The sequence below is a fragment of the Astyanax mexicanus genome, chromosome 8 (assembly GCF_023375975.1).
Source record: "Astyanax mexicanus isolate ESR-SI-001 chromosome 8, AstMex3_surface, whole genome shotgun sequence".
Taxonomy (NCBI): Eukaryota; Metazoa; Chordata; class Actinopteri; order Characiformes; family Acestrorhamphidae; genus Astyanax; species Astyanax mexicanus.
In genome coordinates, this window is record NC_064415.1 from 41,299,544 (window position 1) to 41,544,532 (window position 244,989).

Here is a 244,989-nt window from a genome sequence, read left to right on the forward strand (position 1 = left end):
GGTGGTATGCTGACATTACACTGGATGCCATGGCTCTTGATACATCACAAAGACTTGCTGTTTTGGTCACAGACGCAGACCAACAATTTGTCCTCTTTTGAACTCTGCTACGTCACCAATAATATTGTGTGCATTGCAATATTTTGAGCAGAACTGTGCTCTAACCCTGCTAATTAAACCTTCACTTTGGTGCAATGTGCAGTTAATGAGGATTGGCCACCAGGCTGCTCCAATTTAGCCATGAAACCTCCCACACTAAAATGAGACAGGTGTTTCAGTTTCATTGTCCAACCCCTGTAATTTTAGTAATTAAGCTAACAGTCTGATTATGTTTTAGGTCATATTTATGCAGAAATATAAAAAATATGAAAGGGTTTATCAATTTTCGAGCACACATTTAGCAACACCACAGCCAGAAACCACCTTTGCTTTCATAGCAACTACTTAGGAACACCACAGCAGAAACCTGGGGAGCCATAGGAACCTCCTAACAACACCACCTGGGATACCATAACAAACAACTAGCAACATCATTGGAACCACCTGGAATAGCAGAGCAGCTACCTAGGAACAAATTAACAAACACCATAGAAACCATCTAGCGCAACCATGGCAACTGTCTGGCATAACAAAGTAAGCACAGTAGCAACAACATGGAAACCACCTGGAATACCTCAGCAACCATTGTAGTAAGAGTCTCGCAACAACCTGAAAGCAGAATGCACTTTTTTACATTTATTATTTCTCTGAAAATCTTTTTTTTAATCTTGTATCGAAATCACTGAGCAACCTTACTCACTTAAACCTACTGTTTTTAGAGAGTTTCTGTTTGGAGATGACTCCTGGTGACCCTCATAAAAGAAAACGCATGACTACTTCATCACTCTGACTATAAAAAGAGTGGGAACAGGAGTGCAGTGTAAGCAGCGCCAGTGTCCAGAGTCCAGAGTGTCAAGAGTGTGTGTGTGTTTCAGAGATGGTAATGCATGCACCGGACCTGGGGATCAAACTGACGGTTTACTCCCAGGAGATCTGAAACTCGTACACACATGGCCAGGATGCCTTCCACAAGCACAGTCAAGCTGATCGTGTACGAGGTGCTGCAGTTCGCCTTTCTCTGTGTGCCCATCTTTGTGGTCCTGGAGCGCTTCGCCTCCCTCATGAGGGCTGTCAGATCCGGCGACACCACGGCCTACTGGCTGGTGGTGGCAGTGTCCATAGCATACGTGACCACTGTGACCCTGTTCGTGTGGGCCCCACTGAAGTTCTTCATCCTGAAGTCCAGGCGCTTCTTCACAGACATTACCAACTGGTGAGTTTACATTAGATTTGTACTTATGATCCTTTTATACTACTAACAGTTTGTGTTTTTTATGGAAATTGTAGAAAGTATTTCATAAATCAAGTAAAAGGAACTCTTAGTTAGCCAGATAGCTTTGAGTTGAGGAAATCAGCTTGGTTTCTATTGGACAGATGATCATTAGTTAGAAAACATTTTTCCTCACAAATTCAAGGAATACAGCTTAAAAGACTTTTATTTAGCAACGCCCGCTGGCTTCTGAGTCTGGAACACATCATACGTGAAGTAGATGGTGGAAAAACAACCTAAAAATTTAAACCAGATAAACTGAAGCTGATGCAAAATGACAAAAAAAATTGTAAACTTTAAAAAGGGACACTGCAAAGTCCACACACCCCTCACTTCACTCCTGAAGATTACCATAACTATGGGATGTGGAAAGCCGGCGTTGTGCCAAATTCATCACCCCCGCCAGGAAAAGCACCTGCTCTCTGTGTTTTCCACCGGTGACGTCAGTCGCCATCTTTTTAAGAATTTCCATAGCGAATTTCCATATTGAAATCATCAATGAAATATGTGATTGTTATTTTTAATTCACGTTTACATTTTCAGAAGCTAAAATAATGTGAAATCTTCTGAGAGGTCCTTTAGATGTTGCTTAGCCTTTAAAAGCTGCCAAAGAATGCATGTATTAAATATTTTACAGTGACAATTTGTAAATGTTGGGTATTTAGGCAACTCTCTGGTGAGAATATGGAATTAGATAGGTGTTGAGAAGCGGTCTCCTTTTAGAACAGATTATTCTGCTCTGGTACTCTTTTTTTTCCCCAGTCCTAATTCTGTGTTTTTTCATTTTACCAATGCGTGAATGAGCAGATGCAGACAGAGTTTACTGGTCTGATATCTCCATGTTTACAGTAGCTCTCGTATCATCACCATTAGAAGTGTTATGCTTGCTAAGGTGACTAGTAAATGCTGTTATAGCCTGAATTGAAATATCTGTTAGTCAATATTAATGTGTTTATGCACCCGATTCATATTATAACTTTAATTCGTAATTTAAAAAAAATGCAAATTAATCTAAAAGGCTCTAGTCTTAGCCTACTGAGGTCTAAGACCCTCACTTCGCCTCCTGTCCTGTCAAGTCTTGACTAGTGGTGTCGTGTTTGGAGAAATCTGTAGAAATGTTTTGAGTGAAACTGACCAATAGACACTCAGAAATTCACTAAGGACACGTAAGACACGTGAGCAAAAGTATGATTAATCTTGGGATTTATATATGTGTTATATGAAAGTTAATATGAGACATAGCAAGTTGCTATGTTTTGTGTTGCTGAGTGTATATAGACTATATGCTGACTGGGTCAAGCTTCATGTAAGTTCTCTGAGAATTGATTGATTCATGCTTTGTTTGAACTGTTAACAACATTAAACTCTTCCGCAGGCGGCCTGTGACACTTGCGTATGTTCTTCTCAGCACATTACCGTGTTTTGCCATTCTCCTGGCCAGCTCTAAGGTAAAGTGCCTTGACTTAATTTTTTCTTTTGGACTTGAATTTCAAGAATTCAAAGTGATTTAAAATATCTGACTCTGGCTGTTAGCATTGTAGCTAATCTGCCTAAACCCTGCAAATCCTGACTGATATGCCTGTAAGAACTGCATCTCCAACCCTGCTAAGCCTGGCTGTTAGCATCATGGATAGTCTACTCCAACCCTGCAGATTCTGACTGTTGTGTCTGTTAGCATCATGGCCAACCTCCATCACTCTGCTGAGCCTGGCTAGTGTTAGTGCGGCAAACCTGCTCTAACCCTGCTAATCCCAGCTTCTGCGCTTGCAATGTAAAAAGAACCCCACAAAACTTAAAATTGTTCTCCTGAATGTGATTTTTAAGTCAGCTGAACAAATAATGTTAAATTACACCGTAAACAATAGAAAACTAATCTCTTCAATTTACATTATTAAGTACAACTTACAATTAAGTATTTGTTAAAAGTTGGCATAATTACAAAAGGTGAAGGTTAAGCAGCGAGGAGGTTCAGGGGATGTCCTGGCGAACATATTTGAAACCATATTTTCTGTGTATTTATCTTTAAACTGTGCAGTATAAAGATTCAAACACTAAGATATATGTGCACAACATGAGGTAAAAAAAGAAAAAAAAAGAAAAAAACATTTGTGTGTTGTGAGGCAGTTATAAAGACCAGAGTAGAGTTATGGATAGACAGAGACTCTTTACTGTCTGGCTTTTGTTTGCTCACCAGTGCGTAATTAAATATCTTTACTTCCCGCTGAAAGAGGTATAGAGGGACACATGTGACAGCAGTACTATTAGCTAGTGCTGAAAGCTTAAGGCCTCCTGTAGTACTGAGTAACCAACACAAAAACAACAGATTTACCATTAACCCAACGGTTAGCTGTGGAATGTCAATGGTTTTCTATTACAGCCATCGAAAGACTTTGATTACGTTTAGGTCACATGAGTCTGTGAATGACAACCAAACTTAGCGCAGTCTCTAGTACGATCATGTAACACTCTTTATGATATGTGTTACACATACCAGCAGAAAAATCAGTGCATGATGTTTAAAATACAGTGTTTTCTTAAAGAACTGACCCAGTGTTTTTGGTTCTGGCCTAAATTTCTCCCACTCTGCCTCTGTTTCTGTTAAAAAGTTCTAAGTGTTGATTCTAAGGCTGTATTATTTTTTGTTTCCTAAAACGTCTCTCCTGCTTGTGTTTGTACAGGTTCAGGTAGACACAGGGAACTTCTTTGACGTCTTCACTGAGCTCCCCGTCTCACTGGTGCTGTTTGCCCTCATCTGTGTGGATATCGTGGAAAGAATTCGTCCATATCGCCTCAGAGGACAAGGTAAAGACTTTAGAAGTCTTTAGAAACTTTTGCCTGGTACTGTACTTCATACTCAAAAACTAGTACTAGTAATTAGTATGCAATTATAAACCTAATACAGCTCTGGAAAAAAGTAGGAGTCCACTTCAGTTTCTGAATCTGATTTTCTGATTTTGCTATTTATAGGTTTATGTTTGAGTAAAATGAACATTGTTGTTTTATTCTATAAACTACGGACAACATTTCTCCCAAATTCCAAATAAAAATATTGTCATGTAGAGCATCTATTTGCAGAAAATGAGAAACGGCTGAAATATTAAAAAGATGCGGAGCTTTCAGACCTCAAATAATGCAAAGATAACAAGTTCATATTCATAAAGTTTTAAGAGTTCAGAAATCAATATTTGGTGGAATAACCCTGTTTTTTAATCATAGTTTTTCTCCTCCACCAGTCTTACACACTGCTTTTGGATAACTTTATGCCACTCCTGGTGCAAGAATTCAAGCAGTTCAGCTTGGTTTGATGGCTTGTCCATCTTTCTCTTGATTATGTTTTAGAGGTTTTCAATTTGGTAAAATCAAAGAAACTCATCATTTTTAAGTGGTCTATTTTTCTTTTTTTTTTCAGAGCTGTGTCTCATCTCACAAATCTGCTGTGTTTCCAATTATAATGCAAGTGATATTTTTCTCAGATTTTCCTAAATGCTTAATGCAAATGACAGTCAGTGTATTTTTAAGTCAATTTTACATCCAATTTTATTGAACAAACCTCTCAAAGATAACAGTAAATAATAATAATAAAAAAAACCTGTTCCACATTATTAAGCAGGTTACAGGTTTCAATCAATATGGGAAAGAAAAAGGATCTCTCTGATGTTGAAAAGCATGAAATAGTGCAGGGCCTTGGACAAGGTATGAAAATATTAGATATTTGACGAGAAATATACATGTGTTCTTTACAAATAATAACATTCTCATGTGTATAAAATAATTTCTTATAATATGAATACTGCCTAAATAGTTAGTACAATCAAGTGTTTCACCTACATCGTAATGCTATGGACACTATAATTACAAGGGTTGGACAATGAAACTGTAACACCTGGTTTTAGAGCACAATAATTTATTGTCCCGACAGACAGTTCTGGTGGAAACAGGAGAGTGGAGGTGCACATTAAATTCTGACGTGATTTGGGCAGCTGTGGTTTTATGTTTTTTGGATACAATCCGGGTTAGCACCCGAACATCCCTTTCAGACAGCTTCCTCTTACAGCGTCCACAGTTAATCCTGTTGGATGTGGTTGGTTCTTCTTGGTGGCATGCTGACATTACCCTGGATACCGTGGCTCTTGATACATCACAAAGACTTGCTGTCTTGGTCACAGATGCGCCAGCAAGACGTTCACCAACAATTTGTCCTCTTTTGAACTCTTTTGAGCAAACCTGTGCTCTTACCCTGCTAATTGAACCTTCACTCTCTGCTCTTACTGGTGCAATGTGCAATTAATGAAGATTGGCCACCAGGCTGCTCCAATTTAGCCAGGAAATCTGCCACACTAAAATGACAGGTGTTTCAGTTTCATTGTCCGACCCCTGTATGTCCTGAATTATGTTTATTAATGAACTCTCTATCTTCTTTTTGGATAAAGCTGATGGTTTGGACTCAGACTTTGAGCTGTCTGGGCCTGTGCTGACTCACCTGGAGCAGGTGTCCTCTGTGTCGGCGCAGCTGCCGCAGGTGAACGGAGGTGAGAACGGCGCAGCGGTGAGTCCGGAGGTCAGGAGCATGTCAGCGTCAGGACGCTGGAGAGCCATGGATGGATACAACATGTCCCGAACCTCCAGCACGGCCTACCTGTACTCCTCTCGCTCTCACTCGGGGTCTCCTCGGATCTTCTGGGCCAGAGACCCTCGGCATGAACTCTTTCTGGACACCTTCCTGTTCTGGCTGGACACGGTGGAGATGGTCAGGGTGGGTGGGGTTAGGGAAGTCTTCTACTCGGCTTGGATCTTCCCGGTTTACATCCTGGCCTTTATCTCCACGCTTCGTGTGGTGGTAGCTCCTAACAGTCCTCTGCTGGCTTCACTGGGGGTCCTTTCCCAGGACCTTCCCTTCCTGGTTGTGAGGATCAGCCTGGTTGTGGTCTTTGGTTACGTGACGCCGCTGCTCTATGTGATGAAGAACCTGCTGGTCTGCCTCACATTTGTGTACTTTATGCTCCTGACGAAGCTGAAGGTGTTCAGCAGAGGGAGCATGTTCTGAAGCCTGGGAGAAGCTTGGTTATGAGCTGCCTCTTTATGAGGGGAAGCCTGAGATGGATTATAACGACGTGAAGGATTATAGCAGTTATGAGCACTGAAAACACTATTTCTCTTCCATTATATATATAAAAGAAAGGAGATAAGCAAGCACTCAAGAGATGGAAGTCCATATGTGCCTCATGGAGTCACACCAGAAGATACCATTGGGGATTCCATTAGATTAGTCCCTGTATGTAAGCCCACACTTTTTGCTTTAATAACATTATACTTTATACTTTACTTTTATATATTCCTGTCATTATTAACATCAGTTTCATAGTACCCACAATAGATGTTTGTAAAAAAAAAAAAAAAAAAAAAAAGATATGCTATATTAGATCAGTAGTTTCTGTATCAGAATTAATTAGAACTGAAAAATAACCATAGAACCTTTTTACAAACTGAATAGTGCAAAACAAACTTGACTATATAGACTGCTGTTTCCTACATTTATATCAATTTGTGCTCATGTTTAGTCGTTAACAAGACAATTTGTACAATTCGTTTTTTTTTTTTCATTTTTCTTCCTTAATTTAGCTATGCCGATAATCCCACCCACACTTTTTATTTTGCTGTACTCCCCCCTATTACTATCAATGCCCCAACTCCAGGAGAGTGAAGACTAGCACATGCCTCCTCCGATACATTTTCGAACTGCTGCTGATGCAGCATTACTGAGTAGCATCACAGCGCGCTCTGAGACAAGCGCAGCAACTCGATTCCGATACATCAGCTCACAGACAGCTTGTGCTGATCAACATCACCTTAGGAGTGATGAGGGGAAAAAGAGAGCACCATCTACCCACCCAGAGAGAGCAAGGACAATTGTGCTCTCTCAGGAATCCGGCATGCAATGGCAAGCTGCATGACTGGTATTCAAACCAGTGATTTCCTGATCATAGCGCCTTTGTCTGCTAGACCACCCAGAACCCCCCTATTTATTTATTTTTAATGATTAATTATTGAATATAAACAGCATTTAAAAAAAAGTTAACATTAATACATGCCCTATAAAAACGAAAAAGCTGAGAAAACCCAATTTTTAAATTTTTGAGTTTTGAGGCCAACTCAAGCTTTAAGGTTTTAAAGAAAAACACCACCAGGAGTTGTGCCAACAAGAAATCATTAGTTCACATAATTCATGTTTCATAAAGTTTTATTCTCACCAACTTTATTTTTTTGTTAATTACATATCTGTTTTATTGTCTGTCACATAAGCTTTCACTAATGCACATGTGACCGGCTGGACCCAGCCAGCATACAGTTACACTCAACAACACAAAACATAGTAACTTGCTCTTGTAGCCTTTAACATCGAGGCCAGGCAGTTCACTATTATATAACACATATATAAATCCCCAGAGAAAGCAGCAGCCTGTGGGGAATGACTACACACTGATGGTAAGTGTGAGAGGTGTGAGGACACGCCCAATATGCAAATGGCGTGACCGACATCAAGTGAAAACCCCTGCAGAATTGCTCAGTAGACCTTGTTCAGGTAAAGAGTCAAACTGAGCATGTGCAGTAGTGCAGAGTAGTGCAGTAGTAGTTGGTTTGGCCTCAACTAGGGTTCAGCTACAATTTGTACATTTTGCAACACAGATTATTTATATAGGCCAACTTTTAACAAGAAACCAATACTGTTAGTTGATATAGGTTAGTGGTTACAGTGTAATTAAATATATTTTGGTATATTTTGGCTGACTTAAAATATCCATTAAGGAGAACCATTTTAAGTTTTATTTTGTACAGTGTTTATTTACTCTGTTATTTTTGAGCTGTGTTTTCTGTAATGGCATATAAATAATCTAACATTTTGGAAACCTGTTTTGGAAAACTGTTTTGACAGACTTACATATGACTTTTTTTTTGCAAATAAGAACAAAATTCTTATTTATTTTTTTAATTTTAAGAAACATTAAATGAAACATATATCAACATTTTTAAACATGTCAGATTTCATGATGTATTTAACTGAGTAGAAGCAGTAACAGTACAGTCATAGAACAAAAATAAAAAAAAAATCTCTCTAGAGGATTTATTTTCTCTAAAAATCAAAAATCAGAACATGGAATTTTACCCCAAATTTTGGTATTTGAGTATATAGTGTATTTTAGACTATGAAGGACTGTGGTGTGATGACTTGGTTATGCATTTTGAACAGAGCTAAATCAGTGTGGTAAATACTAACATGGATTGTTAGCAACATTAATCTTACATCTGAAAAATCATATATCAAATTTAGCTTATCTGCATTTTGGGGTGGTGGGATGAGGTGAAGGTGGGTTGTGTGAATTTCATTTTACAGGGATCTATTTTTGTGTGTGTTTAAATTCCACTTTATACTCTGCAACCTCTTCAGACACAGGTTCCACCCCTTGCCTCAACCACATAACACAATAAGAGGTCTGTTCATTCTAAAAGGTTTGGCTAAAACTGAAAATGTAAATGATGGAAGTTTAAGAATGTAAATGAGATTTTGGGTGTTTTTTTCTTTTGGGATCTGATTAAAATGGGCTGTGGTTCGATTTGGCAGGTGTGAACACAGTAATCACACTTAGGTTGTGGACCAAAAAAAACTCTGCACTGGTTCTGGAATATAATTAAGAGGAAGATGGATCGTCACAAGCCATCAAACCAAGCTGAACTGCTTGAATTTTGGCACCAGGAGTAAAGGCATAAAGTAGTGTGTAAGACTGGTGGAGGAGAACATGCCAAGATGCATGAAAACTGTGATTGAAAACCAGGGTTATTCCACAAAATATTGATTTCTGAACTTCTTAAAACTTTATGAATATACTCAAACATATACCTATAAATAGTAAAATCTGTGAAACTGATTCAGCAACTGAAGTGCTCTATTATTTTTTTCCAGAGCTGTATGTATTCCTTGAGTTTGAGCTTAGCAGCTGTTCAGGTGCAGTTTAACCAGCTTAATTGCCAAGATAATTACAAAGTACAGCTATGAATTAATGCCATCATGGTCATTGCTCAAAGCTTATCTGCACTGAAATATGCTCCAGTCTAAAACACAGGACAGACAGCTCAGCAGAGACAATGTAAAATGCAAGTGCAACAAAATGTGTCGCCACAAACAACTGATTTGAACCAGACACACAAACTACAGGTGTGAAACCACTCTTCAACTTTGGTTTAAGCTAGTTTTATTTATTTTTTTCCACCAGTGTAAAAGAGCAACTCTGGATAATGTTTAAACATACTTTTCTCATTTATTTTCTGAAGTTCATACATGAAAATGGTTTAAGAGAGAGTCCCCCTCAGTATGAACACAAAGCAACTTGATACAGTGATACACTGAATAACTGAAGCATTAATTTCACCTTCATCATAAATGAGAAAATGCAATGAAGCCCTCCCCTCACTTTTCCATCAGAGTTTAACAAAGAGTGTGGTATAAATATTAATAGCTAATATAGAATATCTGCTTAGTATTGCCTCAGAGGAGCTTGGGGATTTCAAGGTCGCTCATTCAAACAGATTTTTGTATGTATTTACTTTCATTTCTTACTTTTCTTTATATGGCTTACTGTCTTTATTGCGTTTCTTATGATAATTTCACTTTTAGTTTAACAGTAGTTTAACTATAGCAAACTATTAACTGTGATACAATGTATGCTGTTTTTACAATTCTGGAAAAAAATAAGAGACCACTTTAGTTTCTGGATTAGTTTCCTTGATTTTGCTATACATAGGTTTATGTTTGAGTAAAATGAACATTGTTGTTTTTATTCCATAAACTACGGACAACATTTCTCCCAAATTCCAAATTAAAATATTGTCATTTAGAGCATTTATTTGCAGAAAATGAGAAATGGCTGAAATAACAAAAAAAGATGCACAGCTTTCAGACCTCAAATAATGCAAAGAAAACAAGTTCATATTCATAAAGTTTTAAGAGTTCAGAAATCAATATTTGTTGGAATAGCCCTGGTTTGTAATCACAGTTTTCATGCATCTTGTCATGTTCTCCTCCACCAATCTTACACACTGCTTTTGAATAACTTTGTCACTCCAGGTGCAAAAATTCAGGCAGTTCAGCTTAATTTGATGGCTTGTGATCATCCATCTTCCTCTTGATTATATTTCAGAGGTTTTCAATTTGGTAAAATCATTTTTAGGTGGTCTCCAATTATTTTTTTCCAGATCTGTATATATAAACTCATGTATGTTGGATCAGTAGTTAGCTATTGTATATACACTATACAGACAAAGAGTAACTGTCTCTACCGTCCAGAGAAGACTTTTTAACTAGAGCAGTGTTCACAGAGCAATGCTGTGAGGATCTGATTGAATGCAACATCTAATATGTGTGTGTGTGTGAAATCCTGAGCTCATACTCTGTAAATAAAGGTCGCTATTTATCATTGATTGGCCCTTGTTTTATGGTGTTGATGTGGGTGCCAAGAAAAGCCAAGAAGCTGGAGAACAAAGCCTGTAAATTATAAGTAATTATAGTCATTACAGTTATAGAAAAAGTGTTAAGGATGTGCATTAAATCATCAACGTGATGAACTGTCTTCTGCCTACGCCCGACTTCACACCTATACTCTGTGAAGCAGAGAATGTAACTTTTATTAATGACTCTATGAATGTCAGCATTTTGTAAGGATTAAAAATATATAGAGAAATAATAAATATTAAATACATTTTAAACAAAAATACAAAAAAAAAAAACATAATAAACAATTTAAAAATATAACAAATTCTATTCGTTTTGCTACAGTCTAACCATTAGTGATTTCAACCATTAGTAAAAAAAAATTAAGGTAAGTAGGACAGGTGAAAATTACCAACTAAAGGATAAACGTTCACATTATCAGGCTGAAGTGATTTAAATCAGATTTTTTGCTCAATGTGGTTCAGATCTGATTCTTTTCATGGCTGTGTGAACATGCCAAATCCGTTTTTTTTTTTTTCCAATTTAGATTTGAGTCACTTTTATACGTATACCATGGACCTGTAACATGAATGTATATGGTCAATTTGAAATTCATGTCTTGTTGCTTTTATGCTGCACTACATGCTTCTCTCTCATATCCACACATCTCTTGGTGTAGCTGTGCAGCTATAGCTGCAAAAACAGCAAAAGCAAACCACCTGGTCTTTTTTTTACCTCCTTGACCTGAACATGAACTTCAGACCAGCTGTTTACTGTTTCTCCACTCCAGCAAAAGATGCTCCACATATGAGCTGCTAACAAACTCATCCATTTCCCTTTATAAAGCTACAAGTCGTCTCTCAAATATGACATTTTTTTGTTGTTGGTGAAGAAAGCGATGTTTATACATGCATCAATGTGCGCATGTGAGGCGTTTCAGGGACAGATTCGTTCACATGACACACAGATACAGATCACTTACATTTGTAAATTTGAACCATCAGGATAGCCAAATCTGATCTGAGCATAAAATTGGATTTGTAAGGTGAATGTAGCCTAAAATCTGGAAAAGTGAACAAATGCCACAATACAGTGGTGTGGAAGGGATGGTGCATCTCAGACTGTACGTGTCCACTAGTACTTTAAGCATCGACGCATCCTATTCATTTCAACGGAGAGAGTTGCCGCATGCTGCGGCGCATGCTGGGTTGCGTTGCACTGAACGCAGCCTTTATTTAGTTCCAACATGGGCAAGGCTAAAATCACTTAAATTGTATCACTGTTTTATCATTTTAACAGACATGGACATACTTAAGAGCATAGACTCTCAGTGTTGGGAAGTAACGGATTACATGTAACGGCGTTACGTAATCAGATTACAAATTATAAGTAACTGTAATCCGTTACAGTTACTGCTTCAGTAAGTGGTAATCAGATTACAGTTACTCTGCTAAAATAAAAGGGTTACATTGCGGTACTTTCCTATTTTTGCTCTTCCAATCCAACACCGACAAAACGCAAATAACATTTTGCGGTGAAATCGCTCTGATATGACAGGGAACTCTCTGCCCCTCCTCCCGTCTCGCTGCACACACACACACAGGGAGGAGGGGCAGACAGCGGCTCCGCACACACGACGAGACGAAATTAACTGACATTTTGGTCAACGAATAAAAACGAGACGAAAATGTTTGGCAGGGACGAAATCCAATCAGAACTGATTTAGTTCTGTGAAAGGTAGGGACCAGTTAGGAAGAGATCCAATCACTGCTACTTTAGCGGAGGCGCCGCGCGCTCAGTTACAAACCCGGGAATTAACCTGTCTTTACGGAGCTCGACTGGAAGTTAACTCGACAGTGTTCAGCAGGAAGAGAGAGAGGGGAGAGTCGATATATTTCTCCTTTGACGTCGCGAAAAACAAGATAATGTGTAAACAGAGACTCCATCTCCGGTAAAAACACCACTAATCTTTCAGCTTCTGCAGAGCAGAGTCACACAGATCTCCATGCAGAGATCCGCGTTTTAATGCTGATGTTATTTCATGAGCTGATGTGTTTAACTCGGCAGTGCACTAAAACACAGAACTGATACAGAACTCACTCATTAAGATCAAATCATCTGTTTAGTCTCACAGTGGGAAAGATATAGCTAGTATTAAAGCAGCAGCAGGTCAGAAAGGAACTCAATAATATAACGAAAATAAAACAATAAAATAAGTGAATCTATGAACCCAAAAGTCTGTGTAAAGTTCCTTACAGCACTTTCTCATCAGTTTCTCACTTTAACTCATGAAGTTTCTCAGTACATCCTGAGAGCATCTCTACAGGACAGTGTGTGAATGTTTGTTTTGACTGTAGCTCCAGTAGATGTGCTGGAGATAAAACTAGATCCTTTAAAAGTTGTTTTTGCATCTACAGCTCTGTTTAAACTTTAATTTAACTATTCAGATGTTTTATGACCTGATTTCTAGAGCAAAATTTTAAATGTAACATATGTATAGTCACACACCTACAATAATAATAATAATAATATAATATACATTAAATCATATATAAATATATTTCACTTTCAAACATTAACAATATTACTCAATTGGTTATTAAACGTTTCATTTCATATACGTGTATAGTTAATAATTCAAGGAAACTGATGAAAAATCATTTACATTTACACCCTTTACATTTTAGTCGACTAAATGTACTGTAATTTTAGTCGACTATATTCTTATGACATTAAGTCGACTAAAACTAAAAACATTTCAGATGACTAAATTGTGACTAAAACTAAATACTATTTTCGTCACAAGACTATGACTAAGACTAAATCACAATTTGTTGTCAAAATTACACTGGAGGCAAACCTGCAAGTAGATAGCTTACAGTTGTTGTTACATTGTTTGGTTTTAAATGGTTTTATCATCAATTTATAGAAGTGTTTCATAAAATTGTTTGATGAAATGGTTTCATAAGTATGTTTATAGAGTGATTGAAAAGGCTGTTTTATTTGTTTATCTATTTGTTAACTGGAAAGAAAAATAAAAGAATAATATGCAATATGTGGTTGCTACATTCATTCAGGCTTAAAAAAATGACAATATTTAAAGTAATCCAAAGTAATCAGATTACGTTACTCACTTGAAGTAATGTAACTGATTACGTTACAAATTACATTTTGAGTGATGTAATCAGTAATCTGTAAGGGATTACATTTTAAAAGTAACCTTCCCAACACTGTAGACTGTGTATAGCTGGACAGAGCATCGTCTCTTAAAAGTGAATCCACCACAGGTCGGGCGCCCCCTGCTGTTCGGTTTCAGAAAGCTGTGTAACCCCACCCATCCCCATAGGTTTCAATGAAAAAACAGACAACTTTTAATATTAATACATTTTAAATATTAATATGTGTATTGTACCCCCAGTAGTACACAGCCTGACAGACTTGTATTCTTGGCTGTGTGAGAGTTGCACACGTCTGTTGCTGATCCAGAATGTTCTGCCAGGACTCATCTAAAACACTCACAAATTACAAAACAGTGTATATATAGTACATTCATTACAATATATACATACAGTATATTATATTATGTACTTTGTGAGACTGTAGCTGTAGATCTGCTGTAGAGGAAGAGAGTGTGTTAGATGTCCTTTAGCTCTATCAGCGGTCAGTTTCAGGCCACACTTGCTGCTCTTGGCTGGATATTTTTTTGGATGGTGGACCCACTCTTAACCCAGCAGTGACGCTGACGTGTGTGAAAAATTCCTGGGATACCAGCACCACATATTTCAATGTCACTGATAACATCATCCACATAATATCAAACAGCAACAGTGAACCTGTGGCCTGAAACTGACCATGGAAACTGCACATCGATGTGACAAACCATAAAGCTCAAACATTAAGTTAAAAATCTGTTCACAATCAGATTAAGAAATCTGATAAAAAAAAATTGATTAGAAATATTAGAAAGAAAGAGCAAGAGATTATACTGTAAATACTTTAAAACTCATTAAAAAGCATTTAAAACACAAAAATAGAACAGGTGGACAAGAAAACGAGATTTCACATTCATTTATACTGTTAAACCTCAGATCTTTCTGGATGCTTATCTTACTTTCTCTTTCAGCACTAACATATCTAATTTAATAATACAGAAAGTAAATTTAATATGTAAATACAGTGTATCACAAAGGTGAGTACACCTCTCATATTTCTGCAGATATTTAAGTATATCTTTTCATGGGACAACACTGACAAAATGACACTTTTACACAATTTTTTTTTTTATTCTTCCCTCAAAATAACTCAATATACTGCCATTAATGTCTAAACCACCCGCAATAAGTGAGTACACCTCTAATTAAACACAGGCTACAAGAAGATTGGAAACACCCTGAAACTGAGCTGCAGCACAGTGGCCAAGATCATCCAGCGTTTTAAAAGAGCAGGGTCCACTCAGAACAGACCTCGCGTTGGTCATCCAAAGAAGCTGAGTGCACGTGCTCAGTGTCACGTCCAAATGCTGTCTTTGAAAGATAGGCGCAGGAGTGCTGTCAGCCTTGCTGTAGAGAATAAAGAGGTGGGGGGTCAACCTGCATGGCACCCCAGAAGGCTACCTCTTCTGAAGTCTGTACACAAGAAAGCCTGTAAACAGTTTGCTGAAGACATGTGAACAAAGGACATAGATTACTGGAACTGTCCTATGGTCTGATGAGATTAAGATTTAAGATTAAGATTTGTTTGGTTCAGATGGTCTCAAGCATGGTCTCAAGCAGTTAGAAGTACAAAGATAAGAGTATTATGCCTACAGTCAAGCATGGTGATGGGAATGTCATGGTCTGGGGCTGCATGAGTGCAGCAGGTGCTGTGAAGTTACATTTTATCGAGGGACACATGAACTCTAGTATGTTCTGTAAAATACTGAAGCAGAGCATGATCACCTCCCTCCAGAAACTGGGTCACAGGGCAGAGTTCCAGCATGATAATGACCCCAAACACACCTCTACCTGCTTTACTGAAGAGGCTGAGGGTAAAGGTGAAGGACTGACCAAGCATGTCTCCAGACCTAAACCCAATAGAACATCTCCATGATGTTGTTAGGGAGTGGAAAAGCATTCCAGTGGCAACCAGTGAAACTCTGGTAAACTCCATGCCCAGAAAAATTAAGTCAGTCCTGGAAAATAATGGTGGCCACACAAAAAAAGTGTACTCACTGTTGTACCCGGTGGTTTAAACATTAATGGCTGTATATTAAGTTATTTTGAGGGAAGTATAAATGTACACTATTATATAAGCTGCACACAGACTACTTTTCATCGTGTCAAAGTGTCTTTTTGTCAGTGTAAAAAATAAAAAAGGACTAACAATCTGCAGAAATGTGAGGGGTGTACTCACTTTTGTGATACACTGTATTATTAAATAAATAATTCACCTAGGTAGGTAAATGTATAAAGTTTTAAACTAAAAATGTTATATTTATGTGCTGGAACTGCTTATTAATGCTGCTTAAAAATACTTAAAGCCTAATAATAACATTTAATAAACCCCTTAATAAAGTATTTTTTAAACCTTTATAAAGGAGCCTTATTTTAAAGGTGTACCACAGAATTGAATCTGTCTCCTGAACTCACCAGTAACAATGTTGTGTTTACTTTGCTAAATAAAACTGCTAATATGTCACTAATCTCGGAAAAAGAGTGAATTTTGCAAGGAGGTAATGTGATAAATATGTGATAAATATTGTTAAAAATGTATATTTTAATGTGTTAATGTTTTAACATTGACAAAACTAGTTTTAACCTTTTCGAATAGCTATCCAGTACAAGCATATGAATCAACATCAACAATGTAACATAAGTGTACATAACTTGTGGAATATATGGACTATATAGATGGAATATAGTAAAAGCAATCTAATTTTTTAAACCTATACAAACAATACAAAGTGTCTTCAAATTGTACTGTTGCTTGTGATCATTTTAATTATATGTTATTGTCAGACAAATAAATTAAAACATTCTTTTAAAGGAGTAATGAACAAAAATGACAATAGAGTGTTTTTACTTAAAATGCGTTTTGTTACAAAAATAAAAAAGAGGCTATTAGAGCCATAATAAAAATGCTACTTCTGCTTTTAAACTACACTTTCTTTTCTTTTTTAAAAAAAGCTCCTTTCTAGACACCCAAGGACACATTACACACACAATTATTTTACACTCAGTACTTAACCAACACACTGGTGAAAAGCAGCAGCCAATCATGCACAGCATACTCTCAACCGGAAACAACCATCCACCTGCAGGAAACTCAATCCATACCCTGGACTTACGGTTACACACACACACATCAGGGCAATTTAGAGTATCCTTTTTATCTCCATCTTCTATCTCCATGTTTTTCAGGGGAGGAAACCAGAGAAAACCCATGCAAACACAGGGGGAACATAGAAACTCCACCCAGATGGGGACTTGAACCCAGGACCCCAGTGCTAGGAGGCCACTGTGTCACATTTAAAGCAAATACTGTTGCACTTTTAGAGAAGGTCTAAAAGAAGGATGTCTGCTTTTACGTAAGTAATATTTTAACTCGTTTAACAGAATCTCTACTTTAACTCAAGCACACTCAAGTTTGTGTACCTCGTCCACCACTGCCGGCCCCACAGAATCAACCCTGTCTTCTCTGCATCCCTTTCATCCACTGACTGGTCAATGAAGCATGATCCGTGGCATGAGATGGAGTGCAGAAAGCCGATTTTGAGCGCGATACGACTGTTCTAATGGCAGCTGGAAAACTGGCTTAATTTAAATTCATTCAGTTTTAAACTTCCCAGTCAGCATATTGAACAGATGCAGCAAATGAAATTATACATGCTCTCGCCCTTCTTCTCCTCCTCAGACACCAGAGAGAGAGAGAGAGGGAGAAAGAGAGAGATGAAGAGAGAGAGAGAGAGAGAGAGAGAGAGAGAGAGAAAGGACATGGAGAAAGGACAGACACTGATACAGTACACAGATAAAGAGAATGAGCTGATAAACAGGAATGACAGAGGAAAGACAGTGTGTGTGTGTGTGTTAGACTGTGTTTGTTTCCTTCCTTTTTTTTAAAGGAGAACTCTGGTGTAAAATGGACTTTTGGTGTAGTAAAACATGATACACACTTCTGTTCTTCCACAGCGTTCTGAGTTCCAGAAATTTTAACAGTTTGTCCAAACACCCTTCAGGCTGGGTGACACACGGCAAAACTTGCCCTGATAAATAGCCTTTTCCATTGTTATCCAGCTCAAAGTAGCTCCACACCTCCTTGCTAGAATCCAGAGAGCCTTGGCATTTAAAACGAGGCATTAATAACTTAAAAAGTGCACAAGAAGCTTATTAAAAACACTGTATACATACTATCCAATGCTAGCTTCAGCTCTGAGCTCCGCCATTGCTGTACTGATAATGACAGACATATATACATAGACTCCGCATAGCGTGGCAGCCGGCGCCAGGAGTAATGGCGGTGCTCAGAGCTGAAGCTAATGCAAAAGGTTGTAAACAGTGGTTTTAAATGTCAGGGCTCTCCGGATTCTAGCAAGGAGGTGTGGAGCTACTTTGAGCTACTGAATAACAGTGGAAAAAGCGATTTATCGGGGAAATTATGCCCCGTTTCACCCAATCTGAAGGCTGTTTGGACAAACTGTTAAAACGCTGTGGGAGAACTGAGGTGTGCTATTCATCAAAGGTAAATACTTTTAATCATGTTTTACTACCTCAAAAGTCCTTTTTACACAGGAGTTCTCCTTTAAATGGGTTGGCTGGGTTTTTAAGGCCAGTCTACATCAAAGCATTGTGGCAAAAAAAAAATCCCAAAAGAGTCACAGGAGGGATACAATTCTACCACTTTTCTAGAAGTTGGTTATCTCTTTTTGAGTGTCACTCGGATACAGCTGAAAATAGCCTTGGCATTGTGAATAGTGATATAGTAAATAGGGAATAGTTGGCACAGTATCAATAAGTGGCTTGCCCAAGCTTCAGCTGACACTCTGCAGGTTGGCCGGCGACATACATATTTAATTCTGGTTGCCACTCAGGTGTGTGTGGGTTTTGAAGACCCCTTGGTTGAGCTGAAACATGGTGGGGTAAGTACGGTCTAGAAGGCTATTGAACTGATAAAAAATTACAAATTTACAAGATTCTTAATGAAGAGCTACTGCTGTCCTTTCTGCTCCTCCAGTTTGGCCTTCTTCTGGATTTGACCTTCTTCTGTCTGGTCTTTGGACCTTGATTGCCCTTCTTGGAGAGGCAGTTGTTCTTTGGCAAAGAAAAAAATAAAGGGTTGGTCACACAACTATACTGACAGAGTATGTATACAGAGTATGAGCAACTTCTGTGGGTTGTAGACACCACCTCATGCTACCTTTATGGTGAGAGAACTGACAGAATGCAAAAGTGACCAAAACACCATACAGAAAGGATGAGAACAGAGAAAAGGTCTGGTCACCACCTGCAGAAACAATCCTTTATAGGGGTGTCTTGCTAATTGCCTCTCATTTTTACCAGTTGACTGTTCCATTTGCACAACAGCAGGTGAAATTGATTCACAATCATTGTTGCTTCCTAACTGGACAGGTTGATTTTACAGAAGTGTGGTTGACTTGGAGTTACATTGTGTTGTTTAAGTGTTCCCTTTATTTATTTGAGCAGTGTATAATGTTGGGCTTTTTTTCCTGTAATAAAGACCTACAATGACACCAGGTCTTTTTTGGATGTGTGATATGTGACAACAAACCATTGATCTTGGTATTGACCACACACATCTCTACCAAGACAAAAGCATAACTCGTCACTGAAGATGTCTAGCTGCCATTCTGAGTCCATATCTGACTCCATAACAGACTCCATAACAGTCTGGCACAACTGCCCACTAAGTGTCCTTTCCTGGTGGTTGATTTCTTCTGGGTGCAACTATTATTATGATGATGAGTGTATTAGGACACAATTTCAGAAATCCTAAAAGCGAAAAGAGAGAAGTACAGTACATAGAGGGAGCGATTAAGCTACTTAGAATCTTGAGAAGGATTAGAGAGAGAGAGAGATGGTAAAGGCAGTCAAAAAATGGAAAAGTGAAGAGACAGAAAGACAGGAAGAGAGAGAATATAGGGAGAGAGAAAAATAATTATGGAGAGAAATAGAAAGAGAGAGAGAACAACGCATATAGAGATAGAGTGAGAGACTGGGAATGGATTGAAAGGGAAAGAGACATATGTACAGTATATAGAAGGAAAGGATTAGAGAGAAAGAGAGAGAGAGGGGAGGTAGCAGAAGAAGTGAAAGAATGGGAGAGAGAGAGAGATAGATAGAGAAAGAAAGAAAGAGAGAGAGAGAGAGAGAGAGAACGAGCGTAGTGTGTGGACTGAAGCATCTGCCTGAGTGGACTGGAGACAGGGCTGAGACGTGCTGGTGTTCTGGGCTGTGATTGGCCGGATGGGAGGGGAGCGGCTGACGCAGGGAAAAGTCCAACGGGAAAAATGACATTTACACCATTGCGTATCAATCCTAAACTCTGAGCCAGGGTGTGTGTGTGAGTGAGAGAGAGGGTGAGAGGGTGTATGTGACGGAGGTAGGTGGTAGGGGGTTAGGGAGGGGTGTGTGTTAGTGTGTGTGTCTGAGAGAATGTGTGTGTGTGTGTGTGTGTTTGTATGTGTGTGTATATATAAATAAGTAAAGCAGCTGCAAGCAGACTCGGATCAGAAGCAGCACAGGGATGAGGTGAACACACGATACACTCTCTCTCACACACACACCTGAAGCTGCAGCCTGTGGAGTCCCCCCTGAGCTTTCGAGATCTGAAGGAGGACGTGAACGATCAGTTTATGAATGGCACAGTCAGTCAGCGGACGTCCACTCACCTGCCAGCAGAAAGCTGGAGGTATTAGAGGGATCTGTGGTCTTCTACACTGTTTTATCTGAGCCACAGGGATGACGGGACAGACACCTGCCATCCCTCCATGTCTGATGGACCTCCCTACTGGACACGCAGTGAGCTGAAGTGACCTGCGGCTTTCCTCGGCTGTCCCCTTCATCACGACCCTCTGGATGTGCTCTTGATGTATTGCTGTGGTCTGGGACACTGGCGGAGAGTACAGTCCACCTACGTAAGTAACCTGTCGCCCGTTTTTGCGTGCGTGAAGGTGACCAATAGATTGGCGTCACTTTAGGGACGTCCTGCTCTGGTTCTGGAAGACCTTGATTCACCGTGGCTGGGTGGGTCACTGACCTGCTCTATGAAACAGATATTAGTGAGACAGACATTGAACTGATGCAGTTGTGTAGAAATCATGTTCACACTGGAATCAGTTCAAGTAAATCCAGTGCAACATGTTTTATGAGAGATTTGCTCAATCAAGGTTTAGAAGGTCTGCTTGAGCATGTCCTGGACTGCAGTCTTGGTCTATAGATGTCTATAGACTCAGCTTTCTGAATGGTTTGGTGGCTTTGTTTGGTTCTAATGTTGTGGTTGGAAGCTTGCCTACACTCATCATGGATATGAATTTCATGGCAAAACAATGGTTGAATATTTATCCACTCTTCTTGTCAGAATTGGTAAAGTTCAATTCAATTTGATGGTTTCTTGAAATAGCTCTCATGTTTAGGCACACCTCTCTCTCATTTTAATTGGGTTGAGGTCAGGAGACCTTATTTCAAAACCACCTGTGATGTGTGTTTGGGGTCACTCTCCAGTTGGGTATTAAGAAGCAGTAAAGCCACTCCACTGAAGTGCAGCATTATAAGGGTGACTTTACAGTGAAGTTTCTCCAGCACAAAGGCTTGGTGCAGCAGCATTAGCATTAGCCTTAGCCGCTAGCACTAACTCCGCTCAGAGGCTTTAGTCTGTGTGTTTGCCGTATTAAAACAAGCTATGTGGGACGAACCACAAGCTGATAACACCCTGGGTTACCAGAAAACTCAAGGTTCTTCAGTTTGGTGCTATCAGGCGGCAATTACGTCCCGCTAGCATTGCGGTTAGCGGCTAATGCTAGTGCTGTTGCCTTAGTGCTTGAAAAACTTCACCAAAAACTCATCCTTTTACAAAGAATTAGGAATATGAGCTTAATGTAAATAAACAGAAGCTCTTTACTAACCCAAATAAACAGTTTTCAGTAGAGAAATCCTTACTAGTGTCACTTAATGTGCCTTGAATGAAAATAGACCAGAAAATAGGAGTTCACAGAGACGTTCACGGACTTATAGTCCGAAACATGCGGTAATAGAAAACATATATCTATATATTTTAAATAATTATTTTAACAATACACATTCATTTATCTGTTGCTGTTTTTGATATTGTATTGCAAAAACTAGTATTACTGCAGTTACTTCCATATTTTAGTCCAGTGCAGTGATTTTTATTCAAAACCTGCTGCCTTTCATCCAATTAAACAGGACTTACAACACTCTTTGTAATGAAATGTAGAGCAGTTGATCAGAGTTCTTTACATAGTAGAGTTCTGAACATATCTACAGTACGCTCATGCAAATCATTTTGTGTATCACGATAAACTTTGTCACAATACAATAAAATTGACCAACGCTTACATTAAGCATTCTTAAAGTTTGGTTAAATAATCCTTAACAAATTTAATCCTGTGCACAACTTTTTTCCATAGCCTTCAACAAGCTTCTGTCAGAATTCTGGTTGGATTTTTGGATGCTGCTCTTGGCAGAATTGGTGGTTCAATACAATCTGCTGGCTTCCTGGAATAAACCAGCTTTTAAGCACAGTTCTCTCTTTTTAAAAGCGTCGAGGTCAGGACTTTGGAAAGGCCATTTTACAAATTCTTTTTTTTTTTTAAGCTTAGAAGATCTGTTAGACTGCAGATGTGTATATATATATGTGTCTTTATAATAAAGCTGTTTGGTTTGGTGACTTGCTTCTTATGCTGTGGTTGGAGGTTTGCATGCACTCAACATGGACAATAATGTCATGGTAATAATTGTTGATTATTAGTTTTTTTATTTGAACTGTTTTATTTGGAATACAATTAGTGTGCAAGATACAGGGGTCGGACAATGAAACTGAAACACAGAGTGTGAAGGTTCAATTAGCAGGGTAAGAGCACGGTTTTGTTTAAAATATTGCAATGCACACAACGTTCAACGAACAACATCCAACAGGATTAACTGTGGACGATGTAAGAGGAAGCTGTCTGAAAGGGATGTTCAGGTGCTAACCCGGATTGTATCCAAAAAAACATAAAACCACGGCTGCCCAAATCACGGTATAATTCAGTGTGCACCTCAACTCTACTGTTTCCACCAGAACTGTCCGTCACCACAATAAATTATTGTCGTCTAAAACCAGGTGTTTCAGTTTCATTTTCCAACCCCTGTACATTTCAATTAGATTATTTTATGGGATGAGCATGGGATTCTGAAATCAAAACAGCAAAAATAGTACTGGTTTATTAATATGGTTTAAAAATATACATAAAGCTAGGGATGGCCATTATGGTAAACACATTATGGGCTTGTTCCTGCACAAGGATTAAGCCTAGTCTAAGCCTAGACGACAATTTGTGTTTAATAGAAAATCTCTATTTAAAATGCTATGTAGTCCTAAGACTAAGGGGGGATTTAAAGATTTCTGGGAGACTTCTATGGTGAGAATGTGTAACTGCACCAAACATTTGGAAGAGTACTTTTAAACTGTGCATTGTGGTGTGGTTGTCTTTTAGAATAGATGAATCTAATCATTGCAAGTTTACATTCAGTAAGTGGAATATTTATAGAATTTAGTCAACGCATTGTAAATGAAAGAAATGTCCTTAGAGAATGCAAGAAAATTATACTCTATAGCTAAATACTGTTGACACACATGTAAGCATAATGAATGTATTCAGATTTTAAATTAATAAATATAAATAAAGTACAGTTAAAAATGTGGACACATTTTAGATTCAGTGTTTTTTTTCATTATTTAAAAAATATTCTCCATTGTAGATTAATTCAAAAGTAATCCAAATGATGAAGAAAACATTATTTAGTTAAACAAACCACAATCTGTTTTATATTTTGGATTCTTCACAGTACGCACTTGCAAAAGCTTTGCACATCTTGGCATTTTCTCATTCAGCTTTATGAGGTAATCACCTGGCATGGCTTTCAATTAACAGCTGAATTTACTGGAATTTCTTGCATTTTTAATGTGAGAATGTCAGTTGTGTTGTGAAGAGGTAGAGCTGGTATACAGTCAATAACTAAGTAAAGAAAATAAAAAAAAAGAAAGAATAAGAATAAAGAAAAAGAAATTTGAAACATTATGATGAAACTGGCTCTCATCAGGACCACCCAGGAAAGAAAGACCAAGAGTTACCTGTGTGGCCCAGGATAAGTTTATTAGAGTAACCAGTATTGAAAACTGCAAGTTAACAGCACCTCTAATTGCTTCCCAAAGTATTTTGGTTTGTTTAACACTTTTTAGTTACTTCCATGATTCCTATCCACAATAGTGGGTTTTTAACTTGTGGTAACCTATACAATGTCACATACAAAAATATAATATAGAAAACTAAAAATCGATAATGGAATCTGAAAATGGAATTTAAACACAATAGTTATAATGCAGCGAAATGGAAATAAACAGTAGAGTTCTTTAAGCAACAGATAAAACACTAGCTTTGAAAGTATAGCTGGTAGCTGGTAAGCATGTAGGGGTGTGCCATATCGTATCGTACACAATAATATCGTCAAAATTTTTAAATATCGTGAACAATATTATACCCTAAAATATCGTGCCACATCACCCATCCCATTTCCCTTTATATATCTATTAGAGACAGATTAAATCTGTCCAGTATCATTTATTTTACTTTAATCCTGGATATATGGAGATAATTAAAGTGCATTATTATTAGCATCATGACATTCTGGATCATTGACTTCTCTTACAAATCTGATCAAATTCTTGTATTTTTTAATATCTCACTTAGGCGTGTGCAATACTATATTGTATGTAATATTTTTTTTTTCTTGCAGTGTATAGTGTATTTTTGAAATCATTTTTTTACATTGTCATATAGCTAAGAGTATCGTTATCGCGAAAATGCCATGAAATATCGTGATATTATTTTAGGGCCATATCGCCCACCCCTATAAGCATGTGCAAAAATTCACTCAGTGATTGTATGGGTTTGTGTTAAGAAAAGGAAAAAGAGGATAAGCTATCATTCTCTTAAATATCTCATTCCATCGGTTTTTTCATTCATTTTAAAATGTCTAGTTTGTGGTCTCTAGTATGAATGAATGTCATATGAGCTGGTTTTTGTAAAAAAAAAAAATCAATAAATAAATAAGTGCTCTGGTCATCCGCTAGAACACTGCTTTAGTCCAGTGGAGGAGTGGATGGACAAACGATAGGATTTTGGCTCTTGCTCATGAATATTATACATGCAAACATATCGCCTCTGATTGGCTAACAGCACTGCGACACCAGTAGGCAGTGAGATGGGCAACAGTTAGAACGCTAAAAAAAAATATTTTGACTAATATCGGTCTTTCCAATGTCATATGTTACTTTACAACATGTGTAATTCCCTGCTAAGTGCAGTTCAGCCACTGACCTAGTCTTAGAGTCTCTGTAAAACAGCAAATCCACTGGAGATCCTATGTAAACCTATAGTTACTTACACCGAAGTGGGTAGTTCAGGTCCAGAAAGTTCAAATCCATCCATTTACACAATAAAATTTACAATATAAATGCTTAAATATGCTGTTTTACATTCCATATAACTAGTCCTGACACAATTTTTAAGGTTAAGTTGCATAGAACATATTTGAATGGTAGTTTAATCTGAGATAAGCTAAATGAGCATGAGACGACATTTGTCCCCTAAATTTTGTTTGCATCGTGAACTAGCTGAAGGCTATAATCACTCCCGAGCAGGTGCATTCAGGACTACCAAACAGCTACCTGTTATAGTAGTAGCAGGTGGTTGGTGGAGATGCAGATCTCTGTGTTTAGCTTTCCTGAGCTACTGTTGCTGCTGTGAATATGACTGAAGCTCTTCTGCAGTTTGGTGCTCAAGCGCCATGGCTGCTATAAATAAAAACGTAATCCATATAAATAAATAATATAAACACTCTCGGTTCTATTTTGAAGAGGCCCGCTGTATGCAGGTACCTGAGCAGCTGTGTGTGTGTGTGTGTGTGTCTGTGCGTGCGTAAGGATGATCAGCCTGAACTGATTACAGCACAGCTTTGCAGCATGTTAGTGGTGAATAAGATGATGGTCTCAACTATTGTTGTTGAACCCTTTGCCTCAAGTATTTACAGTATTTGTTTACCTGTTTTTTTTTTAATACTTTATTTCTATTTTTTCCCCCAATTTACACAACCAACTTATTAGGACTCCACATTATCACTAGTGATGCCCCAAAACATGTAAAGTCAGCCACTGCCTCTATTCAAATTGCTGCTGATGCAGCATTGCTGAGTAGCATCACGGCACACTCGGAGAAAAGTGCAGCGACTCGGTTCCGATACATCAGCACACAGACATCACCCTTTAGAGTGATGTGGGGAGAGAGCGCCATCTACCCACCCAGAGAGAGAGAGCAAGGCCAATTGTGCTCTCTCAGGGCTCCGGTAGCTGATGGCAAGCTACATGAACAGGATTCGAACCGGCAATCGCCTGATCATATTAGCAGTGCTTAGCCCACTGGACCACTCAGAGCCCTTATTTGTTTCTGCATCTGTTTAACAATAAAAGGTCAAATATCAATATTTTTTGTCAAAAACTAGGCACTGTAAACTCACTAAGACTCGACCCCTAGTCTGAATTACTAAAGCTACTGATTTTACTTGAATATAAAAGCAACGTTTTACTGAACGGGCACTGAAGCTTAATCTCATCACACCATTATATCAACCATTATATAAAAAAATCTTGAGCAGCTAAAAGCATTTTCACACCTGTGGTTAGTTTCTATGGTCCGGATGAGTTGAGTTCTTTTATTTGGAGTGTTTTCTTCCTCCGTTTGGTTTGGTTTCACACAGACACAAACCTAAATGCACCAAAATGCTCACCACAAAACCACGCAAGCACACTGTCCTCTGATTGGTCAGATTGGTCAGTATATTGCAATGCACACAACTTTATGGGTGAAATACCAGAGTTCAAAAGAGGACAAATTGTTGGTGCACGTCTTGCTGGCGCATCTGTGACCAAGACAGCAAGTCTTTGTGATGTATCAAGAGCCACGGTATCCAGGGTAATGTCAGCATACTACCAAGAAAGACGAACCACATCCAACAGGATTAACTGTGGACGCAAGGGGAAGCTGTCTGAAAGGGATGTTCGGGCCCAAATCACGGCAGAATTCAATGTGCACCTCAACTCTCCTGGTTCCACCAGAACTGTCCGTTGGGACAACAAATTATTATGGTCTAAAACCAGGTGATTCAGTTTCATTGTCCAACCCCTGTACATCAGATTAAACTGTGCCTTATCAGCAGTTTAGTTTAAAGAGAAGAGGGACGTCATGCTTTACATGCAAATAGTGGTGCCGAAAAAAAATCGGAAGTGTGTGATGTTTTAATGGGAAATACTTTTGTTCTTAGACGAACTGAAATAAACAGGTTTAAAACAGAAATCATAATACAAATACAAAAAAAACATACAAATGCACTTTAAATCTGTGACATTGTCATTTCACTTTTTTATTGCATAGTGACTTTAGGCTCATGTGTGGCTTTTCCAGAGTGTCTCATTCTATTAGAAGTGTTTTTCTACATTGATTATGTGTCCAAATTCATATTTTCTAATATATTTATTTGTCTCTACATAAAGCTTTCTGAATGGTTCTTGGCATAGAAAAATCTATAATTAGTGCAGAGTAATTACATTATTTACAAGTTCCTTAAACCTGAATAATCTATCAGTGGAACTTTTTTTCAATTGATTTTTTTGATGGCTTTGCTCTAGTGCATAATTTTATTTATTTTTTTTTTACTTACTGTTATAAAAAAGCAATAGCATTAAAAGGTGAGAAAGGTATGTTGATGTCAGATATCATATCCTCCCAAATCTTCTGCCTATACTTAAATTAGTAATTACCCAGCTAATTACCCTGCTGGGCCCTTTAATCTCATGTGGATCATGTTTAGGCCCCATTTGCCCTATTAAAAACTGAGATGGGTTACATGTTCAACCACTAGTGGTGTAACACAATACTTCATAGTTGTATTTGATTTGATTCAGTGTACTGAGTTCATAATCCAATTTTCTCACAATATTTTAAACAAATATGAATTAAGTTTTTCTTTCTGAAGCGTAAATAAGAAGGGTATAAAGATTCGATTCAACTCACAATTGTTTTTTTTTTTCCTTGTGCTTGAAACACCTTTTGAATACAAACATTTCTTTATATTCCTTAACTGGATAAACAAGACCAAATTCACCTCATTAAATCTGTGCTGTTTAATTTCTAAATTAATTACTTTTTTTTAAGTGATTTAGATTAAAAGTATCATTGTATAAGATGCCTAAGCCGTACAGTGGTGAACAGTAATGAAGTCAATGAAAATAGGCTACTTAAGTAGATTTTCTGTGAAACTTTACAGAAGTATTTCCATTTTTGGTGACTTTAATTTATTTAATTCTCTTGCATTTCAAATGCATTATCCAAAATCTATTGCTTCTTTTGGTTTGTGAAGGGTGGTTTGGGTGCCTGTCATTCAAACTAGCGCTGCTCTATGAGCCAGACAGCTAATTATGGCTGTTGATTGGCTTAAAAAATGACATCAAAAAGTGGTTTCTTGATTGGCTTCAGTCTAAAATAATTGCCATGTCCTCCGCCCTTTGCTTACGCCCACTGGTTCTAAGGCTTGCACTAGCAGAATTCTGAACTTTTGTGTTTAAACAATGAAACTGCATGAGATTTCATATCAGATGTTGGATTCCCACGATGCACACAGTCTATTTTTTTCCATTGTGATGTATTATGTCACAATGCATCGTTACACCCCTATTAACCACACCTTGTCCCATCACTGACTCTGATGAACTCAATCACAGTCATCCAACACTACTTGGGGCCGACATGAAACCTGTGGACAAAAGTCTCTGGTTGCCATTTGGATCACTCATACAGGTCTTTCACATGGATATGCTATCTGGGTAGCTGAATAATTCGCACCACTTTAACCTTACACAACCTTATATAATCTAACATGGCATGGTATGATATTTCTTGAACATTTAAGCAAAACTGAACTGAACAAACCATGAAGCAAAATTATCCCCCTTTAGCAAGCATCACAGCTTATAAATGTATTTTTTTCACTCATTCTTTAATCTAAGAAGGCTTCTAGTTTTGAATGATTCTAAATAAATTCTCTAATATATTTCTCTAATTATATATATGATTTAGTTAAATAGTAAATGTAAATCTTACATTTTGGTTTAAAATAAATCAAAAGGTTACTTGTCCCAGTGCCAACATTATAAACACTGGCAAAAACCGGTAAACTGATTATTTCATTTCATTAAGACCATAAAGTTTTTTTTTTTTTTTTTTTTTACATTGTTACACCAGCAGGGAAAATGGAAACTTAATGGCTCTTAAAGCCTACAGCTGGGGCCAGGCAATTAACCATTATACAAAATATCCCTCAGTAGCTAAGATAAGGTAGCTTGAGGAAAACAACTTCACACTGTTGGTGACCCATAGGGGACATCATGCCCTGTGTGCAAATAGTGGTGCCAGGACAAAATGATGTTGTGAGCTCTGGTTTGAATTTTTTATTAAGTTTTAGAGGAAAATAATTTTGCTTTTAAGGCAAACTAAAAATGACTAACTGTATGCAGCCTTATATAATCTAATATGGCATTGTGTTAGATGTTGCCCGATTTTTCCTCCAGCATTTTACCTGCTAACAAAAGACCCATCGCTCACCACTCATGCTCAGACAGACCTCCAGATATTGTCTGATAGAACTGTAAAGGCCATTTGCAGCTGTATGCGACTGAACTGATTAGTGAGGTGCTTATCTCCCTTGCTTGTTGCTTGTAGGGCGACGCTAAAAGGGAAGCAGGTGCAAGAGATTGCGAGAGCTAAAATCGATCGATTTAACACAAGAAACTCTTCTGTGGTTTCTGCTTAGCAAACAAGGTGATGCATTAGTGCTTTAACGAAGGATGAAGGGTAGGAAATAGTGACTTCTTTAATATCCACCTCAGAGTTCTCCTGTGACCCCTATACCACTCTCTGCCCCCCTTTCCCTTCTTTCTTTTTTGGCACCAAACTAAATTGAATTACATTAAGTGCTTGTCTGGCTGTATGTGACCTAGCGCGGGATAATTTTTTTTTTCTGTTGTGATGCGCTTACTGTCTCTTTCAGCCCCTCTCTCTCTCTCGCCGGGTGCCAGCCTGTTGGGTACAGGCAGTGCGGGCCAGCAGGTGAAGGACATGCCTACGTTAAGGCCAGTTTCTGGCACTCCCACATGCAGTATTATGTAAATGAAAAGCTCCGGCAGGCCTGCCATGCTGCGCTTCGGGGCATTTTGCCATATATTCTCAGCCTCAGATGCTCCTCCCACAGAGATACACGGACTGGCTGATATATATTGCAAGTTATGAGGGTCATTTCTCAGTTATCAGACTTTTGTCAGCTTCACTTTCATTGGCTATACTGTCAGAAAAGGTTCCAGCCCAAGTAGATTTTGGCCCCAAGGTACAAATGTGGCACCCTTTTTTTTCTTTCCAAATTTTTCCCATTTTCTGTGGCGCCGAGTGGTCAAGTGGTCTAATGCGCTGCCACTATGAGCGGGAGGTCGCAGGTTCGAACCCCCGCTCATGCAGCTTTGCCATCAGCTGGTGGTGCTTAGAGGGAGCAAAATTGGCTCTGCTCCCTCTGGGGTGGGTAGATGGCGCTCTTTCCCCATCACACTTAAGGTGGCACTGGGTGGCACGAGGCGTCTGTGAGGGGATGAATCGGAACCTGGCCGCTGTGCTTTCCTCCGAGTGCGCTAGCGGCTCAAGCAATGATTCATCAGCAGCAGCTCGAAAAAAGGGGCAACTGACTTCACACAATTACCCAACCCACTCATTAGGACTCCTCCTATCACTAGTAATGCCCCAACACACCAGGAGGGTGAAGACTAACACATGCTTTAAAGCTGCATGAGCGGGGGTTCAAACCACCGACCTCCTGCTCATAGTGGCAGCGCTTTAGACCGCTGGACCACTCAGTGCCAAACATGGCACCCTTTTACCCTTGGATCAACTTTAAAGGGTATTCTTAAAGGTTGGCTATTTTTCAAACTAAAGCCCATCAAATCAAATTGTCAAGATCTCAAAACATACCTATTTTAAATAGATCCTTTTTAACACATTAAAATGTGGCTTGGAGCTCACTTTTTGACTGCTAGTGAAAACACTGTGCATCTTCAGTTCAGATCTTTCATTGTAATCTTACATATCTTGCCCTTGGCCAGTCAAAAAATCTCTCAACAGATTCAATTTATTTTAACCTGCAGCCTTATTACAGCAAGCATAAAAGTCCCAAATGTTTTACAAGGTTGGCGAGTCCGCTGCTGGCGGCTATAAACGAATCACGTGTGATGGGCCTTTCTCAGACAGAGCTATAAAACAAAGGAGTGTGAACAAGGCATTGATAGGGAGTTAGTTAGTGTTATAATAAAGAAAAGGGAGTGTAAGCTAAGCTATGTTTCCTGACTTTCATTCTTTGGTATTTGAATATAACAGCAAAAAAAAAAAAAAAAGTCACACCAGACTTGTTACTTGGTACCACAGCAGTTAGCGAGCAGCAGTTATACAGGGCTGTCTGGTACTTGGATCTACAGATCCCATATGAGCCTTATGCCGACCTTACACCTAACGATTTTCAAGCGATTTCTTAGTTGCAGACACATTTCCAGAGTCATTTGGCTAGAGTCGAGCTACAGTCGAGTCGTGGTCGCATCATCTCTATCGTTAAATGTAAGGTGGTTACGATCAGGGGTGGAAGTTCTGGGGCCCCAAGCAATGTTTTTTTTTTTTTTTCCAGAGGTCCCTGATCAAATTGATTATTTTGTACAGCAAAATGCAGTATTGACTCTGACAACTTAGCTTCCTTTCCTTAATTTTCTCTCTTTTTTGGGTACCGCTGGGATAAGAACGTTTCATGGTTGTGCCATGGTTGTTTTTTTTTGCCAACCTTTTGGCCAGCAGGGGCCAATTCCTGGGGCCCCAAGCAATTGCGTGGTTTGCGTGGTGGTAAAATCCGCCCCTGGTTACGATTGAAAAGTTTAGTCAGTATGTTTCACGTACTGGCGCTCCGATGAAATCAATAATGTTTAATATTATCGCAAGTCTTTAGACTCTGCTCGCGCAAATAATGACGATGACAACAACCAATAGGAGAGCTACGGGAAGAGGCAAGAATATATTTTACGTGACTGTTCACGTACAAACGATTTAAAAAAGAACACATTTTGTTAATACCCCTTATATGGTTCTTACTTTGATATGTACAGTACTTTAAACACAGGTAGCACTTTAAAGTCATTGTATTTAAAGCTATTTTATTTTGCACAGTTATTTATTCGTGCAGTGGTATTTTTAATACAAACAAGTTTAATAAATATAGATTTTGCAAGAATGATGTTTTTTATTGCATTAATTCTACACAAAGGCAAATGTATAGCAGTGAAAAAAGGTTTTAGCAAAAAAAAAGGGCGGGGACTCATAGGCAGAATTGAACACAGAATGTATTCTATTTAAAAATGATCAAGAACTAACAGTGTGGCAGAAAACAAACCATTGATGGGGACAATTTCAATTTGTGCGTCTCTAAAAAAAAAAAAAAAAAAAAAAAAAAAAAATCATAGTATTGATATACACATTATTTGTAACTTATTATGTAACATGTATTGTATGTAAACTCCACCAGAAGCATGATGGGAAATAATCTCAGAAATAATCTAGTTGCAGTCTTGTAAATAGTGACCCCCAGTCTTTGCAAAATCCTAGCCTTCGACTAAAAACTCTTTTCAAGACTGTGGAGAGACAGCCTACTCATTTAAATAAACCCGCCCCTGAGGGCTGCCTCCACAGAGCTATACACAGTCTATGGTCCCGCCCCGGCTAGGTGTAACCCAGCCCTTTTATAATAACCACATGTTCTTGAATAGAGCTGAATAACGTTTTATAAAACAAATTCTGTGGGTATATAAAAAATTGACAATATAAGCAGAGGTTACACTAGCTGTTGCATTTAAATAAAGGAGGTAGAATTACAGTATATTGGAAAAACAACGTGATTGAAAGTTGTCTATTTTGCCATTTAAACCTATGGGGATGGGTGGGGTTACACAGCTTTCTGCAGCCGAACATCAGGGGGCGCCCGACCTGTGGTGGCTTCACTTTTGAGAGACGATGCGCTGTCCAGCTATACACAGTCTATGGTTTTACCTAACCTGATTTTTATTTTATTAATGTATTAATTTTTGTTTTAACACTGACACAAACACACTGGCCCGGTCCTATAATTTAGACCTACTTTAATCCCTCAGCCATGAAGTACACACCCGTGTTCTTAGTGTTTTTTGTTTTGTTTTGTTTTTTTTTTAAACACAGACAGGATGAATGTATTGGTCTTGGAGACTTGGAGGTGGTAATTTTTCATACTAGTGCTGGACAATATGCTCAAAAATGCTGCATACATACATTTACCCAAACACCAGAGAATATTTTAGAATTCAACATTTTTAGGCATTTAGAGTAATAAATTTACTTGATCTCCGTGTTTTTTAAATGAACCCCCGACAAAAAAAAGATACTGGGAGAACAAGGAAACTCCACTCAGATAAGGACTTGAACCCAGGACCCTAGCACCGGGAGGCAAACATACTAACCACTTGCTGCGTATTGCTATTCTGTAGTAGTCTGATGGAGTCCAGTCCCAACACTTAAGAGTTTGAATTTGTTCTAAAAAATATGGACACAGCACATTTTGGCATCCTGAAATGCCAAATTATATACTCTGATCATACATCCCATACATCCCATCCCATTAATTTCCCAGAAACTCCCAGGTCATTCTAGACCCTCTTCAGCCCCTTTCCTTTAATTAGTGGCAAATTCCAGGTTACATTAAAATACAAAAATACATGTGTGAAAGGGTGTAGTGTATGTAGTTAATAAGGCAATTAGAGGTGTAATTAGAGGTAAATTACATAGCTAAACAAAAATAATAGCTATATTTCTCTATTACAGTACACAGCTTAGTTTGAAGTTATTGAATTCATAAGCACACACAGACAGATGCATGCAATCATGCAGATCTATGATTGGTGCACTTGAGAGTGCATGCTGGCGCGTTCCTTGCTTTTGATGGTCGCTGATCGTATTTGATCAGTGTTAGAGGATTATGTTGAGCAATGCTCATCCTGGTGTACAGAGAGATGCTTGATCTGTCTGACAACACTGAGGGAGGACTTGCCCTGGGCTCCTTCCTCTCTCTCTCTCTCTCTCTCTCTCTCTCTCTCTCTCTCTCTTTCTCTCCCTCTCTGTAAATCTCCTCTCCCAGCTGTTGGCTGGGCTGGATTGGCCATTCCCCGGTGCCAGCCTCCGGCACTGAAGGGGAGGGGCACGGATGGACCAGATGTTTGAATGCAGGGTCGCTGGGCGTTTGGACACGGGGTGTTAAGCTTTCTGAGTAACTTCAGTTGGAGAAAGATAAAGAGGAAGAGAAATGAATGAAACTTCCTGGCTCTATGTAATTAGTAGGTTCTCCTTTCTTCTGTGGATGTTCCTGGATGTGTGGATGAGTCTGGAGTGACTGGACCACACCGGACTGGACTTACAACTTTGAGTGATGCGTGGTTGCTCTTGCTTGTGGGCTCCAGAGGAACTGGAGGGCCTGACATTGGCAGAGCAGCAGAGTGGAGGTGAAGGAGCGTGGAGTTCGGTGGACTGTGAAGTTGAAGAAGAACTGAAGCGGGCCTTCCTTCTCCTCTACACTGACAATGCCCAAAACGCCCAAGAACAAGAACGTCTCCTGGGTGAGTAGTGCATTCAGTGCAAGACGCACTGAAGAAAATGACTAATGCTTAGACTGGTGTACATCTTGCTAAGTATTGCCAACAGATCTTGCTGATATTTGTGTTGAATTAAAATATAACATTTAAATAAAACAAGATCCACCCAGTGCTTAACTCAACAGATCTTGTGCTGTCCTATTCTGGGATGTGTGGGCTCCTACAGAACATACTCCGGCTCTTATTCAACACTTACGATTTTACAGTGTAGGAGTAAACTGCGGGTGGTTGAAGGTGTTATCACACAGGATGGTTACACAGTTATCTTCCCTTTCCGACTGCTTATTGATTTCTGGATAGTTTTTTGCGGAGCATTCAGCTCTCACAAAGATGATGTAACATGTTTTGTTGTATCACTGATTTACAAAAAGATTTCAGGACTCATGACGACAGATAGTTCCCGGTAAGCATCTTAATGCGAAGGCGATTCTTAAACGGTAAAGCAAGCATCACACCAAACACTCTCTCTACCAGGAGAAATGAGCTTAGCACTAAGATGCTTTTGGGAAACTAAACCCAGGTCAGCCAGAGTGGCATGATGTCAAACAGTTTTACAGCTGTACACTAATATGGAAATAATAGGGTAATGGAAATGCGCAATCATGTTCAAGTAACTTTCTGCTTATGTTAATACATACACATTTACTAAAATGTTTTTTTTTCTGTCCTCAGAGCACAACTACATTAGTTTTTACCTACATTCTATCATGCATGCGTAATATTTAAAGTGCGGTTATGTAAAAGTCTTATATATTCATGCCACTCTGGCATACCTGAATTGTTAGTAACTTGACAATTTTTATAGTCATTATAAACATGGTTACGTCATAGTGACAATACAGACAGTCTTTATAGAGTCATTAGACAGATGGTACTGTTTACATAGAGTTTTTCAAAATACGTTAAAAGTTATACTCTCAGCACAAACCTGGTTGTTTCTGTACAGAGTCATTAGAAACATGGTAATGTTCGTATAGAGTCATTAGAAAATGGTTTTCCCAAGTTGTCAATGCAAACATGGTAATGGCATTAGCATCATATGAAACATACAAACATTGTAATGCCCTTAATAAATCATTAGGAACTCCAATTATTGAGTCATTTGAAACATGGTGATGTAATAATAGAGTAATTAAAACATGATATCATAATGAAGTCATTAGAAACCATGTAATGTTAACCTAAAAGAAACTGGGTAATGTCCTCATAGACTCAGTAGAAGCATGTTAATGTCTTCATAGCCTCAATAAGATAATTGCACTGTCTTGATAAACACAACAGAAGTATTGTACTATGTTAGTTTACTTAATAGAAACTTGGCAATGTCTTTCCTAACTGGCCACCAACGTCAATGGACGTTAATTTAAGGTTATATTGGTCATGACGTCAGATGACAAAAATGTAATGCCAGGATAACGTTGAAAACTGTTACGTGCCTACAGGGTTTAGAAGCAGGACATGTCTTCATAAACTCAATAGAAGCATGGTATTAAATTCATAGACTCAATAGAAGCATGGTGATGTCTTCATAGACTGAACAAAAACTTGCTTATATCTTCATAAACTCAATAAAAATTGGTAATGTCTTCAAAGACACAATAGAAGCATGGAAATGTCTAAAGACTTTACAAAAATGTGTTATGTAATGTTTTATAGACATACTAGAAACATGGCAATGTCTTCATAAACTCAGTAGAAACTTAGGAATGTCTTCATAGACTCAAATAAAGCATGTTGATGTCTTTATAGACTCAAAAGAAGCATGGTCATGTCATACACTTCATACACTCAATAGAAGCTTGGCAATGTCTTCATAGACTCAACAGAAGTTTGGTAATGTCTTCATAAACTCTGTAGCAGTAAAGATTGCTCATTCAAGAAACCACTAAGATATAATGTGACCGATGCAGCTATTTAAACCAATAATCTTGCTTCTTTCAGTCCAATTAGAAAGTTGCTCTCTTAATGCTCTCTCAAAACCTATTAACTAAGCAAAATCTTTGTGTCTTTGTAGCTGAGGGTTGAGGGGGTTGAAGAGACATATCTACCAGGCTTCAGCCTCTCACCCGGAGATACACTACCCAAATGAAGCCTGTTTATACTGCAGTGGAAGGGAAGTATTTTCCCTGCTAACAGAGAACTTTATAAAAATGTTTAGCAACTTTTTAAAAGGTTCACTGAGGGTTAACCTGTAACCTTACAGAAATAGTATTTTGGAAACCTTTGACATAATAATGGTTTGCATCATAAAGTGATTAGAACATTGTTCAATGTTCTCAGCGAAACAAATATTAACATTAGGTAAACATAGAAAGTAAAATAAAAAGTTATAATGCAGTGATGATACCAGAACTTAAAAAATTGCTAAATAAAAAAGTTCTAAAAACATCCAGAAAACTTTGCAGACTGGACATTTTAAAAACTTGAATTGTAACATTCAGAAAACACTATTATTTGCTGGGTTTTTGCCCGTGGTCCGCAACCAGCGGACCTCGGTCCGGATACGGACCCATATGCCATCCCATCCGGACCCGGAATAAATTGTTAAAATATTGTTTAACTTTGAAGGGAGAATTAATTTTAAACCGGAGCGTTTATTTTTTCCCTATCTGACTCAAGTGCTTTTACCAGCACTGCACTGAGCAAGGATTGGAAGCTACAAACCAATCGCGTGCGAGTCATACTAACCACGTGGTTCAACTAGCGAATCAAATCGCCAGCTTGAACTCAGAGCGAGTTGTATGAGCAAACCGAAGCCGAGGTTTGTAGCCAGGCAAACACATCCACGCAGTGTGATACAAGGAAGAGAAGGTGAAAGGCGAGCGAAAAGCGATTGAAGCGAGAAACGCAGGGAGATGATACAGGAAGACAGGACGTGAATTACAGTCAGAAGAGGTGCAAACACTATGACGCTTTCAAAAAAGAGAAAAGTAGACGCCAAAATCGAGCGTTCAACACGGAATGGACTGATGCATGTTCATTCTTCCACCCGCGAGCACGAAACCGAAGAACCGAATCTAAAATGTTGGCAGGGCAAGCCAAAGCTCAATTCTCACACTGAGCAGGGGAAATTGGGGGAAGACAGATGTAAGAGAAATCTGTAAGAGAAATAGTTCAGGTGTTTTGAGAGTTGTTTTGTTGAGGAGAAATATTGAGATTGTTCAATCAAAAGGAAACTGAAGCTGCTATTTTTTCTTAAGCACTTTCTTTGTTTTTGAATACATAAAATAGTTAAGGTGTTAGGAGAATGTTTTGTTGAGGAGAAATGTTGAGATTGTTCAATCAAGAGGAAAGTGAAGCTGCTATTTTTCAGTAAGCACTTTTTGTTTTTGAATACATAATTTAGTTATTTTCTTTAAACTGCAGCCACACAATGTTATCCTGTGTTTCAGTGCTAATAAACTTCTTTCAAATGATTTTAACCTGTATTTTTTTAACACAATTTATTCAGATATACTCATACTGCAAATAGACGATGTTGTGGACTTTTGCTTGAGGAAATTTATTTGAACTGGACCTCCTCACAGTTTTCTTGAATACCCCTGGTTTATGCCATCTTGTGGCAAGAACTCATTTAAGAAAGTTGGAGAACCATTCCAGTTTTTACTTCATGAAGCTGACTGAGAGAATAATACCAAACATTAAATGAAAATAAATGTGTCCAATTTTTAATTGGTAAAGTATCTGCCTAAGACAAAACTCCAAGCAATCAAAGTTGCATTATCTAGTTTTTTTTTCTCAATGTACAGCAGAGTATATACCAAATCATAACATGCCAGTGATTACTATCTATTAGTACATCTATTTCAGCAGGGGTGAAACAATTTAGTAATGTCTTGCAGACCCCATAAGTCAGTTAAGAAGCTTGGTAATGTCTTTATAGACTCAATAGAATTTTTTTCCCCCATTTTCTCCCCAATTTACACGGCCAATTACCCAACCCACTCATTGGGACTCACCTTATCACTAGTGTTGCCCCAACACCAAGAGGGTGAAGACTAACACATGCCTTCTTCGACACATCAGCCACTGCCTCTTCTCTAACTGCTGCTGATGCAGCACTGCAGAGTAGCCAATTAGTCAGGTGCTCGTAGGAAAGCGCAGTGACTCTGTTCCAATACATCAGCTCACAGATGCCTTGTGCTGATCAACATCACCTTTTGGAGTAATGTGTAGAGAGAGCACCATCTACCCACCCAGAGAGAGCAAGGCCAGTTGTGCTCTCTCAAGGCTCCTGTAGCCGATGGCAAGCTACATGAACAGGATTCGAACCGATGAACAGCAATCTCCTGATTATAGTGGCAGTGCTTAGACTGCTGGACCAGACCTTACAGTCTTCATAAACTGAACAGAAGCTTTATAGTTTTGACGTCTCCAAAACATAAATATACAATGTAGAAAATTATTTAAATAAAGTAAAAATATTAAATAAGGGTCGGATACAAGCTTTTGACTGGTTCTGAATCTGCCTGAGAAAAGTTGCATTACGTATTTATTGTTTTCTCAATGTACAGAAGTGAATACCAAATCGTACCATGCCAGTGATTACTAAAAAGTAGTAGTACATCTGTCACAGCAGGGGCAAATTTCTCAGTGGTGTCCTTGCAGCCCCCATAAGTCGGATTCATAATTCCATATTTAAACAGATGTGCAGTCAAAAACGCTGTAAACCCGTTTGTGCTTTCGTGACGGAGAGCATTTGAAATACGCACATAATGAGTGACCTGAATGCTGTTAAGAGCAAGGATTACTGAGATGGTAAAAAAAATAAAAATAAAACGAACAAACACAGAAAGAGAATATTAAGCCCTCCTGGAGGATTCTAGCCAGACAATCACAGACATTATCTAACACGAGTGCAGCAAAGTCCACAACAGAAAGCCGTAGGAATAGTCTGTCTGGGACGCGTCCCAAAATAAAGCTCAGTCTATATGTTTCCCAGAATGCATCAGAATTCTCACCAGGCTACTTCTATACAGCACAGCAAACATACAGTAACTATGGAATCAAAGTCAGCAGGCCTGACATGACGTCAGGTGAGCTTTTAGAGTCATTCAGCTGCGTATTGTGTGTGTAAGTGTGTGAGTGTGTGTGTGTGTTTACAGGGTTACACAGGGCAGGAAAGAGCTAGAAAGTGACTGGGAGTCTGAGGATTGGCGCATGGTCAGCCCAGCCCCTCTTCACTGTGTATTACTGAGTGCAGCTCTACACCAAACACACCCTACTCTAAGAGGCTTACAGACAGATATGCATGTGTGTGTGTGTGTGTGCAGTGCACACTCGTACTAAAAAGTGTATCTGTAATTTAGCTGCACATGTAAAGGACATGCACGCAGCTAATAATTTAGTAGTGCTACAGCATTACAGGGGCCATATTCTACATGTTTTCTTGTATTTTACTTCTTTTTGACAAAAAAATATGTAGATATAAGGTAAAAAAAAACTGTTTACTTGGGTGAGTAAAGTGCTCCTGTTTATTTACAGTAAGCTTAGATTTCCAATATTTTCAACAGCACAGTTAGCAGCAGCGCTAGCCGGGGTTACAAGCTCTTAGCGCTAGTAAATGCTACCAGACAGAGCTACACTGATGAACCCTGAGTGTTCTGGTAAGCCAGAGTGATATCAGATAGCAGTTCAGTTCACGTAGCTTGTTTTAACACAGTAAACGTGCAAGCTACAGTCCGATATACTCACCTCTGAAAGACGAAAGAGCTAGCGATGCAGTTAGCGGCTAATGCTAATACTGCTGCAGCCTCGGTGGTGGAGAAACTGAAACTCCTGTATAATGCTGACTGGTAAAACTTGATTTTGGGGAAAATTCAAGGATTTTAAATACACCTTATAGTGTGAAATATATGATATATTGTTTCATGTTTTGAACATTAATATTTTGCTAATTTGGCTGTTTTCCACAAGAAGCTTAAAAGCTAACAAATATTGAATTTGCATTTGTATATTTGAATCAAATGTACTTGACTTTTACATTTGAATTGTTATTGTAAAATAAAATTGAATTGTTATATAAATTTTAATACTTTTTTGTGTTTTATGAAAGTTGCTGTAGAAATACATAAAAAAAACCTTACACATCTGACCTTAGATAAAACTAGCTAATTTTAAAAGTGTATTTTTGCTTCTACATGCATTTTTTGAACCATATTAACAAGTGAAATGCTTTAATGAAATGCTTTACATTCCATATAACTAGTTCTGATAATTTATGTTACATTAGGATTTAACCTTAACCTTATTCATTTTCCCATACTAAAAAAAAACTCAGACAGTATTGTATATAATTAATACAAGAGCACAATAATTAATTCTCGGTTAAACGCTAATAAGCCCTTAAATCTACAGAGACTATCAATCAGCCTTTAACAGGACATAGAGGATTCAAATGTAACGCTTTTTCAGATATCGAAAATGTAATTTGTCTCATATATATTTAGCCATTTAATGTGATGTGAAAGTATAATAATTTATGGCTCCTTGCACCACATAAATGTCACCAATCTGGTTATCTTAAACTTAAACCTGAAATATTAACATTCTATAACTTGGTCATTATTAAGACTTTAATTTTAAAGCATTCAAATTATTATTATTATTATTTACAGATTCACCCTGTAAATAGAATGTTCAGTGTCTTCAACATCAAACAAATGTAGTATTGAATTTTAAAAAATCACATCAAAGCTTTAATATACTACAGCAAAGTCTTCCATTTAAACAAAGCAAAAAAGTACCTTTAATCTGTATGAATAATATTTGCCACTTTTTGGTTTAATTTGAAATGAAGCACATAAAAAAAACCCTCAACAGTGTCAACAATATCTTACTAAAGCACCTTCAGACTCGGTGACAACACCAGTTTTTCTGCTGTGTATTCTGTGATGATCCTGAGAAATCCTACCTATAGCCTCTCACTTCCCCCCACACTCTTCAGCCATAGCTGCTCGCTCAGCTCTGCCTCTTATGTAACACTGATATAAAGCTGTATCCGTTTCTCTGGGCACCAAAATAAAAAAAAAAAGTCTCTGGGGATTTGGAGCCCTGATGGCAACACTCGGTCCATCTGTTGTCCACTGAGTGTCTGGCTTGCTCTCCAGCATAGCCAAACACAGGCACACACACACACACACACACACACACACACACAGAGCGTCATGCTAATGAATTAATTAGACATGTTAAAAAACAAAAGACACATGACGATTAAAAGGAAAACTACTACATACAGTGCACACAGTACCTTCTCATTCAATGTTTGTATTTTATATATATTCTATATATATATATTATATATAGTATATAAGTAATCCAGACTATGAAGGAACACATAAGAAATCATGTAGTAACTTGAAAATGTTAAACAAACCAAAATACACTGTAAAGCATTTAGGTGCTTTTATCTAGGGGGCTCTTAACTTGCGGTTTCTGAGGCTGGAAACTTTCATAAGGTGATCCTGATGAGCAGAGGCGGTCTTTGCATAGAGGCATTGCTAGGCAACTGACTTGGGCCCTTCCCACTGCAGCCCACTGTAGGGGCCCCCTGACTAGCTGCAAACTTCCCATAGGCCTACAGCTGGTAATTGGGGCCCTTTGGACAGTAATTCACAGATAGTGCTTCATAAATGGTGATTCTTGTATGTTTAAAATGGAAACAAAGACAACACAATAAATTACAAAGAAATACAGATTCCGTCCACACCCCCTCTCTTTCGCTTTAAAATGGAATATTCCATCCACGCCATGTGGCCATGCCGGTGAACCGCGGACACGCTGCTTGTGAAAGATGGAATTGAGGTGAAATTAAGTGTACAAGTGGGTTGTGAGCAAAGCCATGAAGCGCCACTACCCAAGTGGCGCTACAAAAAGAAAAACTTCACCTAAAACTTTAGCAGGGATTGTATGGAAAAAGATCAAATCAGGTATATAACTTAAATGAATTAGAGTCAGGGATGAAAATTAACATACCCTACTGCTATATATATGCCTAATTGGCATATTATTCTATTATTTATTATTATTCTATTATTATTATTATTATTATTATTATATTATTATTAAGATATTATTACTTTTGCCTTGTTGTGCGTCGGGAAACTTGCTCATTGTCAACCAGTGTTGGGCACCTTACTTTGAAAAAGTAATCAGTTATATTTACTAACGGAGTTACCCCACTATAAAAATAACTAGTTACTAGTAAAACTATTGACTTACTTTAAATAATGTAAATTCTATTATTATTAGAAAAATAACAAACGAAAATAAACCCAAAATGTTGACAAAGATATAATCTAACGAATTTCAAAACATAGAAACGAAAAACGTTAAAATGGTATTGATATAACATAATATAATATAACAGCTGGATCAAACAGTTTACTGTCAGTCACAAGGAACGCGCGCGGCACTGCGATTTAAAAAGAAAACTTTTAATAAATAAGGTCCTATCAAGTGAAGTGAAATATTTGGCATTAAAAGGTATTAAATTCACATATTTATTGATATTTAATCAAGAGAAATCGGGCAAAATGCGCCGCACTGCGCTGCGCTGCGCTCTCTCTCTCTCTCTCTCTCTCTCTCTCTCTCTCTCTCTTTCTCTTCCGCAAGAAATAATTTGAAAACTCAGTTTAGTTAAATAAACTAAGATGAGTGAGGACCTGTAAAGTTAATCAAATATTGTCAAATATAAAGGATAGGTTGAGGTTTTGGAAGCTGTTTCAATTATTTGAAACTGAAACTAACTGAAACTGATATTATTCTGCGCACTAATTAATTAATTATTTTTTTCCTTTTAAATATTTTTAGTATTTTATTGGCATTCGGGTGTATATTTTATTTAAAGAAATGTTTATTGATTGCACATATAAAAAGTACAATTAGCATTGAAAACTTCAATTTTCTTTTTTAACTATTTTTTTTTAAATAAATATTTTCCATTTTGACATACAATGGTATTATATCTGAAACTTATTTCTTGCATATTAATGTTGATGGGCCCCCTAGATAAATTCGCCTTGAGCCCCCAAATTGCTAAGTCCGCCACTGCTGATGAGAGCCAGTTTCATCATAACGTTTTCGATGGTTTTTGCGACTGCACTTGAGGATAATTTACAAGTTCTTTAATTTTTTTTTTTTTTTTCGAATAACGTGACCTTCATTTCTTAAAGTATTTTTTTCTTAAGTTGAGTAGTTCTGGCCATAATCTGGATTAGAACGTTATTCAAACAGGGCTATTCACTGTATACCAACTCTACCTCTTCACAACTTTACTTGAATTTCTTGCCTCTTAATGTGATTGAGAGCATCAGTTGTAATTAAATCTTGGTGAGGCACAGCTTTTAACTGGAGGCCATTCAAGTTGACTATCTCATAAAGCTGACTGAGAAAAAATAAAATAAGCATGTGCAAAGCAGCTAAGCGAGACACGCTACTTTGAAGAATCTAAAATATAAATCATATTCTGGTTTGTTTAACACTTTTTTTATTTAATAAATAATTATTTATGTTTTTATTTATAGTTTGGCCCATTTCCATTTCACCCCTTGGCACTACCACTAACCCCTACCCATTCTTTTTAAGTGGAACTCTTACTCTTGGAACAGAGTTACAAGGCAAAGGGGTGAAATCATCCCCCCTAAGAATTGGGACAACCCTTCAAGCACTGATACGTCATCAGGAGTGCTAAAGTTCAGTACCCTAGCTGCTGGATAACTAGCTAATTTTAGGGCATTGTATATCTTCAGAAAGGGGGGAGATGGTTCAGAAATTAATTAATATTGTTCATTTCTTAATTCCTCTGTGAAGAGATCTGAAATTAGCTTTGATTAGCCTTTATTTTACTTTACTTTATAAAATAAACAGCCCCTGCCGGCTGTTGCACCATTTAAGGTGGAACGGGAAAGTTAGCTAGCAAGCTACCTTCTGAGACAAACTACTAGCGATCTTTTTATGCTCGTTATGAAAAATTTGGCCATAAAACATTGAAACTACACATTAAACTATGGTAATATAGTGCTAATCATCACTTTTAACAGGGAATTTTATTATATTTCGGAGTTTCTTACCAGTGATTCTCATACCCCTTTGTTTGAAGTGTGCATGTGGAGAATCTCCATTTGAAGGGACAACAAGCCCTATACCTTTCCCCCTACTCCTACAGCCTAACAAGAATCAAGATACCCCCACCCCTTAAAGTGTACACGCAGAACAGAGGGTAGTAGGGCCAAGGGGTGAAATGGGATTGGGCTTTTGGATGAGTTTAGTAACAATCTAAAATGCAGAAAAAAAAAAAAATGTAAAAAAAAAAAAAAAAAAAAAAAAAAAAAACATAAATTAAGGTGTATCAAAGTTTTTGACTGGTACTATACAGACACACACACACACACACACACACACCTTTAGTGTCCTCTTAACGATGCCAAAGAATTAATTTATGGAGTGTTGTAAATTGTAATTTGATGTATAAATAGTAAGTATGTAATAGTAATTATGGAGATGCAGTTGAAAAACCCTGTTGGCTTCTCTCAGAATGAAACACACAGACACTGATTTTACAGTGGTGCTTGTGGACCTTTTGGGTACTTGTATTGACTGGTTTCCAGCACCTGCAGCACTCTTATAACCTGCGTGATAAAGCATGGATTTACCCTGGCAAAAAACACTAATTATTTCAGAGTCTTACTGGATAAAGTTTATTTCATGTTGTGCTAGCAATGTGTTAGCAAGCTGAAGAGACTGTAGCAGCATAGCTGTTTAGAGCTAGCTTTTAGCATGCTTCCACTCACTTATCGCGTCAAAATAGGACCAAATATTTTGTGGATAAAAGCCGAACCCATAACCAAGAAATGCAATTTTGTGATTAAGAGGACATTATTTAATAATAAAAATGATAAAAAAAGAGGTTTATAGACTGAATATGTATGAATTTAATCTTTTGGGACACTGAATTATAGAATAAAACCACAACGTACATTTTACTTAAACATATACCTATAAATAGTTACATGAAGTGGTCTAATAAGAGCTGTATATATATTCAGAAAATATATCTTGTAATATTGTAATAAGTAATATTAATTGAAATTTACCTACATATTTCTATCAGACATCCAAAACTTCAGAGGCAGATTCCACACTGCCCTCTGGTGGAGTTCAGACATAGCTTGTAAATATGACAACTTTACTGTAGATTCATATTCATGCAAAAGAGTATTCTGGAAATATTTCCCACCTATCACATAATTAATAATAAGCTAAAAACTAAAATTTTGACCATATTATAATTACAATAGAGCTGTAAACTGTATTCCAAAACACACGATACAAAAAAAAAAAGACAGGTTTAAACATTATACTACAGTTACTTCCATCCCCATTATGTGATTGGCTGAGAGATGTTTTATGTCAATCTCTTTATGTATTTAAAGCTCTTATTTTGTATTACTCCGACCCAAACACACATAGCAAAACGTAATGACTTGTTATCCAGCACCTTCTAAACAAAAGTAACTAGCTATATCAAAACAGTAATGGTTTAATAACACAAGTAAAAGACATCCTGGAAAAATTAAATATACTGTTAGTGCCTTTACTATAGTATATTTTATTAACTAATGTAAGAATCACAGATTAAAAAAAAAAAAAAAAAAGCTAAAAGCATTCTCTCACGTTAGCATTTTTACCGTAAAATTACAGCTTAAAAATGCATACATTGCTTAAAAATGAAAAGAACAGATCATCACACTATAACACTGTCATTAAACGTCTCATTCCATCGTTTTTTCATTTAATTTAAAATGTCTTTTTGTGGTCTCTATTTTGAATGAATGCCATGTGAGCCGTTTCTTGGTGTTTTTTATGTAGCTCTGCTTTATTTCACTGTATTAGCGGTCTCTGAAGAAAGACAGGTTTTGGCTCGTGCTCATGAATATTCATACATGCAAACTTATTGCCTCCGATTGGCTAACAGCACTGCAGCATAGAATGCCTACCTGCCTTCAGCCCACAGTCAAATTTACAGCTCTGAAACTGAAAGGACAAAATATATGTTAAGAGATACAGCCTTAGTTATAAAGATACAGCACCAAGTGCTAAGTAAAGTTAATTAAGACTTGAGGTGAGTAGCCCCGCAGTTGAGAAATGTTATCAATACTATCAATTTCACGTTAAACCCAATACACACCTATGATTAATTAAGAGAATTGGTACATGGCTTTTGCGCTTTTCAATTCACGCAAGGCATATTTTTGCGTCCTCACAATACCAAAGACTCAGACATGTCCTAAATCAAGCTGCACAATCCGCAATTGACCTGTGCGCTATAGATCGCTAAAATTGGGCTCCAAGAGTTACCTCGGCCTATGTATATTAAGATCTGGTGTTTGCTTTAAGTGTTATCTTATTTTTTAGTAGTGTAGAATACTCTCTTTTATGCTGCTTCTCCAGACCTGACATTCTGATTTTTGAACTATTTAATTTTGTAAAGTAGGCAGGCATTACAACACTTGCAATAACTTGCAAAAACACATGTTTATTTAACTCTCAGTGATTGGTTTATATCTCTCAGCTTGTCCAGAAATGCATGTGTAAAGCGTGTCCTTTAAAGGTCTCTCGAAGCGCAAGTTCACAAGGTCCTCTTTCTGACTGTAGGGGGATCCCGTGAGCAAAAACACAAATTCTTACATAATTCTACTTGAACTAGGTGTTAGGCGGACTTCTTAACCGAAACCCTCAGTGAAATGTTACTGGACTTCAGCTGAACTGTACGCAGATACATTTAACGCATACAGTAATCGCACCGTGGTATTAGACAAAACGGATCACTTTGCACGGTTTGTGTGACGCCCACCATATAGCCCCGCTGTAGCCCCCTCGGATCAGCTCGGACAGCTCACTTCTGCTGGAGTTCAGGTTGGGAGATGGTGTGGGGAGCAACAGATGTCACGCTGGGGAATAAGCCCTCAAAGCCGCTGCTGAGCCTCAGGAGGGGAAACACGCACAGCACACACTTCGCGCAGAACACACACAAACTCACACACACACACACACACACACACACACACACACACACACACATGCAGGCGCGTGCACACCAAGCCGGGATGAGGAGCGCTCAGAGCGAGCGCTGTTGACGGATGGACTTTCTCTCTCTATCTCTCACCCCCTCTCACTTTCGCCCCCTCGCTCTCTGTCTCCTTCTCTCTTATGCTCTTTTTCGCACTCTTTTCTAGGAGCGTTTTTTATGTTGTAACGGAATAGTTGGAATAGTTTTGGCGCCAACATTTTGCCGCCACGTCGTTGGAAAAAAAAAAGCGCGAGCAGCTTGGCGAGTCGGGCTCGTGCGTCCCGGGACGCAGCGGATTAAGGAGGGACTTTGGCGAGGGTGGGTATTTGAGTGCTAGAGGAGCTGCAGAGTTCACTCCAACGCGCTTAATCGTGGAGGGACGAAAAGCAGGGCGGTTTAGTCGGTATGCCGCCCAAGAAAAAGGTAAAATGCCCCTAATAATTTTTTGTGTCTGTGTATTTAGAGTGTGTGTTCGTGTCCGGTGTTACGTGTGTTCTCTGTGTGTTCTCTCTGCGTGTGTGTGTGTGTGTGTAGAGCTGAGTGATGAGGTAGGTAGGAAAGTGCCATTCGAGGAGAGCTGCCATCTGTTGCGTTCTGCTGTAATCCATGCGAGCTGAGCCTCTCTCTGCCTCATTGCTTTTATTCGCCGTGGACAATGCACTCAGACTGAGAGCACACAGCTCAGCTCAGCTGCCCCTCGCCTTTACACTCTTACACAACGCCAGGGCTGTAGGTGCCAGGCCCTGGATGTTCACGCATGTTCTCACATTTTTGCGCTCCTTGACTTTATGTAAACAGTGAACAGGTAACACTACTGACTCAGTTAGGGCTAGGGTTTGGTATATAGTATAGTGTAAAATAATATATCATAAGTAGAGCTGTCAACATTAATGCATTAACATGTGCAGTTAATCTGTAAACTTGAATTTATTATTTTTTTAACGCTAATAAATTGTGTGACAAATTTCACAGAGCCTGGTGGTGATGCATTAGCAGTTTTATTCAGCGATATAACACAGCAATGCTTACTGTTGAGTTCAGAAGGTAAATACCTTTTTTATGCTGGAGTTTATGCGCTCTATTATTTCTCTCTCTCTTTTTCTCTCACACACATTTGTGTGATCATGCATACACAAACAACCCCACACACGCACAAACAGCTGATGGCATTTTTCCTTTTTTTAAGCTGTTGAAGGTGTGGAATATGGAGCTACACTAAAGTTTATTTATTTCATTAAAACTTTTTCTAGTTTAAAAAACATCATAATCACCCAGAGATATTATAATACAGTAAAACTACCCTGAGATATTAAAAGGCAGTAAATGGTGTAAACCACAGTAGACCATAATTTTTGTCTCCTTCTTAAAAATATAGTTAAATACCAGCATTAAAAATGTAATCAGGATTTTATTCATGATTTTGTAACAGAATGTTGATGTGTTTAATGTAAGTGATTCATTATTTTTTTAAGGTATTGGCAACAATAATACAAATCTAAGTGTTTTTGACACTAATTATGTTACTCACATTTAAATACCCATTATCAAAAGCTTAGTCTTAAGGAAAACAAAAATTCTATTGTGAATAATTTGATCATTTTTTTTATAATTAACTGACACCACTTATTATAATTTAAAGACTACTTAAAGAATATTGCATATTCAGTAAGGCAATTTTTTCCACTTAAAGAGGATTAATTACACCATTTGTAATGAAATACAGTAGATTAAAACTAAAGTCATCCAAACTATGAAGAAAAAAACCTTTCAGATTATATTTGATTTTTTAAATTCTTTAAAAGTAGCACCTCTTGGGCTACAGTGAATAGCCCTGTTTGAGTAACATTCTAATACATATTATAGCAAGAGCTACTTAACTAAATAAAGAAAATAAATAAGAAATTTGGAAATGAAGGTCAGTCATCCAAAAAAATTCAAGAGCTGTTTCCTGACAGTATACTCAAGTTAAGTCGCAAAGATCATCAAAAATGTGATGATGAAACTGGCTCTCATTAGGACCAGCTCAAAAAGGAGCCCAGGAAAGGAGTAAGAATTACCAGCCTTAGAAAACGCAAGTTAACAGCACCCCAGATAAGAGCACCTTTGAGTATTTTGGTTTGTTTAACACTTTTAAGTAACTTCATGATTCCTTATGTGTTTCTTCATTGAATGAGAAAGTTTTTTACTGTTCTTAGTGCCGCAGTTTTTGTTCAGAATGTGCTGTACTTCATCCACTTAAACAAGATTAATAATAAGAATAATTGTGTAATTAAATACAATTTATAGCAATGTATATTTGCTGCACTTCGGCCAGTTATACAGAACTACAGTGATAACACTCTTTGAGGCACTAAGGATAAACATGCCGACATGCTGAGAAAAGTATATATATATATATATTTTTTTTTATTTAAATGATTTGAGAAAATATTATCATATAACCCAACTCCAATTTATCCCCATGATTTATAACAGGCTCTACATGCTGTAGAGTTACAAACCTGCAAATTCGCAGGCCTAACTGATTCAGGTAACAGGGTAAGCTCAGGAATTATGGGTCAGTAAGACAGATAGATAATTAGACACACAGAGGTCTTTTCACTTTCCAAGGCCTCTTAATCCTGTTAGTGATTAAGAGACTATTAACCCAAGTCCGAAATATCTATTGGAGCCATTTCCAAACAACTAAACATTTATATTGCATTTGTAATTTTTGTTTAGTAAATAGTAAAATATTTTTAATAGTTTTGATAGTAAAATATTTTTATACAGTTTGTATATCAATATCAATACTCTACCTCTAAATAATTTGTTATAATATTATTAGTGCATCTAAAAAAATAGAATATCATTGAAAAGTTACTTTATTTCAGTAATTCAGTTCAAAATATGAAACCTATATATTATATAGATGTATTACACACAGAATGATCTATCTTAAGTATTTATTTATTTTATTGTTGATAATTATGGCTTACAGCCAATGAAAACCCCAAAAATCAGTGTTTTACAAAATTAGAATATTATATACCAATTGGTACTTTTGGCAGTGTGGGCTTTGTGCCAAGTCCTGCTGAAAAATGAAATCAGCATCTCCATAAAAGTTGTCGGAAGAGGGAAGCATGAAGTGCTGTAAGATTTTCTGGGAAAACACTGCACTGACTTTAGACTCAATCTATGCATATTTTGTTTGTATTTTGTGTTTGACATCTCTGCTGTATCTTTACATTTGATATATTATTTCTAATCTTATTGTTTTATAAGAACAGGCAGTTTACAGTCAAAGTATTGTCACTGCTAGCTCAACTGTACTGCGAATGAGTGTGAACGTGACAAATCTCAAAACTTTAATAAAGCTTTTGGTAGAAAATCTGCTTATTAATTTTACCACTATTCTTGGCAGAATTGGTTGAATTCTATAACATGTCTTGGTTTCCTGGAACGAACCAAACGCTTAAATATACAACCCTCATGTTTACGATAGTGTTGAGGACAGAAATAGTATCAGATTAGCCTGTTTTTTTCTATTCCACAGCTTCTTATGAAGAATGTATGGGGTTAGGGTTATTACCAACTGTGTCCAAGTTGATGTTTGAAATATTTTTGAAAATACTGAAGAATTTCTTTATTAATCTATTAAGTCTTGGAGTGTGATACAGCTACCACCACCATGCTTAACAGGTACTGTGTTTTTGGGGTTAAATGGCTTATTTTTTCCCAAAAACTTTTTCTCCATTTTCTTCCCAATTTATATGGCCAATTATCCAACCCACTCATTAGAACTCCCCCTATCACTAGTGATGCCCCTATAGCACATGCTAGCACAAGTCTCCTCCAACACATGTGAAGTCAGTAAACCTACTTTTTTCCAACTGCTGCTGATGCAGCATTGCTAAATAGCCAGTGCACTTGGAGGAAAGCACAGCAACTCAATTCCGATCAGCTCATAGACACTTCGTGTTGCGGACATCACCCTTTGGAGTGATGAGGGAAAAGAGCGCCATCTACCCACCCAAAGAGAGCAAAGCCAATTGTGCTCTCTCAGGGCTCCGGCAGCCGATGGCAAGCTACATGAACAGGATTCGAACCAGCAATCTCCTGTACATAGTGGCCGTGCTTTGCCCGCTGGATTTGGAACCCCAAGGTCAAATGGCTTTTTGTGGCTAAACGGTTCAATGTTTCTCTTATTTTATCTAAAAGTTTTATCTTTTCCAGAAAGATATTTGTCCATATGGTCAGGTGCAAATTTTCTAATTTTGGGGAAGGGTCTCCCTTCTTCTTTCTGTGATGTAAAGGTTGTTTGACTGTAGACAGTGACACTAGTGCTCCAGCAGCTTTTTCTACTCTCTCCTTGGTTTTGTATATAGTTTTATAATTTTTAATTTGTTGTTCACATAAATAATTTTGGAAGACAGTTACAAAATCTTTATCTTTTTAACATAGTTCTGGCTGGAAAACATTATTATACTAACACAGAATGCATTAACTGATTATCTGGCTATTATTAACTGGCTTGATAATTCTTAGTGCTAAATATTTATATGGATATGGACAGAGCAGCACCATAAAATATCACAAGGTATGAGATTAAAGCTCTTTTTGTATGGTTGCAGGACAGCAAATATCCATGTGGTAGAAACAGTTTATGGTTAGAAGCAGTTTATGAGGAGACAACATGCTGGTTGAAATATGAATGGGAGTTTTCCTATTACTTAGCACATAGTTTGCTTACAGATTAAGTCCTGCCTTTCAGCATAGAGCCAGCTTGAAATAATTGTGGTGGGTAGAATGTCATGTCAGTCAACTGTGGAGCTTTAAAAGTGGCAACGGTAATGAGGAAAAGCAGCAGCAGATATGGATGGACTTAAAGGGGCCAGCAGGTAAAAAATGGACGAAGTGGTAACCAAGTTAGTATGAAATATATACTGTTTAATTGTGTTCATGTTCACTAGTCTTTACTATCCATTTGTCTTACTCACAAAAGTGCATTCAAAATCAAGGGAGAATGAGTAGCTATATGTATGTAGAAAAACAAATAAACAAGTAAATCCAACAATAATTTTACAAAAAGAAAAAAAAAATGGGATGGTTGTGAGCATTCTGTCAGTGTTTATTTCTTTCGTATGTGTGGGTATTATCTGTAAGTTAATGTATATGAACAGAACATAGGAGTTCCACTGGAAATGGAATGCCATGTCAGTCAACTGTGGAGCTTCAAAAGTGGCAAGGGTATTTAGGAAAACTGCTCCACCAGCAGATATAAATGGACTTGAAGGGGCCAGCAGATGAAAAAGAAGAAAAAAAAAACATATGAGGAAAAAAAAACTATATATTTGGTAAACCATGCTAATATAAATATAAGTATATAGTGGTTAATTATGTCAGTGTTTGCTTGCCTTTACTTTTCTTTTGTCTCACTCTAAACTCACAAAAGAGCATTCAAATCTAAGGAAAAGGAGCAGATATATGTTTGTAGAACAGCCAATAAACAAGTAAATCCAAACATAATGTTGACAAATATATATATATATTGGGATGTAGTTATGTAAAAAGCTCTGAGACAGATCATCCTGTCTATAATCTAAAAAAAATTGTCAATTTTTATGGGTATTATCTGTAAGTTAATTTATATGAACAGAGCATAGGAGTACCACTGGAAATCGTAGGGGGAAGTGAAGCCAATATTTTAAGCAAATCTCTAGATAGACCTAGATACTACCTTACTACTCATTCTTATTGTAGTAAGTATATATTTATCAGCACCTACTCCACCGTCGTCATGTTTGTAGTTGTCAGCAAATCTATATATTGATTAGTTTAGAGTTTAAAGTCAAAGTTTCTAACAGGACTTATACAAATGAATGTGGTCAGGAACAGATACATTTTTCTAAATGGACATATTCATCTTTAAAAGGAGTATACATGAGCCTTAATACCTCTCAACAGCAAAGATCTTTAAGCAATCAGGTCTTTTTTCAAGATCCTTACCCCCATTTATTGCCCTGCTTTTATGGCCAAGTCTTTGGAAAAGTTACCCGCAACTAAGAATAGATAAAGCCTCTTAGAAGCCGCCTTTGAAACACCATACTTATTGTCTTCTGTCACAGGCCTAAATGCCAAACGAGCCTGAGTCCTTTTTTTAAATGGTGCACTGTTTCATGAGAGAAGGTACTTTTTTTTCCATTAATGGATTCAATGGAGAGAATAACAGGTTCTGTGGAAAGGTTTTCATGTCATGTGTCTTTTATCCGTGTGTTCATTACCTCTAAATGCTAAATGTGCCACTTTTGTTAAGGAGGAAAATTGTCTGTGATCTGCCCACAGTAGAGCTGGTTGGTTAAGGGCAGTTTGCATTTGTCTCTTTCTCTCCAAATCCAGGATTGACGCATGCCATCTTAATCTCCTTACAGAAAAGCAATCATGCCCGAGAGAGGCAGCTAGAGAGAGAGAGAGAAAGAAGGACATATCTAGCAGTGTAGCTCTGGCCTGTGTTTCTGTCCCTCTGGTCACAAACTCGCGTGTTGTTTCATGTGTTTCAGAGAGAAATAGATAGAATATAAAGTCTTATCTGATCATGGAAAAAGCTGGCACTTTTACAACCCTGGGTAGATCCACAGGGTGCTGGTAGATGACCATCATTTATATTTGTTAAAGTTGTCGAACCTGCATTGTGGCAATTAGTACATACAGTACATAATCATACAGTTACTTTTTTGTAGTTTTACAAACATTACAGTTGTATCAAAACGGATTTAAAATCTCTCGCCACATCAATATCAGAAGAGGTTAACATACTACTTAAACTGAAATAGATAAAAAAAAAAATCATAATAATTAAATAAAAAAAATAAGAGTAAGACAGGGCAAAATAAAGTGAAATACATAAATGATGCAAAAGAAAGAATCACGGATTTTCACGTCCAGTATTTTCCAGACTGATGTTTTTTTTTGTTTGTTTTTTTACACAATTCTTTGTGTCTACTGTGAATTTCAAAAGTGAGTTTCTCCAATGGGAGAAGGTTTGATACCTGTGTCAGCCACCTACTGAGTGAAGGAACATTTGTAGATATCCACAGTAGATATTTTGGCTAAATATGATAAAACTTTCAACAGATAAGCTTCATTCTCATTTAAAACCATATCAGGGCTGCAGTTCAGAAGATACAAATATGGTGATATATGAACATTTTTATCCAACAGTTTTATAACAACTTAAATCATAAATTAGGGGTGTGCCATATCGTATCGTACGCGATAATATCGCCAACATTTTTGAATAGCGTGAACGATATTATCCCCTAAAAATATCGTGCCATAATCACCCACCCCTAATTATCACATCAGGGTACTCCCTTTTTACTATTTTTAGCAAAAGAAAACTTCACACTGTTCTCATTTTCCATTATATATCTACTAGAGACAGGTTATATCTGTCCAGTATAATTCTTTTTTTCTTTAATCCTGAATAAATGGAGATATTTGGAGTGCATTATTATTATTATTAACATGACATTCTGGGTCATTGACTTCTGTAACAAATCTGATCAAATTATTGTATTTTTTAATATCTTAGGTAGGGGGTGACAAATTGTATGCGATAATAAAATAAAATGTTCATTTTGTTGCAGTAGTGTATTCTTGAAAAAAAAAAATTATATCGGCAAGAGTAACATTATCGCGAAAATACCATGAAATATCGTGATATTATTTTAGGGCCGTATCGCTCACCCCTAGCATAAATGTACCCTGATTAGTATTGCTCTTGGGACACATTGGAGATACACATATAAATATCTTATGAAGGCATGAGGTTGCCTCTGGGAAATACTTTTCTATAAATATTGTTGTGTTGTGTATGTATTATTATCAAATGTAACAGAGAGGTCCCTCTAATCACACATTTTCTTCTTAAGACTAAGCTTTTGTTTGGGTGCCCCCAAACCCTATTTTTTTTCCTAAGTTTGACTTCTCTCATTAGTCCAAAATGCAATAATATAGTATCAAGTGATATTATACAATAATATAACTTGATACTTATACAATTAATAGTATGGAAAGGGATCTTCAAGGATTTAATAGTGCCATTTCATAACAGTACGATTTTTAGCACTCCAAAATCTGATTTATGTGAAACCAATGGACACATTTCCTAAGTTTGACGTTCCATTACTCCAAAATACTACAGTAATATCAGCTTAAATACATAAGAAAGAGATCTTTATGAATTTATTGGTGTGATATGATAACCCTTTGATTTTTACATTTTATAGGACTCCAAACTCTGGTCTAGGCTCTTGGTCTATACAACCAAAAAGGGCAATTTTCTGACATTTGTCATCCTATTAATTCAGATGTAAATGTAGATAAAAGTGTCAGTGTTAGCTTGACAAAATTAAACTAGATTTATATTAGTGCTGTAAATTGCTTTAAAAAAATATTAATCACAGAAAAAAATAATGCTGGTTTTTCCCTGCATTTTTGGGAGGGGGAAAAAAAATTATTAGGAATTTAATGGAGGAAATTAAAGCTAACTCTATATTCAACCCTCAACAACTTGGAAAGGAAATGTGCCATCAGTATGTGTGTGTGTGCGCACGTGAGTGTGTGGGTAAGAGTGTGTGAGAGTGAGAGAGAGAGAGAGAGAGATTTAACCCATATAACAGTATAAAAAAAAAACAAAAAAAAAACAAAAAAAAAAACTACCTTCTGAACACAGCAGTAGTGATGTTGTGTTAACGCTGCAAAATAAAAGTGCTAATATGTCACAAGGCTCTGTAAAGAAAGTCAGGTTGTAAGGAGCAGTAAAGCCACTCCACTGAAGTTCAGCTTTATAAAGAGTTATAAAGAGAGTTTCAGTGAAGATTCTCCAGAAACGAGGCTGGAGCAGTATTAGCATTAGTCGCTAACTGCAGCGCTAGCTATTTCACTGCTCAGAGGCGGCATTTACTAGTGCTATGGGCTGCTAACCACGGTAAAATACTGGAAATATAATCTTACTGTAACTAATCGAAAGTTTATTTGGGAGAGAAATCTGTGTAGATTAACATCCAGCGCTCATTTGACTTTAAAAGAAAAGGTATTTTAGTTTACTTAGGCGCCTCCCCCAGCGGCAAGACCCTTGATCCTTACTATTGTCACTTAAAATGTACCTTATAATCCAGTGTGCTTTATATATAAAAACAGACCACAACTTAGACATTCATTGATAGTGCACCTTATAATACGGTGTGCCTTATAGTCTACGAAATACGGTAAACATGTATGTATGCTGTAATCTATGCTGCCATTGAGCCCCTGTCCACAGTTTAAACTAGAGTGAATTATCGTTTTACCTTTTTAAAAGGGGAAGCGGTGGGGCTCAGTCCTTTGGGTGATCAGCACCCATAAATCTCCCATCATTTAATTAGCTCTGTGTGCATCCAACAGTTTTATTACCTTATAGGTTAAAAAATGTCAGCTGTCAGCTATGTGTATAATTTTGGAGAGGTTTAGCCATGTTGCTAACAGCTGGATTGGCAGGTTAAAGAGTCACAATGCTAACAGGTTTAGCCGTGTTATATATAAATATAATTATACACAGTACCAGTCAAAAGTTTGGACATACCTCTTCTCATTCAATGGGTTTGCTTTCTTTATGTAATATGTAAATGTAATATTGAAGACATTAACGCTCTACAGGAACACATGCAGAATTATTCTGAAAACAAAAAAAAAATGTCTTTATGAGGGAGAGTCACCTGGAATAGTTTTCTCAGCATCTTGAAGGAGTTCCTGAACAATAGTTACTACTTTTCTTGAAGATGTGCTCCAGCTCTTCCCAAATCACCATCTCATTTGGGTTTAATTACATATATAGCAATAGATTGAATGTTTTTAATATTAATCTACAATCTAGAAAATAGATATAAGAAATGAAGAAGAACATTGAATGTGAAAATGTGTTTCTAATGACTAGTGACTAATCACAAGTGTTGGTCCAAGTATACAGAATTAGCATTATGTAAAGCTAAATTATCATAGTCGTAGGCAGTTTCGTTTTACACTGATATGAATTTGGTTAAATGTTTCAATAAACACAGAAAATTTAAATATGCAGCAGCACTAATGGGAGAAGAGAGAGAAGGACGTAAAATTCTGGTCTTTCAGGCTTTTAGAAATATAAATATATACTGTATTTCTTCTTATGAAAGTGTAATTGAACGAAAGTACAAATGTTTAATATTTAAAGTAAAAGTAAAGTTTTAAGTACGTAATAATATTATAATATATAAGTAATGATTATTTGTAAATAATTAGTGTGACACTGGCTTTTGCAAAATTAAAGCTTACCAAATCAGTCCAGTTTTTGCATGAAAAACTGTAAATCTGTAAAATCCAATTTTGTTCAAAATTAGGCCTGCTTAATTTAAATCAGGCTGTATTATTGATTAACCAATTAATTGACAGTAGTTGAGGCTTTATTAATCACCACATTGTATTTTTTAACCAATTTCTTACTTACAACATTCTTAAGCATTCATAATGAGTAATGTTTAATAATGCATTAACTAGTGTCAATAAATAGAAAGTAGTAGTTAGTTATAATAACCTTATGGTAAGGTTGTCAATTTTCATTTATATTAAAAATTCTGTTAGTAAATTTGTTTTATGTGCTTAGTTTCATTATATTTCAATATTTTCAAAGATGTTAAAAACAAAGGTTTTAATTGGGTGTACTACATTTTTAAGGGGACATATTATACAAAACTCACTTTTTGCATGCTTTTGTATTTTCACTTGGGTCTCTACCTGCATAGAACCACCCTGGCACCACCCCTCACCTGTCAACCCCCACCAGAGCCCCACCCACTAGATCTCTTTAGTTGAGAACCTCAGACAGTACACATCAGGATTAGACAGCAGACTTTTTCTGATGGAGGGATCTGTACCTATTGTGGTAAGGCAGCAAAGTGTGATGTAAGTACTTTTAAATAGTGAATTTTGTGCTTCTATCGCAGTTAACATGAACTAGCTTGTGGTGTTTTGCCATTTGGCACAAAATAAAATTAACATTGAATGACATCAGTGAATACATGTCGTGGCCAGCAACAGCTCATTTGCATGAAAGACAGAACCCTTAAATGGCTCATTCTGAAAGGAAGTAAAACTGGTAAGAATAGAGCTGGTAAGATCTCTTTATGTAAGAGTGATTCTGTGCAAAGAACTTCATTAACATGTTTTGTATAGCCCACAATCCTACTCTAACTTGTGTACAAGGAGGTATAGTATGTCCCCTTTAAAATGACTTTTTAAACAAAATACAACAAAAACATAATCACAATATTTTGTGCACATTTTGAAATGCACATTTGTCCAAATCATGGTTGACATTTATCTGAAAAGTAAGCAGGGGATTTGCTGTAGCAGTTTGTACAATGATGTAATTGCATTAACAAATGTAATGTAATGTAATGTAATTGCAATAACATGAATGAGTTAGCATGGATAATAGTAAATGAATGCATTTGTGCAGAGATAATGTACTGGTGTACAAATAGAGGAATTGGCATGAATGTATGGGTGACCTGCCAGATCTTGTTTAGTGAGGGACAGGAAATGAGTTTTAATTAGATTACAGAAGCGTTTTACATAAGGACGCGGCACGCTGTGGGCTGCGGGAGGTGTGTTGCAGTGTGACGTATGGCTTTAGAGAGATCAGGCCAGGGCAAAACAGTCCCAGATGTTCTGATTTGATGTGTGAAACACTCAGAATAGACAAATGTGAAATGGAGTCACACAAAACACTCAAAATATCTCATTTTCTCTGTCTTTTTTTTTTTTTCAAGGAAAGCCTCACTAACCAATATTGTATGCATTACACTTTTATCCAAACTATTTAAAATTTCTCTTTTATTCATGTATGCATATTTATTTAAGAAGTTCTCTGTAGTATTGTCAAATTAGAAAATCTGAAGTTTGTAAACAGATACAAAACTAAAATACAGCGTAATCCTGATACTCACACTGTTAAAATCATATGTGATTTGATTTCACAAAAATATACACAAAAAATACACAACAAATATTCCTTTAAACCTCATTAGTTATGACACAGCTGAAACAAGTTGCCTTTTTGAATACTTAGGGGGACATGTCTATAATCCTGCTATTAACCATAAATCAATCAACCAAATAAGTACATAAATCAATAAACAAACTATTTATTTTAAAAGATGACTGTATTTATAACTGTTTTAATGTTTTTATTTTTGTGGCCTATCCCCTTTTGCTTGTGTGTGTGTGTGTGATTAAAGTTAACCAATCCTCCTCTACAGGAGACAAGCATTGACAATTTTCAGCAAATTATTGTTTTTTTAATATTTATGTAGCGTATTTTTCGCACTATAAGGTGCACTTTCTTAAATCCTTTAATTTTCCCAAAAATCGAAAGTGCGCCTTATAATCCGTTGAAACTTATTTATGCATTTTACCGGTCAGGTTGTAAGGAGCAGTAAAGCCACTCCGCTGAAGATTCAGTTTAATTCTGCAGCACCAGGCTGGAGCAGCATTAGCATTAGCCACTAACAGCAGTGCTAGCTCTTTCACCATTTAGTATAGGTGAGTATATTGGACTGTAGTCTCTGTGTTTACCATGTTTAAAAAAAGGTACGTAGCACAAACCGCTAGCTGATAGTGCCCTGGGTTCCTGGAACACTCAGGGTTACTCAATGTAGCACTGTAGCGCCTTTTACTAGCGCTAAGCGCAGATGACCGCGCTGCTGCTAACTGCACTGCTGCTAACTGCGCTGCTGCTAACTGTGCTAAAATGCTGGAATTCTAAGCTTACTGTAAATAAACAGAAGTGCTTCACTCACCCAAACAAAGTTATTTTTAGGAGAAAACTGTGTAGATTAACATCCAGCACTCGCTTGACTTTGAAAGAAATTTTTTTTTTTTTTTTTGTTAAGAGTTTTGTTTAACTAGGCACCCCCAGCAGAGACCTGCTGAATTAGAAGAGAAACATGGCAACACCCCTGTTCCTTACTATTGTCATTTAAAATGCGCTAAAAAATATAATCCGATGCGCCTTATGTATGAAAATAGGCCAGAAAATAGACGTTCTTTGATAGTGCACCCTATTAGTATAGGGTTTTTTTTTTCACCTGAATGACAAGCTCTTTAGCCACATTGACCATCAAAGAATATCTTTGAGTTGAATTGTTCAGTAAGGCATTTACACATGCCCTGTCCTTTCCGTGTGATTATATATACAGTACAAGTCAAATGTTTGGACACACCTTCTCAATCAATGTTTTTATTTATTTTCCCTACATTGTAAATTAATAATTTAATGAAGTCGTCCAGATTATGAAAGAACATCATCTATTAATCTTAAAAATGTTTTACAAACCAAAATACTCTGTAAAGCATTTAGGTGCTCGTATCTGGGGTACTGTTAAATTACTGTTTCTAAGCCTGGAACTTATGCTGTGCAACAGAGATACTCTTCCTTTCCTGGGTTGGGTACTTTCAAAGTTCTTAAAATTTTTCGAAATGACTGACCTTAACTTCTTAAAGTATTTTTTTTCTTTACTTAGTTGAATAGTTCTTGCTCTAATATGGATTAGAACATTACTCCAATAGGTAAATTCTGTGTATTGAGACAACTGATTGTCTCAATCACATTAAGAAAAACAAAAATTAAAAAGGAGTCTAAACTTTTGACTGGTCCTGTAAGTAATGGGATATTAAAGCTATATTAACACAGTCACAATCAAATGTCAAAGACACAATGTGATGCTTATCATACTAATTCACTGTAAAAGATAGACAGACCACTAAGTGTATGTGGTTTCTTTTTCTTGATGTGTCCATGGCAACATGTCTCCTTTTAGGCTGTGTGGGATGAGCTCGTTTTAGCCAAATCCCGATCTTGATCTTTCAGCGGAACAATGGGGCGGATATGTCCAAATCTTCACTGATGCCTGATAAAAGCTAATAAAAAGTGCAGCCTTCATCATGCTCATGTTTATCAGTGTTTCAGTTGTAACCTGAATTACATCTGATAGTTAATAAACTAGGCTTTTGAAAAAAAAAAAAAATCAATTTTCCCAACCTTAGGCGTGATCACACTTTGAGTGTCAAGAATGCTTTTGTTTGTTTACACCCTAATATTTTATTCAAAATTAAGCATTAAGATTTAATTAGATTTTTTTTATTTGTAAGTATGTGGTAATGAATGGCTATTCAACAAAAGTTCACACTTGCTATCATGTTTCACTACACCCAAAGTCCATTTTACACCAGCGTTCTCCTTTAAATGGCACCCGATTCAGAGAACCATCTTGTTTTGTGATTCATTACATAACAAAATCAGTAATATACAGAATTCTTCATACTGTGAATGAAGACAAATATTCTTTTCAACAATTTAACAATTTAAGCAAGAGTAAAAAAGTGCCTTTTTTAATGTTTTGTATGATTTTTGAGTAAAAAAAGGCTTTAACATGAGATGCATCACTAATCCAGATTCCAGTTGCACAGTTTACCACAAACCCACAGCAGCTTTAGCCTAGTAGTGAGCATTAGCTGCTGGTTTGAGTAAAATACTGTTTGTTTGGACATATTTCACTGCAGAAATGTTGAAACAACTAAGGTGTGGGACTTCAGCTGCATAGTTAAGTTTAATCCGTTTTATTAAGTACATGCAGAGAATTCATGTGATAGACTACCAGGAAGCTAACCAGCAAATTAGTCTGCTACAGCATCGGTCAGTAATTGTGTAAACTGATAACATTTAGCTGTTGGTTTGTTTGTATGGGGATATATTACTTTGTAAATGCTGGGGATCAAGCCAAAAGTGGATATATACTTGCATATAGCTTTCCTAGAACCCTAGCCAGCAAGCTAACATTCTGCAGCTTCAGTCAGTAACTGTGTAAGCTAGTAACATTTAGCTATTGGGGATATTTAAGTCTGTAAATGCTGAAAATCAAACTGAAGTGGATATATATTTAGCTGTTGGTTGGTTTGTTTGGGGATATTTTAGTCTGTAAATGCTGAAAATCAAGCCGAATGGTGGATATACACTTGAATATAACTTCCCTAGGACATTAGCCAGCAAGCTAAACTTCTGCGGCTTCAGTCAGTAACTGTAAAAGCTAGTAATATTTAGCTGTTGGTTTGTTTGGGGATATTTAAGTCTGTAAATGCTGAAAAGTGGATATATATTTAGCTGTTGGTTGTTTTTTTGGGGATATTTTAGTCTGCAAATGCTGAAAATCAAGCCGAAAAGTGAATATACACTTAGCTGTTGGTTTGCTTGTTTGTTTGGAGATATTTTAGTCTGTAAATGCTAAAAATCAACCCAAGATGTGGATATACACTTGCATATAGCTTCCCTATGACATTAACCAGCAAGCTAAACTTCTGCGGCTTCAGTCAGTAACTGTCAAAAGCTAGTAATATTTAGCTGTTGGTTTGTTTGGGGATATTTAAGTCTGTAAATGCTGACAAACAACAAGAGATGTGTTTATACATTTAGCTGATGGATTGTTTGTTTGGGGATATTTTTGTCTGCAAATGCTGAAAATCAAGCTGAAAGGTGTATATACACTTAGCTGTTGGTTTGCTTGTTTTTTTGGAAATATTTTAGTCTGTAAATTCTGAAAATCAAGCCGAAAGGTGGATAAAGTTTGCATATAGCTTTCTTAGGACATTAGCCAGCAAGCTAACCTTCTGCAGCTTCAGTCATTAGCAGTGAAAGCTAGTAACATTTAGCTGTTGGTTTGTTTGTTTGGTAATATTTTAGTCTGTAAACAGTACAAATCAAATCATGGAGTGGAAATATGATTGATACATCATACAGTTAACTTTCAGTTAAGCACCCGCATTGGTTTCAGGTGAGAATAGAGAATTAATGACTTAATGATAAAATTTAGCAGATGATGCAAAGTGTAAGGAATTACAGAGTAGTTGCTTTTTTATATTATACTCAATTACAAACCACATATTTTGCAACCTGTTGAAGCATTTAGAGTCCAGGTACAATCCCTCAAATAAATTGCTTTTGGAACGCATTTAAATTCAGTGTATTTGTGTATATATTTGCTTTCCTAATAGGATGTGCTGCATTGTCAGTTTCAGCCTGATCATGTGACCTTAAGCACCATGAATCCAAAAGTGTTTCTATTAAAATTAATTGTGTTTAATAAGTAAATACAATATTTATTTGTCTATAAAGGTTATTGAATCAGAATGTGCACTTATTGGTATTAAATTGGAACTTTAACAATGTGGATTCATCACAAACATCACTAATACCAATGTTTGGTCCCCTTTGAGATTTGAATTATCAGATAACTTTTACCAAGATCTGTTTGACTTTCTGAAAAAAAAAAAAAAAAAAACTGTTCAGGAAGATGTAGCAGACTTTGGAGTGGTGGTGCACTCTTATACTTTGCAGCAAAGCCTCCAAAAATGAAAAGAAAACCTTTCATGCATTTACCTTACAACATATAACATATGTAACATAAAAGAAACAGCCAAACAAGCCTGATTCCTTTTGAAAAAATGTCCTGTGGATCATTTAATTTAAAATGTAATGTATAGGTATGTTTGGAGGAAAAAAACGGATCAGATATTCATAGAAAGTACATCTTTACACCTGTTAAGCATGGTGGTGGGTGGATGTATTGAGATTCTGAAACAGAAATTTTCTTTAAAATGTCTTTAAAAGCAGCCAATTTGATCATAAACAGAGCTAAAATGCACAATGCACTACTACAACTACTACTTCTACTACTACTACTATTACTACAAGGCATACGCTAAGCTAGCTACGGTTTTGCTATGGTCCTTACAGTCCCTAAACTAAAAATCATCACCATCATGTGTGTGGGTAAACTCCAAAAGAGCCGTGCAGCAAAACAGCCCACACATCTCACAAGAAGAACAACAAGCAGTTTGCAGAAAGATCTGGTAGATTTCAACTAAAATGAAAATGTGATCTAAATGTTGGCCATGTCATCCAGTTTTATGTATAATCTCTATAAATCTAGGTTCAGTATTTAAAGTGTATACAAAATGCCCTATTCACGATAACTCAATTCAGTTATATTTGTATAGCTCTTTCGCAGAATTGAATTACAGAAAGACAATTAACAAGATTTAAAGCATTACAGAAAGTCAATTAACAATAAGGAGCTTAACTGGAGTCTGCTGTTTCAGTGGCTTGGTCTGTTCCAAGTAATTGTCCCTAAATGATAGGATGCACAGATCATATTTAGGATTAAAACCACTTACAGATAATTAATAGCATGACTACTATTAATTATCTGGTTTCAATGGCACCCATTAGAGGGAGGTGTATACTGTACATACAGCTCTGGAAAAAAAAAAGAGACCACTTAAAATATTTAGTTAAAATATAGTTTCTTTGATTTTACCAAATTGAAAACCTCTACAATATAATCAAGAGGAAGATGGATGATCACAAGCCATCAAACCAAGCTGAACTGGACCAGGAGTAAAGGCATAAAGTTATCCAAAAGCAGTGTGTAAGACTGGTGGAGGAGAACATGCCAAGATGCATGAAAACTGATTAAAACCACCAGGGATATTCCACCAAATATTGATTTCTGAAATGTTAAAACCTTCTTTGCATTATTTGAGATCTGAAAGCTCTGCATCTTTTTTGTTATTTCAGCCATTTCTCATTTACTGCAAATAAATGCTCTAAATGACAATATTTTTGTCATTTTGTCATTTCATGTTAATTTTTCTCAAAAATATACCTATAAATAGCAAAATCTGAGAAAGTGATTCAGAAACTGAAGTGGCCTCTTAATTTTTTTCCAGAGCTGTAAAATGCAGCAAATGAACAGTCAGTTCTTGAAGTTGATGAATTGAATTCATTACAAAAATCGGCAAGGGTAACTGCTCTGAGCATCTCTGATTGGTTAATGAGTTCACCAGATTTCACAAGGCATCAATGATCTGATAATCTTATAATGCACTACAGTGGTTTAAGTGTTTTTTTTTTTACACAAGCACTACTTGGTCCTGTTAAAACGGACTCTGGTTTGTTTGTACCCTGTGCGTTTTGATTAAGAAGGTGTGAAGAAAAAAAAAAAATCGCATTCGGGTGCAGATTAAAACAACCGGACCAAGACCAGCCAGTGGAGGTGCTGTCGGTTCGGTCCCAAATGAATTCTGAAGCGGTTCGATTGTGGTGAGAATGTGATCCACTTTTAATCCGACCCAGCAGTGATGTCAATAATGTGTTACTTAGTTCTAAGTCAAATTTAAAGAAACATTTGAAGTCGCAGTGGCACACTGCGACAACAGAACAACTCCCAAAGGTGGAGCGAAGCTTCCTATAAAGTGAGTTTTGGCAAAACTGTTATGTTGAGGCAGCAGTAACTTAAAAATAACAAATGTAACTTAGTTACTTCTGATTCTGATATATTAGCCAGCTAATTAACAACGCTAATTACCACAGCAATGAGCAATCATTGTCTTTGTCTCATGCTGCTTACACAGACGTGTGACTGTGTACTATGTATACATATGCGCTGCACGTCCTAATAAAAACACTGTTTGAAAGTGCAGCGTTCTAGCACTCTGTTAAAGCAGCTTTAAACTGCACAGATATACACACTGAAACACAATCTTATCACTATATTTACTTTCTTGCTCCCACACCACACATCTCTGACCAATCAGAGGAGACAATGTGCTTGGTTTGCGTGGTTTATTGGCGCGTATTTTGGTGCATTTAGGTTTATGCCTGTGTAAAATCAAATCAAACAGAGGGAGAAAACGCTTCAAGTAAATTAACTCATCAACTGATTTAGACCATAGAAACCATCTACAGATGTGACAACGCCCTAAGACTTCATTTAGTGGCACAAGGAGGGCCTACATAACTACATAAAATATAAGGAAGGTGGTTTTATGTTGTCATGGTTGTTATGGCTGATCGGTGTATGTTACTGTTACAAGATACATCTTTAGTCAAAAAACATCACATGCTTGTCATGCAACAGAGATCATTTTGGCTTTTATCGCTCAATTCATCCACAAGTTACAATAACTAGGCCTGTTTCTCGTTGGCTCCACCTTCTTTGGATTGACAGCAACAAGTTTTGATATAATTCTCAGGGTCTCGCAGTGGGAGAAGTGTGTTAATAAGGGCAGTGTCTCTGTGAGCCCTGCTTTACAACCGAAATTCATCAGAGTCGGTTAATCCTGCATAACACTGTGTAATGGGTCTGTCCCTGCATTTAGTGATCTGACTAGAAGGGATGTACCCAACTGTCTCAGTTCTTACATAATGCTTAACATGGGCCTTACTTACAGAATTTTTGTCTTAGTTTTAAGGCTACAATTACCCACTAGCATTTAGTCAGCAATCAGTAATACAATACATTCAGTGATACATGTAGTAATACATTTTTTTGAGGATATTATAGAATGTTATGTCATTCAAGTGGTGTCACAAACTAAGAAATACCTTTGTATCTTTTCTATTTGTGTTCATGCCCATTTTCTGTAATATTTTGATGTATTTTCACTCCAATGCTTAGCTGACTAATAATATTTCTTTCAGTTCTGCATTGTAGAATAATACTAAACGAAAAAAGGTTAAACAAGCCCAGAATATGTTTATATTTTAGATTCTTCAAAGTAGCACCACTTGTTTAGATGACTGCTTTACACATCTGGGCTGGATTTTTTCAGTCAGCTTTATGAGGTAGAGTCACCTGGAATGTCTTTCAGTTAACAGCTGTGCTGAACGTCTCAAGAGTTAATTACTTGAATTTCTTGTCCTCTTAATGTGTTTGAGAGCATCAGTTGTAAAGTAGTGAAAAGGTTTAGTTGGTATACAGTGAACAGCCCTATTTGAGTAATGTTCTAATCCATAATATGACAAGAACTACTCAACTAAGTAAAGAAAAAAAATACTTTAAGAAAGGTCAGTCAATCTGAACTGAATTTAAAGAACTTTGAAAGTATCCTCAAGTGCAGACGCAAAGGCCGTTAAAATTATGAAACTGGCACTCTTCAGTACCGCAAGAGTTACTTCTGTTGCACAGGATAAGTTATTCAGCGTTACCAGACTCAGAATCCACACGTTAACAGATCCCCAATTACCCCAGTTATCTAAATGCTTCACAGAGTATTTTGGTTTCTTTAAAACTTTTAAGTTTCTACATGTGTCAGTCCTGACATTGTAAGTGTGCCTGCTCTAAACTCTGAATATGATTCACACATTAAAGACTCCAACTTCCAGCATGCACTTGCATGGACTTTCTGTACTCTGATCATGTGATACTACAGGGTGGATTGTTGTGTGAAGCAGAACAAATGGTCAAGTATAATGGTGTGAGACAGTTTAACAAAGGCCAAACTGGGATGGATAGATGACTGGGTCAGAACATCTTTAAATATCAGGCCTAGCAGGTCTAGTGGGGTGTTCGTGGTATGCAGTGGTCTTGGCCCATATACAGGCTATAAATGTAGGTGATACCAAACCCCTTTTCTCTGCAGTAAAATAAGTTATTTACATATGAAAACTTTGAGAGCTTTGGAGACTCGTACAGGGAACTTTGAGAAGCTGCCTGTTTACTCTCTACTTCACTCACTTCATTATTTCAGATTAGTAAGAGGAACAAGCCCCAAGTCTGCATGTTTAATCATAGACTTAAAAAAAGGACGAACATAATGAAATGAAAGGTTTGGAGAATGTGAAATGTTAAATTTGTATTCAGAAAAATATTGATTTAAAAAAGTTCAGAAAAGCGTAAATATTATGATTTTTATTCATCATATTTTGGCAGTTGCAGATTTAGGGTGCTATTGAACCCCCTGCGCAAGGCATGCCAAGAAATTCAAGTAATTAACTCGAGACATTCAGCACAGCTGCTAACTGAAAGACATTCCAGGTGACTCTACATTATTAAGGTGACTGAGAAAATCCAGCCAAGATGTGCAAAGCTGTCATCTAAACAAGTGGTGCTAATGTTTATTATGTGTATTTAAATTTCTGCCGTTTTGACATTTTAGTGGCAGAAAACAAAGGACTGTGCTCCACTGACTGGCGATTGACTGTTGTCAAGGTTAATATCAGAGTTCATTCCTATGGGTGCGCCATGTGCAATGCAGTCGCCCAGTGCACGTACACCACCGCTCGTTAAACACACACACACACACGCACACACACTATGCAGAGCGCAAACCTGACTGTTAACTCAACAACAAACAGAATAAAGAATAAATTAACATTGCTGTTCCCTTAAATGAGCTGCTGGTGTACCTTCACAGCGTGAACATGCTGGTCAGTATCCTCTGCTGAGACGCACAAAGCGCAGAGCTGTTAAGATATGAACGCGCCAAAGTCAGAGCTCACCTGGCTCTTAAATGGAATGATAACTGGCACACTGATTGGTTTATTTCATGTCACGCCCAAACCACAACCATGATTAATCAAGAGAATTAGTTCATGCCTTTTGTGTGTTTCGCTCTGCATAAGGCAAATTTTTGCGCCCTCACGATACCATAGACACACTGACACACCCTAAATCCAGCTGCGCAATCTGCAACTGACTTTCAATTAGGATTTTCAGTAACTTGCAAACCTGTTATGTGATGCTTGAATAGAAATTCTTAACATTAAGGCATGTAATATCCATCACTGCTCCTCAGGAGTTGCAGTGATGGATGAACACCTCTCCAGGCATGTGTCCTGATATAATTAATTTAATGACCATCATTTAATGCCATTGCAAGCACTCTTTTCTAACAAGTGAGTCTTCTGTTTCTTCCCAATTTCTGTATATATACTAGGGCTGTCAACATTAAAGCCTTAATGCACTTTATTAATTAAATTTTTTTTTTTTTCTGGACCAGTTCGCTTGTGGTGACGATGTGATCTGGTCTCGATCTGAACCAGCTATCAAACATACAGCTAAACTGCTGATAAGGCGCAGTTTCATCTAATATATTAGCCAGATAATATACTGCTATGAATCAACGCTGTCTCTGCTGCTTCATGCTGTTTACACAGTGAGCACAGTATGTGCAGCGTTCACTGCTTGAGCTGTGACACTATGTTTTCTAAGTGGACATCTGCGCTGCACGTCCCTTTGAAAACACTGTGTTTGACAGCGCAGCAGCAATTTATTTTTATTAGCATTCTGTGTTAAGGCAGCTTCACACTGCACAGATATAAGCGCTGGAACACAGAATCTTCTCGCTATATTTACTTTCTCCCATGCCAGACAGCTCTAACCAATCAGAGGAGACAATGTGATCACATGGTTTATTGTTGCCCATTTTGGTGCATCCCTGTGTGAAACCCAAATTAATCTAAAAGGATAAAAAGCTCGAAGTAAAAGAACTCCTCAACTAATCTGGACCAGAGAAAATCCAACTACAGGTGTGAAAACGCCATTTTAATATCAGCAAATTAAGTTCTAATTTAGCAACCCTTACAACCAAGCTGATCCTCTATTCCAATTTCTCGTGCATTCTCTATTCCAGCGCTCCACGTTGGCTTTATCTCCCCTCATACATGCAAGTATATACTAGTATTTTAATGGTAACACTTTATTTTAAGGAACACACATTAGACGCTTATTAACGTCTTATTATTTGCCTTAATTAGACATTTGTTAATGATTTAATCACTACTTATTAGGCTTTATTCTCTGTCATTGGTGCTTAATTAGGGGTCTGTTATGTGGAAACGATTAATAATGGCTGTATTAGTTCTTATAGTACACAATAAACAGTTATGTTAGCACCCTGTTAATCAGATTATTAAGCATTTACTATTAGCTAATTCTACATGTTGCGAGTGTATAATTGGCCGCAGTTTGATCTATGTGAGTTTGGTAAGGTTATGTGCTGTGCTGGAGTTTACTGAGCTAATAAGGGGTTAATAATAAGTCACTAATAGACCAAGATGTGTATCATATTCTAAAGTGAGGTTCTGTTCATCACTAATTAGACACGAAAAAGAACTGAATAAATATTTAATCAATCACAGACCCCTAATTAAGCACAAATAACACTTACACAGAATAAAGTCTAATAAGTAATGAATAAATAATTTACAAATGCCTAGTTAAGACTTTATAAAGCAAATTGTGTTCTTTAAAATGAAGTGTTACCATTTTAATTAACACCACTAATAGAAATAGAATTGCATTTGACATTTCTTACATTCATCATTTTATTTACGTTTAAATCTGCACTATAAAAACTTGCATCTTAAGAAGAACAAGTTAGATTAATCGCAGCTAAACACAGAATATTTCTGTGATTAATCGGATTAAATTTTTGGTACCACTTTAAAATAAAACTACCTTTATAAAGGGTTTATAAATGGTTTACAATAAGTTTATTAATGGTTACTAATTAGGTTGTAAATGCCTCAAAAATCATTATTAATCAGTTATAACACATACATAGAAAGGGCAACAATATAGATGGCTTTGGGTTCACTATTTGGCAAACAGCAGGTCATTGTTGCCCTTTCTACGTATGTGTTATAACTGATTATTAATGATTTTAAGGCATTTACAACCTAATTAGTAACTAAAATAAGACTACCTTTATAAAGGGTTTATAAATGGTTTACAGTTAGTTTATTAATAGTTACTAATTAGGTTGTAAATGCCTTAAAATCATTAATAATCAGTTATAACACATCTGTTGGCTTTGGGTTCACTATTTGGCAAACAACAGGTCATTGTTGCCCTTTCTATGTATGTGTTATAACTGATTATTAATGATTTTAAGGCATTTACAACCTAATTAGTAACTATTAATAAACTAACTGTAAACCATTTATAAACCCTTTATAAAGGTAGTCTTATTTTAAAGTGGTACCAAATTTTTTTAATGAACGACACCACTAATATATAGACAGAACGTCTCTATTGTGCCAACATTTGTATACCAGACCACCACTGCAGTATAATAATACTCTGTCCTCCCCTCAATTCCTCAATTCTTTGGAGTCTCATCCCAAACTGAACTCCATCAGATGTTTTAAAAGATGTGTCGGCTTAATTCTCTAGAGCTTAGCAGAAGCTGGCAAAGGAGCTTTGATATGTGGACTGCAGACACTTCTCACATACAGCCCAAGAGCAGAGGAGGCATGGTGGTGTCTGACTGAAAGAGCTGAGCTAATATTTCAGAGTTTAGCTTTACCTTCAGAAAAGGTTCTGTTACACAAAAACAGCCCATTTATTATGACTCCTTAAGACCGTCCTGCTCGACAAAACTAATTACGTGCTTTATGCAGGGCTACCCGCCTCTTTGTGTGCATCGTAGCATTGTTTAATAATTCAGCAGCATTTTCTCCTGCGCTCTGCGTGACATGGAATAGGAGGAGATGTGGTGCTGGGTGAACAGATGTCTATGGCAAACAAGAGTAAACAAAAACAAAAGCTCCTCTGCATGACTGTGCCCGTGGGAAACAGCCCTCTCTCTCTCTCTCTATTTCTCTATTTCTCTCTCTAATCTCTACATTCTTTTCTCTCACTCTTCCTTGTCTTCACTGTTTGGTCCCACATTAATTAACCATGTGTTTTGTGCATATGGTCTAATAAGTGTAATAGTTCCCTCAGGTAAAATACAGTATAATGGTGTCTGTGCATATTACATAATACTGTAGTTTCCTCAGGTAAAATATGTTTGGCGTGTAGTTACTTATTTTCAGCCCTGATTTACGTAGAAGTATTTTTTTTGCACAATTCCAATGTTTTTTTAGATTTTGTATGCTGTGTTTTTTGGTTCATTTTAGGACTGCATTGAATATTCAGCAGCCACAATTATGTGACCAAAAATGGCAAACAAAAAAAAAAAGCACTTTTAAATGTTTGGCTGAATAAATGAAAAGACTCATTATTTCTAGAATTATTATTTTTTTACACATGTTTGTGTCACTAGTGTTATGGGATAAAGGACAGATATAAAAGCAGGAAAGGATCTTTATTAAAAAAAATTGAATAAAACAAGAGCTAAACTGAAAGCAAACACAGGTAGCATAACACCAAACCAGAATAAACAAGATTAAGAAAACATTAGTTTCTCTGGGGGTCCTGGGGTAATTTTTTTTATAGGGGTCCTCTGTGAACTCAGTTATCCAGTAATTTTTTATATCATCCGGACGCACATCTTTAAATTTCATCTCCGCACGTTTAATAAAATTGCTATTTGTGAGTGAAAATGTAGGAGCCACTGAACACAATGTCACATGGCAGGGAAAGCCAAAAAAAATTTCACTGGTCTTCCTGTTTTTTCAGTTAAAGTCAAGGTGCAAGAGTTCTCTCACTGAGTAGAAGTGTGATATTTTTCACAGACGTCCCCCTGAGATAATCCTGTCTGGATAGGGCTTATGAAAACTAGACTAGAAAAAAAAACACACTGAGAATAAATGACAAGGGCTAAGGTGTGACAGCTGATATATAGATTATTGACATATGTTATTTTTATGTTTACTGGGGGGAAAATCTTCTTTTTGTTTGGGATGGCACAGGGGGTACATAAAAGTCATATTGTGTGTGTGTTGCTGTTACATAGGGGTCAATAAATATTTTATATAAATATTTTATAAATAATAGTTTTGTAAAAGCAAGACAAACCAGAAATGTTCATTTCAATACATTCCTAATTATTTTACTTTAGACACTGGATCTGACTGAAAATACATGCAATTGAGAGTCTCTGCTGTTTGCCAGTGTTCTTTGTTAAATGGTGCACAACAAAGGTGTTTAAAGTATTACTAAGGTAGAAGTATAGATAATAGGGTTTAAAATACTTTTGTAGAACATAAAGTATCATTTCACGTTTTTTTTTTACTCAAGTAAAAGTACTGCTTTCTAAACTACCTAAAGTTTAAAAGTAAAAGTAATGTAACAGAAAAAATGCCATTAAGGACGAAATTATAGTCCACGCCACAGGGTCTTATAGTGCACTACCCACCTCCCCAAAACACCATTTTTCTAAAAGCTGTGATGACTATAATGTTGTCATGCAGTAAGGAGGAGAAGATGAACGTAATTGCAGGTTATAACTTTAACGTGAAACAAACGATACACTACCAGACATCCCAAGTTGCAAAAGTTGATTTCAGGGAGATTATATGTGACTCGCGGGCATCAGGGAGACACTACCAAAATGCGGGAGACTCCCGCAGCTTCAGGGAGACTTGGTTTGTCTGCACTACAGCAAATAAAACAGAAAGCAAACAAGAGAAAACGCAAAACAAGAAAACAAGACTGTCATAACTAAAATAAAGACGAGATCAAATAATTACCAAAACTAATAATATAAGAAACTGAATAACTAAAAATGTTACTGGGAACAAAAACAAACCTGTCACACATACACAGCATAGAAGAACACAAAAGACTCCACACAAAACACTGAAACAAAAGGGGCTTAAATACACAAGGAAGGTGAGGAACACCTGGGTCAGGAAACAAGGAGGCGTGGTTACAAACAAGACACAAGGTGACAACACTAAAGGCTTAAAAGAGCCATGTGCTTAAAGGAGCACATGGCTGGGAACACAAGACAGGAAAACAGAGGAACAGACGCAGGCTAAGGAGTGACAAATGCTATATTAAAACGTTAATGTTGATAAATTTGGGATGTACTAGGCTCCTTGTTTCAGCTGCATATATGCCCATTGAAACTGAATACATTTAATACAATGTAAATATTGTTTATTAAAGAAGCTTAGTTGGACCTTTTGCTTGAGTTCTTTAGAATCTCTGCACAGATCATCTTCATACTAGCCTGTATAACTATACAGCCAATATAGAGTGTGGCAGGACATACATTGTATGATCACATAAGTGGAAAGTACAGATCATTGCATAAAATGTAAGGAGTAGAAGTAAAAAGTATAGCTAACCAAAATGTCTACTTATGTAAGGTAACAAGGTATTTATAATTTGTTTCTTGACACCTCTGTGCACAAATTCTATTTGTTTGCCAGAAGCAACACCCATTTAGCATCTTAGCAAAGTGTGACTTAAAAAGCATGAAAAGAACAGAAAGCGATAAAAAAGTATTAATCCAACATCCGCTAAAACAAGGTGGAGTAGATAATAGAGAGTAAAAAAAAGAAATAAATAATGTTTTTAGTGTCAGCCCCTAAATCCAGGCAGATAAAAATGTAATATTGCCCTAAAAAATGCTTCATGGCATGTTGAAGTGTCTTGAAGAGGCTGCATGCTTTGATGTGCGATGCTGGATGATGTGTGTTATGGCCTTTACATTAAACTGTAAACTGTAATACTTATTTATCATTAGCTAGTTGATTGCAGCTTTCCTTCTTTTCTTCTTTATTTCTCTTTTCTTCTTGTCACACTTTCTGTATCTCTCATTTTGAAGTCCTCTGTATAGATTTGCAATTGTGATTTCATGACATTTCATAACATTTTTAAGCAGCAACACACATAATTTGCAGTGTATTGGAAATACTGAGATTGAACCTGATCTAAAAGACAGATGAATGCCTTGCTACATCTCTTCTTCCTGCAAACCTTACAGATCTTAGAAATATCAAATATTGTTTTAGATATGTTGCAGGACCAGGCATGTACATCATAATAACATGCTGTTAGTTTAAAATAATGTCATTTAATAACCTCAGAGCTGCTCTCAGACGAGACCACATGGCTTCACCTTGCTTGAATATGCAGAAGTGTCCTTCCCTGGACTTTGTGTAATGCCCTTCACCTGCAGTTAGCTCTAAAATGTGTGATGAAAGATTTCTGCAGGATAATGCCTGAGATCATTTATGCTTCAGTAGAGTCACGGCCATCACCTGCATGCTGGAGTGAGCACATCCGTGCTTTAACAAGCTTCTGACATCACAGGAAACGTCAACACACAGCCTGCTTTCCCTTTCACCAATAAGAAGATTTGATCCTCTTGTAGCTGAAATTCACTGCAGGGATTTCACTGAGGGATTTTCACTACTGCTGAAAACAACACTGCCATGACAAGCACTGTTATAATGTAATATGAAATGTGGTTAGGAATTTGTTATTAATAGCTAAAGGCCTAGTTGTTGAGGAGATAAAAAGTAATAAAAACATAGTGGTGTATTAACTGGACTTAAAGTCCCTATTGGCCCATAATAAGTGCATGTGTATACACAATAACTACACAATAATTTTTGCCCATTCAAATTTCAGCTGAAACTAACTGGTTGTATCCAATGAAGATATAGACAATGTGTGATACATTAATTGGCCTAATTGGCTGACATTGAATTTTAAAACTGGGAAAGCAGTGTTAAAAAGGAACATCCAAATGTATTAAATGTAGTCATTTTGAATTACACTTAAGCAATAATACGAGAGGGAGTGCTATAACGTGTAATATTGGCACTGCTGTGCTGCGTTCGTAGGTACAAGGCCGCAGGCAGAGTACTGTAGATCAGCACAGCAGTGCCAATATGACACGTTATAGTACGAACCTAGAGTGTATTATTGCAATTATACCACAGTTAGATTATCGCTGTATATTAAAAGATTTTGAGTTAAACGGGATGAGAAAATGCGATCTGTTCGTTTATAAACACTCCACGAGTTAAAATAGTTCCACTGCTGCTCTGCTTGTAGCTGCGCTGTAAGCTCTGCATTATCAGCCATTTCAGTAAAAATTGTGGAACAGAAGCGCTTTACTCACCCAAACAAACAGGCTTTAGGAGAGAAATCTGTAGATTAAAGTCTAGTTCTCTGTATTTTTTAAGAATTAAAGTTTTGTCTACTTGCCTGTGCCGCCTATTGGAGACATGGCATTTTATCATTTTGCCTATGTGTCTATGGGATCCAGCAGCTCCCAGTGGAGAACAATGACATTGCATTTGGTTTGCATTTGGTTTGTAAGTGCTGCTTCATTGCTAGGTTACCTGTATGTAGCGTAGTAATACATGGAGAGCTTCGGTTACAGTGCATTATTGGCTAATAATGTCACTCGTAAAACGCCTCTCAGCCAATCACATTGCAGGGTCGGAACTAACTGTGGGATAATCACTATTATATATACGATATAACACTTAACCAGCCCTGGTTATGGGTGAAGTAAACACATAAGTGTGAGCCCTCGCGGCACCCATTCAGATTGCACTGCAGTGCCTACAGTCAGGCACTTTGTATTTCCACTTGGGTCTCAATCGCCTGTATAAACTCCCCAAGCGGATTAGCAGACTTCGTCTAAAGGAGGGATCTGTACCTACTGTGTATGGCAAGTCAGCAGATAAGGGAGATGAAAATACTTTCAAATAATGAGTTTTGTGCTTCTTTTGCAGTTAAGCATGAACTAGATTGTTTGTGTTTTGTCATTTAGCACAAGCTAACACTCACTGATCTGGGTGTGGGAGACGGTGTGTGCAATGACTATAAAGGATCATGTTATTCATGTGTATTTAGATCTCATTTCATTTATAAATAAAGTGTATACCATGCTGAAAACATTTAACTCCGCTTTTTGCTATATGAGTTGGGTAGATAAGCATGACTGGTCAAGATGGGCACACTGGTGGATCAGTTGTTGTCATGCTGGTTAGAAAGTAAGCTTAGTCATACAAACCTGACAAGCCTTTTTTGGTCATGTTTATCATGGTGGTCTTACTGATCAACCGGCATGGGCATGATAGTCACGTTGATTATGAAAGTCATGCGGGTCAACCAGAATGCTCACAGATGTTCCAAGTCTCCTGAAAGTTGCAGGAGGCTCCCTGATGGCCGCAAGTCAGATAAAATCTCCCATAATCTAGAACAAGTGGCCCAAGAGTGAACACAAACGCACGCAGAAGACACAGACTTCTTTTCCCCCAATCACATGTGGAGAGAGAAAGGTGCTCCCCTCGTGTGCATATTCATGAAGTGCAGGCAAATCAGAGAGGGTTCTGATTGGCCTGTTTTCTATAATGAGTCTGTGAGGCTCCTAAGGGACTATCTATAAAGTACGGACCCTAATAAAAAAACATTTACAGTGCTTTTTAATGCAATAAATTGCTACTGTAACATGCACATATGAAATATAGATACAAAAATCACTTGTAAGTAACAAAAGAAGCATCATCGCTCCCATTCAATCTCATTTCACCTCTGACTACTCTAAAGTATATTCATGTCTGGTAAAAGTAAAAAAACAATAAAAGTCTTACCCTCTATACAGTTTGTAATAGTGATTTTAGCATTGCCCATGAGGGACTAAATGATTGCGATATGCACATGGAGGTATGTAATGTGACATTTGCATCACAACATTATTAGACTGTTAAACGTTAAAAGCAGCATTCCCAAAACTAAGTTTAAAACACTACATAAAAACATACAGAAAACATGAACTGGAACATTCTACTAACCAAATATTGTTAGCTAGGACCCTATCTTGGTTAAAAGCTAAGTCACTTTTACAGCCTAACTGGTGCTTGGGGCTTGAATACTATATCTGGAAGCTGGCTAAATAAATGCAGATAAATATTTTATACGAAATCCAGTATGATTCTAAAAACTGTGACTTCTGATAATTATCCAAAATTACATAGAGACAAGTTTACCTTATGCTGGTTGACCCGTTGTTTGGATGTTAGTATTTTCTTCAGTTGTGAAGACCTCATGAAACAGTCCTCAATGTATACTGACTGAAATTCAGGTCAGTTTCTATTTGCTGTTTACCTCTCCTTCTTTCCTGTGGAGAGCTGTAGCTTAGCCATGCCATCGGAGAGTAACAGGACGAGACAGTGAATGTCACAAAGAGTTTAGCATCATCTGAAGAAGAATTAGAGGAACATTCCTGGAAACTGAGTTTTTCAAGTTCTATTACCTGTGTCTCTTTCTGTGCACGTCAAACTATAGCTGTCTAGTTTCCTCTTAAGGCAATTTTGTCTTTCTATTTTATGTTTATGTTTGTGATTTTATCTTTAATGTAAGTCCTTCTCATTTGCTGCTTTTTTGTGTTTGTATTAGGGTTCGGCGGACCGTCAGGACTCAGGAGCCACTGAGGAGAAGGAGAAGAATGCTCAGGTCCAGTTGGACAAGGCCAAGGTACACTATATTTCACACAAGCTGCTCTGGTTTATATGGGTCAATTTCAATAGAATATGTATTTCGGGTCATACAAACACTGTTTACAATACATTTACCAACATTTAGGCCCAATTCCATTTCACCCCTTTGCCCTACCACTTATCCCTACAAATTCTTTTTTGAGTGTAACCCTTCTCCTTGGAACAGAGTTACAAGAGAAAGGAGCAAAATCCTCCCCCTAAGAAATTAGGACAACCCTTCAAGCACCCGATACGTCATCAGGGGAGCTAAAGTCCAGTAACCTAGCTGCTGGTTAACTAGTTAACTTTAGGGCATTGTATGTCTTCAGAAAGGGGGAGATGCTGCAGAAATAATTATTATTGTCCATTCCTTAATGAAATTAACTTTGATTAGCTTCTGTTTTATTTAGTTTTTTTTCCCGTTCCGCCTTAAATGCTGCAGCCCCCGCTGGAAAAGTTAGCTAGCTAGCTGTTGAGACAAACTACTAGCAATCTTTTTTATGCTTGTTATGAAGAATTCGGCCATAAAACATTGAAACTACACATTAAACTATGGTAATATACTGCTAATCGGTACATTCAACAAGGTAAATACTTACATTTGTGTTTTTTTTTGGCAATTTTACCAGTGGTTCTCATACACCTCGGTTAGAAGTATGCATCTGAATGACAGTGACATCACAACCTTAGTTATTTTCAACATAGTTATTTTCAAGGGATGAAGAACATTTTAAAATGTTTGTTTTGACTCTAGACCAACCACCAAGGCATCTGATGAAATCGTGCACAATGGTAGGGTGGATGCATGCATATAGGAAATAATAAAACACAAAAATCTAAGTGATTACGCTGGAAAAATATGATTTCTGTGTACCTTTTAGCTTCACTGGAAAATTTACATACAAGTGGTGTGAAAAATTGTTTGCCCCCTTACAGATTTCTTGTGTTTTGGGACATTAGTCATACATACATTGTCAGATTATCAAACAAACTTTTATATCAGAAAAATATCACCTGAGTAAATATATATAAAAAAACATTTTAAAACATGATTTAATTTGTATTTTTCCACCTATAAATTAACTGCAATTACACTTCTTGGAAAGATGAGTTCAATTTCACTAATAACCACAATCAGGCTGCCTAATTACTGATTACTGCCTGATTACTGCCAAACCTGTAGAATCAAGAAATCACTTAAATAAAACCTGTCTGACAACATGAAGCAGATAAAAGATCTCAAAAAATAACACACTGTTCCTTGATCTAAAGAAATTCAAAAACAGATGAGAAAACAAAGTCATTGATCATCTATCATTCTGGAAAAAGGTTACAAGGTCATTTTTAAGCTTTGAGACACAGTGAGAGATATAATTAACAAATGGGAAAACATTGAATGCTGGTGAACTTTCCCAGGAGTGGCCAACCGACCAAAATTATTCTAAAAGGGCATGGACAACTCATCCAGGAGGCCACAAAAGAACCTTGAACAACATTTAAAGAACTGCAGGTCTCACTTGTCTCTATTAAAGTCAATGTTAATGATTCAATAATACAAAAGAGATTGGTTGAAAATTTTATCCATGGCAGAGGTCCAAGGCAAAAAACACTGCTGACCAAAAAGAACACAACGGCCCGTCTCACATTCGCCAAAAACACATCTTGATGATCCCCAGAACTTCTTTGGACTGAGGTGACAAAAGTGGAACTTTTCGGAACTGTGTCCCATTATATCTGGCATAACACTAACACATAATTGACAATTACATCATACTGAATGTAAAACATGGTGGTGGTAGTGTGATGTTCTGTTGCTGATTTGCTGCTTCAGGGTCTGTACAACTTGCTGTAATAGATGGAACCAGGAATTCTACCATTTACCAGTAAATCCTGAAGAAGAATATCTGGCCATCTGTTCATGACCTCAAGCTCAGGAGTACTTGGGTTCTGCAGCAGGACAATGATCCAAAGCACACTAACAAGTGCTTAAAAACTAAATGAAAGTTTAAAAGAGGCCTAGTCAAAGTTTGATTGAGATACTGTAGGATGATCTTAAACGGGAGGTTTATGCTGGAAAACCCTTCAGTGTGTCTGAATTAAAACTATTCTGTAAAGAAGAGTGGAGCAATATTTCTCCACAAAGATGTGAAAGACTCACTGCCAGTTATTGGGTGGCACAACCACGTTATTTGGTTTAGGGGTAGTGCTGGACGATATGGCCAAAATTTATATCACGATATATTCCTTAATTTCGGTCGATACGATATAATTTCGTTATTGATATAAATACTTTGATGGCCTCAGAAAAACTGCTAAGAATCCCTGCAATGGAAATCTGTACACTAATGTCTGAAATTTTAAATTGAAGTCTTTAAAAACTCCTCTCACAAAAAAAACTGTATAATACTTGATCAGAATAAATGATAAAAAATGATCAGAATAAATCAATGCTCACTTTTATTTGCATGTAGCAAAATAAAAACATGACATCCCTGTCAAACATAAACCCATAACCTATATACAAATTACCAATATAAATAACTTTACATTACAACAGAGGCAGAGCTTCTTATTCTTTTGTAAACATATTTAACAGATCAAAACAAAAGTGCTTCAACCAGAATAAGGAATACAAAAAGCCTTCACATATATAAAGGGAACATGATATCCCTGTCAAATAAACAAACCTATATCAACTATAAATAACTTAGATACAACATAAACTACAAGTGTTTTAGCCAGAATAAGGAAGATATTGTGTGTAGTGAAACTGCTTGAGGTGGAGTCTGAAGTCTGAAGTTTATCAAACCTTTGAACGCCGAGCCACTGAATTAGACCTGCCTCCCTCAACTATCCGCTCAATCTTCATCTAAAATGTCCTGCGATGAAAACGAGCGGGTTAGGGTCGGTTTCGTTTCATCGCGGGCGGGTTTTAGGTGCGGAGCGGAGCTGAGATCCGCTCGGTTAGGGTCGGTTTCGCTTCATCGCGGGAGATTTTAGGTGCGGAGCGGAGAGGAGGCGACCCAGGTCTAGTCTAGCCTAGCCTAGCCTATCTGGCTACGTGCCTGTATGATTGCGTCATCACGCACTGACGTAGCCCGGCTATGTTCAGGGCTGCAGTGAACTGACGCCGCTAAAAAACGGCTGTCTGTAAATAATACATATCGATATATCACAAAAATGATATCACCGTTCTTGAAACATTTCTTATCGCGATAAATACCGATATCGAAATATTGTCCAGGCCTATTTAGGGGCAAACACTTTTTCACAGAGGGCTAGATAGGTTTGCATAGTTTTTTTATCATTTAAAATGTGCCTTTTATCTAGGTATGTTATTAAAGTTAGTTTGATATTCTGAAAAATATCTTCATGACAAAAAAAGCAAAAACAAATGAAATCTGATGGTGGCAAATACTTATTAATATACACTGTACATAAGGAAATGAATCATGCAGAAATGAAAAGGGCCACTTCATAGCTTTTGAACAGCAATATGAATGTTTTACAACATGCACACTGTTATCTAAAGCCCTTTAACAGACATTCTCCTGTTGTGCCAGGTTCCTGGTCTTCCTCTGAAAACTCAGTGAATACCCCTGCCTCCTTTAATGTACTCCCTGAGGTGCTTTTTAATTAATGCACTAAACAGGCAGCATCTCGTCCTAGTTCAGCCACCCCACACCCACTCGCCTTCCAAAGTGGAATGATTAGCAGCCTTGTCTGCCGCAGCGTTGACATTTGACTTTGTTGTAAGTGGAACATTAAATATTTTGAGTTGATTACCTGGTGAATTTAGGACTGTTATAAAAAAAATCTAGCATAATTTGCTTTAATAAGTGTAACACTTAAGGTTAATCGTTGAGGACAAAGTACAATTGTCTGAGGTGATCAGCTGGCAGTATGACATAAGTTTAGTGAAAACTTTACCCTGGTAAGTATACTTAATTGTACTTAAAACACATTGAGAAATGTCTAAATATGCTGTACATATACTAACAGATTTATGTACATTAATATTATGCTTTAATTTAATGTTTGAAAGCAAAAATTGATCATATTAAAAAAAATACAATTTAGTGTATTTAAAAAAATAGTCTACAATAAAGTACACTTTTAGTGTAATATAATTTAATGTACTTCTAAAATACTTATTTACAAATATAATGACATTTTTACCAAAGTGTGTTAAAAACGACTGTTAGTGTTTCACTTAAAGTGCAATGTATCATGTAACTTTTTTAGAAAGTAAATTAAATTACTACTACTAATTTAAAACATTTTAAGTGAATTTTTAACACACTAAAAATTGTAGTACAGTATATTAAAATATATATTTTAAGTGTGCTACTTACAAAAGACAGGAACAAGGAGCATATTTGTACTCTAATGTAAGTAGATCACATATTTCTAATATACCCGGAGTATAATAGTGATACAGCTGTAATACTCATTAAATGTATTATCAGTTTACTGTAAGCATATTTAAAATATGGGGTTACATACATGAAGTAGTACTGTATGTTTAAATGTTACTTAAGTATATTTAAAATAGTTCCATTTTAGTACAGTTAAGTACACTTAGCACACTTTAAGTAAGACTTTACTATTTTTATACAATTAAAATATAATAAGTACAAAAACGTTGTTCCATTTTAGCATTTTTTAAATAAACTGATTAATAATGTGGCTACAAGTACACTTTAGTGCACTACAGCATAATAATGCTTAGTGTACTTTAATCTACTTTTTTCCCCCACTAGGGCATTTTTTTTTTTTTTTTTTTTTTTTTAACCAGTATTTTCCTAAGAATTTTGTTAAATTAGTTCTTGGGTAAAGTTCAGTACGCAGGTACGTAATGCGTTTTTAAATGCAGAATTGTTTACAGCTATGTTCATTGTATTTAAGTATTGGTCCCATTGTCCTCATAAACTGAACAAATGCAAATTAAGGAAGCTGTAAAAGTATTTTATAAGAATATTAAGATCTTAAGAAAAGTTAGTGAATAAGGCCCATTGTTATTTATAGAGTTATTAAGGGGGAAAAAAAGAACATTTTAACTGGATTTTCTCGTAGATATGCTTGGTATCAGAAATGTACTAGATGGTACTAGAGACCAAAACTTGAGTGGAAATACAAGTTCAAGCCTAAGTTTACACTTAAGTGAAAGTACTAAAATCGTCAACCTTTTTTTTTTCCTAAATATTGCAAGCAGTACTATGTACTACTGAAGTACTGAAAGTAAAAGTGTAGTATTGTGTTATGTAGTTATAATGTGATAATGTGGGTTTGGAATGATTCGTAACATTTTTATAATTGTACAGAGTAACAATGCAGCACATAAAAAATGTTTTAGAGAAAAAGTATTAAATTCATCATAAATATGTAGTAAAGTAAAAGTTGAAATTAGTACCAAAAAAATAATACTCCAGTAGATACAGATACAGCATTTTAGTGCTTACGTAAAATAGTTATGCTTTGTTCCTATACATCTCTGCTTGGTGCACATTTTCCAAATGGATTTTTGTACTAAACTTGCACGTTTTCAGAAATCTCATAAATGAGAAGGGTACCATCGTATAAGAGCAGATAAAGGTTTTACTAAACCTCAAATTCACCAAATACAATATCTACAACTCCTTGATTAATAAATGCACAAAACACACCCAAGAAATATGTTTCTCCAGTCTTTTAAATTCTTTCAAAAGTATCTTCCAAAAAGAAAACATTCTTACCAGGTTGGACTGAAATCCTCCTTAGAAGTCCATAGAAATCCTGAGAAATGTAGTTAAACAGCAAATAAATAATCCAACTTTGCTTTGCCTATGAAGAAGCTTCAGTGAAATTGTTGTAAATGGTTGCAAGATATGTCCATAGAAGAGAACAAAAATAGAAAAACAAGAACCTTTCTGAAAAGAAAAAAAAAAAAAACAGAACAAAACTTTTATAAAGTACAAATAAATATCATGATTTTTCAAATATAATTAAACAACTTTTGTTGAGCTTTAAACTTTAAGCTCCTCAAACAAAGGTTCATAAGTCAGAAGAATGAAGCAACAGCTTCCTCTGTACCTCCATTGTCACCACATGGCTTCCATTTTTGGATGGCTTGTAATCTGAGGTAAATAACCAGTACTGCCCCCAAAGGTCAGGGTAGGAATTGCAACTACAAGTTGCTACAGTTATCTTAATAGCTTACTTAGAAATATGAGTAATATGTTATTTGCCAAAGACCAAATGGTCTTCTTTAAATTGTTCTGTTACCAAAAACATTATATGAATCATATTAGGCATATGACGTATAGTGGTATCATAAAGTCTGGGCAACCCCTGATAATTTTTATTATTATTTTTCTTTATAAATTACTGGTTGTTCAGATCAGCAATGTCAGTTAAATATATCATATATCAGATGAACACAGTAATATTTGAGAAGTGAAATGAAGTTTATAGGATTTATAGAAAGTGTGTAATAATTCTTTAAACTGAATTAGGCAGGTGCATAAATTTGGGCACCCTTGTCATTTTATTGATTTAATTACCTTATCACTAATTATTGGAACATAAAATTTTGTTTGTAAGTGCATTGACCTACCTTTGACCTACATACATAGGTGAATCCAATTATGAAAAAGGGTTATTGTGGCCAATTGCAAGTTTTTCTCCTCTTTGCATCTTATCTGAAGGGTGGCAACATGAAGCCCCAGAACACAACTCTCAAATAACATGAAAATAAAGATGGTTCAACATCATGGTTTAGAGGAAGGATACAAAAAGCTCAGATCTCAGAGATTTCAGCTGTCAGTTTCCACTGTGAGGAACATAGTGAGGAATGGAAGAACCACGGGCACAGTTCTAGTTAAGACCTGAAGTGACAGAACAAGAAAAATCTCAAATAAGCAGAAGAGATGGAAGCTGAGAACAGTCAAAGTCAACCCACAGACCATCTCCAAAGACCTACATCATCATCTTGCTGCAGATGGAGTCACTGTGCTATTGTGCACAGTGACACCATCTATTCAGCACACTTTGCACAAGGAGAGGCTGTATGGAAGAGTAATGCAGAAGAGGCCTTTTCTGAGCACATGCCACAAACAGAGTACAAAAAGAGGTATGCTAAAGCTAAAGTACATTTGGACAAGCCAGCTTCATGAATAATATGCATGAATATTATTGAAAATCTGTGGTGTGATTTAAAGTGGGCTGTTCATGCTCAAAAACCATCAAACCTGACTGAACTGGAGATGTTTTGTAAAGAAGAATAATCCAAAATACCTTCAACCAAAAGTCAGACTCTCATTGGAAGCTATAGGAAATGTTTAGAGACTGTTATTTCTACAAAAGGAGGATCTACTAAAAATTGAAATAAATTTTCTTTTGGGGTGTCCAAATTTATGCACCTGCTTAAATGTTTAAAGAATTATTGCACACTTTCTGTAAATCATGTAAACTTCATTTCACTTCTCAAATATCATTGTGTTCATCTGCTATATTATATATTTAACTGAAACTGCTGATCTGAACAAACAATTATTTATAAAGAAAAATTGTGAAAATTATCAGGGGTGCCCAAACATTTTACAGGGTCCAATCAAGCTCTGCCATTCTAAAGCGAATATAATAAAATGATGGACAAAGCTTTAAGAATAGCTTCTATTTACTACAGTTGTGAAAGTACACCAGAAAAAAAAAATAGTTCAGAGTTCAGTACTCTGTTGTTTGAGAAAGATGTGTGAAAAGGTACATTTTTTTAACCCTATTCTGTAAGTTACACTACAATTTGAGTTCAGGGGTACTGATTGGTAGTTTATTATTTTAGAGTTTATTTACAAGGTGTTAAGGAGTTCATCTCATATTGTGAGTAGCATTTACCTAATTTAAACCGTTGAGAAACAGAACACTGCAAAAAATCCATTGGCAAATATATGCAAATTGGTTAAGCTAATCTTTCTAAGTAAGAGTTCTTACAATAAGCAATCACATAATTTTAAAATGAGTGAGATAGACTTAAATCAAGGAAAATCACAGATTTTGTGGCATATATTTAGACACAAAAATGAGAATAACTTGACTTATTTTGAGTTTAAGTTCAAATTACTTAAAATAAGACTGTTTTACTTAAAGTAAGACTGATTAAATCATAAATCCTAAAATAACCTAAATAATCTTCTATTTACAATGTAAGACAAAAAAATCTGAGAAAAATATATATATATTTTTTTCAGTGTATATACTGAATTATTTGATTACAACAGGCATCAACTACTGTAACATAACTGTTATATTAAAATCACTAATGTATTATATGTATTATGTATTATACTAAACCCTGTCATAGAGGATTGGTGACAGAGTTCCCCATTGGTGGGACAAACTTCCTTCCAATCTCTCGCTATCTTTAATAAACTCCTGAAGACAGAGCTTACTCTCCTAACACCTCTAACAACTTTCCTCCTCTATTCCACTATTTCCGTTTGACTTCCTTTAGACCCTATCAAAAAAGGTTTTTTACCCTTAACTTCTATTGCGCTATGTACATCATTATTGTTAGTCGCTTTGGACAAAAGCGTCTGCCAAATATAATGTAATATATTGTAATGTAATGTAATATATTGTAATGTACTGTAATGTAATGGTGTCAGATGTCCATGTTTATTTAATACAATTACAGTATAATTCATTTGTAGCCAAGGATGAAAAACAATAGTGTAGTACTGATGATTTAAATACAGTATGACTTTCAGAACGCTGTACACAAATTTCTGCTTTTGTTTTGTTGTTTTTTAACACCAAAAATAACATAACACTTCTGAGAAAGGCCTTGAGGTATCTAAGAGATTGCACAGTTGCAGTTGCACGAGCACACATGGTCTCCCATACCTTAGTGAGCACATGTACACCTTAAGCTCTGTAGTTCCAGCTACCCTTAACCAGTCCGAGCTTCAGAGCCCGCTGAAGATGAACTCATGCATTTGATTTGATCTGAAAGTAAATGAATGAGAGATATAATTAGAAGTGTGCCACAGGCCATGCAGCACATGTGCGACTGTTGGGATGCTGAGATCAGCAGTGCTTCTGTTTCTGTGTATTCACTGCTGCTCTAAACTAGAATCTGTCCAAACGTCCCATAACCAACTCTGATTCACATTTAAATAGCCAAAGTTATCTCATATTATTGGATAACATGTTTTAACAGTCTAATGAATGGGTGTCCAAACTTTTTTTGTTGGGGGCCAGAAGGAGTAATATATTTTAAGTCACGGGCCACAGACTCTGTAATAAAACAAATAATGAAATATACCACTTTAAATAATACTTTTTTCCTGATTATTTTATTTACACATCATTTTACCTGACTCACTATCTTTATCTTTGACAGTGCTGTGTAAACTCAATTTTTTTTAAATTGATGTTTAATTTCATGATGTCTCTTAATATAAAACTCCTTAATTACGGCAACTTTTAGACTTTTTGGTCAGTTTTTCTGCGCTAGAAATGCGCACCCTCTCCGCTTTTAGACTATTTGCCCAGTTTTTCTGCGCTAGAAATGCACACACTCTCCGCTTTTAGATTCTTTGGCCCGTTTTATCTGCTCTAGAAATGCGCACTCTCTCCGCTTTTAGATTCTTTGGCCTGTTTTATCTGCGCTAGAAATGCGCACTCTCTCCGCTTTTAGACTCTCTCCCCGTTTTATCTGCGCTAGAAATGCGCACTCTCTCCGCTTTTAGATTCTTTGGCCCGTTTTATCTGCGCTAGAAATGCACACTCTCTCCGCTTTTAGACTCTCTCCCCGTTTTATCTGCGCTAGAAATGCGCACTCTCTCCGCTTTTAGATTCTTTGGCCCGTTTTATCTGCGCTAGAAATGCTCACTCTCTCCGCTTTTAGACTCTCTCCCCGTTTTTTCTGTGCTAGAAATGCGCACTCTCTCCGCTTTTAGATTCTTTGGCCTGTTTTATCTGCGCTAGAAATGCGCACTCTCTCCGCTTTTAGACTCTCTCCCCGTTTTATCTGCGCTAGAAATGCGCACTCTCTCCGCTTTTAGATTCTTTGGCCCGTTTTATCTGCGCTAGAAATGCGCACTCTCTCCGCTTTTAGACTCTCTCCCCGTTTTTCTGCGCTAGAAATGCTCACTCTCTCCGCTTTTAGACTCTTTGCCCCGTTTTTCTGCGCTAGAAATGCGCACCCTCTCCGCTTTTAGACTCTTTGCCCCGTTTTTCTGCGCTAGAAATGCGCACTCTCTCCGCTTTTAGATTCTTTGGCCTGTTTCTGAAACCTAGCGTTCAAACTATGAACCTTTCATTATAAAAACCTGCTAAACAGGGGGCCAACTTTCATTCTATTTCTAAAATACCTCGCCGGCCGCTCCAAAAAAGGAAACGGGCAGCAAATGGCCCGCGGGCCGTAGTTTGGACACCCCTGGTCTAATGGGTCTAGTAAATGATCTATTGCTGAATGGTAACAAACTAAAAAAATAGAATATCATTAAAAAGTTACTTTATTTGAGTAATTTAGTTCAAAATGTGAGTAACTCATATTATATAGATGTATTGAACACAGAGTGATCTGTTTTAAGTGTTTTTTCTTCTTTTATTGTTGATGATTTTGGCTTACAGCCAATGAAAACCCAAAAATCAGTGTATAAGAAAATGTAAATATTATATAAGACCAATTGGTACTTGTGGGCAGTGTGGGCAGTGTGCCAAGTGCAACACCAGCAGAAGACATGTCTCTCCAAACCATCACTGATCATCAGTAAATTTTGAATTTCATTTGGAAATCAAGGGAGCAGAGTCTGGAGGAAGAGTGGAGAGAAACACAGTCCAAACTGCTTGAGGTCTAGTGTGAAGTTTCTACAATCAGGGATGGTTTGGAGAGACGTGTCAAAAATTGCCTTGGTGTGTGTATATGTATGTGACTATATGTCCAGATATGCATTGGCACTGCTATGCTGGATTAATTTCTCAGTCCCCCAGTTGGATGGTCATTTCCGGTTAAGAGTACGCTGTATGTGATTGGCTGCCGCTTCTCACTGATGTGTGTGATGAGAGAAGCGTGTGTACAATGCGATTGCAAGCATCCTTGACTCCCTTAAATGGCAAAAAAAGGCGCTATATAAGTGTAACTTTAACTTAAACTTTAACTAAGTGAGAGTTGGTATACAGTGAATAGCCCTATTTGAGTAACGTTTTAATCCATTTATAAGGGAATAAAATACAGCAAAATTATAAATTAAGAATAAGGACTGGTGGAAATCACATATACTGTGGGATTGGCCAAATTTCATAAAATTTTGGAAGTGTGAAATTATTTTGGGGTTTAAACTTGCACAATGACTACAAACCCTGAGGGCAGTAGATAAATGCGTAAGCCAATAACCCTCTCACTCTGGGCACTGTGTGTATTTGTGTGTTTACTGCACAGATTGGTTAAAAGTGAAAGCCAAATTCCTGTGTTCAACACAAATGTTCTGTGCTTGTGATGGCTCAGTGGTTAGAGGCTGTGCTTTCTAATACACGGGTTTGACACCATATTTTAACATGTTCTTCTTCTGTCAATGTGGATGTGACGGTGTTCAAGTTTACCAATTAGTCCATTGATAATTGGTCACCATTGACCACTGCAGTCACTAAGAAACCGCTTAGCTTATTTTTTTATTATTTCTCAAATTGTGTTTAAAAATAGGAAATCTTTTTTTTTTTAATTTTAAAATTGAAAAAGTGAAAGTGAAGTTTTTTGCAAAGCTGGTAACACTGATGGTTTGACCAGTTAAGTGGACTGAATTGAATGTGCTTATTTTATATTTTTGACCACAAACCAACCTGTATGGCCATTGGCGTAGGAACCGGGGGAATATTAGAAACAGGTCGATTTGTCCCCCCCAAAAATTATATCGTTTCACTCAGATCAGCTGTACTATTAATGAGGAGACAGACCGGACCAATCAATGAGCCTGTTCAGGTATTAAGTCCCGCCTCTCAGTAGATTGGCAGAAACAGCCAATCTTGCTGGTTTTGCGGCACGCGGAGCAGAGGCAGTTTGCTGTGAGATTTAGCAGCGGGATCGGGCTGCAGCAGCTTCAGCTGATTTTAAAACAGATATGGATATACGGAGATTTTACTAAAAGAAAGGTAACAGTAGGCTAACCACGTAAACTGTGATGATATGTTTCTGATAGCTGGTTAAAAATACACGTCTCTGAATTAAAACACACAGTTTAAACCCACTGTGATTAATGAACTGCAGCTGTGTTACGGTGAATTTACACTGCTCCGACGCGAAAACGCACATGGTCGCACTACCCCCCTCCAACCTGTCGCATGTGGGCGTGACAAAGGCTTTCCCTGCGTCGTCCAATTAAATCGTTTTAATAAATGGGAAATGCTTTTTATATAAGCTATTATTATTTCCAATACTTAATAAATATAAATGTGTCTTTACAGATATAAATGTTTGAATGAGCTTCATTACACTGTCTAGTGAGCAGTATATAAGCTGAAAAAAGCAAACTTTTCCAATTAAATTACATATTAATATTTTAAAAACCCACCAGAGACTCCAACAATCACAGCAGCCTTTCTCCTCGCTGACAGAGTCCCTGTGAATCAGCAGGGATTTTATAAAGAACAGGGAAGCCTGAAACTTCTCTTCCAGGCTTCTCTGGACGCTTGAAAGCGGAACTAAAATTTGTTCATGCGCTGCGCTGAGGACGCGTTACAGGCCAACACCTGCTCTCTGATTGGATAGACGCATTGCGTTGGACGGACTCATTTGCATAAAGTTCAGCTCGGCTCAACTTTTCATCGCATCGCATCCCCCGCTCTCGACGCGTCGGACCCATGATGCACCGCGCGACTGCGTCTGACGGAGGCGGCGCTTCCCATTGAAAATGAATGGGATCCGTCGCTGTGCGTTGTCGCGTCGGAGCAGTGTAAATTCACCGTCAGTGAGTTACGGTGAATTTACACTGCTCCGACGCGACAACGCACACGGTCGCACTACCCCCCTCCAACCGGTCGCATGTGGGCGTGACAAAGGCTTTCCCTGCGTCGTCCAATTGAATCGTTTTAATAAATGGGAAATGCTTTTTATATAAGCTATTATTATTTCCAATAATTAATAAATATAAATGTGTCTTTATAGATATAAATGTTTGAATGAGCTTCATTACACTGTCTAGTGAGCAGTATATAAGCTGAAAAAAGCAAACTTTTCCAATTAAATTACATATTAATATTTTAAAAACCCACCAGAGACTCCAAAAATCACAGCAGCCTTTCTCCTCGCTGACAGAGTCCCTGTAAATCAGCAGGGATTTTATAAAGCACAGGGAAGCCTGAAACTTCTCTTCCAGGCTTCTCTGGACGCTTGAAAGCGGAACTAAATGTTTTCAGACACTGCGCTGCAGACACGTATCAGGCCAACACCTGGTCTCTGATTGGACAGACGCATCGCGTTGGACGGATTCATTTGCATAAAGTTCAGCTCGGCTCAACTTTTCATCGCATCGCATCCCCCGCTCTCGACGCATCGGACCCATGATGCACCGCGCGACTGCGTCTGACGGAGGCGGCGCTTCCCATTGAAAATGAATGGGATCCGTCGCTGTGCGTTGTCGCGTCGGAGCAGTGTAAATTCACCGTTAGCTTAACTTTGGAATGAGCTAGATTGGGAGTCAGGGTTAAAGAAAAAAAAAACTATATATATAATGTTCAACTTGCCCTGTACCTGATCAGCTAATCACTATTTCATTTTCAAACTGTTTATTAATTTAGGATTACAGGACTTACTGTGAGCTTTAATGAACGAAAATTCATTTAGCTAACTAGTTATCTAGAAGCTGCATGTAGTGGATAGCCAGAATTTAGTACAATACTTTATGTTTGTAGTTTAAAGCAGTTTCTTAACCCTGATCACTGCCCCCAAAATAGTGTTTTCCACCTGATCCAGCTGATCAGCTAATAAACAGTCATTTACTGAGTTTACCTGTTAAAACCCTTTAGCCCTCTATGGATCCTAAATTAATCATCTATATCCAGCAGTTTATTAGACACATCATTCCACCACTTACTCTATGAAATGCCTTTAAAGCAGAGGAAGCTGTAGAATATGCAGAATACACAACACAGAACAGTGTTAATATGCAGTAGAATATGTAAGAACAGGGTTGAGAAACACTGCTGTAACGTGACTTCTGTTATGCGCAGGAGAAAATGTAAATATACGACAGAATTGACATGCCAATACATAATAATAATAATAACCAAATCTGTATTATTTTAAATATTAGGTGATAACTGATCATTATTGTCATATGTATATAATTCAGACATTGCATGCATAAATTTTTCTAACCACAGTAACCGTAACATGGAGTAACATGTTTAGATTGTAAAATCACCTTATAATAATAATTTACTTTTAATTAATAGTAATTTCCACAAATGTTGTTCTAGGAAACTATAGGGTGGGCTTAGGTTCATATTGGCAAATGTGTCCCCCCCAATAACAAGCCCGCTCCTATGCCCTTGTGTGTGGCAAACAAACAAGAATTAAGTCTGCAAAACCCAAAAACAAACAAAAAACATGTTATACTGTCAACCCTTCAGAATCCGAATCACAGTTCAGTGGTTACACCTTTGATCCTGTTCCAACCAAAAAAATCCGGTTTAGTATAATGGTTTGTAATTTGTTCATTTGTTCATATCAGTAAATCTGACATTTTGAAATTAATTATCTGTGCATGTCTAAGAGAGTTAACCAGTTTTCATCTGGATTATAATTTCTCCAAAGTTGATAAATAATTCATTGTTTTCTGTTCTGTTCTGTTTAAATATCCAAGCTTTATAGATGATTTATATATTTAAAAATGATGCAAATAACCATGGTAACGTGGTATCAGCCTGTTTAGATATCCAGACAGAGACTGCTAATATTGGCGAGGTGGATGAGAAATGCAGAATTGATTCATTATATATGACGTGGTGTGAATCAAAACGGCATTTACAATTCAGATCTCTCTGCGTCTTTTTTGGCAGTTCAAGCCTGTTGCGTTCGCTGTGCGCACAAACTACACCTACACTCCTGCCGATGACGACAATGTTCCAATACCTGGACATGGGGTTTCCTTTGAGGCTAAAGACTTCCTGCACGTCAAAGAGGTGAGAGGAAGAAAACACCTACTGACAGCCAAACTCCATCAGACCAAACTTTTATTCATAACTTTTTGGTCTGAGGGCGTTTTGGTGTGATGTTCAATTGTTCAACATAAAATCTGAGATATGGCAGTGCTTTTTCTGAGACTCCAAGGCGTTATACTTCCCTCAAGTCCTACTCGAAAATTCCTACTTATGAGGTTGGAGGTCGTAATAGCGACTTGACATGCGTCCGATAGTTGTTTGTTCGGGTAAAAATGGACGCCATTCGAAAAATCCTTTTGTTTATACATTATATTATTAAAAAATCTTAATATGTGCATGAGGCAACACTTTTTTAGGCCCTTCTTTGGAATAGCTTTGTTGCTATTCCTTAAAACTAAACTCCAGAAGAACATGTACAGCTGCCATGACCTCTCAACTGGTAAGCCCCACTTGGGGTTTATCTAAAAATGAGAGTTTCATACTGGTAAATATGAGTTTGTGGTGGTGTTCATGTGCTCTCATCTTGTAATTATGATACTCCTGACACAACAAGAAGGCAGCATTAGTTAGGAGGTGGTCTGGGGTGGTGCTTGAGACTTTAGGGGGGTTCTGTGGTGGGTGTTCAGGATGCGCTGTTTCTGTTTTTTTAAGGGGTGGGAGGGTGGGTGCGGGGTTTGTTGTCAAAGCAGGGAGCGATTGTTGAAGCCTCAGAAATACGAGTTGTTTATAGAGATTAGGGGTGTGCCATATCATAACGTACGTGATAATATCGCCAAAAATGTTGAATATCGTGAATGATATTATATCCTGAAATATCGTGCCATATCACCCACCCCTAATAACCTAATTATCACATCAGGGTTCTACTTTTTTGCCGTTTTTAGCAAAAGAAAAATGCACACTGTTCTAATTACCCATTATATATCTAATTGAGACAGATTATATCTGTCAAGTATCATTTATTTTTACTTTAATCCTTGATATTTGGAGATATTTGGAGTACATTATTATTAGTATCATGATATTCTGGATCATTGACTTCTGTTACAAATCTGATAAAAAAAAAAAAATAATAAGTGTTTTGTCGTATCGCCAAAAGTATCGTTATTGTAAAAATACCATGAAATATCATGATATTATTTTAGAGCCATATCGCCCACCCCTAATAGAGATGTTAGGATGTCTACCTCAACCAGTGACTTCAAGGCCTCGCCCACCTCGGCTCAGGACCGCCCACAAATGGAGCTGAACCCAGGCTACAGTGTTAGGAGCTGTAGCTAAGGAGGAGCTCAAAGCTCTGTTTACTCTGTGTACAGCTTCTGTTTACAGAGCTAGTTAGCGTTAGCTACCTTATGTAAGTAACTCTAGGTTTAAACTAGAGTTTGACAAGGCAGCTCAACTTGACAGAACACCAGTGGGCGCCGTTTCTGTCGGATTTTATGATATAGAGCGGACTCTGGGGCTTCGACATGGTGAAACTGCCCAAGCACTGAGTCACCAAGTCTGGGGTAAGAGTTAGTAGCCTTAGCCCTAGGTTATGTGTGCTGCCACAGGGTGAGTGGCTTCGCAGCTGCGGGGAGGAGGTTATTTGTGCTGCTGACATTGATCAAATCTCTCAACCGTGGGCTGCTCAAGTCTGACGTTAAGTGAAGTTTAAGGGTTAACTTTACCTCACACTCAGTGCTATATCTTTAACTAAGGCTGTATCTCTGAAAACATTTAATCCTTTGAGTTTTAGAGCTGTAAAATTTACTGTGGAAGGAATGTAGCTAGGCGGTATCTGCTGCAGTACTGTATACATACAGTCATGAAAAAGTTTGGGCACCCCTATTAATCTTAATCATTTTTAGTTCTAAATATTTGGGTGTTTGCAGCAGCCATTTCAGTTTGATATATCTAATAACTGATGGACACAGTAATATTTCAGGATTAAAATGAGGTTTATTGTACTAACAGAAAATGTGCAATATGCATTAAACCAAATTTGACCGGTGCAAAAGTATGGGCACCCTTATCATTTTATTGATTTGAATACTCCTAACTACTTTTTACTGACTTACTGAAGCACAAAATTGGTTTGGTAACCTCATTGAGCTTTGAACTTCATAGCCAGGTGTATCCAGTCATGAGAAAAGGTAATTAAGGTGGCCAATTGCAAGTTGTTCTCCTATTTGAATCTCCTCTGAAGAGTGGCATCATGGGCTCATCAAAACAACTTTCAAATGATCTAAAAACAACGACTGTTCAACATAGTTGTTCAGGGGAAGGATACAAAAAGTTGTCTCAGAGATTTAACCTGTCAGTTTCCACTGTGAGGAACATAGTAAGGAAATAGAAGACCACAGGGACAGGGAAAGAGTTAAATGTTCTGTGCAGGTCTCAAGGCAGCTTATTTTTTTTTTTTTGGTTGCAGAAGTTCAACAATGACTGGTGGATTGGGCGACCGGTGAAGGAGGGAGGGGAGGTGGGTTTCATCCCCAGTCCGGTTAACCTGGAGACCATTCTCATCAGAAGAGAGGTGCAAGCCAGGAAGGCGGCCAAAGCCCTGGCCAAGTATACAATCTATTTCCTACAGAATTCACTCAACCTGCTATGCTTGAACGTAGTACTGCACATGATTGCCTTTTTACCTGAATACAATATTAAAAGTATTTTTTTGTTCTTTGGCCTTTATATGTATAACAGTGTAGTTTTTTTATAACTTGCCTTTGTGATTATATAGTTATGTGGAAAAAAAATAGTGCATCCCATGAAACCTTTGTCTTTTTAGTTTTTTTTTACAAATTTAAACATATGGATTATATTTGATCTTCATTTTAACAAAACTAAAAACAGCAGGTATGTGAGGTGCATGTGAATTCCAAAAAAGATGATAATTTTGCTAGAATGGCAGACCTGGCCATGCTGGACAGTGGATTTAAATGATCTCAACATTAAAAAAAAAATATTTTCTGGACAGTGAAATCCTAATTCCTAATTGTTTTAATATCTTTTTAAACCCCTTGCCAGACTCATCTGTGTCTACAGCCTTCTTTCTTAAAGTCTCAGAAAGCTGTATAGATCTGCCCATGGTGATTCACTCACTTTAACAATCAAAAGACAACCAAACTAATGTCTTTTAATATGGTTTTAATAAAACAGGCTCCTCCAAAACATTTCTGTAACAATGGTATAGTCATCTGTAGATGATGTGCTGCACCTGATTCTAATTTTAGACATTTTTTGGGTAGTCATAAATATGAGAGTCATCTGTTTTTTTCCATACATTTTTATGTTTTAAAACAAATTATTAAAAAAAAGTTTTAGTTTGCTTAGTTCTATGAGCTTAATCTCTCAATGTTGTTTAAATGTCCACAAGTTTAAAAATGTTCAAAAGACAAAGGTTTTCATTGGTTGTCTTGACTTATATAGTTAACACATGAAAAAAAGTGTAATTAACTATTTATTTTCATATAAAACATGCTGATGCACCTGTTTGTCATTCCAGCAAAGCAGCAAGTGCTGCCAAAGATGATATGAACGCGAAGAAAGTTACTCCTCCGACGACAGGTAAACTCAAGTGAATTGCAGCACAAGGTCACTGGATTAAATGTGCTTTTGGCTCTTAGGTATCCATTAGCATGCTAATTGAGGTAGATCAAACTTGATCATCTTAGAATGTAATGTCCAGCATTAGTTATTTATTTGTTTAGCACTGTCCTTTAGATTGTTCATTAACAGTAATGATAATAGCAGGAATTATCACACAGTTTGTATAAAACGGGGATTTTAAAAAGTAGGAAAAGTGGGTAGAGACTACTCTTACAGACTTTCCCTAAATCTAATGTTTTCCCTCAATCTTACTCCGCAGTTCAGCAAGTAAAAAAGAAATCGGTGAGTATGTTTGTAAAAAAAGGAGCACAGTAAAAACTAGTATCTAGTATACATATCAACCATTTTTTTTCAATTGTAAAGATAATTTATTATCTTATTTAAATGTCCTTGTCAAGCATGTTTTCTTTTTGTTGTAGAGTTTTTCTCATTTTCATTTTTTTGCACGATTTTACAAAAAAATAACTTTACTGTGCATGTGTTTTATTTTTATTGTGTTTATTCAAAACCACTATATATGTGCACTGATGTTCACAGGGGGAGCAACTGGCTGCATATGACGTTGTGCCTTCCATGCGCCCCGTGGTGCTGATGGGGCCTTCCCTCAAGGGCTATGAGGTGATCGCTGATTTTTAAAAATCACAATCAGACTTGTTTCAGCTCCTGTACTTTTTGCAACCCAAGCAGATGATAACATTATCAACTAAAATCTGTATTTAGCTAAAAGCACATAAACTGTTTTGAAAGAAGTCAGTGTAAAAAAAGAGAATTTCTATTGGTCCATTCATCAATGATTTTTTACAGTTTATGGTATGGAGTTTGTGTGCTCAAATTACAGCTTTGGAAAAAATAAGAGACCACTTAAAAATGATGAGTTTGTTAGATTTTACCAAATTGAAAACCTCTGGAATATAATCAAGAGGAAGATGGATGATCACAAGCCATCAAACCAAACTGAACTGCTTGAAGTTTTGCACCAGGAGTGGCATAAAGTTATTCAAAAGCAGTGTGTAAGACTGGTGGAGGAGAACATGCCAAGATGCATGAAAACTGTGATTAAAAAAGAGAGTTATTTCACCAAATACGGATTTCTGAACTCTTAAAACTTTATACATTTGAACTTGTTTTCTTTGCATTATTTGAGGTCTGAAAGCACTGCATCTTTTTTGTTATTTCAGCCATTTCTCATTTTCTGCAAATGTTGAACGTTGAATTTGCATTTCTGTGGTTGTTCATGTAATCAAATACCAATAAATAGTTTTGGTCAAAATAATGCAGATTATACATTTAAATATTTTTTTATAATATTTTACATCATTGTTTAAAAGTATTAATTTGTTTTCTTATATTATACAATATGGTACAAATGCAGTAAAGTCTAATAATTGTTTTTTTTTTTGGCCATATGGTGCAGCTCTATATTAAGGCAGTGGATTTATATGATCTTCTATAATACACATGGTCTACTACTCCATCTACTGTACAGATCTCACTCTGCAGTCTGCCTCTCAGTCTGGAGGATTTAACAGGGCTTATGAACGGATTATGTGGTGATTAGAGTTTCACTCGCCCCTCCTCCCCTCCCCCACTCTCTTCTTTTTTTTTTCTTTTTTTTTTTACAGGTTACAGACATGATGCAAAAGGCTCTGTTTGATTTTTTAAAACACAGATTTGAAGGCAGGTATGTAATCACACCAGGCGTCATTAGATTCTGCTTATGTAGCCATAAAATTGTTTCTTTTAAACACACATATAACACACATAATGTATCATTCATATACTGTATATATAGCCATGTTCATAAAGGAATTATAAACATGGCTATGCATATATATATATATATATATATATATATATATATATATATATATATATATATATATATACATTTATAACACATATCAACTTGGCATTATAAATTAGAATTATAATTCATCCTCAGCTGTGCTTGAAATATGTAACACATTTGTGTTAAAATATCATATATCTGTCATTAAAAAATAAATTAATATTTCCCCAGGATATACACCTGTCACTTTACTTGTAGTGTACAATTACACATAATAATACATTATAAATTAATATAAACCAGTGTACTATTTAACATAAGTGTAATCCATAAGTGCTTAAAAGTAATTACATCATGCTTTGTCAAGGTTTTTAAGGCTTTGTTGAGGTTCTTGATATTAAAATATAACATCTTGTAAACACAGCTGATGGTGCATTGTGATCACAATTCATAATGCATTAAAATATATATAATAGACATGGCATTCACAGAAAGTGTTATCATAATATCCTTTTTCTCCTTTGTCTTCTTTGCTAGAATAACAATCACTCGTGTGACAGCAGATATTGCTCTGGCTAAACGGTCCATCTTGAACAACCCCAGCAAACATGCGATAATGGATCGCTCCAACACTCGCTCCAGTCTTGGTAAGGCTTTACTTAGCTCATCATCTTTCATTTGTGTACAACATGTCAGTGGCCATGTGTGAGAATGAATGTGTGCTGGGATTGTTGTTCCACTAGAGGGAGCTCCTGAGTCAGTCCAAAATGGGTGCATATGGAGCATTTGCACAAGACTATTGTTAATAAAGGCTTGATCATTTTTATACTGAAATATGGATACCACTTTAAAATAAGGCTCCTTATAATGGGTTTATTAATAGTTTTTACATGAGTTTATTAGCTAATAATTATAAATAAAGATGTAAATACTTTAAAAACATGAATAAGCACTCACAATACATAAAGGGAAAGAACAACAGTGACAATTACTTTTTTAACATATCTAATAAAAAACATAGATAGTCAGATCAGTCATTTAATATGTTATAATATTTAAATGAATAAAGTTATTAACAGAAATGTTCATGCTGACTGATGGAAAAGACAAAGTAAGATAAGCATCTAGTAAGATCTGAGGTTTAACAGTATAAATTAATGTGGAATCACTATTTGGTACACGGCAGGCCACTGTTGCCCTTTCTATTCATGTGTTGTAACTGCTCATTAATGGTTTATAACAGGGGTTCTCTACGGTGGCCGAGAAACATCCATCAAAATTACAACACAGGCTCAGCAAATAGAAAAACGCTCTGCAAATAGAAAAACGCGCTGCAAATACAACCACAACACAACGGAAGTGAGTCACAACACAACGGAATTTTCCCGGGGGACCTTAAAAGATACTGTACCAGCTAAGCTGCGTCTTCAGTAACGTCTCGGACTTCACTATGTGTACAAAGGACAATAAGTGGCAAACAAGGCGTTTTGTGACGCAGAACTTTTAATAATATGCACACAACCGTGGTAATCACAGGTAATAAACATAACTTACTTTTCAGAAGCTTGTTTGCCACTGATTGTCCTTTGTTTACAGCTGGTACAGCATCTTTTAAGGTCCCCCGGGAAAATTCCGTTGTGTTGTGACTCACTTCCGTTGTGTTGTGGTTGTATTTGCAGCGTGTTTCTCTATTTGCAGCGCGTTTTTCTATTTGCTGAGCCTGTGTTGTAATTTTGATGGATGTGTTTTGTGCTTTTGTAGCGCTTTTCAATTTGCACTGCGCTGGGCTTTCTCGGCCACCATAGTTCTCAACCTTTTCTACGCTACGGCCCACCTGTTTACAACTTGAAAGCGTCAAGGCCCCCCTAATATTAATAATAATAATAATAATAATATCTAAAATATCTAAAACAACAGAGTATAATAAACTCTTGCTACCATAACGTTATGCTGAAACAGTGATTTAGGCTTTCCAAATATAGTACATGAACTTCTTACTGGAAACATGCTCTAATATTGTGCCTCTTTTGTATTTTTACCTTTAAATATACAAATAAGAGTAGCACGTTTTGACAGGGTAGCACAACTCGACAGAACACCTCCATGTGGGCGTATCCGTGACCTTTTTTTTATTCAAACGAAGCAACATGTGTAGTCAATCATAGGTTCAAGATTTTGAATCAACCTTACTGTGATCTATAGTTCTATAAATGCGTTTTCAGCTTCTCCTGGTTGAAAGGCAGCTGTTCTGTGTGTGTGTGTGTGTGTGTGTGTGCCTCTCTCTCACACAGCTGAACTTTTTTGTCGGAGGGCGGGGCTGCGCTCATGCAGCCGCGCCCTCTATTAAAATTAATAGGATGCGCTGTGCTGGTGGATGGGAAGAAGATGCGGGTGCGCTGCACTAACACTATTTTTTTTTTTTTTTTTTTTTAAGTCGCGGGCAACAAAGTATCGTTCTGCCCCTGATTTAAAGTGCTCACTACAGAGTACTGTCTCCCTCTGAGGATGAGCTTGTGGACCCCTAGAGGGTGCTTCGCGGCCCCCTGGTGGTCCGTGGCCCCCCGGTTGAGAAACCCTGGTTTATAACCTACAACACTACCAATCAGAGAAGACATTGTGCCTGCTTGTGCATGTTGGTGCTTTTAGGTTTGTGCCTGTGTGAAAACAAACCAAACCAAGGGGCAAAATGCACCAAGTAAACAAACTCATCAACTTATCCAGACAAGAGAAATTAACTACAGGAGTGAAAATGCTCTTAAGTTTCTTCAGAAATCTGTAGGAAAACACTTGATGCATGCTCTTTATCCACAGTTAAAAAAGCGCTGCACCTTGGTGGGTGTTGTCCTAGTAATTTCTGTGCGTGAGAGATATAAGATATGGTGTGTGAATGTGTCTCACTCCTAATGCATGCATATGATGTAACTTAGAGCCCTGCCTACTTCCTAACATACAAAAGTGGACCATAAACTTTATAATTTCCTACTAAACTCTCTAAGACTGGGGTAAACCTGGACAGTGTTTTCTCTCAGTAGGGATGTGAAGTGTGTAGTTTAGCTAATGTTGCTCACACTGTAGAGTGGACTGATCGGTTCTCTCCGCTCTGTCCCACATAATGCTCTCTTGCCTCAGATGCCGCGGGTATGTATTGCTCCCAAACCCATTCCTGTTGGTTTCAGTGCAACCACTAGCAGCAACTACATTCCACTAGCAGTAGCACTGTAAGAAGTGCTAGTCAGCCCTCATACAGTACATGCTCGGAGTTCTGGGTATGTAAGCACAGGCTTCCCTGTGTTTGTGTCCTAGAGAAAAGCTAGTATTCTGTAGTTTACAGAATCAGCTGAAGGTTGTGAGCAGAATGTTCTGGTTCTACTGTATTTGATTTGTTCATTTGTGCAAGCTACTGTGTTGCTAACTTTTGCTAACTAGCATTTTTTCATCTGTAATATCATCTGGAGCTGAATGTTAGCTTTTGCAATTTGCTATTCATTTAGCATGTTCTGGTCATTCTTTTTTTTGGTATAAGATTATCACAGATTTGCAAACCAGATGAGCTCTATTTGACACCCTGTGCACGGCACGTCACAATGTTCATTGCTACCTTACACCCCGCCAGCAGTTTATTTTCAGACCTTCTGCCTGCATCGTTTAAATAGCAACAGTGCTTGTGAATATACCTACGCCAACGGGCATGTGGGTCTAAAAGTGATGTGTGTTTAGGTAAATTTCTGGTGTATTGCTATCTTGGCAATGCTAGTTTTCTCTGCTAAAAAGCAATGGAAAAATAGCTGCACCATTGAAATAGCGATCCACCAAAATCAGAGCGCACATGGCTCTTAAGGGGAATGTAACAAGTAACACACTGATTGGTTTATTTCACTCCATACTTTTCCCATCGTTACGATAGCAAGACACGCTGCCCTACATCAAGCTGCACGGTTTACTGTGTATATCTTATTTATTTGGCCAAATTAGCTAGATTAATCCAGTTGTAATGCTTTAGCAAATTTTGTTTTGAGAAAAGAGAAACATTTGTGGTTAAACTTCAAGCAGTGGTTCTCAAAACATTGACTGTCTATGATTTATTGAGCCTTTTACATGACATTAAAGTATTCACAGTAAATATGTATTTAGCACAGGGACTTCAGATCATAGTAATTGAATAAATATCATAAATGTTTTAGGAGCATCACTCCTGCTAATCAAGTTAAATATTTGTTTTACTGTAAAATGTTAAGAAGTTCTCCCTGTTCCTGCAGCCCAGATCCAAGGTGAGGTGGAGAGGATCTTTGAGCTGGCCAGAAGTCTGCAGCTGGTGGTCCTGGACGCAGACACAATAAACCACCCGCTCCAGCTCAGCAAGACATCCCTGGCCCCAATCCTTGTCTATGTCAAGATTTCATCCCCAAAGGTGAGAGCTCAGAAACTGCAAAATTGAAATAATAAAAAAAATCTAAATTTTAAGGCATCTTACTGCACTAGATTGTTTTTATTTTGAGGCCAAATCAAACATTTAATTTTTAATGAAAACCACTACTAGTTGTGCCGACTAGAAATCTTCCGTTCAGATATTTTTTTTTTATATGTATAAAAACCTACTTGTTGTGTAAGTTGTGTCAATGGCACATTTTACATTAATCAAATTCATGTAATTCACACAATGCTTTATTTTATTTAAGTTAGCAACTGGCAACAGCCATCATATAATCTATATACACTCAGCAACACAAACCACAGTAACTTGCTCTTACAGCCTTCAACACTGAGGCCAGACAGTTAAATATATATATAAATCCCAAGAGAATGGGACAGGGATGATTAAAGGGATGGTTATTGTTGATTTAATGTTAATTTAACTATTTGAAAGTAAAATTAACACACAAGACCATGCATGTACAGTAAACAAGTTAACCAATTTAATTTCTTTTGTGTTTAATATTTGGAACAGATGTGCAAAGGGGTGCAAAATGTGCAATCTCCCACGACAAAATAAAACCTTTACCTTTATAAAATAAAAATGTGCATGCGTAATACCATGTCATGTTTACTATTCAATGTTATTTTTTAAAGTAATTTTTTTATCATGATAACTTGGTGCTCTTGGGGGCCCCCTGGTGGCGTGGCTGCCCTTTTTCTGAATGCTTTTGCAATAATGCTACCAGTAATGCTGCATCAGCGGCAGTAGTTAAAAAAAGGCGGTGGCTGACTTCACATATAATACAGGGGGCATGCATTCCTCTCTTTATCTTTCCTTCTTCTACTCTTTCTTTCTCTCACACTGTAGGTGCTCACCAGGTTAATAAAGACCAGGGGGAAGTCTCAGACCAAACATCTCAACGTTCAGATGGTGGCTGCGGATAAACTTGCCCAGTGTCCTAATGTAAGAGTGTCTTTATTAGTCATTATAAGTTAGGTGCTTAATACAGTGACACCAAAACATGACTGTTGGTACAACTACTTCATTAAAAAGAAGTTGAATTTTCCTAAATTTTTCTTGACAAAAAAAGCTAATTAAATCTTATATTGTGTTCAGAAAGACCATTTAGATGTCCTTATTTCCTTCCTTGTGCTCTCATTCCTGACATGCTTGAGGCCGTAATTCGACTTGATCTGATTATCAAGAGATTGTTATTTTTAAATCAGTGTTAAATGTTGCAAGGCACCTCACGGAGCCTCTGAGACACACAGTGACATAGATTCTCATAGATTCTCATATATTCTCTGTGGTGCTCTGTGTTTTGCACAATACCGTAAAACTCCCATATTCAGTTTATATATATTAACTCTTACCCACTCTTTGCTGTTTCATCTTTCAGGAAATCTTTGATGTCATCTTAGATGAGAATCAGCTTTCAGATGCCTGTGAGCATATAGCTGAATACCTAGAGGCGTACTGGAGAGCCACCCATCCTCCAGAGATGGAGCCAGCCAACCCTTTGGTTGAGAAACTAGCAGAGAACACACTTCCCACCAGCCCAACACCACCTAAGGTACGTAGAAATAATAAAGCAGAAGCAACATTATGATAGCATAGATGCTAGTTTGGGTAACTTACCCAAATATGGTTTAAAAGCCTCTGGTATTGGGCCACATTCTTAGAACTCAATAAAGACTAGTAAATTCTTATTAGAATAATTCTTATTTAAAAATGAATATGGAAATTGGCAGTGTGCCTCTCTCTAATGACCACCACAGTATTTTTCAATATGCTCAGTCCATTAAAGCACAAAATAAAAAGAATGAACATATATGATGCTCTATGTACGGTGGCCGAGAAAGCCCAACACAGTGCAAATTGAAAAGCGCTGCAAAAGCACAAAACACATCCATCAAAATTACAACACAGGCGCAGCAATTAGAAAAACGCGCTGCAAATAGAAAAACACGCTGCAAATAGAACCACAACACAACGGAAGTGAGTCACAACACAACGGAATTTTCCCGGGGGACCTTAAAAGATGCTGTACCAGCTAAGCTGCGTCTTCAGTAACGTCTCGGACTTCACTATGTGTACAAAGGACAATAAGTGGCAAACAAGGCATTTTGTGAAGCAGAACTTTTAATAATATGCACACAACCGTGGTAATCACAGGTAATAAACATAACTTACTTTTCAGAAGCTTGTTTGCCACTTATTGTCCTTTGTACACAGCTGGTACAGCATCTTTTAAGGTCCCCCGGGAAAACTCCGTTGTGTTGTGACTCACTTCGGTTGTGTTGTGGTTGTATTTGCAGCGCGTTTTTCTATTTGCTGCGCCTGTGTTGTAATTTTGATGGATGTGTTTTGTGCTTTTGCAGCGCTTTTCAATTTGCACTGCGCTGGGCTTTCTCGGCCACCGTATCTGTGCCTTTTGGGGTCCAAAATGATTTGTCTGTGTCAGGGAAAAGTACAAAATTCTGCATTTGGTTGAATAACAAACAAAAAATAAGGAAAAAAACATGAAAGAAAATTAATGCAGATATACATTAGGTCCCATTACTTTACAAACTATATTGATCCAACAAAATGTTTAATGTAAGCTGTTTTTAAGCTGTTTTTCAAATTTGTGTGAGGTTTGTCCTGATACTCCAAACACACATTTTAAATCAACTGATTAATCATCAAAGCATTAATACACACACTTTCCTGTGTAACCAAAAACATAAAAAAAACATTGTATGAACATTGCAGAGAATAACCATTATCTTTTGACTTTTGATAATTTACTGAACTCACTAAACTTGAGATCATTTGTTGCTTTAAGTTATGTTTACTGAATTATTGAGACCTAAAACCTTTATTTATTATGCCTAAATTGTAAGTTAATTCATTAGTTTTGTTTATTTTATATTATTTGCTTTGCACAATTATTCTACTTCAGAATATTTAGACTATTTTTATGGTCAGGTGAATCCAATATTTATTCAGCTTTCTTTTTTAAGTAAAAAAAAAATAAGTAAAATTTAGATTTCAAATACTCTAGAAAATGCTATAGAGCTCAGCTCAGCTTGGGTGTACCACCTCCATCATTAAGGCCAGGTTGTTAATCATAATATATAATCTATACATTTGTGGTAGCTTGGGGAAGTGACTACACACTGATGGTGTCAGAAACTGGGGAATACACCTGCTATGGAAATATATTGTGCCAGAAGCCTGTAGGAAATAAGCTGGCAAAACTAAAGTCAGTTTTAAAAGTTGATTTAACTTAAAGATATCTGATTGTTTGTGTATGTGGTTGCAAATGTTCACCCAACTCAAAGTAGTGTAAATATTTGTTTGGAAAAATCAAACACTTTAATTTATTTGAATTCAAACAAAAAGGGAACTGTTTTAAATTTTCAGTAAATTCTGCAGTGAGTTTTATGAATGTGGTCAATTGTGTCCTTTTAAAGATTTAATAAAATTTTCCAGCCTACATTCTGTATCAATGTCTTCTTAATGTGAGCAGTACCCACTTACTATTACCATGTGTGTTCTCCTTGTTCATGATGTTTTTCAATTTCTTCCCTACCACTATCATCAAAAATGTCTATTGGATGTTTAAAGAAGTCAGATTTGAGGTAGAAGAACCTCTGGTGAGTGAGATGGTATAGGTAGTGTAGTGTGGCTTGATAAATACCCCTTAATTACTATAGAATCCTTTATTAGTTAGTAGGCTTAGTCTCTTAGTAGCTGATTTATATTAAAATATAACAGTAGCATAAAAAGATAGCTATACTGTACATGCATAGATTCTACATTGACTGTTGAGGTGATCCATCTACACACACTCTATTTAGAATGCTCAGGTAAGTTTGTGCTATTAAATGAACTGTAGCTTTGTAGTTAGACTCTTTTTCCCATGTTGTTTTTATAATTATTTATTTATCATTATCTAATATTTAAATGTATTCAGTTATTTGGAATGGGAATTAGTATCGTAAAAAACACTGAGCTGACCTGCGGAATAAGTAAATAAGTACTGCACCGTCTGTCCACTGTGGGTGATAATGCCTTTTTGTAATACATTCTGGTCTATTTTCATACATAATTTGCACCAGATTATAAGGCGCATTTTAAGCAACATTAGTAAGGATCAATGGTGTCACACAGTTATCTACACAGATTTCTCTTCTGAAAACTGTTTATTTGGGTGAGTAAAGCGCTTCTGTTTATTTACAGTCAGCTTAAATGTCCAATATTTTCAACAGCATGTGTAGCAGCAGTGCTAGCCATGGTTAGCAGCAGCCCTAGCCGCAGATAGCATCAGCGCTAGCCGTGGTTAGCAGCACTTACCGCTATTAAATGCTGCCTCTCAGCGGTTAACTAGGGGGCTATCAGCTAGCGGTTCGTCCCACGTAGCTGGTTTTTACACAGTAAACATGCAGGCTACAGTCCGATATACTCACCTCTGAACAGTGAAATAGCAAGCGCTGCAGCTGGCGGCTAATGCTAATACTGCTGCAGCCTCGGTTCTGAAGAAAGATCACTGAAACTCCCTTATAAAGCTGTACTTCAGCAAAGAGCCTTAACTGCTCCTGACAACCTGACTGGAAAAATTCATACATAAGGCGCACCGGATTATAAGGCCCAGTGTCAAATATTTGGGAAAATTTAATGATTTTAAGTGCGCACTATAGTGTGAAAAATATGGGTTTATTTCATTTATTTTAAATGGTTTAGTTTAATTTTATTGGCTGGCTAGCATGGAGACTGTAAACAGGAAGTAACACTAAGGACCGAGAAGTGCTGCACGCTGCCACCAGCTGAAAAACTGCTTGAGTAAAAACAACACTTATAAATAAATTGACAAAAACAAAAACTAAGGGTATTTTATCTATAATTTCAGTATATTTTAGTTGTTTTTATAAACACTTAATACAGTTCCAGTTAGTTATTGTTTTTTCTTTTAATTACGTTTTTCACTTTCAGTTTGAACTATTTTGTTTGTTTTTGGTAAAAATAATAACCTTGGTACAAACGTGACACTGTAGTCTGAGGAATGTTAAATGTCCGCAAATCTCCGGGAATTAAAATTGTTGTCTGGCTCAGACCTCACTCGAACTCCAATAATTCGCATCACCTTGCCATGAGCATGTTGACCAGTGTTTAACTTCCCTCACAAGATAACAAGATACCTCACAACTCACAGATAAAGATGTAACTGTTTCCAAGCTATGTGCTATTCCCTTCTCTTCTTTGGTTTCTTGATTTAACACTCCCAACCCCTTCCTTTATTAACAGGTAAATATAGAGTATAGTATAGTAGTAGAGTATAATAGATAGAATAGATCAGCACCTCCCACGCTTATCAATTATAAATGTGTTTTTTTCATCAAATGCTTACTCTTCTTTTTGTCAGGTTTTGCTTCTGTGAGGTTCGTCATGATAACAAGATGCCTGCATCACCATTATCACATGTTTGCAATGAAGACACAGTACCAGTCAAAAGTTTGGACACACTTTCTTATTCAATGCTTGTATTTTTACATTTTGTTTTAAATTCGTACATTAATATTGAAGGAATCCAGACTGTGAAGGAACACATAATGATTCATAAAGTAACGTATAAGTGTTAAACAAACCAAAATACTCTGTGAAGCATTTAGGTGCTTTTATCTTGGGTGCTGTCTGAGGTTAACTTGTGGTTTTTGAGGCTGATACCTGATAAACTTATCCTGTGCAACAGAGGAAACTCTTGCTCTTCCTTTCCAAGGGTGTTCCTAAATACAGCCAGTTCCATCATTATGTTTTAACTAAGTTAAGTAAAGCTAAGTAAACAAAACTGTAACTTAAGAAAAACATTTTCTAACCGCAGTTAGCACTGGTAAACGCCACCTGACTGTGCTACACTGAGGAACTACACTGGTAAAATTCGGTGAAATTAGGTAGCGGTTCATCCCATAAACGTGCAGGCTGAAGTCCAATATACTCACCTCTGAACATCAAAAGAGCTAGTGCTTAGGGCAGTTAGCAGCTAATGCTAATACTGCTCTAGCAATGTTAGCCAAGGTTAGCAGCAGGATACAGGCCGATAATACTCACCTCTGAATGGCGAAAAAGCTAGTGCAATTAGTGGCTAATGCTAATGCTGCTCCAGCAGTGCTAGCCGGGGTTAGCAACAGGCTACAGGCCGATAATACTCACCTTTGAATGGCAAAAGAGCTAAACACAGTTAGCAGCTAATGCCGCAAAAAATACGGTACTCAAATAGGTATATTCCTCTTCATAACACAACTGTGGCCTCAAACACATCAAGAGGCAATAAATTTAACTAATTAGCTCTTAACAAGTTACATGTTAACTGAACGCCATTCCAGGTGACTTTACCTCATAAAGCTGACTGAGAAAATCCTGCCAAGATATATTGCTGTCATCTAAGCAAAAGGTACTACATGTTCTGGTTTGTTTAATACTTTTTTCTAATTAATTCATATGTTTTTCTTCATAGTTTGATACTAGTTACTATTAATCTACAATATTTTAAAAACATTTTAAAATAAAATTTAAAAACACTGAATTAAAGGTGTGTCCAAACTGACTAGTGTGAATATATCCAGTGCATATGGTTAAATGCCTGTATATCTCACAACATTTGGATAATTAACATTAAGATTAACCTGTCTGGAAGCTTTTCAACATGTTGCCACTGTTACTCAGGATGCATCCCTCTAAGATCAGGGTCTGATTACTGATCTCCCAAATATTTTTTGCTCTTTTTTTATCCATGACATCAGGATGAACCTAAAAGTAAGAGGACAGCGGCCACCAAGAGGAAAGGCTCCCAGGAGAACCAGCTAGAGGAAGAGCCACCCCAGGCTGAGGAGCCGAGGGAAGTGGAGGAAGAGGAAGAAGAGGCAAGAGAGGAGGAGGAGGAGGAAGAGGCCGTAGAGGAGGATAAGCTACTTAGAAGTGAGCCAAAGAGACCCCAACATAGTCACCATCGTCACCACCACCACCACCGGTCTGGCATTAATCGCACCGAGCAACACAACCACCACCAGCCTGCGCACCCCCAGCCCGCGGACATCGAGCTGATACCCAAGGACTCCATGTACGCCGAGCCTCGGAGCCGACGCCTGCTACTGGACGAGGACGAACTGGACCAAATCGACGTGTACCACAACAGGACTACAGCCCACAGAGATCACAACCACCAGCACCACAACCACCACCACCACCACCATCACCGCGGGACCACGGACGTTTACGACGAGCACTCCCCACACGGGCAGGACTATGAGCTGAAGCACAACGAGCGCAACAGGCAGCACAGACACCAGGCACAGATACGGTCCCACCACCACGAACGGACTCATCACAGCCCTCTGGAGCTACAGTCCCAACACGAACAGTCGCTACGCTCCCATCACGAACAGTTGCTACGCTCCCATCACGAACAGCCGCTACGCTCGCACCACGAAAAGCACTACAGCCTCCCACAGGCTGTTCACCACAACCACTATCACTACCCCAGTCGGGAGCGGGACAGGGACAGAAACAGAGACCGGGACAGGGACAGACACATGGAAGATGAGAACTGGCCCACAGATATGTACATTCATCGTTGATTGATGAGGGTTTGCACTGTGTCGGTCGATGCTGCTTTGTGAATTGTAGGTGGAATGCCAATAGTTGTACTGTCCAGGTGTTGCAACACAAGCATGCTTTTAATGTGAAGCATATAACTGCAATGTAGCTGCAAATAAAGTGTACTTAAATCGTATGTTAAATGGACCATACTGGAGATTACTTGGTGAAATAAGACTTTCCAATAGTTTAACAGCCAGTTGACATTCCTTTATGTTATGTCATTAGCACACTAAAAACAGAGCCAGGCGTTTCTATTGTTGTCCGTAAATCCAAATTAAATTTTTTGTTTCAGTCGTCCTGTAAAAAAGGATCAGTGACGCACAGTGAGGACACAAATAAGCCTTTAGACAAGATGCATTCCAAACCCAGTTTCATAGTGCTCTTTTCCTTTTTTCCATTTGTGCGGTATTGTGCAAACTATTGTGAGTAACTGAGAGCAAGGAAGGATCAGTTGCGTCCTTCAAATTGTCCCACACTGGCTGCATTTCTTGGCTGTATAAAGTATAAAGGAACAGCTTTCTATGATGTAGCAGCCAGTAAACCGAGCCAAAGTGAGCTCCAGCCTAGGCTTTGGAATTGAGCTAAAGTCGTGCATATCATTTCTTCGCTTGAACCTAATGGTTAAGTGTACCCTTGCCTGGTTCACACTTTACTAAACTTTTTAAAGTTGTCAGGTTGTTGTGATGTTCAGACTTTCACACTATGGTCCCAAATGAGTCTTACAATGCTCATTGCTATCTTACAACCCGCCCACATTTACACCTTACGCCTGTGTCGTTTAAATAGCAATTGTGCTTCTGAGTATATGTACGCAGATGGGTGTATTTATATCAATTCATGTAATCAGAAAATACAGATGCACCGGTGACTGAAATTAACCTAGAAAGACGTCAACCGCAAGTCGTTCATTGCTAACTTTGCAAGGAATTTTCAATTTTCAAAGGCGTGTCCCGACATGCATACACCCCCATTAGTTACGCACGCATGGACGCATAGAAGTGCACAATCCCATAGCATGTGCCGGTATTAATAAAAAATGCCCTTAAGTTGAATTCCCACCTCTAGCCCTCCAAGCAAACCTTAACCTAAAAAGTGCTATCATCAGTGAGGGTGGAGGCAGCAATATTCTCTACTGACGTGAGATCATTTGCTGTTGAAATAGCAGTCCTCCAATGTAAGCCCGCATCTGGCACTTAAAGGGAATGGCAAGTGAAACGCTAATTGGTTTTGCCCATTGCGTGTTGTACTTTTCCAGACATTATTCGGTGCCCAGTTGACGGCTCGCCTATAGATCGCTAAAAAAGGGGCCTATCACATATTACATGATTTTTATTTATCTTGGGAAATCACTGACTCATTAAGCTGCTCCCCAAAAACATGTTTTGTCACAAGAACACCCGAAAACTAAACACAGGAGAACTCTGCTATTCAGAAGATGTGGACCTGTGATTTTCTCTTGACTCACAGTCACCAACTGGTCTAGATATTGAACCTGCTAGCAGTGTTAATTTTGACAGGTGCTTTTGATTTAGTTTTAGTCCTAGTCTTCTGACTAAAATGTAATATTCTTTTAGTCACATTTTAGTATTTCAATATTATTAGTTTTGGTCAAGTTTTAGTCTACGAAAACAAACAACATTTTAGTCCAGTTTTAGTCTAACTTTTAGTCGAATAACAAGTATGTATTACGTATTTTTATTGTCTGACTATTTTTCGATTTGGGTTGTTATTTTAAGATCAATTTCTGCTAAAGCAAGTGACCTGTAATGGAGGTGGGACGAATACAGTCAAGTTTCTGAAATTATACACTTCTACTGCAGTACAGATTTACACTAACATTACTGGCTTTCAGTAGACTAGACTTACATTACTTAACAAGTGTATTTAAAACTCATCTAGTTCAGTAACATCAATGTTTAGCTCTATTTATATGCAGCTACACAGATTTATATGTAATCTTCTGTACTTAGTAAAATTCCCAGCACAACAAACTAGCTGTTAAAAACTAAAAACAAAACAGAGAAAGACGAGAACTCTGCTTTAGAATTTTCTAATAGAAAAAGTAAGGGTTAGGAAAAAGACAGGAAGTGCGTGTGTACTAATCCGTTACTCTGTTGTGTTGGAGTTAATGTTAATTTACACATAAAGAGGATTAACACGGATAACGTGCATTATCCATTAGTTTAATAGTATGTAAAATTCAGTGAAGGTTGTATGAATTGTGTCTCGAAGAAGAGGGGCGTTTGTGGCCAATATAACCGAAACACAGTTTCCTTTTAGACATTAAACAACGCTTAAACTAAACCGGAGACATAGCAAACTAAGCAAACTAAACTGAACTAGACACATTAATGAAGCCATGTTATGTTAGTTACCTGCCTCCAGAAATGTGAATGAATTACCTTTCTATATATCATGGTGACAAGACTCATGACTCATTCAAAATATTTGTAACATTTTTCTCATATTTTGAGTTTAGTTTTCAATGGTAGTGCAGCTGAATTCATTCCATAAATCATGTATATTTAGTAAGAGGGAGAGGAGAGGAGCTGCTGTGTGGATCAGCTGTGTATGTTCAGAGCGTGGGGCTCGGGATAGCCGATCATAAGGATGCTGTGTGGGGCGGCTGAGTTCTGATCACTGCTTAATAATATAATTTATTACAAATATTTTCCCCTTTTGTTAGCCTTTAACATTTTCTTTTAGTTTTATTGAAAAATTAGTTAATGAAAAATGTATTAAATTTCGTCATAGTTTTTGTTTTCAATAATTAATTTAATTTTTTTTTTTTTTAAATAGGTCGTCAACGAAACATTTTCCTCATAGTTTTCCTTAACAAAATCCACACTGCCTGCTAGATGTTTGCTTGGTGTCTGTGACTAGAGAGCGTCTTTTAGCAGTTACACCACTAAGCCAGACCTGAGTAATCGCCAGTTTGCTTCCATGCATAGGTTTTGGTCAGCAACCAAAATTTGCAGCTGCAACCCTGCCTAAAATCTCGTAGTGTGAACTCGGCAAGTGTGAGGAAACTATGAACATTTTCACATACAGTATATATTAACATATTTTGTTAGCACAATTAATTAATTAAAACCATTTTATGCAGATAAATAATTATTTTGTTCTTCAAAGCCTGGCTTGAAACAGTGCCCCCCCCCCCCCCCCCCCCAAAGATGCTTGTAATTTGTTATATGATTGTCATTAATTCAAGAAGGCACACAACCAAGTATTAGAAAAGAATTAGAAATCATGCATGCAGTTAATTTTTTTTGGTCTGTTGAGCTTACACATTTTGCAACATTGTTTTTGTAGTACAGGTACATTCTGGTAAGTCTACAAACAAATAATATTAATTTGAGATGCTTTGCAATATATTTTAATATGATATAAAAATTGGAATCACTGTTTAAAAGTGTGAAAATAATGAAAACCTATGTGGTTGTGAATATTGAATTATAAAAAAAAGCTGTAGATGATTCTGAAAGCTGTTAAATAATTAAATAATCTATAATTCACTGTATACAACAAATTATAGTGATTATACAAGTGATTACAAAAGTTCTTAATAGATAATTACAGTGTATATTTATACATTGCTGCATTGCTAAAAACAAAGAAGTACCTGAATAACTGATTTTTTCACTTTTCCACATTTGACACAATTTAAATCTAGTAGTGGTAGTGGTTCTTTATATTCTGTCAATAGTTCATAATTGTCCTTTGAAAAAAAAAAAAAGTACTTCCACTGAACGTTAAGACTGTTTTTCCTCTTTTGTTTTTTATGACAGCAATTAAACAGACAATATCCTTTGGTGTCCCATTTTAGTATATAAATATGTTTTGTTCTTTTTCCAGTTATTAATTGACATAAAATAATAAATAGGATTATATTATTATATTATATAAAAATGATGACCAGTGATTCTAAATGCTTGACATGAGCCTCATCTCAGTATGGTTTAATGCTACTGCTATGCAAAGTGTGATGCTGCAAAAAAAAAGCAATATACTGTATATTTAGGTTAGATTAACAAGAGTTAGGAATGTGAGTGTTGTATTGATTTATGAATGCCCTTAATGTGTTAATATTTTTTTATGATGTATATGATATATATGTATATATATCAGTGGGGCTATATGGCCAGTACGAAAATGATGTGCTAGAACTGTTTCTATCCGTCTTTATTGCAGTGCCTTGAGAAGATGCGCTTTCTCCTTCATGACTCTGTGTTGTTATCTGGGCTAACATTGGCTGTGGTACTGTAAACCTGCTTAAAGCAATTTGGTCACATCCCAGTTTGTGCTATAGATGAATTCATTATGAAACAGAAAAAGTAAAAATAATAATAATATTGGAAGTCATGATACCCAACGCAGTTTTGTGGTAGGCTCCTCTTGCATCGTTAGTTTGCTGAACATCAGCAACATCATGCTTTAATGTGTTACAAAAGGGCAAGCAATTATTCCTTCAGATTTGTGTTATCTCTTAAATAAATGCACGGAAGTAGTTTATTGTTGGACAGTACAGCTAGTGGCATTTCACCGGTTACTACAGTTTGCACTCAGGATGCTCATCCTTTATTTTCTCTTTACTCGTCACATTATCTCTTCTTGCTTCTTTATTTATCTTAGTCTTCATTTCCTGCCATCTTTTATTTCATTCCTTTTTATTTTCTGCCTGCATGCTTGCTGAGGCTCATCATGTCCTCGGTTAACAGTTGTGATGGTTATGATGGTTAATTTTTTCTGATTTCTATTAAATAAACTGTGGGTCACACGTTATTTTGACAGTCTTCTGTAATTGATGCACGGATGCTCCAGTTGTCCAGAACCATTTAAGGTTCTGTACAGAACCAGTTTTCTTAAGGCAATATGAGTGTGAATATTTTAAAGATGTAAATATTAATAACAACCCGTGATATGAAAAGTTTGGGCACCCCTGATCATTTTAATGATTTTCCTTTATAAATAATTGGCTGTTCAGATCAGCAATTTCAGTTAAATATATCATATAACAGAAGAACACAATGATATTTGAGAAGAGAAAAGAAGTTTAAAGGATTTACATAGGCAGGGGCATAAATTTGGGCACCCCAACAGAAAAATTACATCAATATTTAGTAGATCCTCCTTTTTCAGAAACAACAGCCTCTAAACACTTCCCAACAGGGGTTGGGCAATGAAACTGAAACACCTGTCATTTTAGTGTGTAATTTTACTTTTACTCAAGTACATTTTGACACAAGTAATTTATTTAGCTACATTTTAAAACTCCCCATTACTGAGTAAAAAATAAAATGCTGGGTAAAAAAACAATTGTGTGAATTAAAAAAAATGGTGCAGACCAACATTTTTTTGTATGATTTCCTGTTTTTAATGATTCCTTAAGTTTTTATTGGGAACATTAAACAATCTGCTTAAATGTAAAAAAAAAAACAAACAAACATGTAAATAGCAGTTAAAGCTAAGAAAAAGTAAAAGAAAATTGATGAACTGCAAAACTATAAAAATACAGTTTATAGTCACCTATATGACCATAACCTTTTAACAGTTAAGAATGCATCATAGAAACCTATGGCAGTTGAAAATGTTTTATGGGGTGGTCTGAAAAAATACTGCCTGAAAGGTCCAAATTATGTGGAATTAATAGTTAATTAAACCGATTTAATTTATGATTTGTTATAATTTTTTACATCACATAATTAAAAGTACCTGTGTAACTTTTACTCAAAGTACATTTTAAATTGAGTACCTTTTCACTTTTACTCGAGTAGATTTTTAGATGGGTACTTTTACTTGAGTAGAATTTTAGCAAAGTAAAGGTACTTTTACTTAATTACAATTTTTCAGTACTTTTTCCACCTCTGGTAATTTGTCATTTTTAAAGTAGTTTTTAAAATAGGTAGTTTTACTTTTACTCAAGTACATTTTGTCATTTGCTACATTGGAAAACTCCCCGTTACTGAGTAAAAAATAAATTGCTGGGAAAAAAACAATTGTCTGAAGAAAAAAATAAAAAAAATGCGCGGGCGCACAGATGCTCGCGCGTTGAATAACAAGGCAGTGGCTGCTCCGCAGGACAGAGCTGTCAGCTTTCAAAACTTTTACATCAAACCTGCGAAAGCATGCGGTGGTAAGTTATATGTAAATTCACTGCTTAGCTGTGGATTTACTTTATAAAGACCAGTAATCTCTGTTTATATGCAGCTACACAGATTATACAATCTTCTGTATTTAGTAAAATATCCAGCACAATAATCCCTTTATTAAAATTATACAACCTATAAAATTCTTTGGCAGAATTCTGCCTTTAGGGTTTTCTGTAAAACAGTGAAGGTTAATGGAGACGAAATGTGTTTGTTGTCCTGTATGTTAATTAATTAACTAACGTGTATTAATGCCTAAATTACTAGTATATTAAATTCACTGAAAACTGTATGAATTGCGTCTGTCTGCGCGATGTTAACAGGCGATTAAAGCGAATATAACCTAAATACCTTAACTAATGATCATGGATTACACAGATCCGTTTTAGAAATTAAACTACGCTGAACTAAACTGGAGACATATCAAACTGCCCAGATTAGCTAACAAGTTAACGGAGCTGCGCTACGTTACGTGATGAACCTGCGTCCACAAACTGAGTTTACCTTTCTGACAGTCTTAGTTGTGAGAGAAATGCCTCATAATATTCGCTGTCTATGTTCCGTTATGGTCAGCGGGAGAGACGCTGTGTGAATCAGTGTAGCCTGGGGTCTGTGAGCGGCTCGGGGGAACCGGTGTTCTGTCGAGTTATGCTACCCATCGATATGTGCTCCTTTACGCACTGCGCATGCGTCGTATGATTTCATGTTTTTATTGGGAACATAAAAATAACATGTAAAAATTAAAGTTAAAAAATTTAAAAGTTAAAAAATAATAATGAACTGTAAAACTATAAAAATACGGTTTATAGTCACCTATATAACCATAACCTTTTGACAGTAAAGAAAAAATGGATCATAGAAACCTATGACACTTGTTTTTGAAAATGTTTTATGGGGTGGTCTGAACAAATACTGCCTGAAAGATCCAAATTATTATGTGGAATATTAGTTCATTATAAACGATTTAATGTATGATTTGTTTTACGTTTTTACATTAAATAATTAAAAGTAACTATATGTAACTTTTACTCAAAGTACATTTTAAATTGAGTACTTTTTTACTTTTACTCGAGTAGATTTTTAGATGGGTACTTTTAATTTTACTTGAGTAGAATTTTAGCAAAGTAAAGGTACTTCATTACAATTTTTCAGTACTTTTTCCACCTTTGGACATACTGAGGAATGTTTAACTACAGTGGCTTGCAAACGTTTTTATAACCCTATGAACTTTTCACATTGTGACATCTTACAATAACACATTTAAATGTATTTTAATGAGATTTTAAGTGATAATCCAACACAAAGTAGCACATAATTGTGAAGTGGAACGAAAAAGATTCATGGTATTCAACATTTGTTTCAAACAAAAAATAAATAAAAAAAATGTGTGAAAAGGTTTAAAGAGTATGAATATATAAATATATATTTTAATCAAAATGAATATGGCACCTATTGTCTGAACCCACCCATTTTTCTGTCAGGTATGTTATGTTGCCCAGGTATGTACTGATTAATTGATTATTCAAATAAAAAATAGCACTGAATATCTACGTTTAGGCTCAGAACTGATTGTCTGACATTTATAGTTTTATATATATATATACACAGCTCACAAATGAAGAGACTTCATAATCTGGAGTAGTTTCTCTGATTTTGCTATTTGTAGTAATATGTTTGAGTAAAATTAACGTTGCTGTTTTATTATATGAACTAAAAATATTGTCATTTAGAGCATTTAATTGCAGAAAATGAGAAATTCCTGCAATAACAAAAAGGATGCAGATATTTCAGACCTCAAATAAAGCAAAGAAAACAAGTTCATATCCATTAAGTTTTAAGAGTTTAGAAATCAATATTTAGTGGAATTACCCTGTTTTTTAATCACAGTTTTCATGCATCTTGGCATGTTCTCCTCCACCAGTCTTACACACTGCTTTTGGATAACTTTATGAAGTTCAGCTTGTGATCATCCATCATTCTCCTTGGTTATATTCAATTCAGAGGTTTTCAATTTGGTAAAATATAAGAAACTCTTCATTTTTAAGTGGTCTCTTATTTTTTTTCAGAGCTGTAGATATATATTCTGAAAAATGTATGACAAAAATGCAAAAACAAAATAAATCTGTAAGGGGAAAATACTTTTCCATTGTAAATATATCATTAATCATTTTTATAGAGTAACAATATCTATAAAAAATGTCACACAACACTTGAGCAAGAAGTGAAGCAAACTGTACTTAAAAAAGGGTGGTGAAGTTTATGTAATAGGTAATGACTGGAAAGTGGATTGGTCTTACAGTTTGGACTCATTTAAACAACTTTCTGATACATCATTTTAAACGCAATTACTAAAATGACAGCGTAAATGAGGGATACGATAAAAGCACAATTAATTAACAGTAATCACAAAGTAAACAATTGAAGTCTATTGCATGTGGTCCACTAATGTCTTGGTGTCTTTGTCCTCTGGCTGGGAGACTTCAGTGGTGTAGTACAGCGGATTCACTACTGCAGGAAGAACGAAGCGGCGCTTGGAGGTTCTGTAGTAGACGTAAGCTAGTCCGGCCAGCACAGACACCACCAGTATCACCACGACCACCGACACAACAGCAGAATGTGTCCGATGTGTGTCAGGACCTGCAGTTAAGTCCGAAAATATAAATATAAATAATGGACAGAATTATAAAAATACATCATTAGTAGGAATGGACAATATCTGCTAGTTTCATTCTGTCAAATAACATGGGCTCTATTTTAGCTTGATTTAGTAAGTGTATCGTGAGGGCACAAAAAATTCGCCTTGCATGGCTTAAAACACGCAAAAGACATGTACGATTTCTTTTAATTAATCATGGTTGTATTTTGGGCATAACAGGAAATAAACCAATCAGTGTACCAGTTGTCATTCCTTTTAAGAGGCAGATGCACGCTTTATGTTTTATGTTAATTGTTGAGTTAAAAGTCGGCTTTATGTTCTGCAGCATGTCCATGTATGTGTGTTTAACAAGCAATGGTGTATGAGCTGGGCCCTGCGCAGGTTGTACAATACGGCCCTATGTCTTCAAATATACAGGCTGCATCCCAATTACCTACTATACATTAATACTAGCGTGTTTTTGGCCTTTATATAATTAGAGTTCTCCAGCCACAATTAACTGCTGTATCGATGTCAACAATATTTCCTAATAATGGGCCTCATTTATTAAGCAACTTGAAACTTAAACTTAAAATTCCTTTCTTTTCAGTTCTAAATATGATCTTACCGTAACTCCACCATCAGTATACTAACCAGTCAGCAGTAATGCTGACTATAACGGTGTACAATAGTTAGTTAAAGCTGTGGAGTGAAATTCCTGCTAAATGGGTCTGGCGCCACCTGCTGCGGTCAGCAAGTAATAGCTCAGTTATTTACAGACTACCTAAAAATCATGAGTTTCTTTAATTTTACCAAATTGAAAACCTCTGGAATATAATCAGATAGATTAGATAAATTGTCATTTAGAGCATTTATTTGCAGAAAATGAGAAATGGCCTAAATAACGAAAAAGATGCAGAGCTTTCAGACCTCAAATAATGCAAAGAAAACAAGTTCATATCAATAAAAATATTTTAAGAGTCAGAAATCAATATTTGTGGAATAACCCTGATTTTTAATCACAGTTTTCATGTCTTGGCATGTTCTCCTCCACCAGTCTTACTCACTGCTTTTGGATAACTTTATGCCACTCCTGGTGCAAAAATTCAAGCAGTTCAGCTTGGTTTGATGGCTTGTAATCATCCATTTATCTCTTGACTATATTTCAGAGGTTTTAAATTTTGTCAAATCAAAGAAACTCATCATTTTAAATGGTCTCATATTTTTTTCCAGAGCTTTATTTGCAAGATACTGCTGTTTTCTCAGTCAGGCTATTACCTGTTTGGTTTGGTGCTGTTGTTGAGTGCATAACTGCAACAAAAACAGACAGAAGTTCAGGTTAGAGTTCAAATTATTAAATAATTGTCAGAGCAATTATTTTTAAGACAAGTAAACCAATTAAAGACGAAATTACCACCCATATTGGACAGGGCAGTGGATGGTAATGGTCATGATCATTAGCAACATCTGGCTAAAACTGTCCATGCATTTACTGTCCACGCACATCCCACAGCATTCTTTAGCTTTCGTGTGGCATGGCAAAAGGCACGGGATATTAAACTAGTCCTATGTCCCATGACATTTTGCCTGTCAATGTATTTTACCTTCATCCTAAGATTTAATTTATAAACTCACTTTACAGGAAGTGATTTTACTACCTTTGGCTATTTTGCAGATGGACATAGCGTAGCTGTAAACACAGTGGTTTTGCTTCCATTGTTTAGATTCAGCAGAGATAAATGCACAGTTATTTCCTCCATATCCATCATCTTCTTCTTCTTCTTCTTCTTCATCATTATTTGATTGTTCCCAGTTGGTGTAATCCACTACACTTTTGTCCACCCACAGCCAGTGTCCTGTGTATAAACAGAATATTCTGCCTGTTAACAAACATTTAAAATACACTGTATTTCAGTGCAAATATGTATTTCAGTCAAGGCTGTAGAAATTGTAGAAATGTGCACTGATCATATGTAGTTACTAAAACCACCTCCAAAAATGTAGCTTTGTAGCAGCATCAGATATAATTGCCTCATATGTTAAGCTTAATGTACAACCCCTGTTCCAAAATGCAATGATTCTGTTCTGCAAGACAATGCTAAACCACATACTGCATCAACCACAACACTGTGTCTTAACAGAGAACGTGTGGGTGCTAAACGGGCCTGCCTGCAGTCCAGACCATTCACCAATAGAAAACATTTGGTGCATTATGAAATTATAATTTCCAGCTATATCAGACAAGAAAGAGACAACGTTCTTCTCTTAGAACTCCAATTCCCAGATGTTTACAAACTATTAGAGAGGTTTTTTTCTGCCATCAAGTTTTAAATTAGTTACTTTATTTTTCTGACTATGAGGTGCACCTAAAATACATACATTTTTAGGGATTTTTAGGGGATCCAAAAATCGTCAGTGTGTCTAATAATCCAGTACCCCTTATTAGTTATGCTGTTAACCAGGGATGAGCAGCGCTGCTAACTGCGGCTGGCTAGCGCTGCTAACCGCGGCTGGCTATGCTGCTAATTGTGGCTGAGTAGCGCTGCTAATGGGCACTGGCTATGCTGCTAACCTGGGCTGGCTAGCGCTGCTGACCAGGACTGGGTAGCACTGCTAACCGCGGCTGGCTATGCTGCTAACTGCGGCTGGCTAGTGCTGTTAACCAGGGCTGGCTAGCACTGCTAACCAGGGCTGGCTAGTGCTGCTAACTGGGACTGGCTATCACTGTTAATTGAGGCTGGCTACCACTGCTAACGGCAGCTGGCTAGTGCTGCTAACCATGGCTGGCTATGCTGCTAACCACAGCTGGCTATGTTGCTAACCGTGGCTGGCTAGTGCTGCTAACTGGGGCTGGCTATCACTGCTAATTGAGGCTGGCTAGTGCTGCTAACCGTGGCTGGCTATGTTGCTAACCACAGCTGGCTATGCTGCTAACCGTGGCTGGCTAGTGCTGCTAACCTGGGCTGGCTTGCACTGCTAACTGCAGCTGGCTAGTGCGGCTAACCGTGTCTGGCTATGCTGCTAACCAGGGCTGGCTATGCTGCTAAACCGGGCTGGCTAGCACAGCTAACTGCAGCTGGCAAGTGCTGCTAACTGCGGATGGCTATGCTGCTAACCAGGGCTGGCTAGCACTGCTAACCCTGGGTGAGTAGCACTGCTAACTGGGTCTGGGTAGCAGCTGGGACCATGGCTAGCACTCACTTTTGGACAAAAAAACATCCTTACTAGTGTTGCCTAATGCACCTAATCTGGTGCACCAGAAAAAAGATGTTTATCAATAGTGTGCCTTATAATTCGATGTGCAGTAATGTATAATTCGAAATACAGTAATATTGTTCATGAAATGGCAAAATTACTCACTTTCAACATATATAATTCTGTTGTAAATAAAATACAGGTCTATACGATACACTCATTGCATTCCGTGTTTATGTCCATTTATTAGAGTTTTAGAACTGTATTGGGGTTGTATTTTAATTCATGACGTTTTACTCTTAGAGTTATAGCTAAGGTTTTGTGTTAGTGTATTGTGTTATATTCACAGAGTGTATTATTTACCTGCAAAAGTCTTGAAAAGTCCTATCCAAAATTTCTCCTGATTATTCCCAAGCAAGCTGATATAATTCTCTATAAACTTGGCCTCTTTTGTGTCTTGAATGCTGGCAAGACTGCCTCCTGATTTATAGAGAAACAGTGAATAGAAGTGTATTAGCATCCACGTTTTTACAGACAGTAATGTTGGTTAACATTCTTACTTCATAACAAATGATCACTGTCAGACAAAAATCTCATTTTAACTGTTTATCTTTTTTATTTATTTATTTTTTTTACATAACTTTAATCTGGTAGTAGTTCTTTACATTGTGTCCAATTTCCAAACCAAAGAAATGCTCTGAAGGTTCTTTAAATAAAATCTGTCTATAATGAATTCAACTGAAGATTTGAAAAGTTGCCATTTTGACTTGACAGCAACAATTTATAGCATAGTTTTATTATACTGAACATTTCTTCAAATTTACAGCACAAAACATCTTCACTGCAAAACCTCAAAGATAATAAGCTTATAATGAGTTCAAAGCAAGAGAGTGTAATCATCTGGCATTGTTTAATACAGCAAATTGATATTTTTCCAAGGTAATTTAGAAAAATGTTCACATAGCTTTTCTCACCTTTTCTATTACAAACATTAGATGCTGCAACCCATGAATGAAAATTGGTCACAAATGCATAACAGTGCCCTCTAAAAGGCAGCCATGTCATCGTGGGTTCATCTTCTGTTTCCTCCGGGCACATGCCTGGGAATTGGGCTGGTGGTGTTGGAGCAATTTCTGTAAAGATCATATTGTTTAAACAGAAGGTTTAGAGCACAGACAAATTGGGCAGTGGACAGTCTATTGCCCTTTATGTAAATGTTAGCAGTGACAGTGATAAAAGTGATATAACTCCTTGTTACAGAAGCCCTGCACGATGATGCATTACCAAGTTTCCCTGTTTTAATGTGGCATCAAATCCTGCCATTTATCGGTATTGGTGACTAAACAATTATATTGAAAAATGAGTGGCAATTAATCTTAGCCCCAAAAGACAATGATCAGCCCATTTTTACTCAAGACTGAAGACTCACACATTGTAGATCAAATATTTGGAAGTGGCCAGAACAATTTGTAAATTGGGTCAGAGATAGCACTATTGAAACCTGATTGACCAAAATGATGCATGTTTGAATTGTACCAGGGTGGTATATTGTCGCTGTCCAATAAAAAAACATGTATCTCCAAAACAGCAACATTACAAGAGAGAGAAAAACTCCTAAATTTTCAGTGGAAGTCAATGTAAAAAGAGATTGTTTCAGGTCATTTTGAAGTACTTATATTGGTACAGTCTATATATAGACAGTTTGTCTGTTCAAATTTTGAAGTAAACTAAAACATTAACAAAAATGGAGATACTCAATATTTGATTTGTACTGTTACTTGTTGTGATGCCTAGATGTTCACTACAGCTTACCTGATGACTTCTTGCATACACTGTAATAGGTTTGATTGCACTTTGCAGATTTCCAATTTCCATCTGTATCCACATAAACACAGGGATGGTCCTTTTTTGGTTCACCATAGTCCCAGTTCTGTATATTTAACTGCCAGTTATCAATCCACAGGAAGTACCCATCTGTCTGTTTATAGAGATCAAAAGAAATAAGGTGTTACATTAAAAATCCTGTATTGAATATGCTTTAAAAAAAAAAGCATAAATAATGTAATAATAATGAAACACAAGACTTTCAGTGACAGCACTTCTAAAATAATTAATCTTTGTTTTAGCAACTCTGGTCACATTACATGTTTTTATCTTCTTCATTGAACACATTTCTTCTATTTCCATAAAGCCTTTATGAAAGGTTTATATATGTTTCCTCAAAGATTTATGTTTTCTCAATATGTTCCATTTGTTAAATAAATGAAAATTGTGTTTTAACATTTCTAAATAAAATGTACTCCAGGTTAATCTAAATGTCAGAAGTCATTCTTATGGCCTTTAGGCAAAAAATAATAATAATTAATAGTTGGCTTAAAAAATTAAGCCAAGCATTGTTACAACTCACTTTCCTGACTAACCCACTCTCGTTAAATTACATTAAATATTAAAAAAGCTAAATTAATGTTCTTTAAAAATTATCTACAGTATATCACAAAAGTGAGTACACCCCTCACATTTCTGCAGATATTTAAGTATACCTTTTCATTGTACAACACAGACAAAATGACACTTTGACACAATGAAAAGTAGTCTGTGTGCAGCTTATATAACAGTGTAAATGTATTATTTCATTAAAATAACTCAATATACAGCCATTATTAATGTATAGGCTGTAGTACTTTAATAGTCTATGTGTTGACAAATATTTATCAATAACACTGATTGACTGTTTAAACTGTACTATTTGAACAGTATTTGCAGGGAAAGTCTTCTTTACATTAATCTGTCATACCTCCATACTATTAAGGCCAATCCACAAGGGTCGTCCAACTTTATGAGCCTGCAGGTGAATGTAGGACTGGGTGAAGACGTCCTGAATGCTGACCAGGTTTGCCCCCACAGACTGACAGTGACTCTGAGCTTCTTTCCAGGTCATGTTGGTTTGGACGAGCATGTAAGAAGAATTTCCAAGCTTGATGAAAGTTTTGGGCAGCTCTGTGGGAGTTGGTTTGATTAAGTGATCTGAATATGAGAAAAACAACATGGAAGAAAAAAAATTTAGTGTTAAGTTTTCATTCATTAAACAGTAAACCAGTTGCTCTTACAGTCTTACCCAGAGCACGACTGCAAATATAGCCATTCGTATCATTGCAGTCATTTTGCAACCATTTGCCTGGTTTAGACGACTGTTTGCCTCCAATTGTGGCACAACGGGGTTCCTTTAAAAACAACAATACAGGAAGGATTATAACTCAGGATTTCATGTATATTTGAAAGGCCTCACACACAAAGAGTCATTAGCATTTATGGTTAATTTAAGAAAAACAGAATCATCTAAGTGTAAAATTACAGCAAATGCAGACTACTTCTCAAATTATATAAAAATCCACATATGTGCATATAACAGAGAAGATAATGTGTACCTCCACATTTACAGTGGCTTTCAAAAGTATTCATACCCCTTGAACTTTTTCAGATTTTGTCACCTTACAACCACAAACTTAAATGTATTTTATTGAAATTTTAAGTGATAGAGCAACACAAAGTAGCACATTATTGTGTGTACATGGTTGTACAAATTTTAATCAAACAAAAAAAAAAATCTGACAAAAAAGTGTTGTATGATGTCTTCTTTGCAAAATAGCTCAAGCTCAGGCAGGTTGGATGGAAACCTAAACCGTTCCACTGTAGCTCTGGCTGTATGTTTAGGGTCATTGTCTTGCTAAAAGGTCAGTCTCCAAGCCACCAAAGACTTGTTGACAAGTTTTTACAGCTTCCAACAGGTTTTCTTCCAGGATTGCCCTGTGTTTAATTCCATCCATGTTCCCATCAACTCTGACCAGCTTCCCTGTCCCTGTTGAAGAAAAGCATCTCTACTGCATGATGCTGCCACCACCATGTTTCACAGTGTGAATGGTGTGTTCAGGGTGATGCGCATCACACGTTTTGCATTTAGGACAAAAAGTTCAACTTTGCTCTCGTCTGACCACAGCACCTTCTTTCACATGTTTGGTGTATCCCCTACATGACTTGTGGCTGCAAACACTTTTGCTTTCTGTCTCTTTTGCTTTTTGAGTTTCATAATGCCTCCATAAATTATATGGTAACACTTTACTTGGATGGTCCATTTTATGGCCTTGTTGATGCTCAACTGACATTCAACTAACACTGAATTGAATGTCCATTCAATGTAACTTAACCCTATGTTGAAGGTAAATGATTCAAAATAGAACCTAAACCTACACCTAACCCTAACCTTAACCTAAGCTTAAAATCTAACTCTAAACCCAATACCAAAATGTTAAAATTAGAGTTTGGGTTAGAGTTGAATGTAGGGTTACATTCAATAGAGTAATGGCTACGGGTGGGAAAATTAGTCAAATTTTGGAAAGTAAACACCAGGTGGCAGTGTTCTGCAACATCATCAAACTTTGTAATGAATTTAAAGTGGCAGCATTATTTATTAAAAATGCATTAGCACTTACTTTAGCGACTAATTTGACACTTCCACCGGGCCATTTCTGGCCAGTGGGCTGTATGTAGTGCTCCCCTGGTTTATCACTTACAAACTCAATAAAATACATTTAAGTTTGTGCTTGTAAGAAGACCAAATTTGAAAAAAATACTTTTGCAAGCCTATGTACATGTAAAATAATCTTTTTGTAAAAGTAAAATTGAAAAAATGTGAAATAATAAAGTGTTTGACATGCCGATGAATAATAATAATATTCCTGTCTCCAGGCAATGAAAGTGAAAGAACTTCCATCTGTCCATTTAAAGTATCCTGCTAAATTGCTGAGGCCGAGCCACAAATCTGGAGAGTTGTCCTCTGCCATCTTTAAGGTCAAGGTGGCTGAAATCAGAAATAAAGAAAAATATTTTACAGCATTTTATGCAGCAAAGACAATATTAGATTAGATTCAAATGTATTACTATTGTGCAGAGTACAGGTACAGAACTAATGATACAGTTAATATCACCTTATTGTAATAAAAAAGAGGTGTAGAACAAACTACCATTGCTCAAATTCTTTAAATACAGACATTAGATATACGAAGTGAGGGTGTGAGATGTCAGAACAGTGGTGTAGTTTTTGTGTAACCCCGAAATATTTGGACAGTGACACAATCTTCATGATTTGGGGTCTGCATGCCACCAAACTGGATTTGGTTTAATGCAAGGAGTTGAACAAAAATATTCTATAAAGCTTTTAAGAATGAACACAGTTTTCTTCAAAGCCTTCTTATTTCAGGGGCTCAAAATGATCTCAAAAGCTATTTCATGGGCTCCATTGGACTAGTCTCTCATTAATCCATTATCAGTTTAGCATGTAAAAAGTCTGGTGAAGGACAAGTGAAGAACAGGTTGCAGGAAGTAGGTGTATCAGTATCTCAGTCTACCATAAAGCCAAGACTTCATGAGAGCAAATACAGCACAAACAATTAATAGATAATAAATAGAAAGGCCATATTATACTTTACCAAAGCCAGTGTTATTTGGACAGGTGACACTAAGATCAACCTGTACTGGAATGATGGAAAAAAGAAAGTATGGAAGACAAGGAACAGTTCGACACAAAGCTCACCACATTCTCTGTTATACATGGTGGTGGCAGTGTAACAGCATGTGCGTTCATGGCTTCCAGTGGCACTGGGTCACTATTGTTTATTAAAGATGTGACAGAAGACAGAAGCAGAAGAATGAATTCTGATGTGTACAAGATTTTTTATTCTCTGCTCAGATTCAGCCAAATGCAGTTTTTAAGGATAAATAAGTGGAATTTTCTGCAATAAAGTCTTTGGGTTCAGATTTCAGGCAGCCATTGCCTGAAAATGATTAATTATTAAAGTATTATAAATTAAATTTAATTTATGATAGAGTTAATTAGTCCAATTACTTTTGAGACACTGAAATAAGCAGGTTTTGTGGAAAAAATGGTTGTAGTTGCAATTTTTCATTTAAAATCCAGTGTTGTGACATGCAGAGCCCAAATCATGCAGATTGTGTCACTGTCCAAATATTTCTGGGCCTTACTGTAGTTCTCATGTTATAATCTACAATTATTATAGATGGGTTTAGTTAAATGTGTGTTTTCTACTGCATAGCTGAAATATATATACCTGTACCAATCCACATTCACACCTTGATTAACAGTTTGTCAGGTTAATTTACTTGTTCTTGCTGGAAATAAGAACACAGAGAAAAATCAATCATCTTCAGTGGGACAACATCAGTAGTTCTCTGACCTTGCAGAAGTGAATTAGTCACAGACGCTAGATTTCCTCCAAGCTGCTTACAGGATGATCTGGCATCCAACCAGGTTTTCTTCTCCAGGTTCAGTTTATAACACTGCAAATATATATATATTACAATTAAATATATATATTACAATACATTTTCAAAGCCATTATATGTGATATGCAAACATACGTATCAGTCAAAAGCAAAGCTATATTATGTCAGGTAATTCCAATACCCCAATATAAAATTATGGCCACTTCTGTTTCTGAAAAAGTTTCTCTGATTTTGTTATTTATAGGTATATGTTTGACTAAAATAAACATTGTTGTTTTATTCTATGAACTACAAACAATATTTCTCTCAGAATTTTCAAATAAAAGTATTGTCATTTAGAGCATTTATTTGCAGGAAATGAGAAATGGCTGAAATAACAAAAACAATGCAGAGCTTTCAAACCTCAAATAATGCAAAGAAAACATTTCATATTCATAAAGTTTAAAGAGTTAAAAAGACATTATTTGGTGGAATAACCCTGTTTTTTAATCACAGTTTTATGCATCTTGAAATGTTCTCCTCCACCAGTCTTCCACAATGCTTTTGGATAACTTTATGCCACTCCTGGTGCAAAAATTCAAGCAGTTCAGTTTGGTTTGATGGCTTGTGATCATCCACCTTCCTCTTGATTATATTCCAGAAGTTTTCAATTTGGTAAAATCAAAGAAACTTATTATTTTTAAGTGGTCTCTTATTTTTTTTTCCTGTATGTACATTACTCACTGACTTAGGAACACTACTCATATGACTCAGGAACAACTAAACCACTTTGCATTGCTTTGCATGTGGGTTTGTTACAGATAAGTAGATTAGATCTTGATGGTATAATAAATACCATAGAGCTTAAGGGGTTAGGAAGTTTATAGTTTGAAAACTATGAATACAAAGCTTTACAATTCTGTGTCATAAAACCACAAACAATATTGCAACCCAAGCACATTATTTACAACCATTAATTGTCTTTTTATTTCCTCCTAAATTTAACATGGTCAAATCTTTACCTTATCCTGAAATTTCATCCACTCTGCAGCACAGCCTCCAGTGGGGGGCTCAGTGGGGGCAACAGTGGAATTGACTGGGACAGATCCACTTCGTTTGCAGATAAACTTCTCTAAATCTCCACAGTTTATACTTTCCCAAAGCCCTGGAGAAGACAGTGGTACATTATTTAGAATCTCAAACACTATCTATCTATACATTTTTTTTTTTATTAAAAAAGGTTAGGGTTTAAATGATGGTACTTATTGTACGTAAAATGGTAGCTAACTAAATTAATACTTATCTAACGTAATAAAAATCTTAAACTTATCCTTAACCCAGAACCCAATCCTAACCCAAATCTCAATTCTGCTCTTAACCGTAAACCTATATCTTAACCTTAAAACTTAACCTCAACCTGGCACTAAACACAACCTTAAAAACACATGCAAATCCTTCTCCTAAACCTTAAATCTAAGCAGTTACATTAAAACATAGAAATGCTGGTTTTGTGTACTATGTACTGATTCTACTGGCTCTTTTCAAACTACCGCTAATGTAGTGGGGAGAGAACGCCATCTTCCCCAAGGACAATTGTGCTCTCTCCGACTCCGGCTGCTGATAGCAGTGATCCCCAAATAGCAGTGTATTAATTTTAAATTCATGTTTCCACCGCGATTACTGACCTTGAGACCAAGTCATTTTTACACAGTGCTCATCTTCATTTAAAAAAGCTGGCTGTTGCCTCGCCCACGCCTGGAAAACTACCGGAGAACCATCCATCCACCTAGAGGAAGGACAATCACCTACATTTTTGTTCATCTTCAGCACAATCAGTGTTTATGTCTGTAGATGTGGACAACAACTCACGTCAACGATTTGTCCATATCGATCCTCATACCAATATAAGGATCAGCATAATGTAATGTTTTTGTCTAGAAAACACAAAAGATCACATATTGACCTCTGAACCACAAAATATAGAGGCACAGAATACAGTATGTATTATAATTCAGATATGAGCACGCTCAAAGATGTGAAAAGAATTCACATATATTACTAAGGTAGAAGTATAGATACATACATATGTCTGTAGAAGTTAAAGTATCAACTCAAGTTCTTTACTCAATTAAAAGTGTAAAAGTCGGCTTTCAAGCTACTTATAGCCTACAGTGCACTACCCTCCCCAAAACACATTTTTCTAAAAGCCTTAATAACTATAATGTTATATTAAAAACGATAATGTTGGAAAATGTGGAATGCGCTAGGCTCCCTGTTTCAGCTGCATATATGCCCACTGAAAATGAACATATTTTAGTACAATACAAATACAGCTCTGGAAAAAATAAGAGACCACTTAAAAATGACGAGTTCCTTTGATTTTACCTAATTTTTGCCCCAGGAGTGGCATAAAGCAGTGTGTAAGACTGGTGAAGGAGAACATGACAAGATGCATAAAAACTGTAATTTAAATCCAGGGTTTTTCCATCAAAAATGAGTTCTGAACTCTTAAGAATGTATGAATATGAACTTTTTTTATTTGTATTATTTAAGGTCTGAAAGCTCTGCATCTTTTTTTAGTATTTCAGCCATTTCTCATTTTCAGCAAATATATGCTCTTAATGACAATATTTTTATTTGGAATTTGGGAGAAATGTTGTCAGTAGTTTATAGAATAAAACAACTATGTTTATTTTACTCAAACGTATACCTATACATAGAAAAATCTGAGAAACTGATTACGAAACTGAAGTCGTCTCTTAATTATTCCAGAGTTGTATATTAAAGAGCCTTATTTGGGACATTTCGAGAACTCGAGTTCTGTTGAGTCTCTGCACGGATCATCTTCATACTAGGCTACATACGTCTCCTATTTTCTTGCTGAAGAGTGACGGGTGCAGGTGTGATGAATCATGTATAAACCAATAGTATGTTGGAATGGAATATGTTTATACTTCTCATTCAACCATAATCAAATTCACTCTATCTGGTGAGTGAATATTTTCTAATAAAATAGGAGTAATAAGGCTATTTATTAAATGTAAGGAGTAGAAAGTTCAGATAATTGTGTGTAAATGTAAGGAGTATATTTAAAAAGTCGGCTGAAAAAAGTCGGCCAGGAAATATATAAATAAAAGTATAAATAACCAAAATTTCTACTGTATTTGTACTTCATTACCCGACACCTCTGCCTACATTGTCACACATATTGGTTTACTTTATCAACAGCTTTACCTGATGCCATACAAACACCCTCTCTTCCTCGTCGTTAATAGACACAAGGTCACCATGTCTGTGCTTACAGAAGCGCCGTGCACTTTCCATTGAGGAGGCCTCATCACTGAAATAATACTGATTGTCCTTAAAGATGATCCAGCCGTCCTCTGTTGTATTATATGCTGCATTAAAACACAAAAGAAAATTTAACCTTTTTGAATTCCTTCATACATAAAAAATATAAATGAATTAAAAGTATGATAAATAACCCTACTGTCTGTGTAGAACCTTGGGCCCTTAATTCTAGACAATAGACAATGACGGAGGAGGGGGGGGACAGTGACAGGGTGAACAATGACAAGCTGGACAAAGACAGTGAATAATGACAGGGTGGACAATGACAGGGTGGACAATGACAGGTTGGACAATGATAGGGTGAACAATGATAGGGTGAACAATGACAGGTTGGACAATGACAGGGTGGACAATGACAGGTTGGACAATGACAGGGTAAACAATGTCAGGTTGGACAATGATAGGGTGAACAATGACAGGTTGGACAATGATAGGGTGGACACTTACAGACAGGATGGACAATGACAATGTGAACAATGTCAGGTTAGGTTAGGGTGAAGAATGTCAGGTTGGACAATGATAGGGTGGACAATTAGAAAATGGATGGACAATGACAGGTTGGACAGTGACAGGGTGAGCAATGATAGGGTGAATGACAGGGTGGACAATGATAGGTTGGACAATGACAGGGTGGACAGTGATAGGGTGGACAATGACAGGTTGGACAATGACAGGATGGACAATGACAGGTTGGACAATGACAAGCTGGACAACGACAGTGAATAATGACAGGGTGAACAATGACAGGGTGAACAAGGACAAGCTGGACAAAGACAGTGAATAATGACAGGGTGGACAATTACAGGGTGGACAATGATAGGGTGAACAATGACAGGTTGGACAATGACAGGCTGGACAATGACAGGGTGAACAATGTCAGGTTGGACAATGATAGGGTGAACAATGACAGGTTGGACAATGATAGGGTGGACACTTACAGACAGGATGGACAATGACAGGGTGGACAGTGACAGGTCAAACAATGACAGGGTGGACAATAATAGGGTGAACAATGACAGGTTGGACAATGACAGGGTGAACAATGATAGGGTGAATGATAGGTTGGACAATGATAGGTTGGACAATGACAGGTTGGACAATGACAGGGTGGACAATGACAGGTTGGACAATGACAGACAGGATGGACAATGACAGGGTGGACAGTGACAGGTCAAACAATGACAGGTTGGACAATGACAGGGTGAACAATGATAGGGTGAATGACAGGGTGGACAATGATAGGCTGGACAATGGTAGGGTGGACAATTACAGACAGGATGGACAATGACAGGGTGGACAGGGACAGGTCAAACAATGACAGGGTGGACAATGACAGGGTGAACAATGATAGGGTGGACAATGACAGGGTGGACAATGACAGGGTGAACAATGATAGGGTGAATGACAGGGTGGACAATGACAAGTTGGACAGGGTGGACAATGACAGGGTGGACAGTGACAGGTCAAACAATGACAGGGTGGACAATGACAGGGTGAACAATGATAGGGTGAATGACAGGGTGGACAATGACAGGGTGGACAATGACAAGTTGGACAGGGTTGACAATGACAGGGTGGACATTGATAGGGTGGACAATGATAGGGTGAACAATGACAGGGTGGACAGTGATAGGTTGGACAATGACAGGTTGGACAATGACAGGGTGGACAGTGACAGGGTGGACAGTGATAGGTTGGACAATGACAGGTTGGACAATGACAGGTTAGACAATGACAGGGTGGACAGTGACAGGGTGGACAATGACAGGTTGGACAATGACAGGTTGGACAATGACAGGTTGGACAATGACAGGGTGAACTAGGACATAATGAACAGGGTGGAGTTGTGAATATAACTTAATTTTGAGAGATTGATCCACGCCCTTCACTCCTCCCCCACACCCTGTAAAAACCCTCACTTCCTCTCTACCTGCGTGCTGAACAACTTGGCACCCTCCTTCTCCCTTTCTTCCTCTTTCTTTTCCCCTCCTCTCCTCCTGTATCTCTGCTCGTGGGTGGCTTCATCTTCATGCTTTTTTTCTAGCAAAGCTGGCCTGAACTCCAGCCCAATACCTCTGAGTTCGCTCCCGCCCCCCCCCTCCTTTTCATTTCATTTGGGGGCGTGAAAAATTCTCACAAAACAGCTTGATATTGTTTTATGAAAACACTAAATCATAAATTAAATGTCTACATTGTTTTTTTTTTAAGTTCTAAATATTTTGGAATTATTGAACAAAAAATAAGCAAATGGCAGAGCATACACACATAAGAAAGAAAACTGTATGTGATGCGCAAAAATTGTAGGAGACTTACTTTTCTCTGTAATCTCCACTGTCTTTGGTGTAACTCCTAGAAGAAGACAAATAATATTTATCTGCTTAAATATTTGAATTATTATATTTAGTAAGATTCTATGGAGTAGTTCATTTTGGTAAGGTTAAACTGTCTTATAGATCACTATTACTGTAATTCAAAAGAACTACTCTGTAAATAATGTGAATAATGGACTTCTATCATAATTCATCAGCTAGTCTGTAATGTGTTGAATCCCCTGTGCAGTGCAGGAACTTTAAACTACTGCTATTTATAGAAATACGTTTGAGTAAAATGAACATTGTTGTTTTATTCTATAAACTACGGACAACATTTCTCCCAAATTCCAAATAAAAATATTGTTATTTAGAGCATTTATTTGCAGAAAATGAGAAATGGCTGAAATAACAAAAAAAGATACTGAACTTTCAAACCTCAAGTAATGCAAAGAAAACAAGTTCATATTTATAAAGTTTTAAGAGTTCAGAAATCAATACTTGGTGGAATAACCCTGTTTTTTAACCACAGTTTCATGCATCTTGACATGTTCTCATCCACCAGTCTTACACACTGCTTTTGGTTAACTTTAAGCCACTCCAGGTGCAAACATTTAAGCAGTTCAACTTGGTTTGATGGCTTGTAATTATCCATCTTCCTCTTGATTATATTCTAGAGGTTTTCAATTTGGTAAAATCTAAGAAACCCATAAATTTTAAGTGGTTTCTTATTTTTTTCCAGAGCTGTATGTAAAGCTGGGAGCTAGAGTTTTGTTTCTGGCCTATCAGCTAATATACATATATAGTACTAATGGTACTATATGTAGCCTTGCTGATTATGCTAAATTAGTTCAGCTAGCTCTGTACAGCTTGTATCTTTAAGCTGTAGGAGAGGATAAGTTGAGTAATAAGAGAGTAAAATAAAACTAAGCATATAAGTGCTGCTGAATGCTTTATTTAATTTAATTTGTGCAAGTAGAGCATAAAAATGAACTTCAACCTGTTGTTTGGTAGCCCTTTTTAAGGAGATGTGCGGGCCTCCCGTCGCTGTTTAAAAAAAATACTGACATCATAGGAACTGCTGAAACCCTTTGTGTTGTTCTACAAAATTATGTTATGTTATGACAAAAGTTTGGGAGAAGGACCACGCCCGAACTCTACAATCTAACTGCATCCCTTATCAATCACTGTCAACACAATTTTACACATATTTTTAACAGCAGCGGGAGACTCACACTTTTCCTGAAAAACAGTAACAGGTTAAAGTTCATTTTTATGCTTTATTTACAATCGAATTAATAACATCATTAAACTCATTTATACACTGCTTGGCCAAAAATTAGTTTGCCACCAAAAAAAGGTCATACACTCAAATATTTCGTTGGACCGCCTTTAGCTTTGATTGCAGCACGCATTTACTGCGACACTGTTTCTATAATCTTCTGCAAAGTCACAAGATTTATTTCAATCCAGTGTTGCATTACATTTTCACCAAGATCTTGCATTGATGATGGTAAAGTCTGACTACTGCACAAAACTGCCCCACATCATTTGCTTAGATAAATCCAGGTGGCGACCTTTTTCTGGCCAGTCAGCTTATTCATAAACCCTTTATAAAGGAGCCTTATTTTACAGAGATAGCCTTCATTCTTTAATTTAGCTTGTTTTACCTTTTCGAATCTCACATAACCAGTTGCATTTGTCTTGACAATGCAGGTCATTCCACTCTAATTCTGTGCTCCTCCACCAGTGAAAAAGCACTGTAACACACTGTTCTGCATTGTTTAAATTATTTGGTTCCCCTTCCTGCCAGTTTTCATAGGAGGACTGAAAAAGAAGAAATGAGCTGGATTTAGACTCTGCACGGCTCACACAGACCTACTGATGAATCAACAGTGTAGCGCTGATTACAATTCAAACCCAACTTACAGAGGAACCGTCACTCCACGTGAAACCAACAGAGGGGTCCTGGATACTGTAGCCAATCCATGCTGTTGATGAACTGCAAATACATTCGTAGCCAAATATCAGTACAAAGACTGTAGACATCTGCAGAGTTTATGGAAAAAAACTCACTGGAGTTAAAAAGTGTTTCTCCCCTCATGAATTCTTATTTTTTTGCATGTTTGTCACTCTTTCTATCTATTACTCAAAGACAACACAAATAAACACAAAATGCACATTGAAAAAAAATCCAAACCTACATAACTCTGTATGAAAAAAGTGTTAAAACAGTTAAAATATAACTTAACTGTAGTTATTATTATACCTGAGTTTAATTTCTCTAGCCACACCGAGGACTGATTACTGCCACACCTGTTCTCAATCAAGAAATCACTTAAATAGGACCTTCCTGACCAAGCAAAATAGACGAAAAGATACTCAAAATCTAGACATCATGCCAATATCCAAAGAAATTTAGGAACAAATAAGAAAGAAAGAAATAGAGATCAATCTTCCTATAAAAGGTTATAAAGCCATTTTATTTCCCCAAGTTTTGGGACTCAAGCAAATCACTGTGAGAGCCATTATCCACAAATGGCAAAAATGACCACAGTAAAACATGGTGATGGTAGTGTGATGGTCTGGGGCTGTGCAATAAATGGATAAATGGAACCATAAATTCCACTGTCTACCAAAAAGTCCTGAAGGAGAATGTCTGGATATTTGTTTGTGAACTCAAGCTGAAACAAACTTGGGTTCTGCAGCAGGACAACGATCCAAAACACACAAGCAAGTCCACCTCTGAATGGCTAAAGAAAAACAAAGTGAAGATTTTGGAGTGGCCTAATCAAGGTCCTGACCTAAATCCTACTGAGATGCTGTAGCACGCCTGGCAGCAAAGGCGCACCTGTCTCTCCTGCCTTCAGCTCTACCTGTGATTTCCATCCTCCAGAGAACAATACCCAGAATGCACCACACTCTGTCATCACACACAGTTTGTTGGTAGACACACAAACTGATCAGCCATAACCAGTGTTGGGAAGTAACGGATTACATGTAACGGCGTTACGTAATCAGATTACAATTTATGAGTAACTGTAATCCGTTACAGTTACTGCTTGAATAAATGGTAATCAGATTACAGTTACTCTGCTAAAATAAATGGATTACATTGCGGTACTTTCCTATTTTTGGTCTTCCAATCCAACACTGACAAAACGCCATCACTCATCCCTATTTGTGTGTGCAGCGGTGTCTGTGTGCGTGCAGGCAGCGAGACGGTAGGCGGGGCAGACAGCGGCTCCGCACACACAACGAGACGAAATTAACTGACATTTTCGTAGACGAATAAAAACGAGACGAAAATGTTTGGCAGGGACGAAATCCAATCAGAACTGAGTTAGTTCTGAAAGGTAGTGACCAGTTAGGAAGAGATCCAATCACTGCTACTTTAGCGAAGGTGAAGAGGCGGGACAAGCGGGGTACTCATCCAATCAGTACCCGCCTCTCCTTCACTAGCGCCGCGCGCTCAGTTACAAACCCGGGAATTAACCTGTCGTTACGGAGCTCGACTGGAAGTTAACTCGACAGTGTTCAGCAGGGAGAGAGAGAGAGGGGAGAGGCGATATATTTCTCCTTTGACGTCGCGAAAAACAAGATAACGTGTAAACCGTGTGGAGCGACTCCATCTCCGGTAAAAACACCACTAATCTTTCAGCTTCTGCAGACCAGAGTCACACAGATCTCCATGCAGAGATCAGCGTTTTAATGCTGATGTTATTTCATGAGCTGATGTGTTTAACTCGGCAGTGCACTAAAACACAGAACTGATACAGAACTCACTCATTAAGATCAGATCATCTGTTTAGTCTCACAGTGGGAAAGATATAGCTAGTGTTAAAGCAGGAACAGGTCAGAAAGAAACTCAATAATATAACCAAAATAAAACAATAAAATAAGTGAATCTATGAACCCAAAAGTTCCTTACAGCACTTTCTCATAAGTTTCTCACTTTAACTCATGAAGTCTCTCAGTACATCCTGAGAGCATCTTTACAGGACAGTGTGTGAAGGTGTGTTTTTGATCTCATTTATAGACTGTAGCTACAGTAGATGTGCTGAGTTACTGCTGGAGATTAAACTAGATAATTTAAAAGTTGTTTTTGCTTCCACAGCTCTGTTCAAACTTTAATTTAACTATTCAGATGTTTTATGACCTGATTTCTAAAACAAAAATTTAAATGTAAAATATGTATAGTCACACACCTACAATAATAATAATAATAATAATATACATTAAATCATATATAAATATATTTCACATTTAAACATTAACAATATTACTTAAGTGGTTATTAAACGTTTAATTTCGTATAAGTGTATAGTTAATAATTCAAGGGAACTGATGAAAAAGCATTTACATTTACACCCTTTACATTTTAGTCGAATAAATTTACTGTAATTTTTGTAGACTATATTCTTATGACATTAAGTCGACTAAAACCAAAAACATTTCAGATGACTAAATTATGACTAAAACTAAATGCTATTTTCATCACAAAACTATGACTAAAACTAAATCAAAATTTGTTGTCAAAATTAACACTGGTGGCAAACCTGCAAATAGATAGCTTGGTTTTTAATGGTTTTATCATCAATTTATAAAAGTGTTTTATAAAATTGTTTGATGAAATGGTTTCATACGTATTTTTATAGAGTGATTGAAAAGGCTGTTTTATTTGTTTATCTATTTGTTAACTGGAAAGAAAACTAAAATAATAATATGCAATATGTGTTTGCTACATTCATTCAGGCTTAAAAAAACGAAAAAGTAATCCAAAGTAATCGGATTACGTTACTCACTTGAAGTAATGTAACTGATTACGTTACAAATTACATTTTGAGTGATGTAATCAGTAATCTGTAAGGGATTACATTTTAAAAGTAACCTTCCCAACACTGGCCATAACATTAACCATAACTGTAAAAAAAACTGCCAAAATAGCTTTTATCTGTCAAGATACTCACTTTATAAACCTCTAAAGGTGTCCTGTGATATTTAGCAGCAGACTACTGCATATGGGGAACACATCTCAAAACCTGAAGATGCTGTGATAGCCAGCACTCTTTGGCCCTGTTTAGTTAAAGTGTCTGAGATCTTTAATCATTTTTCCTGCATCCACTACTGTAGAATAAAGAACTGACTGATCATTTGCTTCCCTTCTTTTTCAGAGGTGACATTGTAAAATGATAAGCACCTCAACTCTCAGTAGATTTGATGCAATAGCTGATCAGCATATAATCTACACATATATTTACAGGAGAAGCTTCTTAACTGCTCTAATTCATTTCATGCTGCTATAGCACATTTGCACTCTGGACTTGTTGTTGCAACCTGTCTACTCTTTCTATTTATTTCATTTGGGGTATTTATCTTTAACTATTTTGTATATTCTATTTTTATTGTATTCCTTTATTGTACTTTTATCTATATATCTATTTAATAACAGCTCCTGGGTGTAAACTGGATCGTGAGATCACAATTTCGTTCCACCTCATGTACCACATAAGATGCGAATGACAATAAAATCTCCTTGAATCCTTGAACTGTACAAATTGTCGATATGGGTAATATAAATTAAGTCTAATTACCTAAGTCCTTCGGCTTCTATGGAAAAAGTTCCGTGGATACTGAGCAGGTCACCACCAAGATCCCGGCAGTAGTCAAGAGCTTCATACCACGTCTTCCTCTGGCTTTGCTCCACTGAAAACAGCTTTAACAGGGAGAGGGAAATTCATAAGTATCCACAAGCATAGTCAGCATTTCATAGCATTTTTTAAATTAAAAAAAAAATGTTAATACACTATAATTAAATAAAGAATTAAGCTAAGAAAATAAGTGTTTAAAAGTGTTTTTAACTTCCTGGTGATTTATCTGTGCATGGCATGCACCAGCAAATCAAAACCTGATTTCACGTTCAAGAAGAATTTAGTACAGTTTTAGAGGTAGCTCAGAGTATAAGGGGTTAAGGAGTTCTATATATTTCAGTTTGTTTAAAATGTGCTGTGTGCAATAAATCGGATGTATGAAATATGATACAAAATAAGAGTAATATTACTAATAAATATAAGTATACGTATAGTAAGGTGTTATTTTTTTCAGTCAGTATGTAAAACAATACTCCACTTTAAATAATTACAATTAAAAATATTTATAATGTGTTAATTATATGATTTAAAAGTCTGTTTGAGGAGCAGCTCAAAGTGGGATTTTTGTTAATGACACAAACTCATTAATTCTGACATTTTCAGTTCCAGTTTGGGCCTCTTTAATATGTGTACTGCAAATCAAATATATCTCAGCAAGTAAAATCCTCTTACATGTAGTCTATATGTCTAATATTTCCAATATTGAAATAGTATTATAGGAGAGAATAATCTATTTCTAACTTTCTTGTGCTAATTTGAAGTGATTTAGTCTACTAAAAGTGTCTTATTGTATTGGCAGATCATATTGCTTAGTTTAGGAAAAAATGTTTTTTTTTTACAAGAAATACTGTATTATAAGGTGCACTAATTCAGTAAACATCTATTTTCTGGTCTATTTTCATACTGCCATAGCTGCCAGCACCAGCCTGATAGCACTACACTGAGGACCCCTGAGTTCTCCAGTAAGCCAGGGTGCTATCAGCTAGCGGTTCATTCCACATGGTTTGTTTTAACACAGTAAACATGCAGGCAACAGTCCGATATACTCAACTCTGAAAGGCGAAAGAGCTAGCACTGCGGTTAGCAGCTAATGCTAATACTGCTCCAGCCTCGGTGCTGGAGAAACATCTCAAAAACTCTTGTATAACGCTGTACTTAAGCAGAGTTTAGGTTAAGTAATGCTGAAAACAAGGAAAGACAATTTCAGCAGCGGGAAAAACGGGTCCAAAGTAAAAACAATCTAACAACAATTCAAAAATATTAAATATAAGATATTGTAACCTGACTTAAGAGGATTTAACCTGCTATGATTTCAATTTCTGCAATGTCGTACAGAACTCTGATACACATCTGATACAAGGCCATATAACTCATGCAGTTTTTTTGTTGTGGAGAAAAATGCATAAATCAAAGTTTAAGCAAAAAAGAACACAAAAACAAAAAAGTGGGCGTGGACAAATACTTCCCCCATTTACAGTGACCTAGCATGCATTCTTATTGATAAGCCCAGTTGTCACTGTTCACTGACCTTACTTGATCTGAATGTTGAATATAGGTCACATAAAAAAAAAATAAACAAACTAAAATAAAAGTTAAAAAATCAGATATAGGCCACCATATCTGCTGTGTGAACACAGTCAAAGAGAAGGTAATGTATTACTTTTACATTTTTACTCTTTACTCTTCTGTTTTTTTTATATATATATATTTTTGTACCTTGTAGCAGAAATCTCTGTTTGGTATTGGAGACCAGCTCTCGTTGCAGCTGGGAGCAGGAGTGGTCGGGGGGGCCATAGTTGTAATCAGTCCCTCAGCTTTCTGCTTGCAGATGTATTTCTCTGTATTAGTGCAGCTCAGCACATCCCATAATCCAGCAAGTACTCCAGTGGTCATGGCAACACAGCCTTGCCTCCCCCCTGTATTTTAAAGGTGGATTATATTTTGTCAAAATTGTCAAAAACAATGCAGCACTGAAACAATCATTTCATGGGCAAAAGGCTCAACTATGAAACCAAATAGGTCACTTCTGGTCAAACTTTCAACAAAAGTTTTCACTATAACTGTTTTTTTTTTTATTTGGGTTTGTTTAAGTACTGTATGTTGTTTTTAGGACCCAGTTTTTAGGACCCATGTTAAATGTTAACTTCTTCTATCGTTTGCATTTACCTGGCATTCCAGCATTGAAATGCGTGAATTAATGTTATAATTCAATATTATAAAAAAATACATAACCTTTTGTGTTATGATGACCTTGTGGAAATAAGCTAGGAAATAAGTCAGTTTGGTCAAAATTTCATAATCTGCAATAAAGTTATAGAACCAGTTTCAGTTACCAGTTAATACAAACCACTCCACACTGATTGTATTATGTACTACAGCCAATATATTAAAAAAAAACTGAAGTTCTTATAATAATTTTGTACTTAGACATTCCAAAGATTGTTCTGAGACCTGATTTGCAAACATTTGATGAAAACCCAGAGACTAGTTTGCAATTTATTTTCTTTAATAAACATTAGCCATACTTTTTTTTTTAAATATCCTTAATAAATCACTTATCAAATAGGCCAGAGATGTAGTAGTCAAATGTTTTACTTAATTGGCCAGGAAGTTGTTGAGAAACAGATATTTTGTTTTTATAGTGCCACTTATTGCCTGATTGGAGTAAAACTTTGAAGCTTCCAAAGAATTATGTGTTTAACAGAACTGCTAAGTAGCAATGGAATCAAGTCTAGTGATCCTTATCTTTAGCCATTTATGTGAACTAAGCTGTACCCCAAAATGACTAATTTGCATATAACATCAATCTTTTTAATGAATATCAATATGTTTAATAAATCTTGATCGGGGGACTCTGCTTAATATTTGAATACCTATATTGTTGGGATATATTAAAAAATCCAGAAATAGCAGAATTTTTTTTTTTTTTGCTAAACATGGCAGTGGTGGAGGTGGGTGGAGCTAAAAAACTTCCAATGAGTCATTGATATAGAATACTTGCCAGAATAAAAATGAATTCATTACTTTGGACTTAGTAGTGGGTAAAAAACTCTACCTACAAACCAAATTTGGAGTTTGGATGGCTTACGATTACTGCTCTGCAGTCTATTTTAGGGAAGAAGAAAAAACAAAGAATGAAAAATATGACACTAAATATGAAGTTCTGTGTTCCGGACCAGCACGTATCGTTATGCACTATAAAGCTGCTTTAACAATGCTGAACAATAAAAATATGTTGCTGCTGCACTTGCAAATAATTGTTTTCAATGGGATGTCCACTCAGTAAGTGTAGCTACGCGATCATGAGCAGTGAATGCTGCACATGCTGCTTTCAGTGTGAAACATTTTAGCATGGAGCAGCAGCAGAGTCAGCTTTTATTCATGGCTGTAGTAATTATCTGGCTTATAAATATCACGTTAAACTGTACCTGAACAGCTGTTTAGCTCAAATATTAGGAATACATTTTGGGACATTTGGGTCAGATCAAGACACGTTTTAACCACAAAAAGTCTTGGTATAAGTGTTTTAGTCCACATCTATTACTGTGTTCACACCTGCTGAAACGAATCACACCAAGGGTGCAAATGAACCAGAGTTTGTTTTAACCAGACCAGCCTCTACTCATCTTATTAATTTCAATTGAGAGAATATATGAAAAAATATAAATAGAGGCTATAAAGAGGCTAAAAAAATATTAATGCAATTCCACCATTATACGGCTCTGTCCTTTTGAGTAGATTTTGCTTTTGAAGAAGGACACAATCCATATACCTGGGCTCTCATAATTTACCTCATAACTCATACAGTTTTCTGTTATAGGGCACCTTTAACAAAATTTTATTATAATTAATTTAATTGACTCAACAATGTAATAATTTATAATCATACTTAAATCAGTTGTTCACACAGGTGGAGCATGAGCTTTGAGTGGGTTTGTATATGTACTGTATTTAGATTTTAGGACCCCGTTTTGACCTCCAAAACTTAAACTTTAAACAGGTACATTGGTGTGGACTGACTTTTTCTATCGTTTGCATTTACCTGGCATTCCAGCATTGAAATGCGTGAATTGAACCTTCGTTGTGTTAGTCCACTCAAAAGTGTGTTTATCCTTCATGTTGGACAATCCGATCCAGAAGTGCTTCTCTGGTCGTGCTCCAATTAGACTCACCAGGAATGCATTTTCAATCCTGAGAGGAACAAAGAAATGAACAGATAATGAATGAAAATAGACACCAGTTGTAAAAAAGGATATATTACACTTTAAAGGTGTGAAAAACGTTAATAAGTTTACTAATCAGTTAACTAGTTAGTTAGTTAACCAATAAGAATATAATATATTGTATAGTATATATATAATATACAGGTGTGGAAAAAATAATTAAGAGACCACTTCAGTTTCTGAATCAGTTTGTCTGATTTTGCTATTTATAGGTATATGTTTGAGTAAAATGAACATTGTAGATTTATTCTATAAACTACAGACTACATTGCTTCCAAATTTCAAATAAAATATTGTCATTTAGAGCATTTACTTGCAATAAATGAGAAATTGCTGAAATAACAACAAAATAATGCAAATAATAACAAAAAATAATTAAATGAAAACAAGTTCATATTCATAAAGATTTAATAGTTCAGAAATCAATCAAAACCCTGTTTTTTAATCACTGTTTTCATTCATCTTGGCATGTTCTCCTCCACCAGTCCTACACACTGCTTTTGGATAATTTATGCCACTCCTGGTGCAAAAATTTAAGCAGTTCAGCTTGGTTTGAGGGCTTGTGATCATCCTTCTTTCTCATGATTATATTCCAGAGGTTTTCAATTTGGTAAAATCAAAGAAACTCATAATTTTTAAACCAGTTTCTTTCCCCTCAGTGAAGCTGGCCCCTCATATCATTAGAAATTAAATAAAAATATTTCCATTGGTTAGTGCTAAGTTTGTGCTGGTTTGTGCAGCAAAAATTAACGTTTGTGCTGTTATTGTTATTGAGATATTTAACATTTAATTTTCTTACCTGTTATGTAACACAGCCCCTCATTTGTGGCCAAATTGTACCAAAGTGGTCTCATTGGTTAGTGCTACGTTTGTGCTGGTTTGTGCAGCAAAAAGTAGCGTTTGTGCTGTTATCATTATTGAGATATTAAACATTATATTTACTGTTATTGAGGTGTTATCAAACATTTAATGTATTGCCTGTTATGTAACACAGCCCCTTATGTGTGGCTAAATTGCACCAAAGTGGTCTCATTGGTTAGTGCTACGTTTGTGCTGGTTTGTGCAGCAAAAATATATAAAAATATTTTAAAAATATTTTACACACACAATAAATAAATATATGCACAATAAAGCCTGTGCACTTTACCTACTATACTGACCTCACCCACTTGACCTGCTACCATATAATGTACATTCCTTTTAGAATGGTTTATTTAATAAAAATGCAAAAATAACTCTTGACATTATCCCAACAACAGACTGTCACCAGGCAAAAACAATTTTTAATTTACAGTGTAAAATGTAAAAGTTCTTATTTTTGGTTAATGTTCACATTATTCTTTCCAGAATTAGCTTTACTAAGGCAGTAGTTAATTTATGTAAAATATTTCTAATATATATGTGTAAAATAATTATATATAATATTTATATATAATAAAGCACAGATAAATGCCTTCAGGTGACATGACTGTTCATGGTAAAAACTTATTTACCATGGTAAAAATTGCTCCTGCACTTATGAAAGCATATATTTAACAGGCTGCCCTGTTAATGCCTTTTAACCAGGCTGAGTGCCTTTTACGAGCACTAACAACACTGATGAATGAGGGGGGCTGGGTGGTGTGTGTAGATAAATATTGTTTTCCCTGTAGCTGAATAATCAAAATACCTGAAACATTTATTTTTACAGCACTGCTGAACGAGACCACTTTGGTGTGGTTTGGGCTTTATTGGGGGGCTGGGTAATGCCACCCATTAAATATATATTTTTAATATTTATTAAATATTTAACCCTAATAACTAAAATTGCACAAACATTTTTTCTAATAGCACAAACCTGCACAAACACGGCACTAGAAAAACAACACCACTTTGATGAAATCTGGCTTTAGATGAGGGGCTGTGATACATAAAAGGTAATAAATTTAATAGTTTAATATCTCAGTAATGATAACAGTAAATATAATGTTTAATATCTCAATAATGATAACAGCACAAACGCTAATTTTTGCTGCACAAACCAGCACAATCACAGCACTAACCAATGAGACCATTTTGGTGCAATTTAGCCACAGATGAGGGGCTGGGTTACATAACCAGTCAGAAATTAAATGTTTAATATCTCAATAAGGTTAACAGTAAATATAATGTTTAATATCTCAATAACGATAACAGCACAAACGTTAATTTTTGCTGCACAAACCAGCACAAACACAGCACTAACCAATGAGACCACTTTGGTGTGATTTGGCCACAAATGAGGGGCTGTGTTACATAACAGGTAAGAAAATTAATTGTTTAATATTTCAATAATGATAACAGCACAAACGTTAATTTTTGCTGCACAAACCAGCACCAAACGTAGCACTAACCAATGGAAATATTTTTATTTAATTTCTAATGATATGAGGGGCCAGCTTCACTGAGGTGTTTCTTATTTTTCTCCATAGCTGTATATATTTTCTTGCTGGAAAAAGCACGACCAGCTCAAGCCTGTCAGGTGATTCAGCTGGTCTAACTAGTTGACACTGGTTTGCCAGACTGATCAGCAAGACCAAGCTGGTTAAGATTGGTTGTCCAGGATTACTAGTATGCACAGGGACCGTTACTTAGATCGTCCATTATAAAGGACACGTACTGTAGATGCTCACCAAACATTCAACTAACATTTAACAATTTGGCATCTATTAAATGCTACTAAATGCCTGACTAAATGTAAAAGATTCTCAATGAAATTGAACTCTACACCTAACCTGTATGTAACTTTAAGTCTAACTTTCAATTAGTGCTAAAACCTAACCCTTAAAGCTTAGCTAATTTGCATTTAATGCACATTTATTAGATTGTTAGTTGAACATGTACGGGGCATTAATGTAATCAATGGACCATTCAAGTAATGTCTTACTATTATTCCTATTACAGCTGCTTTAAACTAGTACTACATACTCTTTTAGTTATTTGTTCCCCCTCTCTCAGAAGTTTTGAGCCAAGTTTTTGTCATCTAGTTCTAAATTAGTTAATTTTTCAATTGTTAATAAAACATGGGTCATATATATTTGCAAATCACTGCATTCTGTCCCAACCTTTTCTTGGAATTGTGGTCATATACTGGCAGACCTGACTCATGTATGAATCCACATGTACAACAGAAAAAATCTGGAAAAAAATTCTTCCTGTCACTTTCCAGCACTGCTCCTCCCCTCAGCCGAGATACATGATGCACCCTGCACAGGTCAGCACAAATCTCAGCTTGGGCCTCCAAGAGTGTTTACAGTGTTTCTCTACCGTTAAAAAATCCTAATGATTAATGATGAAATAACCAGTTTGGAGGCCCATGCCCCAAGTGCTTCCTCCTTCCAATCTAACAGTCAACAAGTCTTCACCTTCTGTTTCCTGTGTTTCCCCATCTCCCCCCTGTTCCTCAGAATCATACTTCTGCCTTTCTGACTGCACCCCACCCCCACTACAGCTACAGTACCAGGCAGAAGTTTAGACACACCCCTTTTCATTTAATCACACAGATTTTTTACATTGTAGACTGTAGTACTGAAGACATCAAAACCTCAAAGAAATTAGAACTTTGTTTAATTTGATTAATTGGGTTCTCTTATTTTACTTTTAGCCTCTGCATGCAACAGTACTTGCAAAATCAGCTGCCTCTAGTTGCTCGACCCTAGAACCTTTTTACACCTGGTCACTGCATGCATCTTGAGAATCAGTAAGTTATATATGGATAACACCAAGCCACAAAAAAAGCATATGTATAAAACATTGAAAGCCTCCATTTGATATCTCAAGGACTCACTGGATTTAGTACTTCATGGACATTTCTTACTTGGAACTATCATCAGCAAGAATGACAATTTCTTCTAGGAAAGAAGGGTGTAAATTGTGGGGGGGTGTTCATTCCAGCAGTAGGTTGGTGTCGTGTGGGGTTAAACGAACATTTCCCATAGAAATCAGGAAAACTCAGTTGGGAAGTCTGTTTATAGTGCTATGACTTTAAAATTAATGTTGTTTATCCCAGGCTTCATTAGAGTCGCATTTGACTAACAAGTGTAAATGAACTGAACATGTGTAATCAAGGTTATAGGCTTAATTTTCAGTGAGGATAGTGAGCTGCAACCTTTCGATTAACTATATGCATTAAAACCACAAAGGTTCTCTTGGTGGCGGTACAGAACTTTTAATCAATGTGTGAAAAAGACTGCTCCACAGAAAGCTTTGTACCCTCAACCATGTCAGCTGCTTTCAGTTTAAATGTCTGTTATGCATGTGTCTTGCTGTCTTTACTCCATGTTTGTTCGCAATAGAGACTATTCAAATGAACGTATATATTTATTGTTGTAGGTAAGTATGTATCTAATTCTCTAGTGTCTAATGCTTAAAATTGTACAGGCTGTATTTTTTTTTTTACAAACACAACAGTATTTTCTAAAGCATGTCTAAGGGGCAATTCCATTTCTCTTTTGTACCCATACTCCTTGTTTTTTGAGTGTAACCCTTCCCCTTGGACAACTCTTCAATTAAGAAAACTTATCAAGAACCCGGTACAGATATAGCTATAACTTTAGGGCATCGTATATCATCCGAAAGGGGGCAGGTGGTGCAGCAATAAATTATTATTCTCCAGTATTTTATTCCTTATGGGGAGCTAAAAAATTTTTTACTTTTATTTTATTTTTCTGTTCCAGCTTAAATGCTGCAAGCACTAAAACCTCTAGTAGTTTATCTTAGCAGCTAAGTAGTGGTCTAACTGTCCTGTTCCACCTTAAATTGTGCAGCCTCTGCCATCTGTTGCACCATTTAAGGTGGAATAGGAAAAATAGATAACTAGTTAGCTACTGAGATAAACTTCTAGATGTTTTAATGCTTGTGGTATTTAAGGTGGAACAGGACAAATAGATAACTAGTTAGCTACTGAGATAAACTATTACAAGTTTTAATGCTTGTGGTATTTAAGGTGGAACAGAACAATTAGATAACTAGTTAGCTACTGAGATAAACTTCTAGATGTTTTAATGCTTGTGGTATTTAAGGTGGAACAGAACAATTAGATAACTAGTTAGCTACTGAGATAAACTTCTAGATGTTTTAATGCTTGTGGTATTTAAGGTGGAACAGGACAAATAGATAACTAGTTAGCTACTGAGATAAACTACTAGAGGTTTTAATTAGAGGTGGGTGGATCAATCCAAATATTGATAATATCTGTACCAACCCTGGTATTGGTTTTGAGCAGTGCTTATGTAAAAAGATCAATACCCCCCCCCCCCCCCTATTTTTTTATTTATTTAAGAAAAAACAGAATTGCACTGAAAGTAAGAACACTTATTTTTTTCCTAAGAACAATTGTATTTGAAAAAAGAAACAAAGAAAGAAAAAAAACTAGAAAAGATGTCTAGTGAGGGGAGGATTTTTATTTTATTTTTGTATTGTGTCTGCTCCTTTTCTACCTCAAAAAATATTTTTTTTCCTAATGTTAAGACAAACTTTGTTTTGTTACTGTTTCATTGTATCTAAACAAAAATGTTGATTGTGATAAAGTATTTTGTTGTCACGTTCAATGTTTGGCGAAATTTTATCCTAGATCTTTTGGATCCTTTTGATCTATGAAGCTTAAAATATTAAAAAGTATTGATATCAATATCGGCAATTTTGGCCCTGCATTTACTTGGTATCAGATCAATACCAAAATTCCCAGCATCGCACACCTCTAGCTTTAATGCTTGGCCATAAAACACTGAAACTATATATTAAACTATGGCAATATATTGATTATTGACATTTTTACAAGGAAAAATACTGAAATTTGTGGGCTTCCTTGTTCGCTTGTGTCTCCATCATGCCTGTGAATGCTCATAGCCCTCTGCTTTAAGTGTGTCTCTGAAAAATCTTTCTGAAAGGCCATGTAGCCCTAATATTTACCCTACCCCTCGAGTCTTACAATAATCTGGGCACCCCACCACTATGCCTGTACACATAAAACAGAGGGGTGGTGCTAAGTGTTAAGGCCAAGGGGTGAAAAGAGATTGAGTTTTATTCTTGTACTGCTCCAGTAAACAATAAGTGAGAATCTTATTATGAATATATGAACAATTTCAATAAAATCACAAATAAACACATAATTCTGTTTACCTGTTTGTAATGTCGACTAAATATGATCCAGCCTTTTCACACATCTTTCTGGCCTCCTCAAAGGTCTTAGTCTCTGATCCTGCTAGAAAACAGTAGTAGCCGTACCTGACCCAACCCTTAAACAGACAAGAATGCGATACAATCTTTCCAGTTTCAGTTCCAATGCTTTGAAATTGTAAAAAAAAAAAGAATTCACTGCTCTTACACAAAAGGCAATTACTCCAAAATCAAAAAAGAACACCACTGCTAAGGCACAAAATCAAAGCCAGGTGGTGCTGTAGCTTAGAAAATCATTTCAAAAGAATACTTACAGCTTTGCAGCCTGGATTTGTAACAGCAGTGTCATTAGTGGATGGCTGTAGGTGGGGTTTTTTCTTGCAGATGTATCCGTACTTCTTCTGACAGATCTGGTCGGCCCACTTTCCTTCCTTTTAAAGAAACAGTATTAAAACCTTTTTTTGTTTTTGTTTTTAGCTTATATTCTGTATTTATTTAAGATACTTCTTTGTTCTTCCTTGATTTTTGATCCTGATATATTTATTTATAGATTTGACTGCTTAGACAAAAAATGGTCACCACCTGGATTTAACCAAGCAAGTAGCTAAAACCCTAATTACTGCAGTTCAATTACTGAACTGTCCAAAGCATTACTAAAAAGTGGAAGGACAGTGCGGAAACATCATCTTCAAAGAAGGAATGTGGTCAGAAAAAAACTTAAATTATCATGATTCGTGATCCTTAAACCAGTGGTTCCTTAAACTGTGGTATGGGTACCACAGGTGGTACATGAAGCATCCCAAGGTGTTACCCTATATAACTATATGTTGTTTTTCCCTCTGTATTAAGCCATCTGTAATACCTCAGTAAGAGCACTTTATTAACCAGATACAATAAACAAACAACTCACTACTAACTTACAGACTACAAAAGCGGGCAAGCTTCACACAAGGTGAAGAACAGTGTGTAAAAGATATGAATCCATGTATATATGTGGATTACACATCTAGCTCACTATGTATAAGCATGTGTGTGGTACATGTGTTCCTGTGAAATGGCTTATACTTGGAAGTTTTGGTTTGGTCATTGGTGGTACATGGTCTAAAAATTTGGGATCCACTGACTTAAACGTTAATCAAATTGTAAAAAAAAACACTAGAACTCAGGAATATGTTTAATAGTGAAAGTAAGAGCATGTCCACACACACAATGCAAAGGGAACTCAAGTAATTGGGACACTAGAGCTGTATAGCCTTAAAAATACACTTATCATTGAGGCTAACCAACAAAAATAGCTTCAGTTTGCTAGAAAGTATAACGATTGAACTCTGGAGCAATGGAAGAAGGTCTTGTGGTCCAGATTTACAATGCTCAAGAGTGATGGGGCGCATCAGGGTAAGATCATCAAGCACAATGCCTACTGTACAAGCCTGTGGGGGCAGTTCTATGATCTGGGGTTGCTGCAGTTGGTCAGGTCTAGGTTCAGCAACATTATGTGCCCAAAGAATGAGGTCCGATGATTTTTTTCCTGATGGCACGTTCATATTCCAAGATGACAATGCCAGAATTCATGGGGCTCAGATTGTGAAAGAGTGCAGGGGTTAGGGAGTGTGAGATATTATTTTCACACATGGATTGGCCACCACAGAGTCCAGAACTTAACCCCATTGAGAATCTTTGGGAGGTGCTGGAGAAGACTTTACACATTGCTATAAATTTTCCATCATCAATACAAGATCTTGGGAAAGAATTATTGCAACTCTGGACAGAAATAAAAACTACCAGGCAGTGTAAAATATCAACTTTTTTTTTTACTTTTTTTCCAACCTGTTTTGTTCTAAAATACTGTATAAGCATGTTTGCCAATTAACCCACCCACTCACTAAGACAACCCCATCAGTTGTAAAGCCACTAGTGAAACTAGAAAGGTACAGACAAGCACAAGCCTGAGCCAGCCAGCATCACAACTTATAAGAGGAGAGGGTGCCATCTACCTACTCAGAAAAGTGAATGTGAACCATGATCCAGAATTATAACAAAATAGTTTGTAATCTGTAATGACTTTGTGTTATTGTTAAGTCTGATGAAGTTGAGAAATGTTCTGTTACCTCTTCTTTCATTAGCACACAGTTTTCTTTAAGGGCAGCATTGTGACTCGGCTCATTCACGTCCCACAAGGCAAACTGGACGTTAGAGTGATCACTCCACTCAAACAGCATCGAAGTCTTGAGGTCATTAAGGCCGATCCACAGCTCGTCTGTTTTTGCTGTGTAAATTAGAGAAAATTACAATCAGTACAGGCATTAAAGGTTTTTTAATCATTACAGGCACTGGTTGCTGTGGTGTTGTATTCTACACTATGCGAGTTTAAGGGCCAGGGGTCTGCTAACGAATTTTTCCAGATAATAACCTAAATTTATTAACCTCAATAACCTTAATTTATGAACAATTTTAAAAAATGATGTAACTTACGTAATGAAGGAAGCCAATTTTATGACTGTTTCCCAGAAGCCTTTTTAGTCTTCTATGTTAATAACAAGTGTAACAAGAAGTACTTCTTAGAGTTCCTAGAGTTTTTACTGAACTGGGAAAATCTGCTTTTAGCTATAGTGCACTAGCGAGCTGCAATTCATTACAGGAAACTCTAAAACTGGAGTCACTAAATCATTTTAAACTTTTAATATCTAACCACCTTCAAACAGCCTGTAACTGTTTTAGCTGAGTTTTTTCTTTTTTTTTATTTGGCTTTTTATTTAGCTAATTTTATGTTTTACCTTTTGGCCCTTTTATTTTATTTATTTTATTCATTCCATCCTTTTATTCATTTTATTACTGGTTTTACTTTTGGCCTTTTATCTTTATATTTAATATAGATATTAAATATAAAGATTTTGTCCTTTTATTTTTTATACATTATTATTATTTATTTTAGTTCCATCATTTACTTTTTTTATAATTGTGGTGTTGTTACAGTCCTCTATTTCTTTAATTGTGTTTATATCTTATTATTCCAATTATTTATTGCTTTGTTTTATTGTTTTATTCTCTTATTTTAGTCTGTCTGCATATCATTTTATTCTGAATTGTGTTATATCTTCTTAATTAAATCTTGTATTGTTTGCTTGTTTTGTAATGTAAACTTATATTTCAGTCCCTTTAATTTTGTAAATGCTCGGCTGCATTAAAAATGAAGGTTACCCTCAATGTACTACCGAGTTGAAATAAAGGTTAACTGATTGATTGATTGATTGGTTGATTGATTGATTGATTTATTTATTGATTGATTGATTGATTGATTAGTTGTCTTTGCCTCTGTCTTTGTGCTTTAAAGACACCACCAGTCAAAAACTGAACCACAGATTTAAATCAATGTTCTCATTATTATATCACAAACATATCATTACACAGATGGTAATTATAAAGAGTAACAACAGATTACATTACATTACATTACATTTACATTACATTACATTTGGCAGACGCTTTTGTCCAAAGCGACTTACAATATTGAAGTGCAAATAATAGAAGAGGTTAAGTACAAAAATAATAGAAGTTAAAAATAAAGCATCTATAGATAGGGCCTTAAGGAGGTCAGAGGGAAATAATGGGATAGAGGAGTAGTGAAGAGGAAGAAGGAGATGAGGTTAGAATTAGTTAGTGTGTTAGAGGTGTTAGGAGAGTAAGTGCTCTTTGAAGAGCTCTGTCTTCAGGAGTCTCTTAAAGATAGCGAGAGATTCTCCTGATCTGGTAGTGGAAGGTAGTTTGTTCCACCATTGGGGAACTCTGTATGAGAACAGTCTGGATTGCTTTGTGTGATTGTTTGTTTGGTAAAGCGAGGCAACGTTCATTGGAGGAGCGCAGCGGCTGGGAGGTAGCGTAAGCCTTCAGGAGCGAGTGCAGGTAGGAAGGAGCCTGTTCTGTCATCACCTTGTAGGCGATTGTAAGCGCTTTGAATTTGATGCGAGCAGCAACCGGTAGCCAGTGGAGCTCAATGAGCAGCGGAGTGACATGTGCCCGTTTTGGTTGGTTGAAGACCAAACGTGCTGCTGCATTCTGAATCATCTGTAGTGGTTTTACTACACACAGATATTTAAGTATGTATGTGGTATGGTATTGATATACATATATAGTGCTTATAAAGTCTATAAAATGCATTTTATTAATTTAACAATTTAATCTCATGAATACAAAGTGTTTTACTGGGAGCCAAAACATTTGCAATTAGTCACTGAAGTCAGTTATGGTTGATTTTTGGTTGGGAATCCCGAATAAGCAAATAGAACAATGTCCAATCAGAGTTGTCTTTCTCCATAATAGTATCTACAACCTTAGAAGCTGGACTAAAGGCCTAACATACCATATTAATTACCAGCATAATTAAATTGTGACTGGTGATTATGAACAGTAGTTCAACCAGTATGCTTATCAATAACATCAACATTAACTAAGCTAACCTGCAGCATCAGTTCTCTTTGTGAAAATACTGATAATTGGCTTTAAAAAGCTCAGTCAATAGCTCTCAACCTTGCTTGCTCATAAACCAACCTGAAATTTGGCCGAATGTTTTTCACACCATGTTGATTTAATTATACAGTCTTGATTTTTAAAGTTTGCTGGTTAGTATTCACACTGGAACTCACCGTATCCCAGTTGTGTGATGGTGAAGCTTTGTTCTTCTACATTGAGAATACTCAGCAGATCTCCACCTTCACGCCGACAGGAATCTTTCGCCTCCAGCCATGTTCTCTTTGTGCGACTGAGTAAGTAGCAGTGTCCTGAGTAAGGTATCCACGGACTGTAGCAAGAACCTGTGTGCACAACTGAACAGCAGTGGACACCAAACATAGTTTAATACAAATAAATAAAAATGAAATATGTATGTTTAATGAAACTAAATATGTTCTATGACAAATAAACACTGATTACTTGGTGGAACAGTGGGAATAATGAGGCCTCTTTGGCAGATATATCCATGCTTCTCAGAGCAAACAGCAGTGGACCATCCAGAGTCATGAGACTGATCTAGCACTCCACAGCTGTGGCCTGGTAGAGAAGATGGTTGTCCTTTTCCCAGAAAAAGAAACAAAAATAAAAAAGCAAATACAAACACCAATTTCCAGTTTTGTTTCACATGTGGACAGTAATACGCAAAGAAATGTATACTTATAATATAGTATTATGTCATAACACTTGTAAACTGTCAGTCTGACCATTTCAAATATTTATCTGCTGAGAATCAGAAGAAAGAAACTAGTTAGCATTAGCTTAGCTAGCAAGGCACAGTTCATTTACCACAGAACATGCTCAATTCTGACTGACTGAAGCTCCTAAACACTTAGATAATTACTAAAAATGACTGATCCTGTACTACTGGAACAACAGAAGATTGGAATAAAAGTTATTTCCCATAGCTGTGAATCTGTAGCTATCCTTTGCTGTGCTAGCTCAGCTACAGAACCACAGAGTAACAGACAGCTTAGTGCAGCTGGTACTTTACTACCAACTGTGCTAATAAACGAGTGTTAACAGTTAAAACTTGTATTTGGAGAGAGTAAAGTCAAGCAACTGGTGCTGGAGTGTTACTTTGTGCTTTATATTGTGTACCCATGTACCCAGCTAGCTGGGAATACTTCAACCCAAGTCTCCCAGAAGTTGTGGGAGTCTACCGCATTTCAATAATGGCTCTCTGATGCCCACAAATCAGATAAAATCTCTCAGAATCTTTTTCCCCCAATCACATGTGTGAAAGAAAGGGAAAGTAAGGCACTCCCCTTGTGTGCATATTCATGAAGTGCATGCAAAACAGAGAGGGTTCTGATTGGCCTGTTCTCTGCAAAGAGTCAGCCAATTAGTTTTTAGTGTGGGCAGGCAGTGTTTTTTTCCCCTCCTGGATGGGGTGCGTTCAGTAAGTAAGAGAATCATGGCTCCCATCAAAACCCATTTCATTACATTATATTACATTACATTTGGCACATGCTTTTGCTTAAAGCAACTTACAATACAATGATGTAAATACAATGATGTAATTTCACCTCTGAATTCTCCGTATCCATGTCCGATAAAAGTAAAAAAAAATGTTCCTGCCATACACTTTGCAATAGTGATTTTAGTATTGCTCATGGGGGACTACATGATTGCAAAAGGCATGTTGAGGTGAGGTAATGAGACTATATATAGTCACATATATATGGAGGGTCCAAGTCCAGTTCCAGGGGAACCTCCCTGAAATAATTAAATATTACAGGAAGCTGAGGAAGGCTCAGCCTTAAAACAAACCAGAGGAAAAAGGAACCAGTATTGTTCTGAAATTCAGTTTTCCTTGATGGGCAGTCACATCACACAGCCCTATGGACTGCTAAATTGCAGTGTTTATTTATTTTAATAACCAACACCTATATGATACTAACTCCTTAGCAACCACATAGAGACACCATAATAACCAAAACCTATATGATACTAACTCCTTAACACACACATATCAACACCATTATAACCAACACCTATATGATAGAAACACCATAGTAACTACCTAGCAACATCATAGCAACTACTTAGAAATGATGCAATAACCAGCAATCAACATTATCCTCTTAAGACACTTTGTCCTCATATTGGGACATACATTTCAGCTTCTCTGCACCATGATACTTATTTTCTATAAATATTAACCCCCTGTACCATCTAGTGGTCACAACATGACAACATTACAGTCAATTGACTGAAAACAAGAAGGCAAGAATCCAAGTCAAAAGAAATATGGGCCAGGTAAAAATTACCATCCACTTTTATGTTTAAAACTAGTTTATTTTTCTTATTGTAGAAAGCTAACATTTAGTTTTCTCACTAATTAGGTCCTTCTGATCCCAAATGGCAAGGATCAAGGATAAATGTTAAAATAAACTACTGCCCCCATATGAGGACATTGTTGGACTTATTGTACAAAGATAAAGTTTAGTTTTTTATAGTTGTTAGGTCCTATTAATCCCAAACAGCTAGGAGAAATAAAAAACGCACACCAAGCAAAAGTCCAGGTCTCAGGAGGTTACAGGAACTTTATAGCCACATACAATCTTATGAAAATGATTTTTAAGTTAAATAAACTTGTATTTGCCTGTCTTTCCTATTTTACTGTGTATAACATGTATTTGCTATGTTAAACATATTTTAAACTGCGTTCCTGTGTTATTCATTTATTTATTTTTTGTTAAATTCAGCAACCAAACAATGATTGTAAAGTAATTGCAGAAGTGTGTTATCTGTAAAGGATTTGTTCATGTAATTTTACTGGGAGCCAAAACATTTGCAGTCAGTCATTAAAGTCAGTTAAAATGAATGTAGAATGAAATTTCATTAAAAACTCACCACTTATCCATTTCAGATAGCGTAAAGGTTGTGCATTGACCCAGTGCCATCCTCTTGAAGCATCTAAACTGTTTAGTCCAGTCCAGAAGACTGAACCTGCCTGCTGGATCAACCCTAGACAAAGAGATTAACCTTCTAGAGATTAACCAGTATTTGTGTTTAGATAATAGTAGTTTTAATGTTTAATAATGTTTACTTTTGTTATAAATTATCTAGACATTTTATTTTATATAATAGCATAAATTGTACCATATGATCTGACCATATGGTGACAGAACCTGATATGAAGGTCTGCTCGTGGGGCTCAGTGATGCTCAGCAGGTCTCCTCCCTGTTGCTGACAGCTCTTCCTGGCCTGATACCAGGTCAGTGCAGACTGGCCATTCACCTGGTAATAAACGTTTGTCAGAGGGTTCTTCTTCCAGAAATCGTCGACTGCAAAATCAGAAAAAAAGGTCATTGATCACCAGCGGGTCTTTTTACAGTAGAAGCATTTATACTGAAGAGTTGAAGCCAGCCTACACGTATCAGTCAATTACTAGTGGACATTGATTTGTAATCAAACAAATTGAGGAAATTCAGGATCACATGTACCTTTTTCACGTGTTGGGCAATAACCCCAGAGCTCATTAACTTCATAAACACTTTCAATTGCACACCATAGACGCTTCTTTGCTGAGTCTTCTTTTGTGCAGTCTGCATACCAGTTGTTTTTGTAACGGAATGGGAACTGACACGGACGTCCCAAGGCATTTCCTTTAATTGTGTACATTTCTGTGAAAACAACGAAGAAATAGCCATGATTCCATTCAAGGTACTGTTCAAATATAGTGTTTTTCATTTTAACAGGCCTAAAGAACCCAGCTGAGGATTTGAGGGTTTCTACATAACATGAGGTCAAGGTAAGGATAATTTTAGGCAACCAAAAATAAGTTTCGAGATTAAATTATTTATACTATGTAAAGACTTCAATTCAGTCAATTTTTTAGTCATATCAGAGAACTTACAGTGCCCTCCATAATTATTGGCACCCCTGGTTAAGATGTGTTCTTTAGCTTCTCATAAATTGAGTTTTGTTCAAAATAATATAGGACCACGATGGGAAAAAAAGTAAAGTCCAACCTTTAACTCAAGTAAATTTTAAGGGGGAAATAAAATCCCTGACTAAGAAATAATTATTCTTCATAAAATCACCTGTTCCACAATTATTGGCACCCCTAACAATTCTTAGGAAATAAATTTAATAAAAGTATTTCTGTCACTTCTACAGTAGTTTACGAGGTTGATCAGAGTATGTAGGAACATTTAAGTAGTAATTCACAACTTCCTGTTTCCCTGGGGTATAAATATGACGTGACACAGAGGCCATTTATCTTCAACATGGGAAAGACAAAGGAACATACCATTCAAGTGAGGCAGATGTGTGTTGACCTTCACAAGTCAGGCAATGGCTACAAGAAAATCGCTACTCGCCTACACCTGTCCATATCTACTGTCAGAGGAATTATTAAGAAGTTTAAAACAACTGGAACAGTGGTAAACAAGCCTGGACGAGGACGCAAGTTTATTTTGCCACCACGCACAGTGAGGAGGATGATAAGAGAAATAAAAAGTTCTCCAAAGCTCACTGTTACAGAATTGCAACAAATGGTAGCTTCTTGGGGTCACAAAGTCTCCAAAACAACCATCAGGCGCTATCTACATGCCAACAAGCTGTTTGGGAGGCATGCACGGAAGAAACCATTTCTCATTCACAATCATAAACGCAAACGTTTGGAGTTTGCTAAGCGGTACTATGACTTCAACTGGGACCGTGTGCTTTGGTCAGATGAAACAAAGATAGAGCTTTTTGGCAACAAATGCTCTAAGTGGGTCTGGCGTAACACAAGAGCTGAGTATGCAGAAAAGCACCTCATGCCCACTGTGAAATACGGCGGGGGATCAGTGATGCTGTGGGCCTGTTTCTCTTCTAAAGGCCCTGGGAACCTTGTTAGGGTGCATGGCATCATGAATGCTCTAAAATACCAGGACATTTTAAAACAAAATCTGGTGGCTTCTGCCTGAAAGCTGAAGATGGGTCGTCACTGGGTCTTTCAGCAAGATAATGACCCTAAACATGTGGCCAAATCTACACAGAAATGGTTCACCGCACACAGAATCAAGCTCCTCCCATGGCCATCTCAGTCCCCAGACCTCAACCCCATTGAAAACCTGTGGGGTGAGCTGAAGAGGAGAGTGCAGAGGAGAGGACCCAGGTCGTTGGATGATTTAGAGAGAATGTGCAAAGAGGAATGGTCAAAGATCCCTCTTTCTGTATTCTCCCATCTTGTGAAACATTACAGGAGAAGATTAGGTGCTGTTTTGTTGGCAAAAGGGGGTTGTACAAAGTATTAACATCAGGGGTGCTAATAATTGTGGCACACATGATTTGATGTTAAATAATTATTTCTTAATGTGGGATTTTTTTCCTACTGAATAAATTCACTTGAGTTAAAGGTTGTATTTTACTCTTTTTTTCCATCGTGGTCCTATATTATTTTGAACAAAACTCAATTTATGAGAAGCTAAAGAACACATCTTAACCAGGGGTGCCAATAATTATGGAGGGCACTGTATAAGCAGAAGAATAAGTAACGGGGCTTCCTCTAGAGGGCACTCCCAGGTGAGTACAAAATGGGTTGATGTGAAAGGCAAACTATGCAACCCTTGGTTGTTTTTTTATTACAAAGCTTACCCTACAGGCCAAGAGTAAATATTCACTGATGTGCTGCTGTTCTTTTAGTGTTCCCCCTAGCCATGGTGATTGTTTTGAGCCCAGAGAAAAGATTAGTAAAGGGTACTTTAGATATACACGCTAGTTTTGTGAGATTTGTAGCTAGCAAACAAGACTAGATCTAACAAACACCTTTACAAACAAGGACTACCATAGTAAAAGCACAAACATGCAGTAAATCTTTTTGCTTTTTGGCTAAATAATTTACTATGCTTTCCAAAAGTAAAGTAATATCCTGGACAGGAAGTTGCCGTATTTTACGGAGTATAAGGCTCACTATAGTTTAAGGCACAGTATAAATTAACATACATTTTCTTGTCTATTTTTATACATAAGGTGCACCAGATTATAAGACGCATTTTATGCGACAATAGTAAAGAACAAGGATGTTCCTTAGTTTCACCACTGAGGGCACCTAAGTAAACACAACAGTAATTTAAAAAAAAATTCAAACAAAGTCAAACAATTGCTGGACGTTAATCTACACAGATTTCTCTCCTGAAAACTGTTTATTCAAGTGAGTTCTGATTCCAATATTTCAGCGTAGTTAGCAGCACTAGATGCAGTTAGCAGCAGCATTTGCTAGCAGTTAGCAGCAGTGCTAGCCGTGGTTAGCAGCAGTGCTACCCACGGTTAGCAGCACTTAGCACTAGTAAATGCTTTACACTGAGGAACCCTGAGCCAGAACACTATAAGCTAGCAGTTCATGCTAACTGTTTTTTTTTTTTGTTTTTACCCGGTAAACACAAAGGCTACAGCTCGATATACTCACTTCTGAACAACTATAGAGCTAGCACTGCAATTAACGGCTAATGCTAATCCTGCTCCAGCCTTGGTGCTAGAGCAACTTCACTGAAACTCTTTTATAACACTGTATTTCAGCGGACTGCCTTTACTGCTCCTTATAGCCTGACTGGTAGAATGAATACTTAAGGCGCAAATTATAAAGCGCACTGACAATTTTCGAGAAAATGAAAGGATGTAAAGTGTGCCTCAAAGTGCGAAAAATACGGTAAACACTTTTTTAAAATGTGTTTTTAGCAAATTAGAGGCTTTGTTGTCATTTTCATTTATAAAGAGGAAAATTGGAACTGGGCAGACCCTACAAAAATGGCCCTAGTCCAATCCCATCATAAGTTCAATCGAATAAAGCATTTAGGCTTCCGTATAAGTTTCCTGACAAGTTTCTCTTCACAAACTTACAAGCTGTACAGGGTTATGGAAGTACATAGGTTAGCTAAACAAGCTTGCTAGAAATGCTAGGTTAGCTAACTGAGCTAACTTAGCTGTAGCTAGTGTTGTTTTCTTTTTCTAAGAGACTGCCTGCATCTCTCTGTGTACTTTTCAAGTTAGCTAGGTTAGCTACCTAATTACATGTAATTATAGTAGTACAGCTGAGATACTATTATTATTAAAAAACACTGCTAGGGTCAAATTCATGACTATAATAGCAGAGCTGACTTAGCTAGCTAGCTAAATGTGTGAATAGAATGGACTTTTTTAAACTGACCACATTTTATTCTCGTTTTGCTGTTTACTGTATCTATTATTTATACACTGAATAAAGTTTAGCGTAGGTTAGCTAGCTATAGTATCAGTCTATAGTTTGGACACACCTCTCTCATTTATTTTTCTTTATTTTATTATTTAATATTGAAGACATCAAAACTATAAAGAATAAAGAAAACCAAAAGTGATAAAGAAGCCAAAATATGTTTTATAATTTAGCTTTGATGCCAACTTTGCCCACTCTAAGCATAATTCTCTCAGTCAGTTCATGAAGTAGAACCTGGAATGGTTCTCCAACTGTCTTAAAGGAGTTCTAGAGGTGCTGAGCTCTTGTTTACAGCTTTTCCTTTACATAGCACTTCAACTCGTCCCAAACCACCTGGGCTAAGATTTTATGTCAGGTGTTTGTGAAGGCCAACCACCTTTTTGTCTACTATCTAACTGCACATTTGTTTCTTTATAGCTTTTATATTTTTATTATTAATCTACAATGTAGTACATAATACAAGCGATAAAGAAATATTAATGAGAATGTGTGTCCAAACTGTACCTAACATATTTCCAGCATTTTTTTATTTACTATATTTGTATATATAATTTTATGTTATTTGACATCTCAAAGCTTAAGCTTTATTTTATTTTACATTGTATGTTTATATACTGGACGGTTCTCTGAACTGGGTGCCTTTTTTTTAGGGAAAAAATATACTTTTGATCACGTTATGTGATTAGTTAAAAAAGTTAAGCCTATTGTTTTATAAGTAGTGCACCTGATTCAGATATAGTATATCTGGTATGTCTTACATATTTTATTATATCATATTCAATAAATATTTTTACTTGTACCTTTGCAAGCCAAAAAAAAGGTAAAAAAGTGGCAAATTTAATGAAAATCTAGGAAAAAATACAGTAGTACTAGCAAATCATATGCTAACTATCTTTCCTTGTTCAAAGGAAAGCTCAACATCACATGTATTTTACTACATTTTCTAAACATCGAGTTACTGTTGTGCCACATTGCCACACTGCAGCTTATTCTGAGGAACTGAAGTGAAACCAAATACCTTCATACGGGCGAGAGCAAACGCTGTCCATCGTTCCATGAAGTGTCCACTTGCCCTTCTCTCCAGGGTCTCTGGACAGTGTTAGTAGATAAGAATCTCCCTGAAGAGACAAGTACAGAGACTCGTTCTTTACACTAAACTTCAAGTTGGTCTGGCACTCCCACTTCTGAAGGGCACTGGTGGCATCGCAGGTGTACCACTGTAGTTTATTCCCCTCACTAATGCTCCCGGTGCCGAGGCATTTCTTCTCAGCTATGTTGAAAATGCTGTTCTCTGAAGTCCAGCGGAACTGTTGTCTCGGACTATGAGGGTCACACACATCCAGCCTTTGAAGATTGCTTCCAAGGCATCGGTTCTTGTGAGCATTGTAGATTAAGAAGGTCCAGTCTGTAAAGGACAATTTGTAATTACAGTTGAAAATAACTGGACAATCTACATAGTAGCATCTTAAATACAAAAATATGAATGCAATCCTTCAGGTAACAACTGCTGTCAAGTGTGTTAGGATTAGGGGCTTTTATATCCTTGCTAAAAAAACTAGCATGGCCTTCTCCAGCTGGTTAAGCTGGACAACCAACGTAGACTAGCATAGTGCTGCATAGAACATGTTTTTTGTTTGAGTTTGATGATGGTGTAGCTGGTCTACAATCATGATGAATCTGACCCATCTAGATAACCAAAATAATCAGATTGACCATGCAGGTAGATTAGCATGACCAGCAAGAGCACCACAACATTAAATGCAACATCAAATGCCCTACTTGGACCATCCAAAAACAGCTGCCAGCAAAAAGTTATGAGCTATTCTTTAGTTTAAATCTGATAAAAAAAAAAAAAAAGTTAAATTATTAGATTAGATTTAATTTAGATGATTCCATTACAAAAAAAGAGGCAACATACCTGACTGAGCAAAGCAGTCTGCCAACATTAGTAAAAGCACAGTGATGACAGCACTTTTCACCATCATGGTAGTCTTTAATATCCTTTAACATGAGCCAAATCTAGAGTAAAACTCTAGAGTACAACTGCACAATCTCAGAGTGTCACTTTGGTCTTAGTGACCTGCTGTTAAGAGGAGTGTCCACTCAGCTCAGCTCACACCATAATATCCTGTCACATGCATTCTTTTGGAAGTGAAGTGATAAGCTTATTTCTTGAACACTTTTGGGAAGAAATATTGGAACAAATTTCATTTTTTTTTCAGGTAACTTTGCTTTTTGTCTATGTGTAGTAAAGATAAGGAACTGCACAGCAGTACAACACAATTCACCTTATATTTAACACCTCAGCACCCCAGGACCAAGTGGGCTGTCCAGTTTAGGGGACTGAACCAATGACTTTCTAATGCCAAGCATACTTTTCTTACCCTAAGGCAGGGGTGTCCAAACTTTTTTTGTTGGGGCCAGAAGGAGAAATATATTTGAAGTATTTGGGTTTCCTAGAGTCTTTTGAAGGTGTAGGAAACAGTATTCACCACTCTCTGGCTTCATCTGTATTTTTTCTAAAGTGAAGACACTTACTTCCAATAGTTTCAAATGTATCTGTTTCTGTGAAATGTTCTAGTTAATGTGAATGTGCTGTGTCTAAACATAAAATGTAAACATAAAAAATGTGTAATGTCAGTGTGTCTTTACTATCGTAACAGCGGGAAAAGTACACCTTGCTATACTAATTCTCGTAATTAATCATGGGTGTGTTTTGGGTGAAATGTGCAATAGACCAATCAATGTGTCACCTGCCATTCCCTTTGCTCTGACTTTGCTAGATTGCTATTTAAACAGCACAGCTATAGCAGGTGTACCTGGATGTGTTCAACCTGTCTTAGCAGAGGAAACTGACCTGCACATTTATGCCGTGAAGGTGTGTGAGCAAGACATTTAACACTAACAAAAGTAATATGACTATGTATATATATATATATATATATATATATATATATATATATATATATATATGTCTTTATATAGAATAATGTTTTTTAATTTTATTTTGTATTCTGGCACAGGATATGGGTCTATGCACTGCTCCATGTGCATGTGTGCATAACACGTGGGGTTTACAGGTGTTTCATATTCATATCACTGCCAAGGAAGCAATGAATGTCTGACTGTTGACATCTGTCTTGATTGCATTCAGTAAATGGTACATCTGTGTTTTCTGTTGCCAAGATAGCAATACACCAGAAATTTACTTTAACACACCTAACGTTTAGACCACCATGACTATCAGTGTAGATATATTTACAAGCGCTGCAGCTATTTAAACGACACAGACACAAGGCATGAACATTGATTGTTGGCAGGTTGTAAGATGAGCATTGTGACACTCCTTGCGCAGTTATATTCATCTTTGAGACCTTTTGAATTTTTTTTATCGTTTACAATTTTAAACATACATTTTTTCACTTTGTATCTGCATGATTGTATGCACAGCACTTCACTGCTGCCATGTGATTGGGTAATAAGATAACTGTATAAATGACTATAGTAGATGCTTTGAGGTTCTGTTTTTTGGGGACCTACAGTATTTACAGATCTCTGGTTTTGCTACACATTGAAACAATTTCCTTAGTCACAAATATGCACAGAAGACCCAGTTCTCAGAAACCTGCAGTTATGTCCTGGTATTTTTTTTTTAATGAAACAGTCAGACAATATTCTTGCTCTTGGCCCCTTCTTTGCTGATTTCACATGAATTCTCATATCCTGCTGTTGTTGTCACTAATGTTTTCGATATCTAGGTCATTTAAAAGTTATAACCTTCTAACCGTCTATCCTGCAGCTGGATTGTAGGAAAATAAAATTGCTGGATGTCAAGTCAGGAAGCCTTCTGTTATAACAGATAATGCATAATTGATCCCTTAAGAATAATAGGACTTCTGCTTCAGTCATGATCATGATCTCTTGAGTTTTCAAGTTTGTATTGAAAGAACAGTGCTTGTTAAAAATATGATTCTTCTTTATATCTTACTAATAAGGCAAATCTTAAAGACATATTCAATTTCTAAGAAAATATAATGGTGCATAGTTCAAATATCATATTTTAGGAAAGTATCTGACATTTTAAGAAAATATAAATATTGCATGCAGTTGAATGCACCCTTTTGAGCATCCCAAAAGATCTGAAGATACCTTATACCAAAGTTATTAGGTCTATGGCTTGTTCATAATAATGAGTAGAAGAGGATAGTTCATGCAAATGTCAATCCTCCTATTTTCCTGTAAAAAAAAAAAAAGATAAACATTACAAAGTAGGGGAGTCTCACAAGATGAGAAGCAATATTGGGTTTAGATTTTTACAGTATTTTTTATCATATTTTTATGGAAAATGTGATTAAAACTAAAAAAAAATGTTAAGTGCAGGTGTATTTTTAAATAGTTTGTAAGTCTTGTAAAAATCTTGTAATGGATTTCAATACATTTTTACTCTCCATTTAAAGATGCAGCTGGTTTTACCATATACCCATCAACTTCTCTCCTGTATGATCTCACATGTGTCTCTTCAGACCTTAGAACCATTGTCAAATTCCCACAGTAAGGCAATCTGAGGGTTATACACAGACCTGGCAACCTGTAAAAGAATCTTCTGCATCGTTGTTGCTCTGCTGTTTAAACTGTGAGAACGGGAATGTGTGGGCAGAACCACAATTCTCAACAGACCACAGGGATTAACGTAATGACAGAAAAGGAAAGTCAGCAGATACATAGGGCTCAAAATGATCAAACATTTGTTTTGGTTACCTGTGCATAAGTCTTGCAAGACACACTTAACACCTGACGACACATATTTTTAATCGTTTTCATTGTTTTAACCATTTTATCCTTTTTAATCTTGCAAGATGTTGTGGTAAGTAATCTTGGCACAGCCCCAGCACAAATTTGTTGCTGGAAATTTATTTTCCAAATTCTCCACACATTCTTTATTGGGAAAGGAACAAACTGCAGGCAGGCAAGTCAAGCACCAAAACCCTGCAAAATGCACAGGATGTGGATTTTCATTGTCTTGTTGAAAAATGCACAGACATCCCTGGAAAAGATGCCATCTTGAAGGCAACATTTGTTGCTTTAAGATCTCAGTGGACTTTAAAGCAAGTGTGCTTACAGAACCCCATACCATACACTCTAAAAAACAGAGGTACGGTATGAGTACTTTTTTGTACTCAAATGTACACTCTTTATAATTGTACCCTCAAAGGTACAATATTGGTCTTTACAGGGTCAGATTTGTTCCCTCTGAAGTACAAAGTCATCTCTAACAGCAATAAGTACAGATTTGTACCAATTTACCAGCCAAAGGGTACATTCAGTATTCTGTATCACTGTACTAATAAACAATATATATTTTAATTGCACATTTTTTATTTGAAAGCCAGACAGTTTTGGATCATCAAGTTTTTGAGCCATATTTAGTTGATGATAATGTTTATAATCTTTATAATATTTACTGGCACAAAAAAACATGGGTACAAAAAAGGACTTTCACTGAAAGGTGAAATATAAGGTACAGCCCCAGGGACAAGCTTTTGTACTCTTTTAGGTACAAATCTGTACTTACATTTTTTAGTGTGTAAGAGAGCCTATAGCTTATGGACTTCTTGCTGTTAAAAGTCTGGGTGGTCTTATTTATTGTTTGATCTGGAGCACATGGCCTTTCCTTTACAAAAAAGGTCTGGAATATGTTTGGATTCATTGACCACAATATGTGTTTCCACTGTGTGATCATCCATCCCAGATATCTCTGAGCCTAAAGAAGCCACTTCTGGGCATGTTTATCATAAGGCAGGGGTCTCAAACCCGCGGCCCGCAGAACGATATTTTATGGCCCACTACTTGAAATCAAATTGTATCGTTAGTGCGGCACGCAAGAAAGACGCACCCTCTCCCTGTCCACCAGCACGACGTATCCTGTTCACGAGCTTCACACACACAGAACAGCTGCCTTTTAACCACAGAAGAGAAGCTGAAAGCGGTAAAATATGGATGTATAGAACTATAGATAACAGTGAGGTTGATTATAAATTTTAAATCTTAAACTTAAACAACTGATTGACTAGATCTGTTGCTTCGTTTGAATTCGAAAACGTCACGCATACGCCCACACGGCGAGCCTGAGAGATCCGGTGTTCTGTCTAGTTGTGCTACCCATCGAAACGTGCTTCTCAACATCAGTGTGCTTTTGCGGAACCACAAGTTTTTTATTTTATTTTTTTTTTTTTTACTATATTTATTTTCTACTTGGGTGCCTTAAATAATCAGAGCCCCAGTCATTATTTGTGTGAGTTATTACAAATGTGTAAGTTTAAATTAATAAGAATAAAAGTAATAATATGTGAGCAATGAAAAAATATATATATCATAATATTATAATTATTAACAAATAACAAATTAACTATATTCTGATATATTGATTCAGGCTTTCCAATTTAGCATTTTCAAATATGGTGCTTTTTCTGGCTTTTTTGCATTTAAATATACATTAGGGTAGCACGTTTTGATAGGGTAACTTGAGAGAACACCGGCATGACAGAACGTGGTGAAGAAAAGTGTAGCGTACAAAATCCTTGTCCTGATGCGGCCCAGCCTCACCCAGACTTTACCTTCAGTGGCCCCCAGATAAGAAGAGTTTGAGACCACTGTCATAAGGCTTCTGTTTGCACAGTACAAGTTTTATGTGGCTTTGGTGATGCTTGATAAAGGTCTGCCAAAGTAATTCCTTGCACATGTTGTTGCAGTGATTGTTGATGCAGTGTTGCCTGAGGGACAGAAGATCACAGGTGTTCAGCTTAGGCCTCCACCCTTGCCCTTTAAAAATGGAAATGGAATTAAAAAAGTACTTTCTATTTTAGGAATTCTTTACTGATATTATGCACTTCAGAGCGACACATTTGCAAATCAATTTCGTTCTTTCTTTAAGGAACATTGTTTTAAGACATTTCAATAACTGTCCCATGCATTTGTTGACAAACTTTGCACACTGTTGTTCCTCAAAGACTCTGTGTTTTGTGGATATTGTGAATGTAATGGTCATAGATAGATAGATAGATAGATAGATAGATAGATAGATAGATAGATAGATAGACAGACAGACAGACAGACAGACAGACAGACAGACAGATAGATAGATAGATAGATAGATAGATAGATAGATAGATAGATGAAAATTAAATGAAAATCAAAGTAAATTAAAATAAATGTAAGAAACACTGCATTTTCTATTTTAATTTCCCATACTGTCCCATCCTTTCTTGTCTTGAGGTGGTAGAACATTCTTACAGCCACTTATCTTCATCTATATTTAAGTCTTATTGTTCATCTTCCAAAATCTGCTCCCCTAAACATTTTTTTTCTGAAGGTCAGTTGGAAGGTAAGGATTACATTCAGTTTAAAATGGGTCATAAGGCTCTGCAGGAAAGGATGATGAGTGCTTTCATTTCCTCTTTTCCAAGGCTTGCATAACATGCCCTTCCTTTCTCTGGTGTGACTCGCCTGAAAATGCTGAAACTGCAAGACTGCAGAGAAGAGCTTTTATGACAACAGTGAGAGTGGACACAGACTCAGTTGTGCAATGTGTGTTTGGAAAGAGTTGTTGTTTGGAAAGAGTTCTTGTAGAATGCCTTAAAGCAGGGGTGTCCAAACTTTTGTTGTTGGGGGACAGGAGGAGAAATATATTTGAAGTCACGGGCCACAGACTCTATAATAAAACAAATAATGAAATATACCACTTTAAATAATACATTTTCCTGATTACTATCATTTACACACAATTTTACTTGACTTACTATCTTTGTCTATCTTTGACAGTGTTGTGTAAACTAAGATTTTTCAAATTGATGTTTCATTTCATGATGTCTTTTAATATTAAACTCTTATTACTCTTAATATTAAACTCTTATTTAATTACGGCAACTTTTAGACTCTTTGGCCGTTTTTCTGCGCTACAACTGAACACTCTTTCTGCTTTTAGACTCTTTGGCCCATTTTTTCTACATTAAAATTGCGCACCCTCTCCGCTTTTAGACTTTTTGGCTGTTTTTCTGCGCTAAAACTGCGCAACCTCTCCGCTTTTAGACTCTTTGGCGTTTTTTCTGCGCTAGAACTGAACACTCTTTCTGCTTTTAGACTCTTTGGCCCATTTTTTCTACATTAAAATTGCGCACCCTCTCCGCTTTTAGAGTCTTTGGCCCGTTTCTGACACCTAGCGTTCAAACTTTGAATATCACATTATAAAATCCTGCTTAACAGCGGGCCAACTTTCATTCTATTTCTAAAATACCTCGCAGGCCGCTCCAAAATAGGAAACGGGCCGCAAATGGCCTGCGGGCCGTAGTTTGGACACCCCTGCCTTAAAAGGTTCCATATCTTACAATGATTTACAAAATTATTTATACCCCTTGAACTTTTCCACATTTCATCACCTTACAACCACAGACTTATTTTGTTGTATTTTATTGAGTATTGAGTATTCAGCCCCCCTAAATCAATACTTAGTAGACCCACCATTGGCTGCAATTACAACTATACATACTTCGGGGTTTGTCCCTACCAGCTTTGCACATGTAGAGACTGAGATTTTTGCTCATTCTTCTTTTTAAAAACAATTTCAAACAATTTTCATGTCTTGCCACAGATGGTCAATGCAATTTAAGACTGGGTCATTCTAACACATGAACATTCTTTGAGCTAAATCATTCCACTGTAGCTCTGGCTGTATGTTTAGGGTCATTGTTTTGCTGGAAGGTGAATCTCCTTCTGGAAGGTGAGTCATTTGTTGCCTTTAACAGGTTTTCATTTAGGATTGCCCTGTATTTAGCTCCATCCATCTTCCCATTAACTCTGACCAGCTTCTCTGTCCCTGCTGAAGAAAAGCATGCTGCCACCACCATGTTTCACAGTGGGATGGAGTGTTCAGGGTGATGAGCTGTGTTACTTTTCCTCCCCATATTGTGCTTTGCATTTAGGCAAGAAAGTTCAAAATTGATCACAGAACAGTTTTCCACATGTTTCCTGCAACTGCAAACAGCAATTCATATGTTTCTTTTAAGAATGGATTTCTTCTTGACACACAGCCAAAAAGGCCAAATTTGTGAAGCACGTGACTGGATACAGGATCCCCCTTCTGAGTTGTGGATTTCATCAGCTCCTCCCGAGTGAAAATGTATCTATTTTTGGATGATGGAAAAAACTGTGCTCTTTTGGATGCTTAAAGCTTGGGATATGTTTTTATAACCTAACTGCTTTCTCCACAACTTTATCTCTGGCCTGTCTGGTGAGTTCCTTGGTCTTCATGCTGCTGTTTTTTTTTTACTAGTGTTCTCTAACAAACCACTGAGGTCTTCAGCGAACAGCTGTATTTATACTTAGACTGAATTACACACAGCTGGACTCTATTAACTTCTGAAGCCAGTTGACTGCATTGGATTTTATTTAGGGGTTTTACAGTAAAGGGGACTAAATACTTTTGCACATCACACTTTTCAGAATTTTATTTGATAAAAAAAATTGAAAACTATTAATTATTTTAATTCCACTTCACAGTTATGCAACAGAACTTTCTTCTGCACACATGATAATAATCTCTTTGTATATACTTTATTGCTTTATTGTGTCACCCCAAAAAAGAAGGGGTCTCCAACTTAACATCTTATTAGGTTTTTCTGTCATACATGACCTTGGCTAATTAGGGCTATACCATTAGATTTCTCTGATATGATGATCACTTGTTAACTTGTTGACCATGAACAGAAGAATTTCTATGTAAGGATGCTGTTTGTGGATTTTAGTTCAGCTTTTAAATACGGTCATCCCACACCATCTAACTGAGAAACTGAGCTACCTGGGTATAGGTAGTTTACTCTGCTCATGGATATTAGACTTTCTGAGTAACAGACCCCAATTTGTCAGGATGGGAGATTGCACATCCTCTACTCTCATACTGAACACAGGTACACCACAAGGATGTGTACTCAGCCCCCTCCTCTACTCACTTTTCACGCAAAACTGTTCCCCCCTTCAGAACCTTCTTCTGAACCCTAATAAAACTAAAGAGGTGGTCATGGACTTCAGAAGATCTACCCGCACTAAGACTGCGGCTCTTTTTATATTTTATTTATATTTTTATTTTCCTCAGTATTAATATATTGTCCTAAATTATCTTATTGATATGGTGCTAAATATATATATATATCACTGGCGGATGCTGGTCTTTCAAGGAGGGGAAGCTCAATTTCGGCCTACATATTAACATATGTCGTTTTATTTATACGTAAATTCTACTCTCCCTGAGATGTTTTTTTTTTTTTTTGTGAACAAAAGGCATTATTTTCAAGTTTTCACTACACAACAAAAAAGTACCCATTCTTTACATTGAACAATTATGTAAAAAAGAGGCTATGACATGAATAAACATAAAATGATAATTATAAAAAACACACTTCGCACATTTCGGAAAAAAATGCAGGTAAATTTATTTTCTTTTTGAACAGTTTTAATTTCCTTGAATAATCCCTTAAATATTTTTAATTATTTTTATTGATAACACAATACTTACTACTGGCCCCTGTTCATTTATGTCCTGAGATGGTTTAATCAAGAGGAATGGCCATCAGTACATTTTATTTGTTACAGCACTTCCAGTCAGCCAGCTCACTTTATCATACCAGAACAGCTGAAAAGACCTGTTACTTTTCCCCACCTTTTACACCAAATTAACCTGAGCAGTTGATCTGCCCTGCTGTTTAACTCTAAGTTTTTCTTCGTAAGGAAGACTATCAAATGGCTTCTCCAAAATCCGTCTACAACATTAAAACTGTCTGACATTATGTGCAGCTTGCACTGGAGCGAGGCTAGTGTGAAGTGTGTCCGTCTGTGAGTGCTTTGTGACGGTGGAGGGGCTGAGCAGCACCCGCTGGACAGAAACTGCGATAGAAAAGAGTAATAGAAGTCAGAAAGAGTGATAGAAGTCAGAAAGAGTGATAGAAGTCAGAAAGAGTGATAGAAGTCAGAAAGAGTGATAGAAGTCAGTCTCCAAACACAAGCAGCTACAGAAATAGAAGCTTGATTTGTCGCTAGTCGTTTTTAATAAAGAAAATGCCGCTATAAGGATTAGGAAAGTCTCAGGTGCAACTCAGAACAGAATGAAAATGCTCCCATCACATTTTTACACTAAAAAATCGCTGATTCGCTCATTTCGCTGTCAATCAAAAAGGGACTCTGCCACAGACAGATCATCCAATCATAATGCAGAAGCTGAGCCGAGGCCGGCCCACTGCCCCATAGACCCCCAGAGACGCTGAGCGTCCGATGGGCGGGACAAAACCCTGCATTTATCCAATGACTCGTCTCGTTTCGCTGCACGCTTTGCTCCGCTATTGAGCTCTGTGGACACTCAGCGTCCGCACTGTTTAAAGCAGCGCAGTGAAGCTGCGGGAATGAGTGAGAGAAAAACCGCGGCTTTACCAGTGATAAGAAGCTGATTCTGAACTAAGTTCAGCGTGGTGTAGCGCATATTTAATCAGTGACATGTACACACAATAGTAAATATTTAATCACTTATTTTTTTACATTTTAGGGGAAGCTGAGCTTCCCTTGCAGTCTTAGAGCAATCGCCACCGGTATACACCCTTCATTCAGTCATTTTCAAGCATATATAGAAGTGTTATTGGTGTAAAATTTTGTGCCCTGACATTTTTTCAAGGGGTTATATGTTGGGTAATGAAACTAATTTTCCAGTGTTAAATAAACATGTAAATCAAGTTACATTTAAAACTTACAGTTCTGATTTAACACTGGCAAATTTGCTGTGTGTTTGCAATGTATATTTTCATTTTCTAGATTTCTCCAGCAACCAGGAGAGCAAACAGGGCAGTATATATACACAGGAGATCAGGTGGGAACAATCAGAAATTCAGAGAGTGGGAATGCTGTAGCATCACATGATCAGTGCAGTGAGGGAGGTTTGGTGTGAGTGCATGCTGGGAAGTGGAGTTTTGTGTAGCAAGTTCAGACTCCAGAGCAGGCACACTGACAGCATCAGGACTGACACAAACCTTTCTCAGACATTTTTTTGTCTATGACCATTAGTGCTATTTAAAAGCCCTATATGGATGGGTTTAGTTTCTCAGGGGGTCCTTTTTGTAATTTCCTCTTTTATGGGGGTCCTCTGTGATTTTATTCCCGTCTGGAACAACTATGTATGTGTTTTTCTCATATTACAGGCTGAATTACCTGCTGTTTTTTGCTGGAGTTTCGTCGCCTCTTGTTTAATAAAATAGCTATTTGTCCACTGCCACATACTATAACTACACTTCGGGTGCACATTTTTTTACGAAGATCCTACTGAACCAATTCCTCAGTGTAGGAAATACAAATGTATCTCCAGATAGCTGGGAGAACAATATCAGGAGGAGAATAAAACTAAAATCAGCTAATTAAAAAAGATCACGCAGGCTAATTAAAGGAGTGATTATAATGGCAGCTACAGGTATGTATTTTTATATTTAAATATGCACATATATTAGCGATTTTTTTTAAATAATGACTGCTTCTGCTGTCTTGGTTTAACGAAATACTGAATTGAACAGTAAGTAAAGTTAAAAGGAATCAGTAGAGTTGGCCAGTGACAGTGTTCCTAGTTAAACTGTTGTAAAACATAAAATAAAATAAAATATAAACAGACTTGATTTAAGATAAGGAGAAATAAATTAAAGCACTCCACACACAATGTACCATATTAAAATGGGCCTGTACTATATTAAATGTATTAATTGCACATTCCATTCCAATGCCAAAGGAAGCTTTCAGAAACCTGTGTTATCTGCTTTGTGCATACCGTACATACATAATAAGACTACAATCAAGAAATAACCTGTTTCTCTGTAGGAAAGAGTGGCAGTTATCGTCTACAAACTGGCAAACAATGCTGAAATCCATGATGTTGCAAATCTGTTTGGTATAGGGGTGAGCACCGCATGTGATATATTCTGGCAAGTATGTGAGGCTTTGGGCAAACTGAAAAAGCTGCTTGTGAAAAGGCCTAAAAATTCCCAAGAGCTTACCACCATCAAAGAAGGAATTGAGAGAAAGTCTACACTCCCATGTGTGACGGAGCACTGGATGAAACACATTCTTATCATATCCCCTTCTGCCTACCGCACAGACTACTACACTAGAAAGGGATGGTACAGTGTGCTGTTACAGGATCTGGTAGACAACAATTACAGATTCATGTAATTTGATGTTGGCTGGCCGGGAAAAAATTGGTTGGGCATGACTAATTTGTGTTTGAATATTCTAAGTTGTGTTTTTTTTTCAGTTGTTACATTGAGCACGAGTGAAAAACAGTGAAAAACCCCATTAAAAGACAGCGCTGTCCAAACGCTCTAAATAAAAAAGAAAAGCACAGAAATACCTTCAAATTTAATTTAGAGTTCAATATAATATAGATAAAATAAGATAATAAAGCAGATGATTAATCTTCCTGGGGGAATAAGACTTTTCCAGGAAATTATATACAGATACACACAAGTACACACGTTAGAAAAAAAGAGAGAAAGAGACTGTGAGATATAGCTAGATACATATGTTCAATGTGTCAATATAAAGTTGTCCCTATAAAAGCAATACTATATTATTGATTAAAATAATAATAAGAAGAAGCATGAAAATGTAAATTTCAGATGTAAGATACCTCACACTAAAGAGCAAACATTACTTTTGATATCTTGTATAATGACACTGGAAATTGTGCATATGATTTATTAAATTTGATGAACATAAAGGGGCCTAATTCCCAGATTAATTAATGCCTCTGTTAAATTCTGAAGAAGAACAAATATTACTGTGTATTTTTTCCATTTCTTCATTAATTTATTACTGTATTTCTGCAGTTGTATGGTAATTAGGTAGGCGGTCCTATCCTCGCTCTAAAGCAGGATTGTTTGCGACACACTGAACAGCACTAAACAGCACAGCGGCTCAATGTTGAAATCAATTAATGTTGAAATAAATAAATGAATAAATAAATAAATGCACATATAAATGAGTAAATAAATAAATAAATAAATAAATAAGAATTGTATTTATTAATGTATTTATTCACCTATACAATTATTTATGCGTGTATTATATACACTACCGCCATAGGTAACTGGCCGTCCTGTCGGTAGCTAACCAGGTTGACCAACAGCTATTTATAGTTCAAAGGTTATTACATTTATTTTTTAATAATTTATTTTACATGCACCTAATTATTAAATTATATAATATTTTTGTTTTCAGTTGTTAAATTGAGCACCAGGCTGAATTTGGCTTCTTTTTTCACCAGTGCTTGCTGCAGTTACACGCGACCGCCTGTAGATGGCGATTTTTACAGTTAAAGCCCCATTAAAACACAACGCTGTGCAAACGCTCTAAATAAAAAGGAAAAACACAAAAAAACATGGTGCGCGTCCACTGGCACTTTTCTTCAACACTGGTCACCCTACCTGATGTTTTGGCTCGCCGCGTGTGGGCGTGTCCGTGACGTTTTTAAATTCAAACGAAGCAACAGATATAGTCAATCATAAGTTTAAGAATTTACATTTTTAGTAAACCTTACTATGATCTATTGTTGTATGAACCAATATTCCACCATTTTAGCCTCTCTTCTGTGTTTATAAGGTGCCTGTTCTGTGTGTGAGGCTCTTATGTGTGTGGCGCGGCAGCCTGCTGTTCCCTGATTGGCTGGACGCAGCGTGGCGGCCCAATTTATTTGAATAAAGTTGAGATCTGGGGTGGGTTTCCCGAAAGCTTCGTAACGCTAAGAACTTCGTTATCTTGTACTTAAGATTGATCGTTAATTAAAGAGTGTTTCCCAAACCCGTGCGTAACTAAAGTACTACGTAAACTCGCTCGCAGATTAACGAGTGCCCTCACCCAATCGTTATTCTCCAAGAACTTCTTTAGGGGATCTCGACTTGCAGTTCAGCACCTTAAACACCAGGGACCGCCAATTTTGAGGAAGAAAATTATAATTTCCGTGTTTAAAGCGATTATATTATATTACTATTAATTATAATCAATTATATTAATATATAATTATTAATATTATATTATATTATATTATATTATATTATATTATATTATATTATATTATATTATATTATATTATAGTATTCCCCGTGTCTGCGGGGAATAGAAAGAAAGAGGGAGGATAGATTAAAAGGGGGGTAGATGGGTAGATAGAAAAGGGGAAGGCAGATAGGTAGATAGAAAGTGGGAGGACAGATAGGTAGATAGAAAAGGGGAAGGCAGATAGGTAGATAGAGAGGGGGAGGGCAGATAGGTAGATAGAGAGGGGGAGGGCAGAAAGGTAAATAGAAAGTGGGAGGACAGATAGGTAGATAGAGAGGGGGAGGGCAGATAGGTAAATAGAAAGGGGGAGGGCAGATAGGTAGATAGAAAGGGGGAGGGTAGATAGAAAGATAGAGAGGGGGAGGATAGATAGGTAGATAGAGAGGGGGAGGGCAGATAGAAAGATAGAGAGGGGGAGGGCAGAAAGGTAAATAGAAAGTGGGAGGGCAGATGGGTAGATAGAGAGGGGGAGGGAAGATAGGTAGATAGAGAGGGGGAGGGCAGATAGAAAGATAGAGAGGGGGAGGGCAGAAAGGTAAATAGAAAGTGGGAGGGCAGATAGGTAGATAGAAAGGGGGAGGGCAGATAGGTAGATAGAAAGGGGGAGGGCAGATAGGTAGATAGAAATGGGGAGGGTAGATAGGTAGATAGAGAGGGGGAGGGTAGATAAATAGAAAGAGGGAGGATAGATTAAAAGGGGGTAGATGGGTAGATAGAAAAGGGGAGGGCAGATAGGTAGATAGAAAGGGGAGGATAGATAAATAGAAAGAGGGAGGATAGATTGAAAGAGGGGTAGATGGGAGATAGAAAGAGGGGGGGTAGATAGTAAGGGGGGAGGGCAGATAGGTAGATAGAGAGGTGGAGGGCAGATAGGTAGATAGAAAGGGGGAGGGCAGATAGGTAGATAGAAAGTGGGAGGACAGATAGGTAGATAGAAAGGGGGAGGGTAGATTGAAAGGGGGATAGATGGGTAGATAGTAATGGGGAGGGTAGATAGGTAGATAGAAAGGGGGAGGGCAGTTAGGTAGATAGAAAGGGGGAGGGCAGATAGGTAGATAGAAAGGGGGAGGGCAGATAGGTAGATAGAAAGTGGGAGGACAGATAGGTAGATAGAAAGGGGGAGGGTAGATTGAAAGGGGGATAGATGGGTAGATAGTAATGGGGAGGGTAGATAGGTAGATAGAGAGGGGGAGGGCAGATAGGTAGATAGAAAGGGGGAGGGTAGATTGAAAGGGGGATAGATGGGTAGATAGTAATGGGGAGGGTAGATAGGTAGATAGAAAGGGGGAGGGCAGTTAGGTAGATAGAAAGGGGGAGGGCAGATAGGTAGATAGAAAGGGGGAAGGTAGATAGGTAGATAGAGAGGGGGAGGGCAGATAGGTGGATAGAGAGGGGTAGGGCAGATAGGTAAATAGAAAGGGGGAGGGCAGATAGGTAGATAGAGAGGGGGAGGGCAGATAGGTAGATAGAAAGGGGGAGGATAGATAGAGAGGGGGAGGGCAGATAGGTAGATAGAAAGGGGGAGGTCAGATGGGTAGATAGAGAGGGGGAGGGCAGATAGGTAGGGGGAGCATAGATAAATAGAAAGAGGGAGAATAAATTAAAAGGTTGGGTAGATAGAAAAGGGGAGGGCAGATAGGTAGATAGAAAGGGGGAGGGCAGATAGGTAGATAGCAAGGGCGAGGATAGATAAATAGAAAGAGGGAGGATAGATTGAAAGAGGGGTAGATAGGTAGATAGAGAGGGGGAGGGTAGATAGAGAGGGGGAGGGCAGATAGGGGGAGGGCAGATAGGTAGATAGAAATGGGGAGGGTAGATATGTACATAGAGAGGGGGAGGGTAGATAAATAGAAAGAGGGAGGATAGATTAAAAGGGGGGTAGATGGGTAGATAGTAATGGGGAGGGTAGATAGGTAGATAGAAAGGGGGAGGGCAGTTAGGTAGATAGAAAGGGGAGGGTGGATAGGTAGATAGAGAGGGGGAGGGCAGATAGGTAGATAGAAAGGGGGAGGGTAGATAGGTAGATACGGAGGGGGAGGATAGATAAATAGAAAGGGGGAGGGTAGATTGAAAGGGGGATAGATGGGTAGATAGTAATGGGGAGGGTAGATAGGTAGATAGAAAGGGGGAGGGCAGTTAGGTAGATAGAAAGGGGAGGGCAGATAGGTAGATAGAGAGGGGGAGGGCAGATAGGTGGCTAGAAAGTAGGAGGGTAGATAGAAAGGGGGAGGGCAGATAGGTAGATAGAGAGGGGAGGATAGATAGATAGAAAGGGGGAGGGCAGATAGGTAGATAGAAAGGGGAGGGTAGATAGGTAGATAGAAATGGGGAGGGTAGATAGGTAGATAGAAATGGGGAGGGTAGATAGGTAGATAGAGAGGGGGAGGGTAGATAAATAGAAAGAGGGAGGATAGATTGAAAGAGGGGTAGATGGGAGATAGAAAGAGGGGGGGTAGATAGTAAGGGGGGAGGGCAGATAGGTAGATAGAGAGGTGGAGGGCAGATAGGAAGATAGAAAGGGGGAGGGTGGATAGGTAGATAGAGAGGGGGAGGGCAGATAGGTAGATAGAAAGGGGGAGGGTAGATAGGTAGATACGGAGGGGGAGTATAGATAAATAGAAAGGGGGAGGGTAGATTGAAAGGGGGATAGATGGGTAGATAGTAATGGGGAGGGTAGATAGGTAGATAGAAAGGGGGAGGGCAGTTAGGTAGATAGAAAGGGGGAGGGCAGATAGGTAGATAGAAAGGGGGAAGGTAGATAGGTAGATAGAGAGGGGGAGGGCAAATAGGTAGAAAGAAAGGGGGAGGATAGATAGAGAGGGGGAGGGCAGATAGGTAGATAGAAAGGGGGAGGTCAGATGGGTAGATAGAGAGGGGGAGGGCAGATAGGTAGATATGGGGAGGTCAGATGGGTAGATAGAGAGGGGGAGGGCAGATAGGTAGGGGGAGCATAGATAAATAGAAAGAGGGATAATAAATTAAAAGGTTGGGTAGATAGAAAAGGGGAGGGCAGATAGGTAGATAGAAAGGGGAGGGCAGATAGATAGAAAGGGGGAGGTCAGATGGGTAGATAGAGAGGGGGAGGGCAGATAGGTAGGGGGAGCATAGATAAATAGAAAGAGGGAGAATAAATGAAAAGGTTGGGTAGATAGAAAAGGGGAGGGCAGATAGGTAGATAGAAAGGGGAGGGCAGATAGGTAGATAGCAAGGGCGAGGATAGATAAATAGAAAGAGGGAGGATAGATTGAAAGAGGGGTAGATAGGTAGATAGAGAGGGGGAGGGCAGATAGATAGATAGAAAGGGGAGGGCAGATAGGTAGATAGCAAGGGCGAGGATAGATAAATAGAAAGAGGGAGGATAGATTGAAAGAGGGGTAGATATGTAGATAGAGAGGGGGAGGGTAGATAGAGAGGGGGAGGGCAGATAGGTAGATAGAAAGGGGGAGGGCAAATAGGTAAATAGAAAGGGGGAGGGTAGATAGGCAGATAGAGAGGGGAAGGGCAGATAGGTAGATAGAAAGGGGGAGGGCAGATAGGTAAATAGAAAGGGGAAGGGTAGATAGATAGAAAGGGGGAGGGCAGATACGTAAATAGAAAGGGGGAGGGTAGATAGGCAGATAGAGAGGGGGAGGGCAGATAGGTACACACTAAGAAAAGTAAGTACAGAGTTGTACTTAAAAGAGTACAACGCTTGTGGGGCTGTACCTTATATTGAGGTACAAAAAAGTAACTTTCAGTGAAAGTCCTTTTTTGTACCCATGTTTTTTATGCCAGTATAGAGTATAAAGATTATAAACATTATCATCAACTGAATATGTGTCAAGAACTTCATGATGCAAAATTGTCTGGCTTTCAAATTAAAAAATGTGCAAATAAAATATATATTGTTTATTTGTACAGTGATACAGAATACAGAATGTACCCTTTGGCTGGTAAAATGGTACAAATCTGTACTTATTGCTGTTAGAGATGACTTTGTACTTCAGAGGGCACAAATCTGACCCTGTAAAGACCAATATTGTACCTTTGAGGGGTACAATTATGAAGAGTGTACCTTTGAGTACAAAAAAGTAATCATATCGTACCTCTATTTTTTTAGAGTGTAGATAGAAAAGGGGATGGCAGATAGGTAGATAGAAAGGGAGAGGGTAGATAGGTAGATAGAGAGGGGGAGGGTAGATAGGTAGATAGAAAAGGGGAAGGGCAGATAGGTAGATAGTAAGGGTGCGGATAGATAAATAGAAAAAGGGAGGATAGATTTAAAGAGGGGTAGATAGGTAGATAGAGAAGGGGAGGGCAGATAGGTAGATAGAAAGGGGGAGGGCAGATAGGTAAATAGAAAGAAGGAGGGTGGATAGGTAGATAGAGAGGGGGAGGGCAGATAGGTACACTTTAGAGCGATGGTATAGCCGGCCGGCTAGGACTAGCCTTTAGCCTCGCGCGGATCCCGGCTCTCTTTCCGCGCTTCCGCTTACGCTCGCATCGTTTGCGATGGCACTTCCGCTGGGCTCCGGCGTCAGGAAACACCGCGGGCTGGCGGCCTGGGTCTCTTAGCAGGCTAAGCTCAAGTAGCGTCTGCAGAACCTCGTCCGGTAGCGTGTTTTCTGGCTGATTTCTCCACTGTAGCAGGGTCTGGCGGTGGTAGAACATGTGCACGGGTGTTCCGATGCACATATTTGCAGGAAATAAACGGAAAAAACGACAAATAGTAACACAAAAGCACCATTTAACGGACCCAGAGCGGCCACTGTGTGTTAACGCGCCGCCATCTTGGGCATATGATGCCTCCCTCCCTGATGCCCTGAACAACTTTTATGCACGGTTTGAGGCACAAAACAACACGATGGCGAGAAAGACCATGCCCAAGCCGGACGAGCAGGTGTTGTGCCTGACTGCAGTGGATGTGAGGAACACTCTGCGCAGAGTCAACCCACGAAAAGCTGCAGGACCAGACAACATCCCCGGCAGAGTGCTCAGGGAGTGCGCAGACCAGCTGACAGATGTTCTCACGGACATCTTCAAAATCTCCCTGTGCAGCGCCACTGTCCCAACGTGCCTCAAGTCCACCACCATCGTTCCCGTGCCGAAGAAGTCCACAGTGTCCTGCCTCAATGAGTACCGTCCCGTTGCACTTACACCCATCATCATGAAGTGCTTCAAGAGGCTAGTCATGAGGAACATCAAGACACGACTGCCCTCTTCACTGGACCCCCTGCAGTTTGCGTATCGTCCCAATCGCTCCACGGACGATGCCATCACCACCACCCTTCATCTCTCCCTCACCCACCTGGAGAAGAAGGACACTTACGTCAGAATGCTGTTTATAGACTTCAGTTCAGCATTCAACACCATCATCCCACAGAACCTCATCAGGAAGCTAAGCTCGCTCGGCCTCAACACCCCCCTCTGCAACTGGATCCTGGACTTTCTGACAGGGAGACCCCAGTCAGTCCGGTTCGGGGGCAGCACCTCCAGCACCATCACACTGAACACTGGGGCCCCCCAGGGCAGTGTCCTGAGTCCTCTGCTGTTCACCCTGCTGACTCATGACTGTGCTGCAAAACACAGTTCTAACAGCTTTATCAAGTTCGCTGATGATACAACCGTGCTGGGTCTTATCACCAAAGGCGACGAGTCAGCATACAGAGAGGAGGTGCAGCGGCTGACAGACTGGTGTACAGTCAACAATCTTCACCTGAATGTGGACAAGACAAAGGAAATGGTTGTTGACTTCAGGAGAGCACAACACACCCACTCTCCACTCAACATCGACGGGTCCTCTGTGGAGATTGTTAAGAGCACCAAGTTCCTTGGTGTCCACTTAGCAGATAACCTCACCTGGACCCTGAACACCAGCTCTACAGCCAAGAAAGCCCAGCAGCGTCTCTACTTCCTCCGGAAGCTGAGAAAGGCCCGTCTCCCTCCACCCATCCTCACACTCTTCTATAGAGGGACCATTGAGAGCATCCTGAGCAGCTGCATCACTGCCTGGTTTGGGACCTGCACCGTCTCTGACCGCAAGACCCTCCAGCGTATTGTGAGGACAGCTGAGAGGATCATTGGGTCTCTCTCCCCTCCATCACGGACATCTACACCACCCGCAGCATCCGCAAAGCAACCAGCATTGTGAATGACCCCACCCATCCCTCACACAAACTGTTCTCCCTCCTGCCTTCGGGAAGAAGGTACCGCAGCATCCGGTCCAGCACGACCAGATTCTGCAACAGCTTCTACCCCCAAGCCATCAGACTCCTCAACTGCAGAGACTGAACTGATGGTTTTTCTGTACATGCACACACACTCTTACCCCACTTACCCCAGAAAATGAAAAGCACTAAAAACCCTACTACCTCACTGGACTCTATTGCACACTGTGTAATAGAGGTAATTACTACCTCACTGGTCTTTTTTGCACACTTTTTGCACACTGCATAATTTGCACACTGTCTTGTTATTTATTATTCTTTGTCTGTATTGTGTTGTATTGTCTGTCTGCACTTTTGTACTGTTGCACTATTGTTCTGTATACACTGTGTTTATGTGCACCATGGTCCCTGGAGGAACGTTGTTTCGTTTCACTGTGTACTCTGTATATAGCTGAAATGACAATAAGACCACTTTGACACTTTGACAGATTTGTTCCTTTTGAAGTACAAAGTCATTCCTAACAGCAATAAGTACAGATTTGTACCATTTAACCAGCCAAAAGGTACAGTCATATGAAAACGTTTGGGCACCTGGCCCTGGATAACCCCTCCACTTTCCGGTGAACTTGAGCTTCTGGCCGCCATGCCTGTAGGTTTACATGGTTTGGCGTGGTGAAGTGAGGCACAATTGTGACGATTTGCGTGCTCTAATCAATTCAGTGATTGCTGTGGACAGTGTTGTGCCAGTTCACAGCTTTTCTGAACTAGTTCAAGTTCAGTTCATACATGATTAAAGTGAACAGTTCATGTTCAAAGTTCACAATTTTAATTCTGAACTAGTTCAAAGTTCAGTTCATTTTACTTTTTTCGTGAGATATTCAAATAAATACTTTTTTTCACACTACAAGCTAGAAATCACTATACGTTCTTTGTAACTGCTCATTGTAGACGTTTGTTTATGACACTGCAATTGTGGGTTTCTTACCAGGTGATGAAAATGTTCATAAGGAGAATCGGTGTCTGTCTCTGTGCCATCACTTCCACTAGCATTTTTTTTTTATTGCAGCGCTTTCTCTCACACTTCTCTTTTTCTCTCTCTCTCTCTCTGTGCGCATGCGCGAGCGAGCGTGCAGCGAGCGTCGAGCTGAGAGCGTTGTGTGTGAGGAGGTGCAGTTGGCTTTTCGCCAAACTTTTTCTCAGTGAGTGTGTGTTTTCAGTTTATTTTGTTTAAGCTAGTTTAAGTGTGTGTGCGTGCGTGAAAGGGTTGCCACTGAGGGGCTGGTGCCCGCTGAGGCTGAGCCTGATAGAGCTGATCCCACTGTAGCTGAGCCTGCTGCGGCTGACCCTGTGGCAGACGTTCCCCCTGCGGCTGCCGGGTTGGACGAGCAGGTCTCGGCTGCTGCCGTAGTGTCTGATGAGGTGAACGTGGCTGAGTCTGTGATGGACGTGGCTGGTGGGGCTGATGGTGATGTAGGTGTTTTGGGGGGCTCTGGAGACGCTGGACTGGAGCTCTCCGGCGCTGTAGAGCAGGACGGGGAGGAGGAGGCTCCTTCCCAGTCCACAGAGCAGAACGCGGGGGCTGAGGATGATGAGGATTCTCTGTTTAAAGTTCCTTATAAACGTAAGAAAACTGATACTGATAGTGAGGATGATAAAAGACTTTCTTAGGCTCACTAAAGGGCAGAAAGGAGTTAAGGTTGAGAATTATTTCCCAGATACACGACAGTTTGTAAATGACGCGCTGCACTTTAGACAGGAGGGTGGTTTTACTGTGCGGGAGCTTTACCGCTTAAAGCCCAAGCTAACGTTTTTAAAGAAGGTTCATGCTAAGGAAGATGTTTAAATGTTTTTTTTGACTCCCCGTTTTCGGCATGGCTATATTCTTTTAATGCTTTGTACCTTATTTATTTTTGAATGAGTGGTTTTACTGTTGGCACTTTAAATATTAACGGAGCATGGGACAGTGTTAAACGAGCAAAATTAAATGAGTTAGTTAAACAGAAACGTGTTGATGTCATGTTTTTGCAAGAGACCAACAGCGATAGTGCCAACACCACTGAGTGGGAAAAAGAATGGAATGGACTCTCCATTCTTAGTGGAAATGACTCCCAACGCGACGGTGTTGGTATCTGTTTTACTTTAACTTATACTGTGGACAAGGTCTTAAAGGTGAGGCTTTTAAAAATGAGGGCAGTTTTTGAAAATAATTCTTTTATCTTCATTTTTGTGTATGCTCCTACAGGAGGTGCTGAGAGAGTGTTTTTTATAGACATGTTAAGTACTGTTTTAGCCAGTTGCAGCCCTGCAGACTTTTTAATTTTAGGAGGTGATTTTAATTGTACAGCGGACAGTATAGATAGGAACTATTTGGAGCCCCATGCTGCTTCTCGCAAGCGTTTATGTGAGCTGCTAGAAGCCCACGAACGTTGTGATGTATGGAGAAATGTACATGGCAGACACAGACAGTATACATGGGCTCACTGTCAGAATAATGTTATTTCATTGGCCAGGCTGGACCGTCTTTATACTTTTAATCATCAACTGTCTGCTTTTACACATTGTTTTCTTTTGCCAGTGGGTTTCTCTGACCATTCATTGGTCTTTTGCTTTGATCTCTAAACATAATGTGAAACCGCAAAGTGCATACTGGCATTTTAACACCTCGCTTTTGGACGATTCCAATTTTATAGGATCTTTAACTTTTTTTTGGAATGTTTTAAGTCTCAGAAATCGTCTTTTATCTCTTGTCAACAGTGGTGGGATGTGACTAAAGTCCAAATGAAACTTTTCTGTCAGCAGTACACTCTCAGTGTCACTAGGGACATTACCCGATCTCTTAAAGCTCTGGAGATCGAAATAGTGGCTCTTGAGAATTTAGGAAATCAAGAGCATATTAGCGCTCTTAAAAGAAAAAAGGCTTCTTTAGCCGACCTACTAGGTTTCATGGCACAGGGGGCGCTGGTCCGATCACGCTTTCAGTTCTTCTTTGGTCTTGAGCGTAAAAATGGACAGAAAAGGCTTATGCATGCTGTGCGGTCTGAGTCAGGGGTTCTCTTAATAGAATCTTCTGAAATCCGCCAGTAGACAGTCAGCTTCTTTTCGAAGCTGTACGAGAGTGAGTGGTCTGAAGCACAAGAGGTGGAAGACAGGTTTCTAAGGAACATGACCAAGCTCTCTGAACAGTCGGCTGACCTGCTGGATGGTGGGCTCTCCCTTGGGGAGCTGCATGATGCTCTAATGGCCATGGAAAATGGCAGAGCATCTGGCATAGACGGTTTACCCGTTGAGTTTTACAAGGCTTTCTGGGAAGTTCTGTTGGACGTGTTGGACGTGCTCCAAGACAGTGTGCAGAGTGCCATACTTCCGCTGAGCTGTAGGAGAGCAGTGCTTACCTTGATTCCCAAGAAAGGACTTGACCTATCTGAAGAACTGGCGCCCTGTGTCACTGCTCTGTACAGACTAAGCAACTCCTCTCGAAATCATTGGCCTTGAGACTAAGGAAGGTGATGGAACAGGTGATTCATGTTGACCAGACGTACTGTGTGCCTGGTAGGTCTATTTTTGATAATATTTACCTAATTCGGGATGTTTTGGACGTCTCTAGGCTATTGGGCTTAAAGGCTGGTCTCTTATTTCTAGATCTGAAAGCTCCGTGCAGGTTCTAGCAGAAAACTCGAAATCACGCCACTTTTCTCAGCCAATCACCAACTCCCACCTGTCCTTATAAGACCTCCCTCATACCTGTTCTCCCCTGCTTGCAGACGCTGACATACGATTTCAGATGCCGGTCGTTGCCGTGCGGCTGCATGGTGTTTCTGCCCTTTGTCGTTGCCTTGCTCTCAGTTTGCCGTTCTCGCCCGTCTGCGTGGCTGCTCGTTCGTAGTTGGCTCGTTTTTTCCAGCTCGTAGGGTCCATGTTGGTTCGTAATGCTCTCTGTTCTGTCGCCGACGTTTTGGTTGAATCCTCGCTGTGTTTTGCTGTTGGCGGTCCGGGTTCCTGTTTTGCTGCATCACCTGACTGTGTCACGCTTGCCTTCGAAGCTTCGATGCTTTGTCTCGGCTCGCAGCCGTGTGCTGAATCGTGCTGGTTGTTTCGGCTCAGTGTCGATTCTGTGGCGTTCTGGCCTAGTGCTGAGGCTTTTCTCAGCGATGTTCAGATAGTTGTGTAAGGGGCTGGAAATGTAATAAAGAAAATAAACATCCCTTATGCTTTTAGATTTTTTGTACTGTTTTGTTTTTATTTTGTTTTGTCTAGTTTAGGATTTCTTGAAATAAACTTCATTTGTTTTAAGCAAATTGAACTGAAGTACTAATAAATGGCACTAGACCAGCAGGGGGCGCGCCTTAATTAGAGATCGGGCCAGAGTACAAAACAGGCAGCGAGGAGTCACTCTTCAGAACGCCAGGGGCCTCATGTATTAAGACTTGCGTGGACTTCCTACTAAAATGTTCCATACGCTCAGACCTGAAAAGTTCCGTAAGCACAAAAAAATCCGGATTTATCAAACCGTGCGTAGGCAGTATCCCACTGCTTTCTCTTAGTACATCGCAATCAACTTTTTTTGTTATGGACCTGCTTTAATACTTTTCGTATTGGGTGATTGTACTTATAACTGTTTACTGTTTTAAGTTATTTTTGTGGAAGTGGCGCTATTTTGTGATAATTTCATGATGGTTATAATAAGTTTTATTTATAAAGCATTGTTATGCAGCAGTTTTACTAATCACAAGTGCCTTATTAAAAAATAAAAAGATAATATTAAAAAAATAAAATAAAATAAATAAATTAAAAAAAAATAATAATAAAAAAATAAATAAATAAATAAATAAAATAAAATACAAATTGTACCTTGTAGCTCCTTGACCGTGTTTATTTATTGTAACACATAAAGCGATAATCTCGCTGTCCGCACTGTTTGCGACCTTGAGCGTCTGTCGTATGCTTTCTTGGACTCGCAGCCTTGCCCGCTCTATTGCTTTTCTGTACTCGCTTTCCGCGCTGCTGATTATCTCGGGCCGTGCCCGCTCTATTGCTTTTTTGTACTCGCTTCTGCGCTGCTTATTGTCTCGCAGTCCACGTTGTTTACTATCTCGGGCCGTGCCCGCTCTAATGCTTTAATGACTCGCTTTCTGCGCTGCTTATTATCTCGGGTCGTGCCCGCTCTTATGCTTTAATGACTCGCAGTCCGCGTTGTTTATTATCTCGGGCCGTGCCCGCTCTTATGCTTTAATGACTCGCAGTCCGCGTTGTTTATTATCTCGGGCCGTGCCCGCTCTAATCCTTTAATGACTCGCAGTCCGCGTGGTTTGTTATCTCGGGCCGTGCCCGCTCTAATGTTTTACTGTACTCGCAGTCCGCGTGGTTTTGTTATCTCGGGCCGTGCCCGCTCTGATGCTTTAATGACTCGCAGTCCGCGTTGTTTATTATCTCGGGCCGTGCCCGCTCTAATGCTTTACTGTACTCGCAGTCCGCGTCGTTTATTATCTCGGGCCGTGCCCGCTCTAATGCTTTAATGACTCCCAGTCCGCGTCGTTTATTATCTCGGGCCGTGCCCGCTCTAATGCTTTAATGACTCGCAGTCCGCGTTGTTTATCTCTGCACTGACGCCGTACCTGGTCTAATTCTGGTGATTTGCTGGCTCTTATTGGGTTAATTTTGTGTTGCCTGTGCTATGTTTTGTTTTTCGATTGGCATGTACCTTTCTTGCAGAATTTCAGACTTTTATGATGCCGCGTATTAAAATATTAATCAACGCCGTGGGCCACGGATGCTATTGCTTTAGAACATTTTAGTGGCCGATGTTTTGCGCATTTACCGATCACGGGTTGCTTTGACGTACTGCTGTGCAAATGACGTGCCTCACTGTTAAGTATCCGATCCGAATTGTCGTTGTTTTATGTTATGGTTTGTGATGTTACTTTCCTTTGGTTTTGGGGGTGTTCTCCAAGGACAGTCTGTCCTTGGTTCTGCATTTGGTCCTTCCTGACATTTGTTTTGAAATCAATTTCGTCATTTTTGCTTTCTTTGCAGCATGACTTACAAGGTGTCTAATAACAATTATCAGTAAAATGTTATAGCAGTCAATGATAATGGAAAGTATTTTAAATCTCAGGCCGTGCCCGCCCTAATACCCATTGGACTCTTAGTCCGCGCTGCTGCAATCCCAGGCCGTGCCCGCTCTGATACCCACTGGACTTGTAGTCCGCGCTGCTGCTATTCCGGGCCGTGCCCGCTCTAATAACCACTGGACTCGTAGGCCGCGCTGCTGCGATCGCGGGCCGTGCCCGCTCTAATAACCACTGGACTCGTAGTCCGCGCTGCTGCGATCGCGGGCCGTGCCCGCTCTAATAACCACTGGACTCGTAGTCTGCGCTACTGCGATCGCGGGCCGTGCCCGCTCTAAATACTCACTGGACTCGTAGTCCGCGCTGCTGCAATCGTGAGCCGTGCCCGCTCTTATATCCTCACCCATCTTGTTCAGGATACCAGATGAGTAAGTAATTTATGTACGTTTTAAATGTATTTATATATCTATTTTCTATATATATATATTTAATTGCAAACAACTGGAGGCTTTAAGATTTTTATACAGACGTCAAATTAATATACTGCTTTACAACCTACTGTCACGTCAGGTCGCGCTCGCTCAAATATATCCTACTCCTTATGCTCCTAGATATCAACACGGGCTGTGCCCGCTCCTATGCTCATTAGACTCTAGTCCACGTTTTGCTGCGCAGCGGGCCGTGCCCGCTCTTATACCCTTTGGACTCCTAGTCCGCATTTTGCTCGTACCGTCCAACTTGCAAAACTTGCGTTTTGTAAGTTGTGCCCCTCAAAGGCTTAACGTATTGGTAGTCTACAGTGTTTTCTCATGCTGATCAAGTCAACGTTATGCTTATCGTACGCTTATAAACAAGCTCACCCAGTTTATACACGTACTTAATAAATGTATATAAAGTACCTAATAAATGTATGCTATCATGAGCGCAACTTTATATAATACACACGTACCCAGCAAATAACACTTAAATCTTGAACACCTCTTTTAAGCTTGTTTATAACTGTTTTCCTTCCAGAATACATGAACCAGGTAAAGGATCCTCCTGTGGGTAATTATTTTTTTTCATATTTTTGGGGATAGGCTCCGCCCCCGCCGTACCTGTACGGCAGGATCTGCGAGGTTCCAGACACTGCGGACCTGGGCTTCGACAGGGCTTTCGCCAAAGACTCTGTATACACTATATTCACTATTACTAATTGTCATATGTGTTTATTGGGATTAAATCTTTCTTGCTCCACTTTGTCTCTAGAGTTTTCCTGCTAGAACAGGAAAAGGCTTTTGACAGGGTTGAACACGAGTACCTTTGGAAAGTTCTGGAGAACTTTGGGTTCAGCCCAGGTTTTATAGCCATGATTAGGGTTTATTATGTTCTTAAAGTCAATGGCGGTTTGTGTGTCCCTTTTAAAGTTTTTAGAGGTATCCGTCAGGGCTGCTCTTTATCAGGCATGTTGTATTCTTTGGCTATAGAGCCCCTGCTTTGTAAGCTGAGGGAGAGGCTCACTGGGTTGCTCATACCCAACTGTCCTACTCCCATACGCATTTTCAGTTATGCAGATGATTTGGTTCTTTTAAGTACTAATCAAACTGATGTGTCTGTTTTAATTGAGGTTTTACATGATTTTAAGATTTTATCTTCTGCTAAAATTAACTGGTTTAAAAGTGATGCTATTTTACTTGGAAACTGGATTGGTGGGGAGCCGGTGTTGCCAGATGGTTTAGCCTGGAAGACGGGTGGTTTTAAATATTTGGGTATTCACCTACAAGACAGTTCTGGTACAGCGAATTGGGAGGGAGATTTTGAACAGATAAAGGGGCGTCTCAGTAGATGGAGATGGTTACTCCCTCAGATGTCCTACAGGGGGCGTATTTTAGTTATTAATAACCTTGCTGCGTCTTCCTTATGGCATAAGCTGGCCTGCATTGACCCCCCACCTTGCTTTTTGGCAGATATCCAGGCTCTACTAAAAAAAAATTTTTGGGACCATTTGCACTGGATACCTCAATGTGTGCTGCACGTGCCCAAGGAGGAGGGTGGACAGGGTCTTGTCCATCTTGCAAGCAGGACCGCTGCCTTTCGCCTCCAGTACATCCAAAGACTCCTTTGGACCCAAAAACCTGGTCTGGAGGGAAGTGGCCTGCAGAACCCTGCAAACTGTGAGTGGACTAGGGCTGAACAGAACTTTGTTTTTAATGAACCCTGCCTCTCTGGATACATTTAACCTGGATTAGATTTTATCGTGGACTTTTTAGGATTTGTGTTTTTTTGTAAGACTGCTAAACTGAACACTGAATCTCTGCATTGGCTGCTAGAAGAACCACTGCTTCATGGTTCTCGTCTGGACATTTCTGTTGGAGATACGCCTGCGCTGACGAGAGCTCTGGTTTCTGCTGGAGTTCGGACGTTACGTCAGCTTGTGGACATTGCAGGGCCTGAGCTCACCAATGAGGAGAGCCTCGCTGCGCGTCTGGGGATGCGCTCTCTGCGGGTGGTGGCTCGGTTCCTGCATCACTGGAGATCGCTCCTTACTCCTGAGGAGCAACAGCAGCTAAGGGATTTTGGTGTTGGACTCATTCTCCCAGCTGGTGATGATCCCTTTCCCGATCTCACCATTGCTCCGGTGCTACAGGACTGTGATGGGCCCCTCCTGGAGTGTAAGGGGGAACTGAACATGAACTTGTCCACAGAATGCTTTATAGAATGCTTTATAGAGCCTGTGTAAAGGTTCTTAATAAAAAGAAGATGGATAAGAGGGTTGACACGCCCTGGCGTTCAGTTTTATCTCTGAGTGATGATGTAAAGCCACAGTGGAGGTCTTTGTACAAGCCACCATTGATCAAAAAAAATTGCTGACCTACAGTGGAGGATTTTACATGGCATCATTTCTGTTAACTCTTTTATTTCCATTTTAGATCCTAACACTGCTCCAGACTGTCCTTTCTGTTCACTAAGAGAAACTGTTTTTCATGCTTTTATGCATTTTTTAGGGTGCGTCCCCTGTTTCATGTTTTACAGCATATTTTTAACCTTTTTAAAGTGTCTTTTACTGTGCAGACTTTTATTCTTGGTTTTAAATATGTTAAAGCTGAGAAATCCAAGTGCCAACTGCTAAATTTTACACTTGGACAGGCTAAGATGGCAGCCTACATTAGCAGGAAGAACAGAGTAGCACAAATGGCAGATTGTGATGCGGTTGTACTTTTTAAGAGATTGGTGAAGTCGAAGATTTTAATTGATTTTAATTTTTATCAGCACATGACTAACCTGGACGCTTTTCCTCAGAAGTGGTGTTATGGAGAGGCGCTTTGCTCTGTAATTGAGCTTATGTGATATTTATCTGTTTATTATTCTTTTCCCCTTTTATCTACCTCCCTTGTTAAAACATGCTGACCCCCCCCCCCCCCAATTCCCTTTCCCTCTAAAATATTTAAATCCTGATGTGATTTATGAAAAATTCATGTATATTTTTCTATTGATTTTATTAAAGGATGTTAAAAGTCAAAGTCTCTCTCTCTCTGCATCTCTCTCTCTGTATCTCTCTCTCTCTCTCGCCCTGGCGCTCTGCGCTCTCCGCGTCCTTGCTCCTCGCCCTCTCTCTCTCTTGCGCGCTCCGCGCTCTTCGTGTCGTTTCTCCGCGTTGTTGCCAGTATGTTCTTAACTAGCCAACGTTCATTTACAGGGATGTGTGCCGTTCATGACACATACTGTGAACTAATTCACATTCAAGTTCTTTATTTAAAATGTGTTGCGTTCAGTTCAACGTTCACGAAAAAATGAGCGTGTTCAATATACGCGTGCTTTTGAACTCGTTCAAGCACAACACTTGTCCATTTTTTTGTTTTGTTTATATATACATATTTCCTTTGAGTGTGGCTTGGTTTGTTTAATTTCATCCCCAGACGCGTTTTTCCGTTTTTTCCCCCTTTTTTTTCAGTATTACAAGTTTTAGTAATTTTCTTTGGCTGTGTGGAGAATTTCGTTTTTTTTTTTTTTTGAAATTCGTTAGATTATATTTTTGTCAACATTTTGGGTTTATTTTCGTTTGTTATTTGTTAATAATAGTAGTAATTACATAATTGATTTTCTTTTTCTTTTTTATACAGGCGAATAACAAAAGTAACGCGATAGTTACTTTTACTGGTAACTAGGGGTGTAAGAAAATATCGATACTCTTGAATATCACGATATTACGTTTTGTGATAATGTATCGATTCTCAAAAACGCTGTGTCGATTTTTTTATTAAGTGTGTTTTTATTGAACTTCCGGCAGTGTTTTTTTCACCCGGCCACGAGGTGGCAGTGCTGTGATCTATCTTGATCCATTCGGCGCCTCCAGTACACTGCAAGTAAGTGCAGAATCTAAAAGCGTATTAGCAGAGAGGGTTTTCTCCACCGCAGGAGACATTGTAAACACACAGAGAAGTGTCCTGAAAGCTGAGCATGTTGATCAGTTTGTCTTCCTCCAAAAAAACGTTGACATAAAAAAATAAGCGCCGACATACATACAAACTGAAGTAAAGTTATATAGTTTAATAGCACTTTTTTTATTTACATAATTTTTTATTTATTTTATATATTTATTTATTTTTTGACATTTTTTGTTAGGAATCCTTCTGGCACTTTCTTTATTTATTGATCAATTTTATAATTTGTTCAGAGTATGTTAAAAAAGCAGGTCACACTTTAAAGCAGGCCTGTTTACAATGTTTTTTTTTTGTACTTAATTGTTTACATAAATAATCCTGCAAGCACTTTTTGTACATGTTATGTTGATGTTAGTAACTGTTTCGGGCAGAGTGTTTAAAACTGTTGAAAAAAGTGGCATGATATTGGATGCTACAGGATCTGTTATTAAGTATAATGGAGCTCCCACCGTTCTGATTGTTTACAAATTAAACTTTTACCACTTAGATTAAATCCATATGGTTGTATGAGTTTTTTTTTACAGTATCGTGATATATCGTATTGTGAGCCCTGTATCGTGATACGTATCGTATCGCCAGGTTGGTGCCAATACACAGCCCTACTGGTAACTAGTTACTTTTATAGTGAAGCACTTACTCTCCTAACACCTCTAACACACTAACTACTTCTAACCCCATTTCCTTCTTCCCCTCCTTCACTTCTCTATCCTATTATTTCCCTTTGACCTCCTTTAAGCCCAATCTAAAATGGGTTATCTTAATTCCTATTACTTTTGTACTTCATTATTGTAAGTCGCTTTGGACAAAAGCGTCTGCCAAATGTAATGTAATGTAATATGTAATGTAAAAGTAACTCCGTTAGTAACTCTTTTACTTTTTTGGGGAAGTAACGAGTAACTATAACTAATTACTTTTTCAAAGTAATGTGCCCAACACTGGCTATTTATTTATTCATTTATATGTGCATTTATTTATATATTTATTTACTTACTTTTCCAACATTTGTTTATTTATTCATTTATTTATTTCTACATTTATATGTGCATTTATTTATTTATACTTATGGCATTTTTGTTCTTCCATAGGCTCCAGCTGATGATCTGATTCCTCTATAACCTGCCTTTCTATCTTGGCCATACTCCTCTCCTCTTCCCACACCCCCCACATAAAAAAAGGATTTAAATATGCTCCCAAACAAAACGGAGGAACACAAAGAAATTGCAAGTGAAAAAAGGTAACTTGTGTTCTCTTCTTAGTTTGCAATATCAGATTAATTTTATAATTTTTTTATATGAGTTATTTTATAATAACTTTTTTCGTTTTATTTTCTTGTCAGCATTAAAGACACCAATTTAACTCCATACAGAGCCAGTGATCTGTCAGTGTTCTTTATCTTTATCTAGTTTCTGCTGGTTCATGTGTTGTTCTCTCTACCATAGAATATTTGCATACAATCAAGATCTGTTCACAATTTTGTATGTCTTTATTACTTTATTTACCACAAATGTTATACAAGAAAGAAATATGTACAAACAACACAAAAGATACAAGTACACAAAATAAATGTTTTTCAGCACAAATCAAAGCATTCCCTTTTGCTTGCATTAAAAAAAGTGAAATTAAAAAAAGCAAAACTAATTCTAATGATTTTTATATAATCTAATGATGGCTGATCATTAGCTTTCATTAGCTTTGTTCAGTCTTTCGTTGCATAGGTGACAAAACACTGACAATATGAGGCAATTTTAAGGTAAAGTGATCCACACACAAATCCAACGTAAACACCATTTATACAGATATACAAAGCTCATGCAAATGGTATAAAAAACATACACGATTAAAAGCTTAATTGTCATTGCAAACCTCATCAATCTAATCAATTTCCATTTTCAATTCCAGTTATCATAATTTACATACAGACAAATGTCTATTCATCTATGCATATATTGTTTACTAAGTTTTTGGTGTCTTTCTCTTCTGACTGGAGGGTTTCTGTAGTGTAATACAGTGGGTTCACAACTGTGGGAGAAGCGACCCTGGTTTTGGGTTTTTGGTAGTATGCGTAGGCCAGTACACCCAGCACAGCTACCACCAATATCACCATGACCACCGACACAACAGCAGCATGTGTCCTCGATTCAACAACTGAAATAAAATCAGAACAAACATAAAAGATCATTAATTCAGTAAAATGTTATATTCAACAATATAAATTGTATTTCTGTTTAAGTACTTCTTAATACAATTCAAGTGGAGCTAATTTAAAATTAAGGATTTATGTAATTTTAGTTCTCATAGATCCCATTCCCAATCATTTGTGCTATTATTTTTATTTCTAACCAACATATTTGTATCAACAGGATGCTACTGTACATTCAGTCAGGGTAAAGCGAGGGTTACCTGGTTGGTCTGATGGGATGGTTGAACTTATAACTGCTGGAAAAAAAAAAAAGAGAGAATAATAGTAAAGATGAGTGTTACGTTTACAATGCTTTAAGAAAACAATAAACATTACTTTTACAGACTGCAAAGAACTACAGGTCACATGTGAATGCAAAATTAAGAATTCCTAAATAAAGTTTATATTATTTAATGGAACTGGATTTCAAATAAGACTGCCTTGTTACAAAAAACTCTGGGCCGCATTTTCCAATATCTGCATCAAAATACTCAATAAATCAGATGTCAGATTCTTAGAAACTCTTCTTAAGAGAAATGTATTTTTAAGAATGGCTGGTATAAGGCACAACATAAGCAGGGATGTTGTGTAAAATTACATAAAAAGCCAATATTTAAAGGAGAAATCCAATGTGAAATGGACTTGGGGTGTAGTAAAACATAATAATAAGCTTTCGAACAGCCCACCTCCATTCACTCAAAGCATAGCACTTAACAGGTCTACAATGCTACTAATAGGGGCACAGCATTGCCCATGCAAAGAAATCACTATTTTTAAACCAATTAACAAACTCAAAGTAGCTCCACACTTCATTGGCAGTATTCCAGGGACCCTGTTAAATGAGATATATAGCCTGAGTGTAGTATGTTCTTGCTGCTATTCATCCATTTATTCATACCTAACCTGGTTTTCAGCAGGCATGAAATAAGACTCAAGTGTACAACCTCCAGGCCAAATGTGTAGAATGTTTTATATCATCTCACCACAAACATAATCCTGGAGTTTGTGAGGTAGAACCCAAACTTTGGAGGTTCTATGATTAGATGAAACAGAGTAGGACAAAAACAATTGTATAGTTACCTTTGGCTGTTTTGCAGATGTACATGTCGGAATTGTGTTCACAGTGTACTGGTCTCCATTGTTTAGTTCTGGAAGAGATGACTGTGCACTGTTTACTCCTATAAGAATAATGATAATCATCATCATAATCACCATGATTCTCATCAGGATTTACAGATTCCTCCCAGTTAGTGAAATCTACCACACTGTTGTCCAGCCACTTCCAGTGTCCTGTGTGATCCAAACAGAACATCCCGTTAAAGCCAGTTATACAACCTTAGAAAACACTGAAAAAAAGCATTTTTAATCAATATTTTACAATTAACTTCATAGATAGACTGACTGTCAGTGAAGGTCTATTTTAGAGTTTTTTAGTTGAGAGGGAATAATAACAACAGTTCAGCACTTACCATCATGAGTCTTGAAAAGACCTATCCAAAAGTCACTATGATCATTGCCAAATAAACTGATGTATTTCTCTAAAAAAGATGTCTCGTTTTTGTCTTGAATAGTGACAAGACTGCCTCCTGGTGATCAGAAAAAATATAAATACGCATTTATACACAGCTTATTAATCTTCATTTAATAGTTATAAATTGCAAAAAAAACATTTGTTATTAATTTAAAATGTTCACCCACTTGGACTCCCTATCACTAATGCCCGCAACATCAGGAGGGTAAAGACAAGCACATGCCTCTTTCAGCACATGTGAATTCAGCCACCGCCTCTTTTACAAATCTGAGAAGCCAGTGCGCTCTAAGGAAAGTGCAGGAACTCAGTTTCCACCAACCAGCTAACAGACGCCTGTGCTGACCAATATTACCTTGGGAGTGATGCGGAGAAAGAGCGTGACCTACCCACCCAGAGAGAGAATGGCCAATTGTGCTCTCTCAGACTCCAGCTGCTGAAGGCAACCCTCGGATCATAGTGGCAGCATCTTAGCCCAAACGTTTTTGTTTTTCATTTGTCTACCATATTATATCATATTAGAGTTGACATTAAGAAATGAATATGAGATCAAAGTTGATCATGATCAAGTTGCATCTTTCAGTAACTAAAATGAGTACCATATTTTTTAGACTATAAGGTGCACTGGATTATAGGGTGCAATATCAATGAATGGTTCTATTTTCATACATAAAGTGCACTGTATTATAAGGCACATTAAGCAACATACTAAGTACCGTATTTTTCGGACTATAAGGCGCACCGTATTATAAGGCGCACGATGAGTGAACGGTCTATTTTTAGTGTTAGTCCATATACAAGGCGCACTGGATTATAAGGCGCACTAAATGTCTCTTAAGCATGTCTCTTAACTGGAGCCATTTCACGGTCCTTACACACACACCGTAAGACTATGTTGAAGCACAGTTAGTATTACTCCGCTACGCTCCTGACAACGGTAGCCGTAACGCTACGACAGACCATAATATTACTATGTTGAAGCACAGCAAGTAACGTATTACTCCGCGACGCTCCTGACAACGGTAGCCGCAACGCTCCGACAGACCATAATATTATGTTGAAGCACAGCAAGTACGTATTACTCCGCGACGCTCCTGACAACGGTAGCCGCAACGCTCCGACAGACCATAATATTATGTTGAAGCACAGCAAGTACCGCATTACTCCGCGAGGCTTCTGACTATAATAGCGTGTTGTGCCGAATTCGGTGAATAAAACGGTTTTAAAACAGAGATAAAGATTGGATAAGTTTCATTTCTGGATGAAGTGATTTCCAGCGCTGTTTGGATATAACTGTGGATTACAGGAGACTGGATTGATGGATTCTCTTTAGTCTGGACGCGTTTTGAAGGTAGGACCTGTGGCTGAGCGCGGGTGTGTGTTCGGGGGGTGGCGGCAGTGACCGGAGGTTTCCCCAAGACAAAAGGAGAGCCTTTTATTACTGGAAACATGCGCTCTGACGCAGCTTTAATTCATGAAACATACATCCTACAGTAAAAGCACAGTTCTGGAATCCGGAGAGCCAGACGGTTCGAATGGTGTATGACATGACCGCATTCGATGAAATATGGACGAACGATAAACGCAAATATGAGAGTTATGAATTAATAAAATCATAACCAAGGCATATTTCGCCCTAAATGTTTATTTTCTGAAAGGATATTCCGCTAAATAGGCTAAATAGCTCAAAAGCAGAGATTCTAAGCTTTAAAATGGTATATTGGATGTCTATATTGAACCTGTAACTGTTCATAACTATTCAGAAACACAGCCAGTTATGAAATATTAAATATTTCTGGCCCGCCGGTGGGCCAGCGCGTGTTAAGAGGTTAGCTTTACTTAGAAGTGGGCGCTAAAAAGAAACAGTTTGTGCTATTACCCCAGAACGGGTGGAAAGGAAAGTTTACCGGCACCTTGTTCTGGCCACGGAGCTACAGTGGAAACTAGCTACCCTGAGCCACAGCCGAGAGGCAGTACGGCAGTCAAAGGTAACCGCGCGCTAGCCCCTGAGGGGGATCTTTTTCTGGCGTGGGTGAGGAATTCTGCACAACAGAGCGCCGTGTACCACATAAAATCGAGGTCAGTAAACACAAGCAAAATCCATACACAAGGCGCACTGCATTATAAGGCGCAATGACGATTTTTGGGAAAAAATAAGTATTTTAAGTGCGCCTTATAGCCCGAAAAATACGGTACACTATTTTATCCAAACATATGTGAAAATATGATTAAAAAATTAAACTAAATTAAATAACTTAATTTGCCTTTTTTCATTTGAGCTCAGGTCATTTGACAAATATAAAAGTAAAATTAAAAAAGCTATTTCAGGCTATTTTTGCTATTTCATTTTCATCACCATATAAGTATTTCACAGTCAAATCTAAAATTAAAAAGCTACTTGTGAAAATAAAAAAACAAAGCTTCTTTGTGCCCTTGCCTTTTCTTAAAGAACTGCATATTAAATGTCAAATCGAAAATCAAAATGCAATGGTTCAGCAAAACTCAATAGGACATTTAAACTTAAATCTGCTGATTCATGTTAATGAGTTCATGAGTAATTATGTGGGTTGCATGGACTAATCGACGAGTTGAACAGGGTATCCACTATTTGCTAGATTAAGGAGCTGTTGACTGCAGATTTGAGATGATTCCAAAGCTAAAGGGATTAATCCAATTTTACAGGTGTACAACAAGTGTACAACAAAAATATGTGGATAGCTGGATTACCTGCAGATACTACTGATAACAAGTTGAGATTCTGACTGAGTTGAAATACTCGCTGTCACTGGGCTGGTTAGCTAGAGTCCTGAAGTTCGATATAATGTGTGTCTGATCTCTACACCTTTATTATCCAAGAATACCAGCTTTGTTAATCACACAGTATCACTGTCTGATATATTTTGTAACATAAGCAATATATTAATGCTGTGGCCCAGTCCCAGAATCTGATTTTAAAGCTGGTCTCACCTCGTCTCAGACAGATGCCAGATGCAACGCTCCAGGATGTTTCTGAGGTCACAAATGCATAACAGTGCCCTCTATAAGGCAGCCATGTCATCTTGGGTTCACCGTTTGTTTCCTCAGGGCACCGGCCTGGAAACTGAGTTGGTGGTGTAGGGGCAACATCTGCAAAGATTGATTTGTTAAAACAGACATTTTACAACCATTGCTAAGCATACTTGTGTGTTACAAGATCTGCTATCATATTAACAGCAAAATAGTCCAGTGTTGGTTGAAATATTGGTACATTTAGCAGAAAAACACAAATTCCGTGGACAAAAGACCCTAAACACATGTTAAGTTTACGAACACCCACTTGCTCTCAGGGAAGCTCAGTGGACACCCTTGTTCTCATATTGGGAAGATTATGTTGCTTGGGATGTGTATGTGTGTAGTTGAATTTGATTTGTGTGTGTTTTATTAGTTATTTTGTGTTCATTTAGTCTAGTTCCATCTAGTTCCACTGGTGGAGAGTTGAATTCAAAAGTGAACCAATGGTGAACCGCCGTTTTCAGAGAGAACCACTACTTGTTGTGGTTGTTTTATGTCACCATTTTTGGTTCCACTATGATAAAAAAATGCATCTGTTTATTTTGTATGAAAAAAGGCTTAAGATACATGAAGGGGAATTGGAATATTACAGTAAATAAACAACAATCCTTGCACAATATATATATATATATATATATATATATATATATATATATATATATATATATATATATATATATATATATACACTGCTCAAGAAAATAAAGGGAACACTCAAATAACACATCCTAGATCTGAATGAATGAAATATTCTCATTGAATACTTTGTTCTGTACAAAGTTGAATGTGCTGACAACAAAATCACACAAAAATCATCAATGGAAATGAAATTTATTAACCAATGGAGGCCTGGATTTGGAGCCACACACAAAATTAAAGTGAAAAAACACACTACAGGCTGATCCAACTTTAATGTAATGTCCTTAAAACAAGTCAAAATGAGGCTCAGTATTGTGTGTGGCCTCCACGTGCCTGTATGACCTCCCTACAACGCCTGGGCATGCTCCTGATGAGGTGGCGGATGGTCTCCTGAGGGATCTCCTCCTAGACCTGGACTAAAGCATCCGCCAACTCCTGGACAGTCTGTGGTGCAACGTGACGTTGGTGGATGGAGCGAGACATGATGTCCCAGATGTGCTCAATCGGATTCAGGTCTGGGGAACGGGCGGGCCAGTCCATAGCTTCAATGCCTTCATCTTGCAGGAACTGCTGACACACTCCAGCCACATGAGGTCTAGCATTGTCCTGCATTAGGAGGAACCCAGGGCCAACCGCACCAGCATACGGTCTCACAAGGGGTCTGAGGATCTCATCTCGGTACCTAATGGCAGTCAGGCTACCTCTGGTGAGCACATGCAGCCCGTGCAGCCCTCCAAAGAAATGCCACCCCACACCATTACTGACCCACTGCCAAACCGGTCATGCTGAAGGATGTTGCAGGCAGCAGACCGCTCTCCACGGCGTCTCCAGACTCTGTCACGTCTGTCATGTGCTCAGTGTGAACCTGCTTTCATCTGTGAAGAGCACAAGGCGCCAGTGGCGAATTTGCCAATCCTGGTGTTCTCTGGCAAATGCCAAGCGTCCTGCACGGTGTTGGGCTGTGAGCACAACCCCCATCTGTGGACGTCGGGCCCTCATACCATCCTCATGGAGTCGGTTTCTAACCGTTTGTGCAGACACATGCACATTTGTGGCCTGCTGGAGGTCATTTTGCAGGGCTCTGGCAGTGCTCCTCCTGTTCCTTCTTGCACAAAGGCGGAGGTAGCGGTCCTGCTGCTGGGTTGTTGCCCTCCTATGGCCTCCTCCAAGTCTCCTGGTGTACTGGCCTGTCTCCTGGTATCGCCTCCAGCCTCTGGACACTACGCTGACAGAGACAGCAAACCTTCTTGCCACAGCTCACATTGATGTGCCATCCTGGATGAGCTGCACTACCTGAGCCACTTGTGGGGGTTGTAGAGTCCGTCTCATGCTACCACGAGTGTGAAAGCACCACCCACATTCCAAACTGACCAAAACATCAGCCAGACAGCATAGGTTCTGAGAAGTGGTCTGTGGTCCCCACCTGCAGAACCACTCCTTTATTAAGTGTGTCTTTCTAATTGCCAATAATTTCCACCTGTTGTCTATTCCATTTGCACAACAGCAGGTGAAATTGATTGTCAATCAGTGTTGCTTCCTAAGTGGACAGTTTAATTTCACAGAAGTTTGATTTACTTGGAGTTTTATTGTGTTGTTTGAGTGTTCCCTTTATTTTTTTGAGCAGTGTATATATATATATATATATATATATATATATATATATATATATATATATATATATATATATATATATATATATATATATATATATATATATATATAGGGGGTTTCCACTTTTTATGGTTGTTTAGTTTTGTCCAATTGTACACTATAAACGTAAATATTTCTTAACATTACTCAGCTACTTGGAGTTTGGTAAACATGTTTTGCCACATATATGTACATTCAAATGGGATCTTTGATTTAAATCACCCATAATTGAATTTAGTCTTTTACCATTTGCCACTTCTTTTCTTTTGGCTTCTGGCACAATCTATTAGCATATTGGGCATGAATTTGAGTCTCTGACATTCACAGTCAGTGTGTAATTATTCCTCCAGGCTACCTTAATCATATGTAAACCATATATCATGATTGGCTATAAAGTTGTATGCTGTAAAAGTAATGGTTGGTTGTCCATTGAATTTTCTATGTTTTTTTTTTTTTCATCAAAATTTTAACAAAGTTAAATGAAAACGAAACTAAATGCAAACCTATTTTATTTACCTGACGAAGTATTCAAAGTAGAATTATGGTGAAAATATATATAACAATTCTTAGGTTTTTAGTATATATTACTTAAACATTTTAAGGCAACTGGTTTACTCAAACAATTTAAGGTAATTCAACTTATCGAGGATTACAGTGTACTCCAAGAAAAGAAACTGACAAGTCAGAGGCTAATTAATGGTGGTTGGACTCCTGACCATGAGTAGCCATAGCACCCACAGATACATATCCTAGGTAGATTTTGGTTTTAAGGTATAAATCTGCATTTGTTTATTTATGGAATTGATTTCATGGTCCGTTGCTGAATATAGCTCACCTGTCGACTGCTTACACACACTGTAGTAGGTTTGGTTGCACAGGGCAGTTTTCCACTTTCCATTTACGTCCATGTAAACGCAGGGACGGTCCTTCTTGGGTTCATAATGATCCCACCTCTCCATTTGTAAATGCCAGTTATCAATCCACCGGAAGTAGCCATCTGTCTGTTTAAAACAATGTAAAAATTAAAGTTGAAGCTAAATTGTTAGGTTCCTTCTCCTGAGCATACTGCATATTGCATTACGGCCCCTACCATACACCCTGTAAACGGCGAGTTGCAATTCTCGTTGCTATCTTGAACCCTTTGAACAGTTCATTTTTTCACACCTTGCACCTGTCCCAGTAAAACAGCGACAGAGTTTATAAATATATCTACACTGAAAGGCATGGTGGTCTGGAAGTGAGGTATGTTTATATAGTTCTGACATATTGCCATCTTGGCGATAGAAAACACAAGTACCGTATTTTTCGCACTATAAGGCTCACTTAAAATCCTGTAAAAATGTCAGTGCCTCTTATAATCCAGTGCGCCTTATGTATGAGTTTTACCTTTCAGGTTGTAAGGAGCAGTAAATCTGCTCCGCTGAAGTGCAGCGTTTTACAGGAGTTTCAGATTAGTTCTCCAGCATGGAGACTCAAGGCTGGAGTAATATTAGCATTAGCTGCTAACTGCACTAAGCGCTTGCTCTTTTGCCATTCGGCCTGTGGCCTGCTCCTAACCCTGACTAGCACTGCTAGAGTAGCATTAGCATTACCCGCTTATTGCACAAGCTTTTTTGACATTCAGAGATGAGTATTATCGACATGTTGCCTGCTCCTAACCAGGGCTAGCACTGCTGGAGCAGCATTAGCATTACCTGCTAACTGTTAGCTCTTTCGCAAACAATGCAAGTGCTATAATCACCCAAATAAACAGTAGATTAACATCCAGCGCTCATTTGACTTTAAAAACAATGCGCCTTATAATCTGAAGCACCAATAAATGCTTTTTGATAGTGCGCCTAATAATTTGGTGCGCCTTATAGTGCAAAAAATATGGTACTGATTAAAAACCTGAAAACAGTCCTAAGTCAGACGTTCATTGCTACACAGGGCCACACTCAATGTATTTACACCCCTGCTTGTTAGACACACACAAGAACACGCAGCAGAACACAAACCCAACACTTACATCAACAATAAAGAGAATCCAAGTAAAAGAACATTGATTTTTTTTTCTTTACAGCATGAATGCCCAGCTCATTTTCCTCTGCTGAGAAACACAGAAGTGCTGCACTAATAAAACACCAATCCAAACCAAGCACCTGGCAAATCACAAATGACACACTGATTGTTTTATTTTTTAATGTTACGTCCAGAACACACCCATGATTAATTAGGTGAGCCGCACAAGGTATACTTTTCCTGTAGTTACGATAGCAAACACACACTGACAGGCCCTAAATTAAGCTGCGTGGTTGACGGCTCACCTAAAGATTGCTAAAATTTAGCTCTACATGTCCACTTGGCCACCATAGAAGAAGATCATCTAGGCCCATGAATGTTAAAATATTTTTCATTATTTGTGATGAAAAAAACATCATTTGTTTTTATGTAATTTGTTACAGTTTTGCATGCACAATACTATTTTTATGTAAATATTAACTGATGCAAAAGGTTTTCTTTTGATACAGTAAGAAAACTAATGGTGTTGTTTTAAATGTTCTATTTGTTTCCATTGTCATTTCTTTTTTCATCTTTTCAATTACATAATTTAAACAAAATTTATAGAAGATTTGAATCAAAATAATCTCTGAATCTATAATCATTTTTTGATTTGAAGCCTGAGCCCAAAAATCAAAATCAAAACGGCAGACACTGAGGTATTCACACCCCTATAAATACAATGTTTCAGTACCAGTTGAAAGTATTCTCTCTCCTTCAAACTTTCATACATGTATGTGTCTTACCTCCATGCTGTTAAGCCCGATCCACAATGGTAGGTTGAGGTTGTGAACCTGCACAGCAAGGTAGGACTGGGTAAAGGCGTCCCGAATGCTGGCCAGATTTGCTCCCAAAGACGTACAGTGTTTCTGTGCTTCATTCCAGGTCATGTTTGTTTGGACGAACATGTAAGAAGAATTTTCAAGCTTGATGAACGTTTTGGGCAGCTCTGTGGGAGTTGGGGTGATTAAGCGATCTGAATACGAAACAAAAACAGGTAAGAAAATTCACGTTAGTGTTTACTGTTTACCATTTATTAAACGGTTAGAGCAGAGGTTGCTTTTTTTTAACTTACCCAGAGCCCGACTGCAAATATAGCCACTTAATTCACTGCAGGCCTTGGTCACCCATTTGCCAGGTTCAGATCTTTGCCTGCCTCCATTTGCAACACACTTGCCAAACTTTTAAAGAACAAAAAATAAATACATCATGATTATAATTACAGTTAGATAGCCTCACATGCATGCAGTATTTACTGTATTTTTTGCACTATAAATTGCACTTAAAATACTTTATTTTTCCAGTAAATTGGCAGTGCTAATATAATCGGTGCGCCTTATGTATGAATTTTACCAGTCAGGTTGTAAGGAGCAGTAAAGCCACTCCGCTGAAGTACAGCGTTATAAAGTAGTTTCAGTTAGGTTTTCTCCAGCACTGAGGTTAAAACAGTATTAGCATTAGCAGCTAATCACAGTTCTAGCTTTTTCACCATTCAGAAGTGTGTATATAGCTTATGTAGCTTGCATGTTTAAACAAGCTACATGGGATGCACCGCTAGCTGGTAGCACCCTTGTATAGAGTGGGGGCATTGACGTGAGTTATGACTCTCTAACCTAGCTTTAATTTATAAGTTATAACTAGCTAACCTAGCTTTAATTTATAAGTTATGACTAGCTATCCTAGCTTTAATTTATAAGTTATAAATAACTAGCCAATATAGCTTTAATTTATAAGTTATAAATAACTAGCCAATATAGCTTTAATTATAAGTTATAATTGGCTAACCTAGCTTTAATTTATAAGTTATGATTAGCTTACCTAGCTTTAATTTATAAGTTATAAATAACTAGCCAATGTAGCATTATTTGTAAGTTATGACTAGCTAACCTAGCTTTAATTTATGTTATAACTAGCTAATCTAGTTTTAATTTGTTATAACTAGTTAACCTAGTTTTAATTAATAAGTCATAACTAGCTAACCTAGCTTTAATTTATAAGTTATAACTAGCTAAACTAGCTTTAATTTATAAGTTATAAATAACTAGCCAATGTAGCATTATTTGTAAGTTATGACTAGCTAACCTAGCTTTAATTTATGTTATAACTAGCTAATCTAGTTTTAATTTGTTATAACTAGTTAACCTAGTTTTAATTAATAAGTCATAACTAGCTAACCTAGCTTTAATTTATAAGTTATAACTAGCTAAACTAGCTTTAATTTATAAGTTATTTCTAGCTTACCTAGCTTTAATTTATAAGTTATAACTAGCTAACCTAGTTATAATTTATAAGTTATGACTAGCTAACCTACACAAAACACTACTATGAAATGTTTCTGGTGATTAGTATAAAAAAGTAAGGCTATTATTTTTATTATTGTCTTTCACTTAGATTACATTGGGTAATGTTGACCTGTGATCCTCCGTGTTGTTTCTGAACTGGGAAGCTAAAAAACTCACTCCGTTTGCAAAACGTTTCCCCCTCCGGTCGTGTGTGTGTATGTTCTCTGATTTAGATATTTAAGCAATAGAACACGAGAGGGAGTGTGTTATATACAGCCATGATGTTATTCGTGATAACACATGACCTCGAGTGTTCTATTGGTTTTATAGAACAGTTTTTTTTACTAAATTTATTAAGAAAATAAATCAAAGAACTTTAAGAAATTCAGTTTGAATATGCTTTAATATGAACTGTGCCTTCCACCAAAAAGTAGTTCCACAACAACTGTCCCAGAACTGAAACTTAACTACAAAACGGTGTATGGTTCATACCAGAGACTGTAAAAAAAGATCGTCGTCGTGTCTCCATTCCCATTCATTCAATGAAAATGAAGCCGAAATCTTCCGCCATGTTGGCGATCCTGACACCCGATTCTGCGCAGTAGAGACCAGAGGAGGGAGAAAGACTGTTGATAGCAACCTACTCATTTGAATAACCCCGCCCCTGAGGGCTGCCTCGCGGTCACAGACTGCAGAGCGGGGCGGAGCGGAGCTGACGGTCTGTTATTGGCCCCGCCCATAAGTAGACCTTTTACCATAACCACGCCTTTTTTGAATAGAGCTGAATAACGTTTTAAAAAACGAATTCTGTGAGGATATAAAAATTTGACAATATACGCAGAGGTTACACTAGCTGTTGCATTTAAATAAGAGTATATTAGAAAAAAACGTGATTGAAAGTTGTCTGTTTTGCCATTGAAACCTATGGGTATGGGTGGGGTTACACAGCTTTCTGCAGCTGAATAACGCTAATACTCTCCTCTCCTGCTTTGTGGAGTCGTCTTCAGGTGAAAGCTGCACATTTTTTGAGCATTTCTGCTTGTTTTGCTGGGTGGTGTTGGTTTTAGCTAGCTGGCTGGACTGTGGTTAGTTTAGCATAGCTTGCTTTAGCTCAGCATTAACTTAGCTTAGCCTAGCCTGGCTAGTTAGCATTCTGGCTTTCAGACAACAGGAACCGAGCGATTTTCTTTCCCTTTTTTTCACAAAAGGCGAGCCAGAGCCGCGGCTGAGCGCTAGCCTGTGCTAAGCTAACGCTTCTGCGGGTATCCTGTGTGTATACACTGTTATTCGGCAACGCGTCGGCGGAGTGAGACAAGTTTAGTGTGAGAAGCCCGTGATGTTATCACATATATCAGCTCAGCTAGAACAATTCTCAACCAATCAGATTGTGAGGTCGGAACTAACTGTTCACCTTCCAACAGGACAACGACCCTAAAGATAAAGCTAGGGCTACAATGGAATGGTTTAAAACAAAACATATTCCAAAAATTTCAGTCACTAGATGTGCAAAGCCTGGTGAAGACATACCCTACGTTCAGCTGTAGTTGCAACAAAAGGTAGTTCCGCAAAGTATTGACTCAGGGGGGCTTAATACTTTTTCACTTTTTTTTGCATCTTTCAGTCTTTTATTTGCAAAACAAAAATGTTTTGAATCATGCATCATTTTCTTTTCACTTCACAATTGTATACCACTTTGTGTTGGTCTTTCACATTAAATTCCAATGACATACATTTATGTTTGTGGTTGTTATGTGACAAAATATGGAAAAGTTTAAGGGTTATGAATACTTTTGCAATGCCCCATACACTCACTGAGCAATCTATTCATTTATGGGGCAGCAGTGCAATTAATAAAATAATGCATATACAGCTAATGGTCAGCTAATGCGGCTTCAGGTAATATTCACATCAATTATATAAAACAGTATGATTCCAGTGTATCAGGCTGGTTTGATTATTACTATAACCGCTGATATTTTACTGTGATCTTCAGATGTTTCTACACTCCATCAACTGCTGTTGCTGTGAGAATGGCCAGACAGATTCCAGCTGCACGAATGTCTTCAGAACGGCTACAGTAACTCAGTTACCCCTCTTTGAATGCACAACATGTCCCAGCTAAAGGCAGATGGGCTACAACAGAATGACAGATTCTATGAACAGAAAACTGGGGCTGCATTAGATACAGGCTTAGCAGAACTGGACAGCCAAACTTTTGCACCAACACCATGAATCCATAGACCCTACCTGCCAATTCAGGCAGTTAAAGGTGTTCTAATTGTGTAAGGAATGGCACACTTTAAGCATTTACCCATTTTCTAATGGCTGCATGTTTATGCAAACTTCTTTCAAACTGTGTTTTTATGAACACGATAATATAATGAGATCAGTTTTTCTCAGTTGGCTTTCCAGTAACTGGAAGTGTTTCTAATAAATAAGGAAGTGAGGGCATATTCTTAACATGTTAAAATGTGTGTCTACATAACTTGCAAGTAACATTAATATATGTTAACACACTAATTAAAAAAGGAATGTTAAACTTACCCGGAAATATCTGTTTGGTTCATCTTTGGACCAGCCTGTGAAAGTGACAGAACTTCCATCAGTCCATCTAAATCTTCCGGACACCAAACTATTCAACCCAAGCCATAAATCTGGGATGTCATCCTCATTTGCCATCTTTGAGGTTAAAAAGTCTGGAAACAAAAAGGAGAGAATATGGCATGATAAACAACTGATTTGCCAATCAATATGCGGTAGAATATAAGTGTCCCAAGAACAGGGGTATTTAATAAGAATTCTTTATGGCCCAGTTAGAGAATATATCCTTAAGCCATGGTCGGACTATCATCATATCTAATAATAGGTAAGACCAATTGGTACTTTTGGCAGTGTGGGCAGTGTGCCAAGTTGTCAGCAAAGGGAAGCATGAAGTGCTGTAAGACTGCACTGTCGGATATTTTAGTTGAGAACGGGCAGGTTGAGGGGGAGTTCTGTCGGAGAACGGTAAATACATTTAATAAAAGGGCACTTTGGGGCAGTAAAGGCACTAACATCCAAACGGGCAGGTGCTCAAGGGCCCGACGCCCCTCCCTCTGCACGTGCCTGGTTTGGAAAGTCATATCATCTGCTGGTGTTGATCCACTGTGTTATATGTAGTCCAAAGTCAGTGCAGTGTTTTCCCAGAAAATATTGAAAATCGTAAAGCACTTCATGCTTTCCTCTGCTGACAACGTTTATGGAGATGTTGATTATATTTTCCAGCAGGACTTGGCACACTGCCCACACTGCCAGCTTTATTGTAATTTTCTGAGAAACTGATTTTTGGGTTTTCATTGGCTGTAAGCTTTAATCATAAACAATAAAATAAATAAATGCTTGAAATAGATCACTCTAATGTATAATAATAAATGTGCAAAATACATGTATATAATATATGAGTTTCACATTTTTAAATTAATTACAAAAAAAGTAACTTTTCAATGATATTCTTTTTTTAAGTTGCATCTGTATTTAGTTTTCTAACAAGCTTTTATAAATCAGAGATTTAGTTTTTTTATTTCTCATTTTCAGACTAAAGGTCATTTTATGTAACAAATAAATAATTTAAACAACATTGCATAGTATCTATATTTTTGTTTTGGTTGTATTTGGGTTAAGTTTATGATTATCAGTGCACATTTAAAAATGTTGTATTTAAAGTAAAAATATAAACAAGAGCTTAACTTATTGGAAAACTCTTTATAACCCAACAATCCAAAATGAGGCACAAGAGATGCAAAACACCAAAGAGAAAAGTCTTGCTTTAAAATCAGTGAGATGAGATTTGTATTTTTGTATATTTGCATTTGAAAGATTTATTCAGTTGTAATTATCTCCAGCAAGAACACACGTGCGTTATAAGCTATTTAATATTATGAACCGTTTAAACTGTAAAAATCAGTGTGAGAATATATATGCGATGACTCCTAAAATCTAGATTAGAAAAACATTAGTAGTTCTCTGACCTTGTTGGAAGGAATTAGATACAGATGCTAGATTTCCTCCAACCCGTATGCAGGATGATCTGGCATCAGTCCAGTTTTTCTTCTCCAGATTTAGTTTGTAACACTACAAATAAATGACCAAAGGCATTATATGTGACAAGCATAGGATAAGGGACGTTTTGAGCAAACTGTGCTAGTTTTAATGGATTTAAATCACAGAAACCAAGAACAAGGACTGTAAGCTGTAATTTCCATAAGTAAATAAGTAGCATGCATTTAGAGCCGTAATGTGAAAGTTTTTTTTTTACCTTGTCCTGAATTTTCACCCATTCAGGAGCACAGCCTCCAGTGGGGGGCACAGTAGGGGCAACAGTAGCATTGATTGGAGCAGGCCCACTTCGTTTGCAGATAACCCGTGCGTCATCCCCACAATTCATACTTTCCCAAAGACCTGGAGAGTGCAGTGATGTATTAGTTGGGTTACAAATTCAATGCTCATATCATTTCATATCATATCATTCTCATACATTTTTAATTAACAGGCTTAAAACACTTATTTTATGTCAGATTATTCTAAAACAGTTTCACCTTGAATGCTGAACTGTCCATAAATGCAGTTATTGGCAAAATTTCAAATTCATATCTGAACCCACTTCCTTTTTCCACACCCAGGGTATGGAACACAATTGCAAGCAAACACAGCATGCTGCCGCCTCGGCATCCTTTTAAAAAGCTAATTATATTGGCAATGCATTTGTGGTGTAAGGAAGCAAGACCGCAATCGAAGCAATCGTGTTATAACACAACTTTACAGATTTAGGCATGTTACTTCATAAATGAGTGAGTTACGAGTGCAGCATGAAACAAAACTGTACCCAACACCACTCCCTCCCCCCAACCACAAGTTAGTCACAAAGTCCTGCAGGTCTCTAGTCCATAGAAAATGCAGTGCGCTTTTGGAAAAAAATCATATAAAGTAATTAAAAAAGGAAGTAAATAAGTAAATAAAAAGAGTAGCTTGAGTTTTACTTATTCATTTTCTATAAATCTGGGCTTAAATGGTGTCAGGTCTATTCTCATACCCATGTAAAAGAGCTGATTGGTCAATTCAGGTTAGATTGGCATGTCTGCTCTAAAGATTACTGTTTATTTCGGTGGTGAAGCTTCACGCTGCTGCTGTTTAATAGTGTTGATGGAGCTCACTGGTAAAGTCTATATCAACAAATATGATACTATCTCTTCTTATATCTCGTATAAAAATATACTCAGTGGTCTGTGTGCAGCTGGGTTATCAGGGCAAAAAGTATTTGATATTAATAAGGTGATCCAGACTAGTGTTGGTTAAATACGTCATATTACAAGATGCTAAAGTGAGTGTGTTTCTAATATAATGTGTTTGTAATATAATGACTTATATACTGACCTTGAGAATTGGTCATCCCTACACAGTTCTCATCATTGTTTGCAAAAGCCGGCTGATTTTGTGCCCATGCCTGGAATACTATCGGAGAGTCATCCATCCAGCTTGCAGAAAGAACAACAATTTAACCTCTTTAATCATATGTTTAAAAGTCAATTTTACGGTAATGTGTTTACTATGCTTTTAAATACACTTACCTTAAAGACTTATCCATATCAATTGTCATTCCAATATAATAAGTTCTACCTGAATAAGCGTTACGTATCTACAAATCACAAAAATCATACAATAATGTCATTTGAACCACATAAACAGGCAACAATAAACTTCATTTGAAACAGCCATATAAAGGTTTACTGTATCAACTGTCTTACCTGATGCCACAGAAAAACCCTCTCTTCCTCATCATTAATCACCACAAGATCACCATGCTTGCTCTTACAGAATTTCCGTCCACCTTCCATGGACTCGTATCTAAAAGAACTGATATAATAATGATTGTCCTTATATATGATCCAGCCATCTTCTGTTCTGTTATAATCTACCAGAGCAAAGAGAGAGAAGGATTGATGTTGAATAAATTAGAATAAAAATAAGTGTATTAAACAGTCTTACTGATTGTTGTGTAAAAGGCTTACTCTTAGTCTCTGTAATTTCCACTTGCTTTGGTGTGACGCCTAAAGGGAGAAAAAGAGCATTTATCTAGAGCACCATATCTAATCCAGACCTGTTACTCAACCATAGTTATAGTCCAGTATCTGCACATGGGCGCTCAGAGTAATATCAACAGAGAGTATCAACCTAGCACCTAAATTGATTCTGGACATGAGGACAAGGAGAATTGTGGTAAACTGAGATGCTGAGATGCCACCACAGATCAGCTGCTCCAGGACTAGTTGCTCACTACTGATTCACTACTGATTACTGATCAATGTTTACATGAACTCTACATAGGAATTTTATATCTGCTCCCACTGCTGCTGCAGCTATTCACTTAAAGATATTAGACATATGTGTAGGTATAATGAATTTTTAACATTCCTTTACAGCATAAGTTGTCAGACCAAAAGAGAATGGGTCCCGCCTTATATATTAGCATTGATAGGACATGTGTAGAACATGAGTCTTGTTTTCTCCCAAGGTTTCTTTCTCCTCCAGCTCTGAGGGATATTTTCTTTGCCTCAGTTCCTCTCTGGGGGCTCTACCTTGCTTGTTCAATGTTTTTTTTCTGATAATCTTTTCTTCTATCACATTTCTGTTAAGCTGCTTTGCAACAACATAATTCGTAAAAAGCGAAATATAATCTGATTTAATTTTTAAAAACAGTCGTTTTTTAACAGTTTACATATAAAAATTGGTGGAAATCAGTGCTTAATTTTGTGTTGTGTTGGGTCATTCGTTTTTGCATCTTTGCTTACTCTACCTTTTCGAATCTCACAAAACCAGTCATATTTGTCTTCACAATGCACATCATTCCATTCAGGCGTTCCTCTATACCATGAATACCGTGAATTTACTGTGGCACATTTTTCCACATTGTTGAAATTGTTTGGTTCCCCCTCCATCCAAGCTTGATAGGATGACTGAAAGAGAAGAAATTAAAAACGAATTATTCACTGCAGTGCTCACATAAGCGTATTTACTTCCTTTCATATGAATGAATAAACAATGGGGAACTATTAAAATCCAAACTGGACTCACAGAGGAACCGTCACTCCATGTGTACCCAGCAGAGGGGTCCTGGATGCTGTAGCCAATCCATGCAGTCCTAACTCTAAAAATAAAACAGGCCAGTTGAGCTTTTTTAAATAACTACAATAACTGTCCAGCTTAATGTGTGACTGAAAGTAACTATTTCACAACCTGGTTATTTGTATGTCATGAGCACTGTGGATGCTGAGCAGATCACCCCCAACCTCCCGGCAGTAGGCCAGAGCCTCAGACCACGTCTTCTCCTTGCTTCGATCTACTATAAACAGCTTAAACAGGGAGAATAAAACAGAAAACCGGGTCAGAGCTGGAAGTCTGAACCGGAGTGTTACTGCTGTAAGAGTGCGCCGTTCAATCAATCAGACAGAAAATAAATCAGTATGTTGGGCGGGGGCGGGTCAGATTAAGGCAGAAGTAGAGGTCAAACTTAAATAACTTAGCTCTCTCTCTCTCTCTCTCTCTCTCTCTATCTCTCTCTCTATATATATATATATATATATATATATATATATATATATATATATATATATATATATACACTGCTCAAAAAAATAAAGGGAACACTCAAATAACACATCCTAGATCTGAATGAATGAAATATTATCATTGAATACTTTGTTCTGTACAAAGTTGAATGTGCTGACAACAAAATCACACAAAAATCATCAATGGAAATAAAATGTATTAACCAATGGAGGCCTGGATTTGGAGCCACACACAAAATTAAAGTGAAAAAACACACTACAGGCTGATCCAACTTTAATGTAATGTCCTTAAAACAAGTCAAAATGAGGCTCAGTATTGTGTGTGGCCTCCACGTGCCTGTATGACCTCCCTACAACGCCTGGGCATGCTCCTGATGAGGTGGCGGATGGTCTCCTGAGGGATCTCCTCCCAGACCTGGACTAAAGCATCCGCCAACTTCTGGACAGTCTGTGGTGCAACGTGACGTTGGTGGATGGAGCGAGACATGATGTCCCAGATGTGCTCAATCGGATTCAGGTCTGGGGAACGGGCGGGCCAGTCCATAGCTTCAATGCCTTCATCTTGCAGGAACTGCTGACACACTCCAGCCACATGAGGTCTAGCATTGTCCTGCATTAGGAGGAACCCAGGGCCAACCGCACCAGCATATGGTCTCACAAGGGGTCTGAGGATCTCATCTCGGTACCTAATGGCAGTCAGGCTACCTCTGGTGAGCACATGGAGGGCTGTGCGGCCCTCCAAAGAAATGCCACCCCACACCATTACTGACCCACTGCCAAACCGGTCATGCTGAAGGATGTTGCAGGCAGCAGACCGCTCTCCACGGCGTCTCCAGACTCTGTCACGTCTGTCATGTGCTCAGTGTGAACCTGCTTTCATCTGTGAAGAGCACAAGGCGCCAGTGGCGAATTTGCCAATCCTGGTGTTCTCTGGCAAATGCCAAGCATCCTGCACGGTGTTGGGCTGTGAGCACAACCCCCATCTGTGGACGTCGGGCCCTCATACCATCCTCATGGAGTCGGTTTCTAACCGTTTGTGCAGACACATGCACATTTGTGGCCTGCTGGAGGTCATTTTGCAGGGCTCTGGCAGTGCTCCTCCTGTTCCTTCTTGCACAAAGGCGGAGGTAGCGGTCCTGCTGCTCGGTTGTTGCCCTCCTACGGCCTCCTCCGCGTCTCCTGGTGTACTGGCCTGTCTCCTGGTAGCGCCTCCAGCCTCTAGACACTACGCTGACAGACACAGCAAACCTTCTTGCCACAGCTCGCATTGATGTGCCATCCTGGATGAGCTGCACTACCTGAGCCACTTGTGTGGGTTGTAGAGTCCGTCTCATGCTACCACGAGTGTGAAAGCACCACCAACATTCAAAACTGACCAAAACATCAGCCAGACAGCATAGGTTCTGAGACGTGGTCTGTGGTCCCCACCTGCAGAACCACTCCTTTATTGAGTGTGTCTTGCTAATTGCCAATAATTTCCACCTGTTGTCTATTCCATTTGCACAACAGCAGGTGAAATTGATTGTCAAACAGTGTTGCTTCCTAAGTGGACAGTTTAATTTCACAGAAGTTTGATTTACTTGGAGTTATATTGTGTTATTTGAGTGTTCCCTTTATTTTTTTGAGCAGTGTATATATATATATAGTGTTGTGAAAAAAAATTGCCCCCTTCCTGATTTCTTGCATCTTTGTCACACTTAAATGTTTTGGATCAAAGACAACACAGGTAAACACAAAATGCTATTTTTAAATGAAGGTTAATATTATTAAGGGAGAAAAAAAAAATCCAAACCTATATGGCACTGTGTGAAAAAGTGATTGCCCCCTTGTTAAAACATACCATCACTGTGGTTTCTGATGCCTGAGTACACTGTCTCTAGCCACACCCAGGCCTGATTATTGCCACACCTGTTCTTAATCAAGACATCACTTAAATAGAACCTGCCTGACAAAGTGAAGTCCACCAAAAGATCCTTAAAAGCTACAGATCATGCCGAGATCCAAAGGAATTCAGCAACAATTGAGAAAGAAGGTAAATAAGATCTATTAGTCTGGAAGGGGTACCTGTGTTGTCTTTGACTAATATTTAAATTGGTTTGATGTTCCGAAATATTTAAGTGTGACAAACATGCCAAAAATCAGAAAATCAGGAAGGGGAAAACACTTTTTTACACCACTGTATATATAGCTCTGGAGACAATTAATAGACTACTTATTATGAGTTTCTTTGATTTTACCAAATTGAAAACTGATGGATGATCACAGCCATCAAACTAAGCTGAACTGCTTGATTTTTTTTTTACCAGGAGTGGCGTAAAGGTATCCAAAAGCAGTGTGTAAGACTGGTGGAGGAGAACATGCCAAGATGCATGAAAACCGTGATTTAAAATCAGGGTTATTCCACCAAAAATTGATTTCTGAACTATTCAAACTTTTATTGCATTATTTGAGCTCTGAAAGCTCTGCATCTTTTTTGTTATTTCAGCCATTTCTCATTTTTTTCTTGTCAAATTTATTTTTCCTTGGACTTCTATGTCTTTTCAATGCTAATGTACATCATTATTAGTAAGGTTCTTTTAATAAAAGTGATTAAATCGTCCCTTAAATGTAATATAATGTAATATATATTATACCTTGTAGCACAGATCTCTGTTTGGTACTGGATTCCATTCAGAAGGGCAGCTGGGAGCAGGAGTAGTCGGGGGGGCCGCAGTTGTGATCACCCCCTCAGCTTTCTGCTTGCAGATGTATTTCTCTGCATTAGTGCAACTTAGCACATCCCACAGCCCAGCAAGCATTCCGGTGGTAATGGCAACACAGCCTTGTTTCCCACCTGTTTTGTAGAAATGTATAAACCTGAGTTACAGTTTTCTGATAAATAGGGAAGAGGTGCAATATATGGAAGACAAAAAAGGAAAGGAACTTTACATTTACGTAAACGTACAGTGAATTTAAATTTACTTGTGTGACATTTGACAAGCTTACCCACAGTGACCTATAACTTAATCATGTTACAGTGTTATGGTGGGTAAAACTGGATCATAGTTCTGTTTTACATGTTTTTGTAAAAATGAGCAGTCCTTCAGTGGTCCTTTACTGCTTCCTCTGGCTTCTCATCACTTAAAGATCACTTTGTAGCACCTTTCTTTTACCAGTTTAGGATGGGTAATCTGACAAAGTGTGAAGGCCTCTTATAAAACAGTTTTTTAGACTTTAATATAATTGCTTTGAACTTGAAAGTGCATCCAAGCAAATAATGTTCCCCAATGTGAGCCATAAGAGATACCAGGTAGATCAAGGGCACCTCCTAATGGTGGAGACTTCTTAAATTCTCTTTTGTGATATATGTATCAGGATAGGATATCTAAGTTGTGTAAAATGTCTGAGATTTTGCACAGATTTTACATCAGTGTTTATTTCTAGTCACCACATTCTTGTTTGCAGATTTCTACATCTTTAAATGTATGTCACTATTTTCAATTACTACTTTCTTCTGTTTTATTAATGTATTTACTACTTTTTAACACTGTCATGAAAAAAATTGTCAAATTAATTTGTTTGTTTTCTCTAGTATATTGTGTTATTCTTTATTAAATAAATAATGAAGATTTTATCTTAATCAATATTTATAAGCTTATAAACACCTATGCATGAGTAAAGGGTAACAAATTTGCATTTACCTGGCATTCCAGCATTGAAATGTGTGAATGAAACCTTGGCCTTGGTGTTAGTCCATTCAAACGTGTGTTTATCCTTCTGATTGGACAATCCAACCCAAAAATGCTTCTCTGGTCGTGCTCCAATTAGACTCACCAGGAATGCATTTTCAATTCTGAAATTAACAGAAATGTACAAATAATAAGAAGTATTCTAATATATATATATATATATATATATATATTAGCTTATATTTTCTGATCTACTGTGTTTAATGTTTTGTACCTCATGACTATTTATTTCCAGAAAATTAAATGACTATTTATGCTAAAGATTTAAAAATGCTTTTTACAGGGCACCACATTGTTGGGTCTTTGTTCAAAATTCCCCCACACTGAGAAATCCAAGAAATCTAAGACTACATTTACACAGCAGGTAAAAGTGTCTCAAAACAGATTTTTTTTTTTTTACCAAATCTGAGATTGAGTTTAAGCTTTTTACACTATCTGACCTCTTTCTGAACGGCGTTCTCAAAGCCCTCAAAGCACATTTTACCATCTGCTTACTCTCATTTTCCACTATACTTACTTAAAAGTTTTGTGAATTCCGATCTGGCTGTTCAGACAGAGTCGCATTGCAGTGAATTGGATATGGATCAGATTTGAATACCACATAGTGGCCCAGAATTTAAAATAAATGTCAAATTGAATATGTATTTTGCAGTGTTCGCCCACAGGCAGCACTTAAGCAGACACGTCTCATCAGATAGGAGCTACCAGTGCTAGGAACAGCATGGCAATTTGTTCCTGTGTTATTTGCAGTGTTATATGCTTTGTCCAGTAATTCACAGCTAAGAAACTAATATTCTGAGCTAGGAAGGTAGATGTTTAAGACAGTTCCTGGGGTGGATTTTTTTATTTTCTAATCCTGGACTACCCACCTCTGAGTGTAAGTAACTTGATTTACGTAGGATCTCCGGAGGATTTGGCGTTTTACAGAGACTCTAAGACTAGGTCAGTGGCTGAACTGCACTTAGCTGGACATTACACATGTTGTAAAGTAACATATGACATTGCAAAGTCTGTAATCAATGTAAAAATGTCTTTATTTTAAAACATTTTAACTGCTTCCGTCTCGCTGCCTCCTGGTGTTGCAGTGCTGTTAGCCAATCCGAAGTGATATGTTTGCATGTTTGAATATTCATGAGCAAGAGCCTAAATCCTAGTGTTTTGCAACTATGCAAATAACATTGATTTTGTTGACGAATTGTCCCAGCTGTACAGTACATTATATAATGTTTGATTATTATAATTCTAAACTTTAAATTATTTAAATTTATTTTCTTATGTTATGAGAATGTAATGTTTTTACAGAATAATACAATTTTCAGTGAGAACTCAAGTAGTTAATGTGAGGCCAATTTCTTAATACAATTCTATTTTAGTACTCATTTCTGACCTGTTTGTAATGTCTGCCAAATATGATCCAGTTTTCTCACACATCTGTTTGGCTTCATCAAAGCTCTTAGTCTCTGATCCAGCTAGATAGCAGTAGTAGCCGTACCTGACCCAACCCTTAAACAGACAGGAAATAAGAGACAGCTTATTACAGAACTGTGCATACAAAAATATGTCCATATGTTTATCAGTGTTTTAAAATTCATTCACCACAGGTAATTTGTTCTGTAACTGAGAAAATTATTTTAGATAAATACTTACAGGTTTGCAACCAGGACTGGAAACAACAGTGTCATTAGTGGATGGCTTTAGATGGGATTTTTTCTTGCAGATGTATCCATACTTTTGCTGACAGTTCTGGTCGGCCCATTTTCCCTCCTAATAAAGGAATAGATAAAAGTGTGTGTTTACCTGCTCATCCTCTGTTTACTGAATTTTCCCTTTTAAGTAGAGCTGCAATTGCAATATATATATATTTTTAATTCTGCAATATACAATTATTTGCATAAGTATTCATACTTTCACATTTTATCACCTTACAACCGCAAACTTAAATATATTTGATTAAGATTTTAAGTGACAGACCAACACTTAAAGAGCCTGTCTTTGTGAAGTGTAACGAAAATGATGTATCTGACCACAGAACCTTCTTACACATGTTTGCTGTGTCAAAATTGTGGTGAACTGTAAACAGCCCTGCTTATGTCTTTCTTTTACAAATGGTTTTCTTTTTGCTACTCTTTCGTTAAGGCCAGATTTGGGGAGGGTACTACCCGCCAGTTTCCTGTGAACATATTCTTCCACCTGAGCTGTGGATTTCTGCAGCTCCTCCAGAGTGACCATGTGCCTCTCAACTGCTTCTCTGATCAGCAGTGTTGGGCACGTTACTTTGAAAAAGTAATTAGTTATAGTTACTAGTTACTTCTCCAAAAAAGTAACTGAGTTACTAATGGAGTTACTCCACTATAAAAGTAATTAGTTACCAGTAAAAGTAACTATCGCGTTACTTTTTATTATTCGCCCGTCAAAAAAAAAGGAAATCAATTATGCATTTACTATTATTATTAGAAAAATAACAAACGAAAATAAACCCAAAATGTTGACAAAAATATAATCTAACGAATTTCAAAAAAATAAAACGAAATTCTCCACACAACCAAAGAAAATTACTAAAACTTGTAATACTGAAAAAAACGGAAAAAAAACGGAAAAACGCGTCAGGGGATGAAATTAAACAAACCAAGCCACACTCAAAGGAAATATGTATATATAAACAAAACAAAATAATGGACAAAAACAACAATCTAATGACCGTTAAAATGGTATTAATATAAAAGCTTCACCAAAAGAGAATAGAGCTTAGATCGGCCCAAAAAATCCGACCCGACCCAGCCGGAGCCCGTGCAAGTTCTGCCCGAGCCCGAACCATGAACTGTCATTATGAGCCAGAGCCCGTCCCGATCTGCCCCATAAACTGTCTGTTTTCGGGCTGATTGAATAAGCAGACTATAATCAGAATTATGTTAATTAACACTGTAACATAGAAGCATAGAACTATTATTTAATTTAAATGGTTTTTAAGAACAGCTACACACAATGCTGCAAGTCAAACGCGGAGGCGTTCACGTGTGCCCAGAGCAACGTGATCTCCTGTTTCTCTTTCATCTGCCTGGCACTCATATTGTAATCCCATACATAGTTCTGCAGTTTCTCCGTGTTTTCTGTCGTATTTTGCGGCTATAGCGCGAGCGCTTTACACAAGAACTAACGGACCACGAGGTGCCGCACGCTCGGCACAACACCGCCCGCTGTACAACTCCGCTGTACAACAGCGCTTATAAATAAATTAAACACTAAAAATGAGGGTATTCTATCAGTAATTTCAGTTCGTTTTTCGGCAATCACTGAATTAATTAGAGCACGCAAATCGTCACAATTGTGCCTCACTTCACCACTCCAGAAGCTCAAGTTCACCGGAAAGAGGAGTGGTTAACCAGGGCAAAGTTAAAACAAACAAAAAAAGTTCATAGAGCGGCTAAAGTTACGTGCAGTAACGAGGTGTCGGAAATGGTAACGGTGTTATAGTTACAGTCATAGTAATTATTTAGATTACTCGTTACTGAAAAAAAGTTAGTTTTAACGCCGTTACTCCCAACACTGCTGATCAGTGCTCTCCTTGCTCGATCTGTCAGTTCGGGTGGACGGCCATGTTCTGGGTCAGTTTGCAGTTGTAAAATCCTTTTTGCATTGTTGGATGATGGATTGAAGCATGCTAATTGGGAGGCTCAAAGCTTGGAATATATTTTTATAACTTACTCCTGCTTTAAACTTCTCCACAACTTTATCTTTAAACTGTCTGGTGGTCTTCATGATGCTGTTTGTTCACTAGTGTTCTCTAACAAACCTTCACAAGCCTTCACAGAACAGGTGTATTTATACTGAGACTAAAATACATACAGCTGGACTCTATTAAATAATTAAGTGACTTTTTTAAGACAAAATGTGAAAAGTTCAAAGGGTTTGAATACTTTTGCAAGACACTGTATATTACAATATTAAAAATAAAGGATTTTTACCTCACAAACTATGTATTATATTGGGTGGATATTCCTGTATGTATACAATGCATAACTGTCAAGTATTTTTCATTTACATCAAGCAGCTAAACACAAATCCAGCTAATTTATAAAAAAAAAAAAATACATAAAATGAAATGTGCATGACCATATTGCGATTACAATGCTGAAATTATATATGTCTCAGGTCTTTATCGTATTTTGCACAGTATCCAGTGCTGGTCAAGTTGTTGTCAGTTTGTGTTTACAGAACAACAAAGACGAGAAGAACCTTCAAGATGGAAGATTATTAGATGCAAACTATTCTGATCCCTCTTCAAGCTAATAAAGATTTTGAGTACTGCAGCCATTTGCAGTTCAATTACGGTTTGAAACATGCAATTTTATTTTTATCTGGTTTCTGATTAAAAATTCGTTTCTAAACTAAAAAAAGCAGATAACTCTGTAGGTAGCTTGCTGGATTAGCGTTTCCTATTTTTAAGTCTGATAAAGTTGAGAAATGTTTTGTTACCTCTCCTTTCAATATCACACAGTCTTCTTTAAGAGCAGAATCGTGGCTCGGCTCATTCACGTCCCACAAGGCATACGGGACATTAGAGTGATCACTCCACTCAAACAGCATCGAAGTCTTAAGGTCATTAAAACCAATCCACAGCTCGTCTTCCTTTGCTGTGTACATTGGAGAAAATAACAATTATTTGCTTAAAACAAACAAATTTTGTTAACTTTTCTTAATTCAAAAGCATACATTATACCACATGCACCATAACTTATTTCCATTAAAGCCATCTCTCTATGATTGTTTGGTCCGTGTGGTGCAGTGGATAACACCACCAGTGAGCTTCCACATTTTGTGGGAGACTGGGGTACAATTCCTGGTCTGGGTAACTAAGCTGTGTTACATCAATAAGAGTCCTTGGGCAAGACTCCTAACACTACATTGGCCCACCTCTGTAATAGGAAGAACCTTATAAGCTATGTCAGATAAGAGTGTCAGAAAAAAACTGAAAATTGAAAAAAAAGAACTCTGAAGGGGTTCTGTGATATCTGATACCAAGATGTTACCAGGGTTTTTTTTTTATTTGTTAAAGTTGTGAGATGAAGTCTGAATTACATATCAAGTGTGAATAGCAACAGCAAAATAAGTTGTTTGGCAATGGCACAGAAGATTTCGTAATTTTTTAATGTGCACAACCCACATACTCAGCTTTGCTGCTCATTCCACATACAGCTCTGGAAAAAAGACCACTTGAAAATGATGAGTTTCTTTGATTTTACCGAATTAAAAAACCTCTGGAATATAATCAAGTGGAAGATGCATGATCACAAGCCATTCAACCAACTGAACTGCTTGAATTTTTGCACCAGGAGTGGCATAAAATTATCCAAAAGCAGTGTGTAAGACTGGTGGAGAAGAACAAGCCAAAATGCATGAAAACTGTTAAATAAAAACCAGGGTTATTTTACCAAATATTAATTTCGGAACTCTTAAAACTTTATGAATATGAACTTGTTTTCTTTTCATTTTTTAAAGTTTGAAAGCTCTGCATCTTTTTTGTTATTTCAGCCATTTCTCATTTTCTGCAAATAAATGCTCTAAATGAAAATATTTTTATTTGAAATTTGGGGAAAATGTTGTTTGTAGTTTATAAAATAAAACAACAATGTTAATTTTACTCAACATATACCCATGACACCGGCATTACTAGGAAGTCAATCACCAGACTATTTATTACACCTGTTCTACCTCCTATATTAACACCCTCACTTCATTCAGTCCTCACAGCGTATTGTTGGTTTTTCACTCTACAAAGCGTTTTCTATTGCCTGTGTTAGCTTTCTCATATCCTACCTTGACTAAGGTTTACTGTTGAGTATTCACACTGAAACTCACCGTATCCCAGTTGTGAGATGGTGAAGCTTTGTTCTTCTACATTAAGGATGCTCAGCAAATCTCCACCCTCACGTCGACAGGCATCTTTTGCCTCCAGCCATGTTTTCTTTGTGCGACTGAGTAAGTAGCAGTGTCCTGAGTAAGGGATCCACGGACTGTAGCAAGAACCTGTGTGCACAACTGTACAGCAGTGGACACCAAACATAGTTTAATACAAATAAAGATACATGAAAAGAATGAGTTAAACTAAGGATGTTTTTGAAGAGAAAAAAATGATTACCTGGTGGAACAGTGGGGGTAATGAGGCCTCTTTGGCAGATATATCCATGCTTCTCAGAGCAAACAGCAGTGGACCATTCAGAGCCATAAAGCTGACTTAGCACTCCACAGCTGTGGCCTGGTAGAGAAGATGGTTGTCCTTTTCCCAGGAAAACATACACATACATACAAAAAAATACAGTAGTCAGTAATTTATGGTCAGGATACATACAGTTATACAAACACTTTCGTTTTTCACTTAAATAAAGACATGATGCAAATGTAACACACAATATTGGGTGACATTGTCAGGGGTCATGCTTTTAATGTGCACCTGCAGGTCGTTGGTACCTTTATTTGCCACTTTATTTTCTCTGATATAACAGTTCAATTCTAATTCTTCAGGTTAAAGGTGCTTTCTCCTTTAAACAGCTATATCATGTATTTGTATCAGGCTACAAACAGGGCTGCTTTATGAATTAATGCAATGCAACTATGTCTTAAAAGCATTTGACACTGTTTTACTCTTACCTTTTAAGTTGACTGATCATTTATCAGTTTTAAAATCTGTTATTTCACTTGTTTTAGTGCTTTTTAAAACATGCTGATCCACAGCATAGAGGCTACAAACTCAAACTATGCAGCCTATTCAACACATCTTAAACCTAATTATCTAAAATACTATGATGTAGCCTAAAATATACAGTTGCTGCTCATCCAACACTTCTCAGTCTTGACCGTTTGCTATTTTATTAGCCATTGCTCATCATTCTTATGTAATAGAGCTAAAGTTACCTCTATCACCTCAAAGTCCCTTTGTTATCCTAATTTTACTAACGTTACTACCTGCTTACGTGCTACACTTTTCCGCTGCGTCTGTCGATCGTTTTCTCCGTCACAAACCTGCTGTCCCGGTCTTCACCTACGGAGGACAGAGCGGAGGCTACAGCAATGAACATGTCTGTGATTTTGTAGCAGCCACAGTGAGTTTCTTCCCTTTTTGCCGCTTCTGTTTCTCCATACTGCCTCTCCTTTCTTTAACATATGTGCTTAACACTGAACGTACCACGCAGAAAGAGGGTGTAGAACCGGCAGACACACGTGCTTTCGCTTAATTGTAGACTGGCAAGCCCACGCTTTCTTCTACACACACACACAATGCAAAGTAGATAGATTTGAGGAGAAGGGCGTGACTAAATTGCAATTCAGAGAAACCTAGAATGGAGTAGAATGGAACGGAGTGACAATTCTAATCACAATGCACTGTACATGCATTATGTTTGAGGCAGTCAAACAATATCCCGGACGATTTTGAAATTCCCCTCGGACATTTTTTTAGGTCTCAAAAGTATGACATGTTAAGGAAAAAGAGGACGTCTGGTCACCGTAGGTAAACACAATAAGTTTGGTTGAAAAGTTTCAAACTTAGTTTTGATACACAGCAAAAAAGAGACTTGTGTTGGTTTAGGGAGTAAAATGACCTTGTTGGGACATCCCAAAAGAAAAATATACTAAAACAAATTGGACATATTGAGGTGAGATGTATGAAGAAAGAATTAATGTGAACATTAACCTCAGATCCAACTTACCACTCATCCATTTCAGGTAACGTAAAGGTTGTCCATTGACCCAGTGCCATCCCCTGGATGAATCCAAACTGTTCAGCCCTGTCCACAAGACTGACCCGGTCTGCTGAATCAACCCTAGGCAAATAATAGGACCTACTGAGTATTTGCTTTAAAATTTATTTGCATTAAAAAAACAATAATTTTTATAATCTTTTACAATAGCATTTTACTATGGAGCCCCTGGGACATGGTGTATTTATTTATTACGTAAAAAATAGCTACCATTATCTGATGCTTATTTCATGTTTCACAGTGAAATAATGTTCTTAGCTAGCTAGTTAGCTATGTTAGCTAATGTTAACTACTTTATTTCAGTGGGGAATGTTTTAGCTAACTTTAGCTATGTTAGCTAATGTTAACTAGCTAACACACTATGTTAACATTAGCTATGTAACTAGCACAGACTATGTTAACATAGTGTTAACTACTTTATTTCAATGGGGAATGTTTTAGCTAACTTTAGCTAGGTTAGCTTATGTTAACTACTTTATTTCAGTGGGGAATGTTTTAGCTAACTTTAGCTAAGTTAGATAATATAAACTACTTTATTTCAGTGGAGAATGTTTTAGCTAACTTTAGCTATGTTAGCTAATGTTAACTAGCTAACACACTATGTTAACATTAGCTATAGCACAGACTATGTTAACATAGTGTTAACTACTTTATTTCAATGGGGAATGTTTTAGCTAACATTAGCTAGGTTAGATAATATAAACTACTTTATTTCAGTGGAGAATGTTTTAGCTAACTTTAGCTAGGTTAGCTTATGTTAACTACTTTATTTCAGTGGGGAATGTTTTAGCTAACTTTAGCTAAGTTAGATAATATAAACTACTTTATTTCAGTGGGGAATGTTTTAGCTAACATTAGCTAAGTTAGCTACTTTTAACTACTTTATTTTAGTGGGGAATGTTTTAGCTAACGTTAGGTAGGTTAGATAATATAAACTACTTTATTTCAGTGGGGAATGTTTTAGCTAACGTTAGCTAGGTTAGATAATATAAACTACTTTATTTCAGTGGGGAATGTTTAATCTAAGGTTGGCTAGGTTAGCTAATGTTAACTAACGTTACTTTATTTCAGTGTGAAACTTTTTAGCTAACATTATTTAGGTTAGATAATATTAACTACTTTATTTCAGTCGAGAATATTTTAACTAACGCTAGCTAGGTTAGCTAATACTAACTATTTTATTTCAGTGGGGAATGTTTAGGCTAACATTAGCTTGGATAGTTAATGTTAACTATAGTGGGGAATCTTTTAGCTAACTTTAGCTAGGTTACATAATATTAACTACTTTATTTATGTGGGGAATGTTTAATCTAACATTGGCTAGGTTAGCTAATATTAACTAATGTATTTCAGTAGGGAATGTTTTAGCTAGGTAGCTATAAGCCCAGAGCTAAGGATGCACAGAAAAGGCTTGTGTGGGAACACACACTCACACAAACACACAGCAGCTACTTTCACCCAAGCCTACCATATATTGTACAGAGAACAATGCAAGCCTTTAAGCTGATCAAATTTAGCTAGTGTTAGGTTAGCTAGCTAGAGCTTTGCAAAAGCAGCCTACATAAGATCACAAGTGGCAGCTAAATAAATATGATTTTGATAACAGGATGCACAGCACAACGGAGCAGTCTGTGAAGTCAGGTACAGAGTGATTATACTAAGTGGTGTTATGTGGTATTAATACCACTTTTTATGTTAAAATAATACAGCATGTCCCTTCAGGGGCTCCGTATTTTACTGTATGTATATGTTTCATTAAAACTGTCATCCGTGTAAAATGATGTGATGTTTATTTCAGGAGTCATACCTGATATGAAGGTCTGCTCGTGGGGCTCAGTGATGCTTAACAGGTCTCCTCCCTGTTGCTGGCAGCTCTTCCTGGCCTGATCCCAGGTCAGTGCAGATTGGTCATTCACCTGGTAATAAACGTTTGTTTGAGGGTTCTTCTTCCAGGAATCATCACCAGCTAAAATAATAATAAAAAAAAATCACTAGTCAATCGTAATCTATACTTATCATTGTAGATTAGATTCCATTATTTACAAATATGGAAGAGTTATATAGTGTTTTTTTTACAGGACAAAAATTTACCCTTTTCACGTGTTGGGCAATAACCCCAGAGCTCATTAACTTCATATACACTTTCAATTGCACACCATAGACGCTTCTTTGCTGAATCTTCTTTTGTGCAGTCTGCATACCAGTTGTTTTTGTAACGAAATGGGAATTGACATGGACGTCCAAAGGAATTCCCTTGAAGTGTGTACATTTCTGTGAAAACAGTTGAAAGATTGTCACTGCTGCATTTAGATTGCTCTTCCAATAAGATAGGAAGAATACCCAAAGCTACCCAGCTTTAATAAAGTAGTAGTAGTATGCCCACGCCATTTATTTTTCTTTGTTCAGACTAAAGTGCATCACTGTATTATACTACTTTCTTTAGAATTCAAGTAAATGTTGGGCAAGCACTGCAGCCAACACTGCAGCTTATACTCAAGAAATGGTGTGAAACCAAATACCTTCATACGGCCGAGAGCAAACGCTTTCCGTTGTTCCATGAAGAGTCCACTTGCCCTTCTCTCCTGGGTCTATGGACAGTACTAGTGAATTAGAATTGTCCTGAGCAGACAAGTACAGAGTCTCGTTCATCAGGGCAAATAATGAGTTGGTGCGGCACTCCCACTTCATAAGATCATTGTTACCGTCACAGTTGTACCACTGCAGAGTATTTCCCTCTTTTTTGCTCCCTGTGCCGAGGCATTTCTTCTGGACAACATTGAAGATGCGGTTCTCTGATGTCCAGCGGAACTGTTGTCTCACACTATGAGGGTCACACACATCCAGCCACTGCAGGCTGTGTCCTAAGCATCGGTTTTTATAAGCATTGTAGATCAAAAAGGTCCCATCTGTGTAGAAACATCAGAAACAAAACACCATCAAATTAAATACAAGATATACAAAATATCCTGCAGGTATTTTAGTACTAACTCCTAGCCTATTTAACCCCTTAATGATCACGAACTACATGCTAACATATCATATAGCAGACGAACACAGTGATATTTAAGAAGTAAAATAAAGTTTATAGTATTTACAGAAAGTGTGAAATAATTCTTTAAACATAATTATGCAGGTCCATACATTTGGGCACCTTATATTTAACTGAAATTGTTGATCTGAAGAACCAAAGATTTATAAAGAAAAATCATGAAAACTATCAGAGTGCCCAACCTTTATACTACTGGAGAAGTTCTAAGGCGCTGAAGAGGCTAACGTAAAAATCCACATATGTTGCTTATGTCCTTCATAATTCAGTTGCTGTGATGTAAACTGTGATAATTGGTTAATTCAGGGTTTTGCATTTTAGAGATTAAGTACTCTTAGAAATAACACTTTTTTTAGAACTGTAATTATAAAAAAAACTACATACCTGACTGAGCAAAGGTGTATGACATCTTAAAGAAAAGCACAATGGTGATGATGATTATTTTAACCATTGTGAAGATGCCACTTGATCAAACTGAAAGTGTAAATTCAGACTCCCTGATCTGCTTTTATAAAGGAGTGCCCACGTATAAAACCCACACCATAGTATCCTGTCACATGCATGTCCTTTCAAATTGATGACAAGCTTATTTCAACACTTCAGGGAAGAAACGATAGTAGTTTATCATAGCACTTAACAGGAATTATAATCAGCTGTTTGCAGATTTTCAGCAGCTCAGCTTTTTTTATGAGTAATAAAGTCATTTTTGTGCACTGAGAGGTGGTAAGCATAGGTAATGTTCAGGAGACCATACCAAGCTAAAAATTGTAAATATTTTGAATAAATCACTTTATACACCATTATGCAGGCTCAAAGTAGCTTCACACCTCCCTAGTAGAATCCAGAGAGCCCTGACATGTAAAACGAGGCATTAATAACTTTAAAAGTGCACAAGAAGCTTATTTACATCCCGTAGTGCTAGCTTGTACTGATAATGACAGACATAAATACTTAGGGTGCTTTCACACCTGCCTCGTTTGGTCCGGATTTTTGGACTTTTCAGTTTGGTCCGAACCAAAGTAGCAGGTGTGAAAGAGGCCGCAAACCACGGATCTTCTGAACCATGGTCCGGTTCGCCTGCAGTGTGAAAGGACAAATTACAGGAAGCTGAGCAGGCATTCTTCAACAACGGCAGCAGAAGAAGAAAAATAACCAACTACTACTGACTGCAGCCTGCAGGAAGGCGGAGTTGGACGTCCCGCGCGTCCAGTCCCACCCACTTTGTCCACGCCACGCCTCGTCAGTCTCGCAAGCTTGTAGTGTATACACAGTATTTAAGTCGAAGGACGCGGCACGTTATATTTAAAGTCCGCTAACTGCCCTGTACATTGTTTACTTCCGTTCAGAGGCGGGGCTAAGACATGATGCTGACAAAGTGAGCGGGACTGGACGCACCGGACATCCAACTCCGCCTTCCTGCAGGCTGCAGTCAGCACCCTCTCAAAATAACCGGAAAAGCAGGAAAAATGGGCCATGGATACAGCTGCTGCAGGACAAGCACGTTCGTTTGGCGAATTTGAACTAACCTAGAGTACTGTGCCTGAAGTTGCTGCTGCTGGTATAAAAACCAAAATAGCAGCACTACTATGGAGAGGAAATTAATCTGTTAATTAATTTTATCCTTATCCTGGAAAGACGCATGTCCTTCTAAAACCAATCAGCGTCAAGTTAAAGAAAACGCATTGATACGTAAGTGACGATGAAAGGATGTAGGAGTATTACACAAAGGTCTTTGCTGCGCCCCCTAAACTGCAGTGTGAAAACAAAAATAAGCGGACCAAATATATACAATGTAGCAAACACATAAACCTTGGTTCGGACCACGGTCCAGACTTTCAGGTGTGAAAGCACCCTTAGACTCCGCATAGCCTGCCTCCTGGCTTGGCAGCCGGCACTCAGTGCATTTATTTATACTGAGGAAGATGTTTAATACACATATAATAATCACAAGAGCATACTTATTAGTATATATAGTATTTCAGCACAAAAGCATATATTTGTAATGTTTGACAGGGTCCTGAATCATTACTACGTCTCTGCCCTATTTACTACACCAAAAGTCCATTTTACATCAAAGTTCCCCTTTAACATTGCAAAAACATTCCTAGATCGTTATGATGTTGAGTTTCCTAGAAGTTAGGAGGATGTTATTTTGCGAACTATTAGGGAACATTCAGGACATTCTGGGAACGTTTAACAAATCAACACTTACAGGAGCAGTTTCACAGACAGGAATTAAGCTTTATAAGAGTGTAAGTAAGAGGCAGGATTCAAATGCAAGTTGGTTTTATTTTTAGCCATTACAAATGCAATAAAAAAAGTGAGACAAACAAAGAATCAAACAATCTAAAGAAAAATAATAGTACTCTGTAGACAAAACATGGCAGGTCAGTGGCAAACAGCAATAAAATCCAGCAAAAATCCAGGTCTAACAGGGCAAGGTCAAACAAAAAGCACAACAGAGAACAAAGAAATACATGGGGCATTTATGCACAGGTTCAGACCAGGGACACATGGGTAAGGAATGAGGCAGAAGGGATTACAGATGACAGGGTGGGGCTATGTTAAAGATAAGGAAAACAAAACAGGACAGGAACAAGAAGAAACATAAAAAGGAAAATCAGAAGACAGACACAGGCTAAAGTGTGACAAAGAACTAAAATTTTGATACATTGACTTAAGCCATGTACTATAAAAACTGTATGACACCTGTAATTATGGCTGAGAGCAGGAGCATTTCTCAGATGAGAGGTTTAGGGGTGCTGAGGGGTGCACAACCAAGCTATACTAGAAATTGTGCATTCTCATAACATAAAGGTTATGAGAGGTAGAGGTGATGCTAGTTAGCAGACTATCAGGGAACAGTCAGAACATTCTGGAAACATTCAGAGTACCATACCCAGCTAGAAAATGTGTGCTCTCATAACATTCTGAGGATGTCCCCACACTCTAAAAAACAGAGGTACGATATGAGTACTTTTTTGTACTCAAAGGTACACTCTTCATAATTGTACCCTCAAAGGTACAATATTGGTCTTTACAGGGTCAGATTTGTTCCCTCTGAAGTACAAAGTAATTCCTAACAGCAATAAGTACAAATTTGTACCATTTAACCAGCCAAAGGGTACATTCAGTATTCTGTATCACTGTACTAATAAACAATATATATTTTAATTGCACATTTTTTATTTGAAAGCCAGACAATTTTGTATCATCAAGTTTTTGAGCCATATTTAGTTGATGATAATGTTTATAATGTTTATAATCTTTACTGCCACAAAAACCATGGGTACAAAAAAGGACTTTCACTGAAAGGTACTTTTTTGTGCCTCAATATAAGGTACAGCCCCAGCGACAAGCTTTGTACTCTTTTAAGTACAAATCTGTACTTATATTTCTTAGAGTGCACTGGTGTAACGAACATTGCCTTTGAAATTCCCAGAACGTTTCTTGATTGTCACGATGTTATGTTCCCTAGAATGGTCCCAATAATCTTTAGAACATATTATTTAGTACAGTAGTAGGCAGACAGTACTTTAACCAGTACTGCTACACAGTAAATTGGCCAGTGTCCTCAACAGTATTGTATCAACACTTGCAGGAGCAGTTTCACACACACAAATTAAGATTTATAAGATTCATATCACCAAAACTAAAAAATATAACAATGTACTAACTTAAGCTATGTACTATAAAAACTATAAACTGCAGGAGCGATTCTCAAATACAGGAATTTGAGGAGAGTTCCACAGAGGGCTGATTGGGTCTTATCAGAAGAAATAGAATAATTATGTAAACTTGTTTGTACAAAAGACAGATGTGTTACTATCTTTTCAATGAGATAAAACTGCTGGAGGAATATTTTAACACACTTTGTTTTAATCAAAAATACCTCCCACAACTGCAATTTCTATCATATGGAATAATGTAAGTGGATTGATATTCAAAACTCAGTATGGAATTTCAGGGCATCTGCTCATTATGCTGCGCAATGAAATCCCATCAGTTATTTTCACCTTATTCTCTCACCTGAACTTGAACCTGCTCTTTACTTTGAAAAAACAACCTAATATAATGGCTGGCTGGCTGGCCACACACAAACAAATACATATCAGGAGTGTGACATCTTCTATTAAGGTGCAAAAGAAACTAATAGATACTGTGCATATTTTTTAAGTATATTGCATTTTATAGTAACTAGGTAATTTGAACTTTCTTTATATGGTTGTTGTCATGGGATGGTGGTGAGTTTTTTGCAACTGTTTTAATGAGCAAATTACTGTGTGTGCAGTCTATGCAACATATCATCACTGTCCAATTGAAAAAAATAGACCAAAAACAGACCAATAGAAACACTTAAAAATGATCTGAAATAAACTATGTTTACATTGATTTCCATTAAAAGGTTAGAATCAATCAATCAATCAATCAATCAACCTCGGAGTACATTGAGGGTGGCCCTCATTTACAATGTAGCCTAGCCAAATAAGAATTTAGTAAGAATAATAAAATCATAGGTAAAAAAAAAAGAAAAAAAAAGCAATAACTAAAAACAAATAAAAGAAATTATAAAAAGAAGGTTAAAATACAGCTAAAACAAACCAAATTTTAAAAAGTTACCTAAAAATTTAATAAGACCAAAAAAAATACTAAAAATCTTAAAATAAATAAATGAATAAATAAATTAAATCAACCATAATAGTGGCAGGCTTTCTAAAGGTAAAATGATTTTGTGACATCAGTTAAACTTTGGAGTTTCTTGTAGTGAATTCCAGCTCGCTGGCCCTGCACTGCAGCTAAAAGCAAATTTTCCCAGTTCAGTAAAAACCGATCACTGGAGCGAGTCTGGTGAGATGTGTTATTATTAATAAGAATTTGTGTGATGTACAGTGGCATATGGCCAAAAAGTGCTTTCAAAATAGTTATAAACCAGTGTGTTTCTCAATGATGTGTAATGTAGGGGTCACCAGTAATGAATCTTAAAGCCACGTGATATACAGAATCTAGAGGTTTGAGTGTAGATGCCGACGCATATTTGATGCCAAGATACGTAAACACGCTAACTCTTTCCACATTAGAACACTTTAAAGTTGTGCTTTATTCGTTTTTTTTTAGCATTTAAAACAAGTTTATGGTTGCAAAAGGCAGACTACAGCATTAAAAGTGAGCTGCAGTTTATCTACAGCACTAATGTGGTCAGCTAAGCAATATAAAACTGTGTCGTCAGCATATAAATGTATTTTACAGTCAATAATGGAGGTAACAATAAAATTTCTGTATATATTAAATAATAAATAATACATTTTAGAAATAATAAAATGACTGGAGATGCAAGCTTCAGGAGGAAGTGGCCCAGTGTTGATAGTGCTGAGGGCTTTAGCTACTATATGAGGAGTGAACGGTTGGATGGTAAAGAATCCATGGCGTACAGCAGGTGCCATATGTAATTTAGCTGCTACAAAATGATTATTAAATGTTTTGCACGCCTCTCTCTGGTCAGATATTTGGTGGTTATTTACTAATATCTAGGTGGGAGTAAGCTCTGATGTATTATTTTAAGTGAATTGACAGCTTTCCAGAATTTGGGGTTTGAAGCAGATTTTGAGAATTGATCCATGTTGTAGCACCAAGCATCAAGAGAAGGAAATGCAGAAGATACAGAACAAATGTACACATTTTTACATGACTGGTTTTGCCACACCAACACTTTCAGGAACCTAAAACCTGATTCTGGTTTGTTGTTGAGAAATTGCGCCACTTTCCTCGTGTCTAGATGTACATGTTCACACATCCTGTGCACTTTTTTGGCGACGCTGCATTTATTCACAGTTACAGAAACCTACAACTTAGTCACACTTATAAGAATGGTACATTCTCTAGACACTTTATTTATACCCTGCACTTTGTAAGTCAATTGGTGCACATTTAGAAATCTTAGCTAACCAGATCCAATTTATGAATGCAGTGATTTATTTTTTGTTATTAAATGAGATGGAAACTTTTGAGGATTTAGAGTGGTGTTGAAGTTGTTTTAGTGTATGGGGAGTTGACCAGGCCGACCAAAATTATAAAAAGCACTTGTAGATTGCAGGCAGTGCCCACCGATCCAAACAATCCTTGACACCTAGAGCAAAACTTGAAGGTGGCCAAATAGACCACAGTATTCTGGCTAGTATAAGAAGCTTGATCACTTCATGCACAGTGATTGGCTAAGTAATTAGTCAATTTAATTGCTAAACTCTTTTGTACAATCTAATTCTGGTCATGGTAATCTCTGCAGGTTGTGGCCTTCGAACCTGCCCACACCATTCCCCTCTTTCCATTTCCACACCCTGGAACAAAGCAATTGACTTCTGAAATTGATTGCATTAGATTTTATTTAGGGGTTTCAAAGTAAAAAGGGTCTGAATGCTTTTGCACGTGAAACTTTTTAGATTTTTATTTGATAAAAATTTTGAAAATGTATTATTTCTATTCCACTTCACAATTACTTCACAATACTACTTTGCGTTGGTCTATCACTTAAAATCTCAATAAAATACATTTAAGATTGTGGTGACAAAATGTAATGTAAATGTAAATGTAAAAAAGGACTATGAATACTTTTGCAAGCCACTGTATTGCACGGAGGGTGCCAATGAACCACTACAGGATGTTAATCACCTGTATCAGGACTAATTTAATTATTTTTTATTTTTTAAAAATGTTAAAAAAAAAATTTTAATCATTTAATTTCCCCAAAAATCCTCAGTGCACCTTTTAATCCAGTGCACCTTATGTGTGAATTCTGCCAGTCAGGTTGGAAGTAGCCGCTAACCACTATTTCTCCATTCATAGGTGAGTATTATCGGCCTGTAACTAGAGAGTTTTCCTTGATACTTAAACTGAAGTGTGTATGTGCGTGGTTGTGCAAAGGACAGTTAAGCTGACACCTCAAAACTGAATGTCCAGTCCATACTCTGTAATGCAGAAGTCAGTGACTAAACAGCAGAGATTAGGCCAGTTGGCAGGTAGAGAACAGTAGTAACCAATAGATAACATCTTAACTCAATCAGTCTGTCTCTCTATCCACTCTACTTCGGACTTCCATCAAAAGAATCAAGGGGGAACGCACTGGAGCAGTAGGGGGTAGTGCAGTTTTCCCAATACCACTAATGCAAATGCTAATGCTACAGCCATAGTGCTGGAGAAATTTGTGAATGTAAGCTTACTGTAAATAAACGGAAGCGCTTTACTCACCCAAACAAACAGTTTTCAGAAGAGAAATCTGTGTAAATTAACATCTAGCGCTCTATCTATTTTTTTATCACAGTTTTTTTTACTTAGCTTATCTTTACGTAACTTAACGATTATTTCATGCTCCCAGAACCACTCTTTCACAATTCCATCCCCATGAATCCTGGCATTGTCATCTTGGAATATGAAACGTTATCAACGCTGTAAGCCGAGAGCCCAAACAACCCCGGCGGCCCTCCCTCCGTGGCATTGATAACGTGTCTTTCAGCGTTCTTTCACCACGTCGAAAGCCCCAGAGTCCGCTTTATATCATAAAATCCGACGCAGACCAGCGCCCGCTTTTCCCGGTGTTCTGTCGAGTTGTGCTACCTTGTGAAACCGTGCTTCCCTAGTGTATATTTAAGGTCTCGGTACAACATGGAATCAGTCAGAGATCTGATTTAAACCTACAGTTACTTACATAAGATAGCTAATGTTAACTAGCTCTGTAAACAAAAGCTGTAAGCTCCGCCTGTGGGCGGTCCTGAGCTGAGGTGGCGAGGCTATGAAGTCATTGTTTGAAGTCAACACCCTAACGTCTCTCTGATTAAATCATTGTTCTGAGGATTTTCTTTTCCTAGCTACTGCAGACAGTGGAGGCTAAGAAACATTTTCATGTGCAGCATCACATACAACTTAGAGAGACCCAAAGTATTTCACAAAGGACAAGAAAAAGTGGATTTTAGCAGAATGAGACCTTTAAGGCTTCACTACTCGCAAAAGATGTAGGATGTACGAAATTATCACTGCATTTAACCAGGGCCATGTGTACATTCTTCTGCATTATTTTGACTTTTATTGACATTTTAGTGCCTTTCCTGCTTTGACACCCCATTTTATTGCAATATTGAGCTGTTAAGAAGCTAATGAGTTGAATCATATGTGTTGGAAGTAAGAAAAACACTAACAGGGCAGTAGGCCTCCAGGACCAGGGGCTGGAAACCCTGGACTGTGGCCAAAGTTGCTCTGTTTGCTCTCCACTGTTCAACAATTTCTTGTAAAGGGTTACCAGGATCATGATCGATATTAATTAAAAAAAAAGAATCTAGATGCAGTGACCATGCGAGATATTCAGTGTTTGCGATGTCATAATGAATTGTCTTTAGATGTGAAACAGTGTCATACCTTATAGTGTCCTACAGTATAGTTGGCATATGCCAGAGGAAAGTCAATAAGTTTCAGTCTTCAGTTTTTTATTCTGAATAACAGCAAACAAAACAACAGATTAAATTGTTGTGTCTCTTTCTGCATCATGTCTTACTGTCATTTAGCATTTGTCTGAAGAGTTGAGATTGCATAATTCTTTGAAGATGTTACACAGAGCCATTAACGAAAACAACAGTTTCCTCTGACCTTTGTTTGCTGAAACAGCAGAATTGGCAAGAACAGGGAATGTGACTCAGAAGCCACAACATTACACAGAATTCAGCTTGTGATTACAGACAATACCGTAACTTATGTGTTTGAGACTTCCTTTAATGTGTTTGTGTAACATAGCAGAGTTTGTAATATTGCACAATCTAATTTTCATGATTTTTCTTTTTAAATTATTGGTTGTATCAGATCATCAATTTCAGTTAAATATAGCAGATTAACAGTGATATTTAAGAAATTAAATTAAGTTTATAGGATTTACAGAAAGTGTGCAATAATTTAAAATTTAAAATTAGTCAGGAGCATACATTTGTGCACCCCATCAAAAAAATTACATTAATATTTAGTAGACCCTCCTTTTGCAGACGTAATGGAGCGAGGTGTGTCTGCTCTGACAGTGATACTGCACTGTTATTGTTGACGAGAGGGTAGTTGGTTCTCTGACTGTGAGACTGACGGTGTCTACTGCTTCCAGGGATTATGTCACACGCAGCGCCGCGCGCAGTGCCCTAGTGCCTGTAAATTTAATGGTCCAATGAAGGTAATTTAAAAACCAGGACATTTCCTCACTTTTTAAAAAAAACCCGGGACGCCCGGGACAGGACGTGAAATACGAACATGTCCCGGGAAATACGGACCCTACATTCAGTCAGACACTGATGTCTATTAATGTTCTCATTAATCACACAAACATGAATAACTTTTTGCAAAGGTTTCAGTTTAAGATTTTTATTGACAATTTTAACAAGTTATGGTTTTCCACAGGTTTTCCTCTACTATACTGCGTCTTCAAATTCCATATATACTATATGCAATTAGGTTTTAGCAGTTCTTGTCCTGCTTGTATTTTCTTATGTTTTCTATGTAACTCCAGCAGCATAGTTTCTGACCTGCAAGTCACCCAGTTTTTAGCTTCAGCTTAGCCAGCAGGTCACCTGGTCCAATACTGCTCACCAAGTTGCTTGGGCTTGCCTGTTAACTACAGTCTCATGCTATAATTTGCTTGGCAGGATTATGGCTTGCTCACAGTAATCATTAGGAAAGGTCAGGTGATGCAAATTTAAATTCTGAATATTCAAATAATTGATGACAAGAATAAAGTAAAACAATACAAGACATTGCACTAGTGCTTGAAAGTTGTTGCCTTGGCATGCAGCAATAACTGGAACTAATAATATAACAATAGAAAAAAAAATAGTTCTGCACATTGACCTGGGGGATTTTTAACCCATACCTCCATACAAAATTCAACTCTATGTTAGTGGAACTGAACTGCTGGCTTTAGGTCCTTTCTAAACCTTTCTAATGGATTAAGGTTGGGACTTGGACTTTTCACTATTCATCTTTAACTGTTTCTTGGTAGAACAACCTGCGTGCTTAGGGTAGTTGTCTTGCTGAATGACTCAGTTCCTCTAAAAAATTGTCCTTTTCTTTAGGATTTGCTGGTATTGTTCAGAAATCATTGTTTCATCAAAAATGGCAAGCCTCCCTGCCCAGATGCAGCCAAACTGACACAAACCATGATACCACCAGCACCATATTTCACAGATGAAATAACGTTCTATGCTGATATGTAATTCTTTACTTTCTCCAAACATAAAAATTATTATGTAAATCAAAAACCTTATTTTGGTCTTTTCTGTCAACAAAACATTGGTCTTATAGTCTTCCGGTTTGTTTATTTGAGATTTAGTAAACTGCAGACAGGATGCAATATTCTTTTTGGAGAACAGTGGATTTCTCCTTATAACCTTGCTGTATGAAGCAGACGTTTGATTACACTTTATTACACTTTAATGTAATTAGTGTAGCATTTGGGACATGTACAAACACCAAAGTATAGCTACTGTACCTTTTTTAGTGGTTTAAACAAAAGTATAGAATTTACATTTCAGCACAAAAAAAGAGAAAATACAACATAAGCAAATATATCAATCACTGTCTAATGAGATAAAAGCAAGTCCTTAAGGGTTGATCTGATGTCCCACCTTTTTATCCCACCTTTTATTTATCATTGCAGTAGTCTGTTCAAGAGAGAAAATGTCATAATATAATAACAGCCATTGTTTTGAGAGTCTTGTTTTTGGATTAAACCAATAGCTGCTGTTAAGCCAGCAAAGATTACTCTATTTTGAACTAGTGTAAATGTAAAAGAGCCATCATCACTTATTAAACAAAGGCATGGATTTTTGTCAATATGAATTTCAGGCATATCAGAAATTGTAAGTAGAATGTAGTCCCAGAATTTATTGTGTATTGTGTGGAATATAATTCCTCATATATACAGCTCTGGATAAAAAAAATAATAATATTTTTTTCTCTATAGGAATATAATCAAGAGGAAGATGGAACAAACTGTAATTAAAAACCAGGGTTATTCCACCAAATATAAATTTCTGAACTCTTAAAACTATTCTTTAAACATAGTTTATAGAATACAACAGCAATGTTAATTTTACTCAAACATACACTTATTCACAGATCGGAATAGGCGGCGTCTTATTTCCCGAGTTAAATGTGCATGAGCGTTTTCAAGAGTCAAATGTGGGTGAGTGTTTCTCAAAAATTGGGGTCTGAATGTCACAGGTCGGAACAGGCGGCTTCCTTTTTCCCAAGTTAAATGTGGGCGAGCGTTTCTTGCAAAATGTGTCTCTCTTAGGAACCTTCTAAACAGTACTCCGGTTTCTCTGTTTAGTTATATCAGATAAGAAATCAATTTCTATTTTGTGGAACAGTTTTAAAAATGACATTTAGAAACTGCATAAAAATAAGCGCACTTTGTATGGTGGTGGTATAGTATGGTGGTAGTTGACTGAAAGTAAACACAGCCTATTTCAAAGATATTTTACGCATAAATAGTGTTATGCATGAGAAGTAGGCATATAAATGTACTAATGAATTATGAATGGATTTTTGTCAGATATACTGTATGTCAGACTGCTTACACTTTCACTATTTACATATGTGGGACTCTACTTAGGAAATACAGAGCCATTTGAAATTCATCCTAAATTAAAGCAAAAAATAATAACAGAAATAGTTCAATCCAATCAGAAATTAGATGTTTTTTTGTTTTATTCGAGCAAGACCAACACATAACGTGCAAATATTGTTCATACAGTATTAAAAAACAAGGCACATAACTAGAAATTAGATCTAGAAGAGCATTTGAAAAAAAACACACATTGCTATTAATAAATCATAGAACTTTTGTTTCTAAGATTCTTAAATTTACTGCTTCTTGGCAGTAAATCTCATATCGTTGGAAATCCTGTTAATTTTCCCTTTAAAATGGTGCTATATTTGTAAAGAACATGCATTTGTGGGATGCAGAGCTGCGATTGGGCAACTTCAAGATGGTGGTCCAGAAAAACCAAGCAGCAAAATTATTTGAAGTGAGCTCTGGTACCAGTATCTCCAAACCAAAGACAGAGTTCCATATAACCGGGGATGTCAGAGACAGGCCATGAAGACATTACAAGAAAATTCTTAAACACCAAATGGGTAAACAGCAGAATAAGCAGGTTGGCATTGGCAGAGAGGATTTGGCCATCACAAATTCGCACAAATTCCTGTCCCTTTGTTTTTTTTTTTTTTTTTTTTTTGCGAATAACAATTTATTGGATTTACAATAATTACATCAATCACACACCAATACATACACATTCACTACTCACAAACATGAAATAATCAGAGGTGGAAAAAGTACTGAGTTTTTTAAATTAAATAAAAGTACCTTTACTTTGCTAAAATTTTACTCAAAAATAGAGTAAAAGTAAAAGTACCCATCTAAAAATCTACTTGAGTAAAAGTAAAAAAGTACTCAATTTAAAATGTACTTTGAGTAAAAGTTACATAGTTACTTTTAATTATTTGATGTAAAAAAGTACAACAAATCATAAATTAATTATTATTAATTTATATATATATATATATATATATATATATATATATATATATATATATATATATAAATTATTTAAATATAAATGCTTTTAACTGCTATTTACATTTTTTTTGTTTAACATTCAAGCAGATTGTTTAATTTTTCCAATAAAAACATAAGGAATTATCATTAAAAACATGAAATCTCTCCCGCTAACCATAATAAACACTGCTGGGAAAAGTTTAGGTGAGCTGCCTGAGGCATTTTTCTCACCACCAAGACTTTCAGAAAGGTAAACTCAGTTTGTGGACGCAGGTACGTAACGTAGAGCAGCTCCGTTAACTTGTTATCTACCCGAGGCAGTTTGAAATGTCTCCAGTTTAGTTCAACGTTGTTTAATGTCTATGTTGTAGCGGGCTCAGTGGTTTAATACCTGGTGCTAATTGAGATGTTGAAATATTTTTAATTGGGCGCCAGTTATTAAATTAATTTAATTAGATTAATTAATAAATTAATTAATCAAATTAATTAATAACACAAGACATCTCAGGGTGTGGTTTCTACAGGTGACAGAAATTTTCATAACCAAGTTATCCAGAAAAACACACTGAAATGACAGGTTTTGTAAAATAAAAGTATTTATTAAATCACACAGATATGAGTAAATAATTCATTAAAAAGTCATAATGTAGCCATTATATATCAAATCATAGTGTAGAATAATAAATGAGAAATAAAAGAACAAACACGTTATAATGCTGATATGAAAGGAATAAAGATTAATAGAACTATTAAGTGAATATTTCTAAATAAGGGTCTAAGGCATTTTAAGTCTACGAAACCAGTTCTTATTTCCAACCAAGCAACTCAAAATGAGTCATCTATACTAAAGACGCTCTATTAAAGACCCGACCCAAACCATGACCAACAGAACACCATCTGCCGAAAGATTAAAACCCAGCTCTGCCTTACTCTGAGGTGTTGAAATGGGCCTCGGTGACGTCCGTCTGTGTTGGTCGTCTGCTGCTTCACCCCGAAAAAGGATCACGTGAGCCTGTCTGCAGGGTGGTTTGACTTCCTGTGTCAGCACGGAGCCCCATTAGAACCCACAGGGTAAATCCCCACTCTCAGCTGGCTTGCTGGTGGCCTCCAGACCGCAGGTTTCTGGGTTGGATCTGGCGGATCTCCTTTTCAGCTGTACTTTAGCTAAACTTAGATGGAATAATGCTTGGCTTCGTAGATTGTAAAATAACCTTAGATATTTTAACTAGGATAGCTAATATTAATATACTTGAAGATTAAATGCACTAGTCTAAGAAAACTAACTTAAGATGACTAAACTAACAGTCTATCCTTTCTCCATCTCTGGGCTCCCTAACCTCTCTCCTCTAACTGTTTTCCTCAACTCATCTTCTCCAACTCCTTCTCCCACTCCTTCTCTAACTGCTTCTCCTCCAACTGCTCTGACCTGAACTCCCAAAACTCAACTGGAAACTCTAAACTGGAAACTGAACTGTGTCTGCCCAGTTTAACTATTAGTCTCTGTGGTCTGTTTGGCCCCTGAGCTATGATTGGCCCTGTGGCCCAAATGTCTGTGTTTTGATTGGTCTAGGAGCAATTTCAAACTTTGGTGGGGATTCACAAAGGGCCATAAACCCCCCCTCGCTCACATGGTCAGCATGCATCAGCTAGTGGTCTATTTTTCTAATAGACCCAACCAAAAGAAAACTCAACTAAACAGTGGATCAAAATACATTCTTCAGCATACCAGTTTGTGAGGATAAATTCAGGAAACAACAATCTTACAATTGAATCACAATAAATGTAATATATATATATATATTGCCCACAAACAGTTTTGTAATACTCAAGATAATCTTAGAAATACAATGATGGATGGTACTCTGTCAGAAAGAGATCAAGAGTCATGATATTATTTAAACCCAATTAAA

The 244,989-nt window shown here is 37.4% G+C and overlaps 4 protein-coding genes across 9 annotated transcripts; 2 read left to right on the forward strand and 2 right to left on the reverse strand.

Moving 5' to 3' along the window:
- The first annotated feature begins 726 nt into the window (after positions 1–726).
- Positions 727–10,840, forward strand: tmem236 (transmembrane protein 236). Its single transcript, XM_007235289.3, has 4 exons — positions 727–1,312; positions 2,745–2,817; positions 4,048–4,171; positions 5,800–10,840. Exons 1-4 carry the CDS (start codon positions 1,050–1,052, stop codon positions 6,411–6,413), a joined length of 1,074 nt encoding a protein of 357 aa, XP_007235351.3. The 5' UTR covers positions 727–1,049; the 3' UTR covers positions 6,414–10,840.
- Positions 10,841–20,459: 9,619 nt separating this feature from the next.
- cacnb2b (calcium channel, voltage-dependent, beta 2b) lies at positions 20,460–116,418 on the forward strand. 4 transcript variants are annotated; one of them, XM_049482827.1, is made up of 13 exons: positions 20,460–20,979; positions 78,987–79,064; positions 94,103–94,225; positions 96,618–96,757; positions 97,692–97,753; positions 98,055–98,077; positions 98,333–98,413; positions 99,418–99,476; positions 100,122–100,231; positions 103,841–103,992; positions 104,866–104,961; positions 105,398–105,571; positions 110,781–116,418. In XM_049482827.1, the coding sequence occupies exons 1-13, from the start codon at positions 20,932–20,934 to the stop codon at positions 111,612–111,614; spliced, it is 1,980 nt and encodes a 659-aa protein (XP_049338784.1). In that variant the 5' UTR covers positions 20,460–20,931; the 3' UTR covers positions 111,615–116,418. The 4 variants fall into 4 exon arrangements, with proteins under 4 accessions (XP_049338784.1, XP_049338785.1, XP_049338786.1 ...); XM_049482828.1 differs by lacking the exon at positions 20,460–20,979 and adding an exon at positions 34,545–34,889; XM_049482829.1 differs by lacking the exon at positions 20,460–20,979 and adding an exon at positions 47,993–48,420.
- A 3,580-nt stretch (positions 116,419–119,998) lies between these two features.
- LOC125803969 (macrophage mannose receptor 1-like) lies at positions 119,999–165,320 on the reverse strand. The gene is made up of 30 exons (XM_049482825.1): positions 165,165–165,320; positions 164,265–164,651; positions 159,513–159,692; positions 159,198–159,353; positions 158,920–159,033; positions 156,484–156,621; positions 156,198–156,377; positions 153,666–153,823; positions 151,872–151,988; positions 151,561–151,676; positions 145,242–145,390; positions 142,916–143,115; positions 141,143–141,264; positions 137,478–137,550; positions 137,219–137,375; positions 135,553–135,588; positions 133,123–133,286; positions 131,758–131,822; positions 131,574–131,674; positions 130,911–131,053; positions 129,861–129,963; positions 128,325–128,467; positions 126,728–126,833; positions 126,407–126,636; positions 125,425–125,590; positions 124,587–124,745; positions 123,976–124,092; positions 122,076–122,273; positions 121,696–121,728; positions 119,999–120,419 (listed from the first exon to the last, which is right to left on the reverse strand). Exons 1-30 carry the CDS (start codon positions 165,229–165,231, stop codon positions 120,208–120,210), a joined length of 4,290 nt encoding a protein of 1,429 aa, XP_049338782.1. The 5' UTR covers positions 165,232–165,320; the 3' UTR covers positions 119,999–120,207.
- A 31,280-nt stretch (positions 165,321–196,600) lies between these two features.
- LOC125780460 (macrophage mannose receptor 1-like) lies at positions 196,601–231,117 on the reverse strand. Of its 3 annotated transcripts, none has more exons than XM_049482822.1 (31): positions 230,887–231,117; positions 229,976–230,362; positions 229,548–229,727; positions 229,264–229,422; positions 227,406–227,519; positions 225,839–225,976; positions 225,559–225,738; positions 224,176–224,333; positions 221,350–221,466; positions 221,090–221,205; positions 219,655–219,806; positions 218,608–218,807; positions 215,643–215,758; positions 215,481–215,553; positions 215,203–215,362; positions 214,418–214,456; positions 214,154–214,320; positions 213,977–214,044; positions 213,783–213,883; positions 212,668–212,810; positions 212,381–212,483; positions 210,918–211,069; positions 208,866–208,967; positions 207,167–207,272; positions 206,838–207,067; positions 204,887–205,052; positions 201,679–201,837; positions 198,653–198,769; positions 198,264–198,473; positions 197,405–197,437; positions 196,601–197,149 (listed from the first exon to the last, which is right to left on the reverse strand). In XM_049482822.1, the coding sequence occupies exons 1-31, from the start codon at positions 230,951–230,953 to the stop codon at positions 196,932–196,934; spliced, it is 4,431 nt and encodes a 1,476-aa protein (XP_049338779.1). In that variant the 5' UTR covers positions 230,954–231,117; the 3' UTR covers positions 196,601–196,931. The 3 variants fall into 3 exon arrangements, with proteins under 3 accessions (XP_049338779.1, XP_049338778.1, XP_049338780.1); XM_049482821.1 differs by having other exon boundaries at positions 197,405–197,440; positions 230,887–231,116; XM_049482823.1 differs by lacking the exon at positions 208,866–208,967 and having other exon boundaries at positions 197,405–197,440; positions 230,887–231,114.
- Between the last annotated feature and the right edge of the window lie 13,872 nt (positions 231,118–244,989).

Excerpts from the sequence above, each read along its gene's own strand:
- tmem236 (XM_007235289.3), top strand. The coding sequence starts at position 1,050 with ATGGCCAGGATGCCTTCCACAAGCACAGTCAAGCTGATCGTGTACGAG. Across the intron at positions 1,313-2,744 it reads TTCACAGACATTACCAACTG|GCGGCCTGTGACACTTGCGT; the intron begins GTGAGTTTACAT and ends ACTCTTCCGCAG. Across the intron at positions 2,818-4,047 it reads TTCTCCTGGCCAGCTCTAAG|GTTCAGGTAGACACAGGGAA; the intron begins GTAAAGTGCCTT and ends GTGTTTGTACAG.
- cacnb2b (XM_049482827.1), top strand. The coding sequence starts at position 20,932 with ATGTATTGCTGTGGTCTGGGACACTGGCGGAGAGTACAGTCCACCTAC. Across the intron at positions 96,758-97,691 it reads GCGGCCAAAGCCCTGGCCAA|CAAAGCAGCAAGTGCTGCCA; the intron begins GTATACAATCTA and ends TTGTCATTCCAG. Across the intron at positions 97,754-98,054 it reads AGTTACTCCTCCGACGACAG|TTCAGCAAGTAAAAAAGAAA; the intron begins GTAAACTCAAGT and ends CTTACTCCGCAG.
- LOC125803969 (XM_049482825.1), bottom strand. The coding sequence starts at position 165,231 with ATGATGGTGAAAAGTGCTGTCATCACTGTGCTTTTACTAATGTTGGCA. Across the intron at positions 129,964-130,910 it reads GGATGAAATTTCAGGATAAG|TGTTATAAACTGAACCTGGA; the intron begins GTAAAGATTTGA and ends ATATATTTGCAG. Across the intron at positions 126,637-126,727 it reads TATTTGCAGTCGTGCTCTGG|ATCACTTAATCAAACCAACT; the intron begins GTAAGACTGTAA and ends TCTCATATTCAG.
- LOC125780460 (XM_049482821.1), bottom strand. The coding sequence starts at position 230,953 with ATGGTTAAAATAATCATCATCACCATTGTGCTTTTCTTTAAGATGTCA. Across the intron at positions 213,884-213,976 it reads GATATGGATAAGTCTTTAAG|CTGGATGGATGACTCTCCGA; the intron begins GTAAGTGTATTT and ends TCTTTCTGCAAG. Across the intron at positions 197,441-198,263 it reads CATCTGCAAAACAGCCAAAG|CAGTTATAAGTTCAACCATC; the intron begins GTAACTATACAA and ends TTTTTTTTCCAG.